Source organism: Euleptes europaea, chromosome 4 (genome assembly GCF_029931775.1).
Source record: "Euleptes europaea isolate rEulEur1 chromosome 4, rEulEur1.hap1, whole genome shotgun sequence".
NCBI lineage: Eukaryota > Metazoa > Chordata > Lepidosauria > Squamata > Sphaerodactylidae > Euleptes > Euleptes europaea.
Genome location: NC_079315.1, coordinates 116,495,995 through 116,784,352, shown reverse-complemented (window position 1 = coordinate 116,784,352; position 288,358 = coordinate 116,495,995). Strand labels below are relative to the sequence as shown.

Sequence of the window (288,358 nt, the reverse complement as noted above, 5' to 3'; positions counted from 1 at the left end):
GCTGCAACGACACGGTTGCTTTTTGAATTATTGGACTGTGCATCATCCAGGAGCTAGTGACACTCTTCACCAGCTGAATCCCTCCTAGTGATTCGGTGACAACAAAGGAGTTCCCTCGTCTGGTGACTGGGGACAGTGTTCCTTTAATACGGCCAGCATTGATTTAGTAATTGTTCTAGACTTTGAAAAGGGGTGCATTTGTTATCACATTTGGTTTGGTGGTTGTTCTGTCATTTCTGTATCGTGCCATCTGAGTGTTATTAGCTAGAGTGAAATTGTTGTTCGTATTGTATGATATTGATGATGTTGCAGGTCCATTTGTTTAATAGAGTCTAAATTTGAGCTACGTGCTGCTATTTTTTGCGAGCTACTCTCATTACAGCTTAGGGTTGTTTTGGATATTAGCCGATAATCCTAACAGACATCAAAATAAAACATCATCCACTAGCACCCGGCAACCTACATCCCAGTCTGCTGTCAAAACCCAGAGGCACTGCAGATAAGGTGGAAAATGGGCCTTGACCATCGTCTACAGAACGCCTGGTGGAACAACTCCGTCTTACAGGCCCTACAGCATCTAGAAAGGACCTGCAAGGCCCGGACGTCATCTGGCAAAGAGTTCCACCAGGCAGGGGCTACTATTGAAAAAGTGCTTGCCCTCGTTGAGGATAGTCAAGCCACCTGTGGGCTGGGCACCACCAGTAGACCATGTGAAGAAGAACCAAGCATTTTTGGGGGAACGTATAGGGAGAGGCGGTCCTGAAGGTATATGAAGGTCCCAGACTGTTTAGGGCTTGAAAGGTAATAACGAGCACCATTTATGGACCATCCTTGACAGTGGAAGAAGACTGCTCTGCTTGGCTTTGTAAACCGAGAAGCCCCTGTTCATGTCAGTTATCAGCAGCAGCACAGCTTCCATTGTGTCCTCCCGTCCCTGCTAACATATGCAAACAGAAGCGCATGCATGGCCTGTTTTTATGAGTCCATCTTGGCTGTCCCTTAATAAATTATGCATTTCCAAAAAATGTTTTGCAGTCGCTCCTCTTATTAATAATTCCTGTGTGCTTCCTATTGCTGGAGTTGAGCGTATGTTTTTACGACTTCCCGGAAGGTCCCATTATTCCAGGATGATGTGTTTAACAATTAGGGAGCCCTCGGATACGCAAGTGGCATTTGCAATGGACTTGACGGCTAGAAGAAGAAGAAGAAGAAGAAGAAGAAGAAGAAGAAGAAGAAGAAGAAGAAGAGGAAGAAGAAGAGGAGGAGGAGGAGGAGGAGGAGGAGGTGGAGGAGATGGAGGAGGAGTTGGTTTTTATATGCTGACTTTCTCTACCATTTAAGGGAGACTCAAACCGGCTTACAATCACCTTCCCCTCCCCTCCCCACAACAGAAACCCTGTGAGGTAGGTGAGGCTGAGAGAGCTCTAAGAGAGCTGTGACTAGCCCAAGATCACCCAGCTGGCTTCATGTGTAGGAGTGGGGAAACAAACCCAGTTCACCAGATTAGCCTCCGCCGCTCATGTGGAGGAGTGGGGAATCAAACCTGATTCTCCAGATCAGAGTCCCCCACTCCAAACCACCACTCTTAACCACTACACCATGCTGACTCTCTACACATGCAAACTCTCAAAACCACAGTAGCCAGGTGTGGGTTAAGGCTACAGGTACCATCTAGGGAATGAAATGAGTCAATTACTTGCCTGGAGCATTTATATTTAAGGTTGGGATACCAGCCTCTAGGTGGGACCTGGGGATCCCCTGGAATTACAGCTCATATCCAAACTACATGGATCAGGTTCCCTTAGGAAAAAATAGCTGCTTTGGAGAGGGAACTCCATGGCATTGCACTAAATGAGGTCCCTGTCCTCCCCAGGCTTCATCCCCAAATCTCCTGGAGTTTTCCAACCTGGATCTGGCATCCCTACCCCCATTCCTAGCCATTGGCCAGGGGGAAATCTAATTTAATTGGAGAGCCAGCATGGTGTAGTGGTTAAGAGCAGTGGTTTGGAGCAGCAGAATCTGATCTGGAGAACCGGGTTCAGTTCCCCACTCCTCCACATGGTTGGCGGAGGCTAATCTGGTGAACTGAATTTTGTTTCCCCACTCCTACACACAAAGGCAGCTGGGTGACCTTGGGCTAGTCACAGCTCTCTTAGCCTCACCTACCTCACAGGGTGTCTTTTGTGGGGAGGAGAAGGAAAGGTGATGGTAAGCCGGTTTGATTCTTCCTTAAATGGTAGAGAAAGTCAGCATATAAAAAACCAACTCTTCTCTTCTTCTCTTAAAGCCATTATAGATACTGAATTAGAAGAGTTGTCATTTGCCTGGATAAGCAGGCAAACCCTCACTGGTACTCCCCATTCCCCAGTGGTGCTCAATGGAGCACTGGGAGGGGACAATGGGGGGGACACAATGTCATATGGTGCAGTGATGTCACTTCTGGTTAGAACTCGGAAGTAACTCTGCTGTGCCACATGCTGCTGTAAGCATATCCCCAATCTCGATGGCATTTACAATAGCAATCGGAGGAAATGGTAGAGCCTCACAGGAAGTGGTGATGCCATTCCTGGGTTCCTAGCTGGAAGTTATGTCATAATGTACGGCAACACCATTTTACAGTCTGAGGCCCACCAATGCTTGCATGGCAACATGGAAATGGGCTGGCAACCCTAAATGGCAGCTGTTATAGACAGATAAATAGGACTATGTGCTAGGTTCACTATCGCAGGCAAGTAGCATTTGCCATCAGTTGTAATTCCTTTCAGCGTAGACCTGCCTTGGAAGAAGTAGGCATTGCCACAGAAGTCTAAGTTTGGTATGCCACTTTAAGACTTTGTGATGCTTCCTCTCTGCTCACTTTACCTGCACAGCTGCTGCTGATGATGAAGAAGAGTTGTTTTTTATATGCCAACTTTCTCTATAGGGTTGCCAACCTCCAGGTAGCTAAATAAATAACAACAAGCACTGATGGCACACAACTTATATAATGAATTAAGTAAAATCCCATACAATAAATTGCAAAATATTCTGTAATGCCTGAGATACTGTTAAGTATACAGAAAGCGTGGTGTTACGCTAAATGGCGAGGTGGCTCCAGTTGAGATGGAGGCGAGGCGATGCTCCGAGAAGACAATTGGAAAACCCGAACAAAAGTTCCATGGCACTGGAGACGCATATGGGGGCTTTCAACGATGTATAATTCATGTGAAAGAGCCGAAGTATGTTGTATTTACTTCATCCCGAGATGGGAGACCAGTAAAACCCATTTCTCCGTGGCTTTGTCCATTGGGGAAGTATAATGCTGCGAGAGATGACTATCTCAGACGCTGAAAAGCATGTAGCTTACAGATCATAGGATGGCTGTTAGCGATCTAGCTAAAGCCCCTATATACGTCTCCAGTGCCATGGAACATTTGACCGGGTTTTCCAATTATCTTCTTGGAGCGCCACCTTGCCTCCGTCTCAACTGGAGCCGCCTCGCCATTTAGCGTAACACCACACTTTCTGTATACTTAACAGTATCTCGGGCATTATAGAATATTTTCCATTTTATTGCATGGGATCTTACCTAATTCATTATATAAGTTGTGTGCCATCAGTGCTTGTTGTTATTTATTTAACCTCCAGGTAGCAGCTGGAGATCTCCTGCTATTACAACTGATCTCCAGCCGATAAGAGTACTGTTCCCCTGGAGGAAATGGCTGCTTTGGCAATCGGACTCTGTGGCATTAAACTCTCTCCCCTCCCCAAACCCCACCTTCCTCAGGATCCTCCCCAAAAACCTCCCGCTGGCAGCGAAGAGAGACCTGGCAACCCTATTTCTCTACAATTTAAGGAGAATCAAACCGGCTTACAATCTCCTTCTCTTCCCTTCCCCACAACACACGCTATGTGAGGCAGGTGGGGCTGAGAGAGTTTGGAGAGAACAATGACTAGCCCAAGGTCACCCAGCTGGCTTCATGTGGAGGAGTAGGGAAACCAACCCGGCTCACCAGATTATAGTCCGCTGCTCATGTGGAGGAGTGAGAAATCAAACCCCATTCTCCAAATGAGAGTCCACTGCTCTTAACCACTGCACCAACCTGGCTCTAAGTATGTGTGTGTTAAGTGCCGTCAAGTCGCTTCCGACTCATGGCTACCCTATGAATGAAAGTCCTCCAAAATGTCCTATCTTTGACAGCCTTGCTCAGATCTTGCAAACTGAAGGCTGTGGCTTCCTTTATTGAGTCCATCCATCTCTTGTTGGGTCTTCCTCTTTTCCTGCTGCCCTCAACTTTTCCTAGCATGACTGTCTTTTCCAGTGACTCTTGTGGTCTCATGACGTGACCAAAATACAATAGCCTCAGTTTAGTCATTTTAGCTTCTAGGGTCAGTTTAGGCTTGATTTGATTTGAAACCCACTGATTTGTTTTTTTGGCAGTCCACGGAATCCGTAACACTCTCCTCCAACACCACATTTCAAAGGAAGCTTTAAGTATATTAAACTAATATTTAATTGGGACATTTGCAAACCCCGCCTTTCTTTTTGACACAGCCAGGCTTCAAAATGAGTGACAACAATAATTAAAGCATTAAATTAATTAAGCCAGCTCAAAACAGGTAATCAAAACTAATAAAAACAGACAGGCAAACAATTCATTAAAACAGTTAATTGAAGAGTTAAAGAGATTAATTAGAAGCAGCGAAGTCCAAGCCTACTCAATTCTTATTTTGTGTAGCTGTCTCCACTGAACGTGGCCTCAAAATGGCTTAAATATGAGAAAGGGGAGGTTGAGCTAAACACTATCTAATGTAACAACATTACATCACCTACTTGCCTAGTCCGTTTAACTGGAGATGTGGAGGACCTCTGCCTGAGACCCTGGAGAGCCGCTGCTGATCTGAGCTCTGCCACTGAGCTATGACCCTTCCCCCAAAAATTGTAAGCTAGTTTGAGACTCCTTAAAGGTAGAGAAAATCAGGGTATAAAAACCACCACCACCACCACCTCCTCCTCCTCTTCTTCTTCCCCAGCGTCAGCAGTATCACAAATGAGCTAAGAATTTCTGTGGCATCTATGATTCTTCCCTCTCTCAAATGGAACGGAAAGATCACAGGGTGTGATCTAATTACTTTGTAAGTACGAACTCCTCCTTCATTCATAGCATCATTTGCATGGTTGAAGGGGCACGTATGTTGAATCTCTGTCCTGCTCTCTAACACAAGCCGGGCTGAGCATCCAAACCAGTCCGGAATTAAAGGCACTTAAGACAGTGTCAATTGATGGCACTTAATTCTGAGCTGGATCCTAGCCAGTTTCTCCAAGGTGCCAAGTGACTTTGCACAATCCTCAGTTACAAGGCCTAATCCCTTTGGATCCAGTGTGCTGACACCTCTCAACCTGTGGGCTATGCAAATGCCATCTATTTAGGGGATTACATGGGGATTTGGAACTTGGGGTTGAGTGTTTTGTGTTTCCCTTCCTTGGGTGAGTGCCACCTGGTGAATGTTATCAGCACATGTAGCAGGCATGTTGGAAGATGTTCTCCAGAACAGAGGAAAGGTGTTCTGCTAAACCAGGGCTTCTTAAACCTTTTCCACTTGCAACCCCTTTTCGGCCGTGAAATTTTCATGCTACCCCAGGTATATAAAATAGGTACACAAATCAAACATTTACTGATAATAAATCATAAATAAATTTATTTTAAAACAATTCTTTGGTATACATAATTCACAGTGGGTAGCCGTGTTAGTCTGTCTGCAGTAGTAGAAAAGGGCAAGAGTCCAGTAGCACCTTAAAGACTAACAAAAATATTTTCTGGTAAGGTATGAGCTTTCGTGAGCCACAGCTCAGAGCTCACTTCTTCAGATACCTGCTCATACCCTACCAGAAAATATTTTTGTTAGTCTTTAAGGTGCTACTGGACTCTTGCCCTTTTCTACTTTGGTATACATATATATTTTATTGTGACTCCCACATTCAGTTGCATGACCTCATATGGGGTCACGACCCACAGTTTAAGAGGCTTTGTGCTAAACAATCCCAAAAAATCTTTGGATCAGAGGAACATGCCTATTATATTAGGTCAGGTCAGAGGAGCACGCCTATTATACTAGGTGCTTTGGAACCCAAGCAGGACAATGCTGCTGCAGTTGTCTTGTTTGTGGGCTTCCTAGAGGCACGTGGTTGGCCACTGTGTGAACAGACTGCTGGACTTGATGGGCCTTGGTCTAATCCACCATGGCTGTTTTTATTTTCTTGTGTTCCTATGATCTAAAAAAGAAGATATTGGACTCTGATGTTCTATTGATAATATGCACAACCCTAATACTAGCCATAGGAGCCCCGTGGCGCAGAGTGGTGAGCTGCAGTACTGCAGTCCAAGCTCTGCTCACGACCTGAGTTCGATCCCGACGGAAGTTGGTTTCAGGTAGCCGGCTCAAGGTTGACTCAGCCTTCCATCCTTCTGAGGTCGGTAAAATGAGTACCCAGCTTGCTGGGGGTAAAGGGAAGATGACTGGGAAAGGCACTGGAAACCACCCCGTAAACAAAGTCTGTCTAGTAAATGTCGGGATGTGACGTCACCCCATGGGTCAGGAATGACCCAGTGCTTGCACAGGGGACCTTTACCTTTTTAAATACTAATCATAATGCATACCTATTTTCTCCAGGATCAGAGGAGCATGCCTTTGATATTGGGTGCTGTGGAACACAGGCAAGATAATGCTGCTGCAGTCTTCTTGTTTGTGGACTTCCTGGAGGCACTTGGTTGGCCACTGTGTGAACAGACTGCAGGACTTGATGGACCTTGGTCTGATCCAGCAGGGCTTTTCTTATGTTCTTATACCTATTCTCTCCAGGATCAGAGGAGCATGCCTATTAGGTGCAGTGGAACACAGGCAGAATAATGCTGCTGTAGTCGCCTTGTTTGTGGGCTTCCTAGCGGCACCTGGTTGGCCACTGCATGAATAGACTGCTGGACTTGATGGATCTTGGTCTGATCCAGCAGGGCCTTTCTTATGTTCTTAACTACAGGAGCCATTAATTCACCATGCAGGAGACCTGTTATCCATAGGGCTATCAATCAATTAAAAGGGTTTGAGTGGACAGTCATTGGCCTTTGAACAGATGAATCAATTGATTAATGGATTAAATTTGAATATGTTGATCTTGCCAAAGTCTTCGTAGATGTGCATTTCTAGACATGGCATCCATGGTTAGAAGGAAGGGTCATTAGTATCTTTCTTTCTTTTTTTGCATTCCCTATAAGAGGACAAGACCAGAATCAAAATTAAGAGAGTGCCTCTTATCTTACAGTCTCCCTGATTAAAGTGGGCCTTCATCTATTAAAATTGGCCCCTATTGATCATGGTACTAATTGAATTGGTGACTCATTAAACCCACTAGCAACACGAGATGTCTGATGTAGCATATGAATCAGAGGGGTATGTGTGACTTACACTCAAGTTTCCAGGAGTTTGGGCAATTGTCCTGTGTAAGGCGGGGCAGGCTGAATCTGAACTATGTAACACTTTCAATGCCAGATGTTTTCCAGCTCAAAATCACTCTCTCTATTTTTTTTCACTAATGGGTAGGGTTGCCAACCTGTAGGTGGTAGCTGGAGATCTCCTGCTATTACAACTGGTCTCCAGGCAACAGAGATCAGTTCCTCTGGAGAAAACGGCTTGTTTGGAAGGTGGACTCTATGACATTATACCCCACTGAAGTCCCTCCCCTCCCCAAACCCTGCCATCCTCAGGCTCCACCCCCAAAATCTTCAGATATTTTCAAAACCGGAGCTGACAACCCTACTTATGGGGAAAAGATATGGGGAAGAGCCAATGTTCCTGCAGCATGGGTGAAAAAAGTAATCAGGGGAGAGTTTTGAGCTGAGAATAGACTGGAAGGAAAATGGTTTTGTCCATATTAGGGTCGCCAGCTGGATGGTTGGGGTGGGGACATGGTAGGGGAGCAGGCATGATGATGTCACTTCCTGTAAAAACTTAGAAGTGATGATGAGTAGTTCTAGGAATTGCTGGAAACTTTATGGTTAAAATGATAGAGTTTCTAGCAATTCCTGGAGCTACCCTATGTCACCATTGAGATTCTACCAGAAGTGACACAGTGCTACATATTGTGCTGCCTTAAAAAAAAAAAAATTCTGCCACCACTGTTGGCAATGGGAGCTGGAGGTTGGCCATACCAGCTCGGGGTTGGGAAATACCTGGAGATTTTGGGGGTGGAGCCTGAAGAGGGTGGGATTTGGGGTGAGGAGGGACTTCAGTGGGGTAAAATGCCATAAAGTCCACCTTCCAAAGAGGCTGTTTTCTCCAGGTGAACTGATCTCCGTCACCTGGAGATCTCCAGCTACCACCTGGAGGCTGGCAACCCAACTAGTGCATATTCTCCACAAGCCCTTCTTCAAACTTCTGAATGATTTAAGAGACTTCACCGCCCAGGTGTCATTGAGTTAAAATTGTGTAATTTGAGCCGGAGAGATGGAAAGAGGGAAGAAAGGAAGGAAACATTGGTCAAGGGGGGGGCGGGGACACTACAGACTCCCAGCCCCCACAAATCCTCCAGAAAAAATAGAACTGAAGATTATAGCTCTGAGCAATTATATGAGAACCATCTGATCCAGTTATTAAAACATATTGAGTCTCGTGAGCACCAGAAGAAATAATAAAAAAAATCCAATTAAACCACCACAGCATCTCTGCATCGTCATAGTAACAGTGGCATGAAAAGTTTACATCAAAAGACAGCCTGAAAAATGACAGTCCAGAAGCAGCCAAAAATCTCAAGGAAATCATTTGGAAGTTCAAAAGCAGCTGAGGAAAGAAACCTTTGGGATATCCGTTTAGTGGCTCTGGTGTTCTAAGAGGAGGGAGAGCGCTGCAGCTTTGGGTGGCAGTAGGGTTGCCAGGTCCCTCTTTGCCACCAGCGGGAGGTTTTTGGGGTGGAGCTTGAGGAGGGCAGGGTTTGGGGAGGGGAGGGACTTCAATGCCATAAAGTCCAATGGCCAAAGCATTTTCTCCAGGGAAACTGATCACTATCGGCCGGAGATCAGTTGTAATAGCAGGAGATCTCCAGCTAGTACCTGGAGGATGGCAACCCTAGGTGGCAGGAAGGGAAAGGCCTAGGGTGGCCAGGTCCCTCTTTGCCACCGGCAGGAGGTTTTTGGGGCGGAGCCTGATTAGGGTGGCGTTTGGGGAGGGGAGGGACTTCAATACCATAGAGTTCAATTGCCAAAGTGGCCATTTTCTCCAGGTGAACTGATCTCTATCAGCTGGAGATCAGTTGTAATAGCGGGAGATCTCCAGCTAGTACCTGGAGGTTAGCAACCCTGGGAAGGCCTGGTTCAAAGAAATGAATTGGGAGGGGGCAGGTAGGAAACCATCCTCCCAGTCTCCAGACGAAACATTCCCATATCCCCCAGGCTTTCCTCATAGGGCTTGATCTCCAGGCCCCTGCTCATCCTCATCGCTCTCCTCTGCACCTACTCCACTCTGTCCACTTTTGCTACTGCACATGCACTCAGTAGCCAATTGGCCCCTCCTCCCACCATTTCTAGGGCAAGAGCTGGGTTATACATTCAATGTAAGTTGGGGTTAATGTTTCCCCAACTAGGGTTGCCAACCTCCAGGTGGTGGCTGGAGATCTCTCGCTATTGCAACTGATTTCCAGGTGATAGAGATCAGTAAAATATATTGAGCTGTGTGTTTGTGCATGGGGAGTATTAAACATGCCTTGACTGTCACCAGCTTTCCCTAAGGCAAAATTTGATCCAAATTTGAAGATTTTTGCTCAGGGGAAAAATCTCAGAAAAGTTGGACATAGGATCATCAATAGGGTTGCCAACCTCCTGCTATTACAACTGATCTCAAGATGATAGAGATCAGTTCAACTGGAGAAAACGGCCGCTTTGGCCATTGGACTCTATGTCATTGAAGTCTCTCCGTTCCCCAAACCCTGCCCTTCTCAGGCTCCACCCCAAAAACCTCCCACCAGTGGTGAAGAGGGACCTGGCAACCTTAATCATCAAGGAAAATAAAAGTGAGAGGACTTTTGAAAGTTCCCAGGATACTGCCAAGACACCTCAAATTCCTGTATATTCTAAAAAAGGCTCTGCAATTTTTTACATTTTGGCTGGGTGGATCTTTTGTACTCACATTGAATTGGTTAATTCCAAATATCCATCCCTCAACAAAATGCCAACAATCAAGGAGGGAAAATAGCCACTTCTGTACAGCAAATAAACACAATTCAAAGCAAAAAAGGAGATGATAGTGAATAGCCTCAAGTGGAATTGAGGAAATAATTCCTTTTCGTATTACTCATTTCATTTCTAGGCTACTAAGGTTATACAAGAAGTAAATCCTCAGTTTTTGAGTCAGAGGGAAATAAAAATTAAGGCAGTGTGTTTCATAATTTGTGTTATCAATTGCGGGGTGATGTCCCCCCATTTTGCAGTGACGTTTCTAAGGATTATTCCGTGTGCATTCTTCTCTGTCTCTCTCTTTCATTTTACACTTAGGCTCTGTGGCTCTGACATGATGAATTGCTCTCTTTGGTCTCAGCATGGATAATTTTTCCTCCTAGCTACCAACACAGCTTCTGTTATCACACATAAAGAGAATGCAAAAGCCGGAGTGGCTTAAAAAAACAATACAGCTTTTTTTTTTTTTGTTAAGGAAAATGTTGATTTGTCCCAACAGGTGTCTGAATTGGAACGGGTCTGATAAAACTCCTCGCAGTGAGGGTGTGAAGTGATAACTGTGAAGACAGGCTGGTTATCATGTCTGGCAGAAGAAGCGGATCCGTGGGATAAGACATCAAAACTGCTCCTCTCTGGGAATCGGGAGAACAAATTGAGAGAAAGGGGCTTTGTACATGAAAATCAAACTTAGGCTGACTGGAGCAGTCAGTGGGTCATATTGATTTCTGGGTCTGAGCCGCCAACTGCAGGTCTCCTTCTTAAAGTATCATAACTAGTGGTGTCAACAGTCTTGGATAAGTTAAGGATTGCGGGGAGCTGAAAAAGAATAAGACGAATAAGAAGAGTAGGTTTTTATATGCCGACTTTCTCTACCACTTAAGGGAGAATCAAACCGGCTTACAATCACCTTCCCTTCCCCTCCCCTCCCCACAACAGACACCCTGTGAGGTAGGTGGGGCTGAGAGAGCTGTGACTAGCCCAATGTCACCCAGCTGGCTTCGTGTGTAGGAGTGGGAAAACAAATCCAGTTCACCAGATTATCCTCTGCCGCTCTTGTGGAGGAGTGGGGAATCAAACCCGGTTCTCCAGATCAGAGTCCACCTCTCCAAACCAATGTTCTTAACTACTACACCACACTGTAACGGTGCTGATGAGTGACTGGCAAAGTGTCCCTTGCTTGAGTGGGGCAGGGGTTGTGGCTCGGCAGAAGAGCCTCTGTTTTGCATTGTGAAGGTCCCAGGTTCAATCCCTGGCATCTCCTGTTAAAAGAACAAGGAAGTAGGTAACAGGAAAGACCTCTCCCTGAGACCCTGGAGAGCCGCTGCCAGTCTGAGAAAACGACTTTGACCTTGTCCACCACCCTGTGTCAGGGTGCCAAAAGGCTCAAAAATGTCGAGGACCCCCGAAGTTGACAGTCAAACCAGTCACCAATCATATAAATCAGCCCTAGATAAGTGCAGTGTTTTAATAAAATTCTCTCCTTGGGTGTCCATCTAAGTTGTCCCTAGTGGTGCTAAGGTTGCTGTTCATTTAGAACCGTGTCCTTGGCAGTCATTTCTTCAGCAAAAAACAACATGCTGGGTGATCAGTTCACATCCAGTCTCTGCCTTTGCAGACTGCAAATTGGACTTTCAAACATGTTGGTGGCAGAATTCACAGTATCTGTAGAAAACTCATCTTCTCTTTTTGAAAAATGTGGGACTTGTTGGTCACCACTTAGCACTGTGAGTACCAGTTGCAAAGGTTTTTCCCAAGCCTTGTACCCAAGATCCTATCAACTGGAGATGCTGATAATTGAACCCTGAACCTTCTGCATGTCAAATCCATCCTCTTACCACTGAGCTATAGCCATCTCCCTTTTCCCTACTTGAAGCAAATATTATCTTTCAGGATAAGGTAGAAAGAGGTAGGAAAGTGTTCAATTACCTGCACATCTCTGACAATAGTGTACTTAGCGCAAAGGATTTATTGGAAGGAAATGAAAGTTCCAGCCTTTCGAGAAACTCTAGCCAGCTTTCAAGATTAACTGACAAGAAAATATATTGAGTACTACTAATGGGAGATGTGTCCTGTCTCACCGCTATTGGAACTGCCACGCAAAAATAATGAAAGATTTTACAAAATGTGCCTACGACGTAATTTATATGGAACCAACACATGTCATAATGCTGGTAGCGAGTGACCTATGATTCTCTAATGTGTCCTGGAAGCTCATTAGTTGTATCAGGGATAGGAAGCATCCAGACAGATGTCCTGGGAGCTATGATGAAGAGAAAACGGATTGTGCGGGCAGAGCGTTGCAGGCAGGTGTCTGAGATGGCTACCTAATTCATTTTAAGAATGTATATTCTAAAGATTGCCAGTGAGAGACAGGAAGGGGAGGGAGCTCTGGGTTAAAAATACAGTCAAGCACACGTTGAATTGTGTCCAAGTTGGGTTTACGCATGCACCCCAGTAGGACAGATGTTTCTGGGCACAGGAGATTCAGTGTTCATCAAGATAGGAGTCCAGTAGTACCTTCGAGACCAACAAGATTTTCAGGGTATAAACTTTCAAGAGAGTCAAAGGCTGCTTTTGTTAGATGCGTCCTGTGAAGTGATGGTATCGCTTTGCTCTAGTTAGACCTCTTCTACAGTATCGCATTTACTTTTGGGCACCCCAGTTTAAGAAGGATGCAGGCAAGCTGGAAAGTATTCAGAGGAGGGCAACAAAGATGGTGAGGGGTCTGGAGACCAAGTCCTATGAGGAAAGGTTGAAGGAGCTCAGTATGTTTACCCTGGAGGGGAGACGACTGAGAGGTGATATGATGACAGTCTTCAAGTACTTGAAGGGCTGTCATAGAGAGGATGGTGCCGAGTTGTTTTCTGTTGCCCCAAAACCAATGTGTTGAAATTAAATCAAAAGAGTTTTCAGCTAAAGGTTAGGAAGAACTTTCTGACAGAGCAGTTCCTCAGTGGAACAGGCTTCCTCGGGGGTGGGGGTGGTCTCTCCTTCCCTGGAGGTTTTTAAGCAGAAACTAGATGGCCATCTGTCAGCAAGGCTGATTCTTGCAGGGACTCAAACAAAAAACATACATATCACTTGATAAAGTTTGTGCGAAACAAGCACAAAAGCCGGGCAGCTATAATGTTATGGAGGCTATAATGTTATGGACCACCCTCCAAAGCTGGCATTTTCTCCAGAGCAAGTGTGATCTCTTTAATATGGAGATCAATTGTAATCCTGGGAAATATTTTACTATTTTGGCTTTCCCCAAAATTCATCAGCTGTTATTTTTGTTTTGCCTGAGGAGAAACAGTCAAGTTATTACTAAGGCCTACTCCGGTCAAAATGTCAGTGGCGGCCCCTATATTGCAAAGTTAATTCTAAGCCCTGACAGTAAATAATTGTCTGAGTGACAATACTTTTCTCATTCCAGTGTATAAAGAGCTTATTTGAGGCAATGTCTTTCTTTAGGACTATGGTAAGATGTATTGCTGGGTTGTAGGGTCGCCAGCCTCCAGGTGGTGACTGGAGATCTCCCGCTATTACAACTGATCTCCAGCCGATAGAGATCAGTTCACCTGGAGAAAATGACGCCTTGGCAATTAGACTCTATGTCATTGAGGTCCCTCCTCTCTCCAAACCCTGACCTCCTCAGGCTCCGCCCTCAACATCTCTAGGTATTTCTCAACCCAGAGCTGGAAACCCTACTGGGTTGGTCACTATGTTAAAATCATGGTGTTCCATTTTTATTTTTATTTTGTAATTGTCAAGACATCTCTGAAATAAATTTTGGGGTTGGGATGCTATCAATCAAGCGACCAACTATTGACAATTGACTGGTTTATTGACTGCCTGTTATCTGACTGGGCTTTCATATTGACAAACAATGCATGTATTCAAGATTGCTCTTTGCATGAATGGTACTGCGGCAATCATCCTTAAATGCCTGCCTCTCTTCCAGGGCTCTGAACCAATCCTGCTGGCCACAGTCTTATCAGGTTTAGGTCTCAACATTGCCTGTATGATGACATCACTTCCGGAAGTGACGTCATCACGCAGGCAATGACAGGGGCGACGTTCTGGTATTTGGGCAAAATTCCAGGGTAAAAACAGCTTTTACCATAGAGTTTTTGCCCAGATACCGGAACGTGTCCCTCATGGTTGTCAATGTGATGACGTCACTTCCAATAGTGATGTTATCACACAGGCAACATTGAGGCCTAGGTATAATTTTAATCCTGGTAAGATCCCCCACCCCCTTCCCCGCCAATGGCTTTGGGGGACAGACCTGGCAACCCTACTCCATAGCTGCCACAGTATTGTATCATAGTTTTGCATATTTTGTATCATAGTGGAGCCAGTGTGGTGTAGTGGTTAAGAGTGGTGGTTTGGGGCGGTGGACACTAATCTGGAGAACAGGGTTTGATTCCCCACTCCTCCACACGAGTGGTGGATGCTAATCTGGTGAACTGGGTTGGCTTCCCCATTCCTACACATGAAGCCAGCTGGGTGACCTTGGCCTAGTCACAGTTCTCTTAGTGCTCTCTCAGCCCCACCTACCTCACAAGAGGTCTGTTGTGGGGAGGGGAAGGGAAGGTGATTGTAAGCTGGTTTGATTCTCCCTTAAGTGGCAGAGAAAGTCAGCATATAAAAACTTCTTCTTCTTCTTCTTTCATAGCAATGGTATAACTGTTGCTTCTTGCTCTAGAGTCATGCAGGAATCAGGATCACACATACACAAACACACCCTTCATTCAAGAGCAGGCAGTTTTGCCTTATAACTCTCTTGTTCTGCCAAGTCCCCTCCCAATTATTTATTTATGTATTTGTTTCATTTAAATTATTTCTTAGCCACCTCCCCGGAGAATGGCTCGAGGCAGCTTCCAGCAGTTCCGACAGATTTGAAACAACATACGATGATTAAAAAAAAATCAACACTTCCAAAATAACCAGACAGCAGCTTTCAATCATAAAACAACCCAGAACCAGCCCAAGAAAAGAAAAACATCATGACAACACTGAAGCAGAAGAAGAGAACAAAGAGCTGATATGGCGTGATGGTCAGAATGGGCGGCTAGAACATGAGACAAGTGAATTTGAACCCCTGCTGTTCCACCCCCAGAAGCTCGCTGGCTGATCAAGGGCCCAACACAATGCTGATTCCATGAACTTGGGCAGTTCATGGGAGGGGCGGCATCTTGGCCATCTTCTGGGGTCACTGGGGGTGTGGGGGGAGGTAGTTGTGAGTTTCCTGCATTGGGCAGGGGGTTGGACTAGATGACCCTGGTGGTCCCTTCCTACTCTATGATTCTATGACTCAGCCTAATTTTACAACAGTAAACCAAAACAGGCAAAAAAAGTGTTGTTCAAACTGTAACTGTAACCAAAAAATACAACACTGGGCTATTGTAATATTATATACCATGCTCACTACGAATTTCTATCAAACATGTCAGTAATGTATAGAAACAAAAGTATCATACAATATTTTATAAGCAATTGCACAGAACCCAACCTTCCAAGAGAGGTAAAGGCAAACCCAAGAGTTCAACAGTAAGTCAAAAAGTCTCTGTATCTTTAAAGTCTGTATCTTTAAAGAACCAAGTGATACATCTTCCTCCTTAGGTGCCTAGTGCCAAGTGGGCCAGGTAAGTATAATAATCCAAGAATCTCTAGACCAACGGCTTGAAGCAGATCAAGAAGATGGGCTTTCTGGATAATAATTAGGCTCTGTTTGCGCTTCCAGCTTCTTCAGTTACTTGATCCAAAAAGTCACAAAATATCCAATGTGTTATTTCTTACTCCTCAAGTGTCCATTTCTACTGTATCGTTCCCGGCATAGGCTTCCTATCAGCCTAATTTACCTCATGGGGCATGGCTAAATATTGAAAAAAATATTGGACTGACATGAGGTGTCAGTCCATCCACCCACCCACCCAACCACCCACCCACCCATCCATCCATCCATCCATCCATCCATCCATCCATCCATCCATCCATCCATCCATCCATCCATCCTTGCTGGTTTCTAATAGCCCATTCCTGGGCCTTTCAGTGGCTAGGGACGGCATGGTTGAGGCACCTATAAAGAAGTTCCCTGGCCTCCAAAAGTTTAAATATCCTTTTTAAATTTAAAAAGTAAAAATGGGGGCATTTCCCCCACATTGAGAACAGCGTGGCTACACCAGGAAAAACTGCCAAAAACCTGGCACAGCACCTCTGCTTCTGGAGGGGGTGTTCCTGGCCCGAAAGGGGTCAGGCAGATGCCTACTGGCAGCTCTGCCCCCTGGAATGCCCCAAAAATGCCCTCCAGGTGCAGGGAGGAAGGTGGCAGGAGATCTCCTGATATTATAATTGATCTCCAGCTTAGAGAGATCAGTTCACCTGGAGAAAATGGCCGCTTTGGCAATTGGACTCTATGGCATTGGAGTCCCTCCCCAAACCCCACCCTCCCTAGGCTCCTCCCCAAAAACCTCCCACCAGTGGCAAAAAGGGACCTGGCAACCCCAAGCCATACATATATACTGTCTTAACCTCCCGGAAAGAAGGGTTTTTTTGGTGTGTGTTTTAATGTAATAAATAAATATGAATCTTTGCAGTCCCTTTTTAGGGAAGAGGGAAGATTTCAGTAAGTTTGGAGTTAATTGCTTCATGGGGGAATATTCACCTGGGATTTTGCAGAGAACTGGAAATTGTTATATAAGGGAGAGGAAGAAGACAATGGATTTAATGAGGCTGTTTAAAGATGATGTGTTACTTTTCTTTCTCTTGCATTTTAGATTAGTATATATATATATATATATATATATATATATATATATATATATATATATATATATATATATATATATATATAGCTTCCTGTAATGTTTCTTCATTTGGTAACCTTTATTACAGAACAACCCACGGTGTTCTGTGAATATGATAATATCATACTTCGTTTGAGGTAGTGCTTTATTTTTAGGGATGCTTCCAAAATTCTCCTCACCAGGCGCTGACCTCTTTGAGATTCTTCAGTTCCTTTGCACCTCTCCTCCTCCTTGTGCACGACCAACCTGTGTTCAGGTGCTGCTGAAACACTGCCATATAGTTGTGTCCATTGTCTGATCGACAACGAGACCTTCTGCATGCTCTCCTATCAATGCACACATGTGTTCTGCTTCAGTAAAGCTCTACACAAAAATAATCTTAACCCTTGGGTTTTGGGAGAAAACAGACCAAGTCCTGTGTGGATTTGAGCTGAGCCACAAACTCCCATTACTCTGAGAAGAGAAAAGCATGTAAGCACCCCAGATTGGGAGAATCAACATATAGAGGAAGAAGAAGAAGAAGAAGAGTTGGTTTTTTTATATGCCGACTTTCCCTACCTTTTAAGGAGAATCAAACTGGCTTACAATCGCCATCCCTTCCTCTCCCCACAACAGACACTGTGTGAGGTAGGTGAGGCTGACAGAGTTTGGAGAGAACTATGACTAGCCCAAAGTTACCCAGCAGGCTTCATGTGGAGGAGTAGAGAAACCAATTTGGTTCACCACATAAGAGTCAGCCGCTCATGTAGAGGAGCGGGGAATCAAACCCAGTTCTCCAGATTAGAATCCACGGCTCAACCACTACACCATGGTGGCTTGTCAAGCCAGGGGGAATCAATTGAGAACATGCTACAATCTCCCACCCTCAAGAAAATAAAGGAGAGAGAGAAATAAATGGAGTGAAAATGTCAAAGGCTTTCACGGTAAGACTTCATTGGTTCTTGTAGGTTATCCGGGCTGTGTAACCGTGGTCTTGGTATTTTTTTTCCTGACATTTCCTGAAGATGCCTGCCACAGCTGCTGGCGAAACATCAGGAAAGAAAATACCAAGACCACGGTTACACAGCCAGGATAACCTACAAGAACCAATGGAGTGAAAATGGCTTCCATACTGATGGTGTAGGAGTTTCCCCATGTCTCTATGGTCTTTACCATGTCTCTATGGTCTTTACCATAGAGACATGGTAAAGACCATAGAGACATGGGGAAACTATGGTCTTTACCATAGAGACAGGGGAAAATCCTAGAGTGTTCCCTGGAAGCAACATCACAACCTCCCAAACTCCATGCTCCATGGGGAGCCAGCATGGTGTAGTGGTTAAGAGCGGTGGTATGGAGCAGTGGACTCTGATCTGGAGAACAGGGTTTGATTCCCCACTCCTCCACATGAGTGGCAGAGGCTAATCTGGTGAACCAGGTTGGTTTCCCCACTCCTCCACATGAAGCCAGCTGGGTGACCTTGGGCTAGTCACAGCTCTCTCAGCCTCACCTACCTCACAGTGTGTCTGTTGTGGGGAGGGGAAGGGAAGGTGATTGTAAGCCGGTTTTGATTCTTCCTTAAGTGGTAGAGAAAGTCGTCATATAAAAAACCTCTCTCTCTCTCTTCTTCTTCTTCTTCTTCTTCTTCTTCTTCTTCTTCTTCTTCTTCTTCTTCTTCTTCTTCTTCTTCTCAGCACAACCCTCAAAATCTACCACGTTTGCCAAGGCAGTGCTGGCAACCCTATGTTTATCGATGTGTAACTTCAACCATTTAAAAGAGAATTAAGAAGTCGTGCGAGAGGCATTTTGGAGCAATAAAGGAGAGGGATGGAGAAAAGCCACTGATCCCTCATTATCTTTTGTAACCTTAGGGAAAAATGGCCAGTAGTGGTCCAGCAAAGCAAATTCTAAACTTTGGTTTGGGTCCAACACCTTCGTTGTGTTCAATTTCCTGCTATATGTCAATCTCAATTAAAAACTCGTGGAGTGGAGAGGAATATGAAGTGACAGTCAGGTCCAGCAAGATGAATGTTTCCTGCTTTCTTCAGCTAACTGCCGATATAAACTTGGTGGTTTTAAAGGGGAAAGATTTTATAGAGATACAGCTGCTGCTTTTATCGGAGGTGTCAGCACTCAGCCCGTGATAACGTCTCACTGAGCGCGCAGTCATCTCCTCCCGGCCCCCTTTGCTGGAGCCCATAATAGATATTGTTAGCAGGCAGATAAATCTCTCTTTATGTTAGGCTTGGCCACAAAGAAGAATTAGGGGGTGTTTTTCTAAAACACACGGGGCTACATCTGTTACAGCCATCAAGCCAGATTGCTTGAGGTCCGGGAGGTGCTTTAGTGTGCTGTAAAGGGAAATGGCATTATGTTGACCTAGGCAGAGAATGTGGGATGCTGGAAGGTTGTAAAGATGGACTTTAGGCGTGAGTGGATATAGAAAAATAGGAACAGAGGGAGGCGGATGAATTTTAGATCGGAACCAAACTGGAACACGGAGCCAGTCCCCACTTGTTTCCATTGGGTTCAGGTCTATAACCCCCTTTTAAAATCTGGAACATAGTAGATAGGGTGCGGGCTACAAACAGGGGAGGTGCTGTGGCTCAGTGGTGGACCCTATGTGAGACCAAAGTGACTTCTAAAGGTCAGAAAAGATGTGCACAATGAAAACAAAGCCCCCGAGTAGTCAGGGGGTGATCGCAATGGAAACAACCCCTGCATAAAAGGCCTAAGTTAAGGAGCAGTAAGGGATCGAGAGAATAGGGTTGCCAAGTCCCTCTTCCCACCTGTGGGATGTTTTGGGGGCGGAGCTTGAGGAAAGTGGGGTTTGGGGAGGGACTTCAATGCCATAGAGTACAGTTGCCAAATTTTCACTTTGGAGAGACTGTAAGAGACGAGTCGCAAGGAGCTTGTTCCAGCCCATCGAGTCTTTAGGTACCATACTAAGTACTTCCACAAAAATTGCTGGCTGAAGAAGCCAAATTCTTTTTTGGCGAAAACGCAACTTATCCGGAAGGCGTTCCTGTGCTTCGTCCGGGCTCTTTTTACCACGCTCGGACACGCGTTTCAGCATACTGAAGTTAATTTAGCCTTTGTTGCAATTGTATATTCGGGTCAATTTCATGGAGACTTGTTAGTCTATTCTGAAGTAATTTGTTTCAGCTTTTGGAGTGATTTGTTCATGTATATGTATAAGTGTTTATTGTTTGTATGTTTATTGTTTGCTCACTTGTATTCACCATATGTTTGTAGGGTGACACTTCACTCATATTTTGTAAATTATGTAATAGCATTTTTGATATCCTGGTCATTGGCTGTGTACTGGTTTTTTTGTAGTAACGACTTTACAGTACTGGTGATCGTTCTTACCACTACCTGGAGGTTGGCAACCCTAAGAGAGAAACAAATGCAATCCACTAATTGTGAAATTTTAATGTGTGCTTCCTTAAAGAGGAAGCCAACAGACCGGGAGGGAATAGGGAAAGGCAGATGGGCTGCAAACAAAACCAGAGATGATTAAGCATCTCTCACTGAGACCCAGCTTCGAAGCTCTGTCCTCACACCCTGCATTTCTTCCTACTCCCAAGATAAATTCTCTCCGACTTGAACCATGGCTTACGGGCACTGATATTCTCCATGGTTCAGGCTCATCAGGTTTTCTGGCCTCTGAAACACATCCTTTTCAATCAGATCACAGTTTTAGAAACTGATTTAAGGGAAAGCTTCATTAAGCATGTTTAACGCTGGTGCAAACTGCTTACGGAGAGCATTTGCTCCAAAGACAAGACAGGCTGTAGGGAAGGAACTCTCAGTTTGCTAACAATGGTTTGCAAAGTGTTACCATTTCCCTCTGCCCCAGCTTTCTGCTACCTTGTTTTGTGGAGGTTGCCATTTAAGTCTCAGACAGTTCACCTTTCTTTGCCAGTTATTCATTCCTGGTGGCAGAGTTCTTCACTCAGCGTGGTGTAGTGGTTAAGAGTGGTGGTTTGGAGCGGTGGACTCTGATCTGGAGAACTGGGTTTGATTCCCCACTCTTCCACATGAGCAGCGGAGGCTAATCTGGTAAACTGGATTTGTTTCCCCACTCCCACACAGGAAGCCAGCTGGGTGGCATTGGGCTATACTCTCTCAGCCCCACCTACCTCACCGGGTGTCTTTTGTGGGGAAGGGAAGGGAAGGGAAGGCAATCATAAGCCAGTTTGATTCTCCCTTAAGTGGTAGAGAAAGTTGACATATAAAAACCAACTCCTCCTCCTCCTCCTCCTCCTCCTCCTTCTTCTTCTTCTTCTTCTTCTTCTTCTTCTTCTTCTTCTTCTTCTTCTTCTTCTTCTTCTTCTTCGGACACCTTTGACAAAACACAATCATCAGGCATCCCGGCTCCCAGGGCCAGCTCCAATTACCACTGGATGGAGGGACATGACCAACCACTCTAGACAGAGGTCAGGGAGTATGCATCCCACATACAGCTTTGTCAAGTTGCATGGCTAGTAACACAGTTTAGTAAGACACAGTAAAGGAAGATAGGTAGAATCCAACGTACTGCCAACAGAGTGAAGTTGGTTTAGTGGGGTTTCTCTGTTTCCTGCTGAACAGAGAAACCACCCACTGAGCATTCCCCTATATTCTTAATATTGTTTAAAATTACATCCAGGCTATTTGTATAAAGTGTATGCAAAACATAGATGAATGTGGGTCCCATCCCCAAGAAGATATCTAATTATGTATATGCAAAAATTCCAAAATATTTCAATATACAGAAATATCCCCCCCAAGCAGTCAGGATAACGGATACTCAACATGTATTGGGTTAGATCACAAGTTGAGCCCATGAGAGGTTTAAGAGTAGCCAGTACACAGAACTGGCTCAGTTCTAACACAAAACCCTGGCTCATTTTTACTACAACTGGTCTCTACATCCAGAATTCTGCTCACCGATGATCATTCAGATCCTGTTTTGCCTTGCCTTGGCAAATGCTGGTTTCATTACCTTTGCTCTTTCCTCTGTACACCCATGTCTGCCATACTCAATCTATACTGTCCGAGCATCGTGCTAATTCAGGTCTGATCAACCACAATCGCCCGATCCCCCCTTCCTTCTCATCTTGCACAAAACTTTCTGAAAACTGTTCTGTCCTCTGGCACAATTTCGGATTCAAGACATTGCAGAGATGAGGCAAAGGTGACATTGAACAATTCAGGAATGTAGCTTTCTCCAGGAATGCATTTCTTTTGAATGTCCCCCCCCCCATAGGTTTGTGTGATGCCTCAAGCTATTTATAATACACAAGCACAGGAACCAAAGGAATGAAATCCATGACCCTTAAGTGACACCCGTTGTCTTGATACTTGTTGTGTCGGTTTCCAACTCTAACCAACCAAATCTTGGTTGCTTCAGGGACATGACCTTATCTCAGCAGACAGATGGTGGAATCGCTTTCCAGCCACATTAAACCCCTTTGTTTGGCTGTTCCCCCTGCCTCTTTCTTCTTTGTCCAGAACACATTTATCTTTGACACCATATTTCAGTCTCCAAATGAAGAAGACCACTTACCAGCAGATAGTTCAAACTCTCTGAACTCCTCTCTTGGCACATTTCGCAGCTGTCCAGTGTGGACACAAAAACAATCCCCATAATTCAGGAAATACCCTAAATATAAGGTTCCCAATTGCCTGGTTATGGTGGGGAATTGCCCGTTGATTGTTCTGCTACTTGCCAACTCACAGCTGGTCAGGAGAAGAGAGGGGAGTGATTAGCATCATATACGCAATGATGTCGCTTCCGGTTTATGTGGAAGTGCCGGCATCATGCTGGGGGGACACTCTAGCACTCACAAAAAAACCTCTATGAAAACCATAGATTTTTTTTCACAAGTGCTAGAGTGTCCCCCCAGCATGATGCCGGCACTTCTGTATAAACCGGAAATGACGTTGTTGCATATATGACTCTGATCGCTCCCCCTCTCTTCCCCTGACCAGCTGTGAGTCGGCAGGCAGCAGAACAATTGATGGGATAAACCGGAAGTGAAATCATTGTGTAAATGATGCAATTGCCACCTCCAACCCCGCCTCCCTAAACCTCCCACTGATTGCGAGGAGGGACCGGGCCACCCTACCTAAATATATTGTCAGCAAAGAAGTGAACACCCATTTTAATTTTTAGGAAGAGACCTTAAGCTGATCGGCAGAAGGGCTGCTTTTTGCCATCTTTGTGATTGGGCAGACCCAAAGTCCCCCCTTTCGAGGGAATAGTCTAGAAATAGATCCACAGTGGTGCAGTAGATACAAAGTTGGACAAGGGTCTAGGAGACCCACGATCAAATCCCCACTCTGCCATGGAAGCTTGCTGGATGACATAAGAATATCAGAAGAGCCCTGCTGGATCAGACCAGTGGTCCATCTTAGGGCTGTTGAATTTAAAAAAATTCGGTATAGTTCGGATTCGGCCGAATTTGGTCCGTTTAGATTTGGGATGTGCCGAAGTCCGAACTCCCCCACTTCGGATCCGTTCAATTCGGCGGGAATTCAAAGTTCGGAAAAAAAAATCGGCCGAATAAAGCCATTAAAAACACAATTGTGCCTTTCCGCGGCTCTGGGGGGGCATTTTTGGGGTTAGAGGTCCCAAACTTTCAGCAGAGCTTCAAAGGACGTTTATTGAAAGACTCCCCAAGTTTTGTAAAGATTGGGTCAGGGGGGGCTGAGATATGGGCCCTGAAAGGGGTCCCCCCACCCTTAATGTGCATCTCTCAGCAGAGCTTGCCGCCCACGCACAAAGCTCCCAGCCCCGACAACAGCTGACAAGTTTGCAAAACAACACAACCTTGTTAAACAACACCTTTGCAACACACAACTGAAACCTCCCCCCTCAAACCAGGGAGCGAGAGACTCGAGGGGGAACACACACCCCAGGCAGAACCGATGAAAGCCCCCTTTGGCTTCCCCCCCACCCACAGAAACTGCTCCCTCCCCACACACACACAGACTCTGCTTCCCCCCACACACACACACATACACAGGAGAAAAATTATAGATTAAAGCCCCCAAAGGGGTCTTACTGTGGCTGTCTTCTGTTCCTTCAGGAGGGGCTGGGGAGGACTTGTAATCCAAGATGATTCCAATTAGGCATGGGATGTTTTGCTCTGGAGAAGATGCACACAGGATCGGCTCGCTGATCCATTCATCCCAATAGGGAAAAGGGGAAAGGGGAAAGCCCATATCTCGGGACCCCCTGACCCAATGTTCACAAAAATTGGGTGGTCTCTTAAGAACACTGGTCTGAAACTCCACTCAAAGTTTGGGATCTGCACCCCCAAAAATGCGCCCCCTGCAGCCACGGAAAGAGAAAAGGGGGGAGGCGATATTTCTGCCCCCACTGAACCCATCTTTACAAAACTTGGGTGGTATCTTAAGAATAACTGTCTGAAGCTATGCTAAAAGTTTGGGGGCTATATCCCCAAAAATACGCCCCCTGCAGCCACAGAAAGGAGCAAATGTGCACAAGCACCCCCCACACACACACGAGGATTTCGCTCGCTCTCTCTCTCTCCCTGGCCGGGCCGCACATCAGCTGATTCCTCCAGTACTCAATCCTGACTGATTGGCCAGAAGAAGACCCAGCTTACCCACCGATTGGCCGGGGGAGGAGAATGCTGCTTACTGACGGCCGAATTTGCCGAATTTATTCGCGAACTCCCGAACTCTCTGAATTCGGCCCCCCCGGTTGCCCGCCAGTTTTGAGTTTGGTTCCTCCCGAACTAAAAACCACCGAATCAGGGGAAATTCGGCTGATTTTCAGTTTGGGCCGAACCGAATTGACAGCCCTAGTCCATCTAGTCCAGCATCCTGTGTCACACAGTGGCCAACAGTTCCTATGGAGGTCCAACAACAGAACAGAGAGGCCAAGGCCTTTTCCTGCTGTTGCCTTCTGGAGCTGGTTTTCAGAGGATTCCTGCCTCTGAACATGGAGGTCCCTTTTAGTCACCATGGCTAATCCCCTTTCATAATTCAGCTTTACCCCCTCTCCTGAAAGCAAACAGTGTGATGGTGAATTCCTCATATTCTCAAAGAGGGTCTCTCAAAGTTTTAGGGTTTCAGCAGGGGAAGAAAAAGCCCCATGAATGTGCAAGAGACATGTACACCTTTGCATCAGAAAGAACTGAGAAAAACCCTATTAAACTCCACAAGGCTTTCTGACAAGCAAGCATGGCATTGTGCTGCATACACTGTAATGAAATGTTGATTGAAAACACTACTGTGCTTGGTATACATGAACACATGAAGCTGCCTTCTACTGAATCAGACTCTTGGTCCATCAGAGTCAGTATTGTCTACTCAGACTCGCAGCAGCTCTCCAGGGTCTCAGGCAGGGGTCTTTCACATCACCTACTTTCCTAGTCCCTTTGACTGAAGAGTGAACCTGGACCTTCTGCATGCCAAGCAGATGCTCTACCACTGAGCCACAGCCCCACAAAGTATTATTGGTAATAGCCTTGATTGGGCATTTGTTTGGTCATCTGATTCTTCTCAGTTTTGTCTGCCTCCAATTCCTCAAACCTTGTTCCTTGTTTGGGATGGAACGGAACTTGCCTTGAGTCACCTTTTTTTGGGAGAAAGCCAGCCTTACAAATATTGGAACGAAAGAAATATTGTCGAAGGCTTTCACGGTCAGAGTTCATTGGTTCTTGTAGGTCATCTGGGCTGTGTGACCGTGGTCTTGGTATTTTCTTTCCTGACGTTTCACCAGCAGCTGTGGCAGGCATCTTCAAAGGAGTAACACTGGAGGACAGTGTCTCTCAGTGTCAAGTGTGTAGGAAGAGTAATATATAGTCAGAAAGGGGTTGGGTTTGAGCTGAATCAATGTCCTGCAAAAAGTATCAAAGGTAATGTGCTAATCATTGTCCTGTAAGTATCAAGATAATGTGCTAATGAGGGTGTGGTATGTTAATATGGAACTATTGTATCCTGAAGTGATCTGTAGACTGTTAATGTGTGAAATCCAAAGCTAATCCGCATGACTAACAAAGACCATAGTCCACAATAGCCATGCGGATTAGCTTTGGATGTCACACATTAACAGATCACTTCAGCTACTCAGCTCTCCACGACCATATATGGGCTTCCTTTCCTTTCAGTCTATTTTGCTTAAAGTTTAAACACTCATTTCTGTTTCATGATCACATTATATAAATAATTTTTATACCATCCTATTCGTTAGGACAATACGCATTAAATGAGACTACTTAGAAATCTGTAGCACAATGTTTAACTATATAACTCATAAAACACAATTATTGTTTACATTTGTCATTTTATGACCATCTGTTCAGTTGCATAGCTTACAGTAAGCAAGAAAGCATATCTATATCTTTGATGGGACTTTAATGCCTTTTGAGCTATAAAAAGCAAAGTGTAAGCTATTAATGCACTCTTAGCACATTAAGATATCTTGAGACCTTGAGAAGGGCAAAAGTGTTCTGCTTGTGAGATTCCGACATCTGGCAGCTGAGTCAGAAAGGTGATTTTAGTTACATCTTATTGATAGATAAGGAAAGGTGCTCTGCTCTTCCCCTTCAAGGACAAGACCAGGGTGACATAATTAGTTAGCTCTTGAAAGAGCTGACCTTGAGAGAATTCTGTCAGCCTGTTTGCATTACACAGGCTTTTTCATTATACATTACACAAACCTCTGCAGTGGCTCAGTTTGCATGATGTGTTTAAGCTCTATATGGAATTAATTCTGCACATGTTCACAGAATACCATAATTATGTCAGAGACCGTAACAAACCTACCTCACAGGGTTGTTGTGTGGATAAAACATAGGAGAGGAGAATGATGTAAGCTTCTTTGGGTCTTCTTTGGGAGGAAAAGCAGGATATAAATAAAGTAAATAAATCTTTCTGACAGGCTCTCCCATGTTCAGAAGTTAGGCAAGTGACTAGACAAAAGATTCCCCCCCCCCTTCAGCAGAGCCACGCTTATAGAATTCCACCATTTGCAGGTACTTTTAATAACTTCTACGCCTGGCTGTACTTTTCTTCCTCTCTATTATTTATTAGTTTGTTTGCGGCAGGCGAGTCATTGTTTCAATGGATTTGTGTTTGATGGTTTTATGGATTGGCTAGTTGAGCAGAACTGCAGGATGTCTCCTCTTAACCGCCTTCTTTCCAAACCAAACAGCCCTAAGTGTTTTAACCGCTCCTCATAGGGCAGTTGCTCAAGTCCTTTTAAAAATCTTAGCCAGAGGCTATTAATGTAGATTGTAGTCAGAAGTTTCATACGTTTGCTAAGTGTGGTGTGGAAAAGAACTTTCCTTTGTCTGTCCGGATCTATCTTGTTTGTTTAGGGCTGATTTCTTTGTACATCTGTAGCCTTGAACAAGGAATGGAGAGGAGCGCAGCTGTCCATTGGCACCAAAGGTCATACAAAGTCGACCTCGTCGGATGAACAAAAGCCTCGAAAGAATGCCCTCCCACAAAGGGCTCCTGTCAATCACTCCCCAAGATGGTATCCGTAGTGTTGACCTTTAGATACTTTCGATGTATGTTGTTCGGTCCACGGTCAGCCATTTGTGATGGACCGCTTTCCAGCCAGGGAAACGACAGGATCGTTTTCCCCCTCCTTGACCAAACATAAGGAAATTATGTTCCCACTTGGAGCGCGATAGCCTGCATTTGTTCTGCCACTGTCTTCCTACTAATAGAACCCCGAGCAAGACGTAGCTTGTGAGCATTAATCACGGTAAGTTATGGCCTGTATTCTTGTTTCTTGCCAATGAAGTGCAGTTCATCAAATCACCAGGATCCCAATCATGGCAATAAATATAATAAAAAAAATTATGGATGTAATTATTTGAGCATTTATTCAAATCCCCGCATTATTTACAAAGAACCTGACATTGATTACAGCAGCCTGAATTATGTGGACGACAGTTCTGGACTCTTTTGGGAAGCTATCAGAAGAGACAGGTAAAAGGAGCTCCGAGGAAAGACGCCGCTCCGTAGAAAGGCTTGTCAGAATTGTGCTCATGAGAGTCATCGTGCTGTAGGGGTTAAGAGCGGTGGTTAGGAGAGACCAAGCCTTATGTGGAAAGGCTGAGGGAGTTGGGGATGTTTCTTCATCTTCTGGAGAAGAGGAGGTTGAGTGGGGACATGCTTGCTCTCTTGACGTATTTGAAGGGCTGTCACTTAGAGGAGGGCAGGGAGTTCCCTCTCACTGGTAGTCTTTAATCAGAGGCTGGACAAGCACTTGTCAGGGATGCTCAAGGCTGATCCTGCATTAAGCAGAGGGTTGGATTAGATGGCCTGTGTGATCCCTTCTATGATTCTCCAGGATAAAGAGCAGCATGCTGTTATCCCTACAGAAAGGTAGGGACATGCACACGGGGTAGGAGGAAATACCGACCCATAATGAGATAGATGTGTCCCAGCAACCAGCAACTAGGTGAGGGATACTGTAAGAGGAATCCAGCACCCCCCTTTTAGCTTTATATAGATTTCCCACCTTTTAGGTGAATGCTTGGCTATAAAAAGAAGTAAGCTAAATGTATATCATATTGGCTTCACATAACACAACTCCTTGTCAGATCCGACTTTGAATCTGAGGGAGAGTATCAAATCTTCCAAGCCTATGCCATCCAGATTAACTGTTTTAAATAGAGCTGAACGACCCCGTGGGTGAGACAGGCAGGAACCCTGATGGGTTGCACATGAGATGACGTGTCCCATGAGCCCTCCCTCATTGATGCCAAGGTGGCCATGTAAATCAACTTCAAGGTCGGTGGGAAGACACTTGTCACAGAGGGGATGAGGGTCTATACACCCATGGGGGTAAATGCATTCCAGCAGGAGCAGCCTAGAGCAGGGGTTGGCAAACTCATTAGTCAAAAGAGCCAAATATCGACAGTACAACGATTGAGATTTCTTTTGAGAGCCAAATTTCTTAAACTTAAACTATATAGGTAGGTACACTGTTTATTAACTTAATAAACTTTAATTAAAGTTTTAAGTCTTAATTAAACTATAGGTTCACTGAATAAAACTTGATATCTTACTTAATAGTGATCTTATTTACTGATAAAAATTAAATTGTAAGTCCCTGCCATTTCCCCCTCTCCGTCCGGAGTCCTCGTCTGGAGGCCTGGTCTACCGCCATAAAAGCCTATTGGTAGACCTGGCCTCTGAAGGGGGACTTTTCCCCCTCCTTGGAGTCCAAGTCTACTGCCAAGAAAGCCAGTGGGTAGACACGGCCTCTGAGGAGGGAAAAAAGTAAGTAAGGTATCCATAAAATTAAATCATGACAAACACTTAATGTGAACAATGGCCTTGCACACCATGTAGTGTGACCCTAAGAATGTTTCCAGTGGCCAACGAGACTCACTATCAAGTAAGTGTGCATAGGGTTGAAGGCTTTATAGCATCATCTGCTGCCTCTAGTGTGACTTGCAGAGGGGAGCAAAGGTGGAGGGAATTTGAAGCAATGTACCAGCAATTAAACCCTACCAATATCTCCCCATCAACAAAATGTGTGTGTGTGCCTATAAATCACCTGGCCCCTATCAAGGCAGGGGAAAGCAAGGCCAGGTGGTACATGCCTGCCTATGGCATTTTACAGAGTGGTGCCAATCCGCTGCCAGGGTGACCTCACCCTGCAAGCTCCCCCCTCTTTAATTTTTGCAAACTTGGCAAGGGTCTGATTCTTAATTTTTGCAAGCCTCCCCTCTTTAATTTTTGCAAACTTTGCAGGGTCTGATCCTTAATTTTTGGCAAGCCTTTTCCACGCCAGGCGCATTCTCGCCCGCTGGCCAGCATACCTGCCTCCTTCCTCGTGGGCTTCTTCGCTTGCAGCTTGGTGGCCGGGCTGCTCCTCGGCGGCGGGGGGTGCTGGTGCTGCTGCCCAAGGACAACGCCAGCAGCAGCGGCAGGAGGAGGCGGGAGCGTGCCATGGCCAGGAGTCCCTGGAGGTGGCGGAGGTACGGAAACCCCCCCCCGGCCGGGTGATTGCTCAGTTCCACCTGAGGGAAGCCAGACCTTGACGGCTGAGGGAAGTTTGCCTCGGCACACACCCCCCTTCTGGGGAAGGCACAGGGACGTGCCGGGCTCGCTTGGGACCTTTCCCTCTCTCCCCCTCCCAGTCTGCGGGAGAGAGACACGCCCTGACGTGGCGGGGCTGAGTGGCGAGGTCTCTATAATAACGCCACAGCTGAGGGCTCACGGAGCAGAGGGGGAGGTCCGTGGCTCCCGGCCGCCGGCCTCTCTTGTGGCTCGCAGCGTGGCTCCCTCTCACACTCCATCCCCTTTTTTTCCCTTTCCCGCCCGACCTTCACTCCTGTTCGGGCTCTGCCTTCTGTTTCGGGAAGTGGTTTCCTGCCAACAAGGAGGCGGTGGATAGAACTGGATACCCAACAGGGGGCCGACACCACACACACCAGGAAGAGCTGCACTCAAGGAGCCAAAGAGCCGCATGCGGCTCTTGAGCCGCGGTTTGCCGACCCCTGGCCTAGAGCATGATTGCTCTCTTAAAGTATTTGAAGGGCTGTCACTTAGAGGAGGGCAGGAAGCTGTTCCTGTTGGCAGCAGAGGACTCACAATCATGGGTTTAAATTGCAGGCGGAAAGGTACCGCCTGGATATTAGGAAAAAGTTGGGGGGGGGGGTTTGCAGTAAGAGTAGTTCAGCAGTAGAATCGGCTGCCTAGGTAGATGGTGAGCTCCTTCTCTTTGGCAGTTGTCAAGCAGTGGCTGGAGGAACACCTGTCAGCATGGTGTAGTGGTTAAGAGCAGTGGACTCTAATCTGGTGAACTGGGTTGGTTTCCCTGCTCCTCCACATGAAGCCTCCTGGGGGACCTTTGGCTAGTCACAGTTCTCTCAGAACCCTCTCAGCCTTACCTGCCTCACAAGGTGTTTGTTGTGGAGAGAGGAAGGGAAGGAGATTGTCAGCCACTTTGAGACTCCTTCAAGGGAGAGAGAAGTGGGGTAAGAAAACCAACTCTTCTTCTTCCTCTTGTGCAGAGGTTGGTGATCACATGAGATAGTTCACCCCCACAGGCTGACATGGTACAACCCAGGAAAAGCTGTCCCACTCCATTCCACTGCCTAGACAGCATCTGGCTCCTCCCATGTGGGAGGAAAGGTACCAGCTGGATATTAGGGAAAAAATCTTTGCAGTAAAAGTTGTTCAACAGTGGAATCACTGGCAGTCTTTAAGCAGAAGCTGGACAAGCACTTGTCAGGGATGCTCTAGGCTGATCCTGCATTAAACAGGGGATTGTACTAGATGGCCTGTATGGCCGCTTCCAACTCTATGGTTCTATGAGAGATGGACTCTAATCTGGAGAACCGGGTTTGATTCCCCACTCCTCCACATGAGCTGCGGAGACTAATCTGGTCAACTGGATTTGCTTCCCCACTTCTAAATATGGAGCCAGCTGGGCAACCTTGGGCTAGTCACAGCTCTCTCAGTCCCACCTACCTCACAGGCTGTGTGTTGTGGGGCAGGGAAGGGAAGGTGATTGTAATCCAATGTGATTCTTCCTTAGGTGGTAGAGAAGGTCGGCACATAAAAAACAACTCTTCTCCTTCTAGGAAGTGAAGTCATCTCTGTTGCAGTAGACCTGCATATGGTATGACCCAGAAATCTGAACATACCCCACTGGCAATGCATAATGCACCACAAGGCCTTGAAAAACATCCTGAGGAAGTATGGGGAAATGCATTGGAAGACAATGTTTGTTACTTGCCTGTTCGATTGGTGTCCTCTGTCTGACAAAATCCCCATGGTGCTGTAACTAGGGTTTCCAGGTCTCCCCTCTCCATTGGCAGCAGGCTTTAGGGGGCAGGGCTGGGGCAATCGTGCACATGCAGCCACGCACATGCCCAATCACAGAATCATAGAGTTGGAAGGGACCACCAAGGTCATCTAGTCCAACTCCCTGCACAATGCAGGAAATTCACAACTACCTCCCCGCCCACACCCCCAGTGACCCCTACTCCATGCCCAGAAGATGGCCAAGAAGCCCTCCCTCTCATGATCTGCCTAAGGTCATAGAATCAGCATTGCTGACAGATGGCCATCTAGCCTCTGCTTAAAACCTCCAGGGAAGGAGAGTTCACCACCTCTCGAGGAAGCCCGCTCCACTGAAGAACCTCTCTAACTGTCCAAAAATTCTTCCTAATGTCTAGACAGAAACTCTCTTGATTTAATTTCAACCCGTTGGTTCTGGGCCGACCTTCTGGGACAACAGAAAACAATCCTCTATATAACAGCCCTTGAAGAAGTACTTGAATCGCCCCTCCAGAACCACCCACCTGGCAACCCTAGCCGTAGCTCAAGTAATGGGAACATGTTCTTACCACTTTGGAGGTCACTTTCCTGAGGTCCAAAAATCAAGGGCACATTAAATTCCAGAGCTGTTCTCTGGCCATTGTCCGCATGGTTTGTAATTTTACTCCGTTGGAGGATTAGAGCCGTTTTTATTCTTCCCACACTTGGTTTTGGGACCGGTTCCTCGGCTCGGAGCAGATGTCCATCATCGCTTTCGAAAAATTCAGACAGATGACATCACCTGCTCTTTGACTGTTTGTACTGTCTTACTGGCCTGCGAGAAGGCCGAGGGGATGGATTTCAGATCCTCCATGGCCCCTTTCGTAGCTGACCCCACCCAGTACAGCCATTTAGGGAGCCCCTACCATGTGTTCTGGGGAAGCCACATGCTGAAAAATGACAGGTGTGTGAAATATTCATAAGAAAAGTGGGGTATGAAAATCAACTTTTCTTCTGTTTCTAGGACAAAACAAAACTTGGTAATTTTCTGGGTGGGGGCAGTAGCACAGGATATTTTTTATTACTCAGAACTAGTTCTCATTCAAGAGAAGTTTAGGTAGCCCCCAAGCAGAAAACTGGTGAGGGGAGATTATGTTTCAATAGACCCCCCTTACTTTTCCAAGATCAATAAAAAAATCTCCCGAAATGAAAACCTGACCCGTCATGCTGACATTGCTCTATTAAATTTCCAAGCTGGACAATTTTGTTTTGTAGCTATCCAAACCTCAAAGTTTTAAAAAGAAATAGTCCTGCATTCGTTACAAATAGATTTACCTTTATACAGATTTACAGTGTTTACTTTGAAAAATACGGCAGTAGATTGCTTTTCAAATGAACACAGAATATACTGAACACTTAATCCTGCAAGCAAGAAGTGATGAGCTTCGGTTTAATATTTGTGGGACTTTGGGTTTTATGAATAAACATTTCCGATCTAATGGAAAATAATTGTCTGTCCTTTTGATAGTTTTTCCCCCTAGCAAAAGTTTTTCATAAGCTTCATTGCACAATGGCAGATTTCTCTGTAAATTTTCCTTGAGAGGGAAGGGCACGTGACACACTGATGCCATTTCCAAATGAATACCTGGAAGTGACGTCACCACTGATCATGGAGTGTCCTATATTTAATAAATTAAAGGCCAGTTTAATTACTCCTTTATTTAAGAATATATAAATGTCCAACAAGATATCTGGTAGCACTAGGGCACAGGTGACATGGCTACTGTCAGATGCAAATGATTCAGTTACTCTGTCCATGGCAAAATTTATAGGGGCAATAATTAAATACCAAAAGAATAACCCTAACTAAGGCATTTTTTATTCCTTTATTTTCTGCTCAAGGCTATAGCTGTATGAACAGAGATAGATAGATAGATAGATAGATAGATAGATAGATAGATAGATAGATAGATAGATAGATGCTCACAGTTCCCCCCCCCCCCAGCAAAAGTTGTTCATAAGCTTCATTGCACAATGGCAGATTCCTCCGTATGCTTTCCTTGACCGTTGTTGCCAGGACTGTTACTGGCTTTCCCAGATGTTTGAGGGTGGGGCATGGGAGAGGGAAGGGCACATGACACACTGATGCCATTTCCAAATGAATAGGTGGAAGTGACATCTCCATGTTGAAGAACACTATAGGAACTCCCCCAGACTCCATGGGGGTCCCTGCTGAGGCCCCTCCCCTCCAAACCCTGCCTTCCACAGATTCCGCCTCAAACCTCCAGGAATTCTCCGACCCAGAGCTGGCAACCCTACATCGAGGCCACTCTCTAAAGCTGCCATTGCCTCCAGTGTGGTGTAGTGGTTAAGAGCGACATACTCTAATCTGGAGAACTGGGTTTGATTCCCCGTTGCTACACATGAGCGGCGGACTCTAATCTGGTGAGCCGGGTTGGTATCTCCACTCCTACACATGAAGCCAGCTGGGTGACCTTGGGCCAGTCCCAGTTCTCTCCGAACTCTCTCAGCCTCACCTGCCTCACAAGGTGTCTATTGTGGGGAGGGGAAGGGAAGGTGATTGTAAGCTGCTTTGAGACTCCTTATAGGTGGAGAAAAGTAGGGTATAAAAACCAAGCCTTCTCCAGAGGAATCGATCTGAGATCTCCGCAGCCTGGCTATTGGCTGGAATTCTGGGAGAACAACACTCTCCACCTTGAGATTGGTAACCGTATCCAAATCCAACTCATCTACCATTCTGTATATAGAGTTTCCACCTTTGGGTTGGAATATTCCTGGAGGTTTGGGTGTGGAGCCAAAATGGGAGGGTGGAGACTTGGGGAAGGGAGTGAGCCCGACAGGGTTATGATGCCACAGAGTCCACATTGTGACACAGTCATTTTCTCCAGGGCAACTGATCTCTGTAGTCTGGAGATCAGTTCTAATTCTAGGACAACTCAGGGCCATATGTTGAAGTCAAAGGCATTCCCCTCACCACTAAGCAATTAACTACATATGGATTCCAATTGAATCTTATGGACATTTTCCTGGGAGTAAGCCCCATCGAATAACATGAAACTTACTTTTTCATGTGGGGTTTGTAGAGAGCCAGTGTGGTGTACTGGTTAAGATTGTCAGACAGCTATCTGGGAGATGAAGGTTCAAATCCCCACTCGTGACATGGAAGCTCACTGGGCGACCTTGGCCTACTCTCTCAGTCTAATCTACCTCACAGGTTTGTTGTGATGATAAAAATGTGGAGAGGAGAATTATGAGTGCTGCTTTGGGTCCCCACAGGGAGAAAGGTGGTGGATAAATTAATTAATTAAATGAAAAAACCTTTTGAGAAAAGGTGTTTGGGATTGTTCCCAACTAAGAGCGAGACTTTCTGGTTTCAGACATGTGGGAGTCTCGAGATTATTGCTTGCGCAGGAGCTGACATTCTTCAGAATATCTGGTACCAGGGAAGAGGAGGAGGAGGAGGAGGAGGAGGAAGATGAGTTGGTTTTTATATGCCGACGTTCTCTACCACTTAAGGGAGACTCAAACCAGCTTACAATCACCTTCCCTTCCCCTCCTCACAACAGACACCGTGTGAGGTAGGTGGGGCTGAGAGAGCTCTAACAGAGCTGTGACTTGGCCAAAATCACCCAGCTGGCTTTGTGTGGGGGAGTGGGGAAACAAATCCAGTTCACCAGATTAGCTTCTGCCACTCATGTGGAGGAGTGGGGATTCAAACCCGGTTCTCCAAATCAGAGTCCTCCACTCCAAACCACCATTCTTAACCACTGGTAGTGGTGTAGTGGTTAAGAAGAGGGAGATCTGCTCGTAGTGGTTAAGAAGTGGGAGATCTGCTTATAGATGGCCCAGGTCTTCTGATCTCTGAAGATCCCTGCTCCTAAGGAATCGGATTCAGCTCCTTCTGCTCTGAAGAAAGAAGAAAAAAATATACTCTTTGGGTTGCTAAGGAGCCCAAGTCTTTTTCTGTCTCAAACCGGCTTACAATCACCTTCCCTTCCCCTCCCCACAACAGACACCGTGTGAGGTAGGTGGGGCTGAGAGAGCTCTAACAGAGCTGTAACTTGCCCAGGGTCACCCAGCTGGCTTCGGGTGTAGGAGTGGGGAAACAAACCCAGTTCACCAGATTAGCATCCACTGCTCATGTGGAGGAGTGGGGAATCAAACTCGGTTCTCCAGGTCAAAACCAAACCACCGTTCTTAACCACTACACCATGCTGGAGGAAGAAGAGGAAGAAGAAGATAAAGAAGAAGAAGAGGAAAAGGAAGAAGAACCATAGCATTTGACTCCGAGAATCTGAGCCTGTAATATGAGTCATCACCAGTGCCTTAGATGGACCACTAGTTTGATGCAGTATTTCAGGCAAGAGCCTTGTGTATTTCAGGCAGAAATATTACATTTGGTGTGTTTATTTGATCCTTCTGTCTTATATGGAGCATTTTACCTCTGCCCCTGTTAAATTTCATTTTGCTGTGTCCGTGCACTACTCACATAAGATGTGCAGCGGTGGCTTGTAGTAATCCCAGGCGGGTATTTATGGGACTTTTAAAACACTGTTGTTTGCTGGGTTCATGAAGGCAATGTTTGCCTGTTCGTGCTGAACACCCTCCAATACTAACCCCGGAAAGCTGAAAAGCAAAAAAAAAAAATTATTTGGAGCCATGTAATTAGAGGGTATATACTCTCCGTCTCGTTCCTGTAATTAAAAGAAAACTTCCCTTTCTCGTCGGCTTTCCCAAAGGTAATTTTAGAAAGCGCATAATTAGAAAACTATATTACTTTTGAAATCGACATTATTGTGTCCCTTTCACAGCTCCGGAATGGAAACACAAGCATACCCCCCACTGGTAAAATAGCTCTCTCAAGAACATCTTTTTTCTTCTTCTCCAAATCCTGATCCCCTTGCAGCGTAAACGAAGAGTAAATTCATTGAAGGGAACAGATTTGCTGAAGTGGAATAGGATGGCGAATCTGTGCGGATACTTGCAATTGTCTGCTTCAGCAAATAAATTGCTAAGTTGCAAAGACACTGGGAACAAAAAAAGAAGAGCAGAAGGGGGGAAAGGGCTTAAATGTAGAGGCGGCTCTGAGCACATTAATCAACACACATCTGCAGTGTGGTAAACTTACACATCTAGCTTGCGTTATAATTACTTGTGGGAGGTGATAGAGACAGAAAAAGACCTGGGCTCCTTAGCAACCCAAAGAGTATATTTTTTCCTTCTTTCTTCAGAGCAGAAGGAGCTGAATCCGATTCCTTAGGAGCAGGGATCTTCAGAGATCAGCAAGACCCGGGCCATCTACAAGCAGATCTCCCTCTTCTTAACTTCTACACCACTACCAGTGGTTAAGAATGGTGGTTTGGAGTGGAGGACTCTGATTTGGAGAACCACGTTTGATTCCCCACTCCTTCACATGAGCGGCAGAAGCTAATCTGGTGAACTGGATTTGTTTCCCCACTCCTCCACATGAAGCCAGCTGGGTGATCTTGGCCAAGTCACAGCTCTGTTCGAGCTCTCTCATCTCCACCTACCTCACAGGGGTGTCTGTTGTGGGGAGGGGAAGGGAAGGTGATTGTAAGCCAGTCTGAGTCTCCCTTAAGTGCTAGAGAAAGTCTGCATACAAAAACCAACTCTTCTTCTTCTGTTCAGATGACTATACAGAGCAACCACTGGATGCTGGGAATTGGATCAAGAGTGTGAATGGGGGCGGGAAAGGTGAGATTCAGGCATATATTTTGATATCAGGGTAAATGCTGACACTGGAGAAACGGGGTGAGGGGAAAGGGTTAAACTCCATCTGCTCCACCCCCCATTCTGTAGGTTTGGAATTCACCTTCTCCCTCCTTCTCACAAAGCTGCTATTAATAGTTGTTCTGAATATTAACAGTTAAGAAAAATACCAGTGTGTTCTTAAGCATAGTTATGCCCTTTTATGCCCAGTGCATTTAGAAGAGTATCACTCTTCTTTAGAATTAAATTAGCTGTGTGTCTGTCTGTCTGTGTGTGTGTTATGTGCCATCAAGTCACTTCCAAATTATGGCAACCCTAGCAGGAGGAGGAGGAGGAAGAGGAAGAAGAAGAAGAAGAAGAGGAGGAGTAGGAGTAGGAGTAGTTGGTTTTTATATGCCAAATAAACCGGTTTACAGTTACCTTCCCCTCCCCACAACAGACACTCTGCGAGGTAGGTGGGGCTGAGAGAGCTGTGACTAGCTCAAGGTGCCCCAGCTGGCTTCATGAGGAGGAGTGGAGAAACCAACCCAGTTCACCAAATTAGCGTCCGCCGCTCATCTGTAGGAGTGGGGAATGAAACCCAGTTCTCCAGACCAGAGTCCATCGCTCCAAATCACCGCTCTTAACCACTACACCTTGCTGGCTCTGAAAGTTGGCTGAGATGATTTCATTGGTGAGGGGTTCCTGAAAGTTGGCAGAGATGATCCCATAGGTGAAAGTTTCCTCCAGTTGTTTGGGAGGGGGAAAATGGTAGAAATGTATTTCCCATTGATAGCAAATACAGTCAAGACTGAATATAATGATCCAAACAGGTGTAATATAAAATATTTTTAAAATATATAATACTGAAACAAACCAAATATAAACAAAATAAAATGTGTACAGTCATCTCCACGTAGGATGTACTTTGCTATTATGAGGGGAAAGATCTAGGAGGGATTTTGCAATTATATTAATGCTATTTTCCTGATAATGAAAAAGTACGGATACAAGAATGTTCGTTCACCATTTCCCCAATATAGGGCTAATTGCAAGAGTGTTTTGCTCTATTAAAATCTGTCATTTAATTTTTTTCCCCCAATGGATGCCAGTTTCTCGCAATAAATTAGTCTGAAAAAAATATGCACAACTGCTTCATGGACCAAAAGAATAAAACTCCCTTCCAGAGATTTATTGGACGGTTAGCGATTCAACATCTGTGGCTTTCAACCATTAGTACTTTGCTTTCCTCTTTTTCCAGACTCTGACAACACACAAGGGCAGGTTTAATAGTTGATATTAAACGTCGAAGGGCTGCGTGTTGTAAGGCCGTGCAGATCGTTTGTTCGGGAGCTGTTTCCGGGACCAGCTTCTCGCCATCTGTTCTTTGTGATTTTCCCATACAGGCAGGAATAAATACTAAACTGTGTTGAATTTGAACAAGCGGCCGAGCTGGGGCCTTGGAAAATTAGATTTTCTCGGAGAGAAAAACACACTTATTGGAGATTCATGAAGCCAGTTCACTCGGTAGAGTGCCATAGAGTGATCCCTCCAGAGTTCTTCTGTGATGCCGGGGTCACAAGGAGAAGAGCATTGTGTGAACAGGTACTCATTAATAACGTCACAGTGGCACCAGCGAGACTCTGTGCAAAATCAAGGTGTAATTAATCTAACAATGGTTTGCCTGAACATCTGAACAAATAAACTATGACAAAGTAGAATCGGAGACCAGAGTCTGAGGTTGGGTTATGAAGAAGAAGAAGAAGAAGAGTTGGTTTTTATATGCCAACTTTCTCTACCACTTAAGGAAGAATCAAACCAATTTACAATCACCTTCCCTTCCCCTCCCCACAACAGACACCCTGTGAGGTAGGTGGGGCTGAGAGAACTCTAACAGCGCTGTGACTAGCCCAAGGTCACCCAACTGGCTTCATGTGGGGGAGTGGGGAAACCAACCCGGTTCTCCAGATGATATGGAAGAGTGAGGAATCAAACCCGGTAGCAAAATAGCAAATAGCAAAACCTCTTGAATGATGGCAACGCCGTCAAGAGTAAAATCCTGCAAAGGGTGCCGCTTGGAAGAAACCACTGGATGTTTTCCCAGTCTGACTTGAGTCGTATCCAGTAGCACTTGATGAAATGCTCATAACCAAAGTCTATGTGCCAGTTTTAATAAGCTAGCTACCAGTAGCTTAATGGGAAAAAAAAATTCTGCTGCATCCAGAGATAGGAAACTTTCCAGGAATTTTCATCTTTGATTAGCATAAAACCCACTCATGTGGTGCTTCTTTCACTCTACAATAGTCATGCTAATGTAAAGCTCGATTTCCCAGGAGAGAAAGATAGGATGACTTGACTTGGATTTAAATGTCAAGAAGTCCCCCCACCCGGGGTTTTAAGGCATGTTGTGGAATATTAGAATCATAGAATCACAGAAGGGGCCATACAGGCCATCTATTTGACAACTGGATTCTATGGCATTGAAGTCCCTTCCCTCTCCATACCCTGCCCTCCTCAGGCTCCACCCCTAAAATCTCCAGATATTTCCCAACCTGGAGCTGACAACCATAAATCTGCATGACACTCATGATGCCGTTAAAAGCAGCAAAGTTCTGCTGTCCCGAAAGTTCAAGGGAATAGGGTTCCTAACCACCACCACCCAGGGTATTTCTCCTCCATAAAGGTAAAGGTCCCCTGTGCAAGCACTGGGTCATTCCTGACCCAAGGGGTGATGTCACATCCCGACATTTACTAGGCAGACGTTGTTTACGGGGTGGTTTGCCAGTGTCTTCCCCAGTCTTCTTCCCTTTACCCCCAGCAAGCTGGGTACTCATTTTACTGACTTCGGAAGGATGGAAGGCTGAGTCAACCTTGAGCCGGCTACCTGAAACCATCTTCTGTTGGGATCAAACTCAGGTTGTGAGCAGAGCTTAGACTGCAGTACTGCAGGTTACCACTTTGCGCCACAGGGCTCCTTTCTCTTCCTTAGCAATTAATGAATCGTATTTGGGGTAGGGGGAAGGGTTAATCACCCAATAACCTTTTGGAATAGGTTGGTAAAGAGAAAGTTTCTGGAATTAATCTCCCTTTTGTTAACCTGAACATGGTCCTTATCACTTAATTGGAGCCTGGTTGCTATCCAAAAAGCATCTAATTATTTCAGGCAATTAGTTGGAACACCTGAGAAAAAGCCGTCAAATAATCTTGGTATTGTAAAGGCCTATGGCCATGCGCAATAAACACGACTGACTGACACATAATCTCTGTGGGCGAATACACACACACATATATTTCTGTCATAAGATTTCTCTTTTATTAGGGAAACTCTGATTACCCCCATAATTTCCCGCCATCCCAGTAAAAACAGAAGGATTCTTCTCTCAGTTACGCTAGCAGAAAAGAGTAAAGAGATCCCTTTCAAAGTCGCCTAAGGAAAACTTGGGCAAGCCGTATATAGGCTTTTTAGCTATAATATTCATAAAGGTATTGTATAATTCCATGAATTTATAATTTTAAAATGTTTCTTTTAGGGCTGTCGATTCGGTTCGTCCCGAACCGAAAAACAGCCAAATTTCCCCTGATTCGGCGGTTTTTAGTTCGGATGGAACCGAACTCAAAAAAGGCGGGAAAACGGGGAGCCGAATTCAGTGAGTTCGGGGTGATCGGCGAATAAATTCGGCAAATTCAGGGTTCGGCGCAGCAGCATAACCATCAGTTAGTAAGCAGCATTCTCCTGCGGCCAATTGGTGGCCAAGCTGGGTCTTCTTCCCCAACCTTAATGTGCATCTCTGACAATGGGGGTTTGCAATTAGCAGAGCTTGCCACCCATGCCCAAAGCTCCCAGCCCCAACAAACAGCTGAGCTGTGGGGAGCAAGGGCAGGGCAGGTGCGAAGAAGATGGAACAGAAGACATCCACAGTAAGACCCATTTTGAGGCTTTTCTCTATAATTTTTTCTCCTGTGTGTGTGTGTGGGGAAGCAGAGTCTGTGTGTGTGGGGGGAGGGAGCAGTTTCTGTGGGTGGGGGGAAGCCAAAGGGGGCTTTCATCTGTTCTGCGGGGGGTGCCCCCTGAGTCTCTCTCTCCCTGGTTTGAGGGGGGGGCTTCAGTTGTGTGTCCTCAGGTTTTCCCTCATTTATAAGATCGGTCTATTTTGATGCTTGCTCAAAACTGGTTTTCAAATTTTGACTTTAAAAAAATGCATTTTCCTGGTCCTGAGTTCGATGCAAAAGGTGAAATTCCACCCCTTCCTGCTCCTTATGCATAGCTAGCTGCCTCTGTCCCATTCCATGGTTTGCAAACTCCCAGCTGTCAGGTGTTGCTTTGAATGGTTGCAAACGTGTTGCTTTGCATGGTTTGCATGGTTGCAAACGTGTTGCTTTGCATGGTTTGCATGGTTGCAAACATGTTACTTTGCATGGTTTGTATGGTTGCAAATGTGTTGTTTTGCATGGTTTGCATGGCTGCAAATGTGTTGCTTTGCATGGTTTGCAAACTTCTTCGCACCTGCCCCACCCTTGCTCCCCGCAGCTCAGCTGTTTGTCGGGGCTGGGAGCTTCGGGAGTGGGCAGCAAGCTCTGCTAATTGCAAACCCCCATTGTCAGAGATACTTATTAAGGAGGGGGACCCCTTTCGGGGCCCATATCTCAGCCCCCCTGACCCAATCTTCACAAAACTTGGGGGTTCTTGCAAGAAGGGTCCCCTCAAGCTACACTGAAAGTTTGGGACCTCTACCCCCAAAAATGCCCCCCCGGAGCTGCGGAAAGGAGCAATTGTGTTTTTAATGGCTTTGTTCGGCCAAATTTTCCCCCGAAGTCTGGATCTCATGCCGAATTGCATGGACCCGAAGCGGGGGAGTTCAGACTTCGGCATTTCCTGAATAAAAATGGGCTGAATTTTGCCAAATCCAAATTTTACTGATTTTTTCCCCCAACAGTCCTATTTTCTTTTCTCAAAAGTTATTTGATACTGGAAGTGTGAAATATTATACAGAATCATGGAATCATAGAGTTGGAAGGGACCACCAGGGTCATCTAGTCCAACCCCCTGCACAATGCAGGACATTCACAACTACCTCCCCCCACACCCCCAGTGACCCTTACTCCATGCTCAGAAGATGACCAAGATGCCCTCCCTCTCATCATCTGCCTAAGGTCATAGAACCAGCATTTCTGACAGATGGCCATCTTGCCTCTGCTTAAAAACCTTCAGGGAAGGAGAGCTTACCACCTCCCAAGGAAGCCTGTTCCACTGAGGATCCACTCTAATGGTTAGAAAAGTTTTCCTAATGTCTAGACGGAAACTCTTTTGATTGCATTCCATTTAAATCCTGATGTTAATTGGTGCCAATTTTTCCATTGGGAGATATTAATCAGAATCTGGACACACCAATTGTTAGGCAAGCAAGATGGTCGGGGAGGAGAACAAAACATGTTTCAGAATGTACATCTGAGTGCAGATGTCAGGCAGCGCTACATCGCTCTCAATGGAGCGTCATCCTCTACTGCATCTCAATGAGATTCTAACGCACCCCATTGCTCAGAACTAGTGCAAACAAAAACATGATGTTCCAGCTCTCTGCTGTGATGTGTGCCCCAGTTATTTCAGGGTTAGGTGAACTGGTCGGGCAGGGAAGGGCGATAGGTACAGCTGATGGAAAGCGAGATGACAATTCACCCGCATGAAATATTTGCAGGACAATTTAGTAGGGTAGGTATGCTAACGCACTGTTTGTCTGAAGACACATACTAGACCGATGATCTGCTTGCAGAATATCTATCATTCATAGAGCTGGACAAGCAAAGGAGAGCTTTTACACTAGCGTTACCTTCGGCGATTTTACAAGGCAGATTTAAGAAGCTACTGATAACAGAATGGACGTGCCCTTGTAAATCGAGGGAATTGGAGTCTATAGAGCATGTTTGGCTCAGGTGCTCCTTCTACGTGGAAACTCGTTCTAAGCTACCGTAATCATTCCCCTGCTCCGACAAATCGCAGTCAGCTCAGGTGAAGGGAGAATTAAGAGTCTCCTCTGGGAAGGGAATGCCCAGATGGCAAAATAGGTAGCCAAATATTTGTGCAATAGCATATAAAGTTTGACCCCTAATGTTGGGCAACTGCAATTAGATTAAATCACAATTTGGTTAATTTTAGTCTACTATAAATTATTTGAAAATTTTAATTAGGAATATTTTTTGGTTGAACTGCTGAAATTTTTTACCTTTTGTATAAATGACGCATGTGTTTTTACTGGATTATGCTGTATTAATAAATCTGAATCTGATCTGCTAGCATGAATTTTATACAATCATGTCTCCAGTGGTTCCTGCGCTCCACACTGAGCATCTTTGAGTCCTTCTTTGAAGCGAACGATTGGGCAACTAAAGAAATTTGTCTTTGAAATGGGATTTTTACCGGATTCCCCTCTCACCATTCACTGAACTATTTGCTTTGGATGTCTCCATGATGTCTTATTGATGGTTTTGAGATGATTTGTCAATATGCATTTTTGAATTGATTTGGATGTTCTTATGCATATTGCAAAACATACACATGTTGACTATTTATATAATTTTGCATGATTTATTTATATGATTTTTTGATATACATGTGGTTATTCATAGTGTGTTGTGTGTTGGGATACAATTGCTTTATGATATTACTGTACATATGCAGTTTTGATTGTTGTATCCATTTAGTCATCAGTGCTACTATTTTTTCTACAACCTCCAGGTGGTGGCAGGCGATCTTGCGCTATTACAACTCATCTCCAGCCAATAGATCAGTTCACCTGGAGAAAATGGCTACTTTGGCAATTGGTCTCTATGGCATTGAAGTCCCTCCCCTCCCCAAACCCTCCTCTCCTCAGACTCTGCCCCAAAAACCTCCTGCTGGTGGTGAAGAGGGACCTGGCAACCCTAGGTATGAAGGTGTTGCTTTCCTACGGAGGCTTTTGAAGACTTGATATCCTGTGTGAAATTGTATTCTAGAAAATATCTCTCTCTTGCCCAGCAGGTTGGTACATTTCCTCCCAAAAACCTTTTATCCTAATTAAACAGCTGGTCCCTTCTCAGCAGAGATAAATTCAGTTTACTAAATGGGATTTCTGAGATCTGGGGTAAGGCCTCATTGGCCTAGGCTTCTTGTGGATAACATCTGGAGAGTCAATTACCGCCTCCGTCGAGATGGATCACCCATAATGTCTCAAGGACTCTATAAGATTAACATGGGAAGGCTGCCGGACTGTAAAGAAATTTCTTCGCGTGATTATCCAACTGTTTCGGCAAATAAATTCCGGTAACATTTTAGAAGAGGGAATGGATACTAAAGGCTAGAGCTCAGTTGCAAATAAAAAAGGTAAAGGTCCCGTATGCAAGCACCGGGTCATTCCTGACCCATGGGGTAACGTCCCATCCCAACGTTTACTAGGCAGACGTTGTTTACGGGGTGGTTTGCCAGTGCCTTCCCCGGTCATCTTCGCTTTAACCCAATTAAGCTGGGTACTCATTTTACTGACCTCAGAAGGATGGAAGGTTGAGTCAACCTGGAGCCGGCTACCTGAAACCAACTTCCAGCAGGATCGAACTCAGGTCATGAGCAGAGCTTGGACTGCAGTACTGCAGCTTACCACTCTGCACCACGGGGCTCCTGGCAGTTGCAAATAGGGCCCTGAAAATCCTCAGTCACATGAACACCTGAAGCTGCCTTATACTGAATCAAGCCCATGGTCCATCAAAGTCAGTATTGTGTACTCAGACTGGCAGTGGCTCTCCAGGGTCCCAGGCGGAAGTTGTTCACATCACCTACCTGCCTAGTCCCTTTAACTGGAGATGCCAGCATTTGAACGTGGGACCTTCTGCATGCCAAGCAGATGCTCTACCACTGAGCCACAGCCCTTCCCCTAGTCAACTTTTGGAGTCTTACATAGAGTAGGGTTGTTAGCAATTGGCTGGCAGCTGGCAGGAGTTTGGGGCGCGGAAAATGGGGAGTGTCAAAGGTGTGATGGCATTATGTCACTTCCTCATTTCCCCCAGAAGTGGTGACAGTCCACTCTAGGAATGATAAGGAACTCTATGGTTTCACCATACTGTTTCTAGCAATTCCTAAGGTCAACTGATATTGCTTCTGGTTTTTCACCAAAAGTGATGTAAAGCTGTCACACCAATGGTGATTAAACAAAACAAAACAAAACAAATTTCTCCTACCAGCCACCCAAGCAGCAGTGGGAAACAGGAGTGGGAGAAAGGACTGGAGATTCCCACCCCCAACAGGAAACAGGTATCCCCTATGCCACAAGAATCAAATTTAGTCCTAGGTCTATTGTAGGTCTACAGCAGGTAGGGTTGCCAGTCCCCCCCTGGCCACCAGTGGTTAGGGATGCCAGGTCCCTCCTCGCCACTGGTGAGAGGTTTTTGGGGAAGAGCCTGAGGAGAGTGGGGTTTGGGGAGGGGAGGGACTTCAATGCCAATTGAATGCCAATGGCAATTGGACTCTATGGCATTGAAGTCCCTCCCCTCCCCAAACCCCGCCCTCCTCAGGGTCCGCCCAAATAACCTCCCACAGGTGGCAAAGAGGGATCTGGCAACCCTTGGCTGCACCCACACCACTAGGGTTGCCAACCTCAAGGTACTAGCTGGAGATCTCATGCTATTACAACTGATCTCCAGCCGATAGAGTTCAGGTCCCCTAGAGAAAATGGCCACTTTGGCAATTGGACTCTATGGCATTAAAGTCTCTCCCCTCTCCAAACCCCACCCTCCTCAGACTACACCCCCAAAATCTCCAGAGCTGGCAACTCTACCCACCACCCTGTCTTAGAATTCCAAAAGTGCCTTCAGGCTGAAAAATAGGGCAAACCACTGCCAACCCATCTGGCTGCCCACCAACCAGCTGAGGGTCGGCAGGCAACACGTGCACGCGTGCCTGCTCACCACGCCATGTCACTTCCAGTTTACACCCGAAAGCACCACATCGCAACAGGCCTTTTATCACTCCAACTCCCCCAGTTTGAGTGGCAAAAAGCCCCATGCGATGAGGCACTTCCAGTTGTAAACCAGAAGTGACGTGAACGCGTCGGCGTGCGTGCGATCTTTGCCTCGCTTCCGCCCCAAAAACCTTCTGCCAGAGGAGAGGGGGAACTGGCAACCCTACTCAAAAAGGTTGAGGGCCCCCTGGCATTGGGTTACCATCAAAATCAAGGAAACTGAAATCGGGATTTTGGGTGGAGGAGATGAGAACTGCAGGGATGGAACAATTAAACCGTGCCCCCTTTTCAGTATAGTGAAAAGAAACCGTATTGAAGGCTTAATAATCTTTCACTCTAAGAAGGCCACCATGCTGTAAAATGACAAACGGTTCACAACATGTTTTCTTAGTTAAGCGGTGAAGCACAGAGGGTCTTCCAGTAATTTGTCAAGCTGAATTAATGCATTTCTGGTAGGCTGGCTAGCATTTACATAGGAGTCAAATTACAGGTGATCTCTGCTATATTGAGCTGTCTCCCCCTCCCAGATGGCAGGTTGTATTGGAGCGCCACATCATGAATTCCTCCCCTCTTGATTTCCAATTCGTCATGCTTAGGGTTGCCAACCTCCAGGTGGTGGCTGGAGATCTCCTGCGATACAAATGATCTCCAGCCGATAGAGAACAGTTCACCTGGAGACAATTGCCACTTTGGCAATTGGACTCTATGGCATTGAAGTCCCTCCCCTCTCCAAACCCTGCCTTCCTCAGGTTCTGCCCCCAAAATCTCCAGGTATTTCCCAATCTGGAGCTGGCAACCCTAGCAATGCTCTACCAAGTGAAGAAAGCGAAACAGTTGTGGGGTAAAGCTAGGGTTGCCAACCTCCAGGTACTAGCTGGAGATCTCCTGTTATTACAACTGATCTCCAGCCAAAAGAGATCAGTTCACCTGGAGAAAAATGGCCGCTTTGGAAGGTGGATTCTATGGCATAATACTCCATTGAAGTCCCTCCCCTAGTGTGGAGCCTGGGAGAGTGGGGTTTGGAGAGTAGAGTAGGGTTCTCAGGTGTCAGGTGGTGGCGGGCAAACCCCCGGCAATCCAGCCCCCTGCCCGCCGACCAGCTGAGGGTCGGCAGGCAAATGTGCACACGCGTACACGTTGCGGCACATCACTTCCAGTTTACAAACTCCCAGTTTGAGTAGCAAAAGGCCCCTTGCAATGCGTTTACACCCGGAAGTGCCGCATCGCAAAGGGCCCTTTACCACTCAAACTCCCAGGTATAAGGCCCCTCATGATGCGGCACTTCCGGTTGTAAACTGGAAGTGATGCGCACACGCATCAGTGCGGCTGCACGCACGTGATCCCCTCAGATCTGCCCCAAAAGCCTCCCGCCAGAGGAGAGGGGGGACCTGGCAGCCCTAGAGTGGAGGGACCGCAGCAGGGTACAATGCCATAGAGTCCACACTCCAAAGGAGCCATTTTCTCCATGGCAACAGATCTCTGTTGCTTGGAGATCAGTTGTAACAGCGGGAGATCTCCAGGCCCCACCTGGAGGTTGGAAACCCTCTTCCCAAGCCATAGACAGTGCACCCTATGTATGTCACTAGGCCACATTTAAAGAGATTCTTTTTCTCCAACTTTGATTAAAATTCCAGCTGGAAAAAAACGGATGAGGCCATAACACATATTTAATATTGAGAGTGAGCATTATTAGTCATGGAGTTTTATACTTCAGTTGAAAGAAATACACAATTAGGTATCATTGCTAATCTCGGGGGGAGGGCTCATGGAGAAGAGAGTGACCTGGAGTCATTATTTGTGCCCAAAAGCCATTGAGGTTTTAATAGGATTTCTGAATTTCAGAAATGGACTTAGAGGGTAGGGATAATTATTTTACTTATTTTTGTATAGTTCCATAAGCCACATCCAGTTCCAAATCAGGTCAAAGGTACTTGGCCTGTCACAAATCGCTTTTGCTGCTCTGAGCAAGCTGCATTATTATTATTTCATTTATGTGTGTTTATTTTATCCTGTATTTCTGTTTCAAAAGAACACTCAAGGCAGCTAAGAGATACAAAACAATCCCCTCCAGCAACAGAGATAAGTAGTCAATCACTTACCAACAAGAGAAGACAAGGGGCATTGTGCAGATGGAAAAGGGCAGCGTGGTGTAGTGGTTAAGAGCGATGAACTCTAATCTGGTGAACCAGCATTGATTCCCCACTCCTCCACATGAGTGGTGAATTCCAACCTGGTGCACCAGTTTTGATTACCCACTCCTCCACATGAAGCCTGCTGGGTGACCTTGGGCCAGTCACAGTTCTCTCAGAACTCTGCCAGCCCCACCTACCTCACAAGGTGTCTGTTGTGGGGACAGGAAGGGAAGGTGATTGTAAGCTGCTGCTGCTGCTTCTTCTTCTTCTTCTTCTTCTTCTTCTTCTTCTTCTTCTTCTTCTTCTTCTTCTCCTCCTCCTCCTCCTCCCAAGGCAAAAGGCACCAGGTTGCAGCTATCCTACCTCTACTACTACTACTAACATTACTACCACTAACCATGGCTGACCCTGTTTAGCATCTGAGATCTGATGAGATCAAGCTAGCTTGGGCCAACCAGGTCATGGCAAATTAAGTGCCATGAAGTCTCAGTCAACTTATTGCAAACCCTCATGGGGTTTTCAAGACAAGAGACGATCAGAAGTGGTTTGCCGTTGCCTTCCTCTGTTGAGCAACCCTGGTCTTCTTTGGTGGCTTCCCATCCAAATGCTAGCCGTGGCAGACCCTACTTAGCTATGGATGAGATCAGGCCGCTCAAGTTAGGGTGTGTGTTTCTTAGCAGAATGGAATCTTACATGCCTGAACATTTAGTTTTTCTAAATATGTAAAATGTGTCAGCATAAACAAGAAAACAACCCTCTCCAGCATGGTGTAGTGGTTAAGAGCGACATACTCTAATCTAGAGAACCAGGTTTGATCTCCCACTCCTCCACATGAGTGGCAGACTCTAATCTGGAGAACCAGGTTCAATTCTCCACTTCCCCACATGAGCTGTGGACTCAAATCTGGGGAACTGGGTTTGATTCCCCACTCCTCCACAGGAAGCCTGCTGGGTGACCTTGGGCTAGTCACAGTTCTCTCAGAACTTTCTCAGCCCCACCTCCCTCACAAGGTGCCTGTTGTGGGGAGAGGAATGGAAGGCGATTGTAAGCCACCCTGTTACTCCTTACAGTAGAAAAAAGGGGGGTATAACCACCAACTCTTCTTCTTCTTCTTCTTCCCTCTTTTTATTATTGAAGAAAAACTCTTGTTTCCCCCCCATATTTTAACTTTTTTAAAAAAAATTCCTCAGGTCTTTCTCGTCTTCCATCTTAACAGGCTGGCAGCAAATAGAACAAATTATCCCATTTTGCTAGAGGAGTTCACCCCCCTCTCCCAAAAGCTGTCATTTCCCCACACAATCCAATCAATTTTTTTGTGGGCTGAAGAACATCTGCCTCCCTCCAGAAATCCCCTGTGGGATTTTCTGTATATTTGGGCCTCTTCCAAATACACCTGCTTAAGTCTTGGAAAGAGCTCAGAAAGCACCTGATTAGCAAAACAGAGGGAAGGTACATACCCGCCTCTTGCATTTCACATTAACATCTGGCTGGGAAAAGCTGGGCAGCAGAGCAGCAAGAAGGAAGAGCTAGATTGGTGTTGCTTTCCCAATTTAAAAAAAAACAGGTGAGGGGAGGGACTTCAATGCCATAGAGTCCAATTGCCAAGGAGGCCATTTTCTCCAGGTGAATTGATCTCTATCGGCTGGAGATCAGTTGTAATAGCAGGAGATCTCCAGCTAGTACCTGGAGGTTGGTAACCCTACTTCTAAGGTCAACTGTGATGTGTTGTGGGAGGCACAAGACATTTCTTGCTTTTTTACCTTAATGCAAGCAGGGGATACCAAATTTGATCAGAGCAGCAATAGAAAGAAGACATTTAACCCTTTCCATAAAGGTATTTTTCTACTAACCCACCTCCATCTTTTTTTCCCTTGCAGTGGAAACAATACTCCCTATGGGAATGTCACTTGCCAGAACTATTTTGATTTTGCTAGTGGGTTGAAAATAAATCAAAAGAGATTTCAACTAAACATTAGGAACAACTTCCTGACAGTTAGAGAGGTTCCTTGGTAAAACAGGCTTCCTTGGGAGGTGGTGAGCTCTCCTTCCCTGGAGGTTTCTAAGTAGAGGCTAGATGGGCCATCTGTCAGCAATGCTGATTCTATGACCTTAGGCAGATGATGAGAGGGAGGGCATCTTGGCCATCTTCTGGCCATGAAGCAGGGGTCACTGGGGGGGTGTAGGGGAAGTAGTCGTGAATTTCCTGCGTTGTGCAGGGTAGGGCTGTGCATTCGGTAATAACCGAACTGAAAAAAATACCAGAAAAATGCCATTTCAGTAAATTTCTGGTTTGGGTTTACTGAGTCCGCAATATCCAGGAGGTTGGCAAAGTCAAATTTGCCATTCCCGAAAAAGCTGGATAAAAATCCGGCTTTTTCGGGAATGTGTTTCCGCAGCTCCGGGTGGGGGGTGGCATTTTTGCAGGTAGCTGTTCCAAATTTTCAAGGTACCTAGAAGTGACTCTCCTTGAAAGAACCGCTAAGTTTGGTGAAGATAGGGTAAGGGGGTCCGGAGTTATGGGGTCTGGAAGGGGTCACCCCATCCTCCTCCACTGAAAAGCATTGGCAAAGTGGCTGTGTTCAGATTCTTTGGTGTGATCTTCTCAATGTATCTCAATGAAGCAGCCAGGCTTTAAACGGTGGGAAAGTTCATCGGGCTCGTACATAGAGATACAATGTATCCAGATAACCTGGAAAACCAGAAAAAAACCAGAAAAAGCCAAATTCCCATATTTACTGATATGGGAAATTCAGCTTTTCAGGTTTTCCCGAAAAAAATTGGGACCAATAAACCCGAACCCGAATTCTAATGATTTTTTTTTTTTTTGGTAACAGCCCTAGTACAAGGGATTGGACGAGATGACCCTCGAAGTCCCTTCCGGCTCTATATTTCTATGTTTCTAATAGTGGGGGGGGGGGGGATGTACATTGATTGTCATGGCCATATTGCTATCCAATAGGGTGAAAATTGTTAAGAAAAAGGACAACCTCAGTGCAGAGAAGGGAGTATCTTTTGAAGAGTAGAGGAACCATACCAGTGCCTGGAAAATTTTGAACTGGAGTTGTCATCAGCTGACTCATCTCTGTTGGATGACAGCAACCTCCAGTTGCACCACAAACACTGTGGAGTCAGTCCCCACCTCCTTCTACAAGGCATCTAGGGATGTGAACTATGCACACATGTCTGAATCAGCCCTTAATGAACATATGATTGCTGTCTTGGGAGCTGGTATTATGTGAGTGGCTGCAATTAGGGATGGTTGAACAGACAATGTTGTTCCACTTCCTTCCTCGCTGCAGGATCTTTGCCATATGATATTTTGTCCATCAGGGGGATTTAGTGGTGCGATCTGTGGAGTGGGGGCAAGAAATATCTATTACCGCAAGGATTTCCCTCTTGTGATGCAAAGGTCCCAGCTGACTCCTGCTTCATTAAAAAAACATTCATGCCTTCCCAAGAATCAGTGTGGCATCAACACTTTGTGCAACAGGGCTTGTGACAGAAAGGGTGCAAATAATCTCAATCTGCTGCTGCTGCTTCTTCTTCTTCTTTAGAGAGCCAATGTGGCATAGTGGTTAAGAGAGGTGGTTTGGAGCGGTAGATTTTGATCTGGAAAACCAGGTTTGATTCCCCAGTCCTCCATATGAGTGGTGGAGGTTAATCTGGTGAACTGGATTTGTTTCCCCACTCCTACACATGAAGCCAGCTGGGTGACCTTGGGCTAGTCACAGCTCTCTCAGCCTCACTTACCTCACAGGGCACCTGTTGTGGGGAGGGGAAGGTGATTGTAAGCCGGTTTGATTCTTCCTTAAGTGGTAGAAAAAGCCAGCAAATAAAAAACAATAATTCTTCTTCTTCTTCTTCTTCTTCTTCTTCTTCTTCTTCTTCTTCTTCTTCTTCTTCTTCTTCTTCTTCTTCTTCTTCTCCCACCCAATTTCTTTAAAATTGTAAGCAAAGATGGGTGACAACCTGGAGATACACTTCTTCCTCCCGTTCCGTGGCTAGTTTCAAAAAGTATATATTTTCCATCCCTAGAACTTCCTGAGACAAGTTATCTTATTTTAGGTGAATTTGCTGCCAGCTCTGTGAGACTCCACTTCCAGAGTTTCAAAGAGTATATTTTGGGGATTTCATGTTGCCAGTGCCTACTTTAAACTCCATGTACTTTCCCCCTGGCCAAAGAAGCTTATCAAGGGACATTCAAAGGGGTTCAACTGCTGATTCCTTGACTTCTGCCCCTGCGGAGGGGGTGATCAATAACCCTCGTTTCAGTTTGGCCTTACAAGTTGTTGAAACAGTTGTGCGCCTCTGAGCCCTACCAAGAGGGGGGAGAAGACATATTGACATTTGACAAAGTGCCGGGTTGGGAAATTTTCATTGTCACATTAATTGTCTAATGACAGAAGACATACAGTCGGCGAGACAGCTGCCTCAGAGGTTCTGATCTTTATTCTCTCTGGAGGGAGAGATTCAAATAGCCGCAGGAGTCCGGGGCTCTTGAGTGGACAGTAGGACCAATCTTGAAAACAACCTCATAATTCAGAGCGGTTGTAGCGAAACTGGAAACAAAGGAAGAGGCTCCAATTCAGCAGCACAGGGGAGGCTATAAATCACTTGGGAAGGCCTGGGGAGAGCCTGGGGGGTGATTTTCATTCACAGCAGTTACAACACAATACCCAACTCCAATGCAAATCCTTGTGCCATGCGGATATCCCATAGGGCCCCAGGGAGATTTTTCAATGGAAAAGAATCTGAAATGGGAGGACAGTAGAGATGGGCTAAGCTATCCAGGGTGAAAGAAATAAGCAAGAATCGCCAAGAATATCATTCGAATACTATGCAACTCAACACCATGTCAGTGGAGCTAATCCCCCATCCAGATTTCATGTCAACAGAATAGGGTTGCCAACTTTTGGGTTGGGAAATTCTTGGAGATTTTTTTTTGGGGGGTAGAGCCTGGGGAGGGGAGGTACTGGGGAGAAGAATGGCCTCAGCAGGCTATAATGCCTTGTCCACCCTTCAAAGCAGTCTCTGTTGACTTGAGATCAGTAGTAATTCCCAGAGATCTCCCAGCCCCACCTGGAGGCTGGCAACTCTATGACAGAACCCAAATGAAGAAGAAGAGTTGGTTCTTATACCTCATTTTTTTCTACCTTTAAGGGGTCTCAGACCGGCTTACAATCACCTTCCCCCCCTCCCCACAACAGATACCTTGTGAGGCAGGTGGGGTTAAGAGTTCAGAGAGAACTGTGATTAGCCCAAGGTCATCCACCAGGCTTCATGTGGAGGAATGGGGAATCAAACCCAGTTCTCCAGATTAGAGTCCACCGCTCTTAACTACTACACCACGCTGGCTCCTCATGTATCCAGAGAAACTGAATTCTCTGTTGTAAGCAGAATCCTGAGACATTAGGTGTCTCTGCTCAGCTTTCCTACCAACCTATTTTTTCTTCCAACCCCCTGTGAGGTAGCTTAGCTTGAAAGAGAGTTACTGGAACCACTGGTCACTCAGGAAGCGTTGTGGCTAATTAGACATGTGGCCAAGGGTTGCTAACCTCCAGGTGGCACCAGAAGATTTCCCGCTATTACAACTGATCTCTCCAGATGACCAAGATCAGTTCCTCTGGAGAAAGCGGCTGGTTTGAAAGGTGAACTCCATGGCATTAGACTCTGATGAGGTCCCTTCCCTCCCCAAACCCCACCCTACCCAGGCTCCGCCCCCATAATCTCCAGGTATTTCCCAACCCAGAGCTGGCAACCCTAATGTGACCCCACTCTCCCAAGTCCTGCCCTCAAGAGATATACAGTCCGTCACATGATCTCAGGACAGGTGGAGCCTGAGAACAGACCAAACATCCTATGTCGGCTATTTCCGCTAGAGAAAACGGCCCATTCCCATCCCCCCTCACAACATTCCTCAGCCACATCTAGAAATTGAGCAGTTTCTAAGGTGAGTCCCATGTCTAGACATCTATAAAATTATGCATGGTATGGAGAGAGAGGACAGGGAGAAGCTTTTCTCTCTCACTCATAATACCAGAATGTGGGGTCATCTGCAGAAGCTGGAGGATGAGAGATTCAAAACTGATAAAAGCAAGCATTTCTTCACCCAAGGCATAGTGAAATTGTGTAACTCCCTTCCACAGGATGTGGTGATGGCTGCCAACTTGGAAGGCTTTAAGAGGGGAGTGGACATGTTCATGGAGGAGAGGGGTATTCATGGCTACTAGTCAAAATGGATAGTAGTCACAATGCATACCTATTCTCTCCAGGATCAGAGGAGCATGCCTATTATCTTAGGTGCTGTGGAACGCAGGCAGGACAATGCTGCTGCAGTTGTCTTGCTTGTGGGCTTCCTAGAGGCGCCTGGTTGGCCACTGTGTGAACAGACTGCTGGACCTGATGGACCTTGGTCTGATCCAGCATGGCCTTTCTTATGTTCTTATGGATACACATGTCTGTGAGTTGAGTCAGGGGACCCTGGATTTGAATCATGTCACAGCTTTTATATAGCTAGGCCCTCGTACACTAACCACTCTACCACACTGCCTCCCTGCATCATGGAATTATGCTTATAGGTCTAAGGAAGAACAAGTTAGCAACTAGCATACAAACACACACACATGTTTACACATATGTAAACTTGCATGATCATTCCAGAAATTGTCTCCCTTAGCCTTTTAAAATGTGGGAGCTTTCAGATTCAGTTTTGGAGACCTTTGTGAAGAGGGTTACCAACTCTGGGTTGGGAAATTCCTGAAGATTGGGGTGGGTGGGGAGGAGCCTCAGTGGGTTATAATGCCCTAGAGCACAGGTGTCAAACATAAGGCTCAAGGGCTGGATCCAGCCCTTTGAGAGCTCTTATCTGGCCCGCAAGCCAGCCGAGGCAGCCACCCCCCCGCTCTCAATCTGGGCTAGCAAGGCATGGCCCAGCCAAGTGACATTTAAGTTATATTCGGTCCTTGTAACAATTGAGTCCAACACCCCTTCCCTAGAGTCCACCTTCCAAAGCTGTCATTTTATCCAGGGGAACTGATCTCTGCAGTAGAATAATAAAATAATTTAACCATAGAGTTGGAAGGGGGCATACAGGCCATCTAGTCCAACCCCTTGATTAATGCTAGATCAGCCTAGAGCATCCCTGAAAAGTGCTTGTCCAGCCGCTGCTTGAAGACTGCCAGCGAGGGGGAGCTCACCACCTCCCTAGGTAGGTCATTCTACCGTCGAACCCCTCTTACTGTAATCCTCCGCCCCAATATCCAGCAGGTACCTTTCTGCTTGCAATTTAAACCCATTATTGCGAGTCCTCTCCTCTGCTGCCAACAGGGACAGCTCTCTGCCCTCTAAGTGACAGCCCTTCAAATACTTCAAGAGGGCAATCCTGTCTCCCCCTCAACCTCCTCTTCTCCAGACTAAACATTCCCAACTCCCTCAGCCCTTCCTCATAGGGCTTGGTCTCCAGGCCCCTGATCATCCTCGTCGCTCTCCTCTGCACCCGCTCCATTCTGTCCACATCCTTTTTGAAGCGAGGCCTCCAGAACTGCACACAATAGTCCAGGTGCGGCCTGACCAATGCCGTGTACAGCGGAACTATGACATCTTGTGATTTGGATGTTATGCCTCTGTTGATGCACCCCAAGAACGCATTAGCGTTTTTGGGCACAGTCCGGAGATCAGCTATAATTCTAGGAGATCTCCCGGCCCCACCTGGAGGGTGGCAAGCGTATTTGCGGATGAGGTGATCATAAGAGTTGTGCATGGTGAAAAAGCAGCTGGGACTCCAGCTGAATCCAGCCTCGACATTTTGTGAATGACAAGAGAGGAAACCGGCCAACAAAGCTTTCACGGTGAGAGCCAACTTCACCCACCTCGAGAGATGCACTCCTGAACAGAGTTGCATAATAGTTTAATTTGCGCTAATTGGATTTGCATTAATGTCATCTGAAATTCATGACATTCACTTCAATTTACTTAATTTATTGCATGCATTTACCTTTGCCATCCACCATCAGCTTAGCGACATTGCGCTTTCTTGAGAAAAACACACTTATCCCATCAAGTCATATCAAAATGGAGCAGTGACATTATTGTCCTATGTATATTTTGGCACGTCTTAGCCAATGGGCAAGGCAAAAAGCAGGTACAATACAGAGGACTAAAATAAAAACAATCACAATGCAGCAAAATAAAGAAAAAGACAAAAACCACTGACAAGCAAATGAGTTTGGAGAAGAACATAAATTGCATCTCAAAGTGCAAGAATGTGAGCTCGCTCAAAAACCAAGTTGTGGGTCAAAGCATAAACGAATGGAGTTGCTAAACATATTCAGCTGGTACAATACAAAGAGCTCACAATAGCAACAACCATCCAAATAAAGCAGATTGGTAGGGTTGGGAAATACCTGGAGATTTTTTGGTGGAGCCTAAGGAGGGTGGGGTTTGCAGAGGGGAGGGACTTCAGTGCCATAGAGTCTAATTGGCAAAGCAGTCATTTTCTCCAGGGGAACTGATCTCTACCGGCTGGAGACCAGTTGTAATGGCAGATCTCCTGCTAGTGCCTGGAGGTTGGCAAACCTATTCCTGAGCAGGAACATATGGGAGACGATGGTCCTTTAGATACAATGCAATTTATATATAGTCCAGTAGCCTGCAAACAAACATCTTCAACATGTCAGTTGGCTGTTTAGTTCCCAGCTAATGAGGTGCCATCTCATTACAATGGACCAAGTTTTAATTTTATTTGCATAAGCATTTGTAACAAGAATACAATACATTCTACCACCCCCAATCCCCTATTGCTACATTACCCACATCCATGCACCATTTAGTCAAACTTCTTTTTTTACCGCATGAAGCACCAAAGAGACGAGACAAAAACAATCCACCACAGCTAGGGATAAGCAGCATTTTCCCTTTTGGGTCCATTAGGTCATATTGTTTAGAAAAACCTCCTGAACTCAGATTTAGCTGGAAGAATTGAAACAAAAATCACACTGGGAGCATGTTCAGGTTGCAAAGTTTTCATTGCCTTGAAGTCATCAGCATATTTTCCCCTTAGGGTTACTAGGTCCCTCTTTGCCACTTGCAGGAGGGTTGTGGGGCAGAGCCTGAGGAGGGCAGGGTTTGGGGAGGGGAGGGACTTCAATGCCATAGAGTCCAATTGCCAAAGAGGCCATTTTCTCCAGGTGAACTGATCTCTATCGGCTGGAGATCAGTTGTAACAGCAGGTGATCTCCAGCTACTACCTGGAGGTTGGAAACCCTATTTCCCCTTCATGTTACCAATTCACACTATCAAAACACAACACACATGCACATCTTGATTTGATTGCATGTATGGTGGTAGCACTTATATTATTTTTGTGTGGTGTTTTACTGATAGGAACAGGCAGCATACAGAACCCTGCCCTCCTCAGGCTCCTCCCCCAAAATCTCCAGGTATTTCCCAACCTGGAGCTGGCAACTCTATCCATTAGCACCTTAGAGACCAGCAAGATTTTTAGAGCATAAGCTTTCGAGAGTCAAAGCTCCCTATGTCATATATAGGCTTGCCAGGCCCCTGCAGGGTATCCCCCACTCTGAAACCCCTCTCTCCCAGAGCCAATCAGCTGGCTGGTTAGGGTTGCCAGCTCCGGGTTGGGAAATACCTGGAGATTTTGCCTGAGGAGAGCAGGGTTTGGAGAGGAGAGGGACCTCAATGCCCTAGAGTCTAATTTAGGGTTGCCATGTCCCTCTTCACCATCGACTGGAGGTTTTGGGGGCAGAGACTGAGGAGGGTGGGGTTTGGGGGGGGCTTCAATGCCATAGAGTCCAATTGCCAAAGCGGCCATTTTCTCCAGGCAAACTGATCTCTATCGGCTGGGGATCAGTTGTGATTGCAGGAGATCTCCAGCCACCACCTGGAGGTTGGCAACCCTATGGCTGGTGGGGGACTTACTGGCAGCAAAACGGGGCTTAGGCCTGGGTTACTGGCAACATCATGGCTTTGTTGGACTATCTTTGCTGCTGCAAACCAACCCGTCCCTCTGAAACTGGCTATAAGTCTAGCTGCTGGGGTCAAGCTGCCAATTGTGGGTTGGGAAATTCCTAGAGATTTGGGGGTGGAGCCTGGGAAGGGAGGGTTTTGAGGAGGTGAGGGACCTCAGCAGGTTATACTACCATAAAATCCATCTGGAGCTTATCATTGAGGTTTTATGCAAGAGTCTTGCCCTGTCAGCTAAAGTGGCCCTTTTCTCGCTGACTTCATGAGTCTACCCTCGGGCTGACTGCTGCAAAACTTCCTCAAGAAGAATGATCAACCCCTAGAGATGCATACTCTTGTTCTCTCCAGGCTTGTGCACTCTTTATGGGACTGCCCTCGGAGGTGTTTAGGAAACTTATGCCGGTCCATAATGCTGCAAGATTGTTAACTGGGCTGCAGTACAGAGAGCAGAGTTCCCCTGTAGAAAGTGGTAGCTGTGGAGGTTGGACTCTCTGGCATCATATCCCTGCTGAGGTCCCTCCCCAAACCCCACCATCCTCAGGCTTCGTCTCCAAATCTCCATGAATTTCCCAACCTAAAGAAAAAAGAAGAAAAAAAAAGAGAGAAAAATCCATCTGGAGTCAACATCTTTAGGGAACTGATCTCTCTTGTCAGTAAAAGTTCCTGGAGATCTCAAGACTAAACTGGGAGGTTGGCAACCTTAATTCAACCTTCAATGCTTGACGTTTATACCAACAGCACCTATGGAATGCAATGTTTAACTTACCTCCCAAAATACAGAAGTCCCGTCTCCTCACATCCCCCACCACTCATCATGATAATAATAAAATGAGAGATTTATTTTGTATTTATCTTAAAGCTTTTATCCCACCTGTCTCCCAACAGGGATCCGAGCTGTGCCCTCACTTCTCAAGCACTCCTTGTGTTCAGCTCCAGTGAATGAGATTAACAAGACTTTCAAGCATCCTGACATGGTGATAATAGGGGTAATATAAATATCATGGATAGATTTAAAGGAATGCCTTAATTGGGCATATATCCCGTCCTGTTTTATGACTGCCTTCTGAGATAATGATTTCATAGTGAGATAATAATCAAATCTGCCAGGGCTAGAGACGAAGGTTACCCAGGCTCATATATTAAACATTTATACCAGATACGGCGGATCCATTTGAAGTGGAATATATAGCCAATTGTCCATGTGTGTGTGCTGTTGCGGGAGCTCTATCCTCTTACACCGAATTATTCTGCATCGAATGCAGATTTTGGCATTGATTGACAGCAAAGGAAGTTATAGATCTTGTAGTTGAGAGACCATGACAGTAATAGAGCAATCTGTTCTTGTCTTGGGATTTGATTATTGGAGGGAAAAGCCACCAAAATACACGCATGCACACACACACAGAGAAGAAGAGCCCTGCTGGATCAGACCAGTGGTCCATCTCGTCCAGCATCCTGTCTCACACAGTGGTCAACCAGTTCCTCTGGAGGTCGAACAATAGGGCCTAGAGGCCGAGGCCTTCATAAGAACATCAGCCCTGCTGGATCAGACCAGTGGTCCATCTAATCCAGCATCCTGTCTCACCTAGTGGCCAACCAGTTCCTCTGGAGGTCCAACCACAGGGCCTAGAAGCCGAGGCCTTCATAAGAACATCAGAAGAGCCCTGCTGGATCAGACCAACGGTCCATCTAGTCCAGCATCCTGTCTCACACATTGGCCAACCAGTTCCTCTGGAGGTCCAACAACAGGGCACAGAGGCCGAGGCCTCCCCCTGATGTTTCATTCTGGCATTGCAATTCAGAGGTTTTCAGCCTCTCAATGTGGAGGTTTTCTTTAGTCACCATAGCTAGGAGCCACTGATAGACCTCTCCTCCATTAATAGGACTGCCAACCTCCAGGTGGTGGCTGGAGATCTCCCACTATTACAACTGATCTCCAGCCGATAGAGATCATTTCCTCTGGAGAAAATGGCAATTGGACTCCAGGGCATTGAAGTGTCTCTCCTCTCCAAACCCTGCCCTCCTCAAGCTCCACCCCCAAAATCTCCAGGTATCTCCCAACCTGGAGCTGACAACCTTATCCATGAATCTGTCTAATCCTACTTCATCCTCTGGTAGCGAATTGCACTTTTTAATAACTCGCTGTGTAAAGAGGTATTTCCTTTGGTCCGTCCTGAATCTACTGCCCATCAGCTTCGTATGGGAGGGGCTGTGGCTCAGTAGTAGAGCATCTGCTTGGCATGCAGAAGGTCCCAGGTTCAGACCCCAGCATCTCCAGTTGTGAAAGACCTCTGCCTGAGACCCTGGAGAGCCGCCCGCTGCCATTCTAAGTTTACAATACTGACTTTGATGGACCAAGGGTCTGATTCAGTATAAGGCAGCTTCATGTGTTCATGTGTTCATCGGATACCCTCAAGTGCTAGTATTTTGAAAGAAACAGAGAGAGAGAGAGAGAGAGAGAGAGAGAGAGAGAGAGAGAGAGAGAGAGAGAGAGAGAGAGAGAGAGAGAGAGAGAGAGAGAGAGAGAGAGAGCTGCTGAAAGTTACATAGCAATTCCCCTTCCTGCATAGTGGAGACACCTTGGTTCATTAGGCCACAGTGACAGGAACAGCTCTCCAGCCTGGTTATGAATTCAGACAGACATGCTGTCTATAATCTTTGTCTGCTTTGCCCAATTAGCTAGGGTTAAGAGTTATGGATTCTTTAGAAAATTCTAAATCAAGGCCAGGGTACCTGCAAAGCCTGTTAAGGATTAAGAAATGGAATCTGGTCTTCTGTATAGGGTTGCCAACCTCCAGGTACTGAAGTGCAAAAAATATTTTTATGAGCTACTGTGTCTAACAATTACGCACAAACAATTACACATACATATTAACAAGAAATCTTATACATCAACTATATAACCCATCTCATGGACAGTAAGACAAGGAATATATCTGAACAAGAGTGCAATGTCTCTCACTGTATGTACATCAATCTTCTGTATAAGTATCATACTACAGGTAAATGAGTAGTTCTGACAATAATAGGTTCAAGGAGGATTTGCTTCAAGGAAGATACGGCCGTTTCAAATTCTTTGGATTCTTCATCAGTCTTTCAAGCATATTCCTCTGTTATTGCACATCCATAGTAATCAATTTCAAAGTGCTGCATGCATAACAGATCCCACGAAGGGTAACCTTAGCAAATGTAACCTGTATGATACTTATACAGAAGATTGATGTACATACAGTGAGAGACATTGCACTCTTGTTCAGATATATTCCTTGTCTTACTGTCCATGAGATGGGTTGTATAGTTGATGTATAAGATTTCTTGTTAATATGTATGTGTAATTGTTTGTGCGTAATTGTTAGACACAGTAGCTCATAAAAATATTTTTTGCACTTCATTATACTGGTTCGCTCTTGTACTAGTTTCCTCATCGGTTGATAATAGTACAGTGGTGTCTATTTTCTCCCCCAACCTCCAGGTACTAGCTGGAGATCTCCTGCTATTACAACTGATCTCCAGCCGATAGAGATTGGTTCATCTGGAGAAAATGGCCGATTTGGCAATTGGACTCTATGGCATTGAAGTCCCTCCCCTTCATAAACCTCGCTCTCCTCAGGCTCTGCCCAAAAACCTCCCACCAGTGGTGAAGAGGGACCTGGACATCCTACATATGATGCAGCTGGTGAGATCCCTTTGGAACTGGGTAAGTGGTTGTTTCAATGAATATGCTAATTCATTTGGCTGAGACATTCTCTGTAAGGGCCATCATGGGAGGTGAATGGGCTGACTCAACACATCCATCACCCTACGGCTTTAACACCAAATTATGGCCAATGTGTGAAAGAGCTATCAGTGACCAAACAGTAAAACAGGAACACTTCTAAACTTTTTCCGCAGTATTCGGAGTTGTGAATGACTGTTGACAAAAAAAGCAAACGGTGTATTTTTGTGCAGTGTTTTACTGATATACACATGCATATGTACGAAGTGATAAAATAATTACTACGCCAACTATGTGACCACATGTACAAATGTATTAAGATTGTTTTCATGGGGTGTTTTTCCAGTGCATGTGGGAGAAGCAGGAAAACACTACACAAACACACAAAAAGGATCTTGAAGCTATTATATGCACAATCACACCAAGTCTGTTCTTTCCTGTTTTCTCACTGCACATGGGCACATCAGAAAGGGGAAAAAATATGCTAATGAACAGAAACAAATGAAAACTGTAACAATATGCACATGGTCTAATCCTGGAACTAATTTTAGAAATACTCCCAGTCAATTTAAAATTCCAGGGTGGAATTATTAGTAATATTAGATTTTTGAATTTATACTGGAAATATAACTTATCATTAGATCATACTTATTTACTCAAACCACCTGAGTATCCAACTACATATAGGGATGAATAGAAATAGTTTTGGCAATTTGTATAATTTAATCATAACATTTATCATATATTGTTAATTCTTGTATTTACTATGGAATTCTGTAACTTTTACTAAGTAACAACATTTCTCTTATTATATATTATGTTTACTATGTTATCTTCAAAGGAATCCTCAGCATGAGTCCTTTTACTTTATTGGTAGTAATTTCAGTTCTGTTTGTCTTTCTGTTTTGTTTTTATTAATATTATATAATAAAAAGATAAAATTTAAAATTCCAGAGTGGAGTAGAGGGCAGAGTGGACACATCAAGTAATGAAACAGAGAAAATGATCTTATCCCTATAGAGTTTCCACATCACTTGACATCACATAAAGCACAATACGTTTGGATCCAAAGAACTGCAGACTGAGTTCCATGCATACATTCCTAAGGTTCATCCCCATTCTTGGCGTAGCATTCACGTCACATGAAAATCCATTTGTTAGAGTCCACCGCAATTGAGTACAACACAGTGCTTGGATATCAGCTGGAGATGGAATTGGTGGAAATTGCTGACTTCTCCCTCACCAACATGAGTCAAAGGTCCTTTATGCATGGCTGTTTCACTCGCCGTCATCCCTCCGACGACTTCGGGTCTTTGTGTTGATCATGCATCCTGTTTCCGACCGCCAGAGGTCGCCTCGCTCTCCCCCTGCGTTTCCCCACGTTTTGCCCCCTTTTCAAATGTAAGATAAAACAGGTCTCTGAAAACGCGAGCAAAAAGCGTGGAAACACAGGGGGAGAGCAAGGCAACCTCTGATGGTCGGAAACGGCATGCACAATCAACACAAAGACCTGAAGTTGTCTTTTATGCATGGCTGTTTCACTCATCGTCACCCCTCTGATGACTTTGGGTCTTTGTGTTGATTGTGCATGCCGTTTCTGACCATCAGAGGTCGCCTCCCTCTCCCCCTGCATTTTCCCACATTTTCCCACGTTTTCAAAGGTGAGACAAAGATACCGGAGAGGTGACAGCGAGTGAAACAGCCATGCATAAAAGACAACTTTGGGTCTTTTTGTTGATTGTGTGTGCCATTTCCAACCATCAGAGGTCGCCTCACTCTCCCCCTGCGTTTCCCCGCATTTTGCCCACATTTTCAAATTTGAGTTAAAACCAACAAAAGATCTTAACCCATTTTCGCTGACGTTTTGGCATGTTATATTATGTTATGATGCCAATAAAGGCATGGTATTGTTGTTGTCTTGTTGTTGTTGAGTTAAAACGGGACTATGAAAATGCAAGCCAAATGCATGGAAATGCAGGGGGAGAGTGAGGTGACCTCCGATGATCAGAAACGGCATGCATGATCAACACAAAGACCCCCAAGTCGTCGGAGAGATGATGGCAAGTGAAACAGCCATGCATAAAAGACCAAAACATCTTGTTGTCATACCTGGGACTCTCTGGATCCAAGCCAATTTTTTTTTAAAGGACGGGAAGGTTACACGTATAGCTACACATCCTCAAATGATGCATTATCAAAAATACATACATAGCAATGAAACAAATATATCTGCTGGTAAAACAAGCTCCTTGTGCTTGTTGAATGTTTTTTTTTCCCCTTCATTTGCATTTTGACTATTTTTCATGTCACTGTTTTATGAGCTTTGAACATCATGGTCAAATAAAAGACATTCAAGTGCCATTTTTTTTTTTAAAAAAGCAATGCATTACATACATTTCCAGCTTGTTTTAATCATGAACCAGAAGGGGTGCGTTTCCCATCTTGCGCATAGCTCTCCCGAAGTTAGACAACTTGCTCTGTGCAGAAGGGCTCCTGAAAATAAGACCATAGAAGATGACGCCGTTTGGAATTGTTTCAGAGAATGGGCTCCAGGCAATTTTCAGGCGATGCAGCTAACCAGATGGAAAGGGCTGTCAAGAAGGACTCTCCTTTTTCTTCTTCAAAGACCCTTTCAGTTTCTGCCACAGACTGTCTTTGCTTTTCAACTTCCCTTCTGCTAGAGGGAGAGACGTCTCCCTCTTCCGGATTTCCCTCACCAGTCTGTAAAAGACGTCGTCGATGTAGAAATGAAAGGCGGCGGAAGTCTCAAAGAAGGGGCAGCCATATTGTCTGGCTAAGTTCATACCTTCTTCTCTGGACACCTACGTCAAAAAAGATTGGAAATTGTTAAAGAGACGCCAGATGCCAAACAGATGCTATTCAAACACATCTAAGGATGCCTTTCTCTGAACTGAGGACTTTCTGCCTAGATCGGTTAGCCACGGTACTGTCTATCTTTCACCCAGTAAGAAGCAGGCTATGCATCACGGGCTGAGATTGCCCATGCTTGCTGTGAAGACAGAACGGCGGTTTTTGAACACAGTTCCATCAGTTTTGCCTTCAGTTTGAAAAATGGGTGTTTGAGAAGCAAGAGCTCCTGGTGGAAGCAAAGGGAAACAGCAAGGATTTTTTTTCATGAAACCTATAAAGGTGACTTAAATTGTGGAAATGGAATATACAGTAGGCTGTGTTTTTTTCCTCCCCTGTTGCAAAAACTGACACTTCTGTGTAGGGTAATTAAGTGGGATATCATGATAACAGGACAGCGGGGCCTTACGTACTTGCTACCCTGGAAATGGGCAAGTGATAACTGCCCTAACACACGCATTCGCCATTATGGCTAGGGTTGCCAACCTCCAGGTGGTGGCTGGAGATCTCCTGATATTACAGTTGATCTCCAGGCAACAGAGATCAGTTCTCCTGGAGAAAATGGCTGCTTTGGAAGGTGGACTCTATGGCATTATACCCCATTGAAGTCCCTCGCCTCCCTAAACCCTGCCCGCCCCAGGCTCCACCCCCAAAATCTCCAAGTATTTCCCAACCTGGAGATGGCAACCCTAATTCTGATCCCCTATTTATGGAATGGCCTGCCCACTTAGATTAGGAAGACTCCTTCTTTCCTTGCTTTCCACAGACTATTGAAAACTGAATAATTCAGGAGGCCTGAATTAGGTAAGAGGACTAAACTGTAATGACATGGTTCAAAAGGATGCTTTGGTAAAGGGATAGGGACTGTGAACTGGTGGGGTTGCCAGGTCACTCTTCACCACTGGTGGGAGGTTTTGGGGGTGGGGAGGGATTTCTATGCCATAGAGTCCAATAGCCAAAGTGGCCATTTTCTGCAGGTGAACTGATCTCTATCAGCTGGAGATCAGATGTAATCGCAGGAGATCTCCAGCTAGTACCTGGAGGTCTGGAAAGAATGAAGGCTCAGTGCTATATAGATGATGGAAAAGATCCAAACAGCACTACAAGGTAATATTAAATTTATAAAAGTGCAGGTGAGTGCAAAAAGTGAACATATATACAAGAATTAAAGGGAAACACAATCAAAGTTTTTCTATACAATTAGCATAAATAGTCCAGCAAGATATGCAATATAGCAAGGGAAATTGTCCATTGAATCACATAAGAACAATATAGCTGTCCATAAAAGTAACTGGAGGTCGGCAACCCTAATAATTGTGTCTGTTCACATGGAACGCCATTGGATACTAATATGCTATTGGATAATAACTGCAGATGCCGGGGATTGAACCTGGGACCTTCTGCATCTATGGCATTGAAGTCCCTCCCCTCCCCAGACCCCACCCTCCTCAGTCTCCGCCCCCAAAACCTCCCACCGGTGATGAAGAGGGACCTGGCAACCCTAACAATTATGGAACCAGATGCCTATCTCAAGACCGTGCTCACAATATTTTCCTAATAATGCCACTCATTGGCTTCCACCACTGCTGTGATTGGCTGGACCATCAATAATTCACCGGGTTAAAAGTCCGCAGCTATCATCAAATGGCATGGATGCATTCAGAATACATCTGTGAAGGACTGACAATCCACTCTCTGATTTATTCTGAATTCAAAGCCAGCAATGATTTATTACATTCCTGGACATAAACAGAAATGAAAGTGCAGCATGATAGTTCTATTGACGTGACATGCAAAGACAGCCAGGGACGGGAAGAAGTATCTTTGTATTTCCTTTAAAGGCAGATTGCTGCTACCATCTTCCAGCCCCAGTGGTAACATTTCAGATCAATTGTAGGGGTTAAGAGCGATGGTTTGGAGCAGTGGATTCTAATCTGGAGAACCGGGTTTGATTCCTCACTCCTCCACATGAGCGGCAGATGCTAATCTGATGAATTGGATTTCTTTCCCCACTCCTACACATGAAGCCAGCTGGGTGACCTTGGGCTAGTCACTCCTCTCTCAGAACTCCTTCAGCCTCACCTACCTCACAGGTTGTCTGTTGTGTGGAGGGGAAGGGAAGTTGATTGTAAGCTGGTTTGATTCTCTCTTAAGTGGTAGAGAAAGTTAGCATATAAAAACCAACTCTTCTTCTTCTTCTATTCTCAGGCTCCCCTTGAAATAGGGTTGCCAGCTCTGGGTTGGTAAATACCTGGAAATTGTGGGGGTGGAGCCTGAGAAGGGCAGGGTTTGGGGAGGGGAGGTACTTCAGTGGGGTATAAGGCCATAGAGTTCACCTTCCAAAGCAGCCTTTTTCTCCAGGTGAACGGATCTCAGTCGGCTGGATAACAGCTGTAATAGCAGGAGATCACCAGCCACCATCTGAAATCTGGCAACCCTCCCTTGATAGCTGTTCTGAAGTTCCAGCTGTTGGAGACCGTGCCAGCCAAGCCAGCTGTTACTGGTTGTTAGGCTACAGATAACATATCCCGTCAACAATGGTTCATTTGCAATTGTTGCCATTTAGGTTTTCGAGAGACAATTTAAGGCACTAGTGCTGATTTTTCTCTCTCAATCAAAATATATATTAAAAAGCTGGTATCTGTATGACGGGGGCGGGATACCCGTGACTCTGCATTATGGCTGGATTGTTCAGTAAGTGATTACTGTTATTGTCTTCTTAAAGAAGGGGCTCTATCTCGAAAGCTATCTGGTTTGAATAGTCCCATTTCATTTCTCCCCGGTGAGAAACAAACCACTAGGTTTTCCCCCCCTGCATGATGGGTCCCCCCGCCTCTTAAAGTTGGCACGTTTGTTAATGTTCCTTTTGTGATACTTGTTTTCAAATGAGCCATGAAATGGTGTTAAGAGAAAGAAACCAAAAAACAAAACAAAAAAACATTAGTGATGGTAACAAACCAAAACCAACCACAATGCCTATATGTGACATTTCAAAAAAATGAAAATGGGTATATTGAAGAAGAATCGATTGTTATATGCTGACTTTCTCTGCCACTTAAGGCTGAATCAAACCAGCTTACAATCGCCTTCCCTTCCCCTCCCCACAACAGACACCCTATGAGGTAGGTGGGGCTGAGAGAGTGTGACTTGCCCAAGGTCACCCAGCTGGCTTCATGTGGAGGAGGAGGAGGAGGAGGAGGAGGAGGAGAAGAAGAAGAAGAAGGAGAAGAAGAAGAAGAAGAGTTGGTTTTTATATGCTGACTTTATCACTTAAGGAAGAATCAAACCGGCTTACAATCGCCTTCCCTTCCCCTCCCCACAACAGACACCCTGTGAGGAAGGTGGGACTGAGAGAGCTCCAATCCAAATCATAAGGATTTTTGTGTGATTTTATGTCTTATTGTGTTATACGATATGTCAGTTCGGTAGGCTTTTGCAGCGCCTTATACGTGTATATATGTGGTATTAGAGTTTATCCTAAAATAAATATATACAGATTTTGTACTGACATAATGTTTAGATTATATAACCTTTGGCCTAGGATGTTTGTTTATTTTTTCTTGACTTTTGGGTACTTAATTATGTATCAGGATGGATACATCTCTGCTTGAGATAGGCTTGCCAATTGCCCAGTATTGGTAGGAAAATGCCCACCAATTGACTGGGCTGCCCGCCGACCCTCAGCTGGTTGGTGGGAGGAAGAGGGCCAGCTGAAGAGCTAACCCAGGAGTGACATGGGTGCTGTAGCACTGTCCCCCATAAACTTTATGGTTCCCATAGAGTTTTCAGAAGAGATTGCTAGATCGTTCTCATCACTTCTGGGCTGCATTGCCCCAGCTCCAGAAAGCTCCTGATGGTTGCCGGGGTGGGGAGTGTCTCAGTGGTAGAGAATCTGCTTGGCATGCAGAAGGTCTCGGCTTCAATCCCTGATGTCTCCAGTTGAAGGGACTAGGCAAGTAGGTGATGTGAAAGACCTCGGCCTGAGACCCTGGGGAGCTGCTGCGGGTCTGAGTAGGCGATACTGACTTTGACGGACCAAGGGTCTGATTCAGTAGAAGGCAGCTTCATGTGTTCATGTGACCTGGCAACCCTAGCTTGAGACCTTGGACATCATCTGACTCTCAATACAGATTGTATTGCGTTAGATGGTCTAGAGGTTGATATAAGGTAGCCTCATGCAGTCGCTCATCCAATAGAATAAAAATTAGACATAAACAGGACATAAGGGTTTAAGAGCTTGTTACAATTAGCAGAAATATAAGAATTTATGCTAGTCAGAGGCAGCAATCCTGAGCTCGATGTAGCAATGGTCTGATCTTTGAGCAAGGCGGCTTCACATGTCCACCTTGGAAGTGCCTTCCAGATGCTCATGATTCTTTCAAGACCCTCTTTGCCCTAGCCACTAACCAACTTGTAGCAGAATACTGGAGGGCGATCATTGCTTTTTAAAGCTATGGCGCTATAAAAAGAGACGGCGTTTCCAAACTTGCGGGAATGTTTCTGCTAGCAGGTACTTCGGGCAGCCCTGTGACCCCATAAAGCAAAGAAATATTTATCGGCTCCCGAGCCGCATTTTTTTCACCCCCATTAAAATTCCGGTTGTGGCTTTTGCCAGCCTCCCCTCCGAAAATTACAAGTGAGATTAAATGGAACGCTGACAGCGGGTGGAGGCAGTGATGGATGACCTGCCATCTTTAAAGACAGCTAATGCCAGGCTAAGGTCAGCTGCCGCACACCAAAAGGACAGGAAGGAGGGGGGGATTGCCAAGAGTAGGGTGCAGCTGGGCAGGCGTCACCAATCTCCCGGCCTCATCTGACAGGGATTTTCGTTTTCCTACATCACCTTGGGAGGGAGCGAGCCAGCAAACAAATCAATAGCCTAACGGTGCCTTGGAGATATTATTACAAAGAAAAACCTTTTCCATCCCGGATCGGACCCCGACTGTGTTTACCTCTCCCTCAAACTCTGTCGGCACAGCATCCGGCTCGAATCTGAAGTGTGTGTTTTGCTCGGAGAGTTATTAACTCGAGACGCTAAATCGGCTTGGCAGATCTGGGGGGTGGGTCTCCGAGGCGGGCGATAGAAATCGCCCTGTGCGCCCGCACACCTGCAGCGGTGGTGATCGGCGCTCTCGGCCCGAGACAGCCTGCCAGTCATTAGAGGCAGAGGGTTGCCATGGCAAGAGTGAGCAGGTCGCAGGTGGAATGATAATTGGGGCAAAACCTCTTGTCGAGGTACGCTTTCAGCCTGGCTGCCCTTCGTTAGTTGTAAAAGCCAGGTTGGTTAACTCAGTTTCATTTGTTCTTGAGATCTCTATTGAGCTATGTCATGGATCAGAGAATGGAGGCAAAGTTTGGCAGGGTCAAGATTAAGGAAGCCAATGGACGGTAGGCAGACAACAGGAAAGAGACTAGGAATTCAGGGCCTGTAAGAAACTAAGTGGAAGCCAGGATTGCTAGCTCTGGGTTGGGAAATACCTGGAGATTTTGGGGGGACCCCAGATTAGTGTCCGCCACTCATGTGGAGGAGAGGGGAATCAAACCTGGTTCTACAGGACAGAGTTCACCACTCCAAACCACTGCTTTGACCACTACACCACCTAAACCCAGAAACATGGAATCATGCAGGACGCTCTTGCAATCTCCCCCCATCCCGCGTGATGCTGCGCTTCTGGGTTTATCCTGGAAGTGATGTCGTCGTGGCTGCATGCATGCGGGATCGCCACCAGAGAGGAAGCAGGAGCGCTTCCACAAGCAGCCAGCATGGTGTAGTGGTTAAGAGTGGTGGTTTGGAGTATTGGACTCTGATCTGGAGAGCCGGGTTTGATTCCCCACTCCTCCACATGAGCAGCGGACGCTAATCTGGTGAACTGGGTTGGTTTCCCCATTCCTTCACATGAAGCCAGCTAGGTGACCTTGGGCTAGTCACACTCTCTCAGCCCCACCTACCTCACAGGGTGTCTGCTGTGGGGAGGGGAAGGAAAGGTGATTGTAAGCCAGTTTGATTCTTCCTTAAGTGGGAGAGAAAGTCAACATATAAAACCCAACTCCTCCTCCTCCTCCTCCTCCTCCTCCTCCTCCTCCTCTTCTTCTTCTTCTTCTTCTTCTTCTTCTTCTTCTTCTTTTTCTTCTTCTTGGTGGGTGATTGCCTGACGGAACCAGGCATATGGCAACCCTAAGAGAGGCCCTTCTACTAATCGAGGCTAATAGTGGTGTCATAACAGATGACCATCCCTAAATCACAGCTCCAGTTTGCAATTTTCTCATTTTTATCTGCCAACCAAGAAAATGGTCTCCCTCTGAATATCAGCTGCACAAAGCAACAGTCACGGACTTCACACTGTTTATACTGATTAGGTGTAGAAACCACTAAATCAATCTGCAATTTAACACTGCCAAGATGAGAGAAACTGGCTGAATCGGCTCAGAAGTGACACTCTTATCCTTGGCATTGTATTCCTCAAAGCTTCCTCTTGTCATAGTCAGGATTGATGGGGGAGTTTAAGGCAACATTATACCAAAAAAAAAAAAAAAACTTTTTCAAGAAGATGGCCTCAGGACCTGAACACATAAGACACTCTGATCACCTGGCGGCATTCCTGGATAACTCTGTGTCTAACAGGGCTGTGAAGATTTTGGCATCAATCATCGAGAAGAGTGATTAAGGGTCGATTTTCCCCCCCAAAAATTGTGCATCTTCAAAATTCTCTGTAATCTATAAAGCTGTGCTGATTGTGATGCCTTTGCTACCATTTTTGATGAGTGGGAGAGAAATGCATTAAAAAAAAAAAACCCACACATTTCTGCATGGATACCTATGGGAATGTCAACAACATTATGCAATGTTTCATGAGGGAAGATGTATGAAAACCAATGCCTTTATTTTTACCTGTGGAAGGGAGCTTTGACTCTTTTCTTTAATACAGGGGGTACAGAAAAAACACTGCCCAAAAAACAAATCAGTGGGTTATAGATCAAATCAAGCCTGAACTGACCATAAAATGACTAAACTGAGGCTATCGTATTTTGGTCGCGTCATGAGACGACAAGAGTCACTGGAAAAGACAGTCATGCTAGGAAAAGTTGAGGGCAGCAGGAAAAGAGGAAGACCCAACAAGAGATGGATTGACTCAATAAAGGAAGCCACAGCCTTCAATTTGCAGGATCTGAGCAAGGCTGTCAGATAGGACATTTTGGAGGACTTTCGTTCATAGGGTCGCCATGAGTCAGAAGCGACTTGACGGCACTTAACACACACACACAGATAAAGCAAACGGGAATAAAGGAAACAGTAAAAAAATAAAAATTAAAAATTGAGATGTATCTGTGTCCAAGTATCAATCGTATCCCTTACACCAATCATCAGATATGGAATTAGCTCCTTGCTTTCTAACACTAATTATTTAATTATCAGTCTTCTAACTTATACATTAAAGAATTAAGAAATTAAGGAGAGATTAAGAAGTTGAATAATAATCAGATTTTAGCTGTTATGGTCCTAAAAATACGTACACACTTATATGTCAACTAAGTTTAAATTTCATAGTTCAAATGTTAAATATTGCATTAGATACTAAGGAGTTAAAAAAAATAGAAATCACAAGTATTTATCATATAATGGCTGCCATTTCAACTTAAAGTCATCTGTTGGGTTCATTTCTATCAGGTTGACTCTTGAAAGCTTATATCCCAAAAATCTTGTGGGTCTCTAGTGTCAGTTCACGGTGTTGGTTTCCAGCCCATGAACTACTACAGGTGTACCCAACGTGGCACCCGTTGAGACCTTTCTTGGCACTTTAGAAAGTGGCCCAATATGGCACCACTATCTTTAGAAAGTGGGCGGGGCCAGGCGAGGATCTCGCCCAGCAAAAATTCTGATCGGCCATTAGAAGGTCGGACCAGAACCAATGGATTGAAATTAAATCAAACGAATTTCCGGCTAAACGTTAGGAAGGACTTTTTGACCATTGGAACAGTTCCTCAGTGGAACAGGCTTCCTCAGGAGGTAGTGGGCTCTCCTTCTTTGGAGGTTTTTAAGAAGGGGCTAGATAGCCATCTGACAGCAATGCTGATTCTGTAAACTTAGGCAGATCATGAGAGGGAGGGCAGGAAGGGTTGCATCAGTGTTTGGCTCTCATGGCCCTTTCTGACATGCTTAGGGTAATGCCAGTTGCCACTCGAGGGTCAGGAAGCCATTTTTCTTCAGGCCAGATTGTCCAGGGATCCTGGAGGGGTTTTGTTGCCATCTTATGGCCATATAGTAGGGGTCACTGGGTTTGTGTGGGGGGGAGATAGTTTGAATTTCCTGCATTATGCAGGGGGTTGGACTAGATGACCCTAGTGGTCCCTTCCAACTCTATGATTGTACGATTATTTAAGAAGTATGATTTAAAAAAAATAGCAAGACTTTTTTTATGTCAGAGCTTATTGAGAAGGTTGGCCCATCTCATTAAGTACAACACTTGAGTAGTATCTTCATTAAGCTAATGTCATCGATCCCCGCCATGACGCTCTGAGTTAAGGCAGAATGTAACACATTGGTAAGATAAGAATTGACAGAGAATGATGAATGAGGGGGCTTGCTCAGCCTTTCCTGCAGTCTAGAAAGACCTTCCAGGGAAGAAGGAAATCATCACTCACAGAGGGGCAAGGCCACAATAGGGCCCTCTGGTGTGACTTTCCATTGGAGGTGAAGTTGCAGTGCGTCTTCAAAGACAAGTGGGATTTTGTTCAGCTTGATGTTCTAAATCAGATTCCCATAAAGAGGCTTTCACTAAATCTTGTTGTGCATGATCAAAGCAGAGCACAACCCATTTTTCCAGTGCATCATCTCACTTTGTACTGTTTGAAGGCATGTGGCTAGGGTTGCCAGGTCTCTCTTTGCCACCAGCGGGAGCTTTTTTGGGCATAGCCTGAGGAGGGCGGGGCTTGAGGAGGGGAGGGACTTCAACGTCATAGAGTCCAATTGCCAAGGTGGCCATTTTCTCCAGGGGAACTGATCTCTATCGGCTGGAGATGTCCACCTAATACCTGGAGGTTGGAAACCCTACATCTGGCAGAATCAGGGGTAGACTGGGAATAGGGTTCTGTAGTCTGAAGATGAGCTGTAATTCCAGGGGTTGGCATCACTAATTGGGAAGGAGGATTGGAATTGGATGGGAAGAACCCTCTCTATTGATTCAACTCATTGTAGAGTAGGCATCAACATAGGGTTGCTGTGTGATTCAGTATAAGGCAGCTTCATATGCTCATATGTTCATTAATAATTTCTTGTCTATTTCTTGCATCCAACAGGAGCAAAACTGTTTGTAGATCAGGCCATCCTTCTCAGTTGAAAATATGACCTTTACTCGATGTTTGAATAACTGTTGCAAGGAAAAAAACAACTTGGACACAAGAGATCTGAAGAGACAGGCGGAAAAGCTGTGAATGACAAGGTTTTGTTTGTTCGTTTCGAGTCACCACCTGCCAAACTCCGGCCTTCTCAACTCTTCCGTGTCAGCCAACACAGCCTCGGTTGGGAAGATCACAGAGATGCTCGGGGCAATCTGTCAGAAACCAGGTTGTCACATTTTCCAGCATTAGCGCTCTCATTTCCCCCAGAAAGAAACTGAGCATTTCAACATGGCCATGTCATCAATAGGTGAGAGCTCCGTGTCTCATATCATTCCACTGTAAGAAATGTATTATGTAGAGCTGCCAATTCCAGATTTGGGGGGTGGAGTTTATGTAAGGTGAGTTTTGGGGAGAGGTGAGTGACCTCAACAGGTTTTAGTTACTCGGGGCAACCTTCAGCTGTGATTCTCTGGGCTTAATAAACCGTTGTGGAAATTCCATAGAGTATATGGACATAGAATCACAAAATCATAGAATCGTGGAGTTGGAAGGGGACCATACAGACCATCTAGTCCAACCCCCTGCTCAATGCAGGATCAGCCTCAAAAATCCCCAACAAGTGGTCATCCACCAGCTGCTTGAAGACTGCCAGTGAGGGGGAGCTCACCACCTCCCTAGGCAGCCCATTCCACTACTGAACTACTCTTACTGTAAAGATTTCCCCCCCCCCTCTAATATCCAGCTGGTACCTTTCCGCCGGTACTTTTTACCCATTTTTGTGAGTCCTATCCTCTGCTTCCTATAGGAACAGCTCCCTGCCATTTTCTAAGTGACAGCCTTTAAAATGCTTATAGACTGCAATCATGCCCCCCCCCAACCTCCTCTTCTCCAAACTGAGCATTCCCAAGTCCCTCAGCCTTTCTTCATAGGGCTTAGTCTTGGTCATCGCTCTCCTCTGCACCCGCTCCATTCTGTCCACAACCTTTTTGAAATGAGGCCTCCAGAACTGCACACAATACTCCAGGTGCAGCCTGACCAATGCAATGTACAGCAGTATTATGACTACGGGGAGGGGCTGCGACTCAGTGGTAGAGCATCTGCTTGGCATGCAGAAGGTCCCAGGTTCACTCCCCAGCATCTCCAGTTAAAGGGACTAGGTGAGTAGTTGATGTGAAAGACCTCTGCCTGAGACCCTGGAGAGCGGCTGCTTGTCTGAGTAGGCAATACTGACTTTGATGTACCAAGGGTCTGATTCAATATAACGCAGCTTCATGTGTTCATGTGTTTATCTTGCAATTTGGATGTTATGCTCCTGTTGATACACCCCAATACCGCTGTTGATACACCCCAAGACACATCATACAATGTGTTCGTTAAAATTGCAACATGCCTTTCCTCGTAGAGCATGGTCTCCATCTAAATACAACTTGTGCATGAGAAAGCTAGCGCGCTCACTTACAGCGCTGGCTGTCATTGGTTTAACCTCTGTCGTGCAGAGATTCCTGGAGAACTGAAGTTTGAAATATTCATTCACCCAGAATGAGATTTCCCTGCTCACGCATGTGTGTTAGAAATTCCAGAACTAATTAGACAGCTCCATCGTCGTGTGTCTTTTATCCAAAAAGCATCTCATCATTACCACCACCTCCTGATCCTTTTATGTCCTTTCCCTAGCATGCCCCATGGCAACCTGCTTCGATGCCTCGCTTTATTTTACATTTAATATGCTGAAAAGCACAGAACCGAAGGAGGAACGGGGCAAAAAATACAATTCATGGGAGGAAGGTGTATCTCACGGGTACACGTGTTCTTCAGCTCGTGAAATCTCCCAGCACCCAAACTCGACATCCAACATTTCCTGTTATAAGGCATTGTACTTATCAGACAGAAAAGACATCAAACAGGCCTTTTGTGCACTCTTGAGTTTCTCTCAGGAAGGCATCTTCTTTGTGCCTACTTTCCTCCAAAGGAAATCCTGTATCATCAATTTTAAAACTTCATTGAAAAAGAAGAGTTGGTTTTCATACCATGATTTTCTCTACCTTAAGGAGTCTCAAAACGGCTTCCAATTGCCTTCCCTTCTCCCCACAGCATACACCTTGTGAAATAGGTGGGGCTGAGAGAGTTTGTACAGAACTGTGACTGGCCCAAGGTCACCCAGCTGGCTTCATGTGTAGGAGTGGGGAAACTAACCCGGTTCACCAGATTAGAGCCACTCATGTGGAGGAGTGGAGAATCAAACCTGGTTCTCCAGATTAGATTCCACAGCTCTTAACCATTACTACACCATGCTGGCTCACTTTCTTTGAAGGCTTTCCAGGTGTGCAGAAGAAAACAAGACTTTCTAATTAACCAAAATAATCTTTTAAAAAGGCCTCAATATACCCCAGAAGTAGGGTTGTCAGGTCCCTCTTCGCCATCGGCGGGAGGGTTGTGGGGTGGAGCCTGAGGAGGGGAGGGACTTCAATGGTATTAGGATTGCCAGGTCCCTCTTCACTATCGGCAGGATATTTGGGGGCGGAGCTTGAGGAGGGCGGGGTTTGGGAGGGGAGGGACTTAAATGCCATAGAGTCCAATCGCCAAAGGAGCCATTTTCTCCAGGTGAATGGATCTCTATCGGCTGGAGATCAGTTGTAATAGCAGGAGATCTCCAGCTAGTACCTGAAGGTTGACTCAAGATAAATCAGCAGTATTGCCAAACAGAAAACCATTTAGTCAGTATGCTCTATTGTTAGTTATTCACACAATAGAGCATACTTACTAAATGGTTTTCTGTTTGGCAATACTGCTGGTTTATCTTTAGTCAACACACAATACGGCAGGCTAACTAGTATATACTTCAGTACCTGGAGGTTGGCAACCCTACCCAGAAGGGATGGAAGGTTGAGAGCAGCCTTGAATTTGGCTAAAGAAAGAAAAGGGGTTGGGATTCAAGAAGAAGATTTTTTTTTATATCCCATTTTTCTTTACATTAAGGAGTCTAAAAGTGGCTTACAATCACCTTCCCCCCCTCTTTCCACAACAGACACCTTTGTGAGGTAGGTGGGGCAGAGAGTTCTGAAAGAACTGCGACTGGCCCAAGGTCACCCAGCAGGCGTCATGTGGAGGAGTGGGGAATCTAACCTGGTCCTCCAGATTAGATTTTGCTGTTCTTAACCACTACACCACGTTGGCTCTGAACCAACCTGCTGTTACACCTTTGACGTAGAGTTGCCACTTGACTGGTTTCAGCGGGCATTCTCCCACTTTTGCTGTGGCGCTTCCATTGCTTTCCTCAGAGCCATGAAAGGGAAGTGCGGAAACAGTGTCATGTGCGTCACAGTATCACTTCCTGCAAAAGCCCACAAGTGACATCATGCTGTCTTTACCATAGAGATCTGAGGAACTCCTGGAGCCCTGTGATGTACACAACACTGTTTTTCAAGCATTCCTCTCCCCCCAAAAGAATCCACTATTTGCAGGAGCCAGGATGACAACCTTACTGATGTCCTTGGAGCTCTGAACTATTATTCTGTCCAAGTGATGGTGGTAGAAAATACCATCAAGTAACAGCTGACCCCATAGTGTTTTCAAGGCAAGAGACAAACAGAGATGGTTTGCCATTGCCTGCCTCTGTGTAGCGACCCTGGACTTCCTTGGTGGTCTCCCAACCAAATACTAACCAGGGCAGAACCTGCTTAGCTTCCAAGATCTGATGAGATAGGGCTAGTTTAGAGTTGCCAACTCTGGGGTGGGAAATACATGGAGATTTGGAGGGTAGAGCCTGGGGAAGGAGGAATTTGGGTATGGGCAGGATCTCTGTGGGGTATTATGCCATGGACCCCACCCTCCAAAGCTGCCATTTTCTCCAGGGGAACTGATCTCTGTCGTTTAGGGATCAGTACTAATTCCAAGAGATCTCCTGTCCCCAGCTGGAGGTTGGCAACCCTGGGCTAGCTGAGCACCTGTATTTTTTTCTCTGAGTACCCAGATCTGAGGCTGAAGATGAACTTGTTGCATAACTGCAGTACTTATGACCATTTGAATGTAACACATTTACAGTTGTGCCAAATATGAAATAGTCACTGCATTGGCATGTACAAGTCTTGCCCGGTTATTTCTGTGAATATCTTCACTTTTCCAAGGAGGGGCATCGCACGTTCTACATATTTATCTGAAATGTGAAAAAATGCAGCTTTCATAATGGCAGGGTTTTCTGACTTGTACTTTTCCACGGTTGAGTGTTAGCTCCAGATAGGAACAAGGGTAGCGGAATGGCTAAGGGCCAAAACAGACATAACAAAATTGATCTCTGTCTATCTGTAAAAGGTAAATTGGATTGGGATCATGCAGGGAGGGAAGACTGCTGGAATAGAAACTCTCTTCCTGATATCTAGTTTTCTATGTGCAGGGATTTTTCTTTATAGAGGAACACTCAGTCTTGTGAGCCCCTATCTGCATTCTCAGAAGGAAGAAGAAGAAGAAGAAGAAGAGTTGGTTTTTGTAGCCCGCTTTTCTCTACCTGCAAGGAGTCTCAAAGTGGCTTACAATCACCTTTCCTTCCTCTCCCCACAACAAGCACCTTGTGAGGTAGGTGGGGCTGAGAGAGTTTGGAGAGAACTGTGACTAGCCCAAGGTCACACAGCAGGTTTCATGTGTAGGACTGGAGAAACCAACCCGGTTCACCAGATTAGAGTCTGCCACTCATGTGGAGGAGTGGGGGATCAAACCCGGTTCTCCAGATTAGAGTCCACCACTCTTAACCACTACACCTTCTGCTATTTGTGAGACCTGGACAATCATCTAGCCAAAATTTTGTACTTTAATCGCCAAGGGTATCAATATGCTGTTCAGGACTTATTCTTCACTTGACATGATTTGTTGAAGGAAATAACTGACATGCCATCTCTTTTGTGTCCAATACAGGATAGGGGATTTGGGATTTGTAGTTTACAGCATCGCTGATTTCCAGTGCTACCGAGAAACATCCACGGGCGCATATCAATGCGAACAACTCCGGTAGCAACTGAAATCCAATAAAGCATCTGGCATTATTATTTGTTACCCTTTTATTAGGGAAAAACGTTTCAGAGTGTGCCATATAAACTGATTTATACCCTGTCATTTGTCAAGAAAACATCTTGCTATTATACCTTGTTAACCGACAAAAAGACCCTTCTTTCAACGTTATGAGAAGTAAGGCAGGATAAATAATAACAGAGGGAAATAATTGTCAAGTTACTTACAAATGGTACGTTGTGAAAATACGATACCTTGATGGTTTCTACAGGAAGACATCTGCACAGCAGTAACTCCCAGTTTTGGATGACATTTTGCTTGCTATGTTTTATAACGGCCGGGGGGGAGGCTTAGTTCGCAATACATCTATACACGTTATTCTAAACTGTTTTATAGCCTATTGAGCTAGGGTGTGGTTTTGTGGAGGCCCCTATTTCAAAGGAAACATGAGCCAGCGTGGTGTTGTGGTTCAGAGTGGCAGACTCTAATCTGGAGAACCAAGTTTGATTCCCTGCTACTCCACATGAGTGGCGGACTCTGATCCAGAGAACCGGGTTTGAATCCCTACTCCCCCACCTGAAGCCTGCTGGGCGACCTTGGGCCAGTTCTCTCCAAACTCTCTTAGCCCATGCAGAGGCAGGCAATGGCAAAGCATCTCTGAAAATCCTATGGAGTCACCATAAGTCAGCTGTGACTTTATGGCACTTTACACACACACAAGACTCCTGCCATTCAAATGGCTGGACTGTTTTCACTTGGAGGAGGGTGTTGGATTGGCTATTGCTCCCTCCCTCTCAAGGCCATTTTCTCAAGCCCAAACTTCCTATGGATTAATGTGGAATTTCCTGGTCAAGAAGAGCCAAGTGGATTTTTTGTTTGGGGGGAGACTTCCTTGGAATGAGAAAGGGAGAGGACTTTTTCACCACCTCCACATTGCTGCTGGGCTGGAGGATAACTCTGTTGGAAGTTTCCACAATTGGAACTCACCTGTTCTGTCAGAAGTTTTCTTGCATCAGAGGATGCTCCCACTGTTAGCACCATGGAGCTTTTAGATCCAACTACTACTGAGGCTATTGTATTTCGGACACATTATGAGAAGACAAGAGTCACTAGAAAAAGACAATCATGCTAGGAAAAGTTGAAGGCAGCAGGAAAAGAGGAAGACCCAACAAGAGATGGATTGACTCAATAAAGGAAGCCACAGCCTTCAATTTGCAGGATCTGAGCAAGGCTGTCAAAGATAGGACATGGGGTCACCATGAGTCAGAAGCGACTTGACAGCATTTAACACAGAGACACACTATTTGATGTGATGTGGCATGGTATAGCTCAATCTCATCAGATCTTGGAAGCTAAGCAGGGTTGTACTTGGATGGAGAACCACCAAGGAAGGCTCTGCAGAGGAAGGCAATGGGAAACCACCTCTGCTTCTCACTTGCCTTGAACGCCTCTTTCTGGGATCTCCATAAATCAGTGGTGACTAGATGGCACCTACTTACATAAGTACTAGCTGATGGTTTTACTTGGAAATGACATACCAGATTGTGGTCCTAGGTGTGATCCTGCCAGACAATCCTGATATACCAGAGTAACTGGTGGGCCACTTTGTGAGACAGAGTGCTGGACTAGATGGACCACTGGTCTGATCCAGCAGGTCTCTTCTGATGTTCTTATGAAGGCCAAGGCCTCTATGCCCCATTGTTGGACTTCCAGAGGAACTGTTTGGCCACTGCGTGAGACAGGATGCTGGACTAGATGGACCACTGGTCTAACCCAGCAGGGCTTTTCTGATGTTCTTATGAAGGCCTCGGTCTCTATGCCCTGTTGTTGGCCCTCCAGAGGAACTGGTTGACCCCTATGTGAGACAGGATGCTGGACTAGATGGACCACTGGTCTGATCCAGTAGGGCTTTTCTGATGTTCTTATATATCTGTTTGCGTTTTTGCATTCTGAACTCTTCTCTGTGTTTGGGATTATTTTGAATTTGTCCTCCCTTCTGTCTTGACCCATCCCACCCCAAAAATCTGTGTTTTGATTTTATATGCCAATAAAGACTTGTGTTTTGTTTTAGTGTCTTCCTTCAGCAAATTTATCCAGTGAGACTTTAATACCATGTAGTGTTGCCAATCTCGAGGTAATAGCAGAAGAACTCCCGCTATTACAACTGATCTCTAGCCGATAGAGATCAGTTCACCTGGAGAAAATGGCTGCTTTGGCAATTGGACTCAATGGCATTTAAGTCCCTCCCCTCCCAAACCCCGCCCTCCTCAAGTTCCGCCCCCAAATATCCTGCCGATAGTGAAGAGGGACCTGGCAATCCTAATACCATGCCATTTTCCAGTTTCTTATTTCCCTGTAAAAATCTACACATCATCTGCCATTACTTATGCATTACTAAATCAACATTATAGAAATATTATGTGCATCAACGATGCTTTAAGATATCACAAAAATTGGGTATAAAAGTATATCAATATGCATATAGCATAAAGGAAAACAAAGCACAGAAAAATCAAAGAATCAAACCCAGTGAGAAAAAGAAATTAAAAAAACAATTATGGTCTGGCTGGCACTTGTTTAGATTGAGTTCTGACTTGCAACACCTAAAAGTTAATGTCACCAGTTCAGACTGAGAGCAAAAATGATCTTGGGGTCATAGTAGATAGCTCAATGAAAATGTCAACCCAGTGTGCTGCAGCAGTGACAAAAGGAAATATCTGTGTTGGGGTTATTAGGAAAGGGATTACAAATAAAATGGCCAATACTGTAACGCCCCTGTATAGATCTACGGTGCTGCCTCATTTGGAATACTGTGTGCAGTTCTGGTCACCGTATCTCAAAAAGGACACTGCACAGCTGGAAAAAAGTAAAGAAGAGGGCAACCAAGATTCTAGCAGGTTGCAGTATCTTCCTTATGAGGAAAGGCTGAAGAGTCTGGGGCTACTCACTTTTGAAAAGAGATGGCAAAGAGGGGACATGATAGAGTTTTATAAAATTATGCATGGGGTGGAGAGAATCATAGAGTTGGAAGGGACCACCAGGGTCATCTAGTCCAACCCCCTGCACAATGTGGAAATTAACAACTACCTCCCCCGCTTACACGCCCAGTGACCCCCTACTCCATGCCCAGAAGATGGCCAAGATGCCCCCCCCCCATCATCATCTGCTTAAGGTCATAGAATCAGCATTGCTGACAGATGGCCCATCTAGCCTCTGCTTAAAAACCTCCAGGGAAGGAGCACTTACCACCTCCCGAGGAATCCTGTTCCACTGAGAAACCACTCTAACTGTTAGAAAGTTCTTCCTAATGTCTAAACGAAAACTCTTTTGATTTAATTTCAACCCGTTAGTTCTGGTCCGACCTTCGGGGACAACAGAAAACAACTCGGCACACTCCTCTATACGACAGCCCTTCAAGTACTTGAAGATGGTTATCATATCTCCTCTCAGTCTTCTCCTCTTCAGAGTAAACATACCCAGCTCCTTCAACCTTTCCCCATAGGACTTGGTTTCCAGGCCCTTCACTAGCTAGAATTGACAAAGAGAACCTTTTCTCCCTCTCCCAAAATACTCAAGGACATCCAATAGGGTTGCCAGCTCTGGGTTGGGACATACCTGGAGATTTTGGGGGCAGAACATGAGGAGGGTGGGTTTGGGGAGGTGAGGGACTTCAATGTCATAGAGTCCAATTGCCAAAGTGGCCATGTTCTCCAGGAGAACTTATCTCTGTTGCCTGGAGATCAGTTGTAATAGCAGGAGATCTCCAGCCACCATCTGGAGGTTGGCTACCCTACCAATGAAGCTGATGGGCGGTAGATTCAGGATGGAGCAAGGAAATACTTTTTTATACAATGAATGATTAAAATGTGGAATTCCCTGTCAGAGGATGTGGTCATGACCACAGGCACAGATAACTTTAAAAAAAGATTGGGCAGATTTATGGAGGAGAGGTCTCTCAGTGGCCATGATGACGAAAGGGAATCTCCACTTTCAAAGTCAGTAGATCTCTCAGTACCAGTGCCAGGAGGTACACATGAAGCTGCTTTATTCTGAATCAGACCCTTGATCCATCAAAGTCAGTACTGTCTACTCAGACCGGCAGCGGCCCTCCAGGGACTCAGGCAGAGGTCTTTCACATCACTAATTGCCTAGTCCCTTTAACTGGAGAAGCCGGGGATTGAACCTAGGACCTTTTGCATGCCAAGCAGATGCTCTACCACTGAGCCACAGTCCCACCCCAAAGTCAGGGGACCTCCAGAGAACAGTTTGGCCACTGTGTGAGACAGGATGTTGTAGTAGATGGACCACTGGTCTGATCCAGCAGGACTTTTCTTATGTTCGCACCATAAGGTACAATGTGAAAAATTTCAGCATACATCTGAGCACTTTGGAGAAAGGATGTGATATAAAAATGTAATCTCTAACTAAGTTGCTAACTATCTAATTAACTAACTGACTAACTAGCTAATGCAATATCTAAACGGCCACTTCAGAAAAGATTCATAAGAGGAATTCGAAATTCCTCCTGGGTCCTCTTTGCAGGAAAATGCATGCGGAATTTCAGTTGTGATGTCCTGCTTTTCACCAGAAATGGCATCTGATCTGAGACAGACTATCCAAATAGGCAGTAAAAATATGGAATAACAAATGACCATTTGTTTCCCTTTAAACCAGTTTCTGAATTAGCAATCCAAGGCCGCCTGTGTCTCCTACCAAATCGGGAGGGTTTGCCCTGCTTTTCACAGTCAAACCAAAGCAAAGAGGTATTGATTTCAATCCCCTGGATTGCAACTAGTAATTAAATAAGGACTCTCCAATATGCAGAACTAAGGAGCATTGGAAAAACACAGTATATTGCATATTAAGATCATGAATCATCAGCAGCCAGGTAATTCTTTTCACATGCATTCCTCCATGGAATGTATACTAGGAGTAGGGTTGTGCATATTGATAAACCCAAACCAAAAATAAACCCGAAAAAGGCCTTTTTGGCTTCTTTCAGATTTAACTAAAGCTGAATATTAAAACTGGGAATAAAGCAGAAGCCGGATAGCTGATCACCGAACAGCCAAATAGGTATTTGGCTTTTTTTGGCTTCGGGTTTCCCCAGGCTTTTCCCTATGGGAATTTTTTTTAATGAGTTCTGGGGGAGGCATTTTTGGAAGTAGAGTTTGGTGATGTTTGAGTCAGGGGGTCCAATTTTATGGGGTTCCAAAGCGGTTGCCCCCACTCCTCCATAGAGAAGCACTGTAAAGTTTATAATTCTTTATGGAGGAGGGGGGATGACCCCTTCAGGACCCCATAAAATTGGACCCCGTATCCCAAACTTTACCAAACTTTGGGGTTCATGCAAGGAGAGTCCCTTGAAGCTACGCTGCAAATCTGGTGACTCTACATCAAAAAATTTCCCCCAGGAGAATTTTTAAAGTACTTACTTTTCAGTCTGTAATGGCCACATCTGTACCCAAAAGTCATGGGAAAACTCAGTTTCCCAAGAATGCTTGCAATGGGCCTGCAGAATTGTGCTTTGAAAAAACTTTCTATAGACTATAATGGACCCAAATGATTTTTGGGGAAACCCAGAAATAAAGCCAAATACCCATATTTACCAATTTGGGTATTCAGCTTATTTGAGGTTTACCAAAAGAATTGGGCCCAATAAACCCGAACCCAAAATTTAGATTTGTTTGTTTGCAAAAGCCTAACTAGGAGAAAAGAATTAAATCATGCTGGGTCCAGTGTTCAAGGGCTACTGAAGGGCTGTGGATCTGGATTTATACCCATGTCGTTTTGTTCCTTTGGATCGCAAATATGATGGATGATTGCCTATCAGGAGGACACTGCAAGGAGGGCCCCCAAAGTAGTTTCTTAATGTGCAGTGAGTCAGTGTTCCAGGTGCGGCATTCCAGCATCTGGAGACTCCCAGGTAGGGTAGTCAACACCAGACTGGGGAATTTCTGGAGCTTTTGAGGATGGAGCCTGGGGAGGGCTTGGGTTTGGGGAGGGGAGGGACCTCAGCGAGTATAATGCCATCAAGTCCACCCTCCACAGAAGCCATTTTCTCCAGGGAAACTGATCTTTATAGTCTGGAGATCAGTAGTAATTCCAGGAGATCTCTAGGCTCCTCCTGGAGACTGGCAACCCTGGGTGGTGGAAAGTGACAAGTTGTAGCTGACGAATAGGAACTCCTTGGGGTTATCAAGGTAAGAGATGTTCAGTGGTGGTTTGCCATTGATGAAGAAAAAGAAGAAGGAGGAGGAGTAGTAGTTGGTTTTTATATGCCGACTTGCTCTACCACTTAAGGGAGACTCAAATGGGCTCACAATCACCTTCCCTTCTCCTCCCCACAACAGACACCCTGTGAGGTAGGTGGGGCTGAGAGAGCTGTAATTTGCCCAAGGTCACCCATCTGGCTTTGTGTGGAGGAGTGGGGAATCAAACCCAGTTCTCCAGATCAGACTCCACCACTCCAAACAACCGCTCTTAACCACTACACCATGCTGGCCATTGCCTGCCTTTGCATAGCAAACCTGGACTTCCTTGATGGTCTCCTGCCCAAATATTAACCAAGTCCAACCCTGCTTAGCTTCTGAGATCTGATGAGATCGGACTAGCCTACTCCCTTGGCTATGATCTGCTTTGCATTCTCATAAATAGACTGGCTTGTATCCTACAACTCCATTCAAACAAGTTTGTAGCCTTCTCCTATACTAGGGGTCTCCAACCTTTTTGAGCTTTCAGGGACTTTTGGAATTCTGACCTAGGGCAGTGGGCCACAAGAGTTGCCACAAGAGGCAGGGCCAACCACAAATTGTCAGGTCGTGAGGTCATATATAACTCTCATAATATTTCTTCATCATTTCAGGCAGAATGCCGTTTAATCTGCACAGCCAATCAGAAGCCCCGCTGGGCAAAAGCCCGCCCTATCCCCAACCACTTTCTTAAAGCATTCGGGCGGGCACCAGGAAAGGTGTCGGCAAGTACCATGGTGCCCAAGAGCACCATATTGGGGACTAAGGTTGCCAACCTCCAGGTACTAGCTGGAGATCTCTTGCTATTACAACTGATCTCTAGGTGACAGAGATCAGTTCCTCTGGAGAAAATGGCTGCTTTGGCTATTGGACTCCACGAAGAAGAAGAAGAAGAAGAAGAAGAAGAAGAAGAAGAAGAAGAAGAAGAAGAAGAAGAAGAAGAAGAAGAAGAAGAAGAAGATTAGCATCCACTGCTCATGTGGAGGAGTGGGGAATCAACCCCGCTTCTCCAGATCATAGTCCACCACTCCAAACCACCACTCTTAACCACTACACCATTCTGGCTTTCATGCTGGAAGGTCAATGAAGTCCCTCCCCTCCTCAAATTCTGCACCCCTCAGGCTCCGCCCCCCCAAAATATCCAGGTATTTCCAAACCCCGAGCTGGGAATCCTATTGGGGACCCTTATGGAAGAGGCACAAAGAAAAAGGCCCGTTCGGGTCAGAGGAAGGTTTCAGTTGTATAGAGTGGTAGATACCAGCGACTGTTTTCAAGTCAGGATTAATGGAAATCTGAAATGTCTTTCATTTCAAAGGTTTTGTTTGTTTGGTTGTCACTTGTCCTGTGGAGAGCAGACTTCTGTTCTTAATGTTATAGAATCTGGAGGCCCAAAAGGCGTGAGCAGTGAGGTCTATCCATTCTCTAGGACATCATCATGATTTAAAATGTCACTCCAGAAGAGCGATGGATCTGCTGTACCTGATGCTTGTATTTCCCTGCTGAGGATGCCGGCGGACGACCACAAAGTGTCTGTATTAATAATGGAATGGAAAATTAATAAAGAAAAAGTGAAACGGAGACTAAATCACGCACTGACATTTACAAAGATCTAAGGACGGAACTATTCTCTTGGTCGTTTGTTATTGTTATTTAGTGAGAAAATACTAAGCTGAGCTCTGAAAGTTTATTAAATAAGAATCTCCTCTGCATTATTGCTTTCCTCTTAGATAATCCATTTTTATTTGTGCATTGGCTGAGGAGCACTGCAATTTATCCCACTTAGGTCAATTCTGAAACTTGTTTTCCTTTAGATATCACTTACAGGCATACCTCCTAAATCTCTCTTTGTCTGCTTTACATAAATATGGCATCTTCAGGCTACATACGATCTCCCTTACCACCCTGCTCATTAGTTATATGGTAGGTTCTCGCAATACTTATTGTTGGAAGAAGAAAGATAGGTAGGTGTGTGTGTGTTTACACATATGTTATCGTGTTGCATCTCTTTGCCAAAGGAAGGTCAATGGTATTACAGTAGGCACCAATAATGTCTTGGCCCTTCCCTATTTCGCTGGTGTTTCTGTAGATTTGTTTGCATTGTGTACGCATGTTGCAGGGTTTTTATTAGGGTTGCCAACCTCCAGGTGGTGGCTGGAGATCTCCCACTATCACAACTGATCTCCAGACAACAGAGATCAGTTCCCCTGGAGTAAATGGCTGCTTTGGCCATTAGACTCTATGTCATTGAAGTCCCTCCCCACTCCAAACCCCGCCCTCCTCAGGCTCCACACCCAAAATCTCCAGGTATTTCCCAACCCACAGCTCGCAACCCTAGTTTTTATGACATTTATACCGACTATAGAATCACAGAGTTGGAAGGGGCCATACAGGCTGCCTAGTCAGACCCCCTGCTCAGTGCAGGATCAGACTAGAGCATGTGGAGGAGTGGGGAATCAAATCTAATTCTCCAGATGACAATCCACCACTCTTAACCACTACACCATCTAAGTACCATTAGATGTCTTCAGGGAAGCCTGTTGCCCATCCTATCACATGACAGTTTTATATTCTTCAAATGAGCTGCCTAAAGTTTACCAAAACCAACCCCAAATATCATTTGTAAGAGTCAACAGTTATTGACAAGCCCATCACTCAATTCATCAAGTTGCCAGGACTCCTTCACTGGTGTGGATGTACATTTGGATATGCATTCGATACTTTTTAATACATTTGATAGGTATTGTAATTAGTATTTTGGGGGTATCTCTGTAACAAATATATATATAATATATGGTGATAGGGACCATATCACTCCAGCCCTGTTCCATCTACACTAGCTTTCAATTTGCTTCTGGACTCAATTCAAGGTGCCAGTATTGACCTATTCACTCCAGTTGCCCCCCACCCATTTGAGGAAGAAGAAGAAGAAGAAGAGTTGTTTTTTATATGTTCGCTTTCACTACCACTTAAGGAAGACTCAAACTGGCTTACAATCACCTTCCCTCCCCCTCCCCACAACAGACACCCTGTGAGGTAGGTGGGGATGAGACAGTTCTGCAAGAACTGTGACTAGCCCAAGGGCACCCAGCTGGCTTTATGTGTAGGAGTGGAGAAACAAAACTGGTTCACCAGATTAGCCTCCGCCGCTCAAGTGGAGGAGTGGGGAATCAAACCCGGTTCTTCAGATCAGAGTCCATTGCTCCAAACCACTGCTCTTAACCACTACTCCACTACTCCACACTGGCCCTAAGGAGGAAAGGCGGTATTGAAAATGCTTTAAATAAATAGATACATTCAAATGTGTCTTCCCTGTGTGTGTGTGTGTGTGTGTGTTAAGTACCGTCAAGTCGCTTCCGACTCATGGCGACCCTATGAATGAAAGTCCTCCAAAATGTCCTATCTTTGACAGATGTCTTCCCTGCTCCCCCCAAAAAAAAATCTGGAACACATCAGTGGAAAATGGGGGAAAGGAAACAACATTTAATTCCATAAACAATCCAGACCAATCTATTCTGTGAGAACTGGGGAAGAATTCAGAAACAGTTCGTACCGATCTCCCAGGTTCACCTAAGACAATGTGGCCATCATTGCCCATTGATGGCTTTCTTATTTATAACAACCGTTCATCAGAGCATGCACAATATGCCTGACAGATCATTTCTTTCTTCCTTTTTTTTGTAAAAAAATTGAATTGTCTTAAATGAAATTTTAAAACAAACATCTTCACCTGAGAGCCAACGATGCAGATCACAGCATGGTTTATGGCTCTGCTAATAGCCGGCACCTCAGGCAGTGGAAAAGCCAGAAGACTGTGCAGTCTGGCCCATATTAATTGTCCTATAAACCATCCTTTGTTTTGTCTGGCTGCTGAAAATTAAGAGGTCGTCGCTATGGCAACCTCTGAATTACCACCCTTCCACATTGGCTTCAGTAGCGCTAAATTCTCTACCACAGTTACAGAAATGTCAATGGGTGTGGAAGACATATAAGCACGTGATGTGCAAACACATTCCAAAATGTGCACACTATCTGCTTCTGTCTATTGACTGAACTTGCATGAATCAGAACATTGGTCCATCAAGGTCAGTATTGTCTACTCAGGCTGCTAATGGCTTTCCAGGGTCTCAGGCTGAGGTCTCTCACATTACCTACTGCCTGATGCTTTTAACTGGAAATGTGGGGGATCGAACCTGGGACTTTCTGCATGCCAAGCAGATGTTCTACCAATGGACCACTGAGGTATTTCATATCACCACTGACTGGTCCTTTTAACTGGAGATGCTGGGAATTGAACCTGAGACGTTCTAAATGCCCAGCAGATGTTCTACTAGTGAGCCACTGAGGTCTTTCGCATCACCTACTGCATGGCCCTTTTAACTTAGGGTTGTCAGGTCCCTCTTCACCACCAGTGGGAGGCTTTTGGGGAGGAGTCTGAGGAGGGCAGGGTTTGGGAGGAGAGGGACTTCAATGCCATAGAGTCCAATTGCCAAAGTGGCCATTTTCTCCAGGTGAACTGATCGCTATTGGCTGGAGATCGGTTGTAATAACAGGAGATCTCCATCTGGAGGTTGGCAACCCTTTCTTAACTGGAGATGCCAGGGATTGCACCTGGGATCTTCTGCATGCCAAGCAGATGCTCTACTACTGAGCCATGGCTCCTTCCCAACAATAGTCTTAACTGGGCAATAATCCATACTGCAGTTGAAGATGTTGTCATTCACCAGTTGCATACAGGTTTGTTTCCAACTTTTAGCATTTCAATAGGGCTGGAGGACAGGAAAGCCATTTAGGAAGGCCATTTAAGACAACTGGTAAGCAACATCTTGATTCAGTCAAATTTGCACATAAAAGCAAAGAGGTATCCAAAGAATGGGGTCCCCCAACCCCACCTCTGTAAACCTCCCACCGGTTGCCAGGAGGGACCTGGCAATAAGTAGAACTGTATGGATTTACCATAGAGTTAGCAGTGACTCCTAGAGAAAATGTCTGGGTTAGCTCTAGGAATATTGTAAGTAGCTATTCATAAAATAGTGGTTAAAATGAGAAGAAAATTGTTGTGTTCTGTACTAGAATGTACCTAACAGAAAAAAAGGTGCTCATTCCCCATCCCCAATGCCATAGTGGGAGGAGGAGCATCAGACATGTTTTTTGCACCAAGTTCTTAGGAAAGAGGTATTGTGCTGTTGTAGGATTATCTGATCTCTCTTATCAATGCCATGTGCAATCGAGGAACAGAACTCACATTAGTGCCTCCTACTTGGCTGAGAAACGGCTGTCGATCACAGCTGCCTAGTAAGGCCAATTTTGGCAAAAGATTGAAAGATTCAGAGAGCCTAGCACACTGAGACAGTGTCTTTGATTCATCTGCCCACATATTGTCAATAACACGACCAAGTCGATGCGCAGAAAGCAGGCCAGGCTAGCACTGTGCAGCGTTTTGAACATGGCGATACAGTTATGGGACGGCATTTGCTGATGGCCTCAGTTTCCGCGTTCACTCAGGCTCTTCTAGTACCAAGGATGGCCAATCTATAACATTTTAACCTCCCCCCATTTTCTCCAAGGAGTTCAGGGCAACTTTCTTCCCATCCCATTTTATCTTCACAGTGACCAGAGAATGGCTGACCAGAGGTTGCCCAGAGGGTCATGGGTGGATTTGAATTCAGGTCTCCTAGATCCTAGCCTGACGCCCTAACCACTACACTTCATTGCCTCTTCTTCAGAGAAAGTTCCCACGTACACAGGCTCCTGGCTGTGCCATGCACAGTCATACTCAGATGAAGCATGCCCAGTCTACCTGCTGAACTAGCTTTCCATGAGTAGTGTGGCCAACCTCCAGGTGGTGACTGGAGATCTCCCACTATTTTATCTGATCTCCAGGTGACAGTTCACCTGGAGAAAATGGCCTCTTCGGAAGGTGGACTCTATGGTATTATACTCCATTGAAGTCCCTAAACCCCGCCCTCCTCAGGCTCCACCCCCAGCATCTCCAGGTATTTCCCAACCTGGAGCTGGAGTAGCAACCCTATTTATCAGGGATATATTTTCATTTATACCATTTATTTATACTCTGACTTTCTCCCCAGTGGGGCCCAAAACATCTTACATCATCCCCCTCTCTCCTCCATTTTATCCTCACAACAATGCTGCAAGGTAGCTTAGGCTAAGAATGTCTTACTGGCCCATGGTCACCCAGACAATTACTATGACCTTTTTGGCTTCTTTTAGGTTTAATTTCAAGCAAATATTAAAACTGGGAATCAAGTCGCCGATCGTCGAAAAAGCCAATTCGGTATTTGGCTTTTTTCGGCTTTTCCTAGGCTTTTCCCTATGGGAATTATTTTTATGAGCTGGGGGTGGCGGCATTTTTCAAGGTAGAGTCACCAAATTCACAGCATAGCTGCAAGAGACTCTCCTTGCATGAACCCCACATTTTCTAATCCTTTTCTATGGAGGAGGGGGGTGACCCCTTCAGGGGCCAATAAAATTAGACCCCCGTCCCAAACTTTACCAAATGTTGGGGGTTCATGCAAGGAGAGTGCCTTGCAGCTACTCTGAAAATTTGGTGACTATACCTTGAAAAATGCCCCCTCAGAGCTCCTTTAAAAAATTCTGTATATACTATAATGCAAAGCTTCTTGAACTGTGGGTCGTGACCCCATATGGGGTTGAGTAACTGAATGTGGGGGTTGTGAAAAATTTGGCAACAGTAAAAGGTTTCTTTATGATTTATTATCAGTAAATGTTTGATTTGTATACCTATTTTATATACCTATATACCCAGGATTTCTCAGGCAAAAAGGGGTCGCAAGTGGAAAAAGTTTAAGAACCCCTGCTGTAATGGACCTGAATTTTTTCAGGAAACCTGGAAATAAAGCTGAAATACCCATTTACCAGTATGGGTATTCGGCTTATTTTGGGTTCCCCCCAGAACACTGGATTCAATAAACCCGAACCCAAAATTTACCGGATTTTTTTTTTTTTTGCACAGCCCTATGAATTATTGTACAATATAGAAGAAGAAGAGTTGGTTTTTATATGCCAACTTTCTCTACCACTTAAGGGAGAATCAAACCAGCTTACAATCACCTTCCCTCCCCCTCCCCACAACAGACACCCTGTGAGGTAGGTGGGGCTGAGAGAGCTCTAAGAGAGCTGTGGCTAGCCCAAGGTCACCCAGCTGGCTTCATGTGTAGGAGTGGGGAAATAAATCCAGTTCACCAGATTAGCCTCCGCTGCTCATGTGGAGGAGTAGGGAATCAAACCCGGTTCTCCAGATCAGAGTCCATCACTCCAAACCACCGCTCTGAACCACTATACCATGCTGGAGCTTTATATAGAATCATTTGCCATCTGGCTCACCTTTGAAAGCCAAGGTGGGGCTGGGGTTAGAGTGCCATCATAAGACTGGGGAGACCTGGATTGAAATCCCCACTGAACTACTGGGTCACCTAGAGTCAGTCTCTGTCTCCCAACCTGTCCTACCTCACAGAGTTTTTGTAAGGGAAGAAATGGAGGAGGGAAAAACTATGCATGCCACACCAAGATGCATGAAGGAATGCTGGGAGGAAAAAAATAAGTGGGAGTGACTACCCAAAGTGTGCTTCTTAACATTAATATATGTGATTGTTTCTTAAAATAAAAGGCAGCTGGAAATCTGATCAGTTCATCCACCCACATGCACCTGAACATAATTTCCGCTCCAAAAATAATTGTGTTTGTTTGTTTGGTACATTTTTATCCCTCCCTTTCTCTCAGGAGGTCCGGGTGGTATTCATGTCTATCGTCTGCTCTGTTTCACCCTCACAACCAGGCGGGTTAAGCTAAATGGCTGCCCCAAGTAGGGCTATGAAGCCCCTGGTCGGGCCAGGGAATTCCCTCACCTCGAGCTTCTATTGCCCATACCTCCAGGTAATAGCTGGAGATCTCCTGCTATTACAACTGATCTCCAGCTGACAGAGATCAGTCCACCTGGAGAAAATGTCCGCTTTCGCAATTGGACTCTATGGCATTGAAGTCCCTCCCCTCCCCAAACCCCGCCCTCATCAGGCTCTGCCCCAAAAACCTCCCACCGGTGGTGAAGAAAGACCTAGCAACCCTATTCTCTCTCGTTAAAGCAGTGGGGGGGGATTTTTCCGATGAAACGACAGTGTCGCTGTTGTGATGACATCACATCCTGTGAAAACACAGACGTGATGAGGGTAGCTGCAGGAATCATCAGAAACTCTAGGTTTTTACCATAGAGTTTTCAGCAATTCCTAGAGCTACCTGCCACCTTTTCTGGCTTTTCCCCAGAAGGAATGTCATCACATCAGCAAATCCCCCATGTCCCCACCCTAAGCCCTCCCACCAGTTGCCAGTAGGGTTGCCAGGTCCCTCTTTGCCACTGGTGGGAGGTTTTTGAGGTGGAGCCCCAAAGGGGGGGAGGTGGGCAGGGTTTGGGGAGGGACTTCAGTGCCATAGAGTCCCATTGCCAAAGAGGCCATTTTCTCCTGGTGAACTGATCTCTATTGGCTGGAGATCAGTTGTAATAGCAGGAGATCTCCAGCTAGTACCTGGAGGTTGGCAACCCTAGTTGCCAGGCTAGACCCCAAGTTCAACCAAGAGGTGATTTGAACATGGTTCTCCCTAGTCCTAGTTCAAAACTACTAGTTGCAAATGAAATGCTGCTCAGTAAAACGAAGTTCAGCTGATGGTAATGCCTGCGCAGAAGTCTCGAGGACTGACTTCATTCCCGAAAGAACAGCACCATAATCTCTACATGTCCAGACGCAGTCATGACCTACGGCTCCAGCTTATGAATATGCCATGATGGGACAGGAATGTCACATAGTTTCTGTAGTGAAATACAACAAGGACTTGGTGAAGAGATCCTCCTCCCTCCCATTCATTTTTCATGAATGTCACCAGGACAAGAGCAAAGTTATATTTTTTTGGAAGGTGGTTAAAATTAATAAAGTTGACAATTTAATTTGATCGATACAGGCAGCCTTTTTTTAATAAAAGAGAAGAGTGTGCAGAATAAAAAGAACTGCTCACAAATCACTACAGTCTTACCAAAAAGAAAAAAAGAAAAAAGGATGAATAGTTACCGCTAAATTTAGCTAGCAATCGGCCAGTGTCGATACCAGTTTCTCTGCGGTACCGGCTTTGAGTTTCCATTGTAGATTTGTTTCTTCTCCCTAAGCTTGAGGTGTAGCCAACATTTTTTTTGTGGGGGGGGGGAGGCAGAAGAGTACAAAGGCATATCCACGACAGAGTGGAATACAATAAGGGTCCTCAAATTCTAAATTATTGGGGTGTCTTCAACCATCTGTAGATGATACTGTTTTCCCCTCTAATGGACCCCCGCCAGCTAGGGTTGCCAACTGCCAGGTAGTAGCAGGAGATCTCCTGCTAATTCAACTGATTTCCAGCCGATAGAGATCAGATCACCTGGAGAAAAATGGCCGCGTTGGCAATTGACCTCTATGGCATTGAAGCCCCTCCCCTCCCCTCCCCAAACCCTGCCCTCCTCAGGCTCCGCCCCAAAAATCTCCTGCCGGTGGCAAAGAGGGACCTGGCAACCCTACCGCCACCAGTCTATCAGGAGCAGCATCAGAAGCAAAGCAGGGGTCTGCAGTGGGAGAGGGAATTGCCGGACGTCACTGTCCCATCATGTAAAGTGTGTGTGTGTGTGTGTGTGTGTGTGTGTGTAAAGTGCCATCAAGTTGCATCCAACATATGATGACCCCTAAGGGTTTTCAAGGCAAGTGATTAAGCAGAGGTGGTTTGCCATTGCCTCTGTTTAATATATGCTTGTTTCACCAGAAAAAAGGCCCTCAATCTTCTATACATGCGTTCCTAAGGGTGGGGGGGGGGCTCCATAGAGCTGGTGAGACCTCTCACCAGCGTAAGTGCCCATTTGACTTTGGATAACAGGCACTTAGCCATCCTGGGTGGCACATATGCCTGTGCCTGGGAGGAGCAAGTGCAGCCATGCCAGGAGGGAAATCTCAAAGAGGCAGGAAGCAGTGGCATTGGGGAGGTGTTCTAGGGTGCGGAGCTGATGTCAGTCTGCTTCTGAACCCCTTTTCACCCTGGGAACACCTCCTGGAGCTGTGGCGTGGTTGCGCCACCTTTTTCGGTGCCGCAGCCTCACCTTTTGCAATAGGACATTCCCCCCTCCTTTCCATTTTTCTGTTTTGTTAAATTCTTTTACTTTCTCCATGGCAACTAGGAAGCATTTGAAGAGGCTCCTGGCTGCCCCTCTTAGAAATGGGCTGCCCCTCTTAAGAAAAAGGGAACAAAATCATATTTTTCATACCACAAGGTCTCCGAAACAGTTCCCAAATCATTGAGATGAAAGGAAACAGTATCACTGCATCGGTAACAAACCTGATGAATACTGATATGTACTAATTGGCTTTATGGTGATGTATAAAATATTTGCAAACACTTATTGGGCGGAAGTGAGCCAACTGATGCCAGTCAACTGCCTTTTCAAATGATTATTTGACCACTTCGAGCAGTTGCCGCCAAAAACTTTGAGCTGAGACAAAGGAAGAGCCAAATAGAAGCGACCGACTGAATCTGAGCCAAAACTGTGGAGAGCCATCTGCTCGCATTGCCCACTGGAACACAAAAATGTACAGTTTTGGCTTTTTGAGAGGAATTGTGGTTTTATCTGCCTTGGGAGAGTGTGGAGAGGGGAACAGTTGAGTCACAGTAACACTGTCTTCTGGAACGTCTCAACGGGTTACTTTAACACAAAGATCAACCAAAGACCAGCTCCAACAATTTTTTTGGGGGGGAATGTAATAAACGTGGCCAAAGAAGCCACATTATCTCAAGGAGGGGAGGAGGGACTTCAATGCCTTAGAGTCCAATTTTCAAAGGAGCCATTTTCTCAAGGTGAACTGATCTCTATTATGCCTTCAAAAGTAAATGATGGCGGAAGCATCTAAAGTTAATTTAGAAAAACTGGGAGTGTGATGGGGAAAGAAGAGGATGAACTGCAGATTGCTGCTGACATTTTTTGGATCCGTCATTACAATTGTGTGTATGATTGGAGGCAATTGCACCACAATCGACCGGATGTGAATCCATCTGCAGTCGTGCCTGCTACAAATCCAGCACTCAACAAATGGGAGAAGAAATGCCACTTTCTATGCTTACTGTGCAAAGTCAGAATTTCAATTGCCAGTAGAGTAGAGATGTTTTCTCTAGGCTGCCTCGAATTTATGACAGATCACCTCTTAAGGAATACCAGGGGCATGACATGGATGCAGGCAATGAGAAACCACCTCTGAACATCTCTTGCCTTGAAAACCCTACAGGGTCACCATAAGTCAGCTGTGACTTGATGACACCTTCCACCACTGCAACCTCTTAAGACAGAGAGAAAGGGGGAAAATTTTCAAGGAAAAGTCAGCCTAAATAGTTTTGGAGAAAACCAGTATGGTGAAATGGTTAAGGTGTCAGACTAGGATCTGGGAAACCCAGGTCCAAATCCCCACTCTGCCATGGAAACTTGTTGGGTATGTTTAGCCTGAAGAGGAGAAGACTGAGAGGTGATATGATAACTGTCTTCAAGAACGAGAAAAGCTGTCATAGAGAGGAGGGTGCCGAGTTGTTTTCTGTTGCTCCAGAAGGTCGGACAAGAACCAATGGGTTGAAATTAATTCAAAAGAGTTTCCATCTAGACATTAGGAAGAATTTTTTAACAGTTAGAGCGGTTCCTCAGTGGAATAGGCTTCCTCGGGAGGTGGTGGGCTCTCCTTCCCTGGAGGTTTTTAAGCAGAGGCAAGATGGCCATCTGTCAGTAGTGCTGATTCTATGGCCTTAGGCAGATCATGAGAGGACCATCTTCTGGGCATGGAGTATGGGTCACTGTGTGTGTTTGTGGGGGGGAGGTAGTTTGGAATGCCTTGCATTGTACAGGGGGTTGGATTAGATGACCCTGGTGGTCCCTTCCAACTCTATGATTCTATGACTTTGGGCCAGTCGCATACTCTCGGCCTCGACCTGGCAAGTATCTGGATGGAAGACCTACAAGGAATACTAGGGGTGTGATGTAGAGGCAGGAAGTGGCAAACCACCTCTGAACATCTCTTTCCCTGAAAACCCTACAAGGCCACCCTAATTCAGCTGGGAGTCAATGGCACTTTCCACCAGGACCACAACCTCTTGATAGAGAGAGAGAGAGAGAGAAATAATTTTGAGGGGGGAAAGTCAGCCTAAATAGTTTCTGAGAGAGACAGCATGGTGTAGTGGTTAAAGTGTCCGACTTATGAAGTTCCCATAGGGTTTTCAAAGTGAGAGATGTACAGAGGTAGTTTGCCATTGCTTGTCTTTGTGTAGCAACCTTGGACTTCTTTGGTGGTCTCCCATTCAAGTACTAAACAGGACCAACCTGCTTAGCTTCTGAGATCTGTTGAGATCAGGCTATCCTGAGCCATCTAGGTCAGGACCAATTCTGACACTAAAGGATCCAACTCCAGTCTTTTAAATGACATGGATATGTTTTTCACACAACACATAGATAAATTGTGGAACTCCCTGCCCCGGGATGTGGGGATGGCTGCCAACTTGGAAGGCTTTAAGAGGGGATGAGAGGGGTATTCATGGCTACTAGTCAAAATGGCTACTAGTCATGATTCATACCTATTCTCTCCAGGATCAGAGGGGCATGCCAAATATATTAGGTGCTGTGGAATACAGGCAGGATAATGCTGCTGCAGTCATCCTGTTTGTGGGCTTCCCAGAGGCACCTGCTTGGTCACTGTGTGAAAAGACTGCTGGAATTGATGGACCTTGGTCTGTTCCAGCATGGCCTCTTATGTTCTTATACCTATTCTCTCGACAATCAGAGGAGTATGCCTATTAGGTGCTGTGGAACACAGGCAGGATAATGCTGCTGCAGTCATCCTGTTTGTGGGCTTCCTAGAGGCACCTGGTTGGCCATTGTGTGACCAGACTGCTGAACCTGGTGGGCCTTGGTCTGATCCAGCAGGGCCTTTCTTATGTTCTTATGAAGAAGTGCTGAAGCTGAAATGGAGAGAAGAGGCTTGCTTAGGATGAAAGCTGAATGGGCTGCAGTAGAAGGGGGAGGCAGAGAAGTCCCACTCCACCAATATGGCTGCCATGATGCTACTTTAGATCCCACACAGGGATCTTTTTTCATCTTGCTTTTCCTTTTAGACTCTAATGTTTATTGATTGCTTTTTTTTTCTTTTATCACTTTCCATTGATTACTTGTGTCCATAGTTATTCATAAGGCTTATCGATCATGTAGTAATTACCCTCTAATGCGGGTCACCTAAGGTCAATAGTATGCTTTGCCCTTCTCGATTTTTGTTAATTTGGTTTATTGGGATTTTGTTTTTTTCTCATTTTCAGTTTTGGAATTGATTTTTTTTTTTTTTTTAACATAGGTCTTTTTTATAGGCCAGCTAATATTAAAGTTGTTTACAAGTGTCATCCACTGCAAAATTTCTTGGATGATATCTAATCAAATGGCTGTTATGTGTTGGACCACTGGACTAGATGATTCTTTCTCTGGTTAGCTATTTTACAAGCTGAATTTCCACTGAAATTACATCGGAATCGACACAATGGGTTGGATGAGTTTGAAAGGAAGCTAAAAGCTATCCAGTAGCACTTAAAGAGCAACAAACTATCCAGAGTGTAAGCTGTCGAGAATTAAGGTTCCCTTTTTCAGATACCCGATAAACAGTGCAATCCTAAGAAGAGGTGTGTGTGTGTGTGTGTGTGTGTGTGTGTGTGTGTGTGTGTGAAGTGCCGTCACGCCGCAGCCGACTTATGGCGACCCCTTTTTGGGGTTTTCTTGGCAAGAGACGAACAGAGGTGGTTTGCCAGTGCCTTCCTCTGCACAGCAACCCTGTGTATTCCTTGGTGGTCTCCCATCCAAATACTAACCAGGGCTGACCCTGCTTAGCTTCTGAGATCTGACGAGATCAGGCTAGCCTGGGCCATCCAGGTCAGGGTAGAAGAGTTAGACCCTTCTAAATGCACTGAAGTCAATGGCCTTCAAAGGGTGTAACTAGGGTTGCCAGGTCCCCCTTTGCCACCAGTGGGAGGTTTTTGGGGCAGAGCATGAGGAGGGCATGGTTTGGGGAGGGGAGGGACTTTAATGCAATAGAGTCCAATGGCCAAATCGACCATTTTCTCCAGGGGAACTGACCTCTAGTGGCTGGGGATCAGTTGCAATAGCAGGAGATCTCCAGCTAGTACCCGGAGGTTGGCAAGCCTAGGTGTAACTATGTTTAGGGCTGCACTGAAAATATCCGACAAAGGGAGCTGTAACTCTTGAAAGTAACTCTTGAAACTCTGGAAATCTTGTTGGCCTTTAAGGGGCTACTGGATTTGAATCTTGCTTAAACGGTATTGTATTTCTATTTTATTTATTTATTAGTAGTCTTGCATCCCGCTCTATAAGCCAGCCTAAGCCAGGGTCAGCGTGGCTAACAATCACAAAACATCATACATACATATAGATTAAAACTAGATTAAATATACAATCAATTACTATTAATAAAATATGTCAGGTGGTAATGGCATAAGCTACTAGTGCACAGGGAGAAGATTTCCTCCCTCTCTCATAATACCAGAATGCAGGACTTTTCTTATTTTCTTATGTCTTGTTTGTGGGCTTCCTGGAGGCACCTGGTTGACCACTGTGTGAACAGACTGCTGGACTTGGTGGACCTTGGTCTGATCCAGCATGGCCTTTCTTATATTCTTATAACTTGGAAGGCTCTATGAGGGGAGCAGACATGTTCATGGAAGATAGGGCTATCCATGGCTACTAGTCAAAATGGATACTAGTCATGATGCATACCTATTTTCTCCAGGATCAGAGGAGCATGCCTAATATCTTAGGTGCTTTGGAACACAGGCAGGACAATGCTGCTTCAGTCATCATGTTTGTGGGCTTCCTAGAGGCACCTGGTTGTGTGAACAGACTGCTGGACTTGATGGGCCTGGATCTGATCCAGCAGGGCTTTTATTGTGTTCTTATGCATGGCCTTTCTTATGTTCTTATGAAGCCATGGTGCAGCTCAGCAATAAATGTGATCCCACCAACAACTTTGATTAGAGTACCAAGGCCCGTGGACCTCAGAGAATTTCAAAGAATGAAGGATGGGACCCTCGACTTGGACCACTAGGTTCTGCTTGGCTGAGATGCATAATGCTCTGTGCTTCTCTCCCCATCATAATTCTTCTCCTGCCTTCACTTTCTGATGGGAAAAGGACAGCTAGAGGACTCTTATCAGGCCAGCTCATTCAGTAATATTAAGTGAACTTTGTTTTATGTTCAGACAGTTTAGCGATGATGCCTTTTAGATGACTAATTTATGTCGGGCATGTCACAAGCCCTTTCTTTCCCAGAGTCTTAGCATTTGCTTCGGCGTCAGCAGGCTTTCTTCCTCTTCAGTGCACAAGGATGTCTTTAACTGGACAGAGGATGCAACACAGCCCACTGGAGGAACTGTCTCAAAATTAAATACAGGGTTTAGGAATGATGTCTACGCTAGGAAATCTCTCTTGCAGCCCTCAGATTTTTGTTATTCCCGTGATCCGTTCATAGTTTTGCCCAGCCTTTTGGCCTATGTCTACAATAGGGTTGCCAACCTCCAGGTAAAAGCTGGAGATGCTTTCTATTACAACTGATTGCTCGCCAGTGGCAAAGAGGAACTTGGCAACCCTAGTCTGCAAAGGCATTAAAATAAATATCGTTGGGGACTGTAACCCTGCCAAGAGCTGGGGTTTCTAACAAAAAGGATTTTGAAGTTGTAGATGTGGTGGTTCTCCAGTAGGGTTGCCAGGTCCCACTTTGCCACTGGTGGGAGGTTTTAGGGGTGGGGCCAGAGGAGGGTGGGGTTTGGGGCAGGGAGGGACTTGAATGCCATAGAGTCCAATTGCCAAAGCAGCCATTTTCTCCAGGTGAACTGATCTCAATTGGCTGGAGATCAGTTGTAATAGTAGCAGATCTCCAGCTAGTTCCTTGGCTTTGGCAACCCTTTTTTCCAGCCATGAGAATCTTAGGAGAAAACAGAGGAGATGAGAACAATGTCAGCTGCTTTGGGGCCCCATTGGGGAGACAGGCAGGGTATAAATGAAGTAAATAGATAAAATAGTGACTGACCCAAAGTTACCCTCCCTATGACTAAGTAGGATTTGAACCCCAGGCCTTCCCTATTCTAGCTTTTCACTGTACCATGCCAGCTCCTTTCTGAGCAATGTGAGTTCTCTTAGGAAACACACATACACACACATTATAATTATTCAGCCAGGCAAGCCAACTGGGGAACACAAACAAGCTGGGTTCTTCTCCCTGAATAAATTCTGTGAAATTAGCTGATTGGCCACTGTATGCAACTGCATGCTGGTCTAGATAGATGACTGGATTTATCCAGCATGGCTTCTCAGATTTTTATTGAGTGGAATACGATGCCAGATTAGAAAGGCTCTTGTTTTGATCCAACATGACTGTTGTTCCTTTAATGAAACAATGTCGGATGTATCAGAGCACTTGGAGAGACCATTTAGAAAAAAACAACAACAACTAAGAGAAGACATGATGGATGTTGCATATGGTGGAGACAGGTAGATAGAGGGGCTTATCCAATAATACTGGGACTAGGGAAGAGGATGAATTTGATGGACAACAGATTGAGGACAGATAACAAGAAGAAGAGTTGGGTTTTAAACCTCCCCTTTTCTCTACAGAAAGGAGTCTCGAAGCGGCTTACAATCACAATCCCTTCCTCTCCCCACAACAGACACCTTGTGGGGTCGGTGAGGCTGAGAGAGTTCTGAAAGAACTGTGACTGGCCCAAGATAACCCACCAGGCTTCATGTGGAGGAGTGGGGAGACCAATCCGGTTCACCAGATTCGAGTCTGCCGCTCTTAACCACTACACCACTCTGGCTCTGTATAAAAGAAAGTACTACTTCTAATAAGTAATAAAATGGTGGAATTCAGGGCCAGCAGACATTGTGATGGCCACAAGCACTGGCAATTTTACAGGGAGACTAAGAAGATTCATAGAGGATAGGTCCATCAATGTCTACTAGTCATAGTAACTAAAGAAAAACTCCATGGATAGAATTGCCAATGCCAGGTTGCTCCTCTCCTCTGATAGGAGGCTTTGGGGGCAGAGCTGAGGGGATTGCGCGCGGCTGTGCCGGTGCGTGAGCATGTCACTTCCGGTTTACACCTGGAAATGCTGCATCGCAAGGGGCCTTTTACCACTCAAACTCCCAGGCCCCTTGCGATGCGGCACTTCTGGGTGTAAACACATTGCAAGGGGCCTTTTACTACTCAAACTGGGAGTTTCAGCAGTATAAGGCCCCTTGCGATGTGGCACTTCTGGGTACCGGAAGTGACATGCCGCGGTGTGTAGGCGCACATGCATGTTTGCCCGCCGGTCCTCAGCTGGTCGATGGGCAGGGGGGTGGATTGGCGGGGGTTTGCCCACCACCACCGGGCACCTGGCAACCCTATCCATAGAGGCAGCAAACCTTGGAATACCAGTGCTAGGAGTTGAATGCCGTTGGCATCTGCCTGAGACCCTGGCAAGCCGCTGCCAGTCTGAGTAGACAATACTGACTTTGATGGACCAAGGGTCTGGTTCAGTATAAGGCAGCTTCATGTGTTCGCATGTTCATGTGCCTCTATGCTCTATTTTTTGGCCCTCCAGGGCAACCTGTTGCCCACAGTGTGAACACAGGAGGCTGGGGTAAATGGACCACTGGTCTGATTCAGGAAGGCTGTTCTTGTGTTCATCATAACCTCCATCCCAGATTTTTTTTCAAGAAGTACTCAAAAAGATTTGTTACGCTTTGCTTTTTTCCCTTCCTTTGATTTCTCTCTGTATCTCTCTCTAATGAAAAAGAAAATGTACAACTTAAAAATAGCTTTCGCTGGAAGTTAGCCCCGGAAAGTAATTTAATGTGAATATCATTACGAAAATCCTGCTGTTTCCAGTGAGTTTTCCAGATGAACAAATCTGCAGAGATATAAAATGACTTGATTTAGAACTATATATTAGTCAATTGAAATGTCAGTTATTATCTCCCTCTGCTCAAATGCCTTGGATATGTCGTATAATTTTATGCATCTTCTAGAGCAAAATCAAAAGTATCGCGAATGAGAATCTTTTAGCAAATGTAAGAATTAGAAGGACCTCACCCTGGAGGGGGTAATAGCCAGGGAGCTTCTATTGACGGGCTCAAGTAAGATATCACAGCTTTGAGAATTGGCATGCCAAATAACTTCATTTGCAAAAGTCATTTCTTGGTTAATGGAGCTCGATGGCTGAGAAGAGTGGAATGAATTTACAGCGGTTTGCTGAGGATTAGATCATATGCAAGACAAAATGGACACAGCCAGTACAACTTCTTTTTTTTCCAAAAGGTTGTTGTGTATGTTGGTAACCCACTTCCCCAACAATTTGGTAAGACGCCAACTTTTTGTTTAATTGTGGGACTCCCTGCCCCAGGATGTGGCAGGGAGTTCCACAATTTAACTATGTGTTGTGTGAAGGAATATTTCCTTTTATCTGTTTTGAATCTCTCGCCCTCCAGCTTCAGCGGATGAACCCACGTTCTAGAATGATGAGAGAGGGAGAAAAGCTTCTCCCTGTCCACTCTCTCTTTACCATGCATAATTTTATAGACCTCTATCATATCTCCCCTTAACTGCCTTCTTATAATAAATAAGTTAAAAACCAACACAAGCCAGATAATGCAGATAAAGTATTAAGAAACGTGACTCAGCACCCTACCGCTATCAAAGCTCAGTAAGGGTTTCCAGTTCAATGTGTAGCCCCGTCTTCCACTTGACAAGGCAGACTCTTCAACATAACAATCATTTCTGTCTCTTCCCTTCCCGTCTGTTTAAAGCCTTTCGGTGATTAATTTGTTATTGCAACCCGTCAGTTTGCATCTGGACATGGGGAGCAGAACGGCACCCATTTCTGGATAATTTGCCCCCTGGGTACTCGTATCACTCTGTCCCACCATTACCTACATTATCTAAATTGCCTGAGCATGTTGGTGCACAACTAATGGATGGTATTGTAAGAAATAATGCTTCAGCTAGACATAAATCTGGTTGCAGGGCTTCCCGTTCCCTAATAGATGTGATAATGGCCTTTCCACACCATTTGTTTGTAACAGTGCGCCAGGCGTAATAGGGGCCCGCTGTGTGACACAGACGATGGCTCAGTTTGAGTGGGCCGGTTGTGATTTTTGATTAACACCTGTTGACATTTTCATCCATGCCTTCTGATTGGAGACGGGCTGGGGGAGATGACTCACTTGCAGTAGCATCCTAAGCAGAGGTACACCTTCAATGAGCTTAGAAGAACGTAGCTCCGCTTCGGATGACACCATAAGCTGCTCATACTCTTTGGCCAGATAATGCTGTGTAATGCCAGCATTGCAACTGTTAATGCTGGCCATTGTAACCTCTCTCTGAAGAAGAAGAAGAAGAAGAGTTGGTTTTTATACCCTGAATTTCCTTACCTTTACGGAGTCACAAACCTGCTTACGATCACCTCCCCTTCCTCTCCCCACAAAAGACACCTTGGGAGGTAGGTGGGGCTGAGAGAGTTCTGAGAGAACTGTGACTAGCCCGAGTAGGGTTGTCAACCTCCAGGTACTATCTGGAGATCTCCTGCTATTACAATTGATCTCCAGCCAATAGAGATCAGTTCACCTGGAGAAAATGGCCGATTTGGCCATTGGACTCTATGGCATTGAAGTCCCCTTCCCTCTCCAAACCCCACCCTCCTTAGGCTCCGCCCCAAAAACCTCCCACTATTATAATGTTACTAAATATCAGACTTCAACACGCGGACATAACACCAAACCACAAGGCAGTCAGCAAAGTTCAGTGGTTATGTAACCATATGCCACAGTATATGGCTTGGTGTTATGTCCGCAGCAATGAAGTGTTAAAGTCTGATCTTCAGTAACATTGTAATAGTTGTAGAGTGTATTGTACCTGGTTGATTGAATATATATTGGTATTGGTTTAGTTGGGTGCTGTTATTTTGATTAACTTCTGGGAGATCAGCACGATAAATTATTTTTGGATTAACTATAAGTACCTGGAGGTTGGCAACCCTAGTGGAAAGGCGGGATACAATTTTTGTAAATCAACAAAATAAATAAATAAATGTGCAACCCTGTCATTGTGTTGCCTTCACTTTCCAGTAAATCTTCATGTGTCCAGAATCTTTCTGAGCTGCAAATTGCTAATCCTCTCTACTGCCTCTCGCCATGACCTTCCTGTGAAACAGTCTGGAGACAATCGTAGGGGGTACCAAAACCTTTCTCCCAAACCTGTTCCTCCTCCATTCTGGGAGGCAGCAAGCTGTGCTAATGTGAAGCGTGCCTGGAGGGCCACTGAGGTGGTAAGCAAACCTGCTAATCTTGTCTCCTGCTTGCCTTTCCACTAAGTCTCAGCAAAGCTTACAAGTATAAAAGGTCACCTAATCAATCTCCCGAGCTCCAGCTGACCCGGGCCTGCCAGAGGTGGAAATCTTAAGATTGTGCTATCTCCAGCGGATCCTGTCACTCAATGGGGGCCAGTCTGAGCCCAGAGAGATCAATTATTTTACTTATTGTGAGCGGGGAGTGTTCTTCAAGTTGCTACCTGGGGTGAAGAAGCTTAGCTTCTGGGCCTTCCCCTATGAAAACACCTGTCGAAGTAGGTCAGCGCTGGTGTTTAAATAGGGGGAGAAAGGATAGTAGAGTGATCCCATTTATCAGGATCAGATAATATGCAACAAAGCTTTTGGGTTCTGCAGAATTCTTGATCAGGCTATGGGGAGGGGGACAGAGAAAAATCTATTGTTGGGCAAAGTGGAGAAGCACCTCTGTCTGCAGATAGGTTCAGAGGTCTGCAGTAGAACTAGGGTTGCCAACCTCCGGGTGGTGACTGAGATAATAAGCAGCACGTGGGCTCGAGATAGTTAAGATAACGAAAAACTGTGCAACTGATAAAAATTTATAATAAAGGAATATAAATCAAATGGAAAAATTCATGTTTAATTGAACTCTACATTGTCTACCAGACAGCCTATGAATACACAGTATGAAAAATCCACCTAGGATCACTTCAACCGAAGTAAGCAAACAAAAACCTATGTAATATATTAACTTTAATAACTTCTCAATGGTTCATATAGCAGCAAGACATAAAAGGGTTACAGACTAATTTTTAAAGTTCAGAAATATAATTGTTAACTGCACAAATATAACAACTTGCACATAGGTGCTACTGACAATTCATAGGTGGTATAACTTTTCAACAACAAAAACACACCTCCAGGTGGTGTCCAGATAGGGTTGCCAGGTCCCTCTTTGCCACCGGTGGGATGTTTTGGGGGTGGAGCCTGAGGAGGGTGGGGTTTGGGGAGGGACTTCAATGCCATAGAGTCCAATTGCCAAAGCGGACATTTTCTCCAGGTGGACTGATCTCTATCGGCTGGAGATTAGTTGTAATAGCAGGAGATCTCCAGCTAGTACCTGGAGGTTGGCAACCCTGTGTCTAGAGCTCTCCCACAATTACAACTGATCTCCAGACAACAGAGATCAGTTCTCCTGGAGGAAATGGCTGCTTTGGCAATTGGTCTCTATAGCATTGAAGTCCCTCCCATCTCCAAACCCTGCCCTCCTCAAACTCCACCCCCACAATTTCCAGGTATTTCCCCATCTGGAGCTGGCAACCTTAAGTTGAACAGCTAGATTCAAGTCCAGTAACACCTTAGAGACCAACAAGATTTTTCAGATTATAAGATTTCGAGAGTAAAGCTCATAATCTGAAAAATCTTGCTGATATCTAAGGTGTTACTGCACATGAATCTAGTAGTCTGCAGAGAGTAACAGTCTTTAGATAGAGAACAGCAAGGCAGACAAAATATCACCCACTGTTAATTTCCACCAAGGTTAACAAAATGATGCTGGGTATGTCCTCCCAGAGAGCCAACGTGGTGCAGTGGTTAAGGTATAGGACTAGGATCTGGGAAACCCAGGTTCGCCTCCCTCCTTTGCTATGGAAACTTGCTGGGTGACCTTGGGCCAGTCGCAAACTCTCAGCTCTGACCCTGGCAAGTATTTGGATGGGGGACCTCCAAGGAATACCAGGGGCATGACTTGGAGGCAGGCAATGGCAAACCACCTCTGAACGTCTCTTACCTTGAAAACCCTATGGGGTCACCATAAGTCAGTTGTGACTTGACAGCCAAAAAGAGGGGGGAGGCTATACTAAGGATTGTGGGACCAACATGGACAAAGCAACATTGTACTGGTGCTGCAATGAAGGAGGGAATAAGAGAAAATTAAGTGGGAATTCTGTCTGGACATTGATCAGTATTAGTATTTTTGCCCTTTCATTTCTGCTCTCTGCTTTACAAGGGACCCATGTGTTATTAACACAAGATCTGATGTACAGCTGGGTTTTAAGCTGGCTGAGTCCCAGCAGGGATGAGCAAATCCTTCTTGCTCTTCTTTTGTCATAATTTCTCCAGCGTGGTTGAGAGAGGTGGACTCTAATCTGGAGAACCGGGTTTGATTCCCCCACTCCTCCACATGAAGCCAGCTGGGTGACCTTGGGCTAGTCACAATTCTCTTCCAAGTCTCTCAGCCCTACCTTCCTTACAAGGTGTCTGTTGTGGGGAGAGGAAGGGAAGGAGATTGCAAACCGGTTTGATTCTCCTTAAAAGGTAGAGAAAGTCAGCATATAAAAACCAATTCTTCTTCTTCCGATTGTCTGCACATTGGACATTTCATGTCTCTGGCTTTCATGTCTTTTTGAAGAGTTCCTTCTCTCTATCTTTGGCATTTTGTTCCCAAATATGTGTTTTACTATGTGTGGTTTAACAAATTTAACTGGATTCCTGAATCTTGCAGCCCATCTCAGAGTCTCTGGTTCTCATCAAACAGTTGTGGTCAATCTATGTTGGATTGAAGTACATTGATACTCTTTGTGGTTTGGAGTGGATGTAGGGTTGTCACATCTGGGTAGGGAAATACCTGGAGATTTGGGGGGTGGAGCCTGAGGAGGGTGTGATTTGGGGAGGGGAGGGATTTCAAAGGAGTATAAAGCCATTGAGTCCACCTTCCAAAGCAGCCATTTTTTTCCAGGTGAACTGATCTCTGTAACCTGGAGATCAGTTGTAATAGTGGAATATCTTCAGCCACCACCTGGAGGATAATATCAAAAACAGAACTTGAGCTGCTAAAGTCGTAATTGATAAGAAAACCACAGCCACTATGGCATCAATTTAACCCTTATAGTATAATAAATCAAAACACAACTTCAAATAATTAAACTATATTCACAAATGAGTCTTCATATACATGTAAGACAAATTACAAGTATATCCTCATTCTTCCTAAGGACGCAAACAGTGGCCTCAATATTGTTTTGTGTTCAAAATAATAATAGAATAATGGTAGCAGTCCAAACAAATGGGTGGTACAGGTTTCCGGTAGCTTCTCCCTGTTTCCGTTATAATCTTCTTCAGCCACCCTTTCTTCAGCGCAAACCTGTTGCGTTTCTGCCACTCTGCTGTTTATTTTCACCATTTGCCACTTTTCGTAATTTTAGCCGATTTCAGCCGGTCAGAATACACTCAATATTTCATAGGCATATCACCACTTCATATTGATGCCTTTCACCCATCAGCTTTTTACAGTGCAAAATAACATGCTGCATAGATGTTTCAGTGCTTCATACTATACTATAAGGGTTAAATGGATGCCATAGTGGCTGCAGTATTCTTAGCAATCACCTGGAGGTTGGCAACCATAAGCAGATGGCACTCTTTGCAGAACATGGTCCTGTAACCTAAGTCCACCTTGATGCTCCATCTTGCAATGTCATTGTATGTACGATCAAAGTAGGCTAATCTCCTTGTGTAATTTGGAAAGGCCATCACCTCTGAATTAAAATTTGAGGCAATAATTTTACCTTGTTAAGTCTTAAACACACAAGGGGTGGGAAGGGGCAGAAGAAAAGGTTAAAACGAAAAGTCAGGAAAATCCCGTCAGAGCAAATAAGAGCTGAAATGTCCTTGCTACTTTCATAATTCAGCACATATATCAGGCGATAAAATCCCACGATAATTCACTTCTCATGACAAAACCCATAATGAGAACAGAAAATTGGGCAAATTCATTTATTCACCTGACATAGATTGTATCTCGTAAAATGGCAGAGCTGCAAAAGAGAAGAGTTACAGCCAGGAATTAACCCACTCATTCAATTATCACATGGAAGAGCTGTAGATTTAGCAGTAGGGATTTGGATGTACATGAGCTGAAATTATACCCACAATTAGCTGTTTCAGGTTGTCCTGGGGACACCCAAAAACGACAATAACATGCCAGAAATCCCAGGAGTAATAAAAAGGTATCTCCTGGAATATTTATTTATTTATTTATTTAATTTATATCTCGCTCCTCCCCGATCAAGGTCGGGATCGAGATGGCTTACAACATATATAAACAAGAAGAAAAAGAAGAGCTGGTTTCTATATGCCAACTTTCTCTACCACTTAAGAAAGAATCAAATCGACTTTCAATCTCCTTCCCTTCCCCTTCCCACAACAGACACTCTGTGAGGTATGTGGGGCTGAGAGAGCTGTGACTAGCCCAAGGTCACCCAGCTGGCTTCATGTGTAGGAGTGGGGAAACAAATCCAGTTCACCATATTAGCCCCTGCCGCTCCTGTGTAGGAGTGGGGAATCAAACATGGTTCTCCAGATTACAGTCTGCCATGCCAAACAACCGCTCTTAACCACTACACCATGCTGGCTCTCACTATGCACAATCAAATATATAATCATATTAATCTTAAACTTTTTCAGGCAAAAACTCTAGCACAAATGTTATATGGAACACAGCTTGACTCTCCACCCTCCTGTCTTATTCCCATGGAACGAGTGCAATCCAAGTTTCTTAGAGCTGCCCTGCAATTGCCAAGATGTGTATCAAATGCTATGATCCATTTAGAAACTGGCATGATGAAGGTGGAGGCAAGGGTTGTCTTGTCCTCGCTTTATCTCTGGCTGAAAATTAATTTCAACCCCAAGGGTCTTCTTCCACTGATTCTTTGTGATACCTTTAGGTCAAAGGGGATAATAGCCATTGAAGACAAACTAAATAACCTGGGTTTTACCCCCCTAGCACTACTTCAGTTAGGGTGGGATCAAGCTAAGCCAACTATAAACCAAAGGGTTAAAGATATCGAGCAACAAGTAGATCTAGCAAGAGTGCCCCTATTTATGGCTCCCCCCCACTCCAAATTTATCCTTGCCCCAGCAGCCTATCTCTGTTACTTAGAGATAAACAAATATAGGAGGCCTTTTACCTTGGCTAGGTGCGCAGCCTTACCCTCTGCTATGTTAGAGGGGAAATTCAAGAAGATACCCAGGACAGAGAGACTATGCCCCTGCAAATCCGGGGATTTAGAAACCACTGTACATGTTCTCCTGAACTGTAACTTTTACACTATACCCCGTTCTAAGTTTATTGAGCCCCTCATACTGAGAATGGGACCCGACAGGAAAAGAGAAAAGATAGAAAAGCTCCTACAAGGAGATAATCCCTCAATCACCTCTCAGGTAGCAAAATTTTGTACGGCTGCAATGAAAATTCGTTGCCACAGAGTAGTCTCTTAGTCCAAATGGCAGATGTAACTTGGATGTTATTTATTTTATTATCTTCATTTTTTTAAGTGACTTAAGACTCGGACTGTAAACCTTTGTCGGTAAGACCATTTTAGTCTATGTATCTTGTTTTATCTGGCCAAGGGCCGCAAATAAACTATCTATCTACCTAGCTACCTAGCTACCTATCTAATCATATTAATACATATAAGCTAGTGGGTGTGCTGGTGGGCTCTGCTGAACTTCTGTAAGGGTTGGCTGCTGAAGTTGCTGTTTCATCCCCCACTACTCGGGAGTTATTTTTAAATTTTTTAACTGGCAATTGGATGGTGTTACAGGAAAAAGAGGAAAAAGAAGAAGAGGAAGAGTTGGTTTTTCTATCCTGCTTTTCTCTACCTTTAAGGAGTCTCAAAGTGGCTTACAATCTCCTTCCCTTCCCCTCCCCAGAACAGACACCTTGTGAGGTAGGTGTGGCTGAGAGAGTTCAGAGAGAGCTGTGACAGGCCCAAGGTCACCTAGCAGGCTGCATGTGGCCTGCAGGCTGCATGTGGCAAAGAGGAGAATTGAACCCGGTTCACCAGATTAGTGTAATTTAACTAGGGGTGTGCAAAAAATAAATAAATAAATAAAATCAGTAAAATTTGGGTTTGGGTTTATTGGGCTTTTTTTGGGGGGTGGGGGACCTAAAATGAGCCAAATTCCCATACTGGTAAATGTGGGGATTCAGTTTATTTTCGGGTTTCCCGAAAACATTTGGCTCTGGGGGGCATTTTTGAGTTAGAGCCCCCAAACTTGCAGGGTAGTTTGCAGGAACTCTCCTTGCAATATCCCCCAGGTTTGGTGAAGATTGGGTCAGGGGGTCCAATGTTATGGGGTCTGGAAGAGGACGCCCCCTCCCACCTCCATACACAAGCATTGGAAGGTAAGAGATTCTCTGTTTGCTAATCGGCTAATGCTTGTCTATGGAGGAGGGAGGAGGCGACCTCTTCAGAGCCCATAATACTGGACCCCCTGACCCAATCTTCACCAAACTTTTAGGTTCATGGAAGGAGAGTCCCTGAAAGCTACCTTGAAAATTTGGGACCTTTACCCCCAAAAATGACCCCACAGGAGCTTCACAAAAAATCCCCATAGACTTTAGTGGTGGGAATTTTTCATTAGCCAACTTTTGCTACATAGACGCAATCCTGCGGTAGTCGGCTGTTCTGTTGTGGTTCTGGTTATACCTCAAGGGAGATCTCCAGCTAGTACCTGGAGGTTGGCAACCCTAGTTCCACCTCCAAATCTCCAGAAACACATGAAGCTGCCTTACACTGATTCAGACCCTTGGTCCATCAAAGTCAGTATTGTCTTTTCAGACTGACAGCGGCTCTCCAGGGTCTCAGGCCAGAGGTGTTTCACATCATCTACTTCCCCACCCAGAAGTGGCAACGTAGCCCTAAAACCAAAGAAACATTGTCAAGGCCTGCATTAAATATCTTGGTTTTTTTTCTCCCTCAACACCATTTTTTAAAACTGAGCAATCTGCCTCATGAAGAGTTCCGGAGAACTCAAGAATATGCCTCCTGTTTTATAATATTTTGGTTGGCCGTCACAAAAAGCTATTCCGGGTTTATTGCTTTTGGAATTCTCTTTATTGCCTTCCCCAAACGAAGCCAGTTGTACTGCATGGAAGGCGCTGGGTGTGTTGGTTATAGCAGCTCTCGAGTGATAGGTGGGAAAACTCTGGGGAGAGAGGGGGGGAACGTGCCTGGAAGCAGCGGAACGACCTCTGCCACCAGATGTCACGTTGCATCAAATTGGCTATCGCTGCTCCGTGCGCTGACAGCACATTACGTGATGAGAGTTGACATAATTTGGAAGAAAATATGGAGAGGAAATGTAACCTTCCCTGACACGTATTACATTAAAGCATCAATACCATGAAGAAATGAGACCACTTCCATTTTCTTGGGGAATTAGACTCCCAAAGAGGACTCTTAGGGAGTGGGTGGATATAGATGCTGGGTGAAAGGTGGCCCTTGGGGTAATAAGGCAAATATTCTATTTATTTTTAAGGATACCGTACGTATTCCTCTTTTTCAGGGCTTTATACCACTCGGGAAATCTTGCAAGGATCACAAAACTGTGAGCAGCTGACTTTGCATCTTCTTTGCAAGAGATTAGGGCTCAATGGAAAATACATTTTATTTATATTTCTATTGATGTTCAAAGAGCCCCATAGCGCAGAATGGTAAGCTGCAGTACTGCAGCCAAGCTCTGCTCACGAACTGAGTTCGATCCCAACGGAAGTCGGTTTCAGGTAGGCGGCTCAAGGCTGACTCTGCCTTCCATCCTTCCGAGGTCGGTAAAATGAGGACCCAGCTTGCTGAGGGTAAAGGGAAGATGACTGGGGAAGGCACCGGCAAAACACCCCATAAACAAAGTCTGCCTAGAAAGCGTTGGGATGTGACGTCACCCCATGGGTCAGGAATGACCTGGTGCTTGCAGAGGGGACCTTTACCTTTTTACTGACATTCAGTTTTCCAGATTCCACAAACAAATGTAGCATAGTGGTTGGAGTGTAGGATTGGGTTACTCGAAGATGGTTATATCACCTCTCAGTCTTCTCCTCTCCAGGCTAAACATACCCAGCTCCTTCAACCTTTCCTCATAGGACTCCAGACCCCTCACCATCTTTGTTGCCCTCCTCTGGACATGTTCCAGCTTGTCTACAGCATTCTTAAATTGCGGTGCCCAAAACTGAACACAGTACTCTAGGTGAGGTCTAACCAGAGCCGAGTAAAGTGATACCATCACTTCGCGTGATCTGGACACTATACTTCTGTTGATACAGACCACTCACCATCTTCATTGCCCTCATTTTGTTGTTATTTTTTGTTTGCCCGCTGCCATCTATTTTTCCCACTCAAGTTATGCATTCTGAACACTTGCCATGTTTTTTGGTTTTTTGCACACACTAATGGTATTGTGGCGGAAAGCACTGTCAAGGCCAATTCATGGCAACCCTACCGGGGTTTCAAGGTGAAAGACAAACAGAGGTGGTTTGCCACTGTCTGCCTCTTTGTAGCAATCATGGACTTCTGGTAGTCTCCCATCCAAGTTCTAAGCAGGACTAGGGTTGCCATCCTCCAGGTACTAACTGGAGATCTCCTGCTATTACAACTGATCTCCAGCTGATAGAGATCAGTTCACCTGGAGAAAATGGCCACTTTGGCAATTGGACTCCATGGCATTGAAGTCCCTACCCCCTAAACCCCGCCCCCTCAAGCTCTGCCCCAAAAACTCCCACCGGTGGCAAAGAGGGACCTGGCAAACCTATAGCTGGCAGGTCAGAAAGGACACATGTAGGATTGCCAACCTCCAGGTACTGGTAAATAAAAGTTAGCCTGCTATATAGTTAGTTAGCAAATCCAAAATAGCAGAAAATCAAGCATTCAATAAATGCAAGTATGTCTTTGTTCAATTTAGGCATATAGTTAACATACAATTATACAATCATTGTCTGTGCAATACTATGCAGGATAAATCATAAACAACTTGTAATTACAAATGTCTGAATCACAATCAAAAAGTCTTTTATGCGAGTATCTCGCCAAACTTGCACCAAGGAGACGTGAATATACTCTCAATAGCGTCCAGACTTGGTGGTGGAAGTAGCAGGTATCTTTCGTTGCTGCTGTTTGGAGTATACTGACTCCTAAGTAGAACGAGTGGCAATAGTAGATCACGTATATATACAATACAGGGTGCCGGATATTCCCTGTTTCGGCCACTAGGCGGGGTCTTCTTCAGCTGCCAACTCGGGCTGTATAGTAACACGCTCCTCCGTTGGATGGAGATCAGTTGTATTAGTGGGAGATCTCCAGTCACCACCTGGGGGTTGGCAACCCTACCTCTGAGAAAGGTTAGGCTGAGGGAATGACTGACCCATGATCACCCAGGAAGTTCCATGGCAGATGGTGACTTTCACCCAGGTCTTCCTCATCCTAGGGTAGCACTACTTTAGTGGTCCTCCCACATTATTCAAACTAACTTTGGCTGACTGTGGACATTATTGCCATTTATTTCCTGTGTGGGGAAGTCCTTGACATGTCCCATAATATGCTAATTTTGGCCAGGAGAGAGTGCACCAAGAATTAGCCAACGATAGGCCTGAGCTATGGCTCCAAATTATGATGCGGACAGAGGTTGTGTACAGCCTTAAACAACCCATTCTCCCCCATGTGAATTCTAATTAATATTATAACCAAGGGGGACATGTAACTCATAAAACTTATTCATCCAAGTTCTCATTGCCTCAGAGGTGAACAAATAAATGGGGCTCAGATTCCATCATCGAAATACTTCAGGGTTTTTCAGCCGCTTGTGTTTGCCGTTAAAAAAAAAAAAAAAGAGGAGCCATTTATTTCATCCCATTTTAAATTCAGTGCTGTCAGAGGTTGGCTGCCCTGAGGACTGTATACCTTGGACAGCTGAATAGGTTGCTAGCTCCTTCGCATGAAAGAATTTCCCAGGTAACTCAACCGCATCTCTAGGAGAACCAACCTTCAAAGCTGTCATAATTCTCCAGGGAAACTGATCTCTGTAGTCTGGAGATCAGTTGTAATTCTGAGAGATCTCTAGGCCCCACCTAGGTGTGCAGAAGTCTCATTGAGGTCTGATTTTGGCATATCAACATGTATGTGTTGTGCCCTCAAGTCACTTCGGACTTATGGCAAACACTATGAATTAAAGTAAAAAGTAAAGGTCCCCTGTGCAAGCACTGGGTATTCCTGACCCATGGGGTGATGTCACATCCCGATATTTTCTAGGCCGACTTTGTTTACGGGGTGGTTTGCCAGTGCCTTCCCCAGTCATCTTCCCTTTACCCCCAGCAAGCTTGGTGCTCATTTTACCGACCTCAGAAGGATGCAAGGCTGAGTCAGCCTTGAGCTGACTACCTGAAACCAACTTCCGTTGGGATCAAACTCAGGTTGTGAGCAGAGCTTGGACTGCAGTACTGCAGCATACCACTCTGCGCCACGGGGCTCTTACACGATGAATTACTAGCCTCCAAAGCATCCTATCATTAACAACTTTGCTCCGGTCTTGCAAAATGAGGGCTATGTAGGGTTGTGCATATTGATAAACCCGAACTGAAAATAAACCTGAAATTAGCCGTTTTGGTAATTTTCGGGATTCGGGATTACCAGATACAAAAATCTGGGGATAAAGCTGAAGCCGAATTGGCGATTCCCAAAAAAGCCATATAGGTATTCGGCTTTTTGGGTTTGGCTATTCACCTTTGCTCAGAGGCATGGCTCTGCACTTTCTCCCCTTTTTCTTTCTTTCTTTTTTTGACTGGTTTTGTTAGGGACCCATAGTTGGGGCCCTTTTGAGGTAGGGGTCATGTAATCAGAGCCAACTTGGTCTAACTAACTGACAGCAGTGAGCTGATCAGCATTTCAAAAGATGGGGCTCACCCCGTCTTCAAAATAACCCATAACTCTTAACCCTAGCTAACTGGTCAAAGCAGACAAAGGTTATAGACAGCATGTCTGTCTGAATTCAAAACCAAGCTGGAGAGTTTTTTCCTGTCATTGTGGCCTAATGAACCAAGATGTCTCCGCTATGCAGGAAGAGGAATTCCTATATAGCTTTCAGACAAAGCAGAAATCAGCAGCTCTTTCTCTCTGTCTCTCTCTCTCCCTTTGTTTCTTCCAAAAAACTAGAACTCGAAGGCATCCAACAAAGCTGACGGGCAGTAGACTCAGGACGGACAAAAGGGAATACTTCTTTACACAGCTAGTGATTAAAAAGTGGAATTCGCTGCCAGAGGATGTAGTGATGGCCACAGGCATAGTCGCCTGTAGAAGGGGATTTAACATTTTCATGGAGGAGAGGTCTATCAGTGGCTACTAACCATGGTGACGAAAGAGAACCTCCACATTCAGAGGCAGTAACCCTCTGAATCACTGTGTCAGGAGGCAACAACAAGGAAAGGCCTTGGTCTCTCTGCCCTGTTGTTGGACTTCCAGAGGTACTGACTGGTAGGGTGCCAGGTCCCTCTTTGAAACCGATGGGAGGTTTTTGGGGTAGAGCCAGGGGAGGGCGGGGTTTGGGGAGGGACTTCAATGCCATTGAGTCCAATGGCCAATGTGGCCATTTTCTCCAGGTGAACTGACCTCTATTGGCTGGCAATAGCAGGAGATCTCCAGCTAGGACCTGGAGGCTGGCAACCCTAGCAATCCAAAGAAGAAGAAGCAGCTGGTTTTTATATGCCAACTTTCTCTACCACTTAAGGGAGACTCAAACCGGCTTACAATCACCTTCCCTTCCCCTCCCCACAACAGACACCCTGTGAGATAGGTGGGGCTGAGAGAGCTCTAACAGAGCTGTAACTTGCCCTAGGTCACCCAGCTGGCTTCGTGTGTAAGAGTGGGAAAACACATCCAGTTCATCAGATTAGTCTCTATCGCTCATGTGGAGGAGCTGGGAATCAAACCTGGTTCTCCACAACTGAGTCCACCGCTCCAAACCACCGCTCTTAACCACTACACCACACTGTCTCTCTGCACGTGGCTTTTGATGTTTCACACAGCAAAGTGAGCTGGAAGTAGGTGGAAAGTGCATCATTTGATACAATATCCTTCCCCGCTAGCCAGCATGTGATTTTTATCTGAGTGCTATTTTTTAATAGGAAAAAGTTTCGACTGCCTGTGAGCTCTGGCTCCTGTAAAATCTTTTTATGGGATTCCAGTTAATTTTTATTATTGATAGGGTTGGTGGAAAGACCCCCCTCCTCTCTAATTGGCTGAACACTGTCCCTCCTCCCTCTGTTCTGAAATATAATCACTGAACACGGAGCGAGAGCAAAGAAATTCCAATTACAGTATTGACGATAACGGCAGTAGAAAGCTTTGAATAATTCACTGATTACCGTGCACTGGGGGGTTCATTGGGATTTGTAATATGCAAAACTTTTTTTCAATTATCGAGCCACATAATATGGGGGGGGGACAGGGCAGAGCTGAAAAGCAAATTGAAAATCCCATTAGCCTGCCCCACCTTTGTCAGATGCGCCAGCTTTACAACCTTTTGTACCTGAAAGTACTAAAAGACAAAATGAGGAACCGAGACAAGGAACGCACAAGGGAGGATGGCCAGATAAAGACAGATGGTTGGAGGACTCGCCTTTCTGCATTTCATTTTGTATAGGGAGAGCTTTGCCTGCAGAAGGTCCTAGGTTCAGTCCCCGGCATCTCCAGTTAAAGGGACCAGGTAGTAGGCGATGTGAAAAACCTCCGCCTGAGACCATGCAGAGCCGCTGCCAGTCTGAGTAGACAATATTGACCTTGATGAACCAAAGACGTCTGATTCAGTATAAGGCAGCTTCATAGGAACTTAAGGAAACAGGCGGAGCCTGAGGAGAAAGCCAGGTGTCTCTGGGAAGAAAACAAGAAGAGTCCCATTTGTTTCATCTGATATACTGTCTTTGGACTTGAAGGTCCTATTTAGCTACCCTAGCTAATAGAATTTAGATACATCTATCTATCGATACTTCTATCTATGTATCTATCTGTCAGTCTGTCTGTCTGTCTTAGGGTTGCCAGGTGGGTGGTATTGGCAAGCAATGCCATAGAGTCCAATTGCCAAAGCAGCCATTTTCTCCAGGTGAACTGATCTCTATCGGCTGGAGATCAGTTGCAATAGCAGGAGATCTCCAGCCATCACCTGGAGGTTGAGAAAACCAGTACAGGAGCAATGCTGCTAACAATGCCAATATGTTATAGCTACATATACACTTTACAGTATGTGGTAATGAAACCACCAACAACACATGCATTCAGTACAACAGTGGATGTACAAAATTTCCACAGCTCAAGATACGTTCCTTTTCTAACTGCAATACTAAATATTGTATTTATTGTTTAATTTGCCCCTGCCAGCGTATTTATGTTGGTTCCAGTATTCGATCGATCAAGGCTTGGATATTGGAACATAGTCCAGAATTAGGGCGGGCATAACTTCAGCTCCAGTCGTTGAACACTTCCTTCAGTGTAACCATAATGAGAATGATTTGAGTTTTTTTGTAATTTGGCGTCTACAACCCAATAGATTTAACAGAAGTGATAATGAAAGACTTTTAAGACGCAAGGAATCTTACTTCATACATATTTTGAACACCATGGCACCCCATGGCTTGAACTTGGAGAATGATATTTCCTGGTTTTTGTAAGATGATAATGCGTAATATCACTTTAAGAATCGTTCTCAGGCACTGGTGCATCAGCTGGCTCATGTAATACACACCTGATGAGTATTTAGTTTACTGAATATGCTATGTGAACAACGCCACTTGAGTCCTTACCAGGAGTGGAAGGAACTCAGCATCTTACCCCTCTGGGGAAGTATTATGCACTTTATTCTGGAAAAGGTTATTCTTTGAAACCTGGTATCATGGATGTTGATATATGATTGCATGCATTGCATCTTTTGTAAGTATTTGAACTATTTATTGTAACTTAATTATTGTTATTTATTGAAAGATATTTATTGGATTTTAAAGAGACTGCAGAATAGATTTTTTTTATTTATTATGTTGTACAGGATGAAGAACTGAGCCCTTGTGCTCCGAAACGATTGTATTCTCCTTGACTGTTCCTCTTGCAGCATCTGTTTTGAGAAAAGACTAAGATAGTTATTTCAACTGACTTATTTGATACTTACCTGATGGAATTCAAATGAGCTGTGGAAATTTTGTACATCCACTGTTGTACTGAATGTATGTGTTGTTGGTGGTTTCATTACCACATACTGCAAAGTGTATATATAGCTATAATATATTGGCATTGTTTGCAGCATTGCTCTTGTATTGGTTTTCTCATCCTCCTGATAATAGTACAGAGGTGTCTTTTTTCTCCTTCATCACCTGGAGGTTGGCAACCCTAATTACTATGCAAAATGAAAGGAAGGCCAGATGGGGGGGTACTGCAATGTAACTGGAAAGGAAGCACACAGAGAGGGGAAAAAACAAAGACGGGGAGGATTTCTCCCTTTTTCCTGAAAGGGGGGAAAAATCACAGGGGAACGTAAACAGTCTGACCTCTGCTGAAATGATGCCATTTCCTCTCTGATAGCCATCAAATTTTTACAGGGGAGAGCGTGCCTTCAAATAAAGAGTGAGAAATCAGGCCTGTGATGGTACCAGAGTTTCCTCCCTCTGAAAAAGAGACTGATGATAACAAATTATAAATCAACATAACCCCCCACTCCTGCCTCTAAATTATTGAGTGGGAAACTAAAACCTCGGAGAGGCTTAAGCAATCTATCAGTCGCTAAGCTTGTGTTGGGAAATTAGCTCGCGATATGTAATGATCTTTCCTATACATTTTAATTCCTTTTAACTGTTTAAATAGAATTTGAGTAATAGCTTCTTAATGTTCACCACAGAAGGTAACTAAATCTTTAATGGACTCGTGTTGCAGCCAACTTAATATCATAATTTAATAGAAGATTGCAGCCGTACAAAGGAATAAAAGTAACGTCCCTGCCACCTTTTCTTTCTTTAATATTTAGATTTACTGAGTCAACCCAAAGTTCCACAGCTCGAACGAGAATTTTGTTACACAAATAACATTGATTTTTTACATGTGTCTGAAGTGGAAAGAAAGAGCTATTCCTCCTTTTGAATTCTCTGTTGACAACTTCATAAAAATGTTGTTAAACAAGGTAATAAATAGGGTTGCCAGATCCCTCTTCACCACCGGTGGGAGGTTTTTGGGGCGGATCCTGAGGAGGGCACGGTTTGGGGAGGGGAGGGACTTCAATGCCATAGAGTCCAATTGCTGAGGCGACCATTTTCTCCAGGTGAACATCTCTATTGGCTGGAGATAGCTGTAATAGCAGGAGATCTCCAGCTAGCACCTGGAAGTGGGTAACCCTAGTAATGAATAGAGGACGGAGGTGGATTGAGAAGATCTGGATCCAAATTGCTTTTCAGCAATGAATCTGACTTGGTCTAGTCATTCTTTCTCTAGTCTTCTACCTCCCAGGATGGTTGTGATAACAAACTAGAAACAGGAGTACCCAGAGTTACCAACTCTTGGTTGGGAAATTCTTGGAGTTTTGAGGGAGGGAAGCATCCGTTCCCCATCAAGGATAGTCAAAGGAAGGGAAAATGTTCTGGAGCATCTCCTATTTGGTTATGGAATTGTCTTATTGTTCTGAATTGTGCTTTATGATGCTGTGAACCACCTCAGACACATAGTTATGGAAACAGAAAAGAGCAAGAGTCCAGTAGCACCTTAAAGACTAACAAAATTTCTGGCAGGGTATGAGCTTTTGTGAGTCACAGTTCACTTCTTCAGATACTTCTTCTTTACTTGACTTCTTCAGATACACCACGCAGGGTATGAGCTTTCGTGAGTTACAGCTGACTTCTTCAGATATCTGGAGATAGCTGTAATAGCAGGAGATCTCCAGCTAGCACCTCGAGGTGGGTAACCCTAGTAATGAATAGAGGACGGAGGTGGAAGTGAGATATCTGAAGAAGTGAGCTGTAACTCACGAAAGCTCATACCCTGCGTGGTGTAGTAGTTAAGAGCAGTAGTTTGGAGAGGTGGAAGAACCAGGTTTGATTCCCCACTCCTCCACATGAGCGGCAGAGGCTAATCTGGTGAACTGGATTTGTTTCCCCACTCCTACACATGAAGCCAGTTGGGGGACCTTCGGCTAGTCACACTCTCTCAGCCTCACCTACCTCACAGAGTGTCTGTTGTGAGGAGGGGAAGGGAAGGTGATTGTAAGCCGCTTTGATTCTTCCTTAAGTAGTAGAGAAAGTCAGCATATAAAAACCAACTCTTCTTCTACTACTGCTACAGACATACTAATATGGCTACCCAACATGATCTATCTCTATGCTTGTGGGAAGGTGGCATACAGATATTTTTAAGAAGCAGAACAGTTGGCTTTTATCTTTCCCCTGCCACTTAAAGGAGAATCAAACTGGCTTACAATCACCTTCCCTTCCCCTCCTCACAACAGACACTCTGTGAGGTAGGTGGGGCTGAGAGAGTTCAGAGCGAACTGTGACTAGCCCAAGGTCACCCAGCTGGCCTTATGTGTAGAACCCGGTTCACCAGATTAGCATCTGCCGCTCGTGCGGATGAGTGGGGAATCAAACCCGGTTTTCCACATTAGACTCCACTGCTCAAAACCACCACTCTTATCCACTACAACAGGCCGGCTCTCATAAATACATGAATAAATCAGGAAAAAGAAGAGTTGGTTTTTACATGCCAATTTTCTATTTTTATATGCCAATCTCCTTGCCTTTCCCTCCCCACAACAGACACTTTGTGAGTTAAATGGGCTGAGAGAGTTCAGAGAAAACTGTGACTGGCCCAAGGTCACCCAGATGGCTTCATGTGTAGGAGTGGGGAAACCAACCCAGACCACCAGATTAGAGTCCGCCGCTCATGTGGAGGAGTGGGGAACCAAACCCGGTTCTCCAGATTAGAATCTACTGCTCTTAACCACTACACCAAGCTGGCTTGACTGAAGGAGGTACCTTCCTACCTTCTACCCAATAATATATTTCTGTACGTTAAACAGGTAAAAGAAGAGCCACAGTTTCCCCTCATTCCCCCCTTCTGTTTTACCCTTTTCTTTCCAACCAATCCCTTAATTACACCTCTCCAACCTTTGTTTAACCTCTCCTGAATGTAACACCTCAGCTGATTGTAACAGACAGAAAATTATGAACCAACAAACTGTGAAGTAATGAGCTGAAAAATGTGAGTGGGGGAACTAATGGGTTGGAAACTAACCAACTGTGAGCTAGGTCAATTGCACATTGCAAGCCATCCTTTGGACCTCACTAATGTGATAGGCATTTCAAACTTGAGTTCACACCTGGGACTGGGCGAAATCTGTCAAACATTCACATTACTCGAAGGATTTGCCTCTGCAGTGCTGAATACCAAGCAAAGGGAGGGATGTTTTGGAAGATGCCCGTGGTCTACAGAGTATTGCATTGTTCTCTCAAACTGGCGTTAGAATGACAAAATCCAAGGGAACCTATAAACAATTCCATAAGGGGTCGCCCCCTCCTCCATAGAGAATCAAATGCTTCTCTATGGAAGAGGGGGTTGACCTCTTCAGGACCCAATAAATCGGACCCCGTATTCCAAACTTTACCAAACTTTGGGGTTCATGCAAGGAGAGTCCCTTAAAGCTACCCTGAAAATTTGGAGCCTCCAAAAATGCCTCCCGCAGAGCTCATTTACAAAATTCCTATAGGGGAAAGCCTGGGAAAGCCGAAGAAAGCCAAATACCTATTCAGCTGATTCGGCAATCAGCTTTTTGGCTTTGACTTTATTCCCAGGTTTTGGTATTTGGTAAAACTGAAACCTGAATATTGCCAAAATGGCAAATTTCTGGTTTATTTTCAGTTAGGGTTGTGCATATCGATAAACCCGAAGTGTGACGCTTCATCACTGGGGCTCTCTCATTCTCAGAACTGGCTCGCTCGCAACTTCCCCTACAGGATCTTCCTAAGTCGACGATGACTTGATGGCACTTCCCACCACCAAATATAATCTTGTCTTACACCAAGTAGACTACTGTTCCATCTGATTCAATGTTGCCTCTTTATTTATTTATTTATTCAATGTATTTATTTATAGTGTGTTGTTCACATTGTTCTCTAATTCTGTACTTTCTAGTCTTATTGCCATTTGCTCACTGGTTGTCTTATGCTGTCTGAGCTGCTTTATCCTGTAATCCACCTTCAGTCGCAGCAAGAAAGAGGGACTCCGCCTTGGGTTGGCATGCTGAAAAGAGGGTGGGTGTGGGTGAAGGGATTGGAATGATCTACTTGCCTGGTGAAAAAGAGGGAGGTCAGTTTGCCGGTTCTACCCCCAAACCTTCCTGGGTGGTGGAACGAGAATAAGAGTGCCCCTGAGCTTGCACTGAGAGGGTCTAATGGATGAGGACTCCTGGGTTCTCTTTTGGATGGGGAAGGCGGATAAAGATGGAGGGGCTGGTGAGCCAGATTGTCCTGTGGGAAAAGGATCAGAGGTTAAAAGCCAAAAATCCTAGTTTCTCGTTATTTTGGGGGAAGGGTGCGGGGATCAGAGCTGGGTCCAAATGGACAGGGGACTATTTACGAGTTCTCTACCAGTTTGTTTATTTGTTTAAATCTTGGGAAGGGAAGGGCGAAGGCTAGGACTCCAAGGGCATATGAATTGGGAAGAGGGAAACATCAAGTCAAGTTTAGCCTATTATATTAGGTGCTGTGGAACACAGGTAAGATGCTGCTGCAGTCGTCTTGTTTGGGGGCAACACGTGCAAATGCACCCGTGAGACATGCCCATGGCACTTCCGGTTTTACCCAGAAGTGACACCGACACTCTAGCAACCTCTGCTGAAACTCTATGGAAACCATAGAGTTTTGGCAGAGATTGATAGAGAGTCCGCATCACTTCCGGGTAAAACCGGAAGTGAACCTGGGCACGTTGTGGAGGTCGCACATGCGCTATGCACAGGTCAAGCACACACGTCACACAAGGCAGTTGCGCACGTCACAAACTGCTGAAGAGCTCCCGCCGGTGGAGCAAAGAGACCTGGTAAGCCTATGAGTATCCCTTATCCAGACTGCATGGGACCAGAAGTGGTCTGTATTTCGGATATTTTCGTATATTGGAATATTTTGGAATTTTTGCTTATACATAATGAGATATCAAGAAGAAGAAGAAGAAGAGGCTTTTACATGCTAACTTTCTCTACCACTGAAGGAAGAATCAAACTAGCTTACAATCCCCTTCCCCTCCCCATAACAGACACCTACTCATCTGAGCAAAATCTTCTGCAGGTGCCAACTTGCAAGGGGGCTAAGCCAACAACTGTTTTTAGATTTCTGATTGGTTCTACGACCCTAATCATATAGCATATTTTATTGAATACCCCACCCTGCCAATTGTATTGCCTCACTTTGTGTAATCTGTCTTGAGTCCAAGTGAGAAAAACAGACTATAAATGATGTAAATAATAATAAATAAGTAATAATAAACTTCCACAGTTCCACAACAACAACAAACAGATTTTAGAAGTTATTAGAGAAATTGGTGGTGATAATATTCTACATGAAAACAAACTACAGCCTTACTGGGATATTTGAAGAATGCAATCACAAGTGATGATCTTGAGCTAATTGCTTCCCTTCTAGCAGCTGTTCAAATAAGTCTAGCTGTGCTTTGGGGGTGGGGGGAGAAAGCATCCGTACCAACTTTAACAGACTGGGGTATAAAAAATGGACAGAGGTATTTTTTGGTGAAGTTGATGCATTATTGGAAAACAAAGAAAGGCAGATTCATGAAGTACTTATATCCTATGGGAAGAAATCATAAGATTAATGGTAATGTAGTCCATATACTAATTTCTGTCTCTTAACAAATATAACATATTTATGTATGTACTGAAAATCTGATAATGAAGGGGAAGTTTGTGCATATTAACATGCTACCTTCCTGCATTCAGAAAGCTAGTACATCAGGGAGAAGGGTTCTACTCTAGCCTCCTAGATTTTTTTAAAAATTGGGTTTAATAAACCTGAACCCGAAAAATACCCCCAAAAATTCAGCAAGGGCGGGTGTTTCTAGCTCTGCTGCCTACGGGCTCCGACTTCTGCCTCCCTCTCCAAGCTGCATGCCAGATCGGGCCTCTGTGGAGTCAGAGCGCACAGGCAGCGGGGCTGGCAGGAATGTTCCCGCCTCTCCAAGTGGCTTGGAGGCCCGATCTGGCATGCAGATCAGGGAGAGAGTAGGATTGCCAGATCTAGGTTGGGAAATTCATGGATATTTTGTGGGTGGAGTCTGAAGAGGGCAGGGTTTGGGGAGGGGAGGGACTTCAGTGCCATAGAGTCCAATTGCCAAAGTGGCCATTTTCTCCTGGTGAATTGATCTCTATCGGATGAAGATCAGTTGTAATAGCAGGAGATCTCCAGCTAGCACCTGGAGGTTGGCAACCCTAAGAGGGAGGCAGGAGCATTCCTAGCCCCACGGTCCGTGCATTCCATGGAGTCAGAGCATATAGGCAGCAGGGCTAGTAGGAATGCTCTCACCTCCCTTTCCAAGCAGCTTACCAAAGCAGCTTGGAGAGGGAGGTGGGGCATTTGTATCCATGCCACCTGCTTTTTTTCGGATTTTAATTCGGCATATCGATATGCACACGCTAATTTTGGCCTTCTTCTGGGCATAGAGCAGGGTTCACTGGGAAAGGAGGGGGGAAGGTAGTCATGAATTTCCTGCATTGTCCAGGGGTTGGACTAGATGACCCTTGAGGTCCTTTCCAGCTCTATGTTTCTATGCATGCTTCTTTTCCAAAACTAAACATTCCCTTTCCACTCCATGATATAGGATTTCTGTAGATTTGGAATTTGCTTTGCAACTTGTATTACTAAGTGCAAAAAACAATTGATTAATGGACTATGAGAATTAATGAGTTCATTAATCACCATTTTAAAATGTGTTTTTTTTAATCAGATTTTCATCACAATGATCAGCTTTAAATGGAGGGGGTGTTTTTAATTGAAGACGATCTGTTGGAAAGAATCAATATATATATATCTTAATTCAAGCAGCAGAATATTGATAGGTTTTCAAATGATATGTGATTTATCTGTGTTAGATTGTGAAGAGAAATGGTGACTTTCCTAAGAAGCCTGAAAATATCTTTGATATTAAGATATCACATTATTTCAATCAGTTAATTCTGTAATGAGTCAATATAAGCAAGCCAGTTAAAGTAATTTTGAAAAATTGATGGTGCAATCCTGAACAGTTACTCATGTACATCTATTCATGTCATTGCAGATTACAGAGATGTAGCGAATGGTATTGAGAGCCAATGTGGTGAAGTGGTTAAGAGCGGCGGACTCTAATCTAGAGAACTGGGTTCGATTCCCCACTCCTCCACATGAAGCCTGCTGGGTGACCTTTGGCTAGTGACAGTTGTCTCTGAACTTGCTCAGCCCACATGGAGGCAGGAAATGGCAAACCACCCCAGAAGATCTCCTGCCTTGAAAACCCTATGGGGTCACCATAAGTCATCTGTGACTTGAAGGCACTTTAAGAATATAAACATAAGAACATAAGAAAGGCCATGCAGGATCAGACCAAGTCTGTCAAGTCCAGCAGTCTGTTCACACAGTGGCCAACCAGGTGCCTCTAGGAAGCCCTCAAACAAGACGACTGCAGCAGCATTCTCCTGCCTGTGTTCCACAACACCTAATATAATGGGCATGTTCCTCTGATCCTGGAGAGAAAAGGTATGCATCATGACTAGTATCTGTTTTGACTAGTAGCCATGGATAGCCCTCTCCTCCATGAACATGTCCACTCCCCTCTAGGAAGGAAGGAAGGAAGGAAGGAACGAAGGAAGGAAGGAAGGAACGAAGGAAGGAAGGAAGGAAGGAAGGAAGGAACGACATAAGGACATAAAAACATAAGAAAAGCCATGCTGAATCAGACCAAGGCCCATCAAGTCCATCAGTCTGTTCACACAGTGGCCAACCAGGTGCCACTAGGAAGCCCACCAACACCTCTGATCCTGGAGAGAATAGGTATGCATCATGACTAGTTTCTACCACCAATGCCTGGTAGGGCTCATACTTTGTTTTACTTGCATGGTCCTTTCTTTTATGTCACCGACTGTCTGATTTTTTTTACCTGGAGATGCCAGGAACTAATCTAGGGCTGTTGAAATTTTTTTGGGGAAAATTCGGGTTTGGGTTTAAATGGCCTTTTTTTATTCGGGAAAACCCGAATGCTGAATTCCCCTATACCGGTATAGGTGGGAATTCGGCTTTAAATTTGGGATTCCCGAATAATTCGGCAATTTAAACCCATTTAAACCCATTTGCGGATTTCTGCAGCTCTGGGGGGCATTTTTGCAGGTAGAGGTCCCAAATTTTCAGGGTATCTTGAAGGGACTCTCCTTGCAAGAACCCCCAAGTTTGGTAAAGATTGGGTCAGGGAGTCCGGAGTTATGGGGGCTGGAAGGGGTTACCCCATTCCCCCATTGGAATGCATTGGACTTCAGTCTTCAGACTTCAGTCCAATGCATTCCAATGGGGGAATGGGCGTGTCCCCTTCCAGACCACATATCTCCAAACCCCCGGATACAACCCTCACCAAATTGGGGGTTCTTGCAAGGAGAGTCCCTTCCTGCTACCCTGAAAATTTGCGACCTCTACCTACAAAAATGCCCCCCCCCGAGGAGCTTTGCAAATAAAATTCCCATTGCTCTTGGGGGGCATTTTTGCAGGTAGAGGTCCCAAATTTTCAGGGTAGCAGGAAGGGACTCTCCTTGCAAGAACCCCCAAGTTTGGTGAAGATTGGGTCTGGAGTTATGGGGTCTGGAAGGGGTTGCCCCATCCTCCTCCATTGAAATACATAGGCAAAGTGGCTGTGTTCAGAATCTTTAGTGTGTGATCTTACCAATCTATCTTTGCAAAGTTCACCCTTTGCCTCCATAGAGATACAATGGGATTTTTTTTTATTTTCAAAGCTCCTGGGGTGGGGGCATTTTTGCAGGTAGAGGTTCCAAATTTTCAGGGTAGCCTGAAGGGACTCCTTGCAAGAACCCCCAAGTTTGGTGATTGGGTCAGGGGTCTGAAGTTATGGGGTCTGGAAAGGGTTGCCCCCCTTTCCCCATAAGAATGCATTCAAAACCGTTTGTATTGGTTTTAATGGAGGAGGATGGGACCTCTACCTGCAAAAATGTCCCCGCAGGAGCCACGGAAAGACGTTCCTGACAAAGCCGAATTTTCAAGAATGGCAAATTCGGCTTTGCCAACCTCTGGATTTTGCTGATTCGGTAAACCTGAACCAGAAATTTACCAAAATGGCATTTACTTGGTATTTTTTTCGGTTCGGTTTTTACCGAATCAACAGCCCTAAATTGATCCTGGAACCTGGCACCCCAACTCTATGCACAGCACTTAAAATGATGGGTCACTGAAACCAGTCCTTAGGACAGCTTTATCTTTCCAATTGCTTTGTGTTAATATGCTCGATATGCACTGGAGTGTTTTTCTTGCTAGCACAACCCTCTTCCTACAGATTTCAGATGGAGCTTTCAGTCCTAGTTGGTCCCCCGGCCGTCATTCTGTGCTTTGATGATCAAATGAAAATGACCACAACTCATTCCAATCCCATTTTTCTTTAATGCTAGACACTTCATGAAACAAAAGCTCTGGACACCCTATTTATATGATTCTGAAACCTGCTAATTAAATTATGAGAATGAAATAGGTTTTTGCACGATACTACAAGAAAAATCTGGCACTCTAATTTAAGAGAAAGGCAGGAAATATCAAAGAATACTATTAGAGGTCTCCCGTTGTCCTCTACACGCACTTATTTTAATAATATCCTCTTCTCCTTACTGTCAGTTGTTCTATGATAAGCAATTATTTTCTTCCTGCCGATATCCTACATTAGAAACCTCCTGCTGTTTGGACAAAAATATCATACGCTTGCCAACCGACAGGATAAAATAAGTTGGAGCTTTTGTACTCAAGAAGGAAAAAAAGTTTTGAGTTAATGCCTAACTTAGGATTTGAATTGTCATACACAATGCTAAGAACATAAGAAAATAAGAAAGGCCCTGCTAGATCAGACCAAGGCCCATCAAGTCCAGCAGTCTGTTCACACAGTGGCCAACCAGGTGCCTCTAGGAAGCTCACAAACATGACAACTGCAGCAGTATTGTCCTGCCTGTGTTCTACAGCACCTAATATAATAGGCATGCTCATCAGATCCTGGAGATAATAGGTATGCATCATGACCAGCATTCATTTTGACCAGTAGCCATGGATAGCCCTCCATGAACTGGTCCACTCCCCTCTGAAAGCCTTCCAAGTTATAAGAACATAAGAAAAGCCAAGCTGGTTCAGATTTGGATGGGAGACCGCCAAGGAAGTCCAAGGTTGCTACACAGAGGCAGGCAATGACAAACCACCTTTAACATAAGAAAATAAGAAAGGCCACGCTGGATCAGATCAAGGCCCATCAAGTCCAGCAGTCTGTTCACACAGTGGCCAACCAGGGGCCTCTAGGAAGCCCACAAACAAGATGACTGCAGCAGCATTATCCTGCCTGTGTTCCACAGCACCTAATATAATAGGCATGCTCCTTTGATACTGTAGAGAATAGGTATGCATCATGACTAGTATTCATTTTGACAAGTAGCCATGAACACACATGAACACATGAAACGGCCTTATACTGAATCAGACATGGTTAGCCCTCTCCTCCATGAACATGTCCACTCCCCTCTTAAAGCCTTCCAAGTTGGCAGCCATCACCACATCCTGGGGCAGGGAGCTCCACAATTTAACTATGAAAGCAGGAAGGCAGGAAGGCAGGAAGGAAGGACCACGTGGAAGTCTTGAATATAGTATGATGCTAAAGTTGACACAGAAGCCTGAATATCCCTGCCTAACATAATCTTGACAGAGCTCACAAGCTAAGTAGGGTCAATCATGGCTAATACTCGGAGGGGAGCCCACCAAGGAAGAGTAGGGTTGCTATGTAGAGGAAGGCCTCTGCACATCTCTTGCCTTGAAAAGCCCATGATCACAAGGGGTCACCATAAGTTGCTGGTCACTTGACAGCACACAGTTATTATTATTATTCAAATTGACATGGGATGAACAGCCTGGCCATTTGCACGGCTTAAGGATTAAAAGCTCTCTCTGCCGCTCGGCCGGCCGCCAGGATCCCAGCCACCCATTTAAATCCAAGGGAGCGCTCGTTCGAGGGCTCCGAGCAGTTCAGCTAAGTGCCTCTTCTCTATTTTTCATTTTAATGGTCTCCCGAGCATCATTATTTACCTATCGCTACGAGTGTTAATGGTGCTGAACACCAGACCGTTTTCGCCGGACAAATAGCGCTATTCACAGTCGAGAGGCACCATGTGAAAATGATACAGTGCGACTCAGCTCGGAACAGATGCAGAATGGCGTATGGTCAGGGGAGTGCAAATGAGGCATGAGGTGGAAGTTGTTCAAAAATGGATTTTTTTTTTAAAAAAAATGGTTTCTTTTATTTGCCGAAAGAGAACTTGGGGTGGTTGAGCCAAGAGCAGCATGACAGTCTATCGCCCGTGCCTGTGAACAAAAAGACAATCATTCAGCGTGAGAGCCAGCGAGGTGTAGTGGTTAAGAGCGGTGGTTTGGAGCAGTGGACTCTGATCTGGAGAACCGGGTTTGATTCCCCACTCTTCCACATGAGTGACAGAGGCTAATCTGGTGAACCGGGGTGCTTTCCCCAGCCCACTCCTACACATGAAGCCAGCTGGGTGACCTTTGGCTAGTCACAGCTCTCTTAGAGCTCTCTCAGCCCACCTACCTCACAGGGTGTCTGTTGTGGGGAGGGGGAGGGAGGGGGATTGTAAGCTGGTTTGATTCTTCCTTAAGTGGTAGAGAAAGTTGGCATGTAAAAGCCAACTCTTCTTGTTCTTCTTCATCTTCTTCTTCTTCTTCACAGAATCATAGAGTTGGAAGGGACCACCAGGGCCATCAAGTCCAACCCCCTGCACAGTGCAGGAAATTCACAACTACCTCCCCCCTCCACACCCCTAGTGACCAGAAGATGGCCAAGATGCCCTCCCTCTTCTTCTTCTTCTACACATACTTTACGGCCTTTTATGCATAGGTCATTTCCATAGTGATCAACCCCCCCCCCCCCACTACTGTTTTCTCAATGCTGTTCTGGTGGCGACAGAAACAACCCATGCATAAAAGGCCTATATCTATATTAGAGATTACTTGAAGCTGCCTTATCCAGATTCAGACCTTTGGCCAATTTTGTCTGCTCAGACCAGCAGCAGCTTTCCAGAGTCTCAGGCAGAGGTCTTTCACATCACCTACTATCTAGTCCCTTTAACTGGGGATTGAACCTGGGACCTTCTGCATGCAAAGCAGAGGCTCCATCACTGAGCCACATCCCATCCCCACCCCCCTCTCTCTCTGCTTCTCTCTGTGTGTGTGTGTTCCTCTCTCTCTCTCTGCCTCTCTCTCAAATTTATACTCTAGCTTTCTTCCATGTAGTATTGAGTAGTGAGTGGAGTGTTAAAATAGGACTGGGGAGACTTGAGTGCAAATCCATACTCAGCCATGAAGCTTCCTGGGTGAACTTGGCCCATCTGTCTCTCTGTCTGTCTGCCTCTGTGTGTGTCTCTCTCAGCTATGTTATGCATGAGCACTTTGACTTACTTTCTCCGCTGGTCCGACTTGGTTTTTCATTGGGGTTATGCATAAGTTTTCCATCCCTGAGAGATGACCCCGCACTAGGGTTGCCAGGTCCCTCTTCACCACCAGTAGGAGATTTTGGGGGTGGAGCTGGAGGAGGGTGGGGTTTGGGGAGGGAAGGGACTTCAATGCCATAGAGTCCAATTGCCAAAGTGGCCATTTTCTCCAGGTGAACTGATCAGCTGGAGATCAGTTGTAATAACAGGAGATCTCCAGATATTACCTGGAGGTTGGCAACCCTACCTCATGCCCAGCCCACACAATGTCTGGGTCTTGCCAATCCTGTTGTAATGTGATGCATCAATCTCCCCTGAGATCAGTCCAGGACAAATAATCCGCATTTCCATGCACAAGCCAAAGCACGGGAGAGGGGAGCTGTGTGTGTGTGTGATGTTTTCCTCACAGTAAGCACTACATCCAATTACACAGCAGTGTCTTCAAGGGTCGGGGACTCAGACGCTTCCAGATTTCTGCTGGTGACTCTCTAGCACTCCAGAAACCCCAGGACTTTCTCCAGGGCATACAACAACATGCCTAGCATTTTTAGGATTTGGAACAGAAAAGTGTGGGTCACAACAGCCTTGATTCCCAGGTAAAAGTCCCATTCATAAAAGACCATTGAGAATCTTCACTAGTAAGCCCATGGATGACCTCTGCATTCTCCTCCCCCTGTAACAAACAGACTTGAACACAGTGCCCCTGAGGAAATGCAGTCACAAACATTCCCCCACCCCCAAAGTTTAAATTCAAAAAGTTTTTTTTTTCCATCAGCATCTTCTTGGCCTGCTCAGAGACATTTTTGCTTTGTATCCTGCAGATTCTCATAACTGAGCAGTTCCCAGAGCATTTTCAAGTCTGCCAAAAGAATGATGTTTCTTTCACTTCCCCCTAGGAGGCAAGGTTTTTTTTTTTTTTTAAGGGCTGCTCTAGACTGTTGTGAAGCTGACGGTTTTAAAAAAAGTACTGCAAAGCTTGGCAAGATCCAGCTATATCACTTCTGGCAAGCACCCAGTCTGGATCTTGGGCTGTAGGGAGGAAGAAAGCACGAAAGAATGGTTGGTGCACAAAGACAAGCTCAAAGTTCCACTTTTTATGACTGTGACTGCTAATTAAAAACTTCACAGTTACCTTGGGTGAAGAAGCGGCAGGGGGTGGGGAGCCCATACTAGATATAGCAAAATTAATAACTATCTTGGCAAAGGTCATAGAATCATAGAGGTGGAAGGGACCACCAGGGTCATCTAGTCCACCCCCCTGCACAATGCAGGAAATTCACAACTACCTTCCCCCCCACACCCCAGTGACTCCTAAAAATCTGCACAGCCAATCAAATCTCCAATGACCAGTCTGAAGCCTTGTTGGACAAAGGCTTCAGCTGACCCTGCCCTCTGTCTTAAAACCCTTGGCGGGCACCAGGAAAGGTGTTGGAAGGCAACATGGCACCCACAGGCACCATGTTGGGCACTCCTGTTGAAGAAACACTTGGGGCGGGGAACCCACGTTTTTTTCCCTCCACATTTTTTTTCGCCAGAGAGTCATTTAACACGATTAATTATGCTGATTATTATCGGGAATGTCACAACGCTGAAGAAATAACAACTCTCCTCCCCAGTTATGAGGCGCTTTTTATTTGCAAAACAATTACCTACAACATCTGATTAAACTGTTCCGCTAGACTGATCCACCAAAGGAAATGTCAAAAGACATATTGCGCGTATCAGTCAAAACTAAAGTCAAATGAGAACAAGATAAGTCCAAACAGGAATAATCCGGCACTGGGAAAGTAGGCGGATTAACGTCTAATTAGCATGTGTTATCTCTGACTGGTACGAGGTTTTGACGCCTGTGAGCTCTGATTGCATATTACAGGAAAACACCTTTGAATATCAAAGATGGCACGTGCGTCACGGAGGCACTGAATGAAAAGCACTAATGAATAGGTTGTTCGTGCCCTTCAGACAAATATTACGGGGGGTGGCAATGAACTCCACTTCTCCCGGCATTCAGTACACGGATTCGGTTAACAAGAGAGAAAACCTGCCGTTTCTATTACGGCGTCTTAGCGGAAAGGGTGGAATGCCCCTCGAATGGCAACATTCGATACGAAATATCGACAGGGCCATTGATAACCGGTTTCATTACTGAAATGCAAACAAGCAAAATGGGGAAACGAGGAAAGAAAGCGGGTGAGGTGAAAGCACACGTAACAAATATGTTGGAGGGCCAAGACAACGGAAATGGCATATGTCATAAGAGGAGGAGGAGGAGAAGAAGGAGAAGGAGAAGGAGGAGAAGGAGAAGAAGGAGAAGGAGAAGGAGGAGAAGGAGGAGAAGGAGAAGGAGAAGGAGAAGGAGAAGGAGAAGGAGAAGGAGAAGGAGAAGGAGAAGAGTTGGCTTTTACATGCCGACTTTCTCTACCACTTAAGGGAGAATCAAACCGGCTTACTATCACCTTCCCTTCCCCTCCCCACAACAGACACCCTGTGAGGTAGGTGGGGCTGAGAGAGTGTGAGTAGCCCAAGGTCACCCAGCTGGTTTCATGTGTAGAGGTGGGGAAACAAATCCAGTTCATCAGATTAGCCTCCGCCGCTCATGTGGTGGAGTGGGGAATCAAACCTGCTTCTCCAGATCAGAGTCCACTGCTCCAAACCACCTCTCTTTACCACTACACCACGCTGGAAAAGGGAAAAAGCCTCTCCAGGAATCCAGATTCTTTCACTAGAACCCTTTGTGGAGTAGGGAAACAAGAGCTCCTCCCCTACCCAATGCTGCAGTCCACAACAAGATTGCCCCACATGATGATTTTAATTATTTTTTAAACAAAGATTCTAAAATGGCACGACATCCCTGGGGCAGACTCGGGGGGAGGGCAGAGAATCATCTCATTTGGCCCTAAGAAGAAAATCTAGCAAGAACTCTCTTGTTGCTCTGATTCCAAATCAAGCAAAGAGATAAAGTATGCAATTTTGGATTCCTAGAGAGGCTTCTCACAGTTGCCAGATCCCCAAGATTAAAGCAAACAAACAGCACTAGGCTCGCTGGGCAACTATATATTGAATTCCACCAATATTTCTCAAACCACACAAAGAACACACAAAGAGCAACTTCCAAGTAACCAACTGCACAATGAACAGCAACTGACACCTCACGATGTACAATGACAACGATCAAAAGTACATCACGCAACCCTGAGTCCTGTGGAAACCCCAAGTCCGGGGGGCGCAAGCAAGCGTTGCCACTCCCAGTGGCCCTGCGCAGAAGCTCCAAGGTTGTCAGGAGGTAACTGGACTAAGGATGAAGGTAACACCGCAGTAAAGTGGAGATGAATATCCAGGGTGTGGGAAACGATCCAGAACCCCAAGATTCACAGGCAGACCTTGTCTTATTGTGTTTCACCTAATTGTGCTTCACACACATTGAATTTTCAAGCAAGTCTATGGGTGCCACATTTCCAACAATATGTGCTCACTTTGTGTCTCATTTTAGTACTTCTCACAATATTTCAGACCTTTTCTTTATTATCACAGTACATTTTTTTTAGGCATAATACTATTGTACACTTAATAGACTACAGTGTAGTGTGAACATAACTTTTATATGAACCGGGAAACCCAAAAATTCGTGTGGAGTCGCTTTATTGTGATATTCATTTTATTGCAGAGGTCTGGAACCGAACCTGCGATATCTCCAAGGTATGCTTGTATAGTGTAATCCTGGACCGAGTTAACACCCGTTTTAAGCTCATTGAAAACAGTGGGCTTAGACTGGAGAAACTCTGCATAGGACTGTACTTTTAAACTACTAGGCTGAGAACAAAATGAGGCCAAAGCCTAGTCAACACAACTAGGGTTGCCAGGTCCCTCTTTGCCACTGGCAGGAGGTTTTCGGGGCAGAGCCCGAGGAGGGTGGGGTTTGGGATGGGGAGGGACTTCATTGCCATAGAGTCCAATTGCCAAAGCGGCCATTTTCTCCAGGTGGTGAACTGATCTCTATCCGCTGGAGATCATTTGTAATAGCAGGAGATCTCCAGCTAGTACCTGGAGGTTGTGGAATTCAAGAATAAAAATCTCATGCTGGATTTCAATAATTGAATGAAGATTGTGCAGCACTAATGGCTAACTAAATAACCTTACTAAATACAAAACCATTCAGTTCTATTTCTGTCTGCAGCAATTGTTGTATAAATTTGCTATCTCTTTTATTCCAAAGTATAACTATAAAGCATTAAGGTTGTAAAAGGACAGACAAAATGATTTTGTATTTAGTAAGGTTATTTAGTTAGCCATTAGTGCGGCACAATCTTCATTCAGTACCTGGAGTTGGAAACCCTAAACACAACCCAGGCCCAGAGTTTTTTTTTTTTTTCCTTTTTACTCTTGTTCCCACCCCCTTGGTGCCACAAGCAGGGAGCATTGGGAGTAGATACTGCTGGGACACCACTTACTGTTTTGGAACAGGAAGTGTCATTATGACACTAAAATTTTAAAAACACAGAGAGAAAAATTTGGGAAAATCCTAGACAGTCCTGATGTCACTTCTGATTTCAGAACAGGAAATGACCTGAGAATGCTCTAGGAAATTCCAGATTACTGCATTGTGGTATCCCTTCCTGTCCTGATACCAGAAATGGTGTCCAGGAGTCAATCAACACTGTTTCATCCATTACCCCTCTGCCACTCCATTAATCAAGGCCATGGTATGGGGAGTTTCAGCAGATAGATTTGCCAACTTACAGGTACTAGCTGGAGATCTCCCACTATTACAACTGATAGAGATCAGTTCACATGGAGAAAATGTCCACTTTGGCAATTGGACTCTATGGCAAAATATTCAATGTAAAAGACAGCATTAGAATCGGCACCTTACAAACCTACAGTCTGGTTCAGGTTCGTGGATGATTCATTTACCATTTGGAGCCATGGTGAAGAAAAATTAATGGACTTTCTAAACCATCTCAATAATAGCCATCCAAACATTCAGTTTACCGTGGAAAAAGAAATTGAGGGTAAACTCCCATTTCTTGATACCCTTGTCATCCGTAAAACAAATTTTCAGCTAGGTCACAAGGTCTACCGAAAATCAACTCACACAGATCACTACTTACACAAAAACTCCAACCACCCCCCCACAGAAAAGAGAAATAATCAAAACATTAATGGACTGTGCAAGATGGATCTGTGAACCACAGTTTCTCAAGGAAGAAATTAATCATCTAAATCACGCACTGCTAGCAAACGGCTATTCCAGAAATGAAATCAGAAGGGCCATTAAACCAAACAAAAATCAGAAAACTCAGGAAAAACAGTCTCCCATAGGAAAGGTATTCTTGCCATTTATTAAAGGAGTCACTGATAAGATGGAGAAACTTTTGAAAAAACATAACCTACAAACAGTGTTTAAACCCACCAAGAAAATACAACAGATGCTATGATCAGCAAAAGACAAAAGAGATCCCCTCACCTCTGCAGGAGTATATCGTATACCTTGCAGTTGTGGACAAGTTTACATCGGGACCACAAAACGCAGCATACAAACAAGGATAAAAGAACAGGAAAGATACTGCAGACTTGGCCAACCTGAGAAATCAGCAGTGGCTGAACATGGACTGACCCAAACAGGACACAGGGTCTTATTCCAAGACACTGAAAGACTGGACAATTCTACCAACTATCTTGTCAGATTGCACAGAGAAGCCACTGAAATTCATAAACATCAGCACAACTTTAACAGAAAAGAAGAGTTTAAGAATGAATAAGGCTTGGCTTCCTGTCCTGAAAACCTCCAGACTAACAAAGACTACAGTCCACAATAGCCATGCAGATTAGCTTTGGATTCCACATGTTAACAGATCACTTCAGGATACAATGGTTCCACATTAACATACCACACCCTAATTAGCACATTATCTTGATACTTACAGGACAATGATTAGCACATCACCATTAATACTTTGCAGGACAATGACTCAGCTCAAACCCAGCCCCCTTCTGACTATATATTACTCTTCCTACTCACTTGACACTGAGAGACACTGTCCTTCAGTGTTACTCCTCTGAAGCTGCCTGCCACAGTTGCTGGCGAAACGTCAGGAAAGAAAATACCAAGACCACGGTCACACAGCCCGGATAACCTACAAGAACCAATGAACTCTGACCGTGAAAGCCTTCGACAATAATAAAATGCACTTCAACAAAGACAAATGTAAAGTTCTACGTTAAGGTAGGAAAAATCAAATGCATAATTATAGGATGGGGGAGACTTGTTTGAGCAGTAGTGTGTGTGTAAAGGATCTTGGAGTCTTAGTAGACCAAACACTGAACATGAGTCAGCAGTGTGATGCTGTAACTAAAAAGGCAAACGCAGTCTTGGGCTGCATCAACAGAAGTACAGTGTCCAGATCACGCAAAGTGATGGTATCACTTTACTCTGCACTGGTTAGACCTCAACTAGAGTACTGTGTTCAGTTTGGGGCACCACAATTTAAGAAAGATGTAGACAAGCTGGAACGTGTCCAGAGGAGGACAACAAAGATAGTGAGGGGTCTGGAGACCAAGTCCTATGAGGAAAGGTTGAAGGAGCTGGGTATGTTTAGCCTGAAGAGGAGAAGACTGAGAGGGGATATGATAACCATGTTCAAGTACTTGAAGGGCTGTCATATAGAGGAGGGTGCCGAGTTGTTTTCTGTTGCTCAAGGTCGGACCAGAACCAACGGGTTTAAATTAAATCAAAAGAGTTTCCATCTTGACATTAGGAAGAATTTTCTAACAGTTAGAGCGGTTCCTCAGTGGAACAGGCTTCCTCGGGAGGTGGTAAGCTCTCCTTCCCTGGAGGTTTTTAAGCAGAGGCTAGATGGCCATCTGTCAGCAATGCTGATTCTGTGACCTTAGGCAGATGATGAGAGAGAGGCCATCTTCTGGTCACTAGGGGTGTGGAGGGGGGAGGTAGTTGTGAATTTCCTGCATTGTGCAGGGGGTTGGATGATGGCCCTGGTGGTCCCTACCAACTCTATGATTCTATGACCTCCCTTGCGCAGAAGTTAACTGTCTCCTCATGGAATTGAAAACCATACTGACAGCTATACTATATTGTTGGCTGCATGATCGGACCAGGGGAAAAGAAACCTTTGGTTCTGCGGGATTTCGTTTGAGATTAATACCACAGAATGGAGAGATTTAAGGTATTCAAGAACAAAGATTTATTTTTGGAAAGCCAATATGAATCTCCGGGGGTTGCCCTTTTTCTATGGTGATAGAAATGGGTCTGCCGTTTCAGAGATTTCTCCACCAGATGTTCGGGGAGCTGAGGTTATCCAGATAATGTCACTGAGGCAGCAAAAAATAACTGCTTAAGTTAGCAGAGACTTCAGAGATGAAAAATAATATAATCTCGGAGAGGTGATGCTCCGTGATGTAGGGGGTGCAGAAAGCCTGGGGGAGGAATGATGACTAACCATATCCTTCCCAATGTCATTTGCTTTCTGGAACATCTGTTTCACTAAACAGAGGATTGTGCAGACTACAAAGAGACATGAAGTGAGGGCGGTTAAGCAACAGTCTAGGTGGATTTCTGCAAGGCCCAAGGCAGACTTGTAGAATCACAGAATCATAGAGTTGGAAGGGACCACCAGGATCACCTAGTCCAATCCCCTGCACAATGCAGGAAATTCACAACTACCTCCCCACCACCACCTCCAATAACCCCCTACTGCATGCCTAGAAGATGTCCTTAAAAAAATCCTACAGGATCCCTGGTCAATCTGGCCTGGAGGAAAATTGCTTCTTGATCCCAAAGTGGTGGTCAGCATTACCCTGGGCATGTAAGAAAGGGCTGCGAGAGCCAAACACTGGCACAACCTTTCCTGCCCTTCCGCTAGTGATCTGCCTAAATTAAAGAATCAGCATTGCTGAATGACAGCCACCTAGCCTCTGCTTAAAGACCTCCAGAGCTCACCACTTCTCGAGGAGGACTTCCACCAAGGAACAGCTCTAACTATCAGGAAATTATTCCTAATGTTTAGCTGGAAACTCTTTTGATTTAATTTCAACCCATTGGTTCTGATCCAGCCTTCTGGGGCAAGAGAAAACAACTCGGCACCATCCTCTGTATGACAGCCCTTCAAGTACTTGAAGATGGTTATCATATCATCTCTCAGTTATCTCCTCTCCAGGCTAAATATGTAGGCTGCCTTTCCATTTCTTGAAAGGGATATTATGAACATTTCCCAACTTCCGAAACCTAATCAATAGTAGAGTGTTTCCTTTCTTTTATAATGGATAATTTAAATATGTATGCAATGGCACTCAAAGAACTTGTGTTCCTAATTTAGTCCTCATTAAGGATGTCAACATGCTAAAGTATTTAAGCCATAAGATAATGTCTCATTTGCAAGTCGGCAAGGACCAGTTTCTGATGAGATTCACTTATCTTTCAGTGTTTTGTGTGAAGAAGTAAAGAGAACTGAGTATTGTGGATTGGATCCCAAAGTCCCATTCCATTACAAGCCTTCCTCCAATACAAGGAGGCTTATGCAGTAACTAGAAGTCGAGCCACCTCATCAAATAATTTATGTACAATATGTTTCCACCTGCTTTGGTCACATGAATATATGAAGCTGCCTTCTACTGAATCAGACCCTGGGTCCATCAAAGTCAGAATTGTCTACTCAGACAGGCAGCGGCTCTCCAGGGTCTCAGGCAGAGATCTTTCACATCACCTATTGCCTATTCCCTTTAACTGGAGATACCGGGGATTGAACCTGGGACCTTCTGCATGCCAAGCAGATGCTCTACCACTGAGTGATGGCCCCTCCTCTAAAAAGAAAAGATTTGCCTTATTCTGAATCAGACCCTTGGTCCATCAAAGTCAGTATTGTCTACTCAGACCGGCAGAGGCTCTCCAGGCTCTGGTAGCGGTCTTTCACATCACCTACTTGCCTGGTTCTTTTAACTGGAGATGGTGGGGATTGAACCTGAGACATTCTGCATGCCAAGCAGAAACTCTAGCACTGAGCCACATCCCCTCAACATACATTCGATCATGCATGGAAACAGTTCTCTTTCAGTGACTCAAGTTTTCCCAAGGAAGAGCTATTCTCTCTTTCCCGAGCCTTTAAAATTCCAATTTATCTTAAGAAGGTGAAAAGATAAAGCCCATGTTTCCGGGGATAACAGCGCAACATACTTAAAAACGACAAGACATACTTAAAAGGAACGGTGGCAATCCCTTTACGGAGGCTATCAGAAAGGCGAAGCGTTCTTTCAAACTAATAAGCTTGCTTGTTGTAGCGGAGTCTCCCCGAATGTGTCATTTTAATTGCAGATTAGTCTAGTTCCTGGTCTGACACCGATAGATTCGCGAGACAGACGACATACATCATTAATTGCGTTGTGTAGGGGGATTGCATATCAAACAGTGTCTTTGTCTGACCTGACTCCTACAGCCTGTCTGATGGTTCTGAAATTGGTGTTCAATGGGGGAAACAATGCCAAAGAACGCCAGAGCTGACATTCCATTTCCTCTGCCCCCAGACACTGTAAGTAACGTTGCAATATATAGTCTGTACAATCATCTTCTATCGTTCACTACTGGAGGATGAAGAGACTGGGATTCAACATGAGCAGATGTGTTAGCTCATGCGCCCTGGCCACATTCCAGGGTGGCTAGTCTAATGCGGGTAGCTGCTTATCTTCACTTGAATTTAATTAGTCCCCCCCCCCCAAATCTCCTTAATGACTAGTTCAGCTGCCAGCTCTGGAGGTTTATGATGTGGTGGAAAAGTTATTATTTACTATTTATCGAAGTCCACCAATGCATACTGTCCTGCGCAACTTTGAGCCACCAAACCAGGTGTTGCCCACAATCCACATGAAGTGGCTTTTTACAGGTGCAGTAACGCATTCATTTTTTACTGCCTGCCTGGGAATGCAAAAAATGGGAGGGGCAGGGGGTGAAGCAACTGGAATTTTCTTTCTTTCTTTCTTTCTTTCTTTCAACTGTAAATTCACTTTTCTCTCAAACTGGTTAGGAAGGAAGCAAGGAAAGAGAAAGGAAAAAAGAAGGGAAGGGAAGGGAAGGGAAGGGAGAGGAGAAAGAAAGAAAGAAAGAAAGAGGAGAAAGAAAGAAAGAAAGAGGAGAAAGAAAGAAAGAGGAGAAAGAAAGAAAGAAAGAAAGAGGAGAAAGAAAGAAAGAGGAGAAAGAAAGAAAGAAAGAGGAGAAAGAAAGAAAGAGGAGAAAGAAAGAAAGAAAGAAAGAAAGAAAGAAAGAAAGAAAGAAAGAAAGAAAGAAAGAAAGAAAGAAAGAAAGAAAGAAAGAAAGAAAGAAAGAAAGAAAGAAAGAAAGAAAGGAAGGAAGAAGCATTATATAAAAACATTTTGACTGAACAAACAGCCTTTTTAAAATTGGTAAAAATCTGATGCAAACTGACCTCTGGACCCATCAAGCCACAGATCTTGTGCCATTCATTGGCTTCTTTGTGCCCTTCCACAAAAGTTCTGTCCTGCAGCTTTTCTGGAATGATGTTAGTTACTGGGGACTAGAGTTGTTAAGAGGAATTCTCTTAATTCCCCTTTACCCAACTGGAGTTCATTTGGAATCAATTCTGTTGCGATCCAAAGAGAAATGAGACGAGAGGAGGGGCAGGAAGGGAGGTCTTGCAACAATTCAGAATTTCACTCTGCAGATGCTCAGAGACATGCAACCTCTTCCCAAACCTTCCTGCCCTCCTGCAAGGCTTCAAGGGCTGCAATTAACATATACTTTGATAGTCATTTTGCCTTGTGAGAAAAATGATGCCTAAGTCATTTCCCTTCTTTGTGGTTGGCCAGAACTCCTGTTACAACTGAAGAGGTTTCTTCTTTTTAGAGCTAAGGCCATTACCATGAACATCAAGCCTAGTGGTCAGATCACTGCCTCCTGCCACCTCCCAAATTGGTATTGTTTGCATGCCGACTCCAAAACTTTCAGCATTATTTGAGATCCGCTTTTTCGGCTCCCTTTAATTGCCACCATTTTTAATTTTTTTTTACTGATACCATAGGGTCGCCAGGTCCCTCTTCGCCACCGGTGGGAGGTTTTTGGGGTGGAGCCTGAGGAGGGAGGGAGTTGGGGAGCAATTTCAATGTCATAGAGTCCAACTGCCAAAATGGCCATTTTCTCCAGGTGAACTGATCTGTATCAGCTGGAGATCAGTTGTAATAGCGGGAGGTCTCCAGCTAGTACCTGGAGGTTGGCAACCTTATGATACCCCCCCAAAAAAATACTGCAAAAGTATTCTTTTTTTGGGGGGGGGGGTTGTTTACCTTTACAGACCATGGTCCCTAATAATTTATCCAGATAACTTCATGAAGCCTTTAGTATAGTGCTACCCAAGCACCTGTGTTGAAAAAATCCTTTCGAATCATTCAGTTTTGCATAGTTTGTGGAAAGCCAGGAAAGTGAGAGCCTTCCTGACCTTTTCAGGCAGGCCATTCCACAAGTTGGGGGCCACAGTTAGGGTTGCCAACCTCCAGGTGGTAGCTGGAGTTCTGCCACTATTACAACTGATTTCCAGGTGACAGAGATCAGTTCCCCTGGAGAAAATGGCTGCTTTGGCAATTGGGCTCTATGGCATTGAAGTCCCTCCCCTCTCCAAACCCCACCCTCCTCAGGATCCAGCCCCAAAATCTCCAGGTATTTCCCAACCCAGAGTTGGCAACTAGGGTTGCCAACCTCCAGGTAGTAGCAGGAGATCTCCTGCTATTACAACTGATCTCTAGCTGGCAGAGATCAATTCACCTGGAGAAAATGGCCACCTTTGGTGGTGCATAGGAGGTAGGGTTACCAGGCCCCTGCCGGGAGATATTCTCCTTTGGGAGCCCTCCCCCTGGCGCCATTCAGCAAACTGGTGTAGGGGACTTACCAGCAGCAAACTGAGGCCTAGGCCTCTCTTGCCAGCAATGCATCGATAGGGCTGCCAACCTCCAGGTACTAGCTGGAGATCTCCTGCTATTTCAACTGATCACCAGCCGACAGAGATCAGCTCACCTGGAGAAAATGGCTGCTTTGGCAATTGGACTCTATGGCATTGAAGTCCCTCCACTCTTCAAAAACCACCCTCCTCAGGCTCCACCCCTAAATGGTTAGTGTTGCCAACCTTCAGGTACTAGCTGGAGATCTCCCGCTATTACAACTGATCTCCAGCCAATAGAGATCAGTTCACCTGGAGAAAATGGCCGCTTTGGCAATCAGACTCTATGGCATTGAAGTCCCTCCCCTCCCCAAACTCTGCCCTCCTCAGGCTCCACCCCCAAATTCTCCTGCCGGTGGCAAAGCGGGACCTGGCAGCCCTATGCTCACCAGAAGTGATGCTCACCATCACGTTGCTAGCAACATGGGGACACTCTGGTATTTGGGCAAAAACTCTATGGTAAAAACGGCTCCTACCATAGAGTTTTTATCCCAATACCAGAGCATGCCCACATTGCCAGCGACGTGATCACGTCACTTCCAACAAACAGCTCCTCAATCGCTGTCTGAAGCCGCCGTTCCAAAAAAGTGTCCATTTTGCATTTAGTTAGCTAGAGCTATGTTACGAGTCTCCAGAGAAGCCCAAGAGGTGAGTGAAAGCAGCTTCAATTAAGAGGCAGCCGCTCGCTTACCTGCCGAAACTCTTTGAGATCAATTTTGTTGCCCACCAGCACCAAGGGGATGTCGTAGGTACGCCGGACGCGATAAATGAGCTCCTTGAATTCGGCGGCCTCTTGGAAGGACTGGCGGTCCGTGATGGAATAGCAGATAATGAAGCCCTCTCCTCCCCTCATATATTGGTCTCTCATGGCCGTGAATTCTGCCTGCAGAGGAACATCGAGAAGCGGTATAATTTAGCAAGCGAAATAAATGGCCTGTAAAGGGGACAGTTGCTGAGAGAGTGCTTCCGAGGTAATTTCTGGTTCCCTTGAAAAGTGAGTTTGTTTACAGTTTTAATGAGCAAAAAAGCTCACATCCTTTCGGATCTTAATATTAACGTGGCATCCCTAGACAATTGGTCACCTCCTTTCCCTAGGACCGACAGTTGTTTGGCTTCTTTCTTGGTGTAAATAATGCAGAATTCCTAATTTAAAAAAAAAGATTTTGGGAAGTTGTGAAGTTTCTCATATAGTCTATTTGTTTTTCTCATTCTGATCACTTCAACAATAGATTCGAGTCCAGTAGCACCTTAGTGTGTGTGTTAAGTGCCCTCAAGTTTCTTCTGATTTACAGTGACCCTATGAATTAATGACCTCCAAAATGTCCTATCATTTACAGCCTTGCTCACGTCTTGCAAACTAAAGGCTGTGGCTTCCCTTACAGAGTCAGTCTCAGTCTCTTTTCCTTCTGCCTTCAACATTTCCTAGCATTATTGTCTTTCCCAATGAGTCTTGTCTTCTCATAATGTGACCAAAGTATGATAGCCTCAGTTTAGTCATTTAAGCTTCTAGGGAGAGTTCAGGTTTGACTTGATCTAGAACCCGCTAATTTGTCTTAGACAATAGATTCTGAAACAACAGCATCAAACCCCTTGATAATCATGGACTGAAATCCTGAGAGCACTGCCCTGGAAGTAAGCCCCATTGAATAAACGGGACTTACTTCCAAGCAGAACTGTTCCCATAGCATCTGAGATCTGGAGTAGGGTTGAACAAGTGTTCCCTATTTCAGTTCTCTTTATATTTGTTCAGTATGTTGTCAACAGTTTATATTTCTTCAGTATTTTTTCAGCAGTTTTGGTTTTGTTCTACCACGGTTGGTTTAGTAGATTTGTTTGTATTATAGTCACACATGGTATGGCTTTTTTTTTTTTTTTACAAAATGTATACCATGTTTATAGGCCCCGTGAATGTCTAGTGTGTAGATAGTGGGCTGTATGCTACCACCCCATCCAGCCCAATGTAGAGCCCCTCTCCGAGAGAAGGAGGCTTTATCCATAAACAACGTTGAAAGATGCATATTTTTCATTGTGCAAGGAAACGGACAATAAACTCAGAAATAGAGAGCTGGAAGGTACCTCGAGGGTCATCTAGTCCAACCCTCTGCACAACACAGGACATTCGCTACTACCTTCCCCTTCCCCAGTGACCCCTGCTCTATGCCCAGAAGAAGTCAAAAAACCTCCAAGATCCCTGGCTAACCTGGCCAATGCACATTGGGCATTTCACACATGCTGAATCGTGCACTTTCAATGTACTTTAAGGATCATTTGCAAGTGGATTTTGTCATTTCACACAGTAGAATCCATCTGCAAAGTGCATTGAAAGTGGATTGAAAGTGCATGATTAAACATGTGTGAAAGCGCCCATTGTGTTGAAAGAGAGAAGAATGTGTTCAGTTTTCACAAGGCAGAAGTGAAACAGGAATCGTTTCCTTTCTGGGCTGAAACCAAGAAATGCAAAATCACCCCTAATAAGGACCTCCTCTCAAAATATATGAACATATAGGGCTGGATCCCACCATGTGGTGGCAGAAGAGACATTTTACTCAGCACAGTTCTGTTTGTGCAAGAGCGACTGTAAGATCAAGTACCAATTTTTTTCATTTCCAATCTGAGTTGTAGTGTGCAGCTATCAAAAGGCAAAACACTATCTGGTGTACTTATTACAGTCCAATTTGAAGGTGTGACATAAGCTGATCAAAGAAGGTTAGGCACCGACAGACTAGGAAGACATTCTTAGCCATGCATCCTGAGATGCTTTTAACTAGAGATGCAGACGGGCTGAACCCGAAACCTGCAGAATGCAAAGCGTCTTTTCAGGCTACCATCCCTGGGCAGGATGGGAAATGCCTATGCATGTGAAAATTGAATCCAATTTATGCTTTCCCTCTTCAATATTGGTTCTGCCACTTGGAGGCATTTGAAATGCAAAAATCTCTCCATGCAGGGATTACAGTTAAGAACCCCCCAGAACTCCAGGGGAGGGGCTGTGGCTCAGTGGTGGAGCATCTGCTTGGCATGCAGAAGGTCCCTGGTTCAATCCCCGGCATCTCCAGTTAAAGGAACTGAGCAAGTAAGTGATGTGAAAGATCACGTGGAGAGCTGCTACCGGTCTGAGTAGACAGTGCTGACTTTGATGGACCAAGGGTCCGATTCAGGATAAGGCAGCTTCATGTGTTCATGTGTTCAACTCATGCAGGGCGTTGACATGCTCTTCATACTGTGGGAGCCAGCATGGTGCATTGGTTAGGAGCCGTGGACTCTAATCTGGAGAACCAAGTTTGATTCCTCACTCCTCCACGAGCGGCGGACTCTAATCATGTGAGCCAGGTTGGTTTCCCCATTCCTATACATGAAGCCATCTGGGTGACCTTGGGCCAGTCACAGTTCTCTCTAAACTCTCTCAGCTCCACCTACCTCACAAGGTATCTGTTGTGTGGATAGGAAGGGAAGGAGATTGTAAACTGGTTTGAATCTCCTTAAAAGGTAGAGAAAGTCAGCATATAAAAACCAACTCTTCTTCTTCTTCTTCTTCTTCTTCTTCTTCTTCTTCTTCTTCTTCTTCTTCTTCTTCTATGCTAGAAGTCACAAAATTCCAAAGAGCAAAGGTACATACTGTCTTTCAACTGTGTGTGTTTATATTTTGTAAGGCCTGGGATTGAAATAATCCACGTAATTTAGATTGGAATAAAACTACCTGTATGAATGGCTAAAATGGCTAAAGGACAGAAATGGGATTATTTTCCCTCAACTCTTTCAATGCTAAATCATAGAGTTTCCAATCCTATGCTGAGTTGGTGTCTCCAAGTTAATGAAGGCATGGCTGAGGGGGGTTCAGTAGCCCCCACCATCTGTTAGATGGCTGGCAACCTGAGAAACGGCCTTTTTGGTCATGGCCCCAAAACTTTGGAACTCCCTTCCCAGGGAGATTCATCTGTCTCCCTCTACTGGTATCTTTCACCAGCAGATAACAACTTTTTTTTTTTTTTTTTTTTGGTGCGTCTGGCAAACCCCCAATAACCCTTTACTGGAGCTTCTTCTAGTGTTGTTTGTTTATGTGTTCTTATCTGTATTATTTTATAATTTTAATTATATTTTTAATTGCTCAAATGTTTTAATGTGATTTATGTTCACCACCTTGTGAGCCCTAATTGGGTGGAAAGGTGGCAATAAGAAGAAAGAGGAAGAGGAGGAGGAAGAGGAGGAGGAGGAGAAGAAGAAGAAGAAGAAGAAGAGTTGGTTTTTATATGCCGACTTTCTCTACCACTTAAGGGAGAATCTAACCAGCTTACAATTACCTTTCCTTCCCCCTCCACAACAGACACCTTATGAGGTAGGTGGGGCTGAGAAAGTGTGACTAACCCAAGGTCTCCCAGGTAGGGTTGCCAACTGCCAGGTAGTAGCAGGAGATCTCCTGGTAATACAACTGATCTCCAGCCGATAGATATCAGATCACCTGGAAAAAAATGGTCGCTTTGGCAATTGAACTCTATGGCATTGAAGTCCCTCCCCTCACCAAATACCGCCGTCCTCAGGTTCTTCCCCAAAAATCTCCCGCTGGTGGCAAAGAGGTACCTAGCAACCCTACTCCCAGGTGACTTCATGTGTAGGAGCAGGGAAACAAATCCAGTTCACCAGACTGGTGTCCGCCACTCATGTGGAGGAGTGGGGAATCAAACCCGGTTCTCCAGATCAGAGTCCACAGCTCCAAACCACCACTCTTAACCACTACACCATGCTGGTTGCCTGCTTTCTGAATCTCCCTTTCAAATCCTGCTAACATTGCATCCTGCTATTCCCATCATAGCCTCTGGAAATAAGACAAAAGTCCAGAGGAACCTTAAACACTAACACCATTTATTTCAATACAACCTTTTGTGAGCCTTTTGTGAGCCAGAGCTCATAAACGCCAGCCTGGGGAAGCATTTGCAGGGGACATTCTGCAGGAAACGAAAAAAGATTTTACACCTTCCTCCCACCCATCGGTTCTCCCTGCAATTCTCCTTTTCCCTGCATTACAGTTAAGCAGAAACCCTGTTTTTGAGAAATACGTGTTAGCTTCCCTAACATGTGGTCCCACTCTCAATATGGAGACCAGGATGTGAGAGTTGAGAGAGACTAAATTTAGCCAACATATGACAGAATGATCTATTGTAAGTGTGAATGACAACTTCCAGGGCTTAGAAATAGGAATAATGAATGTTTCTGATTTAATTTCTTTCCAGCTTCAGTTTTCCACTTTTCGTTGCTTTTGCATTTATATACACATTGCGTTGATTGATAATGCAATTTATACATACAGTGCACACCATTTCCCAACCCCTGTCAGTCCCTGTGGGTCCCCCTCGTATAGATATCATGTATACTGCTGATATCTTGATGCACAAAGAACACTGGGAAGTGCGTACGCTAGATGGGAAACATACAGTCCAAAGGAAGACAATATGGTGTGAAGATGCATAGAATCAGACAGTTGGAAGGGGCCATACAGGCTGTCTAGTCCAAGCCCCTGCTCAATGCAGGATCAGCCTAGAGCATCCCTGACAAGTATTCAGCCTCTGCTTAAAGACTGCCAGGGAGGGGGAGCTCACCTCCTCCCTAGGTAGCTGATTCCACCGTCGAGCAACTCTTAGGCCATTTATGCTTCGTAATTAGCAGTGCATTCCAGGCTGAATTGCCCCGCATATTTTTTTGAGCTTTTCACGGTGAACCGTCATTCAGGAAGTGACTGCAAAGCCAACGCATACCTGCTTTGCATTACTTAAGAGCCCCGTTAATGCGACCTTTTGTGTTTGCTCCGCCCCCACACCGAAGAATCCCGTGAAGGAACCATGCAAAACGACAGCAGCACGTTGGCTAATGGAAGGAACAAAGGAGCAGGCGAGTGGGGCGGGGGTGGAATTTCTCCTTTTGCGTCGGGACCGTGAATAGTCATTTTAAAGGTCTCATTTTTTAAAAAAGAGCTTTGAGCGAGCCTCAAAACTGACCCTGCATAAATGCCTTACTGTAAATCCACCCACCCACCCCAATATCTAACCAGTACCTTTCCACTTGTAATTTAAACACATTATTGCAAGTCCTTGGATTGACTCAATAAAGAAAGCCACAGCCTTCAATTTGCAGGATCTGAGCAAGGCTGTCAAAGAGAGGACATTTTGGAGGACTTTCATTCATAGGGTCGCCATGAGTCGGAAGCGACTTGACGGCACTTAACACACACACACACATTGCAAGTCCTATCCTCTGCTGCCAGCAGGATCAGCTCCCTGCCCTCCTCTAAGTGACAGCCCTTCCAATACTTAAAGAGGGCAATCATGTCCCGCCTCAACCTCTGCTTCTCCACACTAAACATTCCCAAGTCCCTCAGCCTTTCCTCGTAGGGCTTGGTCTCCAGGCCCCTGATCATCTTCGTTGCTCTCCTCTGCGCCTGCTCCATTTTGTCCAGATTTGAGTCTGCCGCTGTTAATCACTATACCATGCTGGCTAGTGACTACCACGCTAGTGAGTACTATTCCTTTCCTTTTATCCCTTAGAAGCTCCTTGATCCATTGATCTTGAGCAGCATATATCTAGTGTTTGAGGGATATAAGGACTGAAACAAATCTTGCCACTGACAATGTAGCCTTGGGATCCCTATCGCTTAGTAGAAAAGGCATTATGTCAGACATAGAGGCATTAGATTTGTATGTTAAAAGGGGGAAAATCAAAGTTCCTCGTAAAAGTGGCATTCCAAAAGGGCATGAGCTAATGAATCGATAGAGCCAGAAGAGCAAGGACAGGTCCTGTCTGAATATGGTATATTCAAAATTCTGCCCTGCATAACCATAGAATACTAGTGAGTACTAGCTGTAGTGACTAAAGGGAACCTCCACCTTCAGAGGCAATAAACCTCTGGATACCAGTTCTGGTTGGGGTTGTCAACCTCCAGGTACTAGCTGGTGGTCTCCTGCTAGTACAACTGATCTCCAGCTGATAGAGATCAGTTCACCACTTTGGCAATTGGACTCTATGGCACTGAAGTCCCTCCCCTCCCCAAACCCCACCCTCCTCAGGCTCCGCCCCCAAAACCTCCCTCTGGTGGTGAAGAGGGACCTGGCAATCCTAACCATTGGTCTGGGCCAACAGGGCTCTTCTGATGTTCTTATTCAGGAACGGGAGAAAATTTTGGGATGCAGTGTCAGAGGAAGATAAGAAAGTTGTACTCCACAGGAGGTAATCTTTCTGCCTTCTGAAACAATCTATTGGATCCAGGCCATTTGTATTTATTTAAAAGAAAGAGGGCATTCATATGGGGATTTGGGGGGAAGGAGGGAGCTCAGTGGTAGAGCATTTGACTGCAAATGGAGACTTGGGTATCAAAGCATTCGGGGAGAGCGAGGTGACCTCTGACAGGTAGAAAAGGCATGCGTAATCAAAAGGAAGCCCCAAAACAGTTGGCAGGGGTGACTGTGGGGAAACGTCCCTGCATAAAAGGCCTTACGCTTCTTAAAGATGCCAAGATCCAAGGGAAGAGTTGCAGTGCTCTAAATAGGGATGGTTTTGAATGCTTTGATCCCCAAATCTCCATTTGCAGTCAAAAGCAGTTGGCAGGAGTGACCGCGGGGAAACTTCCCTGCTTTTTGGATTTAGCAAAACTGGCTTTTCTTTCTTTCTTTCTTTCTTTCTTTCTTTCTTTCTTTCTTTCTTTCTTTCTTTCTTTCTTTCTTTCTTTCTTTCTTTCTTTCTTTCTTTCTTTCTTTCTTTCTTTCTTTCTTTCTTCTTGCTTGCTTTTTGCCTGCCTGCCTTTCTGTCTTTCTGTCTTTATTCCTTTCCAACAGATGACAGCAAGCAATGTTCCTTTTCTAATTAACCATCAAGCCACATTCATAGCAGGAAGCTATCAAAGAAGACATTAATGTTCAGGATCCAGAGAAAATGAGCTGCTTTGTTTCCTCACATATAAATGAACTCAGGGGTCATGTAATGTTGAAAAGAGTGAACAGGACATTGTGGACTATAAAAGATCCACAGAGACACACAACTCATTTCATTATCTGCAAGGTTATTATTATTTCTTTTTTAAAAACTCCCTACACTATAAAAGAAGAAGAAGAAGAAGAGAATCAAAATGGTTTACAATCTCCTTCCCTTCCTCTCCCCACAACAGACACCTTGTGAAGTAGGTGGGGCTAAGAGAGTTCAAAGAGAACTGTGACTAGCCCAGGGTCACCCAGCAGGTTGTATGTCTAGGAGTGGGGAAACCTACTCAATTCACCAGAATAGAGTCCACTGCTCATGAGGGGGAGTGGAGAATCAAACCCGGCTCCCCAGATTAGAGTTCGCCATTCTTAACAACTACCCGATGCTGCCTTTCCTATATAGCACTGTAAGGAGGGAAGGGTGGGGGACAATATCTGGATCCAGGATGAGTAATGAGTATTTTAGAAATATTGTTAATCTTAACATGCAAAATATCCAGCACATACATATTGATGATCAGGTTCAACAAAAGTTGGCAACTATTTACCGGCAGGAAAAGTAGGACTAGTCCTGCATTGCGGGAGACATGGGTAACTTTTAGTATTTGGGCAAAAACTCTATGGTACCATACAGTTTTCGCCCAAATACCAGAGCACCCCTGCGTCACTGGTGACATGATGATGTCACTTCTGGTGAGCACCGGAAGTGACATCGCCACATTGCAGTGCCATTTATCTTCCCTCCTTCCAATGAGCTCCTACATCATTCCCTCTTCCTCATGTTGTCCTCGCAACAACCCTGTGGGATAGGCATGGCAGAGAGAAAGTGCCTCTCCCAAGGTCACCCAGAGAGCTTCCATGGTAGCATGGAGATTCAAACATGGGTCTCCTGAGTCCTAGATTCTTACCACTACACCACACTGGCTCTCTGATAGCCTGATCTTGACATGGAAGATCTTAAAGTGATGCAGAACCCACAGAGGAATTTAGGCTATTGGTAACATTCAAATGCTTTGTGCTGCTTGGAAGACAATGGTCGCATAGGGTTGCCAACTCCAGATTCCAAAAGATCTGGAGATTTGAGGGTGAAGCATGGGTGAGTGAGGTTTAGGGAAGAGAGGGAACTTGGTAGGGCATAATGCCATGCCGTCCACCTTCCAAAGGAGCCGTTTTCTCTGGGAGAAGTGGAATAAATGTTTTAAATAAGTAAATAATAATAAATAAGAGATTTATGTAGTCTGGAGTTCAGTTGTCATGCCAAATCTGGAGGCTGGCAACCCTGCAAGGGTGCCAGGATAGTGGGCCCAGTTGAGAATATAAGATCCACTTTATTCAACAAACCAGAAGGTGGTAAAAGTAGAATCTGCATTGGCATGTTTACAACTGGACACCATCTGTGAGAAAACATGGAATACTGGTGGGTTGCTCGTTGCTAGGGCAAGCCAAGCAGAAATAGTACATCGCAACCATGATTTTCCACTTCTTCTTTTCCTTTCTATTAACAAAGTTTGCAAAGACAGAGAACAAAAAAAGAAGAGATAAAAGAAATGAAAAGACCAGGCAGCAGGTGGTAGCCAGGACCTGTGCCAGCCCACACCATCTGTTCTTCTGTTTTAAGAGTCAAGATTTGGATATCAGAAGCTTCAAGGAAAGGCTGGTTGGGCACCTGTTCTGCATCCCCCTTGGGATCTCTTCCAAATTTATGATGCGTTGACTTTATTCCAACTTTGAAAAGTCTTTCTCGTCTATCCATATTTATTCATAAACAAGTCCCAAAGACTTCAGTGGTCATTTATGCCTGGGGGTTTTACTTGAGGTTCGTTGCTTGCTGGACCCACACTTCACTGTTGGGAATCTCTGCACCAGCAGTCTCCAAGCTCAAATCAAGTCCCCGCCCCTTTAATTGCTGCTTTGTAATAAGTTCATTTGGAGAGCTTGCTGTGAGAGAAAATTCCACCCCCAAAAACCCAATTGCTGCATAAAAAAGCATTTTAAGAATGACAACAACAACAAAATGGATCAGTCTGAAAGGGGGGGCCGAGAAATCCACACCTCGGTTTTAAAAAAGCCTTTCTTCTGCTCAGAAAGAGCTCTGAGGAAGCAGGAAACATTTGAATCCCCGCCTCTTAATGCACGGCTTTGTAATTGGCTGTGAGAGAAACCAAGCTTGTGTGTCCAGCGCTTTGCCTTATGCCCTGGGAATTCATCTGGGCTGAGCTCAGGGGAGGTGGAAGAATCAGGTTAACAGAGGAAAGGGAAGGTCCAGGATTTGTGAGGGCTGTCAGCAAGGTCATCTCTAATGGAGGGAAAACTCATGCATAACTCCAAGGAACAACCAAGAACGACGGGGGCGAACGTGTGTGAAAGTACCCATGGATAAACGACCAATGTCTCCAATGAAACATGTAGAAAATGGCAACTTTAATCTAGATTTAAAATTGGGACTGATTCTAGTGAACACACAAAGCTGCCTCATACTGAATCAAACCATTGGATCATCAAAGCCAGCATTGTGCACTCTGACTGGCAGTGGCTCTCCAGGGTCTCAGGAAGGGTTCCCCCCCACATCCCCTACTAACGTGATCCTCCTCTCTGAAGGTGCCTGGGATTGAACCTGGGATCTTCTGCATGCAAAGCAGATGATCATCCGCTAAGCCCACCCCAGTTGTTCCTTTCCATCTCTTCCCACTCTGCCTCCATTCCGAAAGGCTATTTTTAATCTCATTCAAAAAATCTGCTCATCCAGATTTTTAATAGGTGCAGTATTTATTTATTTATTCACTTCATTTAGACCCTGCCTTTCTCTTCAAACAGCCCTCGTGGCTTAAGCTGCAGTACTGCAGTCCAAGCTCTGTTCACGACCTGAGTTCGATCCCAACAGAAGTCGGTTCCAGGTACACATGAACACATGAAGCTGCCTTATACTGAAACAGACCCTCGGTCCATCAAAGTCAGTATTGTCTACTCCCACCGGCGGTGGCTCTCCAGGGTCTCAGGCAGGGGTCTGTCACATCACCTACTTGCCTAGTCCCTTTAAGTGGAGATGCTGGGGATTGAACCCGGGACCTTCTGCCTGTCAAGCAGATGCTCTACCACTGAGCCACAACCCCTCCCCAAGGAGGCTCAAGGTTGACTCAGCCTTCCATCCTTCCGAGGTCGGTAAAATGAGTACCCAGCATAAACTACTGGGGAAGGCAACAGCAAACCACCCTGAGAAACACATTCTACATAGGAAACGTCAGGGTGTGACATCACCCCAAGGGTCAGTAATGACGGGTGCTTGCACAGGGGACTACCTTTCCCTTTCCCCTTTCCCATATGGATCAAAAGCAGCTTAGATTGTTCTCTTTCCCTTCATTTTATCCTCACAACAACCCTGTGATGCAATTCAGGCTGAGATAGTGTTACTGGCCTAAGGTCACCCAGTGATCTTCCAGAGCAGAGTGGGGATTCGAACCTGGGTCTCCCAGATCCTGGTCTGACACTCTAACCATTGCACCACACTAACAGCACGTTCCTGACCTTCAAGGGCGACAGCCCTTAGGAGGCTAGGAAGGGGCTGCGCTGGTGTTTGGGCCTCCCACGCTGGTGCCCGGGCTACTTACACCAGCGTTAGTGGCCCCAGAGCCTGCATGGAGGCCCGGATGCCAGTCTCCAGATACCACCATGGCAGTGCCACCCCAGAACACCGGAGTAAAGGCCTGCGCCAGCATTCCATTAGTATTAGAGTATTGGAGAATGACACACAGACCCTCCGTAGCCCCAGTGAGAAGATTCCCTTTACCCCAACTATAGAAGGGTACCGCTGTGTACTGTTAAACTACACCTATGGTCATGTATACATGTAATAAGTGTACAACATAATGTGGTTTATTGCTGAACCAACAGCATTGACGAAAACATATATTTTATGGGAAGGGGGATTTTGCAGGGAAACAAAATGCCACTAAAAAGAATTGCATGTTCAGTTTGTACAATTGAGAAGTGAACTCAAAATGTTTTTTTTTTCCTGATGAAAGATCAGGAAGGAGACATTTAAAAGCATCCCTGGTTTGAAACCAGGAGGGTTTAAATCCTGGCCTTTTGGCCACACCTGAGAAGAAACTTGAAAACCAAAGTCTGCATTGAACTTTACATGAAGTCGATGTAGCTCTACTTAAACTGCCACAGTTTTATTCACCTTTTAACAGGTAAAGACGCCATTTGTTCAACTTGCAGTAAAACAGCTCCATGCGCCAATGCCCTCCTTGGCAAATTTTGTCTTTCATATTAATGCTAATGGCTTTTTTTTTTCCTTGAGGAGAAACACCTTGATCATTTTCTCTGAGGTGCAGTCACTGAAGCAAAATTCACTGTAAAAATCTCTCTTTAAAAAAAAAAAACCCAGCTTCATTTGGTTTATTGCATGCCATAAACCACAAGTTCCTTTCTCATCTGCATGCAGGATCATCCAAAATGGATTTTCACCTTAAATCACAAAAATGCATCATTAATGGTAAAGGGGAAGAATTAATAGCTGAGTCGTTATGTTTTAGCAAAGAGCAGAAAGGAGAAAAAAACTGGATAGTAGGAAAGTGATCGCTGCAGCTGCAAGAGAACTACACCAAAGGAACTCTATGGAGAGAAACTATGGGTTGGATCTAGGATTATCAGGCTCAAACTGGCAACCATCGAGAGGGAGGGGGGGCATGGCAGCAGCATCCACACAATGAAGTCAATTCCAGGAAATACCTGGAAATGCTAGTGGGAGCTCTAGAAATTACTGTAAAGTCTACGGTTTTACCATAGAGTTGCCGAGTTTCCAGCGATTCCTGCAGTTATCATCGTCACTTCTGGGTATACTAGGGTTGCCAGGTGCCTGCTGGTGGCGGGCAAACTCCCGGTAAAGTGCACCTCTGCCCGCCGACCAACTGAGGGTCGGCGGGCAATCATGCACATGCAGGCCCACGTGCACCAGCAGGAACCCTCCCCTTGCCCTCCCCTGGGCAAGCGGGTTGTCCGTTGGTGGCGCGTGCGCCAGCGGGAACCCTCCCCTTGCCCTTCCAGGGGCGAGCGGGACGCCCGTTACTGCCACGAGCACCAGCAGGAACCCTCCCCTCGCCCTCCCCGGGGCGAGCGGGACGCCTGTTGCTGTCGCGCGCACCAGCGGGAACCCTGCCCTTGCCCTCCCTGGGGCGAGCGGGACGCCAAAGGTAAGTGGGGACCTGGCACCCCTAGGGTACACTCTGAAATTGATGTAATCACACAGGCGATGCTGCTGAGTTTTTAATTTTTTATTTAATTTTTAATTCCCTCTCTCACCTCTATAACTGGTGGCAGGGAATGGAAATCTGGGGTGGGGGATCCCCTATTCCCAACCACAAGCTGGAGGGCGAGAGATTCAAAGCAGATAAAAGGAAGTATTTCTTCACACAAGGCATAGTTAAATTGTGGGACTCCCTGCCCCAGGATGTGGTGATGGCTGCCAACTTGGAAGGCTTTAAGAGGGAGTGGACATGTTCATAGAGGAGAGGGGTATTCATGGCTACTAGTCAAAAAGGATACTAGTCTTGATGCATACCTATTCTCTCCAGGAACAGAGAAGCATGCCAAATATTGGTTCTTGTAGGTTATCCGGGCTGTGTGACCGTGGTCTTGGATAGCCTGGATAACCTACAGGAACCAATGAACTCTGACCGTGAAAGCCTTCGACAACATGCCAAATATATTAGATACTGTGGAACACAGGCAGGGCAATGCTGCTGCAGTCGTCTGGTTTGTGGGCTTCCTAGAAGCACCTGATTGGCCACTGTGTGAACAGACTGCTGTCATTAAAACCATCCAAATTGGACAATCCGCACACAAAGCACGCACACACAATAATATCCCTTCTGGAGATAAACCTAGAAGTGACAGGGATGCTTTGGCGTGTCCCTCAAAAAACAACAACTACAACAACCTCTATGTTAAACCATAGAGCTTTTGGAGGGATATGCTATAGCATCCCTGTCATTTCCAGGTTTGACAGGGATAACATAGCAACACATTTGCAAATGCCCCCCCCCCACTGAAGCTCCTGGCAGTGGCAAGGGAGGACCTGGCAACCCTACACTTAAACCTGGAAGTGACATCATGGATGTGCTACAATTTTCAAAAACGCGATGGTTTCAGAATCTCTGTGAAAATCCTGGAGCGCCCACTCCTGTCACAACTGAGCTCCAGACTACAGAGGTCAATTCCCCTGGAGAAAATGGCTGCTTTGGAGAGTGGGGTCTATGGCACTGTACCCTGCTGAGGTCCTTCCCCTCCCCAAGGCTCGACTCTGAATTCCCCGGGAATTTTCCAACCCAGAGCCAGCAACCTTGTCTGCATCTTATCAGCAAACAACATACTCAGAAGTATTAGGGACAGGGTTGCCAACCTCCTGAGTCACATAATTTTGAACAGTAAAAGGTATGTTACATTATATTGTGTTTATTGATTTACTCCTGTGTAGTACAGTCATAAGTATATTATGCAGTCCCGGTTTATATCGCTATGTCATGAGTATGATAGTTCATTCATTTTGTACATACCAGGCTGATGAAGCTGTTGTCTGGCGAAAATGTGGAACCTAACCTGGAAGGCGCATTTCCTGCTATGTTATCAGTCTGAAAGAAGATTTACTTGGGCTGTACATAGAAGTCTCTGGACATTTTCTAAGAATTCATTTCATCTGTACAGCTGGAGTTTGGATGGATTAACTTCTGCTGATTCTTACAGGCTACATATGTGGTAGTATCACCGGCAAGTAAAGTGTGGAATATCACACACGTGTGGCAAATTTGTATTTTGTATTTTGTTACTGTATCGTGCATAATTAATTAAGAGATTGGATACTTTTTGAGCTTTTGGGCTGCTTTTCTTACATTTAGCAACCTCCAGGTACTAACTGGAGATCTCCTGCTATTACAACTGATCTCCCGCCGATAGAGATCAGTTCCCCTGGAGAAAACGGCTGCTTTGGCAATTGGACGCTATGGCATTGAAGTCCCTTCCCTCCCCAAACCCCACCGTCCTCAGTCTCTGCCCCAAAAACCTCCTGCCGGTAGTGAAGAGGGACCTGGCAACCCTAGTTAGGGATAGGATTCTCAACATGAGGAGGGCAACCAGTGGGAGACCCACTAGTCGGGTGAGGGTCCTTGCTAGGGACATAGCGACATTGCGGGCGACACTCTGATATCACTTCTGGTTTGACCAGAAGTGATGTCATCGCATCCTCACCGACGATCAGGCATTCAGCCAAATCTCGATGATTTCACCATCAAGTTTTGGCCAAATGTATTGCTGGCAACGCAATGACGTCCCTTCTGGTTGTGCAAGAAGTGGCGTCATTGTGTCACCGGCATCACTCATTGACCCCCATCCCACCCCCATTTTCCTTCTGCCGCCCAGCTGTGTGGTTGTGGGAATGGCAAGTGGGGATGAGACCGTCACCACTAACTAGGGGTGTTTTTGAATTCCTCGTGCCTCTTTTTTCGAGTCTAAAATTTCCCCTTCAATTTCACTGCTCCCTTGTGTGACTCAAACCTGTAATTCTTTATTTTCCTACCATTATCTCTTTCTTTTCCCCATTTCCCCCCTGTAAATTGTACTGTTTCCCCCCACAATATTTATAGGTAAGTAAATTAGTCTGCCTAATCCTGCATATATTATACCCATTAATAACTTGCACTGTATGTATAAATTGCATATAAAAGCTATGCACCATTAAATCCCTAGCACTTCTATATGAAATTCAAATTAATCCTCTATATGCAAACAAGGAGCACCAAAATAGAGAACAAAAAGATTACAAAGAAACAAAAGAGAGAGCACTCGCTCATTCCTACAAAGTTGCCAGGCCTCAAAGATGGGCCTTATAAGGTCTCTGCTGTCACCAGCCAGGTCTCAAGGTTGCTTCAGAATATGTCAATTAGGGTTGCCAACCTCCAGGTACAAGCTGGAGATCTCCTGCTATTACAGCTGATCTCCAGCCGATAAAGATCAGTTCCCCCAGAAAAAATGGCCACTTTGGCAATTGGACTCTATGGCATTGAAGTCCCTCTCCTCCCCAAACCCCGCCCTCCTCAGGCTCCACCCCAAAAACCTCCCATCAGTGGCAAAGGGGGACCAGGCAACCCTAGTTGCCAATCTCCAGAAGGAGTCTGGAGATCTCCCAGAATTAAAACTAATCTCCAGATTGCAGAGATAAATTCCCTGGGATAAAATTGCTGCTTTGGTGAGTGGACTCTATGGCATTATACTCTGCAAACAATGTTCTCCCTACGCTCCTCCCCCAAATCTTCAGGAATTACCCAACCCAGAGTTGGCAACCCTAGTTTAGGACAGTATGTTTTCTTGAGAGACAGTGTGGTGTAGTGGTTAAGAGCGGTGGTTTGGAGTGGTGGACTCTAATCTAGAGAACCGGGTTTGATTCCCCACTCCTCCACATGAGCGGCGGAGGCTAATCTGGGGAACAGGGTTGGTTTCCCCACTCTTCCACATGAAGCCAGCTGGGTGACCTTGGGCTAGTCACAGCTCTCTTAGAGCTCTCTCAGCTCCGCCTACCTCACAAGGTGTCTGTTGTGGGGAGGGGAAGATTATTGTAAACCGGTTTGATTCTCCCATTGGGGAAAACAGTGGGATATAAAGGAAGTAAATAAATGCTGCTATTTTTGTTGTTGTTATGTTGACAGGATTAGTTAGTAAAAATGGGGGGAAATGTGATTTCTATCGTGATTAGGAGTTGCCAACCTCCAGGTGGTTAAAGGGAAAAACAGCACCAGCTCCAATTAACAATAATCAAACTGAATTTTATAATGATTACTCAAAAATAATTCAGTATTGGTGTACTATTCTGTACATTTGTCAGTGATATAATCAAAACAGTCACAACCAAGGTGTCACAGGTTACCCCACCAATGAAAAATAAAGGTATTATAAACATCAAAATGAAATAGAGTCCAAAATGTACAATTCGAGTTCAAATCAAAGTCCAATACTGAGTCCTCTTAAGAGAAAATGAACTCAGTATTGGACTTTGATTTGAACTCGAATTGTACATTTTGGACTCTATTTCATTTTGATGTTTATAATACCTTTATTTTTCATTGGTGGGGTAACCTGTGACACCTTGGTTGTGACTGTTTTGATTATATCACTGACAAATGTACAGAATAGTACACCAATACTGAATTATTTTTGAGTAATCATTATAAAATTCAGTTTGATTATTGTTAATTGGAGCTGGTGCTGTTTTTCCCTTTAACCAGTGTTTTCTCAGCACACGTTGTGATTTATTGAGATTTAACCTCCAGGTGGTGGTTGGAGATCTCCTGCTAACTGATCTCCAGCCGATAGAGATCAGCTCACCTGGATAAAATGACTGCTTTGGTAATTGGATTCTATGGCATTGAAGCCCCTCCCCTCTCCCCTCCCCGCCCTCCTCAGGCTCCATCCCCAAAATCTCCAGGTATTTTCCAACCCGGAGCTGGAAACCCTAGTCATGATATTTTCTACAAATCGTATACTAAAGAAAGGGAAAAACAATCCAATTCCATTTGAAACAATGCAGCATGCTGGAAAACAGGACACGGAAATTGTAATTTTCTCCTCAGAAGACCAAGCCTTAAAAGGCCTATTACAATATAATTACTGCCCAGAATGCATTTTCCTGATAAGCCGTAAAAGCTTGGTTTGAAATCAGGCTTTGCGTTGACTGTGGATTATAGGAACACTTTTTTTTTCTTTTTAGTGGTAAGTTGGAGAATCTTTGATAACAGTCCACTGACTCAACAGAAATAGGCCATTTGGCCTGGGAAACAGTTGTGCAATTAAAGGGTTCTTAGCGGCAATGCAGATTTTCAAGGAAGAAGAAGAAGAGTTGGTTTTATATGCCAATTTTCTCTACCTTTTAAGGTGAATCAAACCGGCTTACAATCCCCTTCCCTTCATCTCCCCACAACAGGCACCTTGTGAGGTAGGTGGGGCTGGGAGGGTTCTGAGAGTCAGTTTCCCCCAAGAAAGACAAGATTTTATCTGCAATGCTCAGATGTGAAAACAGATAGAAGATGATCACTTTCAAGTTAGGTGGAAAATGTTAAAAGAACATGATTAAGGGGAGACATGATAGAGGTCTATAAAAATATGCATGGTATGAAGAGAGCAGACAGGGAGAAGCTTTTCTCCCTCTCTCATAATACCAGAACACGGGGTCATCTGCTGGAGCTAGAGGGTGAGAGATTCAAAACAGATAAAAGGAAGTATTTCTTCACACAAGGCATAGTTGAATTGTGGAACTCCCTGCCCCAGGATGTGGCTGCCAACTTGGAAGGCTTTAAGAGGGGGCTACCCCTGGCTACTAGTTAAAATGGATACTAGTCATGATGCATACCTATTCTTTCCAGGATTAGATGGGCATGCCTGTTGGGTGCTGAGGAACACAGGCAGGACAATGCTGCCACAGTCGTCTTGTTTGTGGGCTTCCTAGAGGCACCTGGTTGGCCACTGTGTGAACAGACTGCTGGACTTGATGGGCCTTGGTCTGATCCAGTTCTTATGTTCTTAAGCTCTTGAGTAAGTGTCAGTTCTCATAATATTTCTGAGATCAATGAGTGTGGTGGAGCTCTAATTTTCATTTTCTTTTCTATGGTGAGCAGGACTGAAGAATACTTACGGTTGAGGGGGTGGTGGAAACCTCCAGAGAAGGAGGACATTTCCCCTTATGGGATCTTCTCCCATTTGCTAGATCTCTCCTGCCTGATTTTCATTGCTAGTCTTACTGAAATGTTGAGGGCTCCCCTTAAAATTGATCCAGTTATGGATCCAGTTATGGATTCTCCCATTTGCTAGATCTCTCCTGCCAGATTTTCATTGCTAGTCTTACTGAAATGTTGAGGGCTCCCCTTAAAATCGATCCAGTTATGGACTTCTGTCCCCAAACAATGGTGAATTCTGTTTTTGGCAAAATTTTGGTGGCAACTCAAATTTGTCCATGAAGAAAGTTTCCATCTAGACATTAGGAAGAATTTTCTAACAGTTAGAGCGCTTCCTCAGTGGAACAAGCTTCCTCAGGAGGTGGTAAGCTCTCCTTCCCTGGAGGTTTTTAAGCAGAGGCTAGATGGCCATCTGTCAACAATGCTTATTCTATGACCCTAGGCATATCATAGGAGGGAGGGCATCTTGGCCAGCTTCTGGGCATGCAGTAGGGGCCACTGGGGGTGTGAGGGCAGGAAATTGTGAATTTCCTGCATTGTGCAGGGGGTTGGACTAGATGACCCTGGAGATCCCTTCCAACTGATTCTATGATTCTATGAAAAGCTACTCACTTGTCCGGCAGTGTCCAAAATGTCCAAGTAAGCAGGTTCATTGTCTATTTGGACTTGAGCTTTATAAGCATCCTCTGTAAAGGGTCAGAAGGGAAAAAAAACTGTATTATAGGTAGGACACAATATATTCTAAATTCACCCCCTCCCCCCAAAATAAATGTTCTGTGGCAAAAACAATGGAACTCTGCAATCTGCACCAATGCATTTGGAAATATGGCATATTTTTTCTTATTTTGCATTATTTCTTATGTGGTTTATTGAAAACATATTTTGTATAATGTATTCCACCAACAAGGGACCCACAAGGATTTGAACACATGAAGCCGCCTTATACTGAATCAGACCATTGGTCCATCAAGGTCAGTATTGTCCACTCAGACTGGCAGTGGCTCTCCAGGTTCTCAGGTAGAGGTCGTTCACATTACTTACCACCTGATCCTTTAAACTGGAGAATACAGGGATTGAACCTGGGACCTTCTGCATGCCAAGCAGATGCTCTACCACTGAGCCATGGCACCTCACATTCCTTGAAAAACCCCATATCTTCTCTCTTTGTTCCTGTTTCCTTCTTTCTTTCCCACCCATCAGCCATCAGCCATCATAGCATTATCTGACCTCCTGCGTTCAGCTTGCCCTCCCCCTGGCAGCCTCTCCTTGGGAAAACGCTGCATGGTTCCAGTCACTGGGCTGGGCCAGACCCAGTATCGCGGTAGGGAACCCACAATGACACAATGACGAGGTCACCCCACTGTTCCCACACTGTTTCCTCTTGTACACCTCCTGGCAGTCCCCATAACCTCACCTTTCCCAGCTTCCTTTTGTCCCTTCCGTTCACCCACCAACAAACTTTTTATCTGTGCCCCGTTATTCACCTGTATTTATTATTTATTATTTATTTGCTTAATTTTGACCCCTTTCTCCACAATAGGAACACAAAGCGGCTCACATCATTCTCCTTTCCTAAATCCCTGCTGAAAGTGTGTGACTGGCCCAAGGTCACCCAGTGAGCACAATGGCAGAGTGGGGATTCACACCTGGTATCTCAGATCCTAGTCTAAAACTCTAACTACTATTCCACCCTGGCCTTCAGATGGTGGCTACTGTTGAACAGTAGTGAGCAGCTAGGTCTGCAAATGGTTGCTGCTGGCCCTGGCCCTGATGAGGCCTCCCTCAAAGGCAAAAACAGGTCTGGAAAGGCCTATCCCCCTCCACTTTCCTTTTACTGACAGAAACCGAGGCTTGAAGACCGGCAATACTATTGTGGCTGCCTAGCAACAGCCACTGAGAGCATTTGTTTCTTAAAGATACAGGTGCTGTTTCTATTACTTTTGGGTGGGTCCTTAACTTCTCAATGTTTCTATTGTTTGTTTTTCAGATTTTTCTGCAAAAAAAATTGTGTTTTTTTTCCGGGTTTGTAGAAATACCAGTCTTGTTTGTTCATGGATCAAATCTCTGGATTTAAGTATCCACATATGTGGCCATGCTAATTATTAGATATATTGATATATTCAGGCAGTAGTCAGTTGCTGCAGCATTATTTTACACCTCAGGATGAATTAAACTGAAGTGCATGCATTGTTTTTTGTTGTTGTTGTTGTTGTTTTAGGTAAAGGTAGCCTCAAGTTTGCCTTGGATCTTCCAGCTGTTTGTTTTGTAAAAAATCATAGATTTGTTCACTTCTAAAAACAAAAAACAAAAAAAAACCAGTCAACAGATTAGACTACCTCTGTAGTTTTCAGACCTTCAGGTTGGGGAAAATGTCCCACATTATTTTGTTGGCCAACCCCTCCCCCCCTCCCTCCCTGAAGAAGAAAAAAACCCCAAAGTGTTTGCCCTGGAACTCCACGGATGGATCTGTCCTCCATGGATTGGTATTAGTCAATTTTAAAGCTAGCCATAAGAAAACATTACTACACATTTGTTGTTAATTTATTACATTTTTGTGCATTTGGACTGCCGCCTAGAGGGGATTTTTTGGGGCTAAAATTGTTTTAAATAAATAAATACAATTTGATGAAGTTGTGAGGAACTGCATGGTGCCCTCGAACACAATTTGCAAACCACTGGCCAATGCTGTTGCTTTGTACATCTAGCAAATTGGATTTTTTAACTTCAAAAATTCAAAACGTTTTAAAAGATGGTTCTCTTTTCCTGCACAGAGGGTAGCCTATCCTCTTCCCTGAAGCCAAGTGGAAAATAAGCTCCAGCTAATATTTGTATAGATTATTTGACTTTGCTGTATATTCCTTGCCCTGTCTCATTATTCATATTTTTGTTTTAAGGTTAAATGGAGCTGAAGCATCGGACAATATTTATACTGCCGGCAGGGCTGGAAATTATCTGCGTTGTTTAATTAAACAACAATGCAAGACAGGCAGGGAGTTTACGGTGACTGATAGCCATGTCTCGGCTGCGCAGTCAGCTGTGAGGCGAGAAATGGGGCCAAGAGCATCCAGTGTTCTGCCCCGAGAGAGGCCATTTATCAGCAGAAGCATATGGTCAGCCATGTACTAGGATGCGACCCAGCAAGACCTCTGAAACTCTGAGTCATTACCTGAGCTGGCTGAGACGTGCCATCCCGTCAGGAATTTGCAGCATTCACAAAATTAGTGCAAAAACATATCTGCCCTCAGAGCTGACATCAGAGGAGGGCATGGAGAGCCAGCGTGGTGTAGTGGCTAAGAGTGGGGATTAGGAGCGGTGGACTCTAATCTGGAGAACCGGGTTTGATTCCCTGCTCCTCCACATGAAGCCAGCTGGGTGACCTTGGGCAAGTCACAGCTCTATTATAGCTCTCTCAGCCTCACCTACCTCATAGGGTGTCTGTTGTGGGAAGGGGAAGGGAAGGTGATTGTAAGCTAGTTGGATTCTTTCTTAAGTGGTGCAGAAAGTTGGCATAGAAAAACCAACTTTTCTTCTTCATTGCTGGGCACATTCATTGAAAACTGAGTTTTCCCACAATTCTTTGGAGAGGAAGCGACCATTACAGACAATGAAAAGTAAGAAGAGTTGGTTTTTATATGCCGACTTTCTACCACTTAAGAAAGAATCTATTCGGCATTTTCGGGAATCACCTATTCGGCTTCAGCTTTATCCCCCAGGTTTTGGAGTTCGGTAATCCCTAAATTTACCGAAACGGCTAATTTCAGGTTTATTTTCAGTTCGGGTTTATTGATAGGCACAACCCTACTGGAGAACCAGGTTTGATTCCCCTGCTCCTCCACATGAAGCCTGCTGGGTAACCTTGGGCTAGTCCCAGTTCTCTTTGAACTCTCTCAGCCCCACCGATCTCACAAAGTGCTTGTTGGGGGTGGGGAAGGGAAGGTGACTGTAGGCCACTTTGAGACTCCTGTCAGTAGAGAAAAGTGGGGTATAAAAAAACCAACTCTTCTTCTTCAATATGGAGATCAGCTTTTGCAGAGGGGTAAGGTTGAGGTGGTAAACCTTGGATTCAGCACATTTCCAAATCTGTCTGAGTTTAGGGAGATTGGCCTGTGATCATTGCTAACAACTCTTACTCTGTATTACAATACATGTTGACCATTAAACAAATTGTTCCTCATTACAATTATGGTGACTATATAAATGCAAATCACACTTGGCATAGGAATGCCTTTCTCCCTGCTGCCTATCTATATGTATTTATTTACTTCTCCAGCTCAACAGCTCAGACGTTAATTCCCTTTGAAAAGCAAATTGTACCATTGGATATTATATTGAAATTAATTACGTCCTCAGAATTCAGGAGGTACCACGCAGCTGAAGTGCTTAAGTCCCCGATAAGAAAACAATAGACATGCAAATAAAGAGAATAAATGATCAAGCAGTACCCAGAGTAATGATAAAAAAAATTACTGACTCTGCTCTAATTGTAAAACTATTTCTTATGTTCTAAAAGTCTAACATTCAATGCATTCAGATCTGCCTAGGGCATACTTCATTTCAGTAGGTTTCAAACAGGAAATGTTCCCAGTGGTGATTTCCTTCCAATTTCATCAGGGATGTTTTGAACATAGAAATTCTGCTGGCAGGTTTATGTGGTGTAAAGTGCTATGAATTTGGCCGCCTGAGTTACTGTGAATGGACTACCATCAAGGCTCTAAGTGGTCGGGAATTACAGCAAACAAGCTGCTACATTCTCTCCGTCTGAGTTTGGGAAGGTGGAAATGCTTTTGCTACTAGGGGTGGGGATAGGGTTGCCAGGTCCCCCCTCTCCACCAGCAGGAAGTTCTTGGAGTGGAGCTGGGGTGGCGATCCCCCATACGTGGCCACACATGATGCAATTACATCACTTGAACACATGAAGCTGCCTTATACTGGACCCTTGGTCCATCGAAGTCAGTATTGTCTACTCAGACCGGCAGCAGCTCTCCAGGGTCTCAGGCAGAGGTCATCCACATCACCTACTTGCCTAGTCCCTTTAACTGGAGATACCATGGATTGAACCTGAGACTTTCTGCATGCCAAGCAGATGCTCTACCACTGAGACAAGGCCCCTCCCCAATCTTCCGGGTTTACCCCGGGATCACCACATAGTGACGGGATGCTTTAACACTCAAACCCCCACAACACAGGGTGTTTGAGTACTAAAGCATCTCGTAGCGATCTCATGCTTCTGGGGGTAATACCGGAAGTGACGTCACTGCATCATGCTCGGCCACACGTGTGTGATTGCCACTCCGAGCAGCCCTGGCAACCCTATCCTTTCCCCAAACCCAGCCCAGTGCCCTCCTCAGGACCTACCTAAGGTGGTCTTAATGACTCTGGGCAAAAGTCCAGGATGGGGCAGCAGAATCACTGCCGCCGACACCCCATCTCTCCCTTCCCACCTCCAAGATTGAGCAAGAGGAGGTCGTTGGCCTGTATGAGGCCAGCAGAAGCTGCCCAAAGGTGGTTGACCGAGTCCCAATCACAGCAAGTGGGTGACCTGAATGGGGAGAATGTGAGCAGCAGAAGTAGTGGGAGCCACCTAGGGTTACCAACCTCCAGGTGGTGGCTGGAGATCTCCTGCTATTACAACCCAGAGCAGGAAACCCTAGAGCTACCTCTTCATCTTTCCCACCCCTGATGGGAGTAGGGGCTCTGGGTAGGGTTGCCAGCTCTGGTTTGGAAAATACTTGGAGATTCTGGGGACGGAGCCTGAGAAGGGTAGGGTTTTGTTGAGGGGAGGGACTTCAATGCCTTAGAGTCCAATTGCCAAAGCTGCCATTTTCACCAGGTGAACTGATCTCTATTGACAGGAGATCAGTTGTAATAGCAAGAGATCTCTAGCTAGTACCTGGAGGTTGACAACCCTTGCTCTGGGACATCAGGGACTTTCAGTGTGGTGCCTGAGGCAACCACCCCTCTTGCCCACGGGCTAAGACCACCCCATATTTCAGTCATCATGGTTCCATTTTTCCTTTCTCCCTTTTCCTACTGTGTGTTTGCAAATAAGATTTGGGGAGGGGCTGTGGCTCCCTGATAGAGCAACTGCTTGGCAGGGGAAGGTCCCAGTCTGCCATCTCCAGTTAAAATGAGCTTGTAGTAGGTGATGTGAAAGACCTTTGCCTGAGATCCTGGAGACCTACTGCCAGTTTGAGTAGGCCATACTGACCTTAATGTCCCAGGGTCTGATTCAAGAGAAGGCAACATCATGTGTGTACAAGTATCTCAGTTGTACCTTGTGGAATACCATCAAGCTGCTTAGAAGTGTAGCCTCCTCATGTCTTTACCTAGCTGGAACAGATATACCTGATAGGGTTGCCAGCTACGGGTTGGAGATTTTGTGGATGGAGCCTGGGGTGGTCAGGTTTGGGGGAGGGGAGGCATCTCAGCAGGGTATAATGCCATATAGAGTCTACTCTCCAAAGCATCTCCAGGGGAACTGATCTCTATTGACTGAAGATAGGGTTGCCAGGTCCCTCTTCACCACCGGTGGGAGGTTTTTGGGGCGGAGCCTGAGGAGGGTGGGGTTTGGGGAGGGGAGGGACTTCAATGCCACAGAGTCCAATGGCCGAAGCGGCCATTTTCTCCAGGTGAACTGATCTCTGTCGACTGGAGATCAGTTGTAATAGCAGGAGATCTCCAGCTAGTACCTGGAGGTTGGCAACCCTATCTGAAGGTCAGTTGTAATAGTAGGAGATCTCGAGGCCCCACCTGGAGCCTGGCAACCCTAATCCTTGGTACTTTGGTAGTCGCGGTGGTTGCCTGGCTGACCCCTATGGTTCGTCCATCTTTGGAAAGATGGAAGAGAACCTCCAGTGCTTTTATTTCCACCCTAGCAGGAAGTTCTTCTAAATGCGAGGCAGAATCATGGCTTTAATTGATCTCTCCGCAATGATAGTAGGTGAATCATTGCTGCCTTAATCTCCCACTTGGTAGCAAAATCATAGGGTTGGCGGGGGACTGAAATTGCTACCTGCTATTCTCGTGCACTGAAGGAACCGGCCGTGATTAACCAGGAGAGCCTTGTTCACATACACCTTTTGAAGTGAGTGACACGCTCCCGGCTTCGGCGGAAATGGGATGCTGGCGAGATTAATTATTATTATTAAAGTCTGTACGGCAAGTGAGTTCAAACTGTGGATGTTAGAAATGACTCACGTTTTGCGGGGGGGGGGAGGGAAGAAGGAAATGCTGGCTTTAATAAGTGTTCCTTTTGAACACATGAATCTGCCTTACACTGAATCAGACCCTTGGTCCATCAAAGTCAGTATTGTCTACTCAGACCAGCAGCAGTTCTCCAGGGTTTCAGGCAGGGGTCTTTCCCGTCACCTACTTGCCTAGTCTCTTTAAATGGAGATTTTGGGGATTGAACCTGGGACCTTCTGCATGCCAAGCAGATGCTCTACCACTGAGCTACAGCCCCTCCATCTTTGCTTTGCTTTTGCTTTCTTGTTTTCTTTGTCCCCCCCCCCTAAAAACAGAGCTGACCCTGTAGGACAGCAGCCCACCAACCCATCTGTTCCACAAACATGACGAGATTCCCAGAACTTCAGCCAGTTTGACCCAGACAGGAAAGACGGTCAGTGGGTTATCCCAATATATAAGGGTGGACTCTATGGCATTATTCCCTGCTGAGGTCCAACTCTGCTCGCAAGGGTTGCCATTCTCCAGGTGGTGGCTGGAGATCTCCCACTGTTACAACTGATCTCCAGGCAACAGAAATCAGTCCCCCTGGGGGAAAATATGGCCGCTTTGGGATCGTGATAGCTGGGAAAAGCTGAAGGCAACAGGAAAAGAGGAAGACCCAACATGAGATGGATGGATTGCAAGACCTGAGCAAGGCTGTTCACAATAGGACATTTTGGAGGTCATTAATTCATAGGGTCTCCATAGGTTGGAAGCGACTTGATGGCACTTAACACACACACAACAAGGCAGAGAAAGCTTTGAATGGGAGACCATTTTCAATTAAGGAGTCACCCCCTTCCCTATATATTTTTAAAAAAGACTGATATGCTCTTTTGTTTACATGCAGACACCCTTAAAACGAACAAAACACAATGCAGACTAGCGTTCGGACCAGAAAGAGCAAATCATAAAATTCTGCCCTGCAGAAAATTGTGTCTCGTCTTCTGCAGGTAAACGTCTGGCACGTGCAACATCGCTTGCAAACAACAAAGATCGGGCCAGTTTCTTCCTCATTTTGCCGTTTTCTCTCCCTTCCTGGCCTCCCCACTAACGCAGCTGCTTTCAAGGTGACAGGTTAATTGGTCGCTTTCCTTTGGGGCCCTCCGCCCGTCCCTCTTGGCTGGGAAATACAATTGCCCCGTCAGAACTGATCACTCGTGCTTGAAGTGCTTAAGGAAAGAGAAGGCTACGGGAGATCTGGACAAGAGATGCACATCATCGAGTGTCATCGTCAATCATGCCAATCAAGCTTTTCAAGGTACTGAGCTCTTTGTGTCCAACCAGCCATACACACCTCCCCTCTAACCGTACTGTATTTGGAGATGGAGCCTAGGGAGGACAGAGACCTCACTGGGGGTACAATGTAGTCATTTTTTTCAACAGCATGCGCTCACTTCATTGCTCTGTGTTCCATTTTGGTAATTCTTGCAATATTTCAAGCTTTTTCATTATTATTACAGTACATTTTTTTAGACATAATGCTATTGCACACTTAATAGACTACAGTATAGCGTAAACATAACTTTTATATGCACTGGGAAACAAGAAAAAATCACGTGACTTGCTTTATTGCGATATTTGCTTTATTGTGGTGGTCTGGAACCAAACGCGCAATATCTCCAAGGTGTACTTGTATATAATATGCAAATGCACAGCCCTAGTTCTAAGCTACAGATGACAGGTTCAACTTGTTCCCTATTAAAATACATTGCTGATTTATCTAGTTCTTCATTCTGACTAAATTGCTGGCACTTATCAATGAGAACTGAAAACATAGCTTGGCTTGCTGGAGTACATGTGCTGGCTGCTGTTCCACAGACCTAGCTTAATTTTGTGATATCTGACACAAGCAGGCACCGTTCGTTTGCATTCCTTCCTTCCTTCCTTCCTTCCTTCCTTCCTTCCTTCCTTCCTTCCTTCCTTCATAGAATCATAGAGTTGGAAGGGACCACCAGGGTCATCTAGTCCAACCCCTTGCACAATGCAGGAAATTTACAACCCCCCACACCCCCAGTGACCCCCACTACATGCCCAGAAGATGACCAAGATGCCCTCCCTCTCATCATCTGCTTAAGGTTATAGAATTAGCATTGCTGACAGATGGCCATCTAACCTCTTTTTAAAAACCTCCAAAGAAGGAGAGCTTACCACCTCCCAAGGAAGCCTGTTCCAATGAGGAACCTCTCTAACTGTTAGAAAATTCTTCCTAATGTCTAGACGGAAATTCTTTTGATTTAATTTCAACCAGTTGTTTCATTCATTCTATTTTTATTTCCCATCCATGGACAGGGTTGCCAACTTCTAGGTGGTGACTGGAGATCTCCTGCTATTACAACTGATCTCCAGCCGATAGAGATCAGTTCCCATGGAGAAAATGGCGGCTTTGGCAATTGAACTCTATGGTATCGAAATCCCTCCCCTCCCCAAACCCTGCCCTCAGGCTCCGCCCCAAAAATCCTCCCGCCGGTGGTGTAGAGGGAACTGGCAACCCTAAATGAGGACTCTATGGCATTATACCTAGGGTTGCCAGGTCCCTCCTTGCAACCGGCGGGAGGTGTAGGGAGGCAGGGTTGGGGGCTGCGATTAGCATTGGTCCATCCTTAACAAACATGCCCTGATGCCATCACGTAGATGACGCTGATCACAGCCCTCAACCCCGCCTCCCTAAACCTCCCACCCACCAGCCGAGGATCAGCGGGCAACAGGAACAATGGGCAGTTGATTGTCCACCATAAACAGGCAGTTGTGAACCCTAATTATACCTGTCCCTTCCTCAAGCCCCACCCTCCTCATGCTCCACCCCCAAAATCTCCAGCTATTTCCCCCACCTGGAGCTGGCACCCCCCTAGTAATCTCCTAGGGTTGCCAGGTCCCTCTTCGCAACCAGCGGGAGGTTTTTGGGGCGGAGCCTGAGGAGGGTGGGGTTTGGCAAGGGGAGGGACTTCAGTGCCACAGAGTCCAATGGCCGAAGGGGCCATTTTCTCCAGGTGAACTGATCTCTGTCGGCTGGAGATCAGTTGTAATAGCAGGAGATCTCCAGCTAGTGCCTGGAGGTTGGCAACCCTATAATCTGCCCAAACTCAACAGACTTTTTTACCAAACTCAGCCAACGTTAGAAGGTGATCCAGGACGGAAGTACTTCAGCACCAATGAAGGCGAAAAATAATTCAAGCGCTTGGGGTTGCGGTGAGCCAGAACCTTGGGAGATAATCACTCCCACAATCTAATTGCTTGTATGTGTATATATACTTCAATTTCTTTTCAATTTTCAGTGGGATGTGCCGGGCGCTGATCTCTTCTCCACCATCGCTCTTATTTGATCACATATCCTCTCCCTGGCCTCTTCCCCTTTGAAAGTAAACAGTCCTTTCAATCTTTCTTCAGTAGGAATCATTCTCACGCCCTTAATTGTTTCTCACTCTCCCTCCCTCCCTCTCTTTCCTTTTCTGGCCACCTTTGTTTGAATTGTCCCCCCCCCGTTCTGCAATTTCCTTTTGGAGATGAAGTGACCTTCTGTCGTACAAGGTTCCGCTTAAGGCGTTCAGGGAATCAGGCCTGTCCTCCATCGGAACAGCCAGATCAGGAGAGCCAGAGATAAGAAAAGGTTGACTTGGAACACGAGAAACACAGACATACAGCCCCGTCCTCCCACAATTTTATCGCAGGCTTCATAGTTAAGGATTCCAAAATAGCAACACTTAGGATAACATATTCCCATCTGTGCCCAGTTACCGGGGACATTCCCTTTTGGAGCCAGCGTGGTGTAGTGGTTAACAGCAGTGGTTTGGAGCAGTGGAGTCTGATCTGGAGAACCTGGTTTGATTCCCCACTCCTCCGCATGAGTGGTGGAGGCTGATCTGGAGAACTGGATTTGTTTCCCCATTCCTACACACGAAGCCAGCTGGGTGGCCTTGGGCCAGTCACACTCTCTCAGTCCCACCTACTTCACAGGGTGTCTGTTATGGGGAGGAGAAGGGAAGGCGATTGTAAGCCAGTTTGATTCTGCCTTAAGTGGTAGAGAAAGTCGGCATATAAAAACCAACTCTTCTTCTTAATCATAGGTTTGGATCCTATGTATGAATTCATCACAGTAACAGCATAGCTGCACCCTGGTGGTTATCAGGGGCCTGGAGACCAAGCCCTAAGAGGAAAGGCTGAGGGACTCAGGAATGTTCTGTCTGGAGAAGAGGAGGTTGAGGGGGGACAAGATCGCTCTCTTTCAGTATTTGAAAGGCTGTCCCTTAGAGGAGGGCAGGGTGCCATTCCTGTTGGCAGCAGAGGATAGGACTCACAATAATGGCTTTAAATTATGGGTGGAAAGGTACTTGCTGGACATTATGTGTGTTAAGTGCCGTCAAGTCGCTTCCGACTCATGGCGACCCTATGAATGAAAGACCTCCTGCTGGACATTAGGATACTTTTTTTTTTACATTAAAAGAGTTCAGCAGTAGAATTGGCTACCTAGGGAGGTGGTGAGCTCCCCCTCACTGGCAGTCTTCAAGCAGTGGCTGGATGAACACTTGTCAGGGATGCTCTAGGCTGATCATGCAATGAGGAGGGGGTTGGACTAGATGGCATGTACGACCCCTTCAAACTCTATGTCCATTTATGTAGGGTGGTTTCCACACGGTCTCCTCCACCAACTACTCCGGTGCTTAGTTTTCATTATGCATTCCTTTCCTGACCGTCAGAAATCATCTCGCTCTCCCTGCATGTTTCTGCGCATTTTGCCTGTGTTTCCCAGATGCAGTTTTAGCGAGGATCTAGAAAATGCGGGCAAAATGCGCAGAAATGTGTGGGGAGAGTGAGGCAACCTCTGACAGTCAGGAAAGGCAAGCATAATCAAAACGAAGCACCGGAGCAGTCAGCGGAGTGACCGCGAGGGAAACAGCCCTGCATATATGGCCTGTGATTCTATGAATCACTGTATCACACTGGAGTATGAATGCATACCCTTTTTTAATTCTCCTGGTAGTCCCATGCTGCTCTGACCATCTCATTCGGTCTCAGAAACTGAGCAAGGTCAGCCCTGCTTAGTACTTGGATGGGAGACCACCAAGGAAGTGCAGGGTCATAACACAGAGGTAGGCAATGGCAAACCACCTCTAGATGTGTGTTGCCTTGAGGACCCTATGGGGTCACCAGAAACCTTGATTCCCCCTCCCCCAGAAAGCCTTGTGCTTCTAGAGACAGGGAAGCATCCAGAAGTCTTGATGACCCAGCACTATTAAATTTTTTGCTTTGTTTCCAAATTGCCTAAAGGTGATCTTTTTAATCCAGACTCCAGCTGCTTCTTGGTCGGCGAACCTCCCGCTGTGTCCTTGCCCAAAACCAGCCGTCGGTTTCGCAGTCTAATTTCCATGCTCATACGTTCATGTTGAAATCACTCATGTGTCTGTGGAGCCTCTTGGAGCGCCTCCAGTTGGCCTCCCCTGCCCGTGTCTCTCTAGCTATGGAAATGCCTGGCAAGAGTGCCAGGCAATTGCTCTGTGCCAACAGTTGTTTGTACCCCATTTGTTCCACTGTGATGGAACAAGATGCCTTCCATCGGCACTTGGAAAATTATTCTGCTGCCCAGCTGGGTGGCCTTGGGCCAGTCACACTCTCTCAGTCCCACCTACTTCACAGGGTGTCTGTTATGGGGAGGAGAAGGGAAGGCGATTGTAAGCCAGTTTGATTCTGCCTTAAGTGGTAGAGAAAGTCGGCATATAAAAACCAACTCTTCTTCTTAATCATAGGTTTGGATCCTATGTATGAATTCATCACAGTAACAGCATAGCTGCACCCTGGTGGTTATCAGGGGCCTGGAGACCAAGCCCTAAGAGGAAAGGCTGAGGGACTCGGGAATGTTCTGTCTGGAGAAGAGGAGGTTGAGGGGGGACAAGATCGCTCTCTTTCAGTATTTGAAAGGCTGTCCCTTAGAGGAGGGCAGGGTGCCATTCCTGTTGGCAGCAGAGGATAGGACTCACAATAATGGCTTTAAATTATGGGTGGAAAGGTACTTGCTGGACATTATGTGTGTTAAGTGCCGTCAAGTCGCTTCCGACTCATGGCGACCCTATGAATGAAAGACCTCCTGCTGGACATTAGGATACTTTTTTTTTTACATTAAAAGAGTTCAGCAGTAGAATTGGCTACCTAGGGAGGTGGTGAGCTCCCCCTCACTGGCAGTCTTCAAGCAGTGGCTGGATGAACACTTGTCAGGGATGCTCTAGGCTGATCATGCAATGAGGAGGGGGTTGGACTAGATGGCATGTACGACCCCTTCAAACTCTATGTCCATTTATGTAGGGTGGTTTCCACACGGTCTCCTCCACCAACTACTCCGGTGCTTAGTTTTCATTATGCATTCCTTTCCTGACCGTCAGAAATCATCTCGCTCTCCCTGCATGTTTCTGCGCATTTTGCCTGTGTTTCCCAGATGCAGTTTTAGCGAGGATCTAGAAAATGCGGGCAAAATGCGCAGAAATGTGTGGGGAGAGTGAGGCAACCTCTGACAGTCAGGAAAGGCAAGCATAATCAAAACGAAGCACCGGAGCAGTCAGCGGAGTGACCGCGAGGGAAACAGCCCTGCATATATGGCCTGTGATTCTATGAATCACTGTATCACACTGGAGTATGAATGCATACCCTTTTTTAATTCTCCTGGTAGTCCCATGCTGCTCTGACCATCTCATTCGGTCTCAGAAACTGAGCAAGGTCAGCCCTGCTTAGTACTTGGATGGGAGACCACCAAGGAAGTGCAGGGTCATAACACAGAGGTAGGCAATGGCAAACCACCTCTAGATGTGTGTTGCCTTGAGGACCCTATGGGGTCACCAGAAACCTTGATTCCCCCTCCCCCAGAAAGCCTTGTGCTTCTAGAGACAGGGAAGCATCCAGAAGTCTTGATGACCCAGCACTATTAAATTTTTTGCTTTGTTTCCAAATTGCCTAAAGGTGATCTTTTTAATCCAGACTCCAGCTGCTTCTTGGTCGGCGAACCTCCCGCTGTGTCCTTGCCCAAAACCAGCCGTCGGTTTCGCAGTCTAATTTCCATGCTCATACGTTCATGTTGAAATCACTCATGTGTCTGTGGAGCCTCTTGGAGCGCCTCCAGTTGGCCTCCCCTGCCCGTGTCTCTCTAGCTATGGAAATGCCTGGCAAGAGTGCCAGGCAATTGCTCTGTGCCAACAGTTGTTTGTACCCCATTTGTTCCACTGTGATGGAACAAGATGCCTTCCATCGGCACTTGGAAAATTATTCTGCTGCTCCAGGCAATTAAATACAAGACATAGAGTGGAAATCATTTCGTTTTCTTGAAGGGAGGTCCTCAGAAATGTTATTTGCATATGGTTCAGGAAGCGATGCAAGAAGTTCCCTTTTTCCAACACCCCCTTCCAACTGTGCTTTTGCCAAATAACATGGCCTGGCTGGAGATTTTTAATGGGAAAGGCTGTGACTGAGCAATTGTCCATTTAATAATATTGCTGACTATAACAATGATAATCGTTTGTGGATAGTAGATGCAAAGGATTCAACCCTACTCGTTACAATAATGGAAGGCCATGTTGGTTATTGTTATACTTCATCATATAAATGCAAACATGAGATGATGATGATGAAGAAGAAGAAGAGTTGGTTGTTATATGCTGACTTTCTCTTCCACTTAAGGAAGAATAAAACTGGCTTACAATCACCTTCCCTTCCCCTCCCCTCAACAGACACCCTGTGAGGTAGGTGGGGCTGAGAGAGTGTGACTAGCCTAAGGCCACCCAGCTGGCTTCATGTGGAGGAGTGGGGAGTCAAACCCAGTTTTCCGGATTAGAGTCTGCCGCTGTTAACCACTACACCACGCTACCTGTCCAGCCCATAGTGTCAAATACAGGATGTTTTCTTATACTGAATCAGATCCTGGGTCTATGTGTTCCACCATAGTAATGGAGAGGGGATTTTCTTTTTTCTGAAATGCACTTTTTAATATATAGCTGTTGATTCCTATATTCGAGTCCAGGAGCACCTTAGAGACCACTAGGAGACCCAAAACAATCTTGGTGGTTTCTAAGCTGCTCCTGGACTTCATCTAGGAGTGGGGAAACAAATCCAGTTCACCAGATTAGCCTCCACCACTCATGTGGAGGAGTGGGGAATCAAACTCGGTTCTCCAGATCAGAGTCCACCACTCCAAACCACCGCTCTTAACCACTACACCACAGGGTGATGTGGAAACAGTTAAAGCAGGAAGAAAATCCAGCGCTGCAAAGTGCTCTTTCCAAACTTCTGTCTTTCTTCCCTGTCTTTTTTCTCTCTCTCGCTAAAGCTATCTCCTTTATAGCCAGATAAATGTTTGCTTTCAGCCATCTGTCAGCACAGAATGCTCCGCAATGTTAATCCCAAGTGATGGATGCGCCCTGTGGACATCCAGAAGGGTACCTCTGGGGTCATTACTCACTGTTCCCTTTTAAAGGTGATGTGGGGAATTTATAACAAAGCCCAGCCTCTCCGGGATTGAGCAAAAGGGTCTGATGGACAATGACGTTCCTCTTCGACACAGCACAATCGTAGCGGTGATTTCGATGATTGTTTCGGAGAGGAATTAAGAGGCTCAAGGTTGGAATTGGCTTAGATTTGGATCCTGTTTAGCAGGAGGGGAGCAGCATTCTTGGACCAGAACTTTCTGACCCTCTTATTGGGTCCTGCTGTGCCCCCAAAGTCATGCCTCTCTCCTCCATTGATGGACCCCAGGGAACAGCATGTAGGCCAAAGCAGGATAAGGTAGTCAATGAAGATCCAAGTCAACCAGAGCACCATTGGTGAGGTGGTAGATGTTACACCTGCTAATGAGTGTAAAAAGGGGAACATAATTTGGTACAGATTCTTTAGAATCCAAGCCTCCTCCTCCTCCTCCTCCTCCTTCTTTTCTTCTTCTTCTTCTTCTTCAGTGCTTTAGTCCTTATGGTGCAAAGCTATACTCGAGAGAGCCAGCATGGTGTAGAGATTAAGAGCAGTGGACTCTAATCTGGAGAACTGGGTTTGATTCTCCACTCCTCGACATGATGCTTGCTAGGTGGCATTAGGCCAGTCACAGTTCTCTGTGAACTCTCTCAGCCCCACCTACCTCACAAAGTGTCTGTTGTGGGGAGGGGAAGGGAAGGCAATTGTAAGCTGCTTTGAGACTCCTTAAAGGTAGAGAAAAAGCGGGGTGTAAAAAAATGACTCTTCTTCCTTAAGCTTCTGAAATCTCAGAAGCCAAAGGGTTGAATAATAGTTCTGGGGGGGGGGGGTATGTTAATATCATGTCTGACTCTCGCTCTCCCCGTGACTAAGAAATTAAATTTATGCATAATTAGCCAAACAGCCATGACATGGATGGGCTAGGCTAGCCCGATCCTCCATGTCTTAGAAAATTACCACGGTCGGCTCTAGGTAGCACTTCGGAGGGAGACCACCAAGGCAGACCAGAGTTGCTATGCAGAGGCAGGCACTGGTAAACCATCTCTGTCTCCTGCCTTGAAAACTCTATGGGGTTGCCAAATGTCTGCTGTGCCTTGACAGCACTTTCTACTGCCAATGAAGCAATTCAGAAACAGTTTTGCAAAACAAAGATCAAGAATACAGTTTGAAGAATACAACTTTTCTTGGCACAGAATCTGACCGCTTTAAAACCTTTAGCAAAGAAAACCCTCTGCCTTGAATCCGGTGGAAGTTCTTCTCCCACCCACCAGTAAAACAAATGCTTGTGTGAATTTTCAGAGTATTCCACCATCAGTCATTTAAGTATGAATTATAAACTTTATGTGGAACCTTTCTATTATCTAATTTCTGAAAATAAATTAGTTATTTCTTATTGTCAGTTGTAATGACTACAAGTCACATGGTTCTGAAATGTAAGGGTATACTTGCTTTTGAAGCTATTTTGGTACTAGTAGGTTCCTTAATAATATTATTAATTAGAAGAAGGAGAAGAGTTGGTTTTTATGAGCCGACTTTCTCTACAACTTAAGGAGACTCAAACCAGCTTACAATCACCTTCCCCTCCCCACAACAGATACCCTGTGAGGTAGGTGGGGCTGAGAGTGTGTGACTAGCCCAAGGTCACCCAGCTGGCTTCTTGTGTAGGAGTGGGGAAACAAATCCAGTTCACCAGATTACCCTCCACCGCTCATGTGGAAGAGTGGGGAATCAAACCCGGTTCTCCAGATCAGACTCCACCACTCCAAACCACCACTCCAAACCACCACTCTTAACCACTACACCACGCTGGTAAAGATACTTTTTCTTATACCACTTTGTTTTATTATAAGCTCTTCCACTTCCTTTAATGTCTCAAAAGAGCAATGATGTTGTGTTTTTGATTATATGCAAATATATTTAAATTTAATTGATCAGTTCTTTGGTCAGAGGACAGATGATTACTCATTTCCCCCAATGGGTATCTCTCCTGGAGTGGGAATCTTCAAGCAGAGATAGGATAGCCATCTGTTAGGAAACTTTTTAAAAATTTAATGTGTTAAGCAGAAGGTTGAATTAGATGACCTAATAGCCCATGATTCTAACTATAACATTTAATTGGTTGGGTGCCCTGTTTTTATCTGGTTATGGCCCAGGCTAGCCTGATCTTGTCAGTTCTCGGAAGCTAAGCAGGGTTGGCCCTGGTTAGTACATGGATGGGAGACTACCAAGGCATACCAGGGTTGCTATGCAGAGAAAGGCAATGGCAAACCACCTCGGTTAGTCTTGAAAGCGCTACTCGGTTGCCATAAGTTAGCTGCAACTTGACGGCATTTTTACATACATTGGCTGCATAATCCAGGAAACAATGTAGACTCAACTTACCAATGGTGGGATCATGGTAATCGGGAAACCGATGGCTTATGAACTGCATCGTCATGGCTGGGAAGACATGAAAAAAAATCATTGGGCATTAATGGCATCTGCAATATATATGTAGGTCAAGCCACAATCACGTAGCTGGCATTTGTGAATGATGGTCAGTCAATGATGATTCACAGGAGAGATTCCTGCTTTGTTAGCACACATACAGACTCAGTGAAAACAAACTTTCTCAGGCCTTCTCAATTCATTTACGAGAACTGACTTTGTGTTGCTTTCATGGTGTTGAAATTGCTGACCCCAATTGGCCAAGATGATGAGCCTCAGAATGTTCATGAACATCTCAACAACTCAAGGACTCTGCTGTCAACCTAACGGCAATCTAACTTCTGCTGGAGAAAAGAAAGATTGGTTGTGTCTACGATGAAAACTTCACATGTGACAAGTAGTAGCTACTATGGTCAAGAGGGAGCAGGAGGGAGACCCCAGATAGTAGGGAAGCAAGATTTTCCCTCATGCTATAAAGGAACAACCCAGCCACTGTATCAAAACCAGATCATATGATTTGCCCAGCTCAATAGAACCCCATGGTAACAATCACCTCCGTCTAAACTTTGGCCCCACCTAGCCCCACACTACTCAAGAAAATGGAAGGAGAAAGAAAAATGTGCGAGAATAGGTAGAATGGCAAGAAGCTTGTAATCCAAAAAGTGGACTATGATGACAGACTTTGAACATGTGCGCTGAAAAGTGTTGAATCAATTTGGCACATCCTTTTCCATTGCCCATTCTATACAGATATACAGCTTAAATATATTGACCCCGTCTTTACAAACCTGGTGGGCCTGTCTGATCAAGTTAAAGAACAATATATATTGAGAGATACTTCTCCAGGCATAACTGAGGAGGTTGCCAAATTCCGTAATAACAATCTAATGATTTGCAAAAAAAGGGAACTGGGAGTAAATTGTTGTACCTAATTTGTGTATATATCTGATGTTTGACATTTTAATTGGTATTTTGTACTGGCCTGATATTATATGCCATTAAAGGTTTTGATTGATTGATTGATTGATTGATTGATTGATTGAGTGACAAGAAGCTTGAAGCTTTGCGAAAGAATCAGCAGAGGAGATGAGGAACCGAGATAGGTATAGTAGGAAATAGGTAGGTATAATAGGAAAGGGGGATTTGAAGAAACCCCTAATGGTCAGGAGGAAAGGTATGCTGTGTGTCCTGGGGGCCAGATTACATCAGGAGAAAGCTTCTTCTGTGGGTGGAAGCTGATGACACCACCAGAAATGATACCCAGACCTCACTATGTCAGCTAACTAAGGTTGCCAGCTTGCCTGGAGGAAAAAAAAATGTCCTGTCCCTTTAATAGAGGTGTACTGTATGGAAATGGGCAGCTGAAGTTAAACAATGTCACCTGATAGCAAAGGGACATCTAAGAGGACCAGTTTCAAAGCTGGCAACCCTACAGCTAACAAACCAGTGTATTTTTAGCAGGATCATTTTAGATACAATTTCTATTCTGGCCATTTCCACGTTGAAATTTCATTTCGAGCAAATGTTACCGATCAGCGCATTCTTTTCCGGATCATCTCTTTGCAAACGGAGGGTTAACCAGATGATCGCGAAGGTTACAGATCATCAAGATTAAACATTTATTACCATGTTAATAAATGATTGCACCTGCGGTCTGGGCAAACATAAATGTTAAGGCATGTCATTATAAATTCATAGCCGCTCCGCAAGGATCGTGGTTTAAAGAAGCTCCTTTACAATACAGACACCGTGGATGGGGAACGTTTCTACCTGGGCTTTCATGAAAGCTTTCTGTTTTATTGTTTCTAAAGTTCCTTTTCTTGCACTGGTCTTCCTGACTGAAATGCACTGTGGCTAGGAACACAGCCTATTTTAGGTCTTTTATACATGGGAGTTTTACCTGGGGTTTGAGGCTCTCTTGACCCACGCTTTCTGTTCCGAATCCTACAAATGCTGTGCATGTCATTGTTTGCCCTGGAGAAAGTCCTGGGGTTTCCAAAGTACTGCAGAATCACCAGAAGAAATTCGGAAGTGTGTGAGTCTCCGCCCCTTGAAAACACTGCTTTGTAAGTAGCTGTAGCTCTTACTGTGAGGAAAACTTCACCTCCCAGTCCCCTCTCCCATGCTTTGGGTTAAGCATGGAATTGGGGATGATTTGACCCAGGCTGATCTCAGGGGAGATCGAGGAATTGCATTACAACAGGATCGAGAAGACCCAGATATTGTGTGGGCTGGGTGCGTGATCATCTCTAAAGGACAGGAAACTCATGCATAGGCCCAACGAAAAACCGAGTCGGACAGCAGAGAAAGTGCCCATGCATAAAAGACTTAGAGGACTTTTATCAAACTAAAAAATAATAATAATGGAAGAGTAGTTACATTTATGATAGCAAGTGAGACTGAGGTGAGCTGACAGGGTTGAGCAAAGACAGTCTAAATCCTTGCTTGGGTAAGAAACGTCACGTTTTTGCCATCAATTTGCCACCAGCTTTTTGCAACCCCATCGAGTTTTCAAGGCAAGAGACAAACAGAATTGGTTTGCCTGACTCTGCCTAGCAACCCTAGACTTTCTCGGTGGTCTCCCATCCAAGTACTAACCAGGGCCAACCCTGCTTAGCTTATGAGATCTGAAGACCCAAGACAGGACAAGAACTTCACTGAGGTAGGGTTGCCAGCTCCGGGTTGGGAAATACTTGGACATTTTGGGGGTCCAAGTGGCCGCCGCTCATGTGGAGGAGTGGGGAATCAAACCCAGTCCTCCAGATTAGAGTCCACCACTCCAAACCACCGCTCTTAACCACTACACCACGCTGGTTTCTTTTATGCCCTGACTTGTTCTTTCAGTGGCTTGTTTTAATAGTGTGTTGTGTTGGCTGTGTTTTAATGGTTTTGTTCTATTTTAGCTGCGAGCCACCTTCAGCAGGTCTTTGGAGTGGTTGTATATATCTTTTCAAAGTAAACAAGATGAAATGGCAGGGGACCATGAAAACTTCCCGAGTCCAAATGGGAGATGATGCCGTAGTGCTGAGCTTAAGGGTTTTGTAACAAGATACTTGATGCAATGGCAGGGCTTTTATTACAGTGTTGAACAAAGGAATTAAATGCAAAAAATAGATTGTCTCATACAGGGCATAATGTTCAGCTCTGTCTGCAATATGATAATCCGGTAATAGAGGTATTGCTTTCTGATGACATGCTTCTTTGGACTCATCAGAATAATAAACCCCAGCTCCAAACTGCATCTATCGATAAATTAGGGACACTTATCTCTGATTTATGTATGCAGCGGAAGAGGACGCTGTGTTAAACAGGCTTTTAAAGTAAAATGAGTCAATAGCAGACATGCGTATGGCCGGAATGGAAAGAAATACATAAAGCAGATGACTGTAATAAATGGTGTGTTTATTGTATCAAAAGGGTGGGGAGGGGATAAGGTTCCAAGTGAATCACTGCAGTTATTTCTGGAAAGTCCGGACCTGCAAGTCATCATATAGATAAGCTCATGAATATTGGATGAGCCTTGGAAGTTCCGCCTATTTATAGAAGGCATTTGTCTAATTCGCAGGTCTCCCAATCCAAAGTGAAAGACGATTGTTGCAGGAAACTTGGGTGACTCATTCTTTTGGCTGTCTCAACTAAATTTTGGGTTGCAATTATGGGCAGCCCAATCCTAAAGGGGGAGCAGATCCACGTGGCTGGGAGCCGTGCCGCTGCAGCGCCTTCTCAGAGACTTTCCAAATGCTTCAGAGGCAAAAAGAGCCGATCAAAAAAAAGGGGGGGGGAATCCCCCATTGCTCAAGGGGATGTTCCTGGGGCAAAAGGGATAATTTTAAAAGTACCCCGGGATAATTTTAAAAGAACTCCCTTTTCACAGTTTGTAATGGCCACCTGCTTCCTCACCCAAGAATCATGGGAAAACTCTATTTCCCATGAATGCTTGCAATGGGCCTGCACAATTGTGCAGGCTTTTTGCAAGCATTAATGGGAAATAGAGTTTTCCCATGACTCTTGGGTACGGATGCAGCCATTACAGACTGTGAAAAGTAAGTACTTTAAAAATTCTCCTGGGGGGCATTTTTTGAGGCAGAGTCACCAAATTTGCTGCACAGCTTCAAGGGACTCTCCTTGCATGAACCCCAAAGTTTGGTAAAGGTTGGGACAGGGCGATCTGATGTTATGGGGTGCCGAAGGGGTCACCTTCCTCTTCCATAGAGAAGCATTGTAAACTTTACATTGTAAACTTTACAATGCTTCTCTAAGGAGGAGGGGGCAACCCCTTCTGGACCCCATAAAATTGGACCCCCTCACCTCATCTTCACCAAACTTGGGGTTCATGCAAGGAGAATCCTTTGAAGTTACCCTGAAAATTGGGGAACTCTACCTCCAAAAATGCTTCCCCCAGAGCTCATTAAAAAAATTCCCATTGGGAAAAGCCTGGGAAAGCCGAAGCCGAAAAAAGCTGAATATCTATTCAGCTGATTCTGTGATTGGCTATCTGGCTTTGGCTTTATTCCCAGGTTTTGGTATTCAGTAAAACCAAAACCCGAATATTGCCGAAATGGCTAATTCCGGGTTTATTTTTGGTTTGGGTTTATTGATATGCACAACCCTACTCTTAATCAATCTGAATGGTCCATTAAAAAAAAAAAGGTGAGACACTGAAAAAAACGTTGATTAGGAATTCCTGGGAACTCAAAAGCTAGTAGACACTTTTGTGATATTTTGTTGGCCCTTAATATCATAGAGCTGGAAGGGAACATAGACGCCATCTAGTCCAACCCCCTACTTAATGCAGGATCACCCTAGAGCATCCCTGACAAGTGTTTGTCTAGCTTCTGCTTAGACTGCCAGTGAGGGGAAGTTCACCACTTCCCTAGGTAGCTGATTCCACCATCAAACAACTCTTAAAGTAATTCCCCCCCAATATCTAGATAGTGTCTCTCTGTCCGCAATTTAAACCCATTCTTGCGAGTCCTCTCCTCTTCTGCCAACAGGAACAGCTCCCTGCCCTCCTCTAATTGACAGCCCTTCAAATACTTAAGAGAGGAATCATGTCCCCCCTCAACCTCCTCTTCTCCAGACTAAACATTCCCAACTCCCTCAGCCTCTCCTCGTAGGGCTTGATCTCCAGGCCCCTGACCATCCTCATTGCTCTCCTCTGCACCCATGCAATTCTGTCTATGTCATTCTTTGTTTCCTTGTGGGATTTTTCTGCAGACCAGAAATAGCTACCTACAATCTTTGGCTAACAGCCATTGAGCATACATGGTAGATTCTTGCTGCGGGAGTTCGTTTTTGTTACCATGCAACATTTCTGCTAGAAAGCAACTGTTGGCATGATCGTTGCTATGCTGGAGCTAGGCAGCAAAAGCAGCTGAGAGCCTCCAGAGGAACTGGAATGTTTTAAAAAGATTTCCTATAATGGTGCATTTCAGGGATGTGCGAATAAATGTGGCCTTTCGAATGTTGTCATTGCAAGCCTTTTCATTTTGCCCATATTTATCACTGGCGTTTCCAGTTTGGTTTTCTTTTACAGCCTTTTTAAAGGACATTCCAACATCACATGACATTTTATGCCCTTTTTACAACATTTATGTGTAATTGGTAATATTCTATCAAATGTCATTGGCATGGCTGAGGGGAAAATGGGGGGTAACTGAACTCCTCAAGACCCATTAACCATTCAACCCCTCTCTGCTGCACATGATTTGTTGTGAAGGTGCACAGTTAAAATTCTCAAATTTAGAGCAGAAGGGGAGGGAAGACTGTCCTGGTTAGAGTTGCCAAGTTGCCCCCAGCCTCCCGCAGGGGATTAGAGTGGGGGTAGGGTTTCCAGATCCAGGTTGGAGATTTGGGGATGGAGCCTGGGGATGACAACCCAAAGGGAGACTGCAGCCAAGAAATCAGTAGGAGATTGAGATGAGGAAGGGCAGCCATGAAGGAGTTAGGAAAGATTCTTAAGTGTAAGGATGTGTCACTGGCCACCAAGATCAAGTTAATAATAATAATAATCTATTGCAGTCATAGACCAGTAAATATAATATTGCATTGCTATGCTACAAATCCAAAATCTCAAAGATCAAGTTAGTTCATGCCATTGTATTCCCTATTAATATGTATGGGTGTGAAAGCTGGACAATTACGAAAGCTGATAGGAAGAAAGTAATAGGGCTGTCAAAAAAAAATTCGGTACAGTTCGGATTCGGCCGAATTTGGCCCTTGTGGGTTCGGTATGTGCCGAAGTCCGAACTCCCCCACTTCGGATCCGTTCAATTCGGCGGGAATTCAAAGTTCGGAAAAAAATTTGGCCGAATAAAGCCATTAAAAACACAATTGCGCCTTTCTGTGGCTCTGGGGGGGCATTTTTGGGGTTAGAGGTCCCAAACTTTTGGCAGAGCTTCAAAGGACGTTTATTGAAAGACTCCCCAAGTTTTGTAAAGATTGGGTCAGGGGGGGCTGAGATATGGGCCCTGAAAGGGGTCCCCCCCACCCTTAATGTGCATCTCTCAGCAGAGCTTGCCACCCACGTACAAAGCTCCCAGCCCCGACAACAGCTGAGAAATTAGCAAAACAACTGCAAACACAACCTTGTTAAACAACACCTTTGCAACACACAACTGAAACCTCCCCCCTCAAACCAGGGAGCGAGAGACTCGAGGGGGAACACACACCCCAGGCAGAACCGACGAAAGCCCCCTTTGGCTTCCCCCCCACCCACAGAAACTGCTCCCTCCCCACACACACACAGACTCTGCTTTCCCCCCCACACACACACACATACACAGGAGAAAAATTATAGATTAAAGCCCCCAAAGGGGTCTTACTGTGGCTGTCTTCTGTTCCATCAAGAGGGGCTGAAGAGAGGATTTGTAATCCAAGATGATTCCAATTAGGCACGGAACGTTTTGCTCTGGAGAAGATGCACAGGATCGGCTGATCCATTCATCCCAATAGGGAAAAGGGGAAAGGGGAAAGGGGAAAGCCCATATCTCGGGACCCCCTGACCCAATGTTCACAAAACTTGGGGGGTATCTTAAGAACACTGGTCTGAAACTCCGCTCAAAGTTTGGGATCTGCACCCCAAAAAATGCGCCCCCTGCAGCCATGGAAAGAGAAAAGGGGGGAGGCGATATTTCTGCCCCCACTGAACCCATCTTTACAAAACTTGGGTAGTATCTTAAGAATAATTCACTGAAGCTATGCTAAAAGTTTGGGGGCTATATCCCCAAAAAAGCGCCCCCTGCAGCCACATAAATGGAAAAAGGGGGGAGGGAAAAGGGGGGGAGCCCATATCTCGGGACCCCCTGACCCAATGTTCACAAAACCTGGGGGGTATCTTAAGAACACTGGTCTGAAACTCTGCTCAAAGTTTGGGATCTGCACCCCCAAAAATGCGCCCCCTGCAGCCATGGAAAGAGAAAAGGGGGGAGGCGATATTTCTGCCCCCAGTGAACCCATCTTTACAAAACTTGGGTAGTATCTTAAGAATAATTGACTGAAGCTATGCTAAACGTTTGGGGGCTATATCCCCAAAAAAGCGCCCCCTGCAGCCACATAAATGGAAAAAGGGGGGAGGGAAAAGGGGGAGAGCCCATATCTCGAGACCCCGTGACCCAATGTTTACAAAACTTGGGGGGTATCTTAAGAACACTGGTCTGAAACTCTGCTCAAAGTTTGGGATCTGTACCCCCAAAAATGCACCCCCTGCAGCCATGGAAAGAAAAAGGGGGGAGCCCATATCTCGGGACCCCCTGACCCAATGTTTACAAAACTTGGGGGGTACCTTAAGAAGCTTCATCTGAAGCTCCAGTGAAAGTTTTGTGTCTGTACCCCAAAAAATACGCCCCCTGCAGCCACAGAAAGGAGCGAATGTGCACAAGCACCCACACACACACACACGAGGATTTCGCTCTCTCTCTCTCTCTCTCCCTGGCCGGGCCGCACATCAGCTGATTCCTCCAGTACTCAATCCTGACTGATTGGCCAGAAGAAGACCCAGCTTGCCCACCGATTGGCCGGGGGAGGAGAATGCTGCTTACTGACGGTTATGCTGCTTACTGATGGCCGAATTTGCCGAATTTATTCACGAACTCCCGAACTTGCTGAATTCGCCCCCCCCCCCCGGTTGCCAGTCAGTTTTGAGTTCGGTTCCTCCTGAACTAAAAACCACCGAATCAGGGGAAATTCGGCTGATTTTCAGTTCGGGCCGAACTGAATTGACAGCCCTAGAAAGTAGATTCCTTTGAATTGTGGTGTTGGAGCAGAGTATTACGGATACCATGGATTGCCAAAAAAAAAAAAACCCAAATCAGTGGGTTCTAGATCAAATCGAGCCTGAACTGACCCTAGAAGCTAAAATGACTCAACTGGGGCTGTTGTACTTTGGTCACATTCTGAGAAGACAAGAGCCACTGGAAAAGACAATTAGGCTAGGAAAAGTCGAAGGCAGCAGGAAAAGAGGAAGACCCAACAAGAGATGGATTGACTCTATGAAGGAAGCCACAGCCCTCTATGAAGGAAGCCATGGCCCTCAGTTTGCAAGATCTGAGCAAGGCTTTTAAGGATAGGATGTTTCGGAGGACATTGTTTCATAGGGTCACCATGAGTCGGAAGCGACATGACGGCACTTAACACAAACACACACAGCCTGGGGAGGACAGGGACATCAGTGGGATACAATGACTTACAGCGCATTCCTGAGCCTCCAGGGCGAAAGCCCTTAGGAGGCTAGGAAGGTGCCGTGCCAGCATCCGGGCTCTCCACACAGGCATCCAACGCCAGCGTAAGCAGTCCATACGCCAGCAGGAAGGCTTGGATGCCAGTTGTGGGCCACTGCTGCAGCAGCGCCGGCCCAGGACACCGACAGAGCCTTCTGCTGGCGTTCGAACACCAGCAAAGGCCACGCCAGCATCCCGGGGTGTTACAGCATCCCGGGAGGCGTTCCTAGTGTGTTCCGGCTCCAAAGCCCTTTCAGCCCAGTAACGCCCCTTTTTATTTTTGGCAAGATATGTCACCTTTTAGGTGGTGTATCTTCTGTGCAACCCTATGAGGGTTGCACAGATTTTTTGTGCTGGGAGGAGGTTTCGGCGGGGCTGAAACCTCCTTTGGAGGCAGCACAGCCGCGTTGCCTCCTAAGCCCAACGCAGATATTCCTCTCAAGAATGCATTGTTGGAGTCCACCCTCGAAAGCATCAATTTTCTCCAGGAGAACTGATCTCTGTAGTCTGGAGATGAGATGTAATTCTGGGGGATCCCTAGGTCCCACTTGGAGGCTGGCATCCCCAGACAGTCCACCCCATTGCATTTAATGCAATGAGGAAAGCTTTTAAAATAATAATAACTATTGCTGTCCATGCAGATAGAGAGGGGGGGCTGGCTACGTGTCTAGTTGTTCCTTGCGAAATGGCATCTGCTGGACACTCGAATGGGATTGCAGGAAAATGGATTCCCTCTCGTTCACTCGGAGGGGCCGTCCTGCCCGTGGATCCTTGGTGCCTGTCTCGCGTGATGGTGCGTGAGTTCTCCCCTTTAGTGTCTAGGGTTTGCTGCCTGTCTGGAATGGTGGCGACACGTATCTTTGGGGTGGCCAGGTAGCACAGTCCGGTAGAAGGCCACTGCCAGGTAACAGCTTGACACACGCTAGATAATGTTTAAAGACAGACCATCGGTTGCTTTTTTTCTAACAAGGCTTGAAACACCGGAATTCAACAGTGCATTAGAAGGCATTATTAAGGAAGAGACCATGGAAACAGCATAAAACAGATTCAATGCCGTGTTGATAACAATGTTCTCCGTAGGGATAAAAGACTGATCCAAAGGAAGAGTCCTCATTTGCAGGCAATGCATTGATAGAACCTGTCTCCCGTTTCTATTTCCTGTGGGCATCATGGTGCCCGCCAAATATTTCCTGGCACCTGCCAAGTGTTTTTAGAAAGTGGGCAGGGCCAGATGGGACACTTCCCAGCAAGCCTTCTGATTGGCCAGTGGAGTTTTGATTGGCTTTGCCGATTTTTAAAAACACGTTGGTTTGGCAGCAGCGGCCTCCACAGCTCAAGGATCTTCACAGCATGACTGAAAGTGAGCTGCGGCAGGCATTTTGCGATGGTGCCCACCACCCTGTGGCAGCATTTCAAAGTTGCCCGTAGGCTCGACAGGTTTGGGGAGCCCTCGTTTAGTGGGAGTTTCCATGCTTTGAACAAAGAAATTCTTGGCTTCAATCCTGGGCACATCAGTTACAGGAACAGGAAGTAGGCAGAGAACTTCTGAAGCTATCTTGTACTTGAACAAAAGATCTAATTTGGTATTTGAGAGCCTTCGTGGTGTAGGGGTTGAGAGCGGTGGACTCTAATCTAGAGTACCAGGTTTGATTCCCCACTCCTCCACATGAGCAGTGGACTCTAATCTAGAGAAGCAAGTTTGATTCCCCACTCCTCCACATGAGCGGCAGACTCTAATCTGGAGGACCAGGTTTGTTGCCCACTCCTCCCCATGAGCAGCAAACTCTATTCTGGAGGACCAGGTTTGATTCCCCACTCCTCCACATGAAGCCAGCTGGGTGACCTTGGGCTAGTCACAGTTCTCTCCAAACTCTCTCAGCCCCACCTACCTCACAAGGTGCCTGTTGTGGGGAGAGGAAGGGAAGGAGATTGTAAGCAGGTTTGATTCTCTTTAAAAGGTAGAGAAAGTTGGCACATAAAAACCAACTCTTCGTCATTTGTTCATGTAATGATGCATGTCACATATATTCTTTGGTACATTCTAGTGAGCTTTTTTTTTTAAAAAAATGCATAAAATATATTGTAGCCGTTGGGATTGCTGTTGGTTCCCTTTCTCAGAGCTCAAAGCTTTTACTCTATCAAGAATGCTGAGTGCAAAGAGCCCTAGGGTTGGAAATGCAATTGGTATCCTTCCATGTTAGAAATGTATCAAATGCGCTTAGTGCTAACCAGGTGGGAGTTCATGCCTTAACTTTCTGACGGACTTCTTTGCAGTTCCCAATGATTCTTCTCCTGCTCATTGATTTCCTATCAGAAAGACTTGGTGCAATAACCGTGCGCATACATATATAATAAATGGTGGTTACCAAAAGGCACAACTATTCTCTCTTTGTGAGCTCTCCATGGTACCTGGATTTTTATTGATTGAGAGGGGCAGCTTGCGCTACCAGGGATACCGATAAAACAAGGAAGATGGATGAGATGCATTTGAATGATGTGAACAGGCAGAGACAGCTTTGTATATTCATAGCCTGCTATGCTATGGGCCATTGTTTTCCTGATATTTGAGGCTAGAAACACCACATGCAGGAGAACAAAGCCACAGATTCTAACAGTGGTGGATGGATACCATTTCAGACTGCTGGTAGAGGATACCATTTTTAATATGTCCCTATATAAAGGATCTATTCAATCAGACAATATCATAGAATCATAGAATCATAGAGTTGGAAGGGACCACAAGGGTCATCTAGTCCAACCCCCTGCCCAATGCAGGAATTGCATAACTACCTCCTCCCCACATACACACCGGTGACCCCTACTCCATGCCTAGAAGGTGGCCAAGATGCCCTCCCTCTCATGAACTGCCTCTCATGAACTGCCTAAGGTCATAGAATCAGCATTGCTGACAGGTGGCCATCTAGTCTCTGCTTAAAAACCTCCAGGGAAGGAGAGCTTACCACCTCCCAAGGAAGCCTGTTCCACAGAGGAACCACTCTGTTAGAAATTTCTTCCTAATGTCTAGATGGAAACTCTTTTGAGCTCGGGTAGAAGCGTTTAAGCCCTGAGCTTTCCTGGCTGAGCTAGCTTTCTACTTACAAGGAGTTTTTTTTTGGGGGGGTGGCTTTAAAAATTAATTGCTCACCTTCACTCAGAAGTATTATAGTCCGAGGCCTCAGTCTTAACTCATTCCAATAATACCAAGCCCTATGAGGAAAGGCTGAGGGAGCTGGGGGCATTTAGTCTGGAGAAGAGGAAGTTGAAGGGGGACATGATTGCTCTCTTTAAGTATTTGCAGGACTGTCACTTCGAGGACGGCAGGGAGCTGTTCCTGTTGGCAGCAGATAATGGGTTTAAATTGCAGTCAGAAAGGTACCAGCTGGTTATTAGGGGGAAAAATTACACTAAGAGTTGTTCGACAGTGGAATCAGTTACCTATGAGGTGGTGAGCTCCCACTCACTGGCAGTCTTTAAGTAGAAGTTGGATAGTCAAGGATGCTCCAGGCTGATCCTGCATTAAGCAGGGGTTTGGTCTAGATGGCCTGTATGGCCCCTTCCAACTCTATGATTCTATTATTCTAAGTCCTGACCTTTCCTTGCTGAGCTACCTTTCTACTTGCAAGGAGTTTTTTTTTTGGGGGGGGGGCTTTAGAAATTAATCATGCACCTTCACTCTGAAGTATTAAAGTCTCAGATCTCAGTCTTACTTCATTCCAATAAGACATGTTATACTTTCAACATGGGAAGGTCCCCAGGCAAACTTGTCTAGCTTGAATTCCCTTGATTACATGCAAGGTAAGATTCTGGTCAGTTTATCTCAACAGTCATTGAGCCTATAAATGCCTTATATGAGTCAGACCAGCTAGGGTTGCCAGCTTCCAGGCAGGGGCTGAAGTTCTCCCAGAATTACAACTGATCTCCAGACTACAGAGATCAGTTCCCTTATAGAAAATGGCAGCTTTGGAGGGCATGCCATTGATTCACGGTAAAATACCCCCCCTCCAAATCTCCAGGTATTTCCCAGGTTGGCAACACTACCATGGGTCCATCAAGGTCAACATTGCCTGCTCTGACTGGCAGTTGCACTTCAGGGTTTCAGGTGAAGGACTTTCACATCACCTACTATCTGATACTTTTGTCAGGAGATACTGAGGATTGAACCTGGGACCTCCTGTATGCCCAGCAGATGCTCCACCAATGAGCCACATTCCTCCCTGTTGTCATTCTTAATTTTTTTCTTGAGCAGCTTCACTCCCATCTATTTCCATTTTTCTTACAGGACAAACCACTGCAGCATGCAGCTCCTTTTCACTCTCCCTAGCCCACCTCATTGTGCTGCGGAAAAACCCCAAAATGTCATCTGGAGGAACTTTGTACATTGCCCTGAGTTCCTCCTTATACCAGGCTAGATCCCAAAATTAGAAGCCAAGCCTGCCAGGAAAAGAGCCTACTAGCAGAAAGTATTTTCTCTACCACCCCCGTCCCTCTATAGCAGAGATCCCCAACATGGTGCAAGCAATTCATGGGAAACTGAGCTTTTCCATGATTTTTGGGTGAGGAAGCAGGCAGCCATTACAGACTATGAAAAGTAAGTACTTTAAAAATTCTCCCAGGAGTGTGTGCATTTTTTGAGATAGAGTCACCAAATTCGCAACTTAGCTGCAAGGGAATCTCCTTGCATGAACCCCAAAGTCTGATAAAGTTTGGGACAGGAAGTCCAATTTTTTATTATTATTATTATGGGGTCCTGAAGGGGTCAACCCCCTCCTCCATAGACAAGCACTTTACTGCCAGCCTGAGTAGACGATACTGACTTTGTTAGAGCCGTAGTCTGATTCAGTAGGAGGCAACTACTTGTAACAGTTCCATTCAGGTCAGGGGTCATGATTCAGTGGTAGATGCATGCAGAAGGTCCCAGGTTCAATCCTCAACATCTGCAATTAAAAGGATCAGGCAGCAGGTGATATGAAAGACCTCCACCTGAGACCCCGGAGAGTCACTGCTGGTCTGAGTAGACAACACTGACTTTGACCAGGACCAACAGGTTGAAATGAAAGAGTTTTGCGCTAAACTTTCTGACCGTTAGAGCAGTTCCTCGGTGGAGCAGGCTTCCTCATGAGGTGGTGGGCTCTCCTTCTTTGGAGGTTTTTAAGCAGAGACTAGATGGCCATCTGACAGCAATGCTGATTCTGTGAACTTAGGCAATCATGAGAGGGAGGGCAGGAAGGGATGAGTCAGTGGTCGGCTCTCGTGCTCTTTCTTATATGCCCAGGGAAATGCCGATTGCCACTTTGGGGTCAAGAAGGAATTTTCCTCCAGGCCAGATTGGCCAGGGATCATGGAGGGCTTTTGTTGCCATCTTCTGGGCATGGAGTAGGGGTCACTGGGGGGGGGAGAGGTAGTTGTGAAGTTCCTGCATTGTGCAGGGGGTTGGACTAGATGACACAAAGCAAGCGCTGTCTTCGCTTTTTGTGCACAAAGCATTCCCATTTAGCAACAAAGAACAAAGAAAGACGGGCGCCGGTTGCTGGGGAAACACAGGTAGGCAGAAGGCCCCTATTGTCCAGTTCACCTGCTGATCTTGGAGAGACATCGTTATGATTTTTAATGGCCTCGGCTGATCAAAATGACCTTGTTTTATTTCTCTGGAGACAAGCCCATGACAACAGCAATATAATGACCTCTAACACCATAAAGCACTTTTAGATCAATATAGATTAAATGCTATTTTCTACAAGACTGCCCCCTACCCGTTCTGACCCAGAAAAAGGCCTCCTTTAGACATCCATAACTAGCAAGATCCTGCTTAGCTTCTGAGACCTAAAGAAATGCGTAGGCAATTTTTAATTTCTAAAAGTGGTACGGTCAGGGAAAATTTTTAATTTTTCTTTCTTTCTGCAAGGAACGTCTGTGATGTTAATCCATGCCACTGAATATTGGGATAAAATCCCTCTCTGGCAGTAACAGAGAATAGTTGGAAACACATACTAATGGCAGTTGTAATGGCCATGTGCCTCCCCACTTTGAACTGAGGCTGGATCACATAAATAAAACATCCATGAAAACAAATATGGCACAAACATGGTGGTTTGCCATTGACTTCCCCAGTCGAGGAGAAGTAGAAGAAGAGTTGGTTTTTGTATACCAACTTTCTCTACCACTTAAGGAAAGAATCAAACCAGTTTACAATCACCTTCCTTCACCTTCCCACAACAGACACCCTGTGAGGTAGGTGGGGCTGAGAGAACACTAAGAGAGTTGTGACTAGCCCAAGCTCACCCAGCTGGCTTCATGTGTAGGAGTGGGGAAACAAATCCAGTTCGCCAGATTGGCATCCGCTGCTCATGTGGAGGAGTGAGGGATCAAACCCGGTTCTCCAGATTAGAGTCCACCGCTCCAAACCACCACTCTTAACCACTACACCACGCTGGCTTTCTACACTTTACCCCCAGCAAGCTGGGTACTTCTTTTACTGATCTCGGAAGGACGGGAGGCTGAGTCAACCTTGAGCCGGCTAGTAGCGGCTACCTGAAACCAACTTCCGTTGGGATCGATCTCAGATCGTGGGCACAGCTTGGACTGCAGTACTGCAGCTTACCACTCTGCGCCACGGGGCTCCTATATGTGTCAAACTATAATACAAAAAGCACACAAGCACAAACTAATATAAAAACAAAACAGGGGACTTTTTTCTCTTCCTTAACCTGACACTTCTGGGCCCATTATGGACATCACATGCAACCCCCATTTTCCCACATCTAGCCCTACATAGGACAGAAAATCCTTGTGGCAGAAGGACTGTGTTATGTGAAGTTAGACCTTCATTGTTAGGATTGCCAACATGCATCTACTAGTTGGAGATCACCTGCTATTACAACTGATCTCCAGCTGATAGAGATCAGTTCACCTGGAGAAAATGGCCACTTTGGCAATTGGATTCTATGGCATTGAAGTCCCTCCCCAAACCCCACCCTCCTCAGGCTCTGCCCCGAAAACCTTCTGCTAGTGATGAAGAGGGATCTGGCAACCCTGTTTGGATGAGGAATATGATAGGCAGAGCACAAAAAAATGTACCCCAGCGATGCAGGGAGAGCCATGGCTCATTGGTAGAGCATCTACTTGGCATACAGAAGGTCCCAGGTTCAATCCTCGGCATCTCCAGTACGGGTCAGATTGTTGGTGATGTGAAGGACCTGTCCCTGAGACCCTGGAGGGCCACTGCCAGTCTGAGTAGGCAATACCGACTTTGATGGATCAGTGGTCCAATTCAGTTCCCCTGGAGAAAATGGCCGCTTTGGCAATTGGACTCTATAGCATCGAAGTCCCTCCCCTCCCCGAACCCCGCCCTCCTCAGGCTCCGCCCCAAAATCTCCAGGTATTTCCCAACTGGGAGCTGGCAACCTTACTCGCGGTCTCTGCGTGGTTTTTTTTTGTTTTAACTAGGTTTATTTCAGCTTTTTAAAAGCATGCTTTCATTTTCTAGAAGTTGACATGATTTCACATAATAATACCTTGGCATGTTCTGAATAGATTAATCACTGTTTTGGGGAAAACGGTAAATAAGGCCTTTGCGAGAAACACAAACTGTTACTTTGTCTCCCGGCGCCCTTCCATGTTAAATTACACCCTTGGTTTCAAACGGCACCAGTTTGAAACAGCAACGGCACCAGTTGATGAACCTCCTAAATGGGAACAGTTTTCCTCCTCGGCGAAGGTATCTGTCAACCCGCACTCTATGGACTGCAGAAATGACAAGATGTGTCAGCTCGTAGGAAACCGTGTTATTTTCTATTTGATCCAGCAATGAAATGGAACTTCTGCTTGTGTGGGGTTTTTTAAAAGAAACAAGCCAACTGTCATCTCCTTTGAACATCATCCAATATCCATCTAAAGCGTGACTGAGTGCAAAGAAATGTTTAAGAAATCTGACAAGCAGAGGTCACCTAGCAAGATATTCACCACATGATGGAAATATTCCTGGAAATATGGCCTTAAGGATAGACTGCAGGCAAATGTGTGGGTATGTGAAATCCCCTCACATCCTTTGCCTAACACCTGTTTTTCTTCCCTCCCTCAAATTACTACATTGTCTTTTGTCCTCTTCAGGCGTCGCTCATATTTCTGGCTTTGCTAAGTATGGCAGTCTTTTCTATATTCAGGCTCAACAAGATGTGTGGAATGCATCAGGTTATATAGAGGATGGTCCCGAGTTGTTTGCTGTTGCCCCAGAAGGTCGGACCAGAACCAACGGGTTGAAATTAAATCAAAAGAGTTTCCGTCTAGACATTAGGAAGAATTTTCTAACAGTTAGAGGGATTCCTCAGTGGAACAAGCTTCCTTGGGAGGTGGTGAGCTCTCCTTCCCTGGAGGTTTTTAAGCAGAGGTTAGATGGCCATCTGTTGGCGATGACCTTAGGCAGATGATGAGAGGGAGACTATCTTGGCCATCTTCTGGGTGTCAGGATCAGGCGTCCGTCCCTTAAGCATCCCTTAAGCAAGCTCATCCAGGCAGGTAGCTCTGAAGCAGTAATACTTTATTAGGAGCAAAAAGACAGATTAAAGGACTGACTGCCTACAGGCAGGTGAGGCTGGTAATGGCGAAACATAGGCACGTTACATGTTTAAAAGCACTACAGGCTGTGAAAGTAAACATGGCTAAGCAATCCCGAGATAAGCGATTCCCAGGAAGGAAGACTAAACATCAGAGCACAGCTGTGGAAAACAGGACGAGCGAAACTGTACACAGAGTTTACAGGCATGAGAACCAAGGACTTGACGTGTAGCTAAAAAATGGCCTACTCATGCCAAGAGCCTTTACTCCTGCTACCAGCAAAGGCCTGACACTGGGCATGGAGTAGGGGTCACTTGGGGGCAGAGGCGGATCTACTGTGAAACTAATGAAGCTTAAGCTGCAGGGCCCCTAATCCCGGAGGGGCCCCCTGAAGCAACTTTTTTTAATGAGTGAATTTCTCAACAAAATCGATGGAGTTTTTTAAGTGATAGAATCGTAAGCCAATGGGTTGAAGTACTTAATATTGACTTTAGAATATGCTCTAATACCCATTTCATATGGCCTCAAAATGTCCCTGTCATTGGTCAAATTTCACAATTTTCTTGGGGGTTTGCTGTGCTCAAACCCCCAGCTGTAAGGGCTCACTGAGCTCACCAGAACCTATTCACAGCCTACATTTTGACAGCTGGATTGTAAGATCCTTTGTTGGTGCATGACTTAATAGTTCTGAATTTTATTTAATTGCTGTATGGCCCATTTTCAAGGACTCCACCCCACCACCCTGTTCACCACCATTTGAGCCTTGAGGTCCTTGCAAGGGCAGCAAGGCCCTTTGGACCTTGTTGGATATTGCCCTATTGTTGCCGGTTGCGAAGGGGCCCCCATAACAGTTCAAGCTTCAGAGCCCCAAAAATGTAGGTCTGCCACTGCTTTGGGTGTGGTGGGGGAGGTAGTTGTGAATTTCCTGCATTGTGCAGGGGGTTGGACTAGATGACCCTGGTGATCCCTTATGATTCTGTGATTCTATTAATTGAACAGAAGGGAACATAGGTTCTGGCAAAGAATCGCTGGGTCTTCCACTATATTAAAGATGATGCGGAGTTTTAAACCCATTTGACTAGCTCAAATGTTCAAGCAACTATTTTGTTGTTGTTGTTGTATTGAACTATTGTTGTTCAAATGATGTTTTAACTTTGTAATACTGAACAAGGACCGCAATAAATTACATTACATATTTATGATTCCATGGTTCTAGGTTGGGAGTTAGGGTTGGCAACCACCAGGTAGTAGGTGGAGGTCTCACACTACTACAGCTGATCTCTAGCCGATAGAGATCAGTTCCCTTGGAGAAAATGGCTGCTTTGGTAGGGCTGTCAATTCGGTTCGGCCCGAACTGAAAAACAGCCGAATTTCCCCTGATTCAGCGGTTTTTAGTTCGGGACGAACCGAACTCAAAAATGGCGGGAAAACTGGGGAGCCGAATTCAGCGAGTTCGGGAGTTCACGAATAAATTCAGCAAATTCGGGGCACAGCAGCATAACCATCAGTAAGCAGCATTCTCCTTCCCCGGCCAATCGGTGGCCAAGCTGGGTCTTCTTCAGGCCAATCAGTCAGGATTGAGTACTGGAGGAATCAGCTGCTGCGCGGCCCGGCCGGGGAGAGAAAGAGAGAGAAATCCTCGTGGGGGGGGGATGAGTGTGCACATTCGCTCCTTTCCATGGCTGCAGGGGGTGCATTTTTTGGGGTAGAGACTCCAAACTTTCAGCGGGGCTTCAGACAAGCCTTCTTAAGAGACCCCCCAAGTTTTGTAAACATTGGGTCAGGGGGTTCCGAGATATGGGCTCCCCCCTTTTCCCTCCCCCCTTTTCCATTTCCGTGGCTGCAGGGGGCACTTTTTGGGGGTGCAGTCCCCAAACTTTCAGCATAGCTTCAGACGAGCCTTCGTAAGAGACCCCCCAAGCTTTGTAAAGATGGGTTCAGTGGGGGCAGAAATATGGGCTCCTTCCTTTTCTCTTTCCGTGGCTGCAGGGGGCACATTTTTGGGGTGCAGCCCCCAAACATTCAGCATAGCTTCAGACAAGCCTTCTTAAGAGACCCTCCAAGTTTTGTAAACATTGGGTCAGGGGGTTCCGAGATATGGGCTTTCCTCCTTTCCCTATTGGGATGAATGGATCACCCAATCCTGTATGCATCTTCAGAGCGGCAAATCCAAGGCAAAACCTCCCGTGCTTAAATAGAATCGTACTGGATTACCCATTCCTCCCAGCCCCTCCTGATGGAACAGAAGACAGCCATAGTAAGACCCCTTTGGGGGCTTTAATCTATATTTTTCTCCTGTGTGTTTGTGTGGGGGGGAGCAGAGTCTGTGTGTGTGTGGGGAGGGAGCAGTTTCTTTGGGTGGGGGGGAAGCCAAAGGGGGCTTTCGCCCGTTCTGCCTGGGGTGTGTGTGCCCCCTTGAGTCTCTCTCTCCCTGGTTTGAGGGGGGGTTCAGTTGTGTGTCTTCAGGTTTTCCCTCATTCATAAGAGCGGTTAGGTTTATTTGGATGCTTGCTCAAAACTGGTTTTCAAATGGTGACTTAAGGAATGCATTTTCCTGGTCCCAAGTCTGATGCAAAAGGGGAAATTCCACCCCCTCCTGCTCATTATGCATAGCTAGCTGCCTCTGTCCCTTTCCATGGCTTGCAAACTCCCAGGTGTCAGGTGTTGCTTTGCATGGTTGCAAACGTGTTGCTTTGCATGGTAGTGTTGCTTTGCAGTTGTGTTGCTTTGCAGTCGTGCTGCTTTGCAAACTTCTTCGCACCTGCCCCGCCCTTGCTCCCCTCAGCTGTTTGTCAGGGCTGGGAGCTTTGTGCGTGGGCGGCAAGCTCTGCTTAGAGATGGACATTAAGGGTGGGGAGGACCCCTTTCAGGGCCCATCTCAGCCCCCCCTGACCCAATCTTTACAAAACTTGGGGGGTCTTGCAAGAAGGGTCCTTTGAAGCTCCACTGAAAGTTTGGGACCTCTACCCCCAAAAATGCCCCCCCTGGAGCCGCGGAAAGGCGCGGTTGTGTTTTCAATGGCTTTATTCGGCCAAAATCTTTTCCCGAACTTTGAATTCATGCCGAATTGCACGGACCCGAAGCGGGGGAGTTCGGACTTCGGCATATCCCGAATCCAGACGGGCCGAATTCAGCCGAATCCGAACTACACCGAATTTTTTTTCCCAACAGCCCTATGCTTTGGCAATTGGCCCCCCACCATTAACAGGCACCTGGCAACCCTACAGATAGAGGCTATCAGGGGAATGAAGGAAGGAAACCTGAAGAGAGGTAGAAGGCAGAGGTAGGTTGGCTGGTGGCTGGGAAAGAGAGAATGGAGCAGAAAAAGCGGATAGGCTACAGGGTTTTTTAGGGAAGGCAAAGGAGAAACAAAAGAGAAAATAAGGTCCCCCTCCCCCAGAACTCCCTGTGGGTGCTCCACTTATTATTGCCGAATGGTTGTAGAATTGCAGAGAACATTATTATCGAAGACAGCATGAAGCATCTTTTTTCAAGGTAAGCTATTTAAATGTATTGCCACAGAGTAATACTGGGGGGAAATAGTTTGATTTTATGGGGGGAAACGACGTGAGGAAACAAAAGACTGGATGAAAATAAAGACGAGTTTGAAGTGCACAAAGGAGAATCAAAACTGAGTTAGGGTTGAGATTTCAAAATCATTCTTACTTGGTTTAAGAACAGGGACATCCCAAAGTTTGTTGTTCCAACTTTTGTGAAATGTTGGAGGCTATGCTTTAGCTTATTGGGTTTTTATTCTGATAAAGCGCTTGTATTATATTTATGATTCAGATAAAATAAGTTGCTATTTATCCTTCCTTCCACCCCATTTTGCTTCCCAAAACATGTGTTCACTTTGCCTTGCAGATGTATGTGGTTCATTTGGATGAAACATTGGCAAAGAAACAATGGTAGGTTGTGCTCTATGGCAACAAGTAATGCTCTAAGCACGAAGGAGGTGATTCATTGTGGCGTTTGTGTGTGGCGGAAAAGATCAAAAATGAGCAGTGCTCAAATATGAAAAGTTAGCGCACACTGACTGGCTACTTATTTTTCATGGTGGAATCTACGCATTATTCAATTTGGTTCCATTCATGTTAATCGTAAATGTTAAAACTATTCATTTTCGCAACACAGAGGGGACATGTTCAAATTTCAAAATATAAAATTATTAGGGCGCAATCGAGTGAATGAAAAGCACTTTTCAGCCAGGCCTGTTGCGATGAAAATGATTAAAATCCTTATGACAACTTTGTGGGAGGAAAACTTACAGACCCTGAGGAGGACAGGGAGTTTGGGAGCTCTTTCTCAAAGGAGAGAGGGGCTGGGGCTTTGGGGCTTCTCTTCTGAAGCTGACATGGGGGAGTGACCCTTGGCGGGCAAGGAGCAAATCCCTTTTGCTGGGAAGATTTGGTGTGTGTGTGGGGGGGTGACCTCTGGTCTGAGCAGAGAAGGAAAAGGGTGCATTCACCCTAGATCAGTTTCAGAAAGGGAAATGCACTTGGGGGGCTCTGGGAGGGGCCGTGGCTCAGTGGTAGAGCCTCTGCTTGGCATGGAGAAGGTCCCAGGCTCAATCCCCGGCATCTCCAGTTAAAGGTACTGGGCAAGGAGGCGATGTGAAAGACCCCTGCCTGAGACCCTGGAGAGCCGCTGCTGGTCTGAGTAGACAATATTGACTTTGATGGACCGAGGGTCTGATTCAGTATCAGGCAGCTTCATGTGTTCATGTGTGTACAAGGGATCTCCAGCCAACAGAGATCAGTTCCCCTGGAGAAAATGGCCACTTGGACTCTATAGCATTGAAGTCCCTCCCCTCCCCAAACCCTGCCCTCCTCAGGCTCCGCCCCCAAAATCACCCGCCGGTAGAGAAGAGGGACCTGGCAACCCTACTACCAACATGCCATTTCACAATTTTTTGCTCTCTTCTTTCATCACCAAAAAGAAACACACTGAAGATCTGGAGGTAGCACAGTTGGGAGAGTTATGCCCCAAGCAAATGTGAGAAGCAGTGGAGCATATATGGAAGAGACCTATGTCTCTTAAAGGTGCAAATTTGCCTTTTGAGCCCTTCTCAACCATCGATTGGCACAATAGTCCAGACTGAGGCCATGCAGGAATTTCTGGGTCCTTCTTAATTTGGTTTGTGAGAAGGATTTTTTTTTTAGCATGCCTCAAACTGTCAATTATTGGGTTGCTCCTCTTAACAGGCCTGGTCTCAGAACTTCATAGACCCTAACTGTTTGGGCAGGTCATAGGATTGCCAGCTCCCTCTTCACCATGGGTGGGAGATTTGGGGGGGCAGGAGGTTTTGGGGGCATAGCCTGAGGAGGGTGGGGTTTGGGGAGAGGAGGGAGTTCAATTGCCAAAACGGCCACTGAGCCATTGGGTGTAATAATACTATTCTCTCCAGGATCAGAGAGGCATGCCTATTATATCAGGTGCTGTGGAAAACAGGTGGGATAATGCTGCTGCAGTCGTCTTATTTGTGGGCTTCCTAGAGGCACCTGGTTGGCCATTGTGTGAACAGACATGATGGGCCTTGGTCTGATCCAGCAGGGCTTTTCTTATGTTCTTATGTTCTTAATAACAACCACCACCACCACAAAAGCAACATCAGCAACAACAATAACAATAATAACGCTAATGCTAACAAAGATAATAATGATAATGATGATGATGATGAATAAAGGAGTAGGCTTTTAACCCTAATTGTCTCTACTTTTAAGGAGTCTCAAACCAGTTTACAATCTCCTTCCCTTCCTCTCCCCACAACAGACACATTGTGAGGTAGGTGGGTCTGAGAGAGTTCAGAGAGAAGTGCGACTAGCCCAAGGTCACCCAGCAGGCTTCAAGTGTAGGAGTGGGGAAACCAACCCGGTTCTCCAGATTAGAGTCCGCCGCTATTGTGGAGTAGTGGGGAATCAAACCTGGTTCTCCAGATTAAAGTCCACTGCTCTTAACCACTACACTACACTGGCTCTCAATAATAATAATAATAATAATAATAATAATAATAATAAGAAGAAGAAGAAGAAGAAGAAGAGGAAGAAGAGGAAGAAGAAGAGGAAGAAGAAGAGGAAGAAGAGAAGAAGAGGAGGAGGAGGAGAGGGAATATTTAGCACTAGGGTTGCCAGGTCCCTCTTTGCCACTGGTGGGAGGTTTTGGGGGCAGAGCCTGAGGACGGTGGGGCCTGGGGAGGGGAGGGACTTCAATGCCATAGATTCCAATTGCCAAAGTGGGCATTTTCTCCAGGGGAACTGATCTCTATCGGCTGGAGATCAGTTGTAATAGCGGGAGATCTCCAGTTAGTACCTGGAGGTTGGCAACTCTGTTTAGCACGTTTCGCCATGTCCCATTTTGGAATGCAGTCTGGGGGAAGCAACATATCCTAAAAGTTAGCAGTTATAGAGTTGCATCTCTATATATTCTGCCCAAAGGTGTCCAACCCAAACACCGCTTTGCTTTTGATTGCATAGTAAAGGTACAACAAAGAGAAGGGTTGGTTGGAAAAGAGAGAGATAAATCACCTGGAAACAGAGGCAGCAACGAAGGGGAAATTGCCAAAGTCAGCTTTATTATGGGCTTGGAAAGATTTTGAGCACACAGTTTATAGGGCAGCGGTGTAACAAGTGGCAGAACGACCTGCAATGTTTATGCAGAGGCCCGTGCAACTGGGCTCTCCTGCTCTCCCCCATGCTGTCTGCCCCTAATTTACTGTTCTAATCAACAGACTTATTTTCTGCCCTCTCGGAGGCTACCATCCTCCTTATGGGCAGGAGTAAATCACGAGCAGATCCAGCCCTTTGGCTGAACCAATATGAAACACTATACATAAAATGAGTTACTGCAAATAAGACAAGGGCTGGAGCCGTAAAGCTGTCACCTTCACCTCCAGGAGTTTCTCTCCTAATAGGCCGACACCCTTCCTTGTTATCACACGCAGTATTTTATGGGGGGCCTTTTTTATTTTCCGAGCTGACAGGGAGATTGGACAGATGCGTAATCATTTAGGGACTGCATGCTTAATGAACAGCGTGGGAGCCAATGAGCCGCGGCAGCATCTCCTAGTATTGTCCCTAAACACTAGGGTTGCCAAGTCCCACTTCACCACCAGCGGGAGGTTTTTGGGGCAGAGCCTGAGGAGGGCAGGGTTTGGGGAGGGACTTCAATGCCATGGGGTCCAATTGCCAAAGTGGCCATTTTCTCCAGTGAACTGATCTCTATTGGCTGGGGGCAATGGGATAGCTGCTGTCTAATTCTCAGAATGGCCACATCTGTGGATACTTAAATCTAGACATTGGAGAGAAGTAGGGGGAGAGGGGAGGAACCAAAGGTGGGGGAAATGGGATAGCTGCTCCCGCAAGTTTCTTGCAGGTCCCCACCTGTACATCTAATTCTCAAGATGGCCACATCTGCAGATACTTAAATCCAGAAATTGGAGAGAAGTAGGGGGGAGGGGAGGAAGCAAAGGTGAGGGGAATGGGATAGTTGCTCCTCCAAGTTTCTTGTGGGTCCCTACTTGTTTAGTCTAAAAGCCTATGCGCTATGTAGGTGTCCTTGAATAAATGTTATATATACAAGCAGGGTGACTATGTGGACTGGCAGTGGAGCGATAATTTGGAAACATCACATACACATACTTGAAGCCTCCTTCCACGATTCAGAAAGATCTTGGGGAGAAGATGAGAATTTCTTCATCATTTGCTGTGGTTTGTTGTTGTTGTTGTTGTTTTGCTTCTTTGAACTAACTCTCACCTGCTCCTATCATGTCATGCCTCCTGGGACATGCGCATTCCTCACTAATGGTGTGGTTTTTGTTTTGTTTTCCCTTTTGATTAATTTAATGAGTCGTGCACTGATCTAGATGGCCAAGGCTAGCCAGCTGTCCTCAGATCTTGGAAGCTAAGCAGGGTCAGCTTGATTAGTGCTCGGATCAGGAGACCACCAAGGAAGTCCAGGGTTCCTGCTACACAGAGGCAGGAAATGGCAAACCACCTGTGTTCATCTCTTGCCTTGAAAACCCTCATCATAAGCTGACTGTGACTTGATCATCCTTTCCACCACCAACGATGCCTTCAAAAAGCCCACAAGCAGAGCTTTCGTTTACTCTTTTCCCCCTCCAGCAAATAATGCTCAGACGTAAGTTGCCACATGTTCTTGAGAAGCTCAGAGCAGGGTAGGGTTGCCAAATGCCAGTTGGTGGCGGGCAAACCCTCATCAATCCACCTGGCTGCCCACCAACCAGCTGAGGGTCGGCAGGCAACGCGTGCGCGAGCGCCTGCCCGCCGTGCCATGTCACTTCCAGTTTACACCCGGAAGTGCCACATCGCAAGGGGTGTTTGCCACTCAAACTCCCAGATTGAGTGGTAAAAGACCCCTTGCGATGCGGCACTTCCGGGTGTAAACCGGAAGTGGCGTGATTGCATTGGCGCGGTCGCACGCACAATCTTTGCCTCACTTCCGCCCCAAAAACGTCCCGCTGGAGGAGAGGGGGGACCTGGCAACCCTAGAGCAGGACTAGCAGGAGATATTCTTTGTATTCGAGACCTATCTCTGATTTAGGGTTGCCAATATCGGCAGGGGCAGGGGGGGTTGGAGATCTCCCAGAATTACAACTGATCTCCAGAGGAAAGAGATCAATTCCCATGGAGAAAATGACTGCTTTGGAGGGTAGACTCTAGGGCAAGAGTTACCAGAGAGCCCAAAGCCACTGCAGCAGGTGCCAAAGGGTCAGAGCGTAGAAGGAGTGCTAGACTACAGGCCCAGAGAAGGACACTCCCTGCTGACAATAAAGAGGCGAATGAGCTGCAGCCAGCAGGGAATGCTGAGTCAGTGGAACAAGCAGCAGCTGGTTCACCTGGGCCTATTTCAGCAAGCACTTGCATTCAGGCCAGTGTGGGAACAACTTGTGCTACCACCCTGTGCTCACAGCAGCGATACCAGTTTCCAAGCTCTGTATGCCTATGACCCTGGGCTGGATCCTGACTATTCTCTTGGATCACGTGCTGAAACCTGTTTCTGAACCCTGTGTGCTTGTGACCCTGGATTGGACACTGACTATTCTCTTGGACTACATTTACTACTTGAGACCAAACTCTGCAGGTAACCTGGCTTTGACTTCGGATTGCTTTTGACCCTGCCTCTCTGCCTGGCCCAGTACTGGGAGTGGGGGTGGTGGTGGCAGCCCTACTCTGATTTTCCAGAGGCATCTGGATGACCTATGTAGAAGATGGTAAGTTGTACATGTTCTTTTCCAAGAGAAGGTCCTTCTTATCTTTAGAGCAATAAAATCCTACTCGTAAAAAAAAAAAAAAAGATGAGAAAATAGTAAGATAAAAAGCAAGCCCTTCTCGAACTACACGGGAGGAAGGAGGCTGAAAACTACCGGAGCTCTGCTTATGATTATCTGCTTGAGAAATCCCTCAGTGTACAACTCGTGGAGTGTAAAATCCAATTTGGTTGCCGCTCTTTGCGACTGCAGGTGCTTTTCTTTGGACTGTGAGCCGGAAGCTGCCGTCTATTCAGCTGTGATCCGCTTGTTATCTGGGATATTTGCACCCTGGAGCTTTATCAATCACAAAGTGAACACAGGAGCCCATGAGACACCCAGGCAATAAAATATGCGGTGGAAAGAATAACGCTGATCGTGTTCAAAACGGATACAAAGAAGGAGAAGATGACATTGTTAGAGCTGGGTGTCACAGTGAAGGTTTGAGTCTTACTTCTCCACCACCCAAGAGTACAGACTGATAGTGTAGTGGCATATAAGAGAGAAAGGAAAAAGGGGAAAAAAATTAGAACCATCCCTTACGACAAGGGCCAACAACTTGACCTCTGAATTAGAAACATCCCTTAGGAGAAGGGCCAAGAACGTAACCTCTCAATTAGAACTATCCCTTAGGACAAGGGCTTTAAGAACTTAAGAACAAGGGAACCTCTGAATCAGGACCATCCCTTAGGACAAGGGCCAAAAACTTGACCTCTGAATTAGAACCATCACTTAAGAGAAGGGCCATCAATGGAACCTCTGAATCAGGACCATCCCTAAGGACAAGGGCCATCAACTGAACTTCTGAATTAGAACCACCCCTTAGGAGAAGAGCCATCTGTGGAACCTCTGAATCAGGATCAACAAACCCCTCCTATCACCAATGTGACCTACCTCACAGGGTTGTTGTGTGGCTTGACGAGAAAATTCCTTTCAGATCTTTTAGCGTTCTAAAGCACTATAGAGATGTGAGGTATTATGATTACCAACTTCTACAATCTCTTTTCTTTTGAAAGTCATTCACATTTACTCAGCGGGCGCTAAATCGTCCGTCTCTCTTTCTGTAAGCAATACCAATTTGCTTGGCGTAATCCCTGAATTATGTAACAACCTACAATTTCACAAAGGATGCTTGGCATCATCCAGACTCTTAATACACTTCATCTTGAACCATTTACAGAAGATAAGCACCATGAACTGCCGAATGAGTATATTTGCCATTGTGGTTCATTGGTTCTGTCTTTGATTTTGAAATCACTTTTAGAAGAGGGCAATCTTGTGCTTCAGAAAACAGTCGCTCTGCACATCCATTAATATAGTTTTTTCTTTTTTTTAAAGTAAACACATTCCCTACCAAGGATATAAACTGCTGCAAGATTTAACATCTTCCATTTATCAACTACAACAGTTCGAAGGAAATTTCAGTGGAAAAGTTATTATACTGAAGCAGCAGACTTGAAGAAAAAGAGTTGGTTTTTATATGCCGACTTTCTCTACCACTTAAGGAAGAATCAAACCAGTTTACAATCTCCTTCCCCTCCCCACAATAGACAACCTGTGAGGTAGGTGAGGCTGAGAGAGCTCTAAGAGAACTGTGAATAGCCCAAGTTCACCCAGCTGACTTCATGTGTAGGAGTGGGGAAACCGACCCGGTTCTCCAGATTAGCCTCCGCAGCTCATGTGGAGGAGTGGGGAATCGAACCCGGTTCTCCAGATTAGAGTTCACCACTCCAAGCCACCACTCTTAACCACTACACCACATCGGCTTAACAGGGAATCTAGAAGGTTTGAATGGGACAGATGAAAATATGAAGGTGCCTTATATTAATACTGCCACTGATCCATCTAGCGCAGTATTGTCTACTGTGGTTGGCGTGGTGTAGTGGTTAAGAGCGGTGGTTTGGAGTGGTGGATTCTGATCTAGAGAACCGGGTTTCATTCCCCACTCCTCCACATGAGCGGAGGAGGCTAATCTGGTGAACTGGATTTGTTTCCCCATTCCTACAGATGAAGCCAGCTGTGGGTGACCTTGGGCCAGTCACACACTCTCAGCCCCACCTACCTCACAGGGTGTCTGTTGTGGGGAGGGGAAGGAAAGGTGATTGTAAACCGGTTTGAGTCTCCCTTAAGTGGTAGAGAAAGTCAGCATATAAAAAGCAACTCTTCTTCTTCTTCTTTTCATCATAGATCTTCCTTGCAACCAGCAGGGAAGGCGGGCAGGGAGGGGGAAGTGACATCACACTGTCAGCGTGACATCACTTCCAGTGAAAACTCCGAAATGACAGCATCCATGTTGGTGTGATGCTGTAGGATCCCCTCCAAAATGTTCTGCAGCATCCTAGGCTGTCTTTTACCATAGAGTTTTGGTAGCATCCTAGAGTGCCACACCAATGCAGTTATGGCGCTGGAAGTAACATCATGCGGTCAGCAAGACAACTCTTCTCTGCCCATTTCCCCCCTGCTGTTCCACCAAGCGGCAGTGGTGGCAATGGGTGGGTGGCAGTGGAGTTTTTCCACTGCAGTGGGAGACCTGGCAACCTTAAACATGGAACTGTTTGCTCAGTTGGTTCAGGCAGGACATGGCAGCGTAACTTCAGAAGGAAGCAGTTAAGGACAGAGACCTGTATGCCTTCCTTATCAAGGCTATTTCGCAGATGCAGAGCTTCTTTCTGAAAAAGCAGGTTTGTGAGTTTCATGGAATGCATCCACATCATTGGTGTGCATCATGTGTATATAGAATCGTATAAACTATAAACTCATAGAGTTGGAAGGGACCACCAGGGTCATCTAGTCCAACCCCCTGCACAATGCAGGAAATCCACAACCACCTCCCCCCTCACACCCCCAGTGACCCCTACTCCATGCCCAGAAGATGGCCAAGATGCCCTCCCTCATGATCTGCCTAAGGTCATAGAATCAGCATTGCTGACAGATGGCCATCTAGCCTCTGCTTAAAAACCTCCAGGGAAGGAGAGCTCACCACCTCCCGAGGAAGCCTGTTCCACTGAGGAACTGCTCTGTTAGAAAATTCTTCCTAATGTCTAGACAGAAACTCTTTTGATTTAATTTCAACCTGTTGTTCTTCATGACATGCAGTATTGGTGTGAAGTATGAAGAGTGTGTATGTGACGTTGTTTATGTTTTATTAAAAATAATATACATATTTTTAAAATATCTGGGAGTTTCCCAAACTGGATCTGGCAACCCTACCCTGACCCAGTCCCACATCACCTGCCTATGCTGGTTCTTTTGTAAGAGTAGGGAAATAAATCCAGTTCACCAGATTAGCATCCGCCACTCATGTGGAGAAGTGGGGACTCAAACCCAGTTCTCCAGATTAGAGTCCATCACTCCAAAAAGCTACGAGAGCCAAACACTGATGCAACCCTTCCTGCCCTCCCTCTCACGATCTGCCTAAGCTCACAGAATCAGCATTGCTGATAGATGGCCATCTAGCCTCTTCTCAAAAACCTCCAGGGAAGGAGAGCTCACCACCTCCCGAGGAAGCCTCCTGTTCTACTGAGGAACTGCTCGAACTGTCAGAAAGTTCTTCCTAATGTTTAGCTGGAAACTCTTTTGATTTAATCTCAACCCGCTGGTTCTGGTCCAACCAACAATACCCACAGTGGAAATCAAACCCAGCAGCTCACCACAGGCTCTGTTGTACCCACTGATTGTCCCATATTCTTCAGCTATTCTTCACCTTTCCAAGCTGCAGTATTTGTTAAAGCTTGGAGTGCCCCAAGATTCAATTAGCTCAATAATATGTACACAGTAAATGTGACAGGCACCCAGATGATGGATCATCGGACTTAACGCAGTCAAAGGTTCTGTATACGTCAATCAATGAAATCCATTTGATTGCCGGTGAAGGAGCCCTATATTTCTTTCAGCTATTGATTTGGCAAGTGAAGATGTGGCGGAATAATGATGAAAGATAAAGAGGAGCATTATTGGCATGTAACTTCTGTTGTGCTACCCATTTCTTCTTGTATTATTTTTTTTATTATTAAACATTCACTTTTTACCCAAACAGAGGCAAAGTTCTCATCTTTCTCCATCCTAGGACCACGATAGGGCTGAGGTCTTGCTGGAGGGTGACCGTTCTTACAGGCAGGGAAGGGAAGATGTTGAAGAACATCTCTGCTGGTTGCAGAGATTCCTCGCTGAGCTTCTATTTCCCTTCCTGTACTAGGTATAAACCTAGGGCGTGACTAAAGGGCAGGGGCTAAAGGGTTCTTGCCCCTTTGTGTTATGTCCATGACTATGGATAAGTCAGCCCACTGGGTCCAGGACCAGCCCAGGACTTAGCTTGGTATTTTGTTGGTTTATTGGGTTACTTATATTTTTATTGTTGTAAGCTGCTTAAGGAGAAAAGAAGGGTACACATATCTAAATAAACAAGTACATCGGCTGCCAGTCTGGTCAAAAAAGGATTTCCTTGCCACATGTGGTTGTTTGATAGGCTGTCTAGCCCAGCCTGGCAACCACTGGGAGACATGGCAACCAGCCTGGCAACCAGGGGAGTGGGGACATGGGGGGTAGCTGTCAGTGATGGCACGATGGCACTTCCAGGAAAACCCAGAAGTGACATGCCACCTCTCTAGGAATTGCTGGGAACTCTATGGTTTTACTATAGATTTTTGCTATGTGGCCCCACCCACTTCCTCCAAACACTTGGTAGGCACCAGAAAAGGTGTTGATGGGTGCCAAGGCACCCATGGACACCACACTGGGGACCCCTTCACTAAGACAATTTCAATGATTGATGGAAAGAAGAAGCCCTGTACTCAGAACTGCTTATGTGATAAGTCTTCAGCAGGTACATCTGCCAACTCTTCTGACTGGCAGAAACCCCCTGTGACTTAGATTAACTTTGGAGTCGCTCTTTTATCTTGCTGCCCCCTCCAGCCCAAAGAAGAAGAAGAAGAGTTGATTTTTATATCCCAACTTTCTCTACCACGTAAGGAAGAATGAAACTGGCTTACAATCACCTTTCCTTCCCCTCCAAACAACAGACACCCTGTGAGGTAGATGGGGCTGAGAGAGTGTGACTAGTCCAAGGTCACCCAGCTGGCTTCATGTGTAGGGGTAGGGAAACAAATCCAGTGCACCAGATTAGCCTCCGTGTCTCATGTGGAGGAGTGGGGAATCAAACCTGGTTCTCCAGATCAGAGTCCACCACTCCAAACCACCGCTTTTAACCACTTCAGCACACTGGCTCTCTTCTCGCAAATGTGAAAAGCACACAGTGAGACCCCAGCAGGAAATTCATTTCTAAAGCTTTCTAATAAGTACTGGTTATCATTAATTTTACAGCTCAGATTAGTCATATTAAATACATGTAGGACTGCCAATCTCTAGGTACTAGCTGGAGATCTCCTGCTATTACAACTGATCTCTAGCTGATAGAGATCAGTTCCCCTGAAGAAAATGGCTCCTTTGGCAATTGGACTCTATGGCATTGAAGTCCTTCCCCTCCCCAAACCCCACCCTCCTCAGGCTCAGCCCCCAAAATCTTCAGGTATTTCCCAACCCGGAGCTGGCAACCCTAAATATATGAAAGAAGAGAGAAGATTTGGCTAGAATGTCCATTAATCAATATCTGAATGCACATTCTTATTATACAGAGGAAGCCCCTTGTGGGTATAAGGCTCAGTATGCCAATCTGTGGTGGAAAGTGCTGGCAAGTTGCAACCGTAGGGTTTTCAAGACAAGAGACGTTCAAAGGTGGTTTTCCATTGCCTATGTGGCAACCCTGGATTTCCTTGGTGGTCTCCCATCCAACTATTAACCTGGGCAAACCCTACTTAGCGTCCGAGATCTGATGGGATCAGGTTAGCTTGGGCCATCCAGGTCAGGGCATGCCAATCTGCACACACATCTAAATCTTTGTGATCCATGTTTCTAACTGTGCGGATGTCTCCACTGGCCAATTTCTTGTTTATGTAAAAACACCAACAATAACACTCTACATGGCATTCATATGTTCCCTTAACTTTTTTTCTCCTGATTTTTCCTTTTAAAACTGAATAAGCCAGCAAAACCTTCCTTCCTTCCTTCCTTCCTTCCTTCCTTCCTTCCTTCCTTCCTTCCTTCCTTCCTTCCTTCCTTCCTTCCTTCCTTCCTTCCTTCCTTCCTTCCTTCCTTCCTTCCTTCCATCTGGCAACCTTAGCATCCTAAACTAAATTGATTGGCAGCACAGTGACATTGACTAATTTAGAGATAGGAATGTGTGGAACCTTACGTGTTGTTCACACTTATTTGTAATATTCCCTGTGCGGCCATTATAAATTTGGACACATCTAGAAATGTTTATTTTTCCAGTGCAAATATGACTCAAGGTTGTACATTGCATGCATATTTATACAAAATTGACATAATTGTGCATCACATTCGCCACTGGAGACCACAAAACTCTCTCTCTAACAACCAGCTCCTTAGGAATGCATAACTTTGTATAGGATCAAACCACCAGCAGCATCGAGCAAATCAGAATCATCATTATTTAATGCATGCACATTTGACTTAATTGGGCATCAATTGACTACCTTGTGCGCAATTGACTTAATCGTGCATCGCCTTGTGCAATGAACCTGCCCTTTCTTTAGGACACTCATTTGCAGCAGCCAACATTGGTTTGTTTTCTTTTGCACGGTGTCGGGGATTAGCCTGCTGACACCTCCTCCTCATCTGAGGACACACTGAGAACTGAAAAATATGGCAAGCATTTCAAGAGGCCCGGCAGTAATAAGACTGATAAGAATTTGTCGATTGAATAGTGGGATTATCCCTGTGGCATATGCATGAAAGGATTCTTGCACGTCACCAGCAGAAATCTACCCCCAAAAGTTTTTAAAATGCATTTTTTTCCTGCTCATAAAATGCATTTTTTTTCTGCTACAATGGAAGACTAGTGGTATTCGATCTAGAAGGCAATTCTTGATCCTCTCTAATTTAGAAAACCTGTTTCCCAGAAGAAGAAGAGGAGGAGGAGGAGGAGGAGGAGGAGGAGTTGGTTTTTATATACCAACTTTCACGACCACTTAAGGAAGAATCAAACCGGCTTACAATCACCTTCCCTTCTCCTCCCCACAACAGACACCCTGTGAGGTAGGTGGGGCTGAGACAGCTCGAAAGAGCTGTGACCAGCCCAAGGTCACCTAGCTCGCTTCGTGTGAAGGAGTGGGGAAACAAACCTGATTCTTCAGATCAGAGTCCACCGCTCCAAACCACCACTCTGAACCACTACACCACGCTGGCTTCCTAGCTCATGTAGAGGATAATTCTTTGCAAGTTCCTCTTGTTTGGTTGTGTTTTGTTAAATCTGCAAGCTTTCAGAAGAACAAGTGGGCAAATCACTGGACTGAAGTGTGGGATGAGACAAAGCATATCCCCTCCCCCAAATCAAAGCGAATGATAAAAGTAAACCGAAGAGCCCAGATTCTGAAGTTTCAGTGGTTGGAACGAAGAATGCATTCACACTGAGAAAATGGCCATGGGCGGCCTTCTTCCTCAAGACATCGGTAGCTTGGCAGGCTTTCCCCAGTGTCGTGGGCTTACATCTGTCTGCAGTGGGGAAAAGAGAGTGTTCAAAGGCCCAGTTGGCGGCTTTGTCTGTTCTCTTGCCTTCAGGCATTTTTACCTGTGTTCTGGTGTTTATGAATTGGTAGCTGTTCTTTATCTCCAGCTTAAAACTAGTGTTGCACAGTTTTTGGGTGGGGGGATAGGGTCATTTGCTTTATAACAAACAGATGGTCTCAGGATAGAAGAAGAAGAAGAAGAAGAAGAAGAAGAAGAAGAGTTGGTTTTTAGTTTTTATACCCTGCTTTTCTCTACCTTTAAGGAGTCTCAAAGCGGCTTACAATCACCTTTCCTTCTCTTCCCCACAACAGACACCTTGTGAGGCAAGTAGGGTTGCTAGCTCCGGGTTGGGAAATATCCGGAGATTGTGGGGGTGGAGTCTGAGGAGGGCAAGGTTTGGGGAGGGGAGGAACTTCAATGTCATAGAATCCAATTGACAAAGCAGCCATTTTCTCCAGGGGAACTGATTTCTATAGCCTGGAGATCTGGTGTTATGGCTCCCTTCTCCTCCACTTTACATTCCCAAGAACTCTGCGAGGTGAGTCACACAGAGAGTAAGTGATTCTCCATGGTCACTAGGGTTGCCAGCCTCCAGGTGGTGGCTGGAGATCTCCTGCTATTACAACTGATCTCCAGCCGATAGAGGGTCTCCACCCCAAAAACCTCCCACCACTGGCAAAGAGGGACCGGGCAGTCCTAATGCCCCATTGTTGATCCTCCAGAGGAAATGTTTGGCCACTTTGTGAGACAGGATGCTGGACTAGATGGACCACTGGTGTAACCCAGCAGGGCTCTTCTGCTGTTCTAATGAAGGCCTCAGCTTCCATGCCCCATAGTTGGCTTTTCAGGAGAACTGGTTGGCCACTGTGTGAGATGAGATGCAGGACTAGATGGGCCACTGGTCTGATCCAGCAGGCCTCTTCTTATGTTCTTATGAAGGCCTTGGCCTCTATGCCCCGTTGTTGGACCTCCAGAGGAACTGGTTGGCCACTGTGTGAGATGGGATGCTGGACTAGATGGACCACTGGTCTGACCCAGCAGGGCTCTTCTGATGTTCTTATGAAGGCCTCAGCCTCTACGCCCCATTGTTGGCCCTCCAGAGGAACTGGTTGGCCACTGTGTGAGATGGGATGCTGGACTAGATGGACCACTGGTCTGACCCAGCAGGGCTCTTCTGATGTTCTTATGAAGGCCTCGGCCTCTACGCCCCATTGTTGGCCCTCCAGAGGAACTGGTTGGCCACTGTGTGAGATGGGATGCTGGACTAGATGGACCACTGGTCTGACCCAGCAAGGCTCTTCTGATGTTCTTATGAAGGCCTCAGCCTCTACGCCTTGTTGTTGGCCCTCCAGAGGAACTGGTTGGCCACTGTGTGAGATGGGATGCTGGACTAGATGGACCACTGGTTTGATCCAGTGGGGCTCTTCTGGTGTTCTGATGTTCTTATGACTTTACTGTAAGCTTCTGGCTTTGATTGGTGGAAAATAATATAAAGGCATGCCGGTCCTCCTTTGGTTGACACAGTCTGAGTCGTTCCCCATCCCCTCCCCTCCCCTCCGCTCAGGAGTTGCTGAGGTTGACTTCGGCTGGCATCTCTTTGCGTCGCAACGTGGAGGGATTTACTAGCTAATCACTGATTTATTTAATGAGCACGGTGGTAAACAGCAGGGCCATGTTTCATATAAATAATGCGATCGATACCAGCTGCCCCTCTGCTCCCGCATCTAACTCATCCTTGTTAGAAATAAATTTGCTCGGTGTGAGCGGAAAGCTAATATGCTTTTTTAGCGGAGTTTATCTTGCCGGTGGGGGCGAGTGCAGCTTGGCTACTTATCCGAAAGGAAGAAAAAAAGTCTGTGTGTATGTGTGTCTGTGGTGGGGGTTGTCTGATGAACTACAGTTCAATTTCTAAACAAGAAATGAAGCCTGGCTGGGACTCAAGTCTGTCTAGCAAATACACTCTCTTATTCTCTAGATTAGACAATTGTTACGTGCTCTATGTAGAGCTGTCTGGAAGTTTCAGTTGAGGCTCTTGCTGTCGGATGATTTTCAGGCCTAACCAAGTAACTACTGAGACATAGGGTCGCCAGCTTTGGGCTGGGAAATTCCTGGACATTTTTTTTTGGGGGGGGGGTCTGGGAAAGGTGGGATTTGGGGGAGGGAGCTCAGTGGGGCATAATGCCATAGAATCCACCCTCCAAAGCAGCAGGATCGCTTGGAGTGGGTAGGGTTACGAGGGTTGCCAGGTCCCTTATCTCCACCGGTGGGAGGTTTTGGGGGCAGAGTAGGGTTGCCAACTGCCAGGTAGTAGCAAGAGATTTCCTGCTAATTCTACTGATCTCCAGCCAATAGAGATCAGATAACCTGGAGAAAAATGGCTACTTTGGCAATTGAACGCTATGGCTTTGAAGCCCCTCCTCTCCCCAAACCCCGCTCTCCTCAGGCTCCACCCCAAAAATCTCCCGCCGGTGGCAAAGAGGGACCTAGCAACCCTAGGGCAGAGCCTGAAAAGGGTGGGGTTTGGGGAGGGGAGGGACTTCAATGCCATAGAGTCCAGTTGCCAAAGGGGGCATTTTCTCCAGGGAAACTGATCTCTGATGGCTGAAGATCGGTTGTAACAGCAGGAGATCTCCAGCTAATATCTGGAGGTTGGCAACCCTAAGGGTTGTCAGGTCCCTCTTTGCCACCGGCAGGAGGTTTTTGGGGTGGAGCCTGAGGAGGGCGGAATTTGGGGAGGGGACTTCAATGCCATAGAGTCAGTTGTAATCGCAGATCTCCAGCTGTTACCTGTAAGTTACAATTCAAAAATCGTCCCTCGTGCTATTATAACAAAAATTAGAGCTGAATTGCCCTTTTCTTTGAGGAGAATTTCCTTTGATTGTTTTAAGCCCAAAATAGGATTCCGGTGTATTCCTATTTCGCTGATGCTTTGTCCATCGGGCTTAAGGTGGCTTGAGCAAAGTATATGTAATTATACAGAGGAGTGTTAACACATACATACCAAAAGCCAGTGAATAATATCACATCTGTCATGAGGAAGGCTTGTAGCGTTCTTAACAATGAGTACTCATAGCAGTGCTTATGAGTAATGAGAATATTATATTGTAATATTAGTATTCTTAAGATTGTACAGCATATTTAAGTCTCGCATTTTTGTATTATTTCTTCTTATATAGAGTCAAATATACTTCTAATTTTTGTTATAATATACTTTAAACCAAGTTTTCGCTTGAAATTCTTCGGCTACATATAGCCAACATCGATCTGCAATTACCTTTGCCTGCGGTACCTGTTTCATCCGTGGCTTGGTATGCCGCTAGTGCCACCTCAGTGAACGGATCAGGAGACCTTACCCGGCGGAATTATTTTCATTACGGCACTTTGTTTGCTTCTGTTTCACTGTACAAGGTTTGATTTTTATGACTGAATTATAAAAGTCTAATTGATGTTTCCAGGAGCCATCATTACCTGGAAGTTGGCAACCCTATGGGCCATGGAAGCTGAGACCTTTCCCTAAAGGTGCCTGCTGGCACTGGGATTCAGAGGTAAAGTCATGTTCGGCAATGGTGAGGAGACAAGACCTAGGTCTATCAACATATGCATAGCATGGTGGCTCATTGCTCTTCTCTCAAAAGATAGGAATTCAGGGGCACTTGATTTAGATGATGGGCAGGCATTTCAGCACAGACAATTGTAATTCTGGGAGATCTCTAGGCCTCACCTGGAGGTCGGCAGCCTTATATTAACCTCTGGAACTCACTGCCACATAATGTCCCGATGGTCAGTAGCTTAGGTTTATTTATTTGCATGATATATGCCCCACCTTCTATTTAAACTGTACATAGATGGTTTACAGCTATTGTGTGTGTCCGAGAGAGGCATAGAGAGGAGCAGCATTCCATTAAAAGCAAAATGAATCTAAGTACAAAGACAACAGCAAAAATATAACAACCAAATTTTAAAAATTCACAGCTGTAGTGGGCAGAGATGAGGAGGGAAATTAACTACATCTCCCATGATGCCATGAGAGAACACGTACACCTGAATTAACCTGTCTCCAGGAAGCTCAGCAGCCATCAACAGACAACAGATGATTCTGCCCTAGTAAGGCACGTGGAGATCCCCAAGGAGTAAATCTCATCACAGATATACTGAATATATATGTTTCCCTATTAATACTGTGCCTTTTCAGCTGGAGGCACCTGGTTGTGGCACCTGTGAGAAAGCAACGGGATGCTGTTGAGGTGTTTAGAGGCAGATGAACATCCCATGGAACTGTGATCACTGCATGTAAGGAGGACACGAACTGAACCAGTGGGAAGTTGGCATCTTTAAGCAAAATATAGCCTAACTGGGAGCCATGTGCTGTGGTAGCTTATTTTTTTTAATCAAAAGGGTAGGTTTGCCAACCTCCAGGTTGAATTCACTTGCCCAGTTGAATTCATTTATTTGCTGTTCGAAACTGTTGTTTTCTGTATGCCTATGGCACAGTTTGTTCCTTTACGTTTGCGGTAGTGTGTTGATCTTATGCATTTTGCCTCAGAATATAGAGTTCGCTTTTTGCTAATTTAGAGCTTGTGCTGTTTTTCTGTATTAACCTCCAGGTGGTGGCAGGGGATCTCCTGGGATTAAAACTGATATCCAGGTGACAATGATCAATTCGCCTGGAGAAAATGGCCGCTTTGGAAGGTAGACTCTATGGGATTATACCCCATTGAAGTCCCTCCCCTCCCCAAACCCCACCCTCCTCAGGCTCCACCTCCAAAATCTTCAGGTATTTCCCAACCCCATCACAGGGATATTTGAACGCATGAAGCTCCCTTATACCTTGGTCCATCAAAGTCAGTATTGTCTACTCAGACCAGCAGCAGCTCTCCAGGGTCTCAGGCAGAGAAGAAGAGTTGGTTTTTATAAGCCAACTTTCTCTACCACTTAAGGAAGAATCAAATCAGCTTACAATCACTTTCCCTCCCTCTCCCCACAACAGACACCCTGTGAGGTAGGTGGGGCTCAGAGAGTGTGACTAGCCCAAGGTCACCCAGCTGGCTTCATGTGTGGGAGTGGGGAAACAAATCCATTTCACCAGATTAACCTCTGCTGCTCATGTGGAGCAGTGAGGAATCAAACCCAGTTCTCCAGATCAGAGTCCACCACTCTTAACCACTGCACCACGCTGGCTCTCTTTCACATCACCTACTTGCCTAGTCCCTTTAACTGGAGATGCCGGGGATTGAACCTGGGACCTTCTGCATGCCAAGAAGATGCTTTACCATTGAGCTATGGCCCTTCCCCTTTGAGAGATCTGTGTCTCCTTACCACTGGTAAGGGGAAAATAACTTTCCTTGGCATAAATACCTATATACCATCTTAGAATGGGTGTACCATACATCTGAAGCCAATTCACATTATTCTTTCACAGATTTTATTGCATCGGGTATGTATCAGGTTTGTCATGAGACAGTCGATTATTTCATTTTTAATCAGTGACCCGGGAAATTAACCAATTCAGTTTGCATACATTTGCATATTGGAACACTCCAAGTTCTCACGGGCAGGTTCAGCTTGCCCTGAGCGATTTTTCCTCAGCAATGAAGCCTAGGGACAGGACAGAACTATACATGCTGATTGATTATTTCACTCTTGGAATTCTTCTGTCTTTCTTTTCTCCTTGATTTTATTTTTGCTACTGCTGGTATTTCGATCCCCCTTGCTAGTATCGCCCCAGGCCTCCCTGCTAGGCATCGTAGCAAGAACAAAATTACTTAAGAAAAGAGACAAGATGGAAGGGGAGGATCGTGTGCGAAATGTAAGAATAACCGAAGGGAAAAGATGGGAGGGAACATACTCAGTCCTCACTTCGCCGCTTCTCAGGTTCCATTCTAGTTGTTTTAGAGTATTCCACCCACATGCTGGAATAAATTCTTCATTCAGGCAAGTTGTAATGCTATCATTAAGGGCAACGGAATATAACTATTCACATCTGAAGAAGAAGAGTTGGTTTTTATATGCCAACTTTCTCTACCAGTTAAGGAAGAATCAAACCGGCTTACAATCACCTTCCCTTCCCCTCCCCACAACAGACACCCTGTGAGGTAGGTGGGGCTGAGAGAGCGTGACTAGCCCAAGGTCATCCAGCTAGCTTCATGTGTAGGAGTGGGTAAACCAACCCGGTTCACCAGATTAGCCTCCACCACTCATGTGGAGGAGTGGGGAATCAAACCCAGTTCTCCAGATCAGACTCCACCGCTCCAAACCACCGCTCTTAACCACTACACCATGCTGGCTCTCAGGCAACAGCCTTAATTTTTTTCTGCTTGTCCTGGCCCAGGATTTAAATACAGTGGCCCCAATCCAAATTGATACACATGCATCAGCTGAAGTTATATACACCCAGTTGTCATTAGATACTCTGAATGTGTGTGTGTGTGTGTGTGTTAAATGCCATCAAGTCACTTCCGACTCATGGCTTCCCTATAAATAAATGTTCTCCAAAACTTCCTATCGTTAACAGCCTTGCTTAGGTCTTTCAAACGGAGGACCGTGGCTTCCTTTATAGCGACAATCTATCTCATGTTGGGTCTTCCTCTTTTCCTGCTAGGATTGCCAACCTCCAGGTGGTGGCTGGAGATCTCCTGCTATTACAACTGATTTCCAGGTGACACAGATCAATTCACCTGGAGGAAATGGCCGCTTTGGAACGGGGAGACAGGATGTTGGTCTAGATGGACCACTGGTTTGATCCAGCTTATGTTCCTTCAAGAATGCACCAAACTACTTCATTGTTATATCTGGTATTTCTATTTCTGTATCATTTTTTAGACAAAACAGCTGTTGGAAGCAGAAAGGATCACACAGGAAACAAGAGAGGGGAGCAGAAAGTTGATATCACAGCAAAATGTCAGATGCCACATCCTCAGTAACCTGTCATTCACAGAAAGACAACATGTTTTGAAATAAAGACTTCCAGTAGCCATGATGGTTCCTAGAAAAATCCACAATCAAATGGCAGCTAAGGCTGCAAGTCTCCAAGTAGTACCTGGAGATCTCCCACTATTCCAGTTGATCTCCAGATGACCAAGATCAGTTCTCCTGGAGGAAATGGCTGCTTTGGAAGGTGGACACTATGCTAAGGCCGCCTCATATTGGGATAAATTGGCAAAAATGGATTTTACAGTATTACTTAGCGAGTTATAGAAACTAGTTTTAATAACTTTATATTATTGTGTTAATAAGTATTATTATAAAACCTGTTTCTTCTTCGGAAGTCGGGTGAAGGGTCACTTTTTAGGTGGGTGGAGGGTGAAGGGGTATCTTTTTGGATTTTATAATTTAGTAATCATGAATGTAATACTTAAGATATATAGATACCCTTTTGTATTTTCTTTTTGTAATTTTTTATGTTAATTTCATTGTATTTGTTTAATTTCTGTTTTGTGTTATAAAAATTAATAAAATTTTATTTTAAAAAAGGAAGGTGGACACTATGGCATTATACCCCATTGAAGTCCCTCTCCTCCCCAAACCCAGCCTACCTCAGGCTCCACCCCCAAAATCTCCAGGTATTTTCCAACTCAGAGCTGGCAAACCTATTTCTTGCTGCCTTCAACTTTTCCTAGCATGATTGTCTTTTCCAGTCACTCTTGTCTTCTCGAAATGTGACCAAAGTATGACAGCCACAGTTTAGTCATTTTAGCTTCTAGGGAGAGTTCAGCCTTGCTTTGATCTATAACCCACTGATTTGTTTTGATGGTGGTCTCGGTAACACTCTCTTCCAACACCTCATTTAGGGCTGCCAACCTCCAGGTAGTAGCTGCAGATCTCCTGCTATTACAACTGATCTCCAACCGATAGAGATCAGTTCCCCTGGAGAAAATTTCCACTTTGGCCATTGGACTCTGTGGCATTGAAGTCCCTCCCCTCCACAAACCCCACCCTCCTCAGGCTCCACCCCAAAAACCTCCCACCGGTGGCAAAGAGGGATCTGGCAGCCCTAGCCAGTAGGCACCCACAGGCAAAAGGCCTCCCCTTCCAAAACCCTGCCCTGCCAGCATGGTGTAGTGGTTAAGAGCAGTGGTTTGGAGCGGTGGAGTCTGATCTGGAGAACTAGGTTCGATCGATTCTCCACTCCTCCACATGAGCAGTGGAGGCTACTCTGGTGAACTGGATTCCCCCCCCCCACACACACACACTCCTCAACACAAAGCCAGCTGAGTGACCTGGGGCTAGTCGCAGCTCTCTTAGAGCTCTCTCAGCCTTGCCTACCTCACAGGGTGTCTGTTGTGGGGAGAGGGAGGGAAGGTGATTGTAAGCCAGTTTGATTCTCCCTTGAGTGGTAGAGAAAGTCAGCATATAAAAACCAACTCTTCTTTTTCTCTTCTTCCTCCCCAGGCTCCACCAGAAAAACCTCTGGACGGTGGCAGAGAGGGACCCGGCAACCCTAGGAGATTCCCAGACCCAACCTGGAGATTGGCAACTAGTGAGGCCTGGAGTTTCCCAGAATTACACCTGATACCTAGACTACAAAGATCAGTTCCTCTGGAGAAAACGGCCATGCCTGGCAACCATCACGAGAGCTTACGCAGGAATAAGTCCCGCAGAAGTAACCTCCAAGTAAATATTCATAGAGGTGGGTTGTAAGATAGTCAAGATAAATAGATTTGGGCATTTATTAGATGTTAGGTCTGGAAACGTAGCCCCTTATAGAAGGGCGGCTGTCCCACGAAATGGAGTGTCTCACAAATCAACGCCCGGATTTATCCTCGACGTCGCTCTCAAAATGACAAGTGTAAACAATCACTTTTATAGAGATCAGATATGAAAGCAGAAAGAGATTGAAAGCCCAATCTAAGGGATTCATTTATGCAGGTAATGGAGGGAGTGAAAGAATGATTCTGTGCACCGTTCCAAAGCAGTAAAACCAGATTTAGTGAAGTGTACCCTCAGCAGGTAGCTACAATGGGGTTGCCAGTTTCCCAGCTGGCAGAATATGAAGATGTTTCGTTGCCATTTAAATGTGAAAGTATTCTTCAGGGTGGGTCCTAGGGTTGCCAACCTCCGGGTAATAGGTGGAGTTCTCCTGCTATTACAACTGATCTCCAGCCGATAAGAGATCAGTTCACCTGGAGAAAATGGCCACTTTGGCCATTAGACTCTATGGCAATGAAGTTCCTCCCCTCCCCACACTCCGCCCTCCTCAGGCTCCACCTCAAAAACCTCCTACCGGTGGCAAAGAGGGACCTGGCAACCCTAATGGGTCCACTATACACATAATCCAAAATGTAGCAGCACCAAAATGACTGTTTCGTACAACATGTTTGAGTTTTAAATTTCTCACATAAAATAAATAAATAAAGATTGTCCTTTTGTATTAGACCAAAGGTCCAGCTAGTTGAGCGTTATATTTCTAACAGTGGTTGGCCAGAAGTAATGTCGTTATAGAGAAGGGAATATCTTTTTCTAAAATTCACTTCAAGACATAGCCATTGATTCCTCTTGTTCTCCTTCAAAAGAAGAATTTCAAAAGAAGAGCCAGTGTGGTGCAGTGGTTATGAGCGGCGGGCTCTAATCTGATGAACCGCGTTGGTTTCCCCTCTCCTACACATGAAGTTAGCTGGGTGACCATGGGCTAGTCACAGTTCTCTTGGAGCTCTCTCAGCCTCACCCACCTCACAGGGTACCTGTTGTGGGGAGAGGAAGGGAAGGCGATTGTAAGCCGGTTTGATTCTCCTTAAAAGGTTGAGAAAATCGGCGTATAAAAACCGACTCTTCTTCTTCTTCATTTATCTTTGTGGTATTCTGCTACACCTCTGTGCACCAGGTTGTAACTTCAGCCCACACAGGGGTTTATTAATGTTACACACCACAGGGCAGTGCTGTAGTAGGAAAGTAGAAAGGTTTGGGGAGGCGTCGGCTGCCTTGGAGTATCTACAGTGTGAAATTCCGAAAGTTTACAGAACCTCCATGCCTCCACCTTCATTCTTCAAATTTCTCTTTTGAGCAAAATCCAATCGATTTGAAACACACTCCAGAGAAGAAGAAGAGGAGGAAGAGGAGGAGGAGGAGGAGTTGGTTGTTATATACCGACTTTCTCTTCCACTTAAGGAAGAATAAAACCGGCTTACAATCACCTTCCCCTCCCCACAACAGACACCCTGTGAGGTAGGTTGCTAAATCCCTTTAGCAACGCTAGTCAATAAGGTGTGACCTGATCCTGGGTATATTTAATCAAAGAATCATAACGTTGGAAGGGGCCATACAGGCCATGTACTCCAACCCCCTGCTCAATGCAGGATCAGCCTAGAGCATCCCTGACAAGTGTTTGTCCAGCCTCTGCTTAAAGACTGCCAGTGAAGGGGAGCTCACCACCTTCCTAGGTAGCTTATTCCACTGTCGAACAACTCTTACTGTAAAAAAGTTTTCCTAATATCCAGATGGTACCTTTCCTCTTGCAATTTAAACCCATTATTGCGAGTCCTATCCTCTGCTGCCAACAGGAACAGTTCCATGCCTTCCTCTAAGGGTCAGCCTTTCAAGTACTGAAAGAGATCAACCATATCCCCCCCCCCCAACCTCCTCCAGACCGAACATTCCCAACTCCCTCAGCCTTTCCTTGTAGGGCTTGGTCTCCAGGACCCTGATCATCCTTGTTGCTCTCCTCTGCACCCACTCAAATCTGTCCACATCCTTTCTGAAGTGAGGCCTCCAGAAAAAACAATGCATTAAGTTGCAAGCGTTTGGTAGCAAGCAGTTATCAGGCAAGTTGGTATGCTGAATTCCACCAAGAAAACCACAAGAAAACCACCCAAAAAGCCCCAGGTGAGCCGATGCAGCTGTTCAGAGGCTCACAAGTTATGCAGGCCAAAACTAATGGGCCATTAGCAAACAATGAGGCTCCAAAGAGAGAGCCAGCGTGGTGTAGTGGTTAAGAGGAGTGGTTTGGAGTGGTGGAGCCTGATCTGGAGAAATGGGCTTGATTCCCCCAGTCCCCCACATGAGCTGCAGACTCTGATCTGGTGAACTGGATTTGTTTCCCCGCTCCTACATACGAAGCCAGCTGAGTGACCTCGAGCTAGTCACATTTTCTCAGCCACACCTACCTCGCAGAGTGTGTGTTGTGTTGTGGGGAGGAGAAGGTGATTGTAAGCCGGTTTGAGTCTCCCTTAAGTGGTAGAGAAAGTCGGCATATACAAACCAGCTCTTCTTCAAAGATGTCCCCTGATCCTTCAGAAGAAGCTGAAAACCCACAAGATTAACAGGTTCTTGATCAATTGACCCAAACTTGATGGATATGTTAATCAGGGCATTCATTCATTATCTTGATGCTTCTTGGAACAGGAAGAGCTCTTCTTTAACGGCAACTCAACCCAGATTCATTTTCTGAGAAGACCAGAGAAGGTCTCTCCAGGTTACCACCTCAACACTCGCTTCTACGCGTTCTCTGTAATAAAACAAGTTCTCCTTGGCTGATGTTCTGCGTGCTCTTTTGATTAAACCAAACAACAGACACGGTGATGCAGAAATCGATGCGGCAACGATGATGAATGCTTATTTAAGTATGATCAGGTGAGAAATGCTTTCCTAGTCTAATGGCTCATTAAAGGGAATCAGGTGCTGAGAATTGTAATGCTGGCTCAGACAAAGAAGTTCTTAGATTTTGCAAGCAACACCTGGGGTAGCAATATCTGGGAGACATGAGCAGGTGCAGCCTGAAATTGGTTTACTGCAACATCCGGAAGCCTTCTGCTATGATCATTTACCTTATATACCTGCACGGTGTGTTTGAACACATTTGAACACATGAAGTTGCCTTATACTGAATCAGACCCTTGGTCCATCAAAGTCAGTATTGTCTACTCAGACAGGCAGTGGCTCTCCAGGGTCTCAGGCAGAGGTCTTACGCATCACCTGCATGCCTACTCCCTTTATGACTAGTCCCTTTAACACAGTGGTTCCCAACCTTTTTTTGACCAGGGACCACTAGGACTTTTTTGTTCGGTGCAGGGACCCCAAGGTTCAAAATAAAAATTCCGAGAATTTGAAAATAAACTTTAACCATAACTGTTAGTTAAACATTAAACTTAGAATAATATTTGAATATATATTTTTATAATAGAGAACTTTTAATTGAAAATATTAATTTATTATGGGTGTATAACTTTGTTTCGCAGACCTTAATTTAGTTCTCGCGGACCCCTGGGGGTCCATGGACCCCTGGTTGGCAACCAGTGCTTTAACAGAAGATGCCGGGGATTGAACCAGGGACCTTATGGATGCAAAGCAGATGCTCTACCACACTGTTGTGTGTGTTATTTCTTCTTTGATACTCCAATAAGACTTGAGCCAGTTTGAGACTCCTTAAAGATAAAGTTGGGTTCTTCTTCTTCTTCAAATGCACAATCATTGAGACACCAAGAAGTTTGTTATGGTCTGTTGTATATCACTTGGATCATTGAGTTAGCCTTTGGCAGGACTACTTCGAGGAATTTGGTCACCCAAAGAAGAAGAAAATGAAGAACAGTTGGTTTTTATACCCTGATTGCTCTCTACCTTTTGTGGAGGTTTAAACTGGCTTACAATCACCTTCCCTTCCTCTCCCCAGAACCGACACCTTGTGAGGTAGATGGGGCTTAGAGAGTTTGGAGAGAACTGTGACTAGTCCAAGGTCACTCAGCTGGCTTCATGTGGGGAAACCAACCCGGTTCACCAGATTAGAGTCTGCCGCTCATGTGGAAGAGTGGGGAATCAAACCTGGTTCTCCAGATTAGGGTCCATTGCTCCTAACCACTACACTATGCTGGAGCCTCATACTCAATCCCTACATAGGGTTTGGGCCAAAACTAATCACACCACACACAAGGATGGGAAAGGGCTGACCTTGTCTTAGTCCTTACAATAACATACATACATGCCATCAATCACAACCAGCTGATGGTGACCTCAGCTAGGGGCTTTCAAAGCAAGTGAGAAGCACAAGTGGTTTGCCTTCCTCTTCAGAGTCTTTCTTGGTGGTCTCCCATCCCATTCACATATTGATCCTGCTTAGCTTCTGATGAGACCAAGCTATACCATGGTGCGTCCTTCCCAAATACTATAAAATAGGTCAGTATTATTGTCTCTGTATTCTTGGTGAAAGGCAATGGGCATAAGGAGAATGTCTAAGTTGGGGGGGTCCCAGGCTCAATCTCCCACATCACTAATTAAAGGGATCTTGCGTATGCGTAAAGTGCCGTCAAGTCACAAACAACTTATGGCAACTCAGTAGGGTTTCCAAGGCAAGAAAGACACTAACAGAGGTGCCTTCCTCTGCATAGAGACCCTGGTGTTCCTCGGTGGTCTCCTATCCAAGTACTAACCAGGGCTGACCCTGCTTAGCTTCTGAGATCTTACAAGATCAGGCTAGTTATTGCCTGAAATCTTGGAAAACGGGTGTCATTCAGATTATCTGAATCTGATTATCTAAATGGCCTTGGAGTTTGACTTCTTATGATTTGACCTCATTTCCTGTCCACTTTCCAAAACATAGACCTTTTATGCAGGGACGTTTCCCCATAGTCACCCCCGCTGACTGCTTCAGGGCTTCCTTTTGAATATGCATGCCTTTTCTGCCTGTCAGAGGCTGTGTCGCTCTCCCCACATGTTTTGCCTGGGTTTTTCCAGATACTGTTTTAGCCAGAATCTGGAAAATGCAAGCAAAATGCACGGGGAGAGCAAGGAGACCTCTGATGGGCCGAAAAGGCGTGCATAATCAAAAGGAAGCCCCGAAGCAGTCCCTGCACAAAAGGCCATAATTTTAAAACACGTGAATTAAAAACTATATCATGGGGAAAGGACCAAATAGTTGTGGATATTCCATATCTTTTTAAAATGTGGAATTGGAAGACTTTTTTTAATAAAAAAGAGAAGACCAATGAATGCCTACCATATCAAGAGTCTGCACATTTGAGCCCTTGAAAAACCCACATATTCCTAATAAAATATTTTTATTAACAAGCAATGCACTTAAAGTAGTTTATGGAGAAGATAAAAAGGGGATATGAAAAATCGGGCAAGCGGCACACACCTCACTAACATAAACAGGTGGTATTTTACATCCAGCATTGTGCTCATAAATTTTTTCCCCATGCGCTTAAAGGTAAGGCCCAGATAAACGAGGAAGGAAGGCTGAGAGGCAAGTGGAAATAATTCTGCAGTGAACCGCTGGCTGATTTTCCCCATCAATGCTTTATGTGCCAAAGAAAAAAAAGAAAAGAATTATGCATAATATTTGTCCATGACAGTTCAGCTGAACTTTGGACTGAACTCTCAGACACTCCTGAGAATGAATCCAGCCATTCCTCATCACCCGTTCCCGCAGATTCATATCCCATTTTGCTAAGGAGATTATTTTTGAGCCTGGTGTGTGGCACCAAAGGACAGAAGATCTTGACCTGGTAACTGCTTCTTGTCCCTATAACACACTTACTTTAATGGAAGCTTCCTTTTGGTGTCTTTTTATACATAAATGCACAGGGGACAGCTGAATGGCTAGCTGAATGAGAGCCAGAGTGGTGTAGTAGTTAAGAGCAGTGGTTTGGAGCGGCAGACTCTGATCTGAAGAACCGGGTTTGATTCTCCAGTCCACCATATGAGCGGCGGAGGCTAATCTGGTGAGCTAGATTTGTTTCCCCACTCCCACACATGAAGCCAGATGGGTGACCTTGGGCTAGTCACACTCTCTGAGCCCCACCTACCTCACAGGGTGTCTATTGTGGGGAAGGGAAGGCGATTGTAAGCTGGTTTGATTCTTCCTTAAGTGGTAGAGAAAGTCAACATATAAAAACCAACTCTTCTTCTTCTTCCTCTCCTCCTCTTCTTCTAGCTGAGTGGTTGAGGGCAGAAGAACATGTATGTGACAGAAATTATAGAATCATTGGCTCTGATCCAGCTGTCTACATCAGCTCTGATGCATGAAGAGACGATATGTCAATGGTAGTTCACATACTCTGCAGCTCATAGTATTACCGGGCAGTGCCTAGCAACTGGTGGTGGGGGGTGGGGGCATGGGCAGGGCCATGAGTGGCACAGTTTCATGCACAGTGCTGCATCATTTCTAGTTAAAAAAAAAAGGAAATGAAAAAGGGTAGCTCTAGAAATTGCCAGAAACTCTATGGTAAAACTATAGCATTTCCAGCAGTTCCTAGAGCTACCCTTTGCTACTTCCAGTAAGAGCCCACCCTTCAAAGCATCCATTTTCTCCAGGGAAGCTAATCTCTGTACTTTGGAGATGAGCTGAAATTCTGGGGGATCTCCAGGCCATATCATGGCCACCACCCTAGGTCGAACTGATACTCAATCAGTTAATCAATATGTTTATTGGCATATTGGTTACAATAGCAATTGTATAAAATAGATATCCAATAAATAAAATATATAACTAATGAATAAAATTTCATTTACATAAACACATGAAGCTGCCTTATACTGAATCAGACCCTTGGTCCATCAAAGTCAGTATTGTCTACTCAGACCGGCAGCAGCTCTCCAGGGTCTCAGGCAGAGGTCTTTCCCATCACCTCCTTCCCTTGTCCCTTTAACTGGAGATGCCGGGGATTGAACCTGGGACCTTCTGCATGCCAAGCAGATGCTCCACCACTGAGCCACAGCCCCTCCTCAACAGATACTCCTGTCACATTGCTATATGAAACAGGATGTGGGACTAGAACAACTATTGGTATGATCCAGCAAGGATACTCTTATGTTCTTACATGACCTCAGATGGATTACTATAAATAACATAATAAAGTGAGATTTGCATTAATGTACACAAAACTGCCATATACTGAGTCAGACTAGTTGCCTACCAAGGTCAATATTGTTAGGTTTGACTGGCAGTGGGTCTCCAGGGTCTCGAGTCAAGGTATTTCACCTCACATTATACATGATCCTTTGAACGGGGGTTGAACCTAAACTGGGATTGAACCTGAGGCCTTCTGCATGCAAAGCAGGTGCTCTACCAATGAGCTGCAGACCACATTGGGACTACCAAACCCACTGCCAACATATAAACTAACGGGATATCCTCGTTGAAGTGGCCCGGAGTGGCCCTAACTGTGAGCATACCCAGTAAATACATTCCCAAATTTAGGATTGCCAACTCTAGATTGGGAACTATCTGAAGATTTAGGGGTGGAGCCTGAGGAAGACGGGTTTTGGGAAGGGAGTGACTTCAACGGGGTATAATGCCACATAATCCCCCTTCCAAAGCAGCCATTTTCTCAAGGGAAACTGATGTCTGTCGCTTGGAGATCAGTTGTAATAGTGGGAGATCTCCAGCCACCACCTGGAGGTCGGTAACCCTACCCAAACCTCTTTTGAAACATTTAAATGAAGGAGATCCCACCCCCTCCCCAAACTGTTGATTTCACTATGCTAGTGTTTTGTGAAACCTGTGAGTCTCCCTCATGCATTACAACTAATGCTTTGAGAACTTTCTTTGTTCTGGTGAGGAAATAATGCAGCCCAGCATGGTGGCTATAGAACATCCTTTAAGAAGCAGGTAGGTCTAAATTATTTCAAGAGTGGGTAGAAATTTTATCCTTTTTTTACCCTAGCTATGACTGAATTTCCTCTGTTCTGTCCCGTTTGCACTCACTCTTAGGGATTTGATCCAAAGATGGTTAAGTGTCTGGATGGGTCAAAAAGATGACTTCTCAGAGAATCATAGAATCATAGAGTTGGAAGGGACCACCAGGGTCATCTAGTCCAACCCCCTTCACGATGCAGGAAATTCACAACTACCTTCCCCCACACACCCACAGTGACCCCCTACTCCATGCCCAGAAGATGGCCAAGATGCCCTCCCTCTCATCATCTGCCTAAGGTCACAGAATCAGCATTGCTGACAGATGGCCATCTAGCCTCTTCTTAAAAACCTCCAGGGAAGGAGAGCTTATCGCCTCCTGAGGAAGCCTGTTCCACTGAGGAACCGCTCGAACTGTTAGAAAATGCTTCCTAATGTCTAAACAGAAACTCTTTTGATTTAATGTCAACCCGGTTCTAGTCCAACCTTCTGGGGCAACAGAAAGCAATCCAACCTTCTGGGACCACAGAAGCAACCCTGTTGCTTAGAGAACCATTTCTAATTTGCCTGAAAAGTCTAAAACCTAGAGGGGCCTTTGGAACCTCTCCCAGCACTTAGAGATTCATCTTTAAGTGACTAGCTTGAGTCTCAGAGTCGGGGAAGGTGCACTTCTGAGTTGAGAGACGTAATACAGGCACTTAACAGTTGGTACCATAAGTGCTAGGCTTGCTTCTCTGAGTCCAGAATAGTGTACTTCTAGTGATGAGAAGCGAGCCAGCCTCTTTGAGATGTGAGCCCTTCAGGGCTCTAAGGTTTTATCCAAGCACTTAGAAATTGTGTTTTTTCCCCCTTATCAGTTTGTATTGAAGAGACTCCAAATCTTGTAAGTCTTGAATTTCATTATAACTTGTTTGTCATGCTGCAGGCAGAAAGCGAGGGCCAGAGGCTCGAAGCATAGCCTGGGAAGCAGTCCAAGGTCATTCATGGTGCAGGCAGAGTCCAAGACACCAATACAGACAAGGACAGTTCAAGGTGTGAGTCAGGGACAGGCCAAGAAGTCAGGATACCAGGAATCCAAAGTAAAGGAGGGAAACAAGCTAGGGTTGCCAATCACCAGGTACTAGCTGGAGATCTCCTGCTCTTACAACTGATCTCCAGCTGATAGAGATCAGTTCACCTGAAGAAAATGGCCGCTTTGGCCATTGGACTCTATGGCCTTGAAGTCCCTCCCCTCCTCAAACCCCGCCCTCCTCAGGCTCCGCCCCAAAAACCTCCCGCCAGTAGTGAAGAGGGACCTGGCAAACCTAAACAAGGCTGATACACAGGGAGGTTGGTGACAAGTTGCTTGCACCACAGCCATGCCTACATGATTGCTTAAGTAGGTCTGGGTGGAACCAGCTGTTGTTTGTTATCGCATCTCAGCATTCCATGCCTGGTGAAGCTCATTAATCTTATCACTGTCAGCTGGGAGTGTTCCTCACTGGGCTTGCAGCCTAGCACTCCTTCTTCGCTCATGTAACTGTGCCCTGAGTCTCCTGCAGCTCTGCTCCAGTAGCTCTGGGGACCTCTCTGGTGGCACTGTGGCTGGACCTTTGACACAGGGGAGTCTCCTGTACTTGGTGGCTGTAGACACAGGGAGGACCCGTCTGCCTGAGGCGCCAGCCTTCAGCTTCAAGGTCTTCATCGTCTGAGGAAGCCCCAGCAAACTGACCCATGGCACTGTAGGACTTCCTTTCTTCTATGGTTGATAGGATTGCCAGATGGTTAAAAAAAATTACTGGACACACAGCCACTGCTTTCTGCTTGGGTTCTCTTCTTCAAGACCAATCAGTGTGTTTTGTGGTGTTCGGGCATGGAGAAGCACAGAGTCCAAGCGCAAAGTAGCTGCTGCCACTGCCCAGCTCCATGCTTGGGCTCAGCACCACCTCTTCTAAGACCAAACAGCACCAAGAATGCCCAAGCTCAAGCATGAACAAGTTTGAGAATGAGAGCGGCCAGAGTGAGCACAGCCCCTCTACTGGTATCCTGGCATCTCCCCTAGCCTGGTTGTCTTCTCTTCTGTCTAGGTTGCCAGGAGAGCTTTGAGAGAGGGGCTGTGGCTCAGTGGTAGAGCATCTGCCCAGCATGCAGAAGGTCCCTGGTTCAATCATCTCCAGTTAAGGGACTAGGGCAAGTAGGAGATGTGAAAGACCCCTGCCTGAGACCCTGGAGAGCCACTGCCGGTCTGAGTAGGCAATACTGACTTTGATGGACTGAGGTCTGATTCAGTATAAGGCAGCTTCATGTGTTCATGTGACACTGCCAGGCTTTCTCACAAAATACTGTATATTGAAATGTCTGGTATTTTTTCTCAGTATTTCCCTCTGGACAGTCGGTGAAAATACTGGATTGTCCGGGTCAATACAAGAAGAGTTGGTTGTTATACCCCGCTTTTCTCTACCTTTAAGGAGTCTCAAAGTGGCTTACAATTGCCTTCCCTTTCCCTCCCCACAACAGGCACCTTGTGAGGTAGGTGGGACTGAAAGAGTTCAGAGAGAACTGTGACTAGCCCAAGCAGGCTTCATGTGGAGGAGTGGGGAATCAAACCCGTTTCTCCAGATTAGAGTCCGCCGCTCTTAACCACTATGCCAGGCTGATTCTCCAGAAACCTCCCAACCTTATTGGTTGATATCAAGTAATCAAAGGCACTCTGATTAAAGAATCCTTAATATAGTCACTGCATTTTTTTTTCTAGCATAGAGACTTAGAAACAGAGAAACATAAAGCCAGAAGGTATATCAAGGGTCATCTAGTCCAACCACCTGCACAACACATAAAATTCATAACTACCCCCCACACTCCCCAATCAGGCCTGGAAGAAAACTCCTCCCTGACCCCAAAGTGGTGATTAGCATTACCCTGGGCATGTAAGAAAGGGCCATGAGAGCCGAGCACTGACTAATCCCTTCCTGCCCTCCCACTCACGATCTGCCTAAATCCATAGTGAGTCAAAGAATCAGCCCTGCTGTCAGATGACCATCTAGCCTCATCTTAAAAGCTCCCAAAGAAGGAGAGCCCACCACCTCCTGAGGAAGCCTGTTCCACTGTGGATCCACTTGAATGGTCAGGAAGTTCTTTCTAATGTTTAGCCGAAAACTCTTTTGATTTAATTTCAACCCGTTGGTTCTAGTCCGACCTTCTGGGGCAACAGAAAACAACTCCGCACCATCCTCTCTATGAAGATGGTTATTGTATCACCTCTCAGTTATCTTTGGAGACAACATAAAAGAACTCTGTTCCATCGTCTAGATGTGTGTGTGAAGCGTCGTCAAGTTGCAGCTGACTTATGGTGACCCAATAGAGTTTTCAAGGCAAGAGACTAACAGAGGTGGATTGACAAACTTTCTTACAGGCATCGAAGGACTCTGGCTCATTCAATCTCTGAAGTTTCCCTGAAGTCCTCCATCCAGAAAGTTATGTTGTCAGGGCAAAGAGGTTGTTGTGGGGGGGGGGGGTCATAATGCACCCTTGCTTATTCTGTCAGGGTGTTCTCACAACTGTTCCCCCCCCCACCAGTTAAATGGTTGGAAATGTGCTTGGTACAATTTACACTTAAATAAACCTTACTCGGATAAATTATGGTCACTGGCCATTTATTTTTATCACTGCTGTCTCGCTTGACTTTAATCGGGGCGGTTTGCGTGTAGTCAGCAGCTTCCTTCCCCACCCCTCTGCTATTCTCATTGGCTACCAACGTAGGGTTGCCAACCTCCAGGGAATAGCGGGAGATCTCCTGCTATTACAGCTCCAGCCAATAGAGATTATTATATTAGGTGCTTTGGAACACAGGCAGGATGGTGCTGCTGCAGTGGTCTTGTTTGTGGGCTTCCTGGAGGCACCTGGTTGGCCACTGTGTGAACAGACTGCTGGACTTGATGGGCCTTGGTCTGATCCAGCATGGATTTTCTTATGTTCTTATGTTCGTTCACCTGGAGAAAATGGCCAATTTGGCAATTGCACTCTATGGCATTGGTCTCTCCTCACCCCAAACCCTGCCCTCCTCAGGCTCTGCCCCAAAACGAGGAGGAGGAGGAGAAGAAGAGTTGGTTTTTATATACCGACTTTCTCCACCACTTAAGGAAGAATCAAACCAGTTTGTAATCACCTTCCTTTCCCTCCCGACAACAGACACCCTGTGTGGTAGGTGGGGCTGAGAGAGCTCTAAGAGAGCTGTGACATGCCCAAGGACACCCAGTTGGCTTCATGCGTAGGAGTGGGGAAACCAAACCGGTTCACCAGATTAGCATCCATCACTCATGTGGAGGAGTGTGGAATCAAATCCAGTTCTCCAGATTAGAGTTCACAGATTAGAGACAAGAGATATGTCTGTCCCCTCCTGTTGCTATCTTCCACCAGTGGGTGAAGAAGACTCTCTTTTTTGTTGTTTAGTTTGGCATTCCCTCAGTGATCCCTCCTTCCTGACCAAAGTTTTAATTGCTGTTCTTATGGTTTTGGTACATATTTGACCTTTTTCTTTTCTTTTTTTAATTATGTGCGCCAGGAGATTTTAATGGTTTTTAAATGTGATTTTAATGGGTTTAAAAATGTGATTTTTTTCCCCAGATATGTTTTAATTGTTTAGCCTCCTTGTTGACCTTTATAAGGGCAGAAAGGTGGGATATAAATTTTGCGAAACAAACACACAAATAAATAAGGAGTGTCTCATCTGTGAAGGGGAAGCCAGCGTGGTGTGGTGGTTAACAGCAGCAGACTGTAATCCGGAGAACCGGGTTTGATTCCCCACTCTTCCACATGAAGCCTGCTGGGTGACCCTGGGCCAATCACACTCTTAACTCTCTCTGCCCACATGGAGGCAGGCAATGGCCTTTGAATGTCTCTTGCCTTCAAAACCTTCTGGGTCGCCATAAATCAGCTGTGAGTTGACAGCACACACAAACACACCTGTGAAGAAAGAATCTCATCAGACCAGCGACAGGGAAGGTGGGGCAGTAGGTCAGAGAACAGTGGGCCAAAAGCTGTGTTGCCTGGTGGGTGAATCCATGCACAAATTCCCAATCCTCCCTTCCCACCTTGTCAACATATTAATGCTGTGTGTGGGTGTGTTAAGTGCCGTCAAGTCCCGACTCATGGCGACCCTATGAATCAATGTCCTCCAAAATGTCCTATCCTTAACAGCCTTGCTCAGGTCTTGCAAATTTAGGGCCGTGGCTTCCTTTATAGAGTCAATATATCTCTTGTTGGGTCTTCCTCTTTTCCTGCTGCCTTCAACTTTTCCTAGCATGATTGTCTTCTCCGGTGACTCTTGTCTTCTCATGATGTGACCAAAGTACGACAGCCTCAGTTTTAGTCATTTTAGCTTCTAGGGTCAGTTCAGGCTTGATTTGATCTAGAACCCGTTGATTTGTTTTTGGCAGTCCCTGGTATCCGTAACACTCTTCTCCAACACCACATTTCAAAGGATTCATTCTAAGGAGCCCTTTTTATTGTTGTTCAGCTCCATCTGAAACGCAGTGCGGGGCTTCCACAAAGGTGTTTCCCCAGGGGGACAACACCGCAGACCGATTGATCTTCCTGTTAGCAAATGTTTGCTGATGAATACCCTTCCTCGACAGGCACAGCAAGAGAGCTCCCCCCGCAGCCCAATTAAATATCACCTCCCCCCCCAAAACGCCCCTTGATTTTAATTCAACCATTTCGTCCCATTACCCCTTCGGTTACAGCAGTTGCCGTATCGAGCTCTTTCATTAATGCTCATGTCCCTTTAAAAATCTTACAAATTGCTCGGGCTGTCGAGACCTCTCGCCTAATTCTCGATCACGTTTAGTGCAAATGTTAAAAAAAAGTGCTGTTAAGTAAGAACAAACTGGATCCGTGCAGTATTGTTTGTCGAGGCGGAGCAGGTGTAAGCCCTTTCCTTCCTCTCTCATAAATCAGAAACTCTGGGCCTTTAATAATATTTTGTTGCTCTCCTGTGACCCCGTTCAATTTGTCAGCATCTCTCCCCCCCTCCGTAGTCAGTTCCGAAGGGACAAGGCTTCACAGCACTTTCTCAACCACCCCGTTGGTATTTGACTTACAGAAACTACGCTATTAAATGTACACATGGGAGCTATAATTGAATCCCCCAAGCCTCTGGCATGCGGATTGCAGAAGCTGGCAAAATAATGAAAGACTTCTATGCTTGCCTCCCAGAGGCAGAAAGAATTCTGACCCGCAGTTCCATCCTGATTTGTTAATATAAGTGTTAATGCAAGAAATAAATAAATAAATAAATAAATAAATGCGTGTCTTTGAGCTTGCCAAGGCAACACTGAACAGTCACAAATAGAGGCTGTTTTTTCTCTGCGGATGGAAGAAGAAGAAGAAGAGGAGGAGGAGGAAGAGTTGGTTTTTATATACCAACTTTCTCTATCACTTAAGGAAGAATCAAACCAGCTTACAATCACCTTCCCTTCCCCTCCCCACAACAGACACCCTGTGAGGTAGGTGGGGCTGAGAAAGCTGTGACTAGCCCAAGGTCGCCCAGCTGGCTTCATGTGGAGGAGTAGGGAACAAATCCAGTTCTTCCTCTGCATACTGACTCTGGATGTCCTTGGTGGTCTCCCATCCAAATACTAACCAGGGCTGACCCTGCTTCGTTTCCAAGATCGGATGAGATCGGGCTAGCCTGGGTCATCCAGGTCAGGACCAACCTGTGTTAGTTGTACATTTTTTATCAAGGATAAACATTGTCATATTGATAGTTTCAGGAGTCCAGTAGTACCTGAAACACCAACAAGATTGCAAGTCAGAAGCAGAGGTGGTTTGCTATTGCCTTCCCCTGCAGTCTTCCTTGGTGGTCTCCCTTACAAGTACCAACCCTGCCTAGCTTCCCAGATCTGACGAAAACAGGCTATACCATGCTGCCTTCCCTCTGGAAATATCTCATACATCATACATCCACATGAGCGGCAAAGGCTAATCTGGTGAACTGTATTTTTTCCCCCACTCCTACAGACAAAGCCAGCTGTTTCACCTTGGGCTAGTCACAGCCCTCTTAGAGCTCTCTTAGTCCCACCTACCTCACAGGGTGTCTGTTGTGGGGAGAGGAAGGGAAGGTGATTGTAAGCCGGTTTGAGTCTCCCTTAAGTAGTAGAGAAAGTCAGCATATAAAAACCAACTCTTCTTCTTTTAAAGTATGAGGTCATAGCATGCATGTCAATGTACTGAAGGAAGTCACATCTGTGACAAATTGCTCCTACTCTAACCAGAGACTGGGCGGAGTAGAACTCAGCAAGCAAAGAGCCAAGAAAGGAATGGTGCTGCAGAAATTTCTCAGCAAAATCTGGGTCCCGTGTCTGTTCAAGCTGTATGCAACCACCATTGCCTGAATGTTCAAGGACTCGACAAACAAATGCCTCCCGCTGACAATGTCCATTTTCACTCACATAGAGGGCTTTGTACGATTGCGTTGATGAATTGTTCAGTGTTCAATAGGAGCAGAGCTTTGAGTGGTTTTTCATCAGGATTGTTGATGGCATTCAGCATCTCGGCTGTCTAGGAATCCATCGTTGTGACATGCTCACAGAGTTGACTGGAAAGGCAGGATGATGTAGGCCCCAGGGACACCAGGGACAGAGCATGCAGCATGAAAGATCAACAACATTTGAGTATGAGTGCCACGTGATGTAGTGGTTAAGAGCAATGGACTCTAATCCGGAGAACCGGGTTTGATTCCATACTCCTCCACATGAGCTGCGGATTCTAATCTGCTGAGCTGGGTTGGTTTTCTTGCTCCTCCACATGCAGCCTGCTGGGTGACCTTGGGCCAGTCACAGTTCTCTCCAAACTCTCTCAGCCCCACCTACCTCACAAGGTGTCTATTGTGGGGAGAGGAAGGGAAGGAGATTGTAAGCTGGTTTGATTCTCCTTGGCGCAGAGTGGTAAGCTGCAGTACTGCAGTCCAAGCTCTGCTCATGACCTGAGTTCGATCCCAATGGAGGTCGGTTTCAGGTAGCCGGCTCAAGGTTGACTCAGCCTTCCATCCTTCCGAGGTCAGTAAAATGAGTACCCAGCTGGCTGGGGGTCAAGTGTAGATGATTGGGGAAGGCAATGGCAAACCACCCTGTAAACAGTCTACTTAGTAAAACCTGGGATGGGATGTCACCCCATGGGTCAGAAATGGAAGCCATGGCCCTCAGTTTGCAAGACCTGAGCAAGGCTGTTAATGATAGGACATTTTGGAGGTCATTCAATCATAGGGTCACTGTTAAGTCAGAAGTGACTTGACCGCACTTAACACCCACAGGGGGCTGTGAAGGACACATTGTTTACTGTGTGTGTAAAGTGCCGTCAAGTCGCAGCTGAGTTATGGCAACCCCTTTTGGGGGGTTTTCATGGCATGAGACTAACAGAGGTGGCTTGCCAGTGCCTTCCTCTGCACAGCAACCCTGGTATTCCTTGGTGGTTTCCCATCCAAATACTAACCAGGGCTGACCCTGCTTAGCTTCTGAGATCTGACGAGATCAGACTAGCCTGGGCCATCCAGGTCAGTTTACCTTACCAGCACTCAAATTGCTGAGGCAATTGCAGAGTTAATCAATCTCCTGGAGCCAGTCTTGGCAATCCATTTGAGGTGGTCCTAAAAGATTTGACCCCCACAAAAAGCTTCCTGTCTTCTGTGCCTCCCTTCTCTCCCTTTTTGCCCCTGCTTATGTAGAGTGCTTTCCTTTTCTTTTCAACTCAACGCTTGGTGTAGCCCTCTTGGCTAATTGCTGCAAAGCGTTGAGCGGAGTGCAGTGTAATTAGTTATAGTTATTAGCATAATTAGCGTCCCTCAATGAAAGCCTGAAATGCATGGCCTTTTAAATATATTTTGTTTATTGCTTGTTTGTGGCTCAATAAAGGAGGTAAGTAAAAAAAAAAAAAGGAGGCAGTTGGTTCGCGTTACGCGGAGCAAAGGGGACGTTTTGGTGCCAAGACAGCTGTTCCGTGGCAGATGTGTGATCTTTTCTCTCGCCTTCCTGCCAAAACTCCCCTCTGGGTTCTGTATGGCTTCCCTTTGTTGTGCGGAATTGTCGAATCGGAACAGGCTGTGAGTCCAGCAATGCGTCTACACACAGTGAGGTGCAGCACATGCATTGATCAATGCCTGCAATCCCAATCACAGCATGCCCCAAAACACGACATTGCAGTGTCATAAGACGCTTGCAGAGTTAACTGCTCCAGATCCCAAACTTTTAAAAAGATGTATAAAAGGGGAAAAAATATGAGCATAGGATCCAAATGCAAAGAAAAAAATACGGGAATATTATACAGTAACACTCTCCACACATACTCACACTGCATCTTTTTGCGTTTATTTATGTCCTATTTTTCTCCTAAATTGGGATTCAATGAGGCTTAGAACATCATTCTCCCCTCTTCCAGTCTCTCACAAGAACAACCCTGTGAGTAGGGTTGCCAACCTCCAGGTCACAGCTGGAGATTTCCTGCTATGACAACTGATCTCCCGCCGATAGAGATCAGTTCACCTGGAGAAAATGGCTGCTTTGGCAATTGGACTCTATGGCATCAAAACCCCTCCCCTCCACAAACCCCGCCCTTCTCAGGCTCCACCCCCAAAACCTCCCGCCAGTGGTGAAGAGGGACCTGTCAACCCTACCTGTGAGGTAGGCCAAGCCAAAAGTTTGTAACGGGCCCAAGGTCACACAGCAAGTTTCCATGATAGAAGTGAAGAATTGAACCCAGATCTTCCAAGATTCTAGTCCGACATTCTGTCCACAGTACCACGTCAGCTCACTGCAATATGTGCAATTGTAGACTTTATAAAATGGTACAATGGGAGACTGGAGTGGGAAACAAGCTTTGCTTAGGAAGAAGACAAAGTGTTAGTTTTTATATTCCACTTTTCCTTTTCCTTTTCGGAGTCTCAAAGTGGCTTACAATCACCTTCCTTCCCCTCTCCACAGCAGACACCCTATGAGGTAAGAACATAAGGAAAGCCATGCTGGATGCCAGGCCCATCAAGTCCAGCAGTCTGTTCCCACAGTGGCCAACCAGGTGCCCCTAGGAAGCCCACAAACAAGACAACTGCAGCAGCACCGTCCTGTAAGTGGGTCTGTGAGATTTCTGAGATAATGGTTACTAGCCCAAGGTCAGCTCTGAATAAAAATCAAAGTTAGGTTAAAATAATAAAAAAGTTGATGGTTCTGGGAGGAATGATTTGAAGAAGAGGAGGAAAGATCTGCCTCTCCAGCCTGATCTCTGTGTCCCTGCCTTCAAATACAAGGTTTTGCTAGGGGGGCCAGGACCTCCCTGGCCACTGGTGGAGGATTGAGGGGGGGAGTAAAGTTGCCAGATCCAGGTTGGGAAACTCCTTGAAATTTAAGGATGGAGCTTGGGGAGGACAGGGATTTCAGTGGGGCACAAGGTCATATAGTTAGGGTTGCCAGCTCTAGGTTGAGAAATACCTGGAGATTTTGGGGGTGGAGCCTGAGGAGAGCAGGGTTTGGAGAGGGGAGGGACTTCACTGGCATGGACTCCAATTGCCAAAGAGGCCATTTTCTCCAGGAAAACGGATTATCACTTGGAGATCAGTTGTAATGGCGAGAGATCGCTAGCCACCACCTGAAGGTTGGCAAACCTACATACAGTCCACCCTCCAAACCATCCATTTTCTCCATGTGATCACTGTAGTCTGGAGATGAGCTGTAACTCAGGGGATCCCCAGGTCCCACTTGGAGTAGGGTTCCCAGGTCCCCCTTCGCCACTGGCAGAAGGTTTTTGGGGTGGAGCCTGAGGAGGGCGGGGTTTGGGGAAGGGAGGGATGCCATAGAGTCCAATTGCCAAAACGACCATTTTCTCCAGGTGAACAGATCTCTATCGGCTGGAGATCAGTTGTAATAGCTGGAGATCTCCAGCCATTACCTGGAGGTTATTATTGAAAACAACAAAACCTTTGCTGAAACTATGAAATTGCTATACAAAATAACAGCACGCTGGCTCCAAGAAATAATTATGTATTACTGTTCACACCAATCTTTACTCACAAAATATATCCCCTAAACTGTCTAACTACCTACATAATCTTACAACTATGAATTACAACACACAAACAGAAACAGAACATAGAATTTCCACAAGTAGGCTGTATAAGAATCCAACACGTATACAGGAGAACACTAGTCCCAGCCAGCATAAAAAGAATACAGTTCAACAGGTAGAGTTGGTCTTTGACGTGAGACTCAGAACCCGTGGTGGTCAATTATAAGCTTTGTAACAGGCATTCTGCAGGCTGATGAAGCATCTGAAACATGATTATATCTGGATTTCACGTCTCTTGCTTGGAATTTATTTGATGCACGGCTGGAATTTGCGTGGAGCCAACAATCAGTCATATTCGATGATGAATGGAGGCAGCAACTTGTCCTGCTTCTGTGGACTTTGAATGACCAACTCTACCTGTTGAACCAATTACCTGGAGGTTGCCAACCCTAATTTGGAGGCTGGCATCCCTTGATGTGTCTTACAGGATTGCCAACCTCTAGGTGGGTCCTGGAGATGTCCTGGAATTACAAGTCATCTCCAGACTCCAAAAATCAGTTTCCCTAGAGAAAATGACTACTTTGAAAGGTGGACTCTTTGGCATTATAGCCCTCTGAAGTTCCTCTTCTCAAGGGTTGCCAGCTTTGCCTCCTTCTACCCTTGCTTCTCCCCACCCCTGCACTTCAGGTGCTACTTTAGAAGCATCGAAGGCAGCAGGTGCAGCGTTCGAAATGATCCGCTGCACAGAATCAAGTCAATCAGTTCGAAGAAGAGAGGCAGAGAGGAGTGCTTTCAAAAATATCTTCACCCAGCTGTGAAGCATTTCTAAGGACTCCTTTGGAGAAGGTTTCTGTGAAGGAAAAGCACCCTGCTTTCCTTCTATGAAACACTGGTTCAGGCTTCAGGCCTAGTATTCTCTGATATTAACCTTTGGAGCATTAAAGATTGAGGGGCCTGGAATAACAAGCCGGCTTCTCACAAATCACAGTGGAATGTACTTTCGTTTTTAGAAGTACGCCTTAAAGGTCTCGGGGTTGGAGATAAACAGCTGCCCTGACTTTACAGCCATTGGGGGCAGCACCAACGATTTATCTCCTTGACAACAAATGGGCCATAAACGTTATCTCTGAGTTGGAGTCTTCCCAGGTGCCTCGCGTGACTGAGAGATGACCTGACAAATTAATTCAGGGCTAATTGAGATTCTCGCCATTTTATTGGCTAAGATGGCCATAGGCCGCTAAGATGGAGGGAATAAAATGAGCCCTGTTTGGACTTAGAAGCATGGAGGTTTTGGGATGCGCGGGCGCATCCTGGAATCTTTCATCATCTTTTGCTTTGTCCCATAGAACGAATCTATGCTTGACTGAGGAGACCAGCATGCTGACACCCAGATGCTAATTCTTGGACTGTGGTAACTCTTTTGCATATCCAAAAGCTTTGCCAATTTGCCTGATTGCCTAAACCTAAGCCAATTGCCTTTCTGATGAAATGTGTAGTTAGATTATTGAAGCTTTCTTGTTTTGTATGCTAACCTGCCTCACGTTTGTCTTTCTGTAACGAGCACAAACTTTTGAATAAACTTCTAGTTTATTATATTTGATGTGTCTAGTGGTTTCTGTGGTTTTCCCAAGCCTGAATCCTAGTGCATAGATTGGCTTTGCTCATGCTATCTTTTGTGTAAACCTTTTGGACAGTGTGAACCACTCTGACCAAGTCTTAGCCTGGCAGAGGAAACTCACCTGTATTTGGAGCTTGGCAAGGGTTGCTCTGAGCCCTTTGCCTGGAGGCTCAACCTTTTGACTCAGAGCTGGTGGCAGCGACCCGTTCAGCTCAAGGCGGAAGCCGGGAGTTGAACGTTTTGTTTTGCAGATTACCCCAAACCTAAACAAAGTGAGCCCAGCTGGTGGAGACCGGTTGGCGCTCTCTTTGACATGGTGGCAGCGGTGGGATTCGAACTGGGAACCCAGAGATTGCTTTATACCTATTTTGTGCTGAGGATTACAGTGTGAGGTGGCTAGCGAGTGTTTGTTATTTTGTGAGGTGTGAGTTAGGAATTTGGCAATGGCGACAGGTAGGCTGTCTTTTGAAAACCAGAATGAGAGCAGCCTAACGACGGTTGACCAGACTGGTCTTTTGGACACTTCCTACCGGATGGGGGAAGAGGGGGGGGAAAGCCAGCAGAAACCTCCCCTACAGCTACAGTACATTCCCATGTGTCCATCGAGTCTGGCCTATGCTTCTTCTGTAAGAAGAAAGGGCACAAAAGACAGGACTGCCCGGCATTAAAGGAGAGGGAGAAGAAAAAATCAAACCCCCCCACTCCTGCTCCAAGAGTGCGGCTTGTGACTACAACTCAGCAGCCTGCAGCTGAAAATTGGGAAGAGGAAATCAGCATAACTGAGGGTGAGCCAGCGGCGGCAGTTTCAACTCCTCCAGCCGGAATGCAGACAGCCGGGAGGGAGCCGAGAGAAGCAGCCCCAGCCCAGCCTGATGCAAGCCTGCAGCCTGTGAGGATGGCCTTCATCGACCCGAGGCAACCCTGCTGGTCCAATATGACTTTTAGCTGCGAACTTCAGGTGAATCATAAAAAAGTGTTAGGGCTAAGAGACACCGGTTCAGAAATAAGTAGTATAAATGAGAATTTGTTAGAACCGGGACAGTTGAAAGAGGGACAACAAATGTGGGTGACCCCTTATGCCAGTGATCCAATTTCAATGAGGGTTGCTTTTGTAAAAATTGCTTATAAAGATGTGAATGAGGTTATGCCTGTCTTAGTCCACTCAAACAATTGTGGGCATCAGTGTCTTGTGGGAAATGATGTAGCCTATAAGCAATATTTGATTGATAAAATGAATTTTGAAAAGGAGGAAGAGGGGGAAGGGGAAATTCCATTACCTGTCTTGATTGCTAAGCCTCTCTTGCCAGAGAGCAGCCCTACGAATTCCTCCCCTTCAGATGTAAATGAGCCTGAGAGTGAGGAAAGGGGACCAGGAGAGCCTTTGCCTCTCACAATAGAAAATGTTAGCTTTGCAAATGAGCAGCAACAAGATGAGACTCTTGAAAGGTGCCGAGAACAGGCCCAGACAGAGCCAAGGGCCTCTGGAGACAGAAGGGTACGCTTTTATTTTGAAAATGAGTTGCTCTATAGAGAATTTCATCCCAAGGACTTAGCTCCTGAATGTGCCCCTAGAAAACAGTTGGTTGTGCCAAAATCTCAGAGAGGCAGTGTGCTTCAGATGGCACATGAGTGTGCTTTTAGTGGGCATTTTGGAGTGAAAAGGACTTTGGAGAAGATCTCCAGACAGTTCTATTGGCCGGATGTGTATGAGGATGTTAAAAATTATGTGAGAACTTGTGATGTGTGCCAGAGGGTGGGGTATGAGCGAGATCATGCAAGGTACCCCCTGCAACCCTCTGCCATAGAGGGAGAGCCTTTTGCAAAATGGGGAATTGATCTGGTAGGGCCCTTTCCGACCCCCACCAGAACTGGGAAGAAATATATACTGACCATGATTGATTTTTGTACCCACTTTTGTGAAGCCATTCCCCTTGCTAGTATCTCAGCTCCTAGCATTACTAAAGCTTTATTAACCCTTGTGTGCTCCTTTGGGATTCCTAAGACCATAGCCAGCGATCTTGGGGGTAGTTTCCTGTCCAACCTGGTACAACAGGTGTTCAAGTTGGCTAACATAGAACACCGAGTCAGCGTCGCGTATTGTCACTGGTCAAATGGTCTGATAGAGAAATTGAATAAAACAATTGGGACCATGCTGAAAAAATACGCTGTGACTCATCCAGCTGACTGGGATCAGAATTTGCTGTTTCTTGTGTGTGCATACCGTGATACGATTCAGGAAAGCCTGGGGTTTTCCCCAAATGAATTGGCTTTGGGCAGATCTGTACGCAGCCCCCTGAACTTGTTAAAACAACAGTGGGAAGGGACCCTGGAGGTTGGGCCCAGATCTGTGTGTGAATACATGACTAAGCTGAAGGAAACTCTGAGTGGTGTGTGGAAAATAGCCCAGCAGAACATGAAGAAGGCTCAAACAGTACAGAAAAAATACTATGATAAAAAAGCTGTGGTCCGAGAATTTGAGGCTGGGGATAAAGTGTTGATTCTCAGGCATATCAGGCCTAATAAGCAAACTCTGGCCTGGTTAGGACCTGGTGAAGTTCTGAGGAGGGAAAATGAAGTGAATTATTTGGTATCTTGCCCCCAGGAACACCCCAAGCCTCGCCTCTATCATGTGAACACCCTTAAGAGGTACCATGAGCGAGCTCCTGGCATGTTTGCAGTAAAAGCAGAGCTGGAGGAACAGCCATTTGATCTGCTTTCAGACTGCCAGCAACCTGGAGGGTTGAGTGAACTAATGTTGAGTCCTGCTCTGAGTGTTTCACAGGCTGAACAATTGTATGGTGTCTTGAGCAAGTTTGAAACAACTTTTTCTAGTTTACCGGGAAAGACCAGCATGGCTAAACATGCAATTGATACTGGAACTGCAGCTCCAATAGCTGTACATCCCTATAGAGTGTCACCTCAGCAAGGGAAAGCCATTGCAGAGGAAGTAAAAGCTATGCTGGAGATGGGGGTGATTAGGCCAAGTAATTCCCCCTGGTGTTCCCCTGTGGTGTTGGTGAATAAACCTGATGGTTCTATTAGATTTTGTGTAGACTATAGGAAGCTGAATGCTGTGACAGTGGCAGACCATTTCCCAATGCCACGGATAGATGACTTGATTGAAAGATTGGGGCGGGCCCAGTATGTCAGCTGTATAGATTTGACCAAAGGGTACTGGCAGATCCCTGTGGAGCCCGAGTCCATTCAGAAAACTGCTTTCTCTACTCCTATGGGACTCTATGAGTTTGTTACTCTCCCTTTTGGTCTTCGAAATGCCCCGGAGACCTTTCAAAGGTTAATTAATTCCCTGTTAAATGGTCTTAATGAGTTCTCCTGTGCGTACCTAGATGATGTGGCGATCCATAGTGACAGTTGGGAAGAACATTTGGTTCATTTGGAAAAGGTGTTGGAGAGACTGAAGTCTGCAGGCCTAACTGTGAAAGCCCCAAAGTGTCAATTTGGGCTAGGATCTGTTCAATACTTGGGCTATGTCGTTGGCAAGGGCCTAATTCAGCCTTTAGAGGCCAAGGTGCAAAGTATCCAAGAGTGGCCTAGGCCCAAAACCAAACGGCAATTGCAGGCCTTCCTAGGCCTTATAGGATTTTATAGGAGATTTATAGCCCACTTCTCTACCCTGGCCACTCCGCTGACGGAGTTATGCAGAAAAAGACAACCCATTAGGCTCGTTTGGACTGAGGAGTGTCAAACAGCATTTGCTGCGTTAAAGCAGGCTCTTTTGCAATCACAGGTGCTAATTGCCCCTGATCCTAATGAACAGTTTGTAGTCCAGACGGATGCGTCTGATTTTGGCCTTGGAGCTGCCCTGCTTCAGAAGGATCCTCAGGGAGAACTGAGGCCTGTGGTATTTTTGAGCAAAAAGTTGCTGCCACGAGAAAGGAACCTGGCAGTAATTGAACGGGAGTGTTTAGCTATTTTTTGGGCCTTAAATAAGTTGAGACCTTACCTATGGGGACAGCAATTTGAATTGCAAACAGATCACTCACCCTTATGCTGGTTGGATAAAGTTAAAAATACCAACCAAAAACTTTTGAGGTGGAGCCTTGCTTTGCAAGATTTTGATTTTAAAATAGTTCACATCAAAGGGAGGGACAACAAGGTTGCTGATCACCTCTCTCGAGCTTATGTGGACTCTGATTTGATTTAAGCTGTTTTAACCCTGTTTTCTCTTCTGTATTTGTGTAGTTGTTTGGATATATAGCCATTTTTGCACAATGCTGCTAGTAAAACCTAATCTACCTCATATATGTTTAGTTTCTGTATTAAACTGTGTAGGTTGTTGTGTGGTTTTAATTGACTATGGTAGATTAGTTTTATGGTAAGATAAAAATAAGCAAACCGCGTATTTTCATCTCCCCGAAGGGAAGGATGTGAAGGAAAAGCACCCTGCTTTCCTTCTATGAAACACTGGTTCAGGCTTCAGGCCTAGTATTCTCTGATATTAACCTTTGGAGCATTAAAGATTGAGGGGCCTGGAATAACAAGCCGGCTTCTCACAAATCACAGTGGAATGTACTTTCGTTTTTAGAAGTACGCCTTAAAGGTCTCGGGGTTGGAGATAAACAGCTGCCCTGACTTTACAGCCATTGGGGGCAGCACCAACGATTTATCTCCTTGACAACAAATGGGCCATAAACGTTATCTCTGAGTTGGAGTCTTCCCAGGTGCCTCGCGTGACTGAGAGATGACCTGACAAATTAATTCAGGGCTAATTGAGATTCTCGCCATTTTATTGGCTAAGATGGCCATAGGCCGCTAAGATGGAGGGAATAAAATGAGCCCTGTTTGGACTTAGAAGCATGGAGGTTTTGGGATGCGCGGGCGCATCCTGGAATCTTTCATCATCTTTTGCTTTGTCCCATAGAACGAATCTATGCTTGACTGAGGAGACCAGCATGCTGACACCCAGATGCTAATTCTTGGACTGTGGTAACTCTTTTGCATATCCAAAAGCTTTGCCAATTTGCCTGATTGCCTAAACCTAAGCCAATTGCCTTTCTGATGAAATGTGTAGTTAGATTATTGAAGCTTTCTTGTTTTGTATGCTAACCTGCCTCACGTTTGTCTTTCTGTAACGAGCACAAACTTTTGAATAAACTTCTAGTTTATTATATTTGATGTGTCTAGTGGTTTCTGTGGTTTTCCCAAGCCTGAATCCTAGTGCATAGATTGGCTTTGCTCATGCTATCTTTTGTGTAAACCTTTTGGACAGTGTGAACCACTCTGACCAAGTCTTAGCCTGGCAGAGGAAACTCACCTGTATTTGGAGCTTGGCAAGGGTTGCTCTGAGCCCTTTGCCTGGAGGCTCAACCTTTTGACTCAGAGCTGGTGGCAGCGACCCGTTCAGCTCAAGGCGGAAGCCGGGAGTTGAACGTTTTGTTTTGCAGATTACCCCAAACCTAAACAAAGTGAGCCCAGCTGGTGGAGACCGGTTGGCGCTCTCTTTGACAGTTTCCACCACTCAAGTGCTACCATTGAAGAAAGTTCCGCTGTACATTGATGATAATGTTGCTTGAATTAGTAAAAAAAAAAAAAAAACACCTGGGCACGAAGCAGAGTTTGGGCTCTTTTTCATTGAATTCATTTGGGCATGGCTTTTGCTTTTTAGAAGAAGCCCGGCTGCTTTTATTTTATTTTTACACAGAGGCTGTAGTTCAGTGGTAGAGCATCTGCTCGGGATGCGTAAGGTCCCAGGTTCAATCCCCGGCATCTCCAGTTGAAAGGATCAGGTAGTAGGCGATGTGAAAGACCACTCTGCCTGAGATATAGGGTTGCCAGGTCCCTCTCCGCCATCAGCAAGAGGTTTTTTGGGTGGAGCCTGAGGAGACGAGGGACTTCAATGCCATAGAGTCCAATTACCAAAGCGGCCATTTTCTCCAGGGAACTGATCTCTATCGGCTGGAGATCAGTTGTAATAGCAGGAGACCTCCAGCAAGTACCTGGAGGTTAGTGACCAAAGTTATGGCTAGTGCTGACAAAAATGGACGTACTACAAAGAGCAGCACTAAAAACTGAACACATGATTATACAAAAGTCAATATTGAATTTGTTATATGATTTTTATAGTTGTATTGAACAATGTTGCTATTGTGATATTAACTAATAAATTACGATAAATACAATAAATACAAGGCTTTTTTCAATTACAAACAATGCACCAATAATACATGGGATACCACGATGACAGCACCAAAGTCCAGATGTAAAGGACTGTTAAGGCAAAGTTTGCCTATGCCAAATGTTCAAACAGTCAATAAAGTGCACCGAATATGCCACTGGATTCCAAGAGATGGGGTTCCGGTATTCCACCCACTTCACCCATACAGGCTTCATCAATCAGGAAATCCTTGTGTGGCTGTTAGACAAACGCCTATTCAAGCCATAAGGAGTGTGCCTCTCTCCTTTAGATGGATGACATGCAGGTGGGGCTGAGAGAGCTGTGAGTAGCCCAAGGTCACCCAGCTGGCTTCAAGTGGAGGAGTGGGGAAACCAAGCCGGTTCACCAGATTAGCCTCCGCCACTCATGTGGAGGAGTGGGGAATCCCTCCAAACCACTGCTCTTAACCACTACACAACACTGGCTCCCATTCTGATCAATTTTTGGGGGGATTATCCCATTCTGACCCAGGTTGCTCCTGTCATGGGATGAAACTGCATGTCTCTTGCCCATTTTCTGTTGCCGCGCCCCTAGACACATTGGGTTCCCATCTGAAGAAGTGATCTGTGGCTCACAAAAGCTCATCCCCTAGTTTCAGAAAAGAAGAAAAAATCTTACAAGATGCCGGGCCGGCGGACTTTCTTGGGGAAACATCAAGAAGGTGATAGGCTGAAGGTAGGGTTGCCAACCTCCAGATAGTGCCTGGAGATCTCCCAATATTACAACTGATCTCCAGCTGATAGAAAATGGCCGCTGTGGCAATTGGACTCCATGGCATTGAAGTGCCTCCCCTCTCCAATCCCCACCCTCCTCAGGCTCTGCTCCCAAATCTCCAGGTATTTCCCAACCTGGAGTTGTCAAGCCTAGCTGAAGGCCATAACTGCTACACAGGGACATTCGGGAAGCGACGGACCATTAAATACACGGGTCCAAAGTAGGGGTGCCAGCCTCCATGTGGGGACTGGGGATCCCCTGGAATTACAGCTCATCTCCAGACTACAGAGATCAGTTCCCCTGGAGAAACTGGATGTTCAGAAGAGTGGACTCTATCACATTGTACCCCACTGAGGTCCCTGCCCTCCCCAGGCACCACTCCCAAAGCTCCAGTTCCCCAACCTGGAGCTAGCAACCCTACCCCTTATCCCCTGTCAGTGGCCAAAGGGGGATCTAGGAATCCTAGACCAAAGCCATATCAGAGTTAAAAGGTCAAAACATAAGAATGTAACAAAAGCTCTGCTGGATCAGACCAAGGTCCATCAAGTCAAGCACTCTGTTTACACAGTGGCCAACCAGGTGCCTCTAGGAAGCCCACAAACTAGGCGACTGCAGCAGCACCATCCTGCCTGTGTACCACCGCACCTAATATATTTGGCATGCTCCTCTGATCCTGGAGAAAATAGGTATGCATCATGACTAGTATCCATTTTTACTAGTAGCCATGAATACACCTCTCCTCCATGAACTTGTCCACTCCCCTCTTAAAACCTTCCAAGTTGGCAGCCATCACCACCTCCTGGGGCAGGGAGTTCCACAATTTAACTCTGTGTTGTGTGAAGAAATACTTCCTTTACCTGTTCTGAATCTCTCACCCTCCAGCTTCAGCAGATCACCCCATATATTCTAGTATTATGAGAGATGGAGAAAAGCTTCTCCCTGCCAACTCTCTCCAAACCATGCATAATTTTATAGGCCTCTATCATGTCTCCCCTTAACCACCTTCTTTCCAGGCTAAACAGCCCTAAGCATTTTAACCGCTCCTCATAGGGCAGTTGCTCTAGTCCCCAGTACCTTAATTTGAAATAAACTGGCAGCCAATGACACTGTTTTTTTTTGTTTTGTTTTTAAAGCAAGATGTTTGCCCAATACCCATGCCCTGTCAACAATCAGCGCATGATGATAGATATCCTCATTATGGAATTATGGAGTGCACCAAGTGATTAATGAGCATGCGGCATGTATCAAATCCGTATCCATTTTGTTTAAAATATGCAAAGCCCTACCTGACTCCCCATGTCAGGTAATAAAAATGAAATGATTTACTTTTTTTAAAAAAAATGGAAAATTAAAAGCAGCCAGGAAAAAAATAAAGGTTTATTCAGAAAACCCTACCCCAACCAAAGTCCTGACTAACTGCGATAGAGGCAAGTTGCTTCAATTGTCCTCTTAAAAAACACCAACTTACAACAGTGATGGAAAAACAGTAAAGAGGGTCAGGGCACCCACCCAAAAAGACTGTAACCAAGCAGTGGAGGAACAAACCTCTGCAGACGTTAGAACAACCAACTGATAAGAACATAACATAAGAACGTAAGGAAGGCCATGCTGGATCAGATCAAGGCCCATCAAGTTCAGCAGTCCGTTCAGCAGTGGCCAACCAGGTACCTCTAGAAAGCCCACAAACAGGACGACTGCGGCAGCAGCATCCTGCCTGTGTTCCACAGCACCTAATATAATAGGCATGCTCCTCTGATCCTGGAGAGAATAGGTATACATCATGATTATTATCCATTTTTACTAGTATCCATGAATATCCCTCTCCTCCATGAACATGTCCACTCCCCTCTTAAAGCCTTCAATGTTATAAGAACATAAGAAAAGCCATGCTGGATCAGACCAAGGTCCATCAAGTCCAGCAGTCTGTTCCCACGGTGGCCAACTAGGTGTCTCTAGGAAGCCCACAAACAAGACGGCTGCAGCAGCATTGTCCTGCCTGTGTTCCACAGCACCTAATATAGGCATGCTCTTTGGATACTGGATACTGTTGGGCAGAATGCCATTTCCACCAGGCTCACACCAAGAGAGACTTTCCTTCAGAACTGACATTGTGCATATATCCACAGAAAGTTGACATCAGTTTGGCTTGGGGATATTACTGACACAGCAAAACTAAGGAGTGAGCGTAACATTCAGGCAACCTTCGATGCCAAATTGCAACCCTAACAACAAACTCCCAATTTTCTTCCAACACCTCCATTGTGCAAAGTTAAGGATGGCAACAGTCTCTCTACAAATGTTGCTGATTTGTGTCTGAAGGCTACAATCATAGGGATGGTGCTCATGCGTTTTTAAATGTTTTTAATGTGTTTTTTTATCTTGAAGATGTTTTTTGTGCATCCTAATTGTAATAGCCTTTGGCCCTGCACAATAAATGCTACCTACCTACTTACAAATTTTACTAACTGTATCATAATTGTATCATAATTGTAGCTTCTGAATTTCCTGCGTATGTTTTGGCTCCATGACTCCTCAAAGGTAACTCCTCACAAGTCCTGAGATTTTTGTGCTTACCCAAGGAGATGATTCCTGGTGATAGAAGAAGAAGAAGAAGAAGAAGAAGAAGAAGAAGAAGAAGAAGAAGAAGAAGAAGGAGGAGGAGGAGGAGGAGGAGGAGGAGGAGGAGGAGGAGGAGGAGGAGGAGGAGGAGGAGGGTTGGTTTTCATGTGCCAACTTACTTTACTGCTTAAGGGAGACTCAAACCGGCTTACAATCACCTTCTCTTCCCCTCCCCACAATAGTCACCCCGTGAGGTAGGTGGAGCTGAGAGAGCTCTATCAGAACTGTAACTTGCACAAGGTCACCCAGCTGGCTTTGTGTGTAGGAGTAGGGAAACCAATCCAGGTCACCAGATTAGCCTCTGCCGCTCACGTGGAGGAGTGGGGGAATCAAACCCAGTTCTCCAGATCAGACTCCACCACTCCAAACCACTGCTCTTAACCACTACACCACACTGTCAACTAAGATATCCCCCCCCCAAAAAAAATGAATTTGCTGACAAAACTGTAATATATGGATTGTCCCCTGCCTTGAAACACCGGGAGATGCTTGCCAGATCTATAAAAATTAACCCCACATTTGTCTTCTCGTGTAGACAAGGCCGTTAAAACGAAAGAACGCTTCAGAGCACAAAATATGTGTGGCTTTCATTCAGCTGTTTGCTTAGTCCGAGAATTAATAGAGTGCGCTGGGCTTAGCAGATGTAATTATAAGCATGTTGTACAGACAGGTACATCATGCCGGCTGGCCAGCACCGAGACAGACTCTGCGTGCTCAGCAAAGTGGCTTGAAGATTAGAGGATGCAAAGTGTCAGTGAAGATAAATCAAAAGGTTACCATCTGGAGCAAAACACAAAAATACTGGACAGAAATCCCCTGCTCAGCGGCAGAGCACCCCGTTGTCTTTGAACCATCCTGTCTCTTCCTCTCTCATTCTCTCTCTCCAGGGTATTATAATATGTCAGATGTCATCAGCTGTTTTGCCGAGGCGGACTAGGAGACCCTCCGACATGCATCCTATAACTCAGGGGGCAGGAGGCAACTGGGTTACGAGGTGGGGTCTTATAGCAGGCAGTAAAAAAAGTCAGGGGGGAAAAGTTGAGAAAGTTCGCTGCAGGCATCCTTCTGGCTTTCTCGATGCCAGGATGACTTTTTTTTTTTAACCACTTTTGATGGGTCGCTTCCCTGCACACAGACAATCTTATGGAGAAAATATATGTGCCAAATTATCCAGAGCAAGCTGACTTCCCGGTAGGAAGCATAAATCAGTTCCAAGACATTCAAGCATCATGGGGGGAGGGTCCAATCCACAAGATTAGCTCAGGTCTGCGAAATAGTGGCCGAAAGGTATTCCTTCTGAGCAAGCCTGTTGGGCTAAACAGGAATTTGACAGCCAGGGGCTTGGGCAAAACTCACTCCCCCCTCAGACTTTTTTTGGGGGGAAAGATCCTCACTAGGGCTGTGCCCTTGAACAGCTTTATAAAGTAATTTCAAAACCTTTCAGTGTTGAAATTATTCCAACCCAGAGAAATGGATGAATCCAAATCATAATTTTGGAGTGAACAGATCAACTGAGTCATGGATTGGATTCTCTGCACAGATGCATTTTATCCTTAAACACCCCCACCTTGGTATATTCACCCAACTGTCACATACTTTAAAATCCAGCCATTTCTCCCCAAACCAGCCCCCTCCAAAAAACTTACCACTTTTCCCCACTCCACCTGATCCCAGCATGACCACTTTATACTCCCGGGAGCCTCCTGGAGAACCAGAGGAGGTGCCGGGGGTTTCGTGCTCCATCTCCATCTTCTTCTCGGGAGAGGGGGACCGGACCGGCAGGTCCTTGCTTCCCGACAACTCTGAAAAGCGACCGGGGAGGTCTCGAGGCAGAGAGGCATACGGTTTAGCCGCTTCGCTCACTTTGCCGTGGTGCTTGTGTTCACTGCGGAAGGTCTCATAGCAACCACTAGATGAGCTTCCAATAAAAATGCAGCTCCTCATCCCGCCCCCCCTTCTCTGTATCTTTCTTTCTCGCTGTCCTCTTTCTGGACACGCGGAGCTCTGTATTATTCACAGACCAAACACCTTTAGGGCTTTCTGTGGCTTGTGTCTACTGTCAATTATGCCAAGAGGACGGGACCCCCTGAAAGCACAGGCTCTCTGATCTGCTTTCACAATCAGATGGTTAATATAGAGGGAGGGAGGCTAGGAAAAGATGAGAGAATCTTGGCTTTACCTCTGATTTAGGGAAACCAGTGCCTGAAATGGTCCATGTTCTAGGACAGGGGTGTCAAACATAAGGCCCACAGGCCAGATCCACTCCCTTGAGAGCTCTTATCCAGCCCGCGAGCCAGCCGAGTCCGCCACCCCCAACCCCCACTCTCAGTCTGGGCTGGCGAGGCATTGCCATTTGCCCGGCCCGACCAAGTAGCATTGATGTCATATCCGGCCCTCGTAACAATTGAGTTTGACGTTCCTGTTCTAGGATATGGAAGAATCAGTGGAAGTAAACAAAACAAAACAAAACAAAAAACCCACCACAAGCAAATTCGCCAACTGGTAAATTCGGCAGTTGGTAAATTCGACAACTGGTTCACACAAATGTCTATTGCAAAGGGAACTAGCACATTAACGCTATATAATACTCTCGGATCCAGTCACTTAGGCCAGGGATTCCAGTAGACAGTGGAAGGCAGTAGATCCCCCTTTCCAGGGGCCAAGCATAGGGTTTCCAACAGGCCTGGAGGGGAAAAAAAGTGTTCTGTCCATTTGAGAGAGGCTTCATGTTCAACTACATAGTCATCGTCTGCCTTTATTGCATCAGTGAATAAGCCATGGCAACAACGGATCAATCGAAATAGGACCTCTCCCCCAAAAAATGTCCAAATGTTTTCATAGGAGAGGAAGCTTAATGTGTGGAAATGGGTAGCTGAAGATCTTTTTTAGGGTATGGAGGTAAAGAATGTAACCTGGTAAATAACATCCCATTTGTTCTTGTAGGTTATCCCGGTTGTGTAACCGTGGTCTTGGTATTTTCTTTCCTGATGTTTCGCCAGCAGCTGTGGCAGGCATCTTCAGAGGAGTAACACTGAAGGACACAGTGTTACTCCTCTGAAGATGCCTGCCACAGCTGCTGGCGAAACGTCAGGAAAGAAAATACCAAGACCACGGTTATACAGCCCGGATAACCTACAAGAACCAATGAACTCTGACCATGAAAGCCTTCGACAACATCCCATTTATTTATTTATTTTCTGGTTTCTTGCCCGCCCTCCCCGGCCGAGGCCAAGCTCAGGACGGGTCATAGAATCAGTGTTGGAAGGGACCACCAGGGTCATCTAGTCCAACCCCCTGCACAATGCAGGAAATTCACAACTACCTCCCCCCACGCCCCCCCCCCAGTGACCCATACTCCATGCCCAGAAAGATGGCCAAGATGCGCTCCCTCTCATCATCTGCTTAAGGTCATAGAATCAGCATTGCTGACAGATGGCCATCTAGCCTCTTCTTAAAAACCTTCCGGGAAGGGTCATTTAAAATGTATATCAGCCATAAAAATTTTAAAACAATAAAAAATAACATTTTAGCTAAAAACAGGCAAGTCTCAAGCTGGTGCTCCAATTCTACTGACTTGACCAAGTAGACAGGCAGGCAACCCCCTCAAATGGATTCCTACAAATAATACAGAAGGGGGGATGGGGAGGCCAGCAGACGTTCTATCCATGGCTGCCCTCAGCTATAGCTGCCCTCAGCTATAGGCCTGAAAGAATACCTCGGTCTTACAGGCCCTGCAGAACTCTTTAAGGTCCCGCAGGGCCCTGATGTCACCAGACAGAGCATTCCACCAGGCCTGAGCCAGGGCTAAAAAGGCCCTGTCTCTTGTTGAGGACAGCAACAAATTCGTAGGGCTGGAGACCACCAGTAGATTATTATCAGAAGATCGTAATGCTCTTCGGTGTGTGTGTGTGTGTGTGTGTGTGTGTGTGTGTTAAGTGCCATCAAGTCACTTCTGACTCATGGTGACCCTGTGAATCAATGTCCTCCAAAATGTCCTATCTTTAACAGCCTTGCTCAAATCTTGCAAATTGAGGGCTGTGGCTTCCTTTATTGAGTCCATCCATCTCTTTTTGGGTCCTCCTCTTTTCCTGCTGCCTTCAATTTTTCCTAGCATGATTGTCTTTTCTAGTGACTCTTGTCTTCTCATAATGTGACCAAAGTACAACATCCTCAGTTTAGTCATTTTAGATTCTAGGGTCAGCTCAGGCTTGATTTGATCTATAAAACACTGATTTTTTTTTTTTTTGGCAGTCCATGGTATCCGTTACACTCTCCTCTAACACCACATTTCAAAGGAATCTACTTTTTTCCTATCAGATTTCTTCACTGTCCAGCTTTCACACCCATACATAGTAATAGAGAATACAATAGAATGAATTAACTTGATCTCGGTGGCCAGTGATACATCCTTACACTCAAGAATCTTTTCTAGCTCCTTCATGGCTTGGGTTGCCAGGCACCTCTTCGATATTGGAGGGAGATTTTTTGGGCGGAGCCTGAGGAGGGTGGGGTTTGGGAGGGGAGGGACTTAAATGCCATAGAGTCCAATGGCCAAAGCGGCCATTTTCTCTAGGGGAACTGATCTCTAGCAGCTGGAGATCAGTTGTAATAGCAGGAGATCTCCAGCTAATACCTGGAGGTTGGCAACCCTATTCATGGCTGTCCTTCTCAGTCTCAATCTCCTTTTGATTTCTTGGCAGCAATCTCCCTTTTGGTTGATGATGGAGCCAAGGAATAGTAAGTCTTGAACAATTTCCATTTCCTCATTGTCAACCTTAAAATTGAGTAATTATCCTGTAGTCATTAATTTTGTCTTCTTGATGTTCAGCTGTCGTCCTGCTTTGGCACTTTCTCTTTTAACTTTCAGCAGTAGTCATTTCAAGTCTTTGCTATTTTCTGCCAGTAATGTAGTATCATTGGCATATCTCAGAGAATAACTCCATTTAAGGGACTGGGGAGTTTTCTCTAGGTGCTTTGGCAATGCTACCAATCCAAGCTGGAGCATCTGGGTGGGTCCATCACTACCCCTCCCCCACTGTGGGACAAAACAAATGCCTGGGGCAATTCTCAGCCATTGCCCCTGACGTGCCAGTTCTAGCCCAGAAATATGAAAGCAGCACCAATCCATAGGGGGGAAAGCAGGAGGAAAAGTTCCCCAAACATTTGTGGGGGAAATGGTCGAAAAACACCCCAAGCCTACTATAAATAAGGATATATGAATATGCCCCTTTCCCCATCCTTTTTTCCTTTTCCCTGGCTGCCCTTACAAGTTGTTTCATTTTGCCGTTTTCACCGCTGATGTTCCCTATTGATTTATACCGGTTTCCTTTACACTATTAGAGGCTATTTACTGGCGGAAATCACATTAAATTACATTACATACTTGGGGGGGATCCGGCCTGAAGAAACAGAAAGATGCAAAAATAAATGACTTGCCAGTTTTAATGCACTAATTTTCAAAGTGAAAATGAAATAGGGAAAAACGAGTGGGACTAGAAAATTCAGTAGCACCTTTAGTGGCAGAATACAAATTCAAGCAGATACATTACTCCCGTTCTCATAATATATATCAGTCAAAAAACTGAAGGCATTTAAGTTTTCTGAAGAAGTGGTAGAATTTTTGCCAATTTGCAAGAAAGCTGTGGGCAGGAATATGGGGGCCACAATAACAGCTGCGGCATCACGTCACTTCTGGTTTTAAAAAAAGGAAGTGATATAGGTGGCTCTAGGAACCACCAAAAACTCGATGGTAAAACATAGAGTTTTCAGAGATTCCTAGAACTACCCTACATCACTTCTTTTTTTACCAGAAATAATGTGATGCTGCAACCAGAATCAGTTTTTTTTTTCCTGTTGCCACCACTCTAAGTGGAGCAGGAGGCAGAGGATGTCCAACCCTGACCCAGGTATTGGCAGCTCCCAGTCCTCAGCTGCCCTAATCACCAAAGATAAATCAACTCCCCCCAAAAAAAACAAAATTTGGGGTGCTAAATGGGCTGCAGCAGTGGGTGGAATTGACAGATATTGCCACTTCTCTTGTGAACATTTAAGGATACTTCATCGATCAAGCTTCAAGGATAGTGTAGCACAGTTCTTCATGTCCAGATCAGCTGCCTCTACAGAAGAAGCAGCAGCAGCAGCAGCATTGATCTTCATATGCTGACTTTCTCTACCTTTTAAGGAGAATCAAACCAGCTTACAATCACCTTCCCTTCCTCTCTCCACAACACACAACTTGTGAGGTAGGTGGGGCTGAGAGAGTTTGGAGACAACTGGGACTACCCCAAGGTCACCCAGCAGGCTTAATGTGGAGGAGTGGAGAATCAAATCCAGTTCTCCAGATTAGCGTCATGAGAATATAAGAACATAAGAAAGGCCCTGCTGGATCAGCCAAGGCCCATCAAGTCCAGCAGTCTGTTTCAGGGGCCTCTAGGAAGCTTACAAACAAGACTACTGCAGCAGCATTATTTTCGCACATAATAGGCATGCTCCTCTGATACTAGAGACAATAGGTAGGCATCTCAACAAGTATTCATTTTGACTAGTAGCCATGGATAGCCCTATCCTCCATGAACATGTCCACTCCCCTCTTAAAGCCTTCCAAGTTATAAGAACATAAGAAAAATCCTGCTGGATCAGACCGAGGCCCATCAAGTCCAGCAGTCTGTTCACACAGTGGCCAACCAGGGGCCTCTAGGAAGCCCACAAACAAGATGACTTCAGCAGCATTCTCCTGCCTGTGTTCCACCGCACCTAATGCAATAGTCATGCTCCTCCTGGAGAGAATAGGTTTGCATCATGATTAGTATCCATTTTGACTAGTAGCCATGGATAAACCTATCCTCCACAAACATGTCCACTCCCGTCTTAAGCCTTCCACGTTATAAGAACATCAGAAAAGCCCTGCTGGATCAGACCAAGGCCCATCAAGTCCAGCAGTCTGTTCACACAGTGGCCAACCAGGTACCTCTAGAAAGCCCACAAGCAAGACAACTGCAGCAGCACCATCCTGACTGAGTTCCGCAGCACCTAATATCGTAGACATGCTCCTCTGATCCTAGAGAGAATAGGTATGCATCATGACTAGTACCCACCGCTCGTAATCCCTACACCACACTGTTTTTCATGTTTAATTTTTGTTTCATTTTTTGTTTCTGTATTCACCTGTTTCTCTGAAAGCAGAGTGGGATGAAGCAAGACTCCAAAGCTCATTGCAGAATCGGTGAAACAGAGCAGCGCTCCATCTAAGATGGGAAGTAAAATTCCATCCCAAACATAGTCCAGGACTAGTAATATCTAGACAATAAGGAAATTGAAATTGTTGAAGACTTTCTCTTCCTTGGCTCCATCATCAACCAAAAGGGAGACTGCAGCCAAGAAGTCAGAAGGAGATTGAGACTGGGAAGGGCAGCCATGAAGGAGCTAGAAAATATTCTGAAGTGTAAGGATGTGTCACTGGCCACCAAGATTAAGTCCATTAATGCCATCGTATTCCCAATTACTATGTATGGGTGTGAAAGCTGGACAGTGAAGAAAGCTGATAGGAAGAAAGTTGATTCCTTTGAAATGTGGTGTTGGAAGAGACTGTTGCGGATACCATGGACTGCCAAAAACAAAAACATATCAGTGTGTTCTAGATCAAATCAAGCCTGAACTGACCCTAGAAGCTAAAATGACTAAACTGAGGCCATCGTATTTTGGTCACATTATGAGAAGACAAGAGTCACTGGAAAAGACCATCATGCTAGGAAAAGTAGAAGGCAGCAGGAAAAGAGGAAGACCCAACAAGAGATGGATGGACTCTATAAAGGAAGCCACAGCCCTCAGTTTGCAAGATCTGAGCAAGGCTGTCAAAGATAGGACATTTTGGAGGACTGATTCATAGGGTTGCCATGAGTCGGAAAGGCTTGACGGCACTGAACACACACACACCAGGGCTGCCAACACCAGCTTGGGAAACTTGTGGTGATTGGAGAGTGGTGCCTGGGGGGGGGAATGGAGTTTTTGGAGAGGAGGGAGCTCCGCAGGGGTGCGATGATGGCACCCTACGAAGCTGCCATTTTTTCCAGGGGTAACTAACCTCTGTAGTCAAAAGATCAGTTGTAATTTCTGGAGAACTCCAGACCTTACCTGGACATTGGCAACATAGGCTCTGTCAGCCATATGACCACAGCATCCAGATACCATCCCAGCAGCCTCTGCAGTCTTATTTAACTGTGCGTGTTGTTGGGTGTTATCAGCATGTAGGTGACATCCAATATTAGGATTCTCCTTTGCCCGTTTGTGGTGGGAGACCTCCAGCTAGGGTTGGCCTCCAATCCACCCAATTGCTCTGGGGCCGTGGGTGCGTATGCACATGGGAGCACGCACACAATGAAAGCACTTCCAGTTTGACTTCTGGAAGAGCTGCATCACCGCAGCTGATTTAACGCTCAAACTCCTTGGAAGTCAAACAGGAAGTGATGTCATCGTTGGCAAGCGGCCACTTCATCCCCGCCCCTAGCATTGCTAAAACCTCCAAAGGAAGAAGATGAAGACGAAGACGAAGAAGAAGAAGAGTTGGTTTTTATATGCTGACTTTCTCGACTACTTAAAGGAGACCCAAACTGACTTACAATCACCTTCCCTTCCCCTCCTCTGTGAGGTAGTGGGGCTGAGAAAGTGTGACTAGCCCAAGTTCACCCAGCTGGCTTCATGTGGAGGAGTGGGGAAACCAAGCCAGTTCTCCAGATTAGCATCTGCTGCTCATGAGGAGTGGAGAATCAAACCCAGTTCTCCAGATTAGAGTCCACCGCTCCAAACCACCGCTCTGAACCACTACACCATGCTGGGTCCTGAGAGAGAGAGTCCACCACCTCCCAAAGAAGTCTGTTCCACTGAGGAACCACTGTAACTGCCAGGAAGTTCTTCCTAATGTCTAGACGGAAACTCTTTTGATTTAATTTCAACCCACTGGTTCTGGTCTGACCTTCTGGAGCAACAGAAAACAACTCCACACCATCCTCTCTTTGACAGCCCTTCAAGTATCTGAAGATGGTTTGTCTGTGGGGATAGCTTTGACTTTAGGTGACCCACACACTTCCCCATCAATTAGCCGGGATAAATATTCCAGTCGACGCCTCATGAACTTGGCTCTTTAGAAAAACTTCAATCCCAAGCATTATGCAAATCTTAAGTGATTTTTGTGCCACCAAGTGTTGGCCTTAAAGACATGAGAATCATTTAAAAATACATGAATATGGATAGAGGCCTGAGTTGAGAACATTCCATTCCATTCGGGGGCATATCCTGGTCACACTTCCACTCCTGTTTTTCACATCCACTTAAGAGATATAGAACGTAACTTAAAGGCTTATTCTGGAAAGGGGTCCCTTCCCTTCAACCTGGATTCATCATTTTCACTTGTATGATTTGCCCAGTGGGAACATTGTAAACTTCGTTGAATTCTAGAAGAGGAGTTAGTTTTTATATGCCGACTTTCTATGCCACATAAGGAAGAATCAGACTGGCTTACAATCACCTTCCCTTCCCCTCCCCACAACAGACACCCTGGGAGGTAGGTGAGGCTGAGAGAGTGCTAAGAGAGCTGTGACTAGCCCAAGGGCACTCGGCTGGCTTCATGTGTAGGAGTGGGGAAACAAATCCAGTTCACCAGACTAGCCTCCGCCATTCCTGTGGAGGAGTGGGGAATCAAACCCGGTTCTCCGGATCAGAGTCCACTGCTCCAAACCACTGCTTTTAACAACTACACCATAGTGGCTTCCTAAAAAAAAGGGCAGGTTGGAAGTAGGGCTGCCAGGTCCCCTCCTCTCCTCCACCGGGAGGCTATTCTGTTTAAATCAGGAATGTGTGTGTGTGTGCGTGTGTGCACGCGTGGCACTTCCGGTTTTGAACCAGAAGGGCCGCCTCGCAAGGGGCCTTATACCTCTTAGTTTGAGTCGTAAAGTGGCCCCTCATGAGGCGGAACTTCCAGTTCTAAACTGGAAGTGATGCTCGCGGTATGTACGCGCGCGTGCATGTTTTCCCTCCGACCCTCAGGTGGTCAGCAGGCAGAGGGGTAAATTGCTGGGGGTTTGCCCACCACCAGTGGCACCAGGCAACCCTAGTTGGAAGTGATGTGCTGTACCCATATCTCTGATATTGTTGTTGTTGCTGTTTTGTTGATTGTGATGATGGTGGTGATGATGATGATAAAGCCAGCATGGTGTGATGCTTAGAGTGTCAGACTAGGATATGGGAGACTCGAGTTCGAATCCCCATAGAAGCTTGCTGGGCGACCTTAGCCAGTCATGTATTCTTAGCCTAGCTTACCCCACAGAGTTGTTGTGAGGATAAAATACAGGAAAGGCAGCCATTTCCTCCAGGGGAACTTATCTCTGTCATCTGGAGATAGGGTTGCCAGCTCCGGGTTGGGAAATACCTGGAGATTTAGGGGGTTGAGCCTGAGGAAGGTGGGGTTGAGAAGTGGAGGGACTTCAGTGTGGTATAAGGCCATAGAGCCCACCTTCATAAGCGGCCATTTCCTCCAGAGGGACTTATCTCTGTCATCTGGAGATAGGGTTGCCAGGTCCGGGTTGGAAATACCTGGAGATTTTGGGAGTGGAGCCTGAAGAGGGCGGGGTTTGGGGAGGGGAGGTACTTCAATGCCATACAGTCCACCTTCCCAAGCAGCCATTTTCTTGAGGTAAACTGATCAACATCGCAGTTGTAATCCTAGGAGATCTCCAGCCCCCACCTGGAGGTTCATTTGCTTGTTAGTACAGCACCGATATGGTGGAGATTCTTGAACAGCATATAATGTAAAATACTATTGAGATATAAAACATTAATGTTCATTGACATGTACAATTTATGTATTATGATATTATTCCTATTCTATTCCATTTAGTCATGAGTGCTGTTAGTTTTTTCCCCACCTGGAGGTTGGCAAGCCCAGCTACCGTTGACTCTGGCAGGCATCACTCACGGAGGAAACCAAATGACCAATCTGCAAGGGTGGTTAAATTCAGAGGGCTGTATACTGAAGTGGATTAACCTAGACTGACTGGAAGGCCTTGGGATGCTTGTGCGAAGAATCTCAAGGCACACAAGGTGAGGAAATCAGCACTGCTTAAGGAATGCTGAACAGCCATATGGAAGGCGGTAAGCTGAGAGACTATAATATCCTAATTAAGATCTAGACACCATGGTGCAATGAATGGATGCATTATAGGGATTTGCATATAAATGTAGATACCAAGGGACACATTTGTATTTTGCAACAGAACCGGGATAGGGAAACTCTGCAGTAAAAATGCATTTTTGGTTGTTGTTTTTTAAAAAATCATCATTCGAAAATGAAAATTCAACAAGGAAACACAAACTTTGAAATCTTGCAGTATTTCTTCGTCAATTGGTTTTCAGTAGCATAAAAATAGTCTTATGTACATGAACACATATGAAGCTGCCTTCTACTGAATCAGACCCTCGGTTTATTAAAGTCAGTATTGTCTACTCAGACCAGCAGCGGCTCTCCAGGGTCTCAGGCAGAGAAAGGTCTTTCACATCACCTACTTGCCTAGTCCCTTCAACTGGAGAGGCTGGGGATTGAACCTGGGACCTTCTGCATGCCAAATAGATGCTCTACAAACTGAGCCACAGCCCCTTGAGAGCCAGTGTGGTTTAGTGGTTAGCGTATGGCACTAGGATCTAGGAGACGCAGGTTCAAATCCCCACACTACCAGGGAAGCTTGCTGGGTGACTTGGGCTGAGTCATGCGCTCTTGGTCCAACCTACCTCACAGGGTTGGTGTGAGAATAAAAGGGACCCACTTTGGGTCCCCACGGTGTAACCCGAATTGCTCTTTGAATGGGGAAATTAGTTTGAGCAATCGGAAACTACAATATTTATATAGCGAGATCAACCAACTATACTAGAGCCCATCTCTGTGACAGTGGAATAAAGACAGAGGCAAATGGATTCCAAATAAATAGTGTTTCTGTATTCAAGCATTCAAATGGTGCAACACATAAATACAGAGAATCTAGGAATAAAAAGGTAGTAGGAAGAGACTTTTGCCAGGTGGCAGGAATATTTTAACGGGATATACAATACCTTTCCTGTAGTCCAGAGTTCAATAGGATCAAAAAATGAATAAGCAAAAGGGGGCCAGGGAGATCTGAGATAAAAAGAGGGCAGGGGTTGTCCCCTGCGTGCTCCAGCATGGCTGCCCACTCCAACAGAGTAACAGTCTGTGTGCAAGAGAGAGTCCTAAGGTAGGGATTGTATGGACTTTCCGGATTCAGTTATACTTTTTCAGGGGGTGGGGGCTGTCTGGATTATCCAGGTGGTTGCTTTGCTAAAACAAAAAGTGGCAGAGCCCTTAATGGCCGGCTTCCTGGGTGGGGATGTTGGAATTTGGAAATCTATTCTAAGGCCAGTGACTTGTACAACCTCAGGAGAAAACAAGGAGTCTCGCTGATGAGCTTAATGATCTAAAACAATAGGTGCAGTCTTCCTAACGTCCGGGGATCGTTATCGCAATGTCTCTGAATGGCTTTGCTTAAGCAGTAGGGCTGTTGAAAAAAAAATTCGGTAAAATTCGGATTTGGCAAAATTCGGCCCGTTTTGATTCGGGCCGTGCCGAAGTCCGAACTCCCCTGCTTCGGATCCCCGAAATTCGGGCAAGATCTGGAGTTGGGGGGAAAATTCCCCCCCCCCGCGTGCAGGGGGCTCCCCTGAAGGCGCGCGGGGTGGTGGTGGAATAGATCTGAGCCTCCTGGCTGGTCTATTTAAAGGGTGGTGGAATAGATCTGCGCCTCCCAGCGCAGATCTATTTAAAGGCCCCCCCCGTGCGCCTTCAGGGGGCTTCCCTGAAGGCGCGAGGGGGGCCCTTTAAACAGATCTGCGCCTCCCAGATCTGTTTAAACCCCCCCCCCCGTGCCTTCATGGAAGCCCCGTGCAGGTTGCCAACCCTGTACTAGCTGGAGATCTCCTGTTATTACAACTTGTCTCCAGCCAATAGAGATTAGTTCCCCAGGAGATAGGGTTGCCAAATCCCTCTTCACTACTAGTGGGAGGTTTTTTGGGGGGTGCCTGAGGAGGGTGGGGTTTGTGGAGGGGAGGGACTTCAATGCCATAGAGTCCAATGGCCAAAGCGACCATTTTTTCCAGGGGAACTGATCTCTAGCAGCTGGAGATCAGTTGTAATAGCAGGAGATCTCCAGCTAATACCTGGAGGTACTAGCTGCCTTGGCAATTGGACTCTATGCCATTGAAGTCCCTCCCCTCTTCAAACCCCACCCTCCTCAGGCTCTGCCCCAAAACCTTCCGCCAGTGGCAAAGAGGGACCTGGCAACCCTAACTCTGAGCATTCAGAAGAAACAATTTTAGTGATTTAAAAAACAAAACAAACAACCAGCCCAAGTCATTACTGAGATTTATACGTATTGACCAACCGTAGTCCTAAAAGCCACATGCTCGAAAAACAATAGAAATGGCTGCTGCAGCTACCGAAAGCAAAGACTTTTGGGAGGAATTATCCCTCTAGCAGTGCTTATAGACCTGGGGTTTTTTTTTGGAATCGCAGCACTTCCAAGAATATAGATTTGGTAAAGATACCTTGTTACCCAATGCTAAGGGGCTTACAGAGGGGATTTTGAAGCAGCGCCGAAGACAAACCCTGTCTTCATGGCAATCAGCTCTGCCCTTCCAATTGAAGCACTTTTTTCCCTAACAAAGCAATTGGAGGGCAGGCAATCTGTCACGTTGTCGCTAATCAATTTGAAGATGCTACTCTCCCAATGACTGATCAATCTATTACAGAAGAAGAACCAAAAGGAAAAGATAAAAAGCAACCCACAGAAACGTCGCAGAGACAGAAGGCAAGACAATAGTCGGGCGAAGCTGCTAAATCAGCAGCTGCTATTCCTGGCTCCCGTGCTCAATTCTGCCGCAAAATAATGAAGTCGAGCTCTTTGCGCGTTGCAAAACGGGGTTGCCGAAAGAAATATCTGACAGGGGATTTTGTCAGGATGAAATGAGCCCACCCCACTCCCGTTCTTTTTAGGTTACAGATTTTTCAGGGGGGTTGCATTTCACGCCGTCTTCATTCCAGGATGAAGTAAGAGCGTTGTCACCACACCTAAAAGAGTTCTGGTCACCACACCTCAAAAAGGATATGGTGGAGCTTGAGAAGGGGCAGAAAAGAGCAACCAAAATGATCAGGGAGCTACAGCAACTGCCCTATGAGGAGCCGTTAAAACCCTTAGGGCTGTTTGGCTTGGAAAGAAGGCCGTTAAGGGGAGACATGGTAGAGGTCTATAAAATTATGCATGGTATGGAGACAGTGGACAGGGAGAAGCTTTTCTCCCTCTCTCATAATACTATAACACGGGGTCATCTGCTGAAGCTGGCAGGTGAGAAATTGAAAACAGATAAAAAGAAGCATTTCTTCACACAACGCATAGTGAAATTGTGGAACTCCCTGCCCCAGGATGTGGTGATGGCTGCCAACTTGGAAAGCTTGAAGAGAGGAGTGGACATGTTCATGGAGGATAAGGCTACCCATGGCTACTAGTCAAAATGAATACTAGTCATGATGCATACCTATTCTCTCCAGGATCAGAGGAGCATGCCTATTATACTGGGTGCTGTGGAACACAGGCAGGATAATGCTGCTGCAGTCCTCTTGTTTGTGGGCTTCCTAGAGGCACCTGGTTGGCCGCTGTGTGAACAGACTGCTGGACTTGATGGACCTTGGTCTGATCCAACATGGCCTTTCTTATGTTCTTATGCTGGGATTGCAGCATTGGCAAATGGCTGCCACTTTCAAATCTATTCTTCATCTTCCTTCATCCCTGTGAAGATAGTTTCAGAGGGTAACCATGTTGGTCTGCAGTAGCTAGATCCAAGTCCAGTTGTTCCTTAGAGGCCAACAAGGTTTTGGGGGGTATGAGCTTGAGAGAGGGGAAATTCCCTTTTTTTCAGATACCCCAGAAATCGTGTTGGTTGGTCTCTAAGGTGTTACTGGACTCAAATCTTGTTCTTCACCACAGTGTTACAGATAGGGTTGCCAGCTCTGGGTTGGGAAATACCTGGAAATTTGGAGGGTGTAGCCTGGGGAGTGCCTGACTTAACTCCAATCTGGAGAATCGGGTTTGATTCCTCGCTCCTCCACATGAGCGCCGAACTCTTACCTGGTGAACCGGGTTGGTTTTCCTACTCCTCCACATAAAGCCTGCTGAACTCTCTCAGCCCCACCTGCCTCACAAGGTGTCTGTTGTGGGGAGAGGAAGGGAAGGTGATTGTAAGCTGGTCTGAGACTTCTTAAAGGTAGAGACAATCACAGTATAAAGACCAATTCTCCTCTTCCTCCTCCTTCTTTTCATTTGTACCGCTGAACATGACCATCTTGAGAGGCATGCTCCATAGTAACTTGCACACAGTGCTCTCAGTGTCCAACGTTGTGCCTTGGACACTACACCTTTACTGATGCCCACCAAGCCCTTGGAGGAAGTGGGTAGGGCTAGACAGGGCTTTTACCAAGCATGGCATCTGATTGGCTGTGCAAATTAAAAGGCATCCTGTTAACAGAGCTTGATCTGATGGATCTCCCAAGAAAACAACTGAATGTACAGGCAAGCTCACTATGGCCATTTATGCAGTGTCGATTCTGCTCCTCGCTCAATGCTGATTTTTTTAAATCCAACCTTTAAAATGACTGTTTGCGGTCCTGATGCAAGAGGAGAAAGTCAAACAAATCCCACCCACCCCCACACACACACTCGCCTGCTCCTTCATTCCTTCGTTTGCATAGCCATTAGCAATCGTCATTTGCATAGCTCAGCCATGGCTGTGATTCTGCATGCTTGCATGCTTTACTAGGTTGATACCTACACACATAGTATTTGAGAGACTTATACTAACCAGTATTACAACAAGAACCTATTATACCAGATATTTGAGCAATTGAGAATAGAATTTACAACATATACACATGCCTCGTTGGGTTTGAACTGTTTGTATTTGTATTCATTAATGTATTTCTGTAAATGTGTGCAGGTTTACAAAGGGTTTTAATCAACCACTGATGAAGGCCCAATAGGCCGAAATGCATTTGGTATGTGGTTATAGTTATCAGTCTCAGGAAATGCCATTGTGCTATTTTAATGCTTTTAAATAATTTCGACTTTTATATAGCGCTTCTAATAAATTATACTTTCAGTATTTAAACATAGACTTATATATATTTTCCTTTCACCCAACCTTGGGTACCCAGCTTTTGTTTTTAGGTTGGGTTTTATTCCCCTCCTTTTTTCTTCCATTCTGCATGCAGTGAATGCTCCGATGCAGGGGAGAAGCAAATAGCCATTAGCAATAGTCATCTGCATAGCAATTAGCAATAGCTGTTTGCATAGCCATTAGCAATAGTTGTTTGCATAGCTAAGCCGCGGCTGTGATTCTGCATGCTTCCATCAGTGAATGCTCCGACGCGGGGGCAGAGCAAATACAAAAGGTTGCGTTAAATGGGTTCTTAAGAAATGCGAAGCAGGTATGCGCTGGCTTCGCAGTGACATCTGGAGCGATGGTTCAGTGTGAAGAAATCCAAAAAAAATATGCAGGGCACTTCAGCCTGGAATGTGCTGCTAATTACCAAGCATAAACGGCCTATGAGTACCCCTGAAGAGTTGTCCAGCTACTGTCGTTGACGCTTATTCGATCACGAATTCCCTCCGGCCTACAAAGATGGCGTTAGAAGATGAAGGATACTTCTCGATCCGAGAGAAGAACATCTGGAAGCTTGGGTGGTAGCCATTTCCCTAAAAGGGCATAAACTGTTTGTTGGTAACTGTTTGCAGGCCGTTGCAATTAATTGTGTTCTATCCACACAGGATAAGCAGGAAACATAATCAGTCAAATTTAATTGACAAGCCGGTGGAACAAAAGGAGATTTGATTTCCTTGAGCTTCAAATCTTTGGAAACCTCCAATTAAGGCCAGACAATTAAGATTAATTGAACCCGTAAGGACGCAATCCGCATGCTTTCAATAGCATGCCTTGCCTCCCAGTAATTATCCCATGTCCCAGTCAATCCCAGAAACATAATGCTAAATACTTTTTAAAATTGTCTTTGATTTCTCTTAAGGGCAAGCTTTTTAGTAATTTTCAGAAACGGGAGACATTCCAGAAGACATTCTAAGGAACTGGCTTCTCTATTTGTTGTTTTGTTTTTGTTTTTTAAAATAATTTATAGGTAAATCACCTTGCATGAAAATATTTGTTAGCTTAATTTATATCTCTGTAATACAGATAGAGTTGCCAAGGCCCCACTGGGGACAGGGATTCTCCTGCTCACAGCTGCTACCCCCCTGCTACCAATCAGGTGGCAGCCAGGGGGAAGGCTGGGGTTGGCAGCGCTGGGTGGGGAAATACCTGATTTTGGGGGGTGAAGCCTGGGGAGGGCAGGGTTTAGGGAGGAGATGGACTTCAACTGGGTATATTGGTGTAGTGTTAAGAGCGGTGGTTTGGAGCGGTGGAATCTGATCTGGAGAACTGGGTTCGATTCCCCTCTCCTCTACATGAGCGGCGGAGGCTAATCAGGTGAACTGGATTTGTTTCCCCACTCCTCCACACGAAGCCAGCTGGGTGACCCTGGGCTAGTCACACTCTCCAAGCCCCACATACTTCACAGGGTGTCTGTTGTGGGGAGGGGAAGGGAAGGTGATTGTAAGCCAGTTTGAATCTCCCTTAAGTGATAGAGAAAGTCAGCATATAAAAATCAACTCTTCTTCTTCTTCTTCTTTTTCTTCTTCTTCTTCTTCTTCTTCTTCTATAATGCCATAGAGTCCAATTGCCAAAGCGGCCATTTTCTCCAGGGGAACTGATTTCTATCAGCTGGAGATCAGTTGTAATAGCGGGAGATCTCCAGCTAGTACCTGTGAAGTGAATGCTCTCTGGTCAAGAATCTGAGCATCCCCTGCATGCAAAAAAATAAATAATAAAATCTGTATTCAATAATAAGGTAGGACACTTCTCGACAAGGTTAAAGAATGCTTTATGGTTGTATTAAAACACTTTAAAACTCTCATAATTTCCTTTAAAATCTTATTCAAAGGCCACAACTACCTGTTGTGAAAATTTCATTAGTAAATTCTACCCCAACACCAATGAGTACCTATTTATGGGTTTAATGTTACTGGAGAATACAGGAAATATAATGTCATTCCTTTGCACCTCAGGAGATGATGAGATGATCTCTTGAATTTTGACTAGCAGAGTCACCTGAGATGATCCAAGCGGCTCTCTGTCACTGCGATGCGTCTGTCTTCATTCACCGGACCACCGGAAAACTCATTCACAATTACCTCCTGGCCATATTCTGGGAGGTCCAAAGTTTAAAATGGTTTTCCTGCTCTGGCCATTTGGGTCTAATGCTACTGTAACCCGAAGGAACAAATCTGAATGGGTTGTAAATTGTGGAGGAGAAACCCATATAAGCAGCTTACCGAATGCAATTCCATTAACTTTCCGTGTGGCTGACAACGTAGAGACCTTCGAGAAGGTGATAAATGATTCATCGTGGGGCTCGACCATAGGGATAACTTAGCAAAGTCCAAGGGGATAAAGATAAAGGTTGGATCAGTTCTGCTACCATGAAGCATGAGGATCTAAACAATTTTAAATGGACGGCTTCAGATTGGTGGGCAGGATCTGACTGCTTGTTTCTATTGTGAAAAGCTTTGTGGCCTTTGAGAACGGCCATGTATTTGAACTGACATTCCTGTTTGATTTGTGACCAGAAACCCAGGCAGAGTACCAAATGAGAAAGGGAGATCCCACAAATCTGTGGTCTCCACAAACACCACCAAAGGGACCAGACTTTTAAATAAGCTCAGGTTTTAAGTTACATCATGGATAGGGATTCCAGCTTCCAGTTGGGACCTGTGGATCCCCCAGATTCAATTCCAGAGATTACTGAGGATGTTGCCAATTTTTTAGCGGATGTGCTGAGAGTGCAAAAACTTGGAAGTCCTGATCTTTGATCATATTGTTCTTCGTTCTCTTTTCTTTTCTGAATCTAGTTTTAAATTATTGTTATTAAGCTTTAAGTTTTATGATCCCATTCTTTTGTAATAATTGTTATGCCATTAAATGTCTGTGATGATGATGATGATGATGATGATGGAATTACAGCTTATCTTCAGACTACAGAGATCAGCTCCCCTGGAGAAAAGAAGAAGAAGAAGAAGAGTTGATTTTTATATGCCTACTTTCTCTACCACTTAAGGAAGAATCAAACTAGCTCCAAACCACTGCTCTTAACCACTACACCACACTGGCTCAAGTGCAAAGCTTCTTTCTGAAAAAGTGGGTTTGTTAATTTCATGGAATGGATCCACATCACTGGTGTGCCTCCCGTGTATATGTATGACCAAGCCCATGTACTAAATTCCCCAGTGACAACCATGGCCAGCAGTCCTGTCCTCAGTGATTGCTTATGCTGTTGACTTAATTGTGCATCATGCTCACCCTGCAGATCTAAAGCATTGTTTTCCATGACATGCACTATCGGTTTGAGCAACAATGTGCACAGTTAAGCTACTGGGAGTTCTTCAGGGGAAAGAGATTGAGTTGATGGTAATATGCAGACATCCTTTGCATCCTATGACACTTCAGTATAGCAGCAAATTGATGGGGTTTGTTTCAAGGGCAAAATATCACAGGTGTTCACAGTATTCCTACTTGGGATTCCCGGCATCTGTATACCAGTTCTTCAACATCTGGACTGGCTACTTCTAACTTCCAAGCGCTAATCAATGTGCAGGTTTTCAGCGATGCAAGTGAAACAAAGGGCATCAAGCTTCACACACACAGCCTGTGTCTTGATTCATGGCTCCAGGTGCTTTCCAAACCATTCATGTATCTCTTAGTGGTACTCTGATGTTGATGTGGCCAACTCTTGATAGAGGTGACTTTGGGATGGTGTGTGTGTGTGTTAAGTGCTGCCAAGTCACTTCCAACTCATGGTGACCCTATGAATCAAAGTCCTCCAAAATGTCCTATCTTTGACAGCCTTGCTCAGATCTCGCAACCTGAGGGCAGTGAATTCCTTTATAGAGTCAATCCACCTCTTGTTGGGTCTTCCTCTTTTCCTGCTGCCTTTAACTTTTACTATCATGATTGTCTTCTCCAGTGTCTCGTCTTCTCATAATGTGACTCAAGTACGACAGCCTCACTTCAGTCATTTTAGCTTCTAGGGTCAGTTCAGGCTTGATTTGATCTAGAACCCACTGATTTGTTTTTTGGGCAGTCCACGGTATCTGTAACATTCTCCTCCTAAAGAATATCTCCACCTAGTTCTGCTGCTCCTCCACCGGTCCACCATCTTTTGTTAGATTGTCAGCTACATCATAGAATCATAAAATTGGAAAGGGCCATACAGGCTATCTAGTACAACCCCCCTGCTCAATGTAGGAGCATCCTAGAGCATGATTACTCTATTTAAGTATTTGAAGGACTGTCACTTAGAGGAGTGCAGGGAGCTGTTCCTGTTGGCAGCAGAGGATAGGACTCACAAGAATGGGTTTAAATTGCGGGCGGAAAGGTACCGGCTGGATATTAGGAAAACTTTTTTTATGGTAAGAGTTGTTCAACAGTGGAATCATCTACCTAGGGAGGTGGTGAGCTCCCCCTCACTGGAAGTTTTTAAGCAGAGGCTGGACAAACACTTGTCAGGGATGCTCTAGGCTGATCCTGCATTGAGCAGGGGGTTGGACTAGATGGCCTGTAGGGCCCCTTCCAACTCTATGAATCTAGGATTCTATGATTCTATCCCTGATAACCCAGAGCTGGCAACCCTATCAAAGTATAATTTCGTAGTGTCCACCCTCCAAAGGAGAACTGATTTATGTAGTCTAGAAATAAGTTGTAACTCCAGGAGATCTCCAGGCCCCACCTAGAAGTCTGGCAACCCTAGGTAAGTGTGATTTTTTAACATGCTCCCCCCCCCACTTAACACATTTGCTGGAAATAAAACTAAATATAAACTTTCCAGCTGCAACTATAGTCTATTGCTTTGCCAATCACATTTTTCAATGTTTAATCATCTGTATCTATTACGAAAATGAAAAGTATTTCAACCTCTTTATCTTTACCTCAATCTCTCCTGTATTTTGGTGCATTGGAGTCAGTGGTGATATTACTGAGCCCCACCTCTGAAAGGTAACTTCATCTCAGGCTGATCTAACACCTCTTGTTACCAAAGGGACTTTTCTTTCAACTTCAGTGATCTCTGAAGTCAGGTTAACAAATAATGGTTCAAAGCATGGTTTGGGTTGTAGGATAATCCTTTGACTCGTTTAGGATCCTTGTAGTTAAAATCTCATTGGCTGCTTCACACAAAAGGCCATAAACATTGATTTCTGAAATTCCACCTCAATGAAACACTGCCCCACAACAAATCATAAACCACAGCATTAGCATACCTGTCTCTACTGAGAAATATCAAATAGATTTTTTAAAGGCTACCTAGCTTCTTAGATTTTAAGCTGTTGTTCCCTCATGGATTTAAGCGGGGTATGGATTTTTTTTCTCCCTTTACAAAAGTTGACAGCATTCCAAGCCCTGTAGAAAAGGTCTTAACAAGAATAACCTGCTTGATACAGAAACCTATAATTTAAAGACTTTGCTTCAGAATGATGAAAACAAGACTCTATACTCCGTGTGTAGACATTACAGTGGGGAAAAGAAGAGTTGGTTTTTATATGCTGACTTTCTCTACCACTTAAGGAAGAATCAAACTGGCTTACAATCACCTTCCCTTCCCCTCCCCACAACAGACTCCCTGTGTTGTACAGTAGGTGGGGCTGGAGAAAATGGCCGCTTTGGCAATTGGACTCTATGGCATTGAAGAAGAAGAAGAGGAAGAGTTGATTTTTTATATGCTGACTTTCTCTATCACTTAAGGGAGATTCAAACTGGCTTACAATCACTTTCCCTTCCCCTCCCCACAACAGACACCCTGTGAGGTAGGTGGGGCTGAGAGAGGTGTGACTAGCCCAAGATCCCCCAGCTGGCTTCATGTGTAGGAGTGGGGAAACAAATCCAGCTCACCAGATTAGCCTCCGCCGCTCAGACGGAGGATGGGGGAATCAAATCTGGCTCTCCAGAGCAGAGTCCACTGCTCCAGACCACTGCTCTTAACCACTACACCATGCTGGCTTACATGTAATTGGTAAGAAAGGGCCAACTCACATTAACTTGAGTGTGTACAGTGTGTTAGATGGATTTCTGGGAGACCCAGGTTCAAATCCCTCCATTACCATGAACCTTGCGGGGGGACTCTGGGCCTGTCCCACACCACTAGCCTAACTCACCTCCCACATTGAGAGGATTAAATGTGGAACGGAGACCACAGTGTTTTATGCATGGTCGCGTAACCCTCCTTTATTCCCTGTTTCAGCCAGGATCAAATTTTTGGGTATGCACATTACCTCATTCCTTGGAAGCTCAATGCTGCTTCAAAACTGCTTCAACACAAAATGAACCCGGCTTTTCCCATTCCTCTTCTGGCCAGAATTAAACCGTTCATCCTGGCTCATTCCAGAGTCACAGAGAGAGCGTACAATTTTCTCGGGTTGAGCTTCGCTCCACCCTTTTCCAAACCCCTCTTCAAGGCAGCATGCCGATAGCCAAACAGGGGAAGCACAGAAGATTGGCTTCACTCACAGCCAATCACAAAGCAGTGTGTAAAGAGGTGGGGATTCAAGTGCTTCCTGCTTCCTGCTACCTTGGAGCTCTTTCTGAGCAAAAGAAATGCTTTTTTAAAACGAGGCTTGGATTTCTCCCTCCCCCCATTCTTTCATATTGGGAGGAGAGGGACTTCAATGCCATAGAGTCCAATGGCCAAAGCAGCCATTTTCTCCAGGTGAACTGAACTCTTTCGGCTGGAGATCAGTTGAAATAGCAGGAGATCTCCAGCTAGTACCTGGAGGTTGGCAACCCTAGACATGGGTAAGTCCCGGGTATCAATTTGGGGAGAAAAGTGGATAGGTTTTCCAAGCCCAATTGGTAGAAATGGCAAATGATTATCTTTTCACAAATGGAGTAACCTTGGAAGGTTGTAGAGCTATAAAATGCTCATCACAAAACAAGTCTTTGAATGAAAAAGGAGCCAGTGTGAGGAAGGAACAGAGAGCCATCGGTCTTCCTGATAGATGGACAGAGATTAATCTTCTGTTCACTGGTTCATAGCAAATCATGCAATGTCTACCTCTCCTTCACTAAAAAAAAAGAGGCTGTTCCCTTTTATGTGTCAGACTTTTCTCTGAAACACAGATTAATCTGTGCCCTCTTTTGGAGGTAAAGCTCAGACTCTCCATTTAACATCCACTCTAATAACAATCTTCCATCTTTATTCCATCACACTTCACTTCCGCTCCCAGAACAGAACTCGGGAGAAGATGGCGTTTTGTTCAGTTCTTCCTCTTGATGACCATCACAGGGAAATCATTCATTTTGGAGGATCATCCAATATTCAAGGGAAATGAAGACAAAGTTATGGAGGAGCATAACAAATGAGATGTAGTGAAATTTGGGACCATCAAAGGTAGATCATTCAGGGTTAATTCGGTTGAACCAAAAGATGGAAAGGGGTTTTGACAAGCAGAACGTACCAAATTGCTTTATTGGAACACTGGTTCATCAAGCTCACTAGTGTCTTCTCAGCAGCAATTCTCTGGGGTCTCTGTCACAAAAAAGGTCTTCTTCACATCACTTGGCACCTAAGGTCTTTTAACTAGAGACCCCAGAGAATTGCTGCTGATCTCCTGTTATTACAACAGATCTCCAGCCAATAGAGATCAGTTCACCTGGAGAAAATGGCCACTTTGGCAATAAGATACTATGGCACTGAAGTCCCTCCCCTCCTCAAACCCTGCCCTCCTCAGGCTCAACCCCAAAAACCTCCTGCCGGTGGTGAAGAAGGACCTGGCAATCTTACCACCACTGCTTCCGGGATTTCCCCGGACATGATGTCATCTTGCTCCCGATGCCGGTGAGTTTTTACAGTTTTTCCCCATCAGCTCCCTACTTGCCAAAGGTAAGTAGAACATGAGCAGGACCACTGGGTGTTCAAGCCTTACCAACTCTTCACCACACAATATTGGGCCACAAACCATTTTCCTTGAGGGTTTCCCAATCATAAAGTGATAATTACAGGGGCACACAGGATGGGAAAAGCAGGGATGATCTCACAGTATCCCACTTAGTATATTTCACAACCCTTCACAACTCACAGTATCCCACTTAGTATATTTCTGTGCATTGTTGCTTTCTGGAATGTTCTGTGTATATTCTCACTGCAAAAGCATCCTTTCAGTTTAAGGACCATCCGCGTTGCACATTTGTGTTCACTTCTTACACAAACTGGTTATATTACCCGCTCTCGGATGGCTCGGTTCGGCTTCAGGCATGCTAAACTTTTATGCTTAAGGATATGGATTCCACTTAGCTTGATGGACTCCTCACTTTTAGAGCATTTCAGCAAGTAAATCTTCTTCAAAGACCCAGAACAGCAACAAAAGAACTGCTCAAATATTTATAGAGATGTTCTTGCCATAGGAGCAAAGGGAAGAAAGGTATTTAAAGAAAACTCTTTATATAATGCAGGGCTTCTTGTTTCCCTGCAGCTTAGTAACTCGGTTTGAAGTTCTGCTGTGCTTCTCATAACACTGAAATGCTTTAATGGGTTGGGGTGGGAGGATGGCTGAGTGGAGAAGCACATGCCTGACACGGAGAAAGCCTTAGGTTTAGTCCTTGACTTCTCCAGCTAAAGGAGCTCATGAAATATAATAATAATAACTAAGGGCTGTCAAGGAAGGAAGGCCTGGTAGAGCTCGACCTTGTCAGATCTTGGAAGCAGGGTAGTAGTACTAGGATGGGAGACCACCAAGGAAGGCTCTGCAGAGGAAGGCAATGGCAAACTACCTCAGCTTCTCACTTGCTCTGAAAGCCCCTTGATGGAGCCACCTTGTTGGCTGTGACTTGATGGCACTTTACACACTTGGAAGGGACAGGCGGAAGTAATATGGTATAGCCCAATCTCGTCAGATCTCAGAAGCTAAGCAGGATCAGTGCTTGGAAGGGAGACCATCAAGGAAGATTCTGCAGAAGAAGGCAATGGCACACCGCCTCTGCTTCTCACTTGCCTTGAAAGCCCCTTGCTGAGGTCACCAGTTGGAAGCTAAGCAGGGTCAATACTTGGAAGGGAGACCACTTTCGCAAGTCAAAGCTCCCTTCATCCTTGAGAGATCCTTGAGAGCTTATATCCCAGTCAGGAGATGGGAAGGGTGTTGCAGAGAAGGGAATCAGGATGCAAAGGTGCAATGCAAAAGGTAAAATGTGCAAAGCCAGATAGTCCAGCAGCAGAGCTCATATGCGCAACCAGAACCCATGAGCTTCACATGTGATGCTGCTTTTCTTAAATGAGACCATTGGACCATCGCGGCCAGTATTGTCTAATCAAAATGGCAACTGCTCTCCAGGGTCTCAGTCTTAAACGTCACCTGCGACCTGATCCTTTAATAGGGTTGCCAACCTCCAGGTGGGGGCTGGAGATCTCCAGCTATTACAAGTGATCTCCAGGTGACAGATATCAGTTCCCCTGGAGAAAATGGCTGCTTTGCCAATTGGACTCTATGGCACTGCAGTCTTTTCCCTCTCCAATTCCTGCCCTCTTCTGACTCCACCCCCAAAATCTCCAGGAATTTCTCCTTTTCCTTTCCTTTTTATTTCAAGCTCATCTGACCAAAGATCTTGAGCACAACATACATAAGATAAAAACAAAATTTACAACATTATAGAATGATAAAATATTACAGACAATAGGACTTTAAAATCTGGATTCACTATATAGGGATAGCGGTATAAACAGTAAGTTGATAATATCTCTGTCCAGCACATAATTTAACTTTATAGTGTCTTTAAAGACAGTACTATGGTCAAATATTTGGTGACACCTCTAGTTATTTCTGGGTCCAAGTCTTCCATCAGTAATGAAACTATCCAGGGGTCAGCAGGAAGATGGTGTCTTGATAGAACGGGAGCAATCCAGAGGACCCTGGGTTCAGACCAAGTATTTCCCAACCCAGAGCTGGCAACCCTATCCTTTAATTGGAGACTGTGGGGATTGAACCTGGGACCTTCTGCACACCAAGCAGATGCTCTACCAATGAGCCACAGCAACTTCCTAGCTTCCAGCTCTTACAATTTCAGATAGCTCAGCTAAGTGATTGAAAGGCCTTCTCTGCCTGACAGCCACAGCTAGCCAGAGAGGAAATACTGCAGCTTTTCATGTGCAAGATATGTTGAAATACCGGAGTATTTGCTATGGCTTGTAATGATGTGCCTTCAAGAACCATCCTTCCAAGGTAAAGAGGGCATATCCTTCTTGTTCTGTTCCATGACAATGAATTTGCAAGGTTTTAAATAGAGAATTCTCACCGAGAGACGGCATGTCACGGTCATCCTGCAGTGCTTTAGTTGTTCATCGTAACACCAAATGGGGTGAAATAAAAGTAACAGCGTGGATAAAACATTGCTTATTAGTGGAGGAGACAGAAGATGAGAGGAAGCAGCCGGGGTCAAGGACCACCAGGAGGTATCTTCTTTCCTAATGTAGCTGAGGCATACTAGTGGCACAATCAAGGACATATACGGTTCCTATGAATTTCACTGGGTGTTGGGTTGATGCTACCCAATTTATTTTGCCTGATACTTGTTAGGTGTAGAGGAAGGAGTAGGAGGAGGAAGAAGAAGAGCAGGAGGAGGAGGAGTTGGTTTTTATATGCCAACTTTCTCAAACACTTCAGGGAGAATCAAACCTTCCCTTCCCCTCCCCACAACAGACACCCTGTGAGGTAGGTGGGGCTGAGAGAACTCTAACAGAGCTGTAACTTGCCCAAGGTCACCCAGCTGGCTTTGTGTGTAGGAGTGGGGAAACAAATCCAGTTCACCAGATTAGCGTCCGCCGCTCATGTGGAGGAGTGGGGAATCAAACCCGATTCTCCAGAGCAGAGTCCAGTGCTTCAAACCACCGCTCTTAACCACCACACTACGCTGGCTCTCTGAGCCCTATGAGGAAAGGCTGAGGGACTTGGGAATGTTTGCTCTGGAGAAGAGGAGGTTGAGGGGGCAGTAGAGGAGCGGACTTACAAGAATGGGAATAAATTACTGGCAGAAAGGTACAGGCTCGACATTAGGATAAAAAAATTACGCTAAGAGTAGTTCAGCAGTGGACTCGGCTGCTTTGGGAGGTGGTGAGCTCCCCCTTACTGGTGGTCTTCAAACACTAGTCAGGGATGATTTAGGCTGATCCTGCATTGAGGAGGGGGTTGGAACAGATGGCCTTTATGGCCCCTTCCCACTCTATGATTCTAAACCACAGGTGTCTGGCTTCAAATTTATTTCAAACATATCCCCTCCCCTTTCAGCCAAATCTTTCTGTGGTTCGGGAGCTGTCTTATAGTTAGGTGTATAAAACTGGATTAAAAAAATATATTTGGATCCATTCCAAAAGGTTAAGCTCTGTAGCTACTGTATGGGAGAGACAGTTCTTTGTAAAAGAGATGTGTGTGGGGGGGGAGGATCAATATGATTACATGGACTAGAAAGGACATTGTTTTTCTTGATTGAAGAAGAGGATGTCAGGGTAATTTCATACAGCGGGCCTGCTAAGCTCTGTAATGAAAGCCAATGTATTTTCAGTTCTGTTTTATCACTGCCTAGCAACCGGGGGGATCCCTTGTTATTTAGTAAAGTGAAGGAAGCATTATTAAGTAAGGGTGAAGCAAGAGGGAAACAGTGCTTTCTGGAAAATGTTGTCTTTGGGAAAGAAAAATAGCCTTTCCTTGCCCAGTTTCTAGGGTTGCAGCGCTGGGTTGGAAAATTCCTGGAGATTTTGGGAGTGGAACCTGGGAGAGGGAAGGGGAGGGAGTTCCGTGGGGTATAATGCCATGGAGTTAGGTTTGCCAACTCGGGGTTGAGAAATAGCTGGAGATTTGGGGAGGGGGAGGAGTTTGGGGAGTCTGGGGAGAGAGCGGTTTGTGGATAGGGTTTGTGGATAGGGTGGATAGTACTCCAGGTACTAGCTGGCAATCTCCTGCTATTGCAACTGATCTCCAGCCAATAGAGATCTGTTCACCTGGAGAAAGTGGCCGCTTTGGCAATTGGACTCTATGGCATTGAAGTCCCGCCCCTCCTAAACCCCATCCTCCTCAGACTCCTCCCCAAAATCCTCCCACCGGTAACAAAGAGGGACCTGGCAACCCTACATTTTTATACGTATGCCAACTTTCTCTACCACTTAAAGAAGAATCAAACTGGCTTACAATCACCTTCCCTTTCCTTCCCCACAACAGACACCCTGTACGGTAGGTGGGGATGAGAAAGTTCTAAGAGAGCTGTGACTAGTCCAAAGTCACCCAGTTGGCATCATGTGTAGGAGTGGGAAAACCAACCCAGTTCTAGGGCTGTCGATTCGGTTCGTCCCGAACCGAAAAACAGCCGAATTTCCCCTGATTGTGTTGCTTTGCATGGTTTGCAAACTTCTTCTGTCCCTTTCCATGGTTTGCAAACTCCCAGGCGTCAGGTATTGCTTTGCATAGTTGCAAACATGATGGTTTGCAAGGTTGTGTTGCTTTGCATGGTTTGCAAACTTCTTCGCACCTGCCCCGCCCTTGCTCCCTGCAGCTCAGCTGTTTGTCGGGGCTGGGAGCTTTGAGTGGGCAGCAAGCTCTGCTAATTGCAAATGCACATTAAGGAGGGGGGACCCCTTTCAGCCCCCTGCTGATCCAATCTTTACAAAACTTGGGGGTTATTGTAAGAAGGGTCCTTTGAAGCTAAGCTGAAAGTTTGGGACCTCTACCCCCAAAAATGCCCCCTCCCGGAGCCATGGAAAGGTGTGGTTGTGATTTTAATGGCTTTATTCGTCCAAATGTTTCCCCGAACTCCGGACCTCATGCCAAATTGCATGGATCCGAAGTGGGGGAGTTCGGACTTCAGCATTTCCAGAATAAAAACGGGCTGAATTTTGCCGAATCCGAATTTTACCGAATTTATTTTTCATCAGCCCTACCCAGTTCACCAGATTAGCCTCTGCCGCTCATGTGGAGGAGTGGGGAATCAACCCTGTTCTTTAGATCAGAGTCCACTGCTCCAAACCACCGCACTTAACCATTACACCATGCTGCCATCCCTATTACAAATCGTTTTTGTTGAAACTCATAAGCAATACTGACAACATCCAGACCAGCTAAAGCAATTTATTTATGAATTGCTTTCATTTCTTTCTTTTTTAAAAAAATCATCCCTCGTCTCATGAGGCTTTCAAGCTCCATTAATTTCTCCAGGAAAGATTGACAGCTGCGCTTAAATGCTTCACTGTAGCCGGATTGCACCCTGCATACACGCCGAACTTTCCGCTTTCCCCACGAGCACCCTACAGCATCGAGTTCCCAAGACGTCACCAACAGGGAAGCCATTTTGCACTTTCCCCTGCCCGCTGGAGTGAGGAAGGGGTTAACGGCAGCCGCCGGCCGTCTCTAGCTCCATCCCGCATTCCTCCCGGCGCAGGGCATGTCGAGATGTTTCACATCTGGTTGCCTGAGCCCCATCATCATTTCTCACGCTGCCTGCTCCCGTTGACACAACAGAAGATGACATGTCTGAAATAATATGTCAGAGCACGAAAATAAGAAAAGTGGAACTTTCTGACCTTGGCAATGCAAGATATTCCCTTGGGGTTCTCGAGTCCATTCCCCCCCCCACTCTTTTTTTAATGTGAAACTTAATTCCTGCATCGTGCACCGAGATTGAATTAAGCAAGGCGGACCTCTAAGAAAACATTGCCTGCAGCAAGAGAGGTAGGGTTGCCCATCTCCAGGTGGGGGCAGGAGATCTCCCACTATTACAACTTACCCTCAGGCAACAGAGATCAATTCCCTTGGAGAAAATGGCCGCTTTGGCAATTGCTCTCTGTGGCATTGAAGTCCCTTCCCTCTCCCACCCTCTTCAGATACTGCCCCCAAACTCTCCAGGTATTTCCCAACCTGGAGCTGGCAACCCTAGAGAGAAGCCCCTTTCTCCAGCATGGTGGCAGCGTGGTGTAGTGGTTAAGAGTAGCAGACTCTCATTTGGAGAACTGGGTTTGATTCCTCACTCCTCCACATGAGCAGCAGTCTCTAATTTGGAGAACTGGGTTCTGGGTTCGATTCCCCACTCCTCCACATGAAGCCTGCTGGGTGACCTTGGGCTATTCACAGTTCTCCCTGAACTCTCTCAGCCCCACCTACCTCACAAGGTGTCTGTTGTGGGGAGAGGAAGGGAAGGCAATTGGAAGCCGCTTTGAGACTCCTTAAAGGTTGAGAAAAGCGGGGTATACAAACCAACTCTTCTTCCTCTTCTTTGAATCCCGGTTAATGTGAATATAGTTGTAGTAAAATGACGCCCAGTGGTTATTTCCATCCTGGTATCAGAAGTGACTTGACGGCACTTAACACACACACACACAACTCAGGCAGAGTTTAAATACTGTGGTTCTGATCCAATGACACTCATAACCATGTTCTGCTATGGTTCAGAGCCAATGAAGCTCATAACCATGTTTACTGTGCATGCAGAACCGTTCAGAAAAAATGGGAATCCTAATAAACAGCAGTCCTGCAAGGGAGATGAAAGTATGTTGGAACGTGCTGTCAAGTCGCAGTCCACATGGTGACCCTAGAAGCATAGAGCTGGAACGAGGGGCAGTGAAGGAGGATTAGCAGTGTTATCTAAGTGTCTGATGAAGGAGCTTTCACACATGAAAAATAATACACTTTCAATCCACATTCAATGCATGTTGAAGCTGGATTTTACTGTGGTCATTTATGTATGTGAATTTTACCTGAGGTTCGTTGCTCGCTGGACCCACACTTCCCTGTTGGGAATCTCTGCACCAGCAGTCTCCAAGCTCAAATCAAGAAGCATTTGAGTCCCTGCCTTTGAAATGCTGTTTTGTAATTGACTTACTTGTAGTGCTTACTGTGAGAGGGAAATTCCCCTCCCCCAAACCCAATTCCCACATTAAAAAGCATTTTAAGAACAACAACATAAAAAAGCAGAGCAATCTGAACGGAGGGGTGTAGAATCCAAGCCTCGGTTTTAGAAAGATTGTCTTCTGCGCTGAAAGATCTCCCAGGAAACAGGAAGCAGGAAGAATTTGAATCCCCTCCTCTTTACACGCTGCTGTGTAACTGGCTGTGAGAGAAACCAAGCTTGTGTGCCCCGCGCTTTGCCTTATGCTTGGGGAGTTCACCCAGGCTTTGCTGAGGGAAGATGGAAGAGTCGGGTTAACAGAGGAATGGGAAGACCCGTACATTGCGAGGGCTGGCAGCGAGGTCATCTCTAATGGATGGAAAACTCATGCAGAACTCCAAGGAACAACCGAGACAGACCGGGGGCGAATGTGAGGGAAAGTACCCATGCATAAATGACCTATGTGAACTGGCAAAATCCTCTTGCAAACGATCCCCGAAATGCATGGGAAGTGGATTGAAAATGCATCTTTCGGCATGTGTGAAAGCACCCTGATATACGTAAGCCAACACTTGCTTATGTGCACATATTTCCCTTTTGGCCTAAATCTTACTGAGCCTGTCTGGACAGCACCCCTTTAGACTTGAGTGTGTGTTCGTGGGGGCGGGGGGCTCACTATAGGGAGACATGATTTCAAATAAATGGCCGGTCCTTACTGGTTTGACACCAAACCCTCCCCACTCCCATTTCACTTTTGCTTTTCCCTTGTGCAATTCTCGATTCTAAAGCCCTTTTCCGTTGTTGCTGTTTTTTTGCATACCAAAAATTTCCCATCAAATGTATGCATTTTAATATTATTTGTGCATCAATAAATCAAGGTTATTCATATATCATCTGCATGATGTTCTTTGTATGTATAAATTCTGGTTATATCATGAATACAAACTGTGTGGGGCCATGTGCGCAATGCAAACAAACCTGCAGGAAAACGTAGAGAACTGAAACAGTTGATAAAATATGAATGACTAGGAAAAAAGGAATGGAACAGAGAACTTTTGCTCATAGATGCAGTGCAGGAGGCTTTGGAGATGAAGGGGATTTTAAAAAGCATTTCGGGATGTGGCTTGAGAGACTTTTCAAATCGTCCACAGGCTGTGTCCAGTTAACTAGCTGTTGGAATCCCAGCCCAAGAACATGTTCCTGGGTGTAAGCCCCATGAGTAAAATGGGACTTGCTTCCCAGGGGACCTGCTCAGGCTGGCTCCCACAATCTCCAAAATGTGTGTCGTCAGAACAGATGTTTTCATACAGGTATAGTTAAATTGTGGAACTCCCTGCCCCAGGATGTGGTGAAGGCTGCCAGCTTGGAGGGCTTTAAGAGGGGAGTGGACATGTTCATGGAGGAGGGGGTATCCATGGCTACTAGTCGAAATGGATACTAGTCATGATGCATACCTATTCTCTCCAGGAACAGAGAAGCATGCCAAATATTGGTTCTTGTAGGTTATCCGGGCTGTGTGACGGTGGTCTTGGATAGCCTGGATAACCTACAGGAACCAATGAACTCTGACCGTGAAAGCCTTCGACAACATGCCAAATATATTAGATACTGTGGAACACAGGCAGGGCAATGCTGCTGCAGTCGTCTGGTTTGTGGGCTTCCTAGAAGCACCTGATTGGCCACTGTGTGAACAGACTGCTGTTATTAAAACCATCCAAATTGGACAATCCCCACACAAAGCACGCACACACAATAATATCCCTTCTGGAGATAAACCTAGAAGTGACAGGGATGCTTTGGCGTGTCCCTCAAACAACAACAACAACAAACTCTATGTTAAACCATAGAGCTTTTGGAGGGATATGCTAGAGCATCCCTATCATTTCCAGGTTTGACAGGGATAACATAGCAACACATTTGCAAATGCCCCCCTCCACTGAAGCTCCTGGCAGTGGCAAGGGAGGACCTGGCAACCCTACACTTAAACCTGGAAGTGACATCATGGGTGTGCTACAATTTTCAAAAACGCGATGGTTTCAGAATCTCTGTGAAAATCCTGGAGCGCCCACTCCTGTCACAACTGAGCTCCAGACTACAGAGGTCAATTCCCCTGGAGAAAATGGCTGCTTTGGAGAGTGGGGTCTATGGCACTGTACCCTGCTGAGGTCCTTCCCCTCCCCAAGGCTCGACTCTGAATTCCCCGGGAATTTTCCAACCCAGAGCCAGCAACCTTGTCTGCATCTTATCAGCAAACAACATACTCAGAAGTATTAGGGACAGGGTTGCCAACCTCCTGAGTCACATAATTTTGAACAGTAAAAGGTATGTTACATTATATTGTGTATATTGATTTACTCCTGTGTAGTACAGTCATAAGTATATTATGCAGTCCCGGTTTATATCGCTATGTCATGAGTATGATAGTTCATTCATTTTGTACATACCAGGCTGATGAAGCTGTTGTCTGGCGAAAACGTGGAACCTAACCTGGAAGGCGCATTTCCTGCTATGTTATCAGTCTGAAAGAAGATTTACTTGGGCTGTACATAGAAGTCTCTGGACATTTTCTAAGAATTCATTTCAGCTGTACAGCTGGAGTTCCAGCTGGGAGGCGCAGATCTGTTCCCCCCCCCCCCGCGGGCCTTCACGAGGCTTCCTTGAAGGCACACGGGGGGCTCTTTAAAGAGATCTGTGCCTCCCAGCTGGGAGGCGCAGATCAGTTTAAAAAGCCCCCTGTGCGCCTTCATGGAAGCCCCGTGAAGGCCCACGGGGGGGGGCGAATTTCCCCCCGAGCACCGAATTTCGCGGATCCGCAGGGGGGAGTTCGGACTTCGGCACGTCCCGAATTTAAAAGGGCCGAATTTTGACGAAGCCGAACTTTACCGAATTTTTTTTCCAACCGCCCTAATTTTAAAAGCTTCAGTATCAAAGAGACAATGGGGGTTACCGCATTATGTATTCCCAGTGATGTATTTTGAAAATGTTATAAAAAACATCGCTTTAAAAGGGTTTTTGGATACCACAGCTAAAAAATGGTTGGAAGACGTCTTCACAGCTAAAGGG

At 45.6% G+C, this 288,358-nt stretch overlaps 1 protein-coding gene and 1 non-coding gene across 2 annotated transcripts; both read right to left on the bottom strand.

The window, feature by feature from the left end:
* Positions 1–64,862: 64,862 nt before the first annotated feature.
* Positions 64,863–255,991, bottom strand: RIT2 (Ras like without CAAX 2). The gene is made up of 5 exons (XM_056848687.1): positions 255,889–255,991; positions 181,373–181,429; positions 163,943–164,016; positions 145,349–145,540; positions 64,863–65,090 (listed from the first exon to the last, which is right to left on the bottom strand). Exons 1-5 carry the CDS (start codon positions 255,989–255,991, stop codon positions 64,863–64,865), a joined length of 654 nt encoding a protein of 217 aa, XP_056704665.1.
* Positions 155,654–155,725, bottom strand: TRNAV-GAC (transfer RNA valine (anticodon GAC)). Its single transcript has one exon. It is a non-coding gene; the product is annotated as a tRNA-Val (tRNA).
* Positions 255,992–288,358: the final 32,367 nt, after the last annotated feature.

Bases quoted from the DNA above. Each gene is read 5' to 3' on its own strand.
- RIT2 (XM_056848687.1), bottom strand. From the start codon at position 255,991: ATGGAGATGGAGCACGAAACCCCCGGCACCTCCTCTGGTTCTCCAGGA. The intron at 181,430-255,888 runs GTAAGTTTTTTG...ATGTCTTCCCAG, and splicing joins AGGTGGAGTGGGGAAAAGTG to CCATGACGATGCAGTTCATA. The intron at 164,017-181,372 runs GTAAGTTGAGTC...GACCCTTTACAG, and splicing joins TTACCATGATCCCACCATTG to AGGATGCTTATAAAGCTCAA.